The 255,610-nt window shown below is 35.2% G+C and overlaps 3 protein-coding genes and 1 non-coding gene across 8 annotated transcripts; 1 reads left to right on the top strand and 3 right to left on the bottom strand.

Moving 5' to 3' along the window:
- Window positions 1–36,244: 36,244 nt before the first annotated feature.
- LOC135116888 (neuropeptide FF receptor 1-like) lies at window positions 36,245–171,937 on the bottom strand. 2 transcript variants are annotated; one of them, XM_064034534.1, is made up of 8 exons: window positions 171,694–171,937; window positions 85,987–86,129; window positions 78,835–79,061; window positions 53,547–53,652; window positions 44,242–44,339; window positions 40,059–40,227; window positions 38,198–38,319; window positions 36,245–37,158 (listed from the first exon to the last, which is right to left on the bottom strand). In XM_064034534.1, the coding sequence occupies exons 1-8, from the start codon at window positions 171,891–171,893 to the stop codon at window positions 36,967–36,969; spliced, it is 1,257 nt and encodes a 418-aa protein (XP_063890604.1). In that variant the 5' UTR covers window positions 171,894–171,937; the 3' UTR covers window positions 36,245–36,966. The 2 variants fall into 2 exon arrangements, with proteins under 2 accessions (XP_063890604.1, XP_063890605.1); XM_064034535.1 differs by having other exon boundaries at window positions 36,984–37,158; window positions 38,227–38,319.
- A 13,640-nt stretch (window positions 171,938–185,577) lies between these two features.
- Window positions 185,578–185,740, top strand: LOC135116890 (U1 spliceosomal RNA). The gene has a single exon (XR_010276453.1). It is a non-coding gene; the product is annotated as a U1 spliceosomal RNA (small nuclear RNA).
- Window positions 185,741–216,021: 30,281 nt separating this feature from the next.
- Window positions 216,022–223,346, bottom strand: LOC135116881 (lebercilin-like protein). Its single transcript, XM_064034514.1, has 7 exons — window positions 223,145–223,346; window positions 221,523–221,733; window positions 221,315–221,379; window positions 221,038–221,229; window positions 220,503–220,722; window positions 219,058–219,210; window positions 216,022–218,347 (listed from the first exon to the last, which is right to left on the bottom strand). The coding sequence occupies exons 1-7, from the start codon at window positions 223,189–223,191 to the stop codon at window positions 217,406–217,408; spliced, it is 1,830 nt and encodes a 609-aa protein (XP_063890584.1). The 5' UTR covers window positions 223,192–223,346; the 3' UTR covers window positions 216,022–217,405.
- Window positions 223,347–223,784: 438 nt separating this feature from the next.
- On the bottom strand, window positions 223,785–238,911 carry LOC135116750 (iron-sulfur clusters transporter ABCB7, mitochondrial). 4 transcript variants are annotated; one of them, XM_064034282.1, is made up of 14 exons: window positions 238,707–238,911; window positions 238,493–238,598; window positions 236,852–236,982; window positions 235,976–236,183; window positions 235,097–235,263; window positions 231,022–231,151; window positions 230,404–230,552; window positions 229,655–229,829; window positions 229,119–229,276; window positions 227,770–227,933; window positions 227,009–227,138; window positions 226,459–226,587; window positions 225,847–225,993; window positions 223,785–225,445 (listed from the first exon to the last, which is right to left on the bottom strand). In XM_064034282.1, the coding sequence occupies exons 1-14, from the start codon at window positions 238,860–238,862 to the stop codon at window positions 225,200–225,202; spliced, it is 2,196 nt and encodes a 731-aa protein (XP_063890352.1). In that variant the 5' UTR covers window positions 238,863–238,911; the 3' UTR covers window positions 223,785–225,199. The 4 variants fall into 4 exon arrangements, with proteins under 4 accessions (XP_063890352.1, XP_063890353.1, XP_063890354.1 ...); XM_064034283.1 differs by having other exon boundaries at window positions 236,852–236,952; XM_064034284.1 differs by having other exon boundaries at window positions 236,852–236,928; window positions 238,707–238,910.
- Window positions 238,912–255,610: the final 16,699 nt, after the last annotated feature.

Genomic DNA, 255,610 nt, shown 5'->3' with positions numbered 1-255,610 from the left:
ACATACAAACCCTTTAGTTTCTCCAAAAAGGTCACCGAAGCGTAGCCAAGATACGGATGCTTTGAAGTCTACATCGGGGCCATGAAGAGCCCCGAAGAAGCGTCCGTGTAGCTGTTTGCTCTGCCATACCTCCTTGCGATCATGGGTAGTTAGTTAGTACGACAGGTTTGCGCCAGTTCTCTTTTGCCAACGATAGTGGGGTGAGTTCTCTGTCCACTGCTACCATATCACGGTGCATACCCACGTCGTTTTTGAGAAAATATTCTCTGAGACTGCACACCTCACGGTTGTGGAGTCTTTGCATTTAAAAAGCCTCGTCCTCCACATTTCCGTGGGATGTACAGTCTCATCACCGACGATCGTGCATCCAATTCAGTTTGGGTCCATTTGAGTATTCCGAAGGAGTACATCAGGACTGGCATGACCCAACCATTAAAGGCGCAAAGCTTGTTGCCGCCCGATAAGGAACTTTTTAGAACCTTATTCAGGCGGCCAAAGAAACGCTCCTGTAATGACTGTTTCATGACAGCCACATTGATGCCTAAACCCTCCGCCATACCCACGTATTTATATGAAACTGAGAGTTGTACTGTCCCTCAGATTCCACAATTTCCCCTCGCTTTACATGCATGACTGCACATAATTATCCTTATTCTTAGTATTTATTGCTGAGAATAAAATCAGTTTAAAAAAATAACTTATGAGCTAAGTACTTAATAATTATCTAGGAAAAAAAAAACAATCTAGGCAAAGAAAAAACACAAATAATTAAGAATAATAAAATAATCAATTATTAAGTACTTAGCTCATAAGTTAATTTTTGAGACTGATTTTATTCTCAGCAATAAATACTAAGGATAAGGATTATTGATTAAGGATTATTGTTGATTTTTGTAATTTTTTCTTAATTTTATAGATATCCTAAAGTTGTGCTTATGTTGCCAATACCGTTTTGAATTTATCTTTGATTAAAATATTAAACATGAAAGGCGTTTTTGATAAATTAACTATTTTGTACCACACTTGACTCAATTTAAGATGGTTCACTTTTGAAATTATGCCCATGTACAGTGAGTCAACTTATTATATTTTAACAAAAAATTAATTCACGTCAGACAATATAATATATAAAAAATCCAATAAGTAAATAAAAATATTTTTTGCCACACTTGTAAAGTAATTTTTGTTTATAACGTAGATTCAATAATGCGACGTATAAAAATATAAGTGGTACTTGATCCATTTTTAAGAGACAAATAATCGCCGTATACTAGTATATCTACAATATCTCATAAATTAATAAAATAATATGAAATTTATTGTGTACAGATGAGAGGCTTTATTATATTTAATTCACTACGATTAGTTTTTTTTTTCATGGTTGTATTAACAATTTAAATATAACCATTTGATCTTCTTATCGCTCTCCTGTAAAGTTACTAAAAGTATAGTTGACTCAGTATACTTAGGAGCCGTCGATGTATGCTAACATAGAAATAAGCTGAGTTCTGTTGAAGTGGAACCATTGGTGGGCTTCGAATAAACAACTGCAATACCAGTTAGTATTGATTTTCTTCTAAATATGACAAAGCTTTTATGTTAGGTACAATTGAAAAAAAAATGTATCTATGCCATATTGTGAACAAATGTGAATAATTAATACCCTCCAGGGGATATTCAATCCGACTGCAATATAATAATAATAGAAAGCCGATCATCGGCCACGATGGCTGTTCTGATGCGACAGCAATCCGATACGAATGGAGAGATCTACAGGTAAGTGTATTCCCACGCCAGGTACTCAGACATAAAACGGTACCCCTTGGTAAGACTGGTTGTCAGATTTTCCGACTTTTGACAAATCGGAAAGACAGCTGGGACCCATCAATACAACCTGTTCACACAAAAATAAAAGAATTATTAGTATCCACATGAAGCCGTAGAAGGTAACTAGTATCGCGAAAATACACATAATAAGGTAATGCGATATTATTTTTCCTTACAAGATATTTTCATAATATTGACAACTGATTTTGGTATCTTTTTCTGATGTATCTATGTAATAATATAATAACCGATACGTACAATAGTCATGTTTTTTCGTGATACTGTCACAGTACAATATTCCTTTCTCCCTAATTAGGTTACTATGAGAATTATTCCGATATATTTCCAATGATATTTCTGACTCGGTAACATTCTCATGTATTATGTGATTAGAGAATTATTTGTCCATGTATGGGCTATTTTACTTCTTTTTACATGCTTTGAGGAAAGAAAATAGTAGTACCTAACAATAATTTTGTAGAATATTGTTTACTTTTATTGGGGTAAATATATGTATAACAATCTTTTTACACTGGCGTCAATCAGCAGCAAATAATTGACAACTGGCGGTACAAAATTGACGTTAAAAACCACGTGACACCGTGAATTGAGCGGTGTCGCGCGGGAAAACTGACAAACTGATTTACAAACTGAACATTTAACAACTATACACTTCTGTTCTAATATAATAAAGGCAAAATATTTTTAGTTTGTTTTTCTTTGCACACTAAAGGCTCCGAACCGATTTGAAAATTATTTTAGTGATGGAAAGCTACACTTATCCCGAGTTACATCTATAGGCTAAATTTTATCCCGGTACGGGCAGTAGTTTCCACGAGATGCGGGTGAAACTGCGGAAGTAGGTACGGCTTTAAACATAAACAAATACATACCTATATTAAGCGACTTTTCACAAACTATGCAAATAATAAAGATGATACTGTCAAGCTAGAACTAACATTAAAAAGAAGAACAAAACTAAAGAATTGTTGCAAGTTTTATATCCCTCAGCTATTCTCGCAATAAAGAGCCCGTGTTAGCTTACCGACTTTGACTTCGAGACTTCGAGACTTCGAGTTTATTCAGCGATATAAAATGCGGCGGCTTCCGCGGGCGACAAGCTACTAACACATTTTTACTTTCTTTATGACTTTATTTTGTTGTGATCTAGTTTCGTTTTTGTCGTTCAGTTACTTAAAAATAAAATTATTTTAACTTTATCGTACTCAACAATGACTAAAAGATGAGTTAGTTTTAATTTTCCATTTACCTATTGGTTATTGCTTCTTCTAGAAGACATTCCTGTAATGAGATAATAAGGATGGCTAGTCATCTGCTTAAAAATTCCCATTAAAAATCTATTCCTTTTGGCAGAAGAAGGCTGATTAAAAAAGCTTAGCTTTTACTTCAAAAATTCTTCTTTTATTATATTTTTGTAGCCACTTTAAAACCTTTTCTTATAATGAAACATTGTTCTTAATTTAAATATTTAAGAAAAAAAGATTAATTACGGTATTACTCATAATAATTAAATCAAATGACTACTTAAAGCGCTTGAGGCAAGTGCGTGCTTAAGAACAAATTAATCTTTTACGTCAGTTAACGCAGCCTCAGATTATTTACAAAAAATATACATTTTGACAAAAGTTTTAATTTTAAAGATACTTTTTTATTAAAGTCAAAGTTTCTTCATATCTATTAGTGTGTTAGGTATTAATATTTCAACGTGCTTGACCGGAGCAGAAATAAACGATGAATAAAGGCAGAAAACGCTAAGTTTACTTATAAAAATCTACATAGAATTACTGATAATTAAGTGTAATACCATATTGAGTAATTATTTGCAATAATTATGTAATCATTATACAGGTGAAGAAAGTAAAAAAAAAAGTTTAGACTAGTCACTGCAAAGTCAGGTGAGTTTTATTTAATTATTTAGCGATTTAAGTAGATAGATAAATTAATGAGGATTCCGGGAAGGTATAATTTATATTTTGTTGTTATCGGTTTAATGGTGTAATCTCTGTTTTTACCTAACTTGAAAAGTGTCGACATTTGGAGCAATTGCGTGTACGCTGGTCCATCGATTTAAATGTACTTCAGTATAAAACATATTTAGTGTCTGAGAAAAGATATGAGTAGGACCGTGGGGAACTGCTAATACCTACCGTAACATTTAATGGCTGCTTTTAATTTATTTAGGAATATTAGGAAATCTTTAATTAAAGGAAAGTTAGAAAATAATTAAAAGAGTAGGTTATACTAGAAATTCAATTAAAATCTATCAGTTACTCAGAATTGGAAAAACGGAACGTTGGGTCCTATTTGCTAATTGCCATCAGTTTTTCAGTTTTCTTTTCTCTGAAACTACCGGGTTGAAGTAACTGCGAATATGCGGAGCGAAAACTTGAAAAACTGTTAAAACTGTTTTTTAAATTTGCCTTTTTCTGTATCACTGTTGGGTAAAGAACGTCCATCTTTCTCCATCTGTCACTTATTTTAACCAGGACCGATCCAAATTATCTTCTCGGTTACCTTTCATCATCACTGATCCACGTGGTGATATTAGCCCACTAGTCCGGATGCATTCGACAGATGTGACCCGCCCAATCCCACTTCAACTTTGCAGACTTATTGCCCACATCGAGTATGCTCGTCTTGGACCGGATAATGGTTTTGTTCATTTGTTCACTAAACCGCATATTTATGAAAGTTTATAAAGTAATTAAAATTCAATTATTTAATCTATACCTACTTACCTATTCTTAAAAAGCTTAAGTTTTTGTTTATTTGAACGTGCTAATCTCAGAAAAAAATATTTCAGTGATACATAGTCAATTTATCGAAGCAGGCTAAAGGCTACTTTTTATATGAGTGTACGAAGTAGTTCAAGTAGTGAAACAGTTAAGTTTCATAAAATTACCCTTTGAAGTGTTGTTTTTCGCAATTACGAGCTCACTTTCAGTCGTATTTTTTGCGTTTTAATTTGTCCCCTTTTCTTTACTTTGACAGTACAAGAGTAGGATACAATTTAATTTGCTTTCTCCGTAGGGCATACAACTGTCTGTCTAGCAAGAGGAAGTTTTACTGCTGTCTCAGAAACAAATGGAAACTTAATTCGTTGTTGCCTTTCAAATTAACTGGTTTTTTAGTAGAAGGTTTTTATTTTTTGAGATTAATTTCTATGAGACTGGATATTAGAGATGTTTACTCAATATGACCATATTGGTTCTCTTTGTCAAACCTTTCGTAGTGGTTCTTTCAAATTGGACGTTCTGAGTGGATGCCACCAGCACGGTTGTGTACCGTTTAATTTGTATGCTGTTGCCACAGCCGCCGTTGTGCCGTAGTTGGATTGCGAAATAATTTTGATCCTTTTTTACCACACCAAAAATAATTATTGTAATGTCGAATTAATAATTTAGAGAAACAACCTAATAAAAAGAATGACATATAAATCACGAAATAACAAAAACATGGTTAAATGTACTTTTATTTCACGCTCCTAAATTTCCCCCGGGCTAAAACTTTTTTACTAATTTAAGACCTAAGAAATTGAAAAGAGTTTCTTTTGTGGAGTTTTAAACTAATTACCTTATATTTTTATGTAATTCCGACAAAGGTTTGGTACACCAGATGCTGGGTTCCTTTTTCAAATTAAACTTTCGAAAGCCATAAAAAGCAAGCGTAAATTAAAAATAAAATATGTTTTACACGAATCATAAAAAATACCCTGTTGTGTAATGTGCCTTCAATTGCCTTTCAAATTCGAAACCGCCATTTTATTTGTAGCAAAGCGAACTTGTCCCATTCACGGAGTAGTGTTATCAGAAACCGGCAGAACCATTAAAAAACTAAAAGAGGTTTTCGAATGCAGGCTCGTTTAAAAATATTTGCTCGTTCGCTGCTTGAAAATCGAATGGAATAAAACGTCAAAAGCCGTCGTATTTTTTTATTTCTTTCTTTTTTGTCCGGGAATTAAATGGCGTGCAAGTTTTTAGGTTTATTTTTTTTATTGTTGTTTTATAGCCTGCCAACTAATTTGTCTTACAACACGTGTTCATTTTATTTATTTATTCGTTTATTTCTAGCATCAATCATAGAGTAATCTATGTATCAAAAATCTAGTCACAAAATCCAGTCACTCAACTATCTCTTGAATATTTTTTGATTGATTAGCCATAATAGCTAACATTCAATTTCAGAAAAAAGAAAAAGTAAAAACTTAATGGCACCTCAGAAAGGCAGATTAGCAAGCCTAAAATTTGCCCCTAATTTAAAAAATCATTTTTGCATTTCGCTAAAAGGTTTTTTGGCGCATTCGTTTACATAGATTTCATTTTATCACAAATTCTAGAATAATTTTATCGTCATAATGTATGTGCAAGTGATTGAATTTCTGCCAAGCCATTATCGATTGCATTTCAAATGTTATTACTGAATAGTTCGTTTGATGAACATTCGAAAATTTCATTCAAACTGTAATCGATCACTTTGTGATTAACTCATTATAAGTACCTACAGTATAGTACATACAGATTTGCAACTAATGTAAGTAAATTGAATAATTATAATATTATAATTATAATATTATAATTTAATTATATAAGTTGCAATAGATAGATGTAACAAAATATATATATTTTTTGAATCTACAAGTCTAAACCAGTAAACTGTATTTTGAAGACAACACAAGTCTATTATAAAAAACTACTTTTGTACGGAAAAAGGTAATTCAATAGTAGCAATGAAAGACAGTTTCCGATCACACATTAAAAAACAAAACACTGTAAAACCAACCATTCTAATAAACAGACAAATGTATGCCACATATCCGTAGCCTTCAGTTTCAGACCGAAGCGATCGAGTTCCGACAAATGTTTGCTGTCACGAGTTACGTAATGTAGTCTGAGTAACGTTACGTCTGGTAACATAATGTTCGGTAACGTAAGGTGTTACGTAACGGTAGTGGTCGTGAGTAGTGTTTGTGTTATTGTTTACTTGGAGAAATAAATTGGTTTAATATTTTTTGTTTAAATATCAATATAAATAATGTAAATAAATGCGCTGCTTTAGGCGGTTCAGCCTTTTAGCTATTAGTGCAGTCATTGAAGCATTATTGCTACGATTTCTTTTACTGTGAACCGATTTGCATGAAATTTTGGAATTAGGTTCATCTTACCCTTAACTTTAAATTAGGTTATTTTGCAAAAAAAATATTCACCCCAAAGAAGGGGTGGCAACAGTTCAAATTATATTCACTTTTGAAGTTAAGGGTAAGATGAACCTAATTCCAAAATTTCATGCAAATCGGTTCACAATAAAAAAATTCGGAGGTTAGACCGTATTTTTCGCTTCAATGACTGCACTATATATGATGTTAGGTGCTCTTACGTGAAATGAAAACTTTATAAAAATAAAATGCGTTGAATGAACCATTTGCTATAGGTACTTTTAGGCAACTGACAGTCAGTAAAGGTGATAAAGAAGATATGAGTAAAAAGAAGAAATTGATACGCATTAGAAAATATATTTACATTACGTATCAAAACTATGTATCGAAAAATTATAATTAGAAACTTTGTACCTATTGATCGTTTATTTATTGAACACTATGCTTACCACTGATAGCCTTGTCTTGCCAAGAAACATTTTTGAAGATCGTATGAGCATTGAACTATAATAAATCTTGTAAACAAACAAAGAATAAGGTCATTCTATCATTATTTTTGTTGATTTTGTTCATGATGAATCATGTGTTTGAAATCTTTCTGTAGCATTGTTTTTTTTTAAATCGTTATCTGAAATTGATCTTTGATATGTGTATTTAAACTACATGATTTTATCTCATATGAGTTCCATCTATCTGGTTTGTTCATCTTTTATTTGCTTTGGCAATGATTCTAAGGACTCTTCTAATTTTCAGTGTTATTTTTTGACAATTTATTTCGTAAAGTGTCAATAGTATTTCTTGCTGTTTTTACTACTTACATAGGACCCAGTCTTCGATGTTTATTTATTTATTTACGGACATACCAACAGAACAAACACCAAAAAATACCTACATTCTAACCACTAACATCCTAATATTAAATAGTTTAGCGTTAATTAAAGGCTGCCACGGCATGCATTAAACATATGAATAGGAGAAACAGTTACATAACAAATATTACTAATTAGACAGATTGTCGCATACAGATATACGTTCTATATACATATGTCAGGTCTTTGTTTTAGTTCGATTGTACAATTTTATTGATACATGTTTAAATCCCTATTAATATTTTAAATGCGAAAGTAACTCTGTCTGTCTGTCACGTTTAAACCACTGAACTGATTTTAATAAAACTTGGTATAGAGATAGAGTTGACCTTGAGAAAGAATTTGGGATAGTTTTGATCGCGGTCTTTTGAAGAGTTCTCTTGGAAACACGATATAACCGAACTTGACGCGGGCGAAGCCGCGGGCGGAAGCTAGTATTTCATAAGATACATAAATCCAGAATATATAAACAGAAACTTTAACAGAGGCAACCAACACAATCACGAAGTCTTCGTTTCATCAGAGCATTCACTTCCCTTATATAATTACAATTAATAAGACATATTTCATTGAAAGGGTGATTACATAATTAACCTTATATTCGAGTTATTAATTACCCATTGCGCTTGAACCTCAAACCACATGCTGTCAAGTAACCGACGCCCGAAGTTTGTTGTTCTAACAGTAATTAACCTCATTATACTTGATTGACTTTAATTAAAACTAACCAACCTTTCATTTGTAATTATGTCAGATTTACATTTGAGGTCAAATAAAACTCGCAACGTCATACTTTTCAATATTATGACGCAGCGCAGTGCAAAAAAGTATTGTTTGTTTTGTAGTACAAAATAATATGAAAATAATGTTTCATATAAAGTTTTTAACGCATAGTTATGAACGTGAAATCGATACTTTCAAATAACAATAATAATTTCATAAGGAAAAAACAACATTTTTATCTGAATTACTGGGTTAAAATAACCTACAAGTTCACTGGCGCCCAACGTGGGACAAGGTAGGTTAACCTTAGCCTTTTACGAATAATTTCCTGTTAGTTTTTTTTTTTAAGATAAGCAATTGATAGTTCTGCATTTGACAGGTTTCATATCATTAGTAAGAGCTTTTTTGACATAAAACTCTTATATAAAAATTTAGATTTATTAAGTAGGTAATCCCTCTGACATTGCAATCTTGTGGGATGTTTTTATTTATATTGTTTAAAGTTCATTCAGTAGATTTTACTATCAGTATAGTTTATTTAAAAACTTTGCGCATGACACATTATATGAATAGTAGTCGAGAGGCAGCTTAAACTTGAACTTGACTTAGCCTGTGCAGCTAATATGTAGCCAAGATCAAGACGTCGTTTGTCATGTTCTCACAATCTATTTTGCTATCGTTCATCTCCTGGTGTACAACCATAACTACTTCACACAGGTAACATTATATAGTTTATGTTTATATAATATTGGTGTTTATTATCGAATCAGGGTATTATCCTGAATTAATTTAGGGTAGGTGATCGATCATTTCCATGCAGTGTTTACGGAACCCCTGACTTTGACAGGTTTGATGTTGGCGCCGAATTAACCATATTATTTATATTTTGATGGTTGTTTACGAGAAGGCTTTGAGAAAGAGATCGGCCGAAGAAAATGATTATCCTCATGAGTTGACGTCAGATAGAAAATTCTTAATAATTTTGTTTCGATTGAGCTCGATTTGAAATATGGGTGACGACCTATATTTAGATGTCTCTCAATGTCATGATCAATTGAATATAAAGTATGATACTTAAATGTGTTTTGCGTGATTGCTTAGTCATAATATTCTTCTAGTACAAATAAATATTTGGTGGCTTATAGCTGTTATAAAACTAGGTCAATCGAACATAGATATAGACAGAATAATGGTTGAATATAGACACAATGGAATACCATCGTCAACAATACAAAGAACTGTGTGTCCCTTGAATGCTATTGTTTGTATTATCAATGAGATTAACGCAGAACTATGTTCCATGCTTGCACTAATGGCAAATATTGTCTTGTTCTATATTTGTCTTTCAGTAATATTAATTTGTACGGGACTGTTATGTACAAGAGATGTGTAATATGGTATCGTATTTAGCTCGTGCTGTTTCTCGAGGCTTTACTAGTGTTCCAGGGAAACTTATTCTTGTACCTGGATAAACTGTCTTAAACCCTTATCGCCTAGAGATGTGTATCTACCTTATAGTTATACAAAAATCAAAGCTATTAAGGTACACAAAAACCCTCTTCATAATATTTGTCAATATAATATTTTATGAAGAAGTAATTTTTTTCATTATCTGCATTATTTTATGACTTATTTTCTTGCTTAAAAATATACCTGTAGGGCTAAAATTGATTTTGTTTTTATACCTACTAAATAAATAAACATGTTGTTGGCCCTAACTTTTTATTTACACGTAAAACAAGACATTCAAAGAACGATATAATTTCCCGTGTTAAATCCAAGCACTTAAAACGGCTTCCAAAGACTTTGATAAAAGACGCGATCCATTATTCCGTCATAATGGATTGTGTCAAAGAGTTCTATTGAAATAGAGTCGTAGAAGGCGCGGCGTGGGCCGGCACAAATTAATATTATTTGTTATTATTGTAGCAAACGCTAATGGCGTAATCTTCTATCTTCTATATATATAAAAATGAATTGCTGTTCGTTAGTCTCGCTAAAACTCGAGAACGGCTGGGCCGATTGAGCTGATTTTGGTTTTAAAATGTTTGTAGAGGTCCATGGAAGGTTTAAAAGGTGAGAAAAATTCTAATAATTGCCGGGAAAATCTTCAAAACAGCATTTTTCTATTTCCTATACAAACGTTTTCTAAATAAAATGGAGAGTCAATTTGTAATTTATTACCGCTGCATAAAGTTCAAATTCGCGTGCGCGTTGGAGGATCTAATATCGCGTTCTGAAACTCAACAAACGCGACAAAATTGCATAGTCTAAAATACATAGTACATAAATAGTGGTCGGCTTCGAGAAACTCAATTTTAACTAACTTCAGTTGTTTATCTGTCCGATTATTTTTTTAATAAGACTATGTAGAAATCGAAAGATAAATCTTAAGTTTTGTCAGAAATTAAATTATAAATCTTAAGTTAAATATTTGAACGCAATCATAATATTTGACATTAGATTTGACAACCAACTAATATGTCAATCCATCCTGTCGCATTTCATAGCACGTGTTACGAGTTACGATATCTATGAGTGCATCCTTCTATCTTTGTGGCTACGTGCGCGAGAACTTTCTTTACTTTGGTGATCCTTTGTGATAGTGACATTCCACAAGCTATACACCGCGACTTTTTAGTCGTCTTACAAAGGTGGTCCACTGAATGTATCCGACATAAAATACCACTAGACATGATTATTAATTTTATAGCATTAATTAAGATAATAGGTGCAAAGAAAAATAAATAATACATTAGAAATAAGAAACATCCTGTTTATAATGTTTACGTATCAAACGGTAGAAAGTAGTACCTTCCCAGCGCTCGAGTCGAGTGATCGTTCCATCTCCATTTTTTACGAGACAAAATATCGTAAGCCAATCTAGCACAGTCCACGTGGACTGTCATCCAATGAGATTCATTCCACGAGCGGCACGACGGCACCGCCAAAGACGACGACGGCACTTTTCAAAGAGTCCACGTGGACTTTGATAAATGCCGCCTTTTACTTAAAAATAGGTTTTAAAGGTCATTCTGTGGCTCAGTTGCCGTCCGAACACCGCAAGTGGAAGTGTGCGCGCACTACCGGTAATCAAGTGTTGTTCGCGATCGCTACGAGTGAATAGGGTATACGTCTTGCATGATGAGTGATAGGAACCGTCGCTACTCGAATATCGAGTACCTACAAATGGTACGCGTGCACGCAATAGCTGGTGACAATTTAAGGGAAGCAAGAAGATTGTACGCTGCGCCTAACAATCTAATAATGTTACGGAACCGAGGAGTGATCAACCCGCACGAAATAAAAATAATAATATTGGAACACGCGCGGCGCGTGTGACTGTTGTGCGCCCTGAGCCGCGTGGGGCTACCGGTAACCCAGCGAGCGGTAGGCATTTATCGCGCGCAAGTACAGAGAGTGACAGAGGCCTGATAATAGGTACGTCATTGTCAACTTACATCACTTTGTTTTGGTTTTATTACGAAAAATGTTTCTGACGGTCCTAAGCCCGTAAAAGTATGAAGGAAGTATTGGAATTAAGTGTTACAAGTTAAGTAAGAGTGCAAGTTTACAAACTGCTGCATAATGAGAACATTAAGATTGCAATAGTAAGAAACTTATTTTGCGCTAGGGTGAATGAACTTTATGATAAAGACGCCGCGCCGCGCCGCGCCGCTCCATTGATAAAGACTCGGGCCGCGCTCACTACAGGGTGTTTTTATAATCTATGTCATGCGTCATAATAATGAATTTATTTTTATTTTTGAATTATTCAAATGTCATAAATATATATATTTTCTTAATGAACGTGTTCTAGTCATTGGATACATGAAGTGGGCTGCCGTTGTAAGACGACTAAAATGTCACGGTGTATAAAATTCTATATTGCCCACGCAGACGAAGTCGCGGGCAACAACTAGTCATTAAATAATTTTGAAGCAAAATTCGGTTTATACGGATTTTGGTAAAAAGAATACCAAACAATTATCATTTAAAAGTAACAAAACTTAAAACATATTGTTATTCCTATCAATTATTGTTATGATTAATTGACTGTATACAGAATTAAATTTTTTTTTAATCCTTATTTTTTCAAAGAAACAAAACAAAAGTTCAATCTTTGTACGTCGGTCATAATAACTTTTGCAAATTCGCAAATCATCATTATATATCTCATTTGTTGACCATCCTTAGATTAGAATCCCTAAGCAAACAATAGAGTAACCACGAGAAATTACTCACTTTACCAACGCTGATATTACGCGAACAAACATAGGGCTAGAACAAATATCTTCTAATAATAATATTAGTCTTGATCAGATTTATATACCTCTATATGTAAAGGTACGTAAAACTCGTTTTCTTTGAAGGACGATTGGGCTATAAATCTATAGACATATAATATGTAGGTCAGGACAACCCAATTCTAGAAAACTAGCCAAAATAAAAAAGGTAAAACCTATATTGGGTTCAGTAAGTTTACGAAGCTAATTGCAAATGTCGGCGAGGAGAAGTATGTTGTCATAATACAAATAATGAATAGTATCTACCTTTTATTATGAAATGTGTTACTTGTAATATTATTTTTCATAAATCAAGAGCAACAAGTGCTAGTCATAGAAAAATATTACCTAACCCTAATTTCAGATAATTATCTCATAATGTTAACAAAAAGAAAAGTCATGAACAGGAAGTACCTACATGCTATCTAATGGCTCATTAGTCTCTGTGACCTCTTTCATCATTAAAACGTCAGCTATTTTTAACTCCAAACTTCAAAAAAATTGTGACTACGCTTTCTTACTAATCGCTGTGCTCAAATACTCGTTGACATTTAGAAATGTTCTTACGATACAAATTCAAGCTTAGAGTACCACACTGCAGACTTTTTAGGCGACCGACAATTTTGTCGGGCTCATGATAACTACGAAGTTTTATTGGAGTGTCCACACAACAACGATCAGGTATTTGGTTTCTATAAGATCGACTAAAAGCTTTGATTCAATCTACGATTTCGTTAAAAAAAAAAAAATTGCTGCTATTGGGCCAACTGTCGGCCAACTGTTTAGTCTTCGGTGTACGGATCTAACTCTAAGTAGGTGTCAAAATATATTTTTGTTAAAGCAAATTCTGGTTTGTCATGTGGGGGTGGTGAAAAATAGGCCTTTTAGTATGTTGTGGGAAATTAATCTTTGTACGAACAACGTTCGGAAAGAGTTTTTTGTTTTTTGTTTCATTCAATATCGATAATGCAAGTTTCAGCACCATCTCCATGTAAACTAAATAATATGGTTGACGGAAAAAATATAAACATTTTGCGACGAGAAAAAATAACATTTACATTATTATTATTTGTCGTCTAATTTTATTTATAAACCTGTAAAGTAGGTTTCTTTGAACGTGTTTAATCTCACGAACAAACAGTCCTGTTTCAATAAAAAAAATCTTTCATTTCTCGAGTAAGGCTATACTCTAGGTACTTTTTTTAATTTATTTTATCCGGGTTCATAAAATGCGCAGTGTTTTACATTGACCACTACGCTAACTATTCTGTGTGATTAAATAACGTAAATTTAACACTTATTAGCCTTTTGAAATAAGCCCTTTGTTGTGGTTTTACATACCTAAGGCGAATACTTAGAAATGGATATTACCATTAATTAATCCAATTCTGTAAATCATCAACATGGGGCTTTGGGGCACAAATTTTGATAAATCTACATCATTTTATCCATTCTTGGAACTTCAACGAGGCCGCTAATATTACCGTACGCAACAAATATCCAAATACACAATTGTTTAGTCTGTTCAAGGAAAAAAATTACAAAATAATATCATGTACCTACCAAGTTCTAAAACCACTCGTACTTGAAGCGTTCCGTATTATTATTAAAACAGCATAAAAATTACATTAGTTATTGTGTATAGCGTCAACAGTAATTGTCATCTGTGAAAATGTCAGCAGTCCAACTATCAGTTCATGAGTTGTATTTCATTATCTTAGTGACAGAAAGACAGACAGACAGATCTAAAAATGGGTCTTGGTTTTCACTTTGATTACGGAACCCAGAAAATAATCCACGCGAGTGAAAACAATCAAAACCGAGAAAGGATTTTTACATCAACCATATCCAACAGATTATGTTAATATTTGCTCAATCCTTGGGGAACAAAAGACACATGTTTTGGATAAGTTTAAAGCCTCCCATTTATCCCGGTCTGAACCCGAATGATTAGGGTGGACACAAATAGATTCGTTTGTCGTCCAGTCTCGGGGAACAGCAAAAAAGGAATCGGACAAGATTAGAAGGGAAAGGTTTTTTGATGTTGCTCTTTTTATTAGTATGAGAAAAGATTAATATTGTCTACATCTGACATACTCATTATAAATGCAAGAAAGATTTTTTTTCAATTAAGTACTCTTTTGGGTTCTGCACATAACATTATTAATTTTATAATTTATGTACACCCTGTAAATAACAATTATAAACGGCATAATACAATTGAGTACAACGGTACTGCTTATTTCTAAAGATAAAAGAATAAGTATTAGGAAGAATATATCACGTACATCATAATAACCAGCCTGTTGTATGTAAGGAGGATTAATATCTAATGATATATGATTAAACACATAATACATACACCAGTACCTAGACAGCCTATTTCTTCTCCTTATTTCATAAAAGAGAGCAAGATTCATAAGCTCTTTATTGGTTTCTCTGTTCTTTATATTGCCTTCAACGTTAATTGGATCGATACTTTTCAGTCTCTGAGTTATTATCAATAAAATGTATACAAACTTACGAAAACATCATTAGTAGGTATCGGCTGTATATAATAAGCCAGAAAAATTTCACTTACTTACACATGTAGGTATTGCTTGTTATTGATAAACGAAAAACATCTTATAAATATTCCCAAGGAGAAATAAGGGATCATCAAAGTCAATAAAAAATTCTGTTTGAGTCATTTCATCCAATTGATGCCAAGTCTTTTACGAGCCAGTCATAAAATATTACGATCCAAAATATAATTAGGTACCTACTTTATTTTATGTAAAATATGTAATCCATCTTTGTATAAAAACCTCTAATTTCAAAATGAACACATTCAAGTCACAACTTTGACGTGCACTTTTAAATAAAGTTTTGAAAAACTTCGCCTGAATGAACAAAAGTAACGAAGACCACCTAAGACGTTCCATTACCCGTAAAGTAACTAAGTTTGAACTAAAAATCTTCGAGACCAAAATAGCTTTAAAATAAAACTACGAAACACACTTTCGAGAAATTCTTTTAACTACAGCTCACGAACCGTACATAAGAGGAATACGGCCAAAGACGAGTTACTTTGAACTAGTTTTTGTGTAAAATAACTCTTAACTTTTTGGAAAAGTTTAAAACCTTAAGTACCTACCTATTTAATATTCAGAACAAATCCTTTTGACTGTAAACTCCGTGTAGGTTTCATCACTGTTATTTTCTAGCTTATACGTGACAGAAATCTTGAATATGTAGGTAAAGGAGCCCTAGTTTTGTTGAATAAAGTAATTATAACGAACGTATCTTGTGTTGAATTTCATGAAGAAAACTCGTCATTTATGTCAAATTGTGACTAAAGAGTTATGAATGATGATATCTAGACGAAAGTAATTGTCAGAATATATACGCAATTTGAAATATATACATTGTATATTTGTTGAACATTAAGAAAAGTAATAGAAAAATGAAAACCGCAAGACATTTCACATTATAGGTATAGACAGACAGACATAATTTGAAATTCTTTTAACTTCGTACGTGTGCACATCGTACTCTGTGAGAGAAAGGATAAACTTATTTAATTTCGAAGGACTTAAATACATAAGAACCATCTCTATAGGTACTGGTAAGGTATCCTTGTTTTATATATTTTTCACATATTTTTTTTGTAATAAAGTACCAGAATAATCGTATTAATGGAGATTGGTTGTTTTACTAAAACGAGTGAAAATTGATTACACATAATATAGATGTAACCAGGTCAAACATCCCTTGTGGCAGTGATTCTCTATTCTCCCAATTTCTGCAATCCTTCAACAAAACTTTTGATCCCAATATCTATACGAAAACTTAATCTTCCAGAGGAAATTGCCTTCAGGAACTATGCCACCATAACATTTCCCATGATTACAAGTTTCCACGCAATTCCCGGGGTAAATAGACCCGTTCCCGGTTAAATTGTCCCACGGAGTTACAGTTTGTTCGTTCTCGCAATTACTGGCAGTTTCGATAATTGCTACTGTTTGCTAAGTTTCTGATTGCTGGTCATCAGGAGATTTGGTTTTTGGAGCAAGGAGATGGTATTACAGTTACTGTTATTTAGGTGAAGTTTGATTTACCTTTTGATATGTTGGTGTAGTAAGGATGGGTTTCTAACGTTGTTCGTAATACTCGTACTAAGTTCTTGCCGAAAGAAGTGAAACAACTAAAAACCAGTGTGTATTTGTTGCGCTTTTAAGACTAAACTACAAACATTATTTCAAGGAAATGTAGTATACGGATATACCTGAAAAGAACGTAGGCTACTTTTTATCCGGATGCGGGATGAGGTTCCTTCTCGACCTGACAAAGGTTGTATGAACTTGTTGATGTTATATATTAAGTACGTTCATAAAAAGTCAATAAAGTTAAATATCCAGCTGCCTATGACATAATCCATAAAAAACCAAGCCTTATTAACGAGAACCCATTAGTTCAGCGGTAAATGAAGTTTTATTAGTGTATCAAATTACGATCTAATTTCCACATATTAGGCAAATAAGAGTACTCAATTGACTGAATACAAATGGAACTTAATTACACTGAAATTGCATTTTCAGAAGGTTTGATAAGAGAAAATATATTTCAGTTCAAAGCGATCTGAAACCCTAGTATTTCAGATGTTTCAGCAATTTTTCTTCGTCACTTGTGAAAGCTTTGAAAACTTAGCATTTTCGCGTTGACTGCGGATGTGCAGAAGTGAAATCTAATTAAAGTTTGAATCTAGGGCACAGCTTATTGAATGTTGTGAGCATTCAATAAAGTTCCTTATATCGGAATACCAAACGATATAGAATATGTCAGATTTTTTTTACTCTATTTTCCATACATGCATAATATAGGCGTGATGACAGGCTTCAAAAATAGTGATTCTAATTAGTCCACATTTTATGACAAAAAATATTGGGAACGTATTTTTTATTTTAACAAAACATTAAATATTAACAAAGCTATAACGCATACATTTTTTTTTTGATTCTCCATGCCTATGTATTATATTTCAAAATCGTTAATGAAAAATGAGAGTTATTTAACACGATAAAAAAAAATTGGGGGAAAAATATAAATACGTACATTTCTTATTTAAGAAGCCCCAAGAGGATCTTCTTGAAGATAAATATATTTCAAATACTTTGAAGTCCTCGTAAATTGAGATGTCAAAATATCCATTAAACGCCTCATAATTTAAGTGAAATGTTGTAAATTTTTCTATCAATTTGATGTTTATTTTTTTAATTATATAGTACAATATACTTTCATAGAATCAAAAATATGTAGTTTTCCCCTACACGAGATAACTTTTACGTATGTACATTTCCTGTTAAAGGTAACAACTATCATAACCCGGAAATATTATGGTGTTATTGAACAACATCTGTTTTTCCCGGAAAGTTAAAATCTTAACAGGAAAAAAAATCCTATTTAGTATCGAAATGTCCTTTCTTTCTTTTTACCTTTTATCTTACAAATGATAAGGTATTATCATAAATATTATATAGTCATCATCATCTTCCTGCCCTGTTATAAACATATTATAAAGTATTTAAGAAAATATAGTTACTTGCCTTTTAGTATAATTACACTTCACAGCAACCACTATGAGAAGAATATTCGCCACCATAGACAGTAATATAATCGGCACATATAGAGTAATAAGCACATTTTCAGGCTGAAAAAATATGTCTAACTCGGAACCGAACTGAAAACTCCCGTTCAAAGCACCACTAATATTTATACCGTGCAACGCTGAAAAGTCGTGTAAACTCAAATTCGAAAACATATTGAAAAACTAAACTATTTATTTGAAAACACTTCACAAATTGTTATCACACTTTTTGTTATCATTCTCACTTTTATTTCTATTTCCACAACTTTTTTAAACCAAAAAACACTTTCTAAGTATTTTTTCACATATTAGAGTAACTTATAAAACTGTTTCTACATTATTTCTCACAGTCATAAGTTGTAAAGTTCGCGTAATTTTCAGGAGGCTTCAGCATCCACGTCTGGCATATGAAAGATTCAAAAGCTCACTGAATGATCGCGCGGGCGAAACGGCGTGCGAGAGAGAGGACCCATTGATAATAGTAGTTGAGATCTGTTGGAGATAAAGTATGAGGATACTTCTTATTTTTTTTTTTTTTAATTGCATTGATTGGGATTGGATTGACATTAGCTGTCATTTGTAAGGGAAGAATTTTTATTAAATTGAGAAATAGTATCCGGAAGAGTTCCTCCACTAGCTGCTTGTCGAGGAATCCGTAGCCGCCTGTCACGAACACGGTGGCGCCGCAGTAGAACTGCTGCACGGCCGAGTCTACGTGGTACTGAATGCATACGTGTCTGATTTTAACAGCCTCAGAATCATAAGCATCGGACCTTCTATATAAAACGCAGGCTACCGCCTGAGAAGCGCGGGACTGGCCGGCCGGGGCTGGCCAGTGAGTCCCGCGCCGAAATATGCCGAAACCAGCGCGACTGCGTCAAATTGACATTTTGATTATTTGTGTTTTTGAGTGCTATTTTGATTTGTTACTTTTATTATTGTAAATATTCTTTTGTGGAAAATTAATAGTTGTAAGTGTATACAAATAAGTAGCGTAGGCACCCAGATGTACAGTAATGGTGATGGGAGTGTAAGTGCTTGTCAATCTTCAACATCTCTGGATGCCCTGAGATGCCCGCTGTGCCCCAAGCACGTTTTTAAAGGTAAGGGGGTTTGAACGTGCACATTGGGAAGACACATAAATCCCAAAGTGCAGTTCCTCCCACACTAACCCCGACAAACCCAGATACCGACACACCTTTGGAACCGTTTTGGAAAAGACTTTCAAAATTCAAAACACAATTCCAATCCTAAAGCGGGTTCCCCGAGGCGCCAGGGCTTTAGTAGCTCAACATTTGGCAGGTTGTGTCCGCCTGGCTGCACGGGAGAACTCGCAACGTGCTTGGGAGAACTTACTCACCTTCCCTTATAGAATCTTACATATTCAAAAAAATTTGGCATCCAAAAAGTCCTTAACGACCCAAATTAAAGATAACTGCAATGTTTCGGCCAGAGATTTCGACACTAAATCACCGACAACAGGATCTACCTATTCGAGGAGCATCCCCCACCTGGTAGAATCCAAGTTAAGTGAAGGTGACATAAGTGGTGCAGCGAGGATTCTTTTCAGCAGTGATGTGGTGGCACCTTGTTCTCCAGAAACACTTTCCGCTTTGGAGAGCAAACACCCTGCCCCATCCGATGACCTTTCTTTTCCCGACCCCCCTGATCCGGATACCCATACCCTCATTATTACAGGTCGACAATTGAGCACGGCAATAGGCTCCTTCAGGAGCGGTTCCGCAGGCGGCCTCGACGGCTTGAGTCCGCAACACCTTAAGGACCTTACCTGCCCAAGCGCCGGGGAAGCTGGTGAGTCGCTCTTGAAGGAGCTTACAGCCCTGGTCAACCTTATGCTCGCCGGCAAGGTGGACGAGGCCGTCATCGACGTCTTGTATGGAGCGAACCTCTGCGCCCTACGCAAGAGGGATGGCGGCATTCGTCCAATTGCCGTAGGGACTACTTACCGTCGCACGGTAGCCAAGATTTGCTGTAAATTTTGTAGTGAGGGTGTTTCGGAAAAATTTCAGCCCCTTCAGCTGGGTTACGGCTCAAGAGGGGGCTGCGAGGCTGCCGTGCACGCGTTATCGACCTATTTAAATTGTGGCAAAGGAGAGGTCATAATGAAGGTTGACATAAAGAATGCCTTTAATTCAGTCAATAGGGACACCTTGCTGGCAGAAACGAAAAGAGTTACCCCAAATTTACAGTTTTATTTGGCAATGCTACAGACATCCATCTAAATTACTATATCAGGACAACCTTCTGGAATCTTCTGTTGGCTGTCAGCAGGGTGACCCACTCGGGCCCGTGATTTTCAGTTTAGCCATAAACCCAATAATTCGGCAGCTAAATTCGAATTCAACGTTTGGTACCTTGATGACGGAACCTTGGGGGCAAAGTAGATACAGTACTTGGTGATTTTTCTTTTCTCCAAAACAAATTTCAAGAAATAGGTCTAAATCTAAATTACTCCAAATGCGAACTTTTGTACCGGACAATACTGACAGACAAGACACACTTTCAAAATTCAATGCAATAGCCCCGGATATTAAATTAATTGATAAGGACTCTCTTTGTCTCCTTGGTTCCCCAATATATGAAAATTCATTTTCGAATTTTATACAGGACAAAATACAAAATTTCAATCATATTTCGGAAAGGCTGCTCCAAATTAACATGCACTCAGCCATTACAATCATTAGATATTGTTGTTTTGGCCCAAAATTAACATACTATTTGCGCGCTTCCACTCTATGGAAGCACACAAACCTTTGGAACAACTTGACAAAATTATCAGACACACATTATCATCAATTTTAAATGTGGCCCTAGACGACCGAGCCTGGGTTCAGGCTACTCTTCCCATTCGCATGGGAGGGCTTGGCGTCCGCAAAATTTCTAGTATAAGTTTACCGGCCTTTATATCCTCCGTCCGTGGTACTGAGAAATTGACCAGGAAAATTCTCCCTTCCACACTGGTCAATTGCGAGGTACCATGCCTGGCTGAGGCTGTAGAGGCTTGGAAAATCACCTGCCCGAATATTGATCTACCCGTCAACCCATCCTCTCAGAGACAGTGGGATGAGCCGCTCTGCAGAGCTACACGGAATAATCTGATTAATACGTCAATTTCTTCTGCAGAGCGAGCGCGCCTTCTGGCTGTGGGCGAATGGGAGTCGGGTTTATGGCTTCTGGCACTTCCGTCGTCAAACATAGGCACCTTGTTTGATGACACCACTTTCCGGCTAGCTATTTGCTTGCGTTTGGGTGCTCCATGCTGCTCTCCTCACCGCTGCCCATGTGGTGAAGCTGTCAGCAGCCTTGGACACCACGGCTTGTCATGTAGCCGCAGCGCCGGCCGTTTTGCACGGCATGCGAATATCAATGACATAATCCGTCGCGCTCTTGTTGCCGTCGGCGTTCCAGCCATATTAGAACCCAGTGGTCTGGTACGCGACGATGGCAAGAGACCAGACGGTATGTCGTTGTTCCCGTGGAAGATGGGTAGGTCTTTAGTATGGGACGCGACCTGTGTCGATACTCTTGCACCATCTCACCTTCCTAGCTCGGCGCGATGTGCTGGTTCCGCTGCTGCGGCTGCAGAGGACCTCAAACGGCGCAAATATAGTACCCTGGTGGGTAACTATACCTTTGAGCCGTTTGGGGTTGAAACCCTCGGGCCGTGGGGTCCAAGTGCTCATCTCCTATATAAGGATATCGCTAAGCGACTTGCTGACACTTCAGGTGACCCAAGGGCTGGTTTTTATTTTGGCCAAAAAGTAAGCATTGCCATACAACGTGGCAACGCTGCCAGCCTCTTGGGTACACTCCCGGTGGGCAGCGATGAGGAGTTTTTTGATGCAATTTTTTAAATATTTTTATTTATAGTAAGTGTATATATTAGGTAATAAGTTAGTTGTATGTTGTATATATATTTAATTAAATTAGATGAAGACATTCTTTAATCACTTTTTTCAAATAAATGTTCATACTTCTTATTGTATAGAAACTTTGTGATTATTGTCCGGTTGTTGATCTTTATAGAAAGATGATTGGATTTCTTCACATTGAATAGCAAATTGAATTGTTGGCTATATTGGTCGTTAAAACGAGTGGGTTGAGAGGAGTATGTAAGGTCTCGGTTTAAATTCCTGGTTAATATGATAAATATGTTGTAAAAAATCGGTAAATAATTATCTAAATTAATGATTTTAAAGCTTTCATAAAACCGCTCAGATTTTACGAACGTGTTTAGGAAGGACCAACACTACTTCTACATAGATATCCATACTTAGGTTTCTATATGGTGTAATTTTGTTATAAATATGTAGGTACAGAAAGTAATTAAATAAGGTTGTATTAGGTACATAAATATAATCATGTTTACTATTGATGAATAAGAGGTGAATACTGAAGGCAAGAAAGTAATTAAAAGCCCTAATCAAATATCTAGATCTGATATCAGATTTAGAGCTTAATATGGACTTAATTAGAAGCCTAGTTTACTCAATCGATTTTCAACTTCAATACAAGATTGATAGCGAGACGATATGTTATCCTAAACCTGATTTATACCTATATTAAGCGAGTGAGGGTGACATTGATAACATAATATTTGACTGTATTTTTAAATAAAAATTATTATGTTGATTTTAATAAATTCAGCTATTCTGATTCTATATTATAAATTCTGAGTAGAACCAAGTATGGATTCAGATAAACCCTAGGGGTTCTATTAGATAATAGTGAAGCAGTGAAAAAAGCTAGCAAGTATGAAATTATAAAGATTTAGAAATAGGCACTGTAAATATAAACATTGGCAAATCATCGTAAAACGTATTTGTATGAAAATTAATTGCATTTGAACTAGCGGTTGGTGAATCATTGCGGTTTTCTTTCAGTCTTCATTCCAAGTCGTAAATACACGTAAATACTACACTAATAACTCTATGATTTATTTCAGTAACGTGATATCGCAGAGCGAAACGTAAATAAATATTGAGGTATTTTACATCTGGCATTCGTTTCTTTAGACCGATCAAAAATAATGAATATTAAAAACATGGATGGATAACCTAGAAATGAAATTACTTACCCAAATGTTATCAAACCCAGCCAACAGCCACCAAATCCAGCAAAAAAACAAATAGACAAAGTTATATTTTTAGCTCATTTAAATTAATGACATAAAACTTGAAAATTAGATAATTATGTACTTTTTATAACTCTTTGAACTACCTAACGTATTTTGATGAAGGCCCAACGGTTATTTCTTTTCTTACGAAAATCATGCAATCACAGTGTTCAGTTGGTTTGATACCGGTGAAATACCTGATCGTTGTTATGTGATTTCCATACTGATTTACGAGCCCGGGCAAACTCGGCCGAGTAAAAGTTTGCAGGATGAACCCGTTTTCTCTTAAAGACAATTTATAACATATTTTTACAACATATAGGATTATTTTATTCAAATGCGGAAAGAGGTCCTTCGATACGCACGGGTAACATTGAAGAAAAGATACGATTCAGGGACTATCAAGAATAATGGATATCTACAGAAAGTGATAGGCTGACATTTTTATGTCTGTACATAGGAAATGGTAGAATTGCTGATAAGTGGGCATTTCATGTTTATACATCGAGAAATATTAAAACTTAGGTACGTCCACAATCTGTCTATTACAATAAAAAAAATATACTCTCACCATTCAATAGCATTTCAGTTGGTTACAGAAAAAAGTTAATTTATTTCCAAACTAACAAACTTAAACAAAGTCCCTCAACAAAACTCATCAGTTTACCGACGAACAAAAATAAATCCGTCGCGGTTTCCAAAGGTCAGCGTTTACGTGGTAAAGTTTGATTATGGTAAAAATACACCAGATTTCTCACTACGGGAAAACAGAGACAAATTACTCGCGACGTTCTTAATGGAAAAGAAATAAGGCTATTTTGGTTACACCTCCGTAGGAAGCGTGACAGAGCGTAAAGCTTGAGGGTATGACGCAATGTACGGTTGCTATCAAAGCTAATTGACTGGTGGGATTGCACGCAGGTGTAATTCATTGTGAAAATACCGTAGCCTTACTGAAGCTTATTTTGGGTAACAATACCTGTAATTCGGGCTCAAGTCTGCTAACATAATAAAGTTTCAAATGAAATATCAATTGGGTTTCAATAGCAATTTTAACTATATCTGTTATTCTACTACTAAGTTAATTTTAGCAATTGCCTATTAGGTCATCCTATGACGTTCCATTGAATTTCCTTTTAGTATATTAGACCCATCCAAAACAAAAATGTGAAAGACTGCCAAGTTCGATAATATGGGAATGCTTCGCTTATAAAAGAAGTGAGATCTGAATAAGTACCAAGTTCCATACACATACCTCAGTTAAAAATAGTTACTTTTTAATGATGTTACTTGGCAAGTTTTCATACACCTTGTTATAAACCTACTAAACGCAATGAATCAAGTATTTAATTTTCTATTAAAACTTGCCAAGTAATCATCATTAAAAAGTAACTATTTTTAACTGAGGTATGTGTATGGAACTTGGTACTTATTCAGATCTCACTTCTTTTATAAGCGAAGCATTCCCATATTATCGAACTTGGCAGTCTTTCACATTTTTGTTTTGGATGGGATTTCATTTATTTTTGTAAGGTTGTTTATTTTATTTTTTTCTTATGATTAAGTTAGTTGAGGAAATGTCTCATTTATACTATCTTTCAGATTTTTAAATATGCACTATGCTTCTTACAAAGAAATGAACTAGATTAACTAAATGGACTAGATTTACCAACTGACTGACATGACATGTTATCATATATTATGTTCGTGGATCAAAGTTACACATTCGTTATTTTCGAAAGTGATTCACACTTGGCCGTTTTCAGATTTTTACTTTAATTTGACTAAATACAAACCTTTGTACCATTCGAAGATATATTATATAAATACTTATAGATTTTAGTTCGTTTTAGTTCCTTAGGGGTATAAATTTACACCGGGTATAAAACACCTTCATTATTTTGAAACCGACTCACACTTGGCCATTTTCAGATTTTTCCCTTTTCCTTGACACAAAGACCTACCTCCATGCCAAATTTCAAGTCAATACGACCATTGGAAGTGGTCTAGGTTTTTGATGAGTGAGTCAGTGAATCAGTCAGTCAGTGAGTGTATAGTAAAAATAGCGATTTTCTGACGTCAATATCTCAAGACCTACAATAGGTATATTAATGAAATTTTGTATTTTAGATAAGTGAGGGGGTCTCAACAGATACTAGAAATTTGATATGCGTAAATAAAATGGATTTTGAGTTACAGGGGGGTCGAATTTGGCCCGAAATGGTTCGTGTAATATAACCCACGGCCGGTGTGTCGCTTTTTTTGCTCGAACTTGGCGGACACACTGCCGTGTGTCTAGATAGTCTGATCTTCAATCTTGTAACCTATCCGACCTATCAATCCTAATGAATTGGTTCTATTCATTTCAAATCTGTTCTATTCGGTGTTCGATCAACACATCAGTTTGACCTATAGAGTAAATTATATATTGCTTGTATGTGTAAGTCCAATCGTGTCAAAAATAAACTGAATCGTAATGATTATTTGCGCAATTTGCAGCAAACGTGCCTCCTACTAATTAATTTTACTCAGTTTAATTATATCTTCCTACAAACGAGAGGGTTTGTGGGTTTCACCGTTTATTACTGTATTATTTCCTCACTAATTAATAACTTAGCCGGCGTAGGATGTCTCATTGTTTACTTGACCTTTTGTTCCGAAACAGTGTGCAATGAAACCCTACCGCGGTAAAATATTATTGTTGGTGGTTTGTAACAGTTTTAATTACCAAAATCTTTATACTACTTCCTCGATTTCGAATCTAAATAAAGTTAACTAAACTTAAATTGATATTAAAAACATTATAACACAAACATTTTAATAATCAAAGTAATAAATTGACTTGATCTCGTAACGCACCGCTGCACAATTTAATTTAGCGCCCTAAAACGTAAAGTACTTGCAAATTCTTGTCTTCGGCAATTCTTGTCGGTAATTTATCTCACCGCTACTTAGAGCCTAGACTTAAATTAGTAATTACATTACTTACACGTCATTACACAAAGTAAGTGCTTCTACTTATTGTAAGTTCATTAGGAACGACATCAAAATGACAATTTCATAGTTCAAAACAGTTGAAAGGGTTATGATTTTTCAGAAAACCACACTAGTGATATGAAAAAATGAAATCCTGTTTTATTAATTTGAACCACTATGCATATGGTGTACCAGCAATAAAGCAAGATCTATCTGAGATACTTTCAAATACACACTATTAAAAAAATATAACCCTCCTAAGATGTAACGATTTGAAAAATCCATAGGAGAGATTATTTTCTGGTGCGTGAAGCAATTCTCTTCACCTACATGATTCTGAAACAGTGAGAAACCAACAGCTAGTTGCATATTACAAACATACTCTTGTGATAGTGGTTTCAAAATCTGCAAGAAGAATAAATAAATAGTACTAATATTTTTAGAGCTTTGTGATTCAGAAAAGAGTATTAATAGAGCGACTAATTACAGCACCACGTGAGCACACGAATATATTTAACGTCTAAATAAATGAGCGTAGAATTTTATTTAATGTTTCTATGCGAATGGAAGCCATTGTTTTTGGCAATGTTTCAAAATACACACAAAAACGAGGGAAAATTTCACTTATGTCGTGGAAATATGCGAAGTTTAAATCGTAGCAAGAAATAATTGTATCAGTATTTGCCTAGAACTTGAATGATCCCCTTGAATACACATAATTAATTTGGCATTTTACTATTAAAGTGAGCAGTCTTTAAAGGTGCATTGCAGGCAGCTAATGAGTCCTCAACTAAAGCTTACAACCCATATAAACATGCCCGTCGTATTGCTCTGAGAACTAAAACTAAAGTTGTGCTAAAACTAAAGCTAAAGGAGCCCTTTTCTACAGCCTGACCGTTTCAGTAAGTGTCATACTCTAACAGAATACAAAAATACCTTTATTTACAGATTTCATTGCCCTACAGATATAATATACCCTAAAGACATACAAATCCTACCCATATCCGTTTTGGACCCTGTGTTTGTATAGGGTCGCGTTTAGTCTTCAAATAAACCCAGGAGCTACAAGATATGCATTACTAAGCTTCACGCAATACAGTAGATCTTCTGAACGAACCTGTTAGATGGTGATATTGAGATAATATTTCAAATGGAAGTGTTATCGCGCACCTCCGCGTGATAAATGATGTGTAATTCGATGTATTATAGCGGTGACGTCATATACTAGGTAAGTATATTGGATTTTTTGTGATCATGAGCTTCGTATGGGCTTTGTAAAAGTGTTTTCAAAAGAATAAAATCGTAAGTTTACTTGATATTTTGTGTGTTTTGGTAATAATATGATATTACATACCCTGCTTAGAGATGGGTCCAACGTTGCGCTCACATGCCCAGCGCAATGAGTATGGGCAAATCCCTCCAGCTTAGCGCTGGCCATTGTCCTACAGTGAACGTTTTACGCTGTGACGATGACGATGCTAATGTGCAGCTGTTTTGTTTTGATATAGATCCTACTTACGATTATAAAAAAGATAGATAAATGATTCTTAAAGGTCATGTCGCATTATTGTTCACAATTCCTCTACATCGGAGCTATTTACTAACAGATAATTTTGGCCCTACAACCCCATTTCTAAAAACCATTTAGGCTAAGCTACCCTGTACCATTTTAAATTCCAATACAACTTAGGTTCTGTTTATCTTAGTAGAGCACTGGGAAGTGATGTGACCTTTGGACGTTGACTCAATATTTCTTGGAAATATAGTGGCCATTTCTAGGTAAGGGTTTGTGGCTATTAAGTAGTGGCCAGTGTTTAATATAAAGGATAAGGAAGGGTAAAGTACTACTTCCTTGAAGTAATGTTTTAAGAATGAGGGCCGGGGCCCTTTTTTCTTTCATTTAAATGTGTAACAGTTTTTATCACACACTATAAATACAAAAAAAATCAATAACGATGATAAATTGATCTAGCTTGGATTTCACTTACCTATTAGTAAAAAAATACTGAGAAAAGCTAGGTCATCTAAGTACGATTTGTTTAATAACTAGAATTTTATGATTTTCATTGTCTCTCTATAAAATTTCAAAGAATCCACAATCTAATATTATTCAACAAAAGACGTCGCTTGTACGCAACTGGAAAATGCACTATTATATAGTTAAGTTCTTAGTACTTACATTGATATTCACGTCCATTGCTCGCGCTTATTGAATTAAAACCCTCTGTGGCAGCTAGCAACTACGTTAAAGTATTCTTTGTGAGAATTCCATTTTTATTTTATCGTGTGTGAAGAGGTAAAAATAATGTTGAATTTTTAAATATACATCTAAGAAACTCTGATTTTTAACCACACATTGTGCATACAGCTAAAGTTGTGAAATTCTCTGTCAGAGTCTGTGTTTTTGGATAGTTTTAACTTGTAGGTCTTTATTTCAAGAGTGAATAGATTAAGTACTAAAATTCTTTCCAAGTGCGTTTCACTTTTGATCACATCATAGCTTACCATCACATGAGATAATGGTCAAACGCGCGACTAACAGAACTGTAGGTCGGTACTCAAAGGCGACTATGCGATAGGCAATAACAGGCTCAGACTACCAGACTTAATTACAGAATCGTCGCTTACAATCTCTGCATACAGGTATTCGTAAATCAATCAAAGTTGCTTCGCCAGGTCTTTGTACACTGCATGTAAATACAATCAGTCTGGTTCGAGCTTTCATCAATGAGAATGTACGCTACCGTATATCAGGGATGATGAACCTTTAGCTTTGGAAAATACATACATACTTCTTGCCAGCTTCACAATTTTTTCTGGTCAATATGTTGTACACTTCCATTTTTTTTGCTATCGATTACAATGGCATTTCCTTCCTATCCACTTGTCTGTCTTTATAAAATAATGCACTATCACGTAAATCGGTAACTTAAAGTCATGTACTACATCGCAAAGATTGTTTTTAAATTATAATTAAAAATGGTTTGCCTATTTCTTACAATGCCAACTTAGATGTTAAATTCTCATCACCAAGATTCTATTGTTCCCAAATTGTGCAACTACGTAACAAGCATACAAAGGTTCACCATCCCTGCTTTTTGTCAATAGCTTGTGTATTGTGACGTCACTCTATTGTAGTGTACATTGAATGAGCGTTCTCGTGAGCTAGTAATAGATGGGTACTATAGGGAATAGTGGTATGGGTTGTGTAGGTCGGCTAAACGCATTATAGACCGGGTTCATGAGCACTCAAATGTGGGTTAGCCTTCAACTATGTAAGCTATAATAACTTTCGTCAACCCTTTGCTTTGTATGTCTCTAATTTTAAATAATAGAAAATCAATTATGTCTCGCGTACATCTGAGCTCCTAAATACAATAAGTTGCTCTATTTTTTCTTAATATTCTTATTATTATTTTATTCATATTTCATCAACCACCCTCTAAAATTCGTTCATCCATAGTAAACATTCAAAACAACACGTCAACGACCTAGCAATAACCGAATATAAGAATATAGTCTTGAGCATGATACGCCTGATTACCTCAATACGTGAGTAGTCGTGCCTAAAGGTAACCATTCTTCGTGAAGAAATAACGAGGACACTTTACCTGGCATTCCGAAGATGTCAGGAATCCATGTTAAATCAACTGCGAAAACCCTTTTATGGAAATGAAAACCTTATAATATATCATACATCCATTTTTTTCTATGAAGCATTTTTTAGTTTCTAGTGATTATGACGTTTTATAAAAAATACAATTATTATGGGGATTTGTAACCGACCACTTCTTGAATGCAAAATAATAAGATTTCCTATAGATAGAGATTAGGAACATGCGGTTCAGCATGTCGATTCTATAAAATATCACAACTCACTTCGACATCACTCTCACTTCGACTTCGATCTAAAGGTGGAATTCCGTGGACGCGACAATAGTCAACCTATGAAAATGTATGGCACCGTTGCCGAGGCCCGTGACAGTCGCGCGCGGCCGACGAATTTCGTAAGCTGCTCGCGGCATTGTCAACAATTTAATTCTGGTTTTACTAAAATTCTATAGATGTTATTAAGCGCTAGACCATGTTGAGAAGCGTACGGCCGCGAGCGGCTCACGAAATTCGTCGTCCGCGCGCGACTGTCGCGGCCCTCGGCAGCGGTGCCATACATTTTCATAGGTTGACTTTTGTCGCGCGCGGCTGCGACAATCGCGACCCACGGAATTCTACCTTAAAGTTTCGTGATTGACATTGTCAAACTACACTAGCGCTTCACTATCGAGCGTGTTGACAAGTTGAACTAAATTAAAGTCGAGATTTTGACAGATCTGCCAAAATCTGTCTATCTATAGGGAGGTAGGGAGAGATGGGCAGTTGGGAGACATGATGAAATCAGAATAAAAGGGGGTCCTTTTATTCTGATTTGATCATAGTTTTTATTGGGTAGTTTACGTTACCGACTGGTAACGGTGTTCATCCATAGACTTTCTGTCATTTCTGTGAGTTGTCAAGAACAAACACTCGTAAAAGTACTTAAATATTTTGTTGCGGTTTCGGATCGTTATAAAGAGAAAACTAATGAAAGGTATGTGTATTTTCTATTATTAATGATTGATTGTCAAAATCTCCAGTTACGATTATAGTAAGTCGATGCAATCCACACCTATTATACCTCTAGAAGAGGTACTACAGCAATAGTTTATGGGCCCCACGTTTTATTTTAGTCTAATATGACCGGGACCACCGTAGGTTGACAGGTAAGTAACTATTTTTTATTTTCTAGTTTTCAGTGCACATAAGATAAAACCGTTTTAGTTAAGTTTTTTTACCGATTTTTTTTTTATAAACTAAGTCAAAAGTGTCCAATGCTCCCTATGGTAGGGAGGCTTGGACATACCATGTAATGTATAATTTGTAAATTTTTGTTCTTCTTCTTCAGTGAAAATTTGTGAGGTTATAAATCTGCGCTAAAAATCCTTTATAGAATCTTGTTTCAGGTACCGTTGCCAACTTGATCTAGGGACTCCATATTTATCAGCTGTTAATTTTATTTTTTAACCTTTTGATACCTCTTGTATTGCTCGTTATATTAAATCTTTAAGAATTGTCGCAAACCATTCTTTTAACCCCGACGCAAAACGACGGGTGTTATAAGTTTGACGTGTCTGTGTGTGTGTGTGTATGTGGCATCGTAGCTCCCAAACGGATGATCCGATTGTAATGCGTTTTTTTTTGTTTAAAAGGAATGTCATTCGGGAGTGTTCTTAGCTATGTTTGGTGGAAATCGGTTCAGGTCTTCAAGGTCATCAGCTCGTTTGTTAGGTGTGATAGGAATGTTACACGCTCAGTTTACTTGCAAGCATATGTGGGATCTAAAATTTGAAATACTAATGTCTTCTGGAACCACTGAGCTGGTCTGCTGTTAGGACACGAAGATAGGAGACGTAACCCTGAACTGCCTTTTAGTAAACCCATCGAGTTTGGGCTCGTTTAATTTGTCTTGACTAGTTTTCTTCATGTTTCTAATTGACGAGAACCTAATGCTGGAAATGGGATGTGGCGGATGAAACCCTAGAATGATATATAACCCTGGATCAACAAAGGTCCATCTTTATTGTTTCTCAATCTGTGCAATTCTCCCAGAGCCAGTTTGTCATGAGGATTGTTAAACAGCTTCCTTTGGCTGAGATCGCATATAGCGAACCCATCATAAAAAGAAGGAAAAATTAAGGAGCTCCTTTAAAAAACCATGAAATAAAATAAAATTATAAATTAAAAAAAACCCCCGACCCAAAAAAGTACCCAAAATAATTTTGACGTGTCGACGGTTTTATTGAAACCGTTTAAATATCTCGTAATGTTGAAACTGATTGTAATTTTTAGGATAGCTCTTTGATTTTATCTAGCCAAACATAAGAAATGGCAATAAAAGTTGATTATCTGTAAAATCTGAATTTTTTATGCAATAAATGTGAAAAAGTGCCCATCCCTCCCCTACCTCCCCTAAAGTATGAAATGACATTACGAATCGAAGTGAAATGCGAGTTGTTGATCGAGTTTTATAGAATCGCAGGACAGAAATAAAAACAAAAACAATTTAACCAACAAAAATAAATTAAAAAATAATCGAACTTGAAATTGAAAAAGCCGTTTCCTTAACTATTTTTAGAAATCCTAAAATAAAGGAAAGAAGTAAAAGCATTTTCACAATCAAAGATAAAACACAACAATCAAAGCAATTCGTCAACAGGTCATTAAAAATCGCTAACAGAAACCAAAGTCCAATTTATTCAAATTAAGTCAAACATCTTGGCTTACTCAAATCTTGAACCATGTTTCGAATATTAATATCTTGTATCTTGCTCGTTACTTCTTGGATAGACAAGGACAGACAAAGGTCGATTTAGACCATAATGGGACCGAGTCGTGTTCTGTACAATGCAGGACCCACTTACGGATTCAAACAGAGGATAATATTATCATGAAGTTGTTTACTAAATTTTCAATTAACCTATCTTACTGTTTACTTTTTAAGCTTTAGGGTAAAATCGGTCGAATTGATGTGGATTTAATAAAAATTTAGTACCTGTACATATACTGAACGTGGTAAGGATTGATTAATACTCCCAAGACCTGGATACGTGGCGCAGCAATGAGCTGAGAATATTATTTTTGTTTTAAGCTTTATGCAACGAAAATCTGTCCTGGAGATGCTTAAAGGCTTATTTTATCTTGAAGTAAATCGTTCTTTTAGGAGAAATTCATGTGCACCTAAAAGCTAGCCTCAGAAACATGGATTCGAGTGTTGTCTGTAACTCGTGTCGAACCTGTCTCGAACCCGTTAAGGATATTTACTGTCAGATTTCGGAATGAAGGAACTAGAATTTGCATGCAAAATTCCAAGTAGCCAGGTAACTGATGTTCGTTTGGACTGACGGAAGACATGGTTTTAATTAGTTAAGTCTTAACTTTCCTAGAAGTTTGGTTTAACTACCAATGTTGGTATAATTTCGTCTAGTTTCATACGTTTGTTGAGCATTGTTAGAAACTTGTACCTGCGTGTATGTGAAAAGCTGTTAGCATGATTATAACATTGCATTGTTATACACAGTATTTTTACGAACTACCAAGAAGAGCTGTTTTTATGAAGGGTGTTCTTACTTGTACCATATCATTTTTAAATTATTTTCTAACATATAAATTACATAAGGCATAACGTTCTTAGAAACAATCTAAAGCTAAGTGTAAACTCCTCAATTAAGTAGGCCCGCCTACAATAATTTTTCATTGATCCCAAAATAAACAAGTCTAAAAATAAAAAAAATGAGTCCAAAAATAAAAAATAAGTCCAAAAATAATAAATAAGTCCAATAATAGTTCCAAAATAAATTGTCCATTAAGTTTACCGAAATGTTACAAATTACCTCCTATAGGTACTATCAGTAAAAGGCAATTTCTGGTCTGAAGCCATCAAATGAGCCGGAAAGATAACTAGTTGAACCTCTATAATCTGTCTGTCGATTTTCATATTTTGTAGGATCCAGTTTTTTAGGCTTAAAGAAAATTTCTTGGATAGGAAAACTTAAGGAATGTATGTTCAATATTATTATACTTGTGGGTTAGTTAGGTTAAAACCAGTAACAAAGTTTTATATTCGACTAGTAATTTCGGTATTTTATTGATCGCCTCGCATCTTTACTCTTTCGCATTGGAGCACATTGTTATCATTTCATATATTTCAATTATTAGACCTTGTGTCCACCAGAACCAGAACTTTGTTGCACCAGACGTTTTCAAATTCTCATTTAGTATGCAGCTTGTACAAGTATTTTTCTGAATCACTTAGCTAATCATGTTAGTTCCAGTTATAAGGGTGCATTTACCTCAGACTGAAAAAGGATGTTTTAAAATTTCTAACTAATTACTTAGATCCTTTGTAATAATTTTAAGAAAATTCAATTGTGCAAATAATATATCCAACGTATTGATTTTTTAATTTCTTAATCGGAAATAGGTATAAAAAAATGCCTTCATAACTTTTAGAATAACAATATTCTTTTTAATGTAAGTTAATGGACTTAGGTAATTGTTTTAACTTATACACTGTCTGTGAGGTACACAAAACAGATAAAAGATTGTCGAGATATAAATAAAAAACCAAAAGAGCTTAAAACGTCGCTTTATATATACATTATGCTTTATACAAACTTATTGGAACATACATTATATATAAGGTTATACCTCCGTTATCGTACAAAATTAAATATTGCTAACATTTCTTAATGCGAAGACAAATAAACGTAACTCAGTATTATTTAATTATTACGTATTAATAACAATGACTAGCATAATAAAGTAATTGTAATATAATTTCTACAACATACTTACATCCTTACTAATATTATAAATCGGAAAGTGAGTTTGTTTGTTTGTTTGTTCCGCTTTCACGCCGTAACTACTGAACCGATTGCTTTGAAATTTTGCAGACGTAAAGTTAGAAGTCCGGATTAAATAATAGGGTACTTTTTATCCCGAAAAAAATAGATATTCCCGAGGGAAAACAAAAATATTGTTTGCTTGATGGGTGGATTGTAGATGGCGCTGTGTGTCGTTTAAAACAAGGTAATATATTGCAAACGAATATAAACATGTAAATTTAGAAGCTAAATGATACGATAATGAATCCCCGAAAATGAGGAATTCCCGAGGGATGAGGTACAATTTGTTTTATCGTCTTAACTGTTTTTTTTACATCTACTTATCCTGAAATAACTATAATTCAACGAATTACTAATTGGTATAAGTATTAGTTAAGTTATTTAGCTCTTGAGGTATGCGATAGATGGCGCTGGGTGTTTTTAAAACGTGGTAACGATGTGTTTTTAAAATACGTAAGAAGTGGAATGATAGCTTTTAAAACGTGAAGACGTTGTTTTTTTTAAGATACGTAAGAAGTGCAATGATATCTCGCGCTTTAACCTGTAGCTCATTGTAGCTCAATTCTTTGGAATTATTTGGGGTGTATTCTCATAAATTAAAACTAAAAGTATGTGTTCCGGTGATGCTCATGCGTAATCTCGATGTCCCTAGACTGTGTAATGGTACCAGGCTGCGTGTCACTCAGCTTGGGCGGAACATTATTACAGCCACTATCTGGCGCAGCAAAGAGTGAAAGTGTACTCATTCCTCGGATTCCGATTATTCCAACAGACCTCCCATTTCAATTTAAAAGACTACAATTTCCTATAAGGGTTTCATTAGCAATGACCATGGCCAAACTCTAAGGGTTGCTGGAGTACACTTAGAAAAACATTGTTTTTCGCATGGTCAGCTCTATGTAGCGTGTTCCCGGGTTTCCAGTGCCCAAAATCTGCATGTTTTTGCTCCACAAGGGAAAACGTATAATATAGTGTACCATTCTGTTTTGGTTTAACAACTAATCGTATCCAGCGTTACATCGCGCTTCTTAGATTTTTCCGTGGGAATGAGAAGTTTTTTTATAGTTGTGATTTATACCGCAATATAACCGAATTCCACGCGGGCGAAGCCGCGGGCGGAAAGCTAGTCAAATTATAAAACTCATACACAACTGAAATATCATAATCTAACTTTATTTTGTTTTGTTCAATTTTTTGTTTTTAAATAAAATTAAAACATCATGACTTGTAAATTATACACAACACCTAAGTGTTGGCTTATATTTATTAATCTCGAACACTTTTGTAGACTGCTTTAACTTAGTTATCTAATTTAGAAACTGATATCAGATGGCACTGTTTTCAATTCAATGATATTATAATCAATAACAAGAACATCTTAAGACAAAATTAATATTTTACCTATCATAAATAAATAATAATATGACTTAGAACTATTTAGTTACAGTTAGGAGGTATTTCAAAAGGTTTTCTCTCTTTTGAGATCGTGTTACGTTAGACGTAAAATACTTAAAGTTACATTAAGCCTAGATCTTAATTAAGTTGTAAGTATATTTAAATAAGCTGGCTTTCTTATTCTTGCAATATACAAAACTTTATTTTATATAAAACAACTGTATCCCCAGCAAAAGCATTTAAATTAATGTAAGCGCCACCTAGCGGTGGTTTCATAGCAACTGCTTATGAGATAATGCAGGCGTGACGCGTTTAGTTTTGGAGTCTGAACAAAGATGGCGCTGCTTTTACGTGTTTTATAAAATTATTTCTTTAGCATCAGAGCAAAAATAATAAGGACTACCTAAAACAAAATAATTTTAGTAACATTTCAATTCTATAACAGTTTTAGTTTTATTTAATCTCACATTATGCATCACGGTTTACATTCTACAGTCCTATGTTTGAAGGCTGAATTTACAAAAATTGTGGCGTTTTCTGGTAGCGGTCCTTCCACCCGTTGTCTCTGAAGGAGGAGGTTCTGTTAGCTCTCCCGTACTGGATGCTAGGGGGCGCTGTTCTCGCTAGCTGGTTGTTGCTGCTTCTGAAGGTGACAGTAGTGCAAGTTCTCATGCTAGACGTGTTGGATTTTTGACGTAAGCCTTGCATCTGGAAGGAGATGTAAAGTTTGAAAAAATTGGATCTAAAAACGTGTTGGCACAAATATACTACAGTATTTAAACACTGTATCTGCATTAAAAATACTCAAGCATACGTTTATATCTTATCGTATTAGATTATTGGAATTAATTGTTAGTGTTAAGCTATGTTTTCGAAAAAAATAACAATATTTTTTAGTTCTACTTAGATAATTAATCACACTGCAATAGCTTTATAACTTTGAAAACAATCAAAATATCTACGAAGGTCTCAAGTATTATATTCATTCTCTTAAATTAATAAGAAATAGATTAGGTACACTAAAGCCAATAAGTACGTACTAGTCTCTAATATTACAGTTAGTTAAAAGACATCTAAAAAGCACACTCAGATATCAAAAGCATTCCACATAAACTAAAATGAGAAACAAAGTGAGAAAATTATATTTAAGGTTAGGTATGATGTATTTAAAGAAAACTACGGATCCCACAGTGGTCATGTCATAAGAATGTGTTTCGATTGCCATACCTTTCCTAAAGAAGTTTGAACTACGTTACTGAATATGTTGAATTTTTTACTCATTGATACTTTCAAAAGAAACAAGCAATAGTATTGAATTTATAAATATAATAGTTAGATATGGCAACTGAAATAATAAAGAATTTAGTAAGTCAATTTCAGTCAGGCCAGCGTTATTTACATCGCTCAAAATAAGCTCAAAAGATAAATAATTTCCAAAGAGTATACATACGGACAAATTTTTCATTTTGAGCTGCGTAAATAAAAGCGTATTATAATGAAGTCATAACACTTCAGGAGTTGATTATTTCTTAGGGGATTTTCTCATTTCCAGATTAGAATGACCTTGAAACATTTACATGCAATTTTTGGACTTAATTTTCACTTAAAGTTTTATCCACATTTTTTTTGTTGGATTATTCAAAAGACGTTTACATGCCACAATATTGAAGAGGTCCCAAAATGGTGTATTATTATTTTTGTGTTATTGAACAGAAGTGACTTTATCGATGGTTTTCTGTAAACTTACATGGAAATGAGTACTAGAGTGTATGTTACCAGGATCATGGCAGATGAGCTTGCGGAGAGACCGCCTGAAGTTACGGGTCATCAGGCAGTACACTATGGGGTTGATCGCTGAGTTCGTGTGCCCTGAAAAATTTAAGTAACCTAGGTTTATATTTATGTAAAGTCGAACATTAAAAAAGACGATTAAGAAAAGTCAATGATGATGATGATGATAAAATAAATATAAATGTGTAAAATCACAGTATGTAGGTAGATACCGAATATAAAAGTAAAGTCAACAATAAAAGCGAAAGTAATGTTAGTAAAATTCATCGTGCCAATTTATGTATTTAATGATATTAAAATGTACGTAACTCAATATAGTTTGAGTTTCAATCAAAACATAAAAGACTGATAAAGACAAAAAGGTACAGACACAGGTTCTAAAATTTAATTAAAACGTCCACCGCTCAATAGTCGCATATTCAAAAGAAAATTACAAAAAGGAACGTAGTCAGGTGAATTCATTCAATAAGGGAATTCCTATCGATCTACCGTACGGTTTTCACCAGCTCCAATTAGATAGATAGTTATGTGTTAATTCATGCATACACCTAATCCGGTTTATAGACAATGTAGTTTGTATGAGATATGGTAATTAATTCGGTCATTAGCAATAATAGCTATTGGCCAGTTGATGTATGGTTGACAAATGAGACGTAATTTACATCGATGACTACCCAACTGATTTGAAATTATCTGCAGAAAACTTTTTATTAACTCATATTGTATTCCATCTTCGAGCCTTCGATGAATTGCGAATGTTATGTACGCCATTATTGTCCAAAAAAGTAGTTTAAATTATCAAATGTTAAATGTTTGTGATGTGGCAGTACCTTTTAATAAATAAATAAATAAACTCAAAAAGAAACAAATACATGTTTTATGTGAAATCAATGTAAATGTAAGTGTAAACAAATACCAATTTATCTCAGATCTAATCTATGCAATGAGATATGAAATCGCAATCGAATTTCGTCTAACAATAACCATAAAGTTAAATTGAACGTTTAAAGCTTAATATCGCTTTAAACGATTTTCGGTGTTAACATTGGAAACTGACATAAGCTAGATGAGATAAAGCTACCAATTAAATTAGTAATTTACTGTGAAATTTATTCATTCAGATATGAGGTGCCTAATTTGATTTGTTCTGATAGCTAGTTAATAGCGAACTCGACGGTCTAGTGACCACAAGCGTGATTGCTGTTTAATTTGTTCATGTGGGATTTTGCACTGGCCGCTCATTGTCTAACATTCTAATTAGTGGCTGGTTCATAGCCAGTGCTTTGCTCTTTCAACTGTATCGAAACTTCGACCATAACGTGCAATATCTGCACTACAAACACATTATTATCGTCTTTATCACAGCTATAGGACGTCCACTGCTTAACAAAGGCCTTCTCCATTGATTTATCTTAAAGGAACAATTGAAAGCGACCTGCATCCAGTGCCTAACCGCAACTCAATTGTTATTGAGTACAGACAAACAATGCTACTTTGACATCGGCCTCTAGTGCCGTCTTTGAGATAACTGAACTTGAATACTAATTACGGAGTATGGAAAGATGAGCGGAGATACCATAATGCAGGTAGGTCATTCTTTCTGGTCAAATAGTATGACCAAAACTACAAAGTGAACTGACAAGGTGTTTGGGTTCCTTGATACATATGTATGTCAACGATTTTTGGTATTACAAAAATGCGTAGAAGAGCGAAGACAGTAACGTTCCTCGATCCCCGCACATCCCTCATTTTATCGCGCCACTTAGGAGATTTTCCAATATGGCACCTCCGCTCATTTTGATCTCCATGACACTCACCCAAAAGCAATGTGTATGGTAACATCGCAGACACAGATTCCACGTTGACAGCGTTCACGTCAATCAGTAGCTGCAGTATGTTGTACGGCAGCCAGCACAGCGCAAACAGAACTGCTAGGAGGAGTAGGATCCACGCCACTCGCTTTCTTTCACGAACAATCCTGAGGCGCTGAAAATTTAATAATAAGGTCTTAGTATAGAATTTGAAGAAGTTTACTTTGACTGTACACTGGTGAGCCATTTTTGAAGAATCATAAAAATACTTGACTATCTTGTCTTTTATAAGGACTGAGATACGAGTTCTCAATTTCATAATAATATCTACGGCAAACTATTTTTTACAGCACTCAAATTATGATATTTATTTTACCCGTTTATTGCTCTACGAATATTTACATTAAACATATTTGGCTGATAGATATTTGTACAATTTTAATACGCGCACTCTTGCTAACAATTCCACGGAATGACTTTGAATCGATGTATCAAAATGTTATAATATATTAACTTCGGTGTAATTTGCGGTTTTCGTGATGTTCTCAAAGCAATATAATCAATCAAAGTCGAATATACTGCAAATATAATCTGAGCTTAGCAATTAATTTTCAGTTCATCTTATTAATATCCATTTTATGATATGAGTTAGTACTAAGATTGAACATAAACTCATTTAAAATAGATATTTTGTTTGTATAGACTTGGAATTGGAAGCTCGATATAGAATTATTTTCATTAATATACTACACCTACTCTTTCTGAGAAATATATCTTACAAACACATGAGATTTAATCGGCTACAAAATAGGGAGATTCACATACGACAATTACGTGCATCGTAGCGATAGGTGATAGAGGTACAGAGTTGCCACGATATGGTGTATCAATCGCCTTACAGTTTTAAGAAAACATTATACTACTCAAGGGATGTCCCCAATTTAAATAGATAGTTTGGATTATATCGCTTACGTCAGCAAAAGCACAACTTAAACGTCAGCGACACTAAAAACGTGATTGATTGACTATCAATTTTGATGATTGATTGAAAACATGAAATCCGCTCAAACGGAATAAATCATCTTGTCTAAGGAAGTTTTCGTATAAACACGGTTGATCCTAAATCCAAAGCAAACTGTAACAGCCGGAAAATGGCAAGAAAACTTTATGAACGTTTAAATCAATATCAACAAGACATAAGGCTTTTACGATTACGATCGACGCGGACGGTACGTACACAAATTCAAAAATTTGATTTACGCGAATAACTCAGACTATTCGCTGAGGAAATCCGAAACAAAGAATTTTATGGGTGATAAAAGTCGACGTCAAGTTTTTTAGGGTTACGTATGGGTAATGAAAAAGCTAGTGAAAGTTAATTCTTTCGGCTTTCATAGAATACTAAAACGAATCGACTTTATTTGTTGTGATACGCACGTTTTATTTTACGAAAGTAGGTGAGCCTTATCTTTATGTGTGCAAATCATCAACATACACTTATGACTTGTCGACTCGGCCACTACTGAGGGCTTGAACAATGTACAGCTATTCATTTACACACGCATTTATTGCTCACTTATTTTTGAGACAAATCACCTTTAGATAAATAAGGCGGAAAAAATATGAAATTCTATATAAAAAGGAAAAAACAGAACATTGATCGCAAATCTGACAGGAGGTTATTACAGTAATAGATTTCTTATCCTTTTTCCTATCAGCATGTCAGAAAAAGTGGAATATCATTATAATAATATACCATACAATAAATTAAGTTATAACGAGTAACATTGTATTTCAGAAAATATAATGTTGTAGTGAACCTCATTATTCTTGTTGACAAAAGGACAATGATAAGAAATAAAATGTTATAACGATATAACCAAACTTAACAACTATTATTCAAATATTATTGTTTGATCAAAAGCTAGCAGGCATTTTGTTTATTTTCAGATACTTACACGAGTTTTTTGAACACAACTAAATTTAGCAAATTTTATTTTTGCAACTACCATGGTATTAACATTATTCCTACAGGTAAATTAATCTCTAAATTACCAATGTCTGATTGTTGTTTACATCGAAATAAAGAACTAACCCCATTTAGCACAATTACGAACTAATTACAATTAATTAGTTCACCGAAGTAACGATAAACCCTAAAGTGGGTGTAAGGAGGATTTATTACAAAGAATCACGACTACGGAACCACAAACAAAAGTAAAGGTTCTGGCTTGACAACAATTTTACCTGTTGCCTTGTCCAGGGTCAACGTTTAATGGTCGACAATAATGCCGACATAAACCTGTTGAATAAAGGATATTTCTTTAATTTACCGACGTTATGGCCCATCTCGACTTTATTTCGGGAATATCTAGCATGTATTTTCTTTTCTTTGAGAAAGTCTTGGCTTGATTTATTTCAGTGCTTTGATGGTGGGTACGGATTTTTGAAGGCACGTGTAATAAAATTAAGTGCGAGATATATTCAGTAAGTGTTTAGAGTTTAGAGCAATGATTTACATATATCTTTACCTAGCATTTATCTGTTTGTTATGTCTGTTAAGTTTTTTATTTCCTAGGTACTGTTCATTGAATTTATTTCCAGATCATACGACACACAATAAAAACATACTTTCTCCAAATTAAACAACACACGGAAAGTGTACATTAAACTATTATGCTATAACATTAATATCTTGTTAACAATGTAAACAACATTGTTATTCTTTTGTCATAAAAATAATAATGTTTAGGCTTTTTCTTTGATCATCTGGTTTTATTATTATTTTATCGTTTACATTGTTTTCCGTTTCATTTTTTTAATTATATTAAATCACAATTTGTTTTGGGTAATCGCCTCAGTGATTAAATGTTATACCGTGATGAAAAAAATATAAAACAACATGTTACTAAGAAGGAACAAAAAATATAATTTGAATAAAAATATTCATAATTAATTATATTTTGACTTCATTTACATTTAACTGCGAGTTTGAAATGAATCTATTCTGTGATAATTTACTAGGAATGATAAACCTGAATTGGCAAAAATATAAAAATATTTTTTACGAGAAAACGATTCAATTATCTTCATGTCTCAAACAAACGACTTTTATTTTGGTTTTGCCCACGTACTTACTTATTATTTTATCATCACAAAATTCCCAATATCACTGAGAAATATGTAGAATAAAATCGACAAACATTGAAAGTATAGAGACTATATTCCGATGATTCAAGTAATGGAGAAAAGGGGAATATCCTAAAGCGTAAACATTTTGATCAAACAAAAGATATTGTTTTATGGACACAAACCCAACGTTTGAACAAATATTTATTTGCTACAAATGTTGGTCGCTTATATTTAAATACTTCATTCTTGCCATGGATACCAGAGAAATGTTGAATTAATGAGGTGTATTAATATCTTTCTTAAGGGATTTGTAAGAAATCATCTTGAAAGAAGCTAATTATGCTTGCGGTCCTAAGGACCAAAATAATTTGGTCCTATTATACTCGGGGAGTTGATAAGTAATTGTATAGCTAATAATGCTTTTGTTGTTTAATGAATCTAATTCCCATGGAAGCTTAATAATTAGTTGGTAAATAATTACCAACATTATAGTGTTGAGTGAAATATGCCACTCAATTTTAGTAATTAAAATCAATGATTAAGTAATACGTAACAATTTATACTATTAAAATGGTATGTCACTCAACAATCCTCTTGACACATAATTAAAACACTTTGAACGTAAATAAATGTATGAATAATAGGTATGTACATTAATTTGAGTCTGACGTTTAAGTGACTTAAATGTTATTTATTGAAATATTAATTAACCCTCATTTATACACAGTTTAAAAATGAGAGAATGAGGAAATGGGGATAAAAAATGACAACGAAGTCAAATCAACGCTAATTTTGATGGATACATATTAATAGTATTTATTTTGCTTTTCATGGAATATTTCATTTGTTCGCATTTGTCACTTCTTTGCATTCAACGGTGAAACCTTAAAAATAGTCACCTATCACATTCAAACAAACTACAAAATGATTGGAACTAGGAAATTAGCACCTTCAAAATTACCTATAAAGTGCGTCTCTAGGAACAAGTCCCTCAGAACACGGGTGAATCCGCAAGAAAAAAAATTGTACCTACTATACAAAAGTGATAAAATATTACCTGTTGACTGTTAGCGCTGCCTTCTGTCTGGTCAAACGGCGGCAGCACGGAGCACAGCCTTCGCCCCATGAGGGAGTATGATACCACCACTATGCACCCTGAAAATAAGATAGGCAGCTGTTAGAAATATTACCTAGAACCTACATAAAATGTTAGTACCTGAATACTTCATAATAAATAGTAGTAATTTGCTTTGATTAGAGGTACTCCAAGAATAGTGAAAAGATAGCCCCTCTTTGAGTTAAAGACAGCTAATTACCAAAGCATTCTATGTATTACAAGGACTACCATCTTCGTAATAATCTTAGAAGCTTAAGTAAACAGGACCAATTGACCCCTGTCACGAAAAGAATGCGGGTTTTAGGACCATAAGCCGTTCATAAGGACCAGTAATTGAATTTTCCTTAATAACAAGCTTAAGGAGGGATCTATGCTACCTTAATAAGCAAGTGTTGTTAATAATGGTAGGTTTCTAAGTTTGTATGTACTTTCTAAATGTATCTTAGACACCAATGACTGTGTTTCGGATGGCTCGTTAAACTGTAAGTCCCGGCTGTCAGTGAACATCCTTGGCAGTCGTTACGGGTAGTCAGAAGACAGTAAGTTTGACACCAGTCTAACCAAGTGGTATTGGGTTGCCCGGGTAATTGGGTTGAGGAGGTCAGATAGGCAGTCGTTCCTTGTAAAGCACTCCGCTACATCCGGTTAGACTGGAAGCCTCTCTCTCCTAAAAGGCTCTGGGGATGATGTTAATAATGGTAGGTATCAAAAATCTTATTTTTTTGTTTATTTCATGCCGGATGAAAAAAATATGGTTATAAATGTAAGGTCCGCTACCTTATTACATTAGATAGGTAAGTATATAAGTTTTCACTACGTCCCGCGAGAACGACTTCCCGTACCCAGATAAAATATAGCCTATCAACTGAATATAGTGTAGCTTCTTAGTGAAAGAATTTTTCATATTTATTCAGAAGTTTCGGAGGGTACAATGCAAAATTCTTCCTTATAATGTTTCTTGAATTAGACTGACTATTTTGTTACTGAGAGAAATGAGTATTAACAATACGAGTTTCTTAATGATTTCATTATCATTCCTTAAAGATAAATGAGGCAGTTAAATAAACAATGTTTTAGTTTTCTCGCGATAAAAGCTAGACATTTTTCAAAGCAAGAAATCACCAATATTCACAATTTTGCCACCAAAAAAGTACTTAATGTCATCACGGTAACTATTATTCGTATTTTAGTTCACAATACACGCACACATAAACATTGACGTAACACTATTTTGACACACACTAATAAGTGTTCTACGCCAACATACAAGCGTGTATATGAGCAGTTAATTGGCTAAGGGGAAGGATATTGCGATACGTTCGATTAGTTTCCTACTAATAAAAGGTAAGTACTTATATTGGTACTTGTGTTGTGTATAAGGTCATTTATTTGGTAAAGTACCAAATCACGTACCAAATTAATTAAGCAATTCACAGAGTCACTTCGATCAACTTTGTCATTTGTTTTGAAAAACGCAATAATATGTAAATAAGTGTATTATAAGTTTGACCGCTATGTGTGTGCGTGTCTGTGGCATCGTAATAGTTTTTAGATGAATTTTAATTTTAAAGCGGTGTTTCCTAGAATTTTTTCAACACAATCGATTCAGCTGATTTTAAAGTTATAACCTCTCTTGTCAACGACGGCAGCATTTTAACTGAAATTATGTACATATCATATTTAACAAATATGAAAGAGATAAAAAAGAGGTTCCTCATTTTGGAAGTACAATCATTATGTTTTCAAATTACATCATACCATTAATAAACACAAATGAGTTCAATCAATTCGAATAAATATAATTTACTATAAAATAAATTAATTTCTATTAATTATATTCATAAACTCTATTTCCATTTTGAGTTAATGTTGAACAATTTAGATTAGTATAACATTCCGCTATCAAGTACCTACATATTAATTTGATACCGCAGTTATTGGATCTAGTTACTTATCTCGTATTTCAGATATCAGGTACCTTACGAGTAGTGCTTTCATAGGCTAGACTAAGATCATTTAGGTAATCTTACAAGATAGGTAATGTAAGCCTAGCGAATCCTTGTGAGTGTAATACTAGTTATATATCTACTATGAATGTTATTACTCTATAATATCCTTTAGATGAATCGTGAATAGAATATCTATTTAAAATTATGTTGTTTACTTTTGTAAGGCTATCATGTGTCAAAAGATTACAGGCCGAAACTTTTTTAGTAACTGTAACTCAATAAAATGTGCTAGTTACACATTCCTGCGACGACTGTAAAATAATAGAATAATAATCCTTTATAGTCACAGATTTTTTGTTCTAAATTATTATGAACAGTCTTTGTCAGACAAATTACTCACTGACAGTAGATGTTTGAATATCCCAGAAGATTCAATCGATAAACTTCGTAATACAAGCATTTTTTCTATATCAAATTCCTATCATAGTTCCTTAGTAACAAAACAATTTAATAACATGTAGGCACTAGAAATATTGACATCAAATTATCGTCAATCAACCGAATATTGTAGGCATATTACAGAAAAACGATTTCTTACATATTTCTGTAAGATATAAGTATAATACAAACATGACACATAGAATGGGGATGTCAGGAAGTTTCACGAAATGTGGTAAAATGTTGGCAGAAAATATTATTGTGAATGACATGTCGTGTGTTATGAAATAGAAATGTAATTTGCATAGCTTTGAGTGAGATTTCTTGGCCGCAAAATTCATTAATTGGAATTTCGTAGAAAAGTGTGAAGTACGTTAAAAGAAATAATAACGCTTTATAGCAACCGACATAAAATAAATATTTCAATTTATAAATAAAGTATTTAATCATCTTAGGTAGTTCTTCATTAAACCATTGCATCGTAATTGTGGTAGGTGTAGGTGATAATAATTATAAATAAATTGACTACAATAGCGTGGTTTAAGATAATAAGACACAGCGAAGCAGTATGTAGGAATAGATTAAAAACAAAACTTTTTTATTAAACTAATATTTTATTTCTACATTTACTTTACCGTAGACGCTTAAGCTAACGGTGCAGAAAAATACTCCACATTTCTCATGTTGGTTTTACAGGTCAAGGGAAGTTAGCGAAGTAGCCCGCAGAACATTTAGATAAATGAAAAATAATAATGCTGCATTTAAACAACTTATTTGTGAACTTAGTTGATATAACAAACTGCAATAATCTTTGGGTTAAACCTCTAGATAAAAAGTTTTTTTTTTTTTAATTTGAACAAATATGTGTACTAATATTACACACTATGTACAGAAACTTAAACTAATTTTAAAAACTAAAATGCTATAGATCTGATTCCGATTCGATCCAATGTAGTCCTCGACTGATTTACATTTCCCAAAACTAGTAGAACAACGTAGTACTACTTAAAAGCTATCATTTAACTAATCGAGGTTCTTTTAGAGAAGTCATTATAATACTATTTTCTATTTTTGTAATTAAATAAAGTATTATATTAAAAAACTGGTTCATTTGCTAATAAAATACAACAAAAATTAAAAAAAAATGCGTCACACGCGGAACCTGTGAGAGAATGAAAAAAACGTCAAAAACATTCGAATTAGTTTTCTTTTTATATACTTTTTATGATGCCTGTTTACAGTCATATTCCAAGAACTGTAATAAACTGTTTACTTGTGTTTCTCTTGTGTATTATAGGGGTAAACTTATTGAACCGTTAATCGTACCTGGGTTACCACAACCTTAGTTAATCAACCTATGGGTAACTCCTCAATTACCCCTTATTAACCGAACCATGCCATGTATCAGTTATACCCAGATATACCCAACTTATTCCAATTCACTTAGCACAGAACTTGGTAACTTGTGAACAACACAAGTTACCTTAAGTTGGGGACACAAACGTATGTTGTGTTCTATTAATGTAGCTTTGTGTGACATTGTTAAGAGTTGTCCTGTGAGTTTGTGCATGCATTGATTTGGAGCTTAAATAGTTGTTTATCTGCCGTTTTCAATATTCTATCTAACTGTTGTTTTGTTTACTGGAGATAGAAATTGGCTTATAACAAAGTTCTGACTGTAGTACAAATCAACAGTAGAGAATATTGGAACGTATTTGAAAATTATTTCCAAATAGTTTATTAACTGGTTTGTTGCATACTTACTACATTTTATAATGTGTAAAAGATATATAAGGTATTAATTTTGAGACCAAATAGAGATAAAAACACTCTTAAGTTGACACAAAATTTTGAGAAGCACTGTACCGAATAATTTTGTATATAGGGTTAACGAATATCGTCTAATGAACTTTGCCTACGTAGTTATATTAATTAATCAACTATATAAATATTATTTTAAACTATTCAACACAGCTCATTAGAATTATTAATTTCAACATAGAAAATACATTGCAAATATCAATTAAGATTTATGTAATTTTCTGTCATAATATTATTGCTATGCTGATGCAAAATTGAAAAATGCTGATGAAAAATGTCGTGGTGGCCTAGTGGGCAAAGAACCAACCTCTCGAGTAAGAGGGCGCGGGTTCGATTCCAGGTCAGGCAAGTACCAATGCAACTTTTCTAAGTTTGTATGTACTTTCTAAGTATATCTTAGACACCAATGACTGTGTTTCGGATGGCACGTTAAACTGTAGGTCCCGGCTGTCATTGAACATCCTTGGCAGTCGTTACGGGTAGTCAGAAGCCAGTAAGTCTGACACCAGTCTAACCAAGGGGTATTGGGTTGCCCGGGTAACTGGGTTGAGGAGGTCAGGCAGGGCAGTCGCTCCTTGTAAAGCACTGGTACTCAGCTACATCCGGTTAGACTGGAAGCCGACCCCAACATAGTTTGGGAAAAAGGCTCGGAGGATGATGAGCTGATGCAAAATTGAAATAAGCTCGTAAATATAAAATACAATTGTCGAAATATCTTACTGTGTGAATAATTAAAGGAATTCGGAGGTTTCTGTTAATGATACTTATTTCTACAATACAGAGCAAGTAAACCTTTATGATATTAAAAAAAAAAAAAATAACGATAACTGATAAATGAAAAAAATAGTATTTAAATTACAGGCTTTTAAAATCAAACTGTCTCGTTTCACCTTTGTTAATTTCTTGTGTAACTTTTTGCATGTCATGTTTATTATGACTGTTATAATTGAATTATTATAATCTTTTGTATGCATGTATTGTATATAATTATTTGTATTCATAAGCTAATTTATGAATCTTTTGACTTTAGCGCATAACCTGAATGTCAAAAATTATATAAGTTTCATTGACTTTGAAGAAATATTGGAGGACAAAAAATTAGTGTCACACTAAACCAAACAAATTAGTGAAGGTCTTTACTAAAACCAGTTAAATTTGCCACTATGAAAATAAAACTACTACGCGCTACGAACTGCTACGGGCTACGAAGTACTACGGGCTACGAAATCACGTAGCAAACTAAGTGTTTTGGACAAATAAGGTTCAGTGGAACAACTGTTACGCATAGTCAGCAACAAAATATACCGAAAACATTCATTTTTTATAGCCAACAAAATATAGTATGTTCTAAAGTATAATGGGTAATATGGTTATTTTCAAAACGTGATCGAAATATCTAGTTCGAAAGCGGTTTGAGGAAATTTATAGGGATAAGTAGTACAATAATATATGATGACATTCATCTCTGTTAGGCGGAATATATTTTATTTATAGGTATGTATTTTGTATTCAGGAAACTTTGCTCCTATGATATTTCATCAAGTGTGCCAGCTGAGATGTAAATGTTTGAAAATCCTGGTTTTTGACGACAAACATTGTTACAAATGCAATAAATTAAGCAGGGCCTTAACTCGTGGTTGCAGATTTAAATAAAAAATATTGTGTGCACCAGCTTAAGATTTTCTTGTACTCGAAAAATGTTTAACTTTTTGGTATATAAAGATCTGGTCTGGTGCTCAGGTATCTGCTCAAAAGATTAAAAAAAGAATTGAATCTAGATGACATTGAATTTTTTCAGAGATTTTATAATTAAGGTATTTAAAATTCTAAGCTGCATAAAATAAAAGATAAGTGCCGTCTCAGTTCACATTTTTTGGAATCGGTCAAAAATAAAGAAAATCCAGACTGACCAATTTTCATTTTTCTTTGAGTCATTTGAAGGACCACTTGTTTAGACACGAGTTTAATTCTGAGGGTCACTTCGTTACTTTGAACCTTAAATAAGTACCACTCAATGTGGTTACTCAAATTATTTTCAAAATAAAGAATTTATTTTTGAAAACCACTTGTAGGTACTCAAAAGTTAACAGATTATTTGAAAATGTTTGTTTTTGCTGACCCTACTAATCACGTTTTATTTTAACATGGTTTTTCAAAGAAAACTTGTCCTACCAATAAGTTGCCAAAATAAATTCAATTTAGCAATTATTCTGTAGATAAAAGTCGACTTTGAGTACCTAGGAGTATACGTAGATACTTGTATGGGTGACAGTGATGTCATAATGTTCCTAGTTAGAACGTACTGATCATCAAGAAGAAGACTTCATATTTATATTATTCCATCATAATACTTTGCTTCTGGTTAGGATTACATTAATATTTGCCCACTTAAAAAAAAAGACAAAAACATTAATATTTGTAGATACGCCTAATGGCCAAGCATAGAGGACCAACAAAAATGAAATATCTCACACTCATGTGTATCCTTACCTATGTTTACAAATAAATAAATCTGAATCTTATAGACCCATTTCTACTTTAAAGGCCGATGATTATGTCATTCGTTAAAAGTAGCTTCTGACTGAGAATCCAGGTTTTCTAACGATGGTTACCTACTTCCTTGCTGTTCTAAACTTATCACACTTTATTAAACGTACACTTCTAAAAATGAGCCCACTCAAAAAATTATGAAAAACCACAGAAATCACAAGATTCGTCACTCCCGATGGAATTATTTCCGCCTTCACTCGCAACGTTCTAACATTCGGCTCCGCTGGTCCGTGAAATAATAACCTATGACAAATGATTCACGCTGTCCCTTAGCTACTTTTTATGGGGAATGGGGGTACTTTGTGTTTTTAGAAGCGTTTTGAGTACGATTGAATTTGAAATACTTTTAGGATAAGTGTTCTTTTAGACATCTTTAAAGAGTTATTTCTGATGCATTCCTAAAACTTTGTTATAGATACTCTCAGATTGTTCGGTAAAAATGTAAAGTCGATGAACTAGAACGTTGTTAGTTATAGGGTTTTCAAAAGTTTTAATACTGAATTTATACGGTATCGATTTAATCAAAACTTATTCGAATATAATTTTCAATTTTAAGACAATGATAATTTAAACTAAAATATTATTATCAAGACTTGCATGCCAACTAGGTATTAAGAGATTTCTAAAAAATAAGCTTCCAATTTAAAGTTATAAAACTTTTATTTTTCTATTAAGAAGTAAGAAGTCCTCTAAACTAAGAGAGTTATTTGTCCAAAACTTTGTTGGGGGTTGGAACGTATCAATTCATTCTAATAAAGATAAAAATAGAAAAATGATATCTCTATTAAAGTTATTGAAAAACTTCTCATGCTCCTCAGAATACATTAAAGGTTTTGGTACTTTTCTATAACTGGCAATATTAAATTAGTGATTTTTGGAAATCTACACTAATATTATAAAGCTGAAGAGTTTCTTTGTTTGCTTTAATGCGGTAATCTCAAGAACAACGAGTCCGATTTGAAAAAATATTTTCAAGGAAGGCTATATTTATTTCTTTGTCTCTCAGTGAATGGGAAGTAGTTCACACGAGAAATCAGTAAAACGATCACCCGAAGCTCTCTATAAATAGGAAGGATTAATTTCCATTCAAGAAAGTTTCCCCTAAATTTCACCACAACATTTGTTCTGACCGCGAAACATAAATCACTTCACAAAACATCTGCGGTCAACAAACTCTGGCTATCTTTAGATCATCAGGACCTCTTGTAGCCGAGGGTCTGAATGTTTTGTTTTCCTTACACTTCAGTTTTCAGACAAAGCCTCGGATATACCGCCTTTGTTCTAGCACTTAAATCTCTCATCGGGAGGGACAAATTGATAGGATTTGAGAACGTACATGAGAAGGTTTGTATTCATGGGCATAGAAAAGCCTTATAGATTTGTGTACGGAACAATGCCACTGAAATAGATAATCTTATGTAGAAAATGATTGATCTTCCCTTAATATCTCCAAGCTGTTCAGTTAGTTCAAGATTAATTTTAACGTGATAAAACCACTTACCCAAATTATATCAAATTCTGTGTGAAGATAAGACACATTTGGACATGAATTTTTAGATATGCAAAATAGTGGCTTAAGAACTAATGAAAAACGGCAAAAATACATAATTTGTAATGTTAGTTAGCCTGTTTAATGACATTCTGCACTGGGAATTATTTAAATATTTTTGAATCCAATCAGCTTATGTTATAAAACCAACATCAAATACACTAAAAATAACTCGGATGTTAAAATACCATCGCTAAATAATCCGCACACAAAATACGTTTATTAACCGCGCTGCTGAAACGGATAAATTTCTAAAATAACATTTTCGAAATACTGGTAAAATCAAATTATGTCGTGCGTGTCGTACTTAATCTCATTAAATCCTATCACACATGCTTTATGATATTCTATGGCGAATTGTACAAAAAATAACCTAATCCAGTCAATAGTTTGGCCACAGGAGTCATTTTTTCGTTTTCATAATTTACAACATCATGTGTAAAGCAGAGATAAAGTTAGGGGTAGCGAATGTTTTGACCAATTGACAACTGTCAGTTTTCAAGGTAGAATCTGTTGTTTGTAATGACTGAGTCCTATAATAATATGGTGTTCTAATTCGCTCACATTTTTATTCTATTTCCATTGTTTTTTTTTGCCTATTTTATTTTTTTCTTTGTGCTAATCAACATATATTGAGCGTTAATCGCCATGCCAAATCAGATTGGCGATATCCCACTTTCAAACTGTTGATTTTCTCAAGATGTTTTCCACCACTTTTAAGTCAGTTATTATGTGACTTAAACACACTTAAAAAGATAGAATATACTTCATAATTTTTAAGTTATGAACCTACCTACATATTTATGTGAACATCGATTTTGTTACATAAAAGTGTGTTTACTACAAAATAATAGAAAATAAAGCTACTGCAAAATCAACCTATGCATTCAGTTCCGGACAAAGGAACCGTGGAGTCGCATCAATAATTAAGCACTTACCGGGCACAGCGTACACGAGCACGAAACTGAATGCGCCGAACAATTCTTTCCGAATCGAGTCCGGCCATTTCTCTGTGCAGAACTCGATGCTCCGCTCTATCCATACCTGAGGGAATAAAATAAGCATTTTAGAAATGGTATTTAGTGGTAATCGATAGGAGTTCAGATTATGTAGAATTCATACACAGTGCCTAAATTATTGATCAGTTCTATCCATCTTTGCACCATGATGAGAACATAAGACAAAATCATATACCTATCTATAGCTTGCTTGAAGCGTAAGTAAGACACTAGTAGGTAATTTGTATGCCACAAAATTTGCCTGAAGAGTTTGCGCCGAAGAGGGCTTTATTTATAACCAAAATCACTTTAACAGCCGCAAAAATGAGTCCTATATTTCTTCTTACTTATGACCTAAACTTACAAAAGAAGATACAAAACCCAAATCTGCCGTATTTCTCTCATTGCTCACTACATCAATCAAGGTAACAATAAAAATATTTTTCTAAAGAAAAAACCTCAATCTTTATTGAAATATTATCTCTATTCCCCAGGCTTCCCGGACTGGGGTGTGCGAAATAGTGTATTTAATTTTATTCTTGTATCATTTTTGTTAGTCCTTGAAATAGATTTATTGTATTGGACTCGGCTTTATTAGAAAATGTGATTCGTTTGAGTAATGGAGTTGGAGGATTTTGCTTTTATAATGTTTGGTTTTGTCCATTTTGTTACTTATTAATTTTTCTCAGTTTTACTAGACATTGACTAAACTTCATCATCATCCTCCTGCCCTTATCCCAATTTTATTTGGGGTCGGCGCAGCATGTTTTCAACTTCCATACTTTTCTATCTGCTGTCATCTCACAAGTGATATTCAAACGACATGGAGTATGTATATAAGTTGATGGAAACATTTATTTACATAATTCCTGGCAGTCAGGATAGAATTCAAAGAAATTAAATGAACTTATTTTCTAAGAAAAAGATAGTGGCAACATTCAAAGTATACAGTAAACTAAGTTAGAAGAAACCTTTGCGACTACTTAATGTATTAATGAGGCAAACTACTGTTTCTTGGAACACCAGTTTCTTTAGTTTTTTCAAATTAATTCCAGAATACGAAGAAAGTCCAAAGGTCAGGATTAAATACTATTTCTTTCTTACTTTATAGAAAAAAACTTTAGTTCATTATATTTATCGAAAAATTCAAAACTACTCAACCGATTTTTTTAATCTTTCAGTGTTGGAATACTATACACTTCCCGAGTAACATAGGTTATATTTTATCCCGATACCCGTGCCGTAGTTCCCTCGGGTCGTGGGTGAAACCGCGGAAAAACGGCTAGTTTTAAATTAAATATAAATACCTCGTCGCCGTTTTAAATTTCATACTTTATAAATTGTACATTTAACCGTTTCGTAACTTTATCCGTTTATTGATTGTGACCTGAAAACCTTTAGCTTTCAATAATTAAGCGTTTAATTAGTCAACTATAAAATACTTTGAGTATTAAATTATTTGACATCAAAGTGACCCCAATTTATCTGTTTATTTACCTACAATTTCTGTATAAAATACTGGCTTTGCTTTTGATCTAAATATTTAAGGTAGAGATACGGGTTGGATAATTCAATTGCGGTAGGTACATGTGTTACGAATAAAACTTCGTATTTAATTTTTGACAAAGTTTTAAATAATTTATGAAAATACGCATTTTGATCACTTTCAAACCAACCTAAACTTTGCATACTTTTATAAGCCTGTAAAAGTGAAAATCAATGATTGTTCGCAATTAATATTTTGTTTTTAGTTCCAATTAATATTTTTATTGATAGTCATCAATTCAATAAGTTTTTGCCTGTGCAGTATATATGTAGTCATGGGATTGCCATATATGTAGATGCCAGTAGGCCTGAAACTGTCTTATGTTTAGGTGTTTTGCCACGAAATCATACAAAACAAAAATCCCACCTGTATAAATGCAGCATTTTACCTCATAACATAATTTAAAACTTAAAGCCTAATGCGACCATATAACGCAAGCACCCTCATAGTTTTGACCCCAAAGCCACAGACTCTTAAGTTAAGGCCGTTACCAGAGTACTAATCACTTGGAGTTCTGCCCATACACTAACTAAGCGACTACACGATTTAGCCGTAACCGACACCACGGTATTGCGGCTCGTATCGATTGAGAACACCCCTTACATGAGATCTTGTATAAACATCAGCCTGTATAAACGGAAAGATCTGCTTTTGTAAATAGGCAAAGAAGTAGGATAAGTGGGTGGGGAAAATTGGGTTAAATGTATGGTTGTTCCCTATGAAAATAAAGTATAAGTAGAATATTTCTTTAGTTACATAGTATATCTTACAGCTTATAAAAATAATAGAGAAATCATTGAGCAAACTATTTATGAAATGGTATTATCACCATAAGTCTGCTTTAGTTTCTTAATAATTAATTTTACCAACACAATACGTGCATTTTTATATGCTTGCTTTATAATTATCCATATGATATTCTTTGATTTATAAAATGAACCATTAATCAAAAGCCACCTCAAATACATGTAAAAAATCTTACCAAAGTAATTAAATTGTTTTGCGTAATGTTTAGGCATAACAATTTATGCAATGCAAACCGTTGGATAAACATAATAGAAATTAATCGTAATTAATCAAATATGTTCATTGTTTGTGGAATTAAACAACAATGCTTTCACCGGCGATAATTAATGATTCGATTAATAAATGGTTTGCTATAAAACCGCTTAATCTATACACACAACTATTTTATTTGGGCAAGTGCATTGGTATTCAAGAAATCTTTCTACAAAATTAACCTAATCGGCTCCCTTTCTTACTTTTATCTGATTTATTTTTTTCTCATTTTATAGACAACTAGATGTTTTCCCGCGGTTTTAATCGCGTCCCATGGGCACTACAGCTCGTACTAGGATAGAAAGAGAACGTAACTTTCCACTTGAAAGAGTTTTTCAAATCGAGTCAGTCGTTTCGGAGCCTTTAGGGTACAATTTTTTTACTCGTTATTCTGTTAGACGGAACCCTTCGTGCGCAATTCTAACCATCAATTTTCAATTAATACTTATTTATGTTAAAAAATATTTCACAACATACATAAAATATGACGACTTTCTAACCCTTCATTAAGCACGTTACTTCGTGACACGCGTTACGCGTATATCATATCTCTCCATTGACTTTTATTCCCAGCGTGGGAGGGTTACACTGCACGCTGAAATGCCCTTTCAGAAACACTACACACAACTAGTTTACGAGGTTAGGGCTGTAAAAACGTCACATTATTAATGAAACATTGACCCTTTTTCATGCTTAGTTTTTTAATGGTAGTTTGTTTTGTTGGCTTTTCAAAGCATGTTTGAGTCATTGGGAATGTGTTCCGATTTCCGCTATGTAGGGAACTTAATATAATTGCTCCGCGTTTCATTAAATGTGTATGTAATATTAATTAAATACGAGCCTAGAAACCAAGGTATAGAAGTAAGCCTGGAGGGAGCGACTGTCGCAACCCAGTGCAGGGCACGCCACGGCGTGGCGGTAAGTCCCCTCTTTGAGGAGTGGCTCGGGAGGAGTCACGGCGTACGCATGACGCAGGTCCTCACCGGACACGGTTGTTTCGGGAGGTACCTGCACCGCATCGGTCGTGAGGAGGCGCCCGGGTGTCACCATTGTGCGGACAGCCCCGAGGACACGGTGGACCACACAGTCCAGGTGTGCTCCGCATGGGAGGGGCACCGCCGGGTCCTCGTCGAGGCTTTGGGCGGCGGCGACCTCTCGCGTCCGGCCCTGGTTCAGGCCACGGTCCGGGGCGAGAGGGAATGGGATGCCGTCGCCTCCTTCTGCGAAGCGGTCATGCTCGAGAAGGAGGAGGCGGAACGCCAGAGAGTTCGCACCTCTCATCCCGGCCGCCGCGCTGGACCAGGTAGACACCATGGGCGCCGGGTGTCGCGAGATGACTCCCGGCCACCGTAGGCGTGGGTCTGTGGGCGGTGAGTTCGGGTGGCTCATCGTCCCTCTGTCTACTTAGACGACAGACCCGTGTCGCCGTGTCGCTCCTCAAAGAGATGTCAGCAACCCCAGCGGGGCCCAGCAGGGCCAAGGCCTGCCGGGGCTGTGGGTTGTTCGAAAGAGATACCGCGGCCCTGGTACATAAAAGGCCTATGACGGAACACGACGGTTTTTAGTCAGTAAGAGTCTGACACTCCCTCACCGCTCGGCGGGAGGGGTCATTTGATGATTTTTAACGTCGGAAAAAGAAAAAAAAAAAAGGTATAGAAGTAAGTAAAAAATTAAGAGACTAATTTTCTTGTTATTTTTAAAACTTTAATTGCAAACACAGTTTTCACAATCTACTTGAATCGTTATTCATTTCTTACTTGTGGTCTTTAAAGAGTGTAATCACGACACAAAGTGGCATTTACCTCTATTTAATCTAGTCGTCGCCTAAAATTAATTGCGTACGTTTGAAAAATCTAATTAGATAAATGCTTTATCTCCAAATCTTATCAGCGGCACTGATATTTGCAGCATGAATTAAAAAATGTTTTTTTTTTTTTTATGGTATTAAAAAATGGTCTTTTAATTTAAAGGAGATCATAGTCTTTTCAAATTTTAATTACATTTTTTAAGTAGATTCCAAAAGATAAGAAAACACTTTAAAATTCTGACTTCAACCTTTTTTACCCACGACGGAACGGAGCAGGTATATGCGTTTAGGGTGAGAGATGTGCGTTTGTGTGTTTGTGTGTGCGTTTGTGCAAAGTAATGTTCCCTCCTATCTTCTAAACTAATGATCTGATTTTGATGCGGTTTTCAATAACGTATTTGTGTTCAATGAGTTCATGTTCTTAGACCGGTGTCATGACTGTAACTCACTAGGGGGCGCCACAATATTAGGGCAAAACAGCAAAGTAATGTTCCCTCCTGTCTTCTAAACTAATGATCTGATTTTGATGCGGTTTTCAATAACGTATTTGTGTTGGATGAGTTCATGTTCTTAGACAGGTGTCATGACTGTAACTCACTAGAGGGCGCCACAATATTAGAGCAAACAGCAAAGTAATGTTCCCACCTACCTTCTAAACTAATGATCTGATTTTGAGACAGTTTTCAATAACGGATTTGTGTTCCATGAGTTCATGTTCTTAAACAGGTGTCATGGCAGTAGCTCACTAGGGGGCGCCACAATTTTAGTGCAAAACAGTAATGTTCCCACCTACCTTCTAAACTAATGATCCGATTTTGATGCGGTTTTCAATAACGGTTTTGTGTTCGATGAGTTCATGTTCTTAGATAGGTGTCATGGCTATAACTCACTAGGGGGCGCCACAATATTAGTGCCAAACAATGTTGCAATATAATGAAAACGTCTGATTACAATTCTGTTTTCATCAGCAATGTGTACGTGCTTAATGCATGTTCCCAAATAATAAAAATTACGCCAGTAACTCACTAGCGGGCGCTACAATATCTGTGCAAAATAATATTGCAGTAACATATTATATAGACTATAATTCGTATATGCTCTCTAAAAAGTCTGAAATAAAATTAAGCAAAATGAAAAATTTTGAAAAACCCCCGACGGTAAAAATCTTATTGAAAAATAATAAAATAACTCAAAACCCCCGACTTAACCCAATTATATAGGAATAACCGTCGGGGGCTGCCTTTTCTATATGAAAATTCAATAACTAATTGAGTGTATTTTATGTCATCGTTAAACATCTACAATTCTTCAATAATTGTATTCACGACACTAGGAATCCTTTAGCTGGTTTAATGGCAGCCCCCGACGGATATTCCTATATAATTGGGTTAAGTCGGGGGTTTTGAGTTATTTTATTATTTTTCAATAAGATTTTTACCGTCGGGGGTTTTTCAAAATTTTTAATTTTGCTTATTTCTTAATCTATTTACAGTCAAATGAGAATAAAGGTATTCACATCAATTTGCCATTGGTGCATGAAATGAAAAGTCCAGGATTTCTGGCCGAAAATTAATATTCAAGTGTTCGATTTGCGAGCGAAGTTGTGGGCCTGTTCATAGCCGTCTTGTTTATTATTTTTGCTCTTCAAACACGCTGATTGGATCCTACTTGAAACTTGGTAAGTCGGAACAAGGAACGGTATTTTCTGAATTGAACGAAAATAATATAGACTTGTTCAGTAAACTTTATAACTATACAAAAAAGTAAACTATAAAGTACTATAGAGTTTTCACGCTCCATTGTGTGCTTATCTAAGAAGAGTATAAGGAAAATATTTATTTCGTTGAATAATTTACCGCGATAAGGAACTCAATTCCAAAAATATTTGAATTATAGAATAGCAGGAAAAGCCTGAGGTAATATGTAATTTCCACACATTACCAAAAAACGTTACAACATTTTCCGCACAATTATCCTCAACACAAGACCAAGTACTGAGTAAATTCATTTCTACTTACGAAACATAAGCTTTATATAACTCGTAACAGTTGTTTAGGGACCACACACACCGTTGGTTCACATTACGGAGGAAGGAAAGGTAACAGAGATGCCATAAGGTAGATAGGCTCTTGTAGGTCAAATTAACATACGGTAGGCGCCATAAGTTACTAGAACTAATTCGTATTCCTTGTCAAATCACAACCAATCTGCAATTCTGTCAAACATTGGTATTGATTGATTAGTGAATACATTTTGAAAATAATGGGTATGTTCTATGGAAGCCTTGTAAGGACGGAGCTAGTAACGTTGATCGTCCCCCAAACACCCGCATTTTGAAGCTCTACTTTTAGGTGATTTTGCATTATGTCATCGCTGTTAGTAATTTTCTTCTCCATGGTTCACATATTTATAATCACATCATGCGCATTCTTCCTGAATTATATTCACAACGGCAACCTAATCCCGTATGCAATAAGGTTATATATTATTCCTAACTCAAGATCCCAGTATGCTAATAAAATTCGCAAAGAAAAAGTTTTTCTTTCGCTCATTTCTTTGAGGAAGTTGTTTTAATCTTAGACAGGTTTAAAGGCACTGGTTCTTGTCATACACAGGGTTTAGTGTGCTTATGACCGGGTATATAACTTTGGAGGATGAGAAGTTGGTCTAGAATGGTCAAAGGGGAAAATGTCAGGACAATAATAAATTCTCGCCTTTTTCTTAAGAGACTTGTACTGTGTAGGAACGTGTATATTCAAGCTGCACAGCTTTCAAGAGTAGTAGTTATAGAAAATAGGGTTAGTGACTCAGGTTATGTTAGCTAAAAATGTTCAAGAAATTGCTTCCTTATCATTCAAAATACATTCTTTTTTGGTACGAAACACTTAAAATAGACACTAGCATGGAATGATATTTGGCTATTATCAAGTGTAGTTCATCTATATTTCATATAGTAAATTATAACCTTTTTTCCTTTGAGGACAACAATAAAGAATCCCGATTCTCTCCTTACGTAACTCTCGGCCCCTCTGTGTACATTTTAAACGTGCTGATAACGAGTTTCTACGCACCTGACTTTTGTGGAATACAATATAGGTAACGATTATTATCAATGACGTCAGCAATCCTATACTATTGTACAACAAGGAGCATAACTCTTCTTATTCCTGCCCTGTTCCCAAGGAGCATAACTAGCAAAGAATAAATGAATTATTATGAAATGGACTTATTTTTCTACTACCTAAAAATAATTAAGAACAATTGACCATGAGTTAAAGTTGGTTGAGGGTTTTATTAAACCACCAGTTTTATTAAACACCAGAGTTTTATTTAACAGTTAAGGATGATGTAGCCTGAGAGTACCCGCATACTGCAAACTTTTTCATTTGGGGCTCATAAATCAGTATGAAGATGAATGGTGCACGCACGCAAAGATAAGGTATTTAGCCGGTCTCAAAAGGACTGAAAACTTTTGATTGGAATAAAGAATTTATTTAAAAAAAAATGCCAACCGACAGTTTAGTCTACACTTCAGTGTGTGAGTACTCTAAGTTTGAAACATACTAAGAAACGACAACTATGTGTATTATGTATGTGTGATCAAACAAGCAAACTGGTCTAATAACTGTCTAGGAACCTGACAAATAGACAGACTGCCTGAACTTAGCTTAATATTCTGAATGAAGATACCAAATATCAATAAAACATGGTATCATGTACACTGTACATGATTACAGATCTTTATGATATGTGTATGTACAATGTACAGCGATCTATAATCATATAATAATGTACGTAATGTTATGAGTAGTTTCAAAATCCAAAATATAACTCATCATTTAGGCTTAGACAGGTGCGTAATTTTAGGCTAGAACAGACTTCTCTAATGTAGGTAATATGTAAATGTCAAGTTTTCATCTTTTTGTTGACATTAAAAACAGTACAGTTAGAAATCAATCATGTGTCTTTATCACTGAATTGGGTAAGAGTACTACAAAAGACGAAAGGGCTACTATTTTTAAACATTGAATAGTTTTAGAACGAGCTCAGCTCACCTTTTAAACTCTAGAGTTATAAAGTTATTTTAACTGAAATAGACCTGTCAGAGTAAAACGAGGTTTCTCAGTAAAAATACCAGTTCGTACTACTGCTAGTTGAATTTGTTTATTATCATTTTTGTTAACTTATTCTGCCTGTAATACCAAATTCATCTACATTTTCATTATTTTTTCCCCCAAAATTATGTGCTTCTGGCATCAACTTTCTCTTTTTTATTGTTAAAATCAAGCAGTATCCTAAACAGTTACCTTGAATTGGGATTAGTTAGCCGTCAGCATTTATCCCCAGATTATGTAACATTTAGCTAACTAAAAGATATAGCATTAAATTCGCTAGTTCACATTTTATCCGGCACCCGGACAACTTGCCTCACTTCAGTCGATTCAGCAATAAATTGTGAAAGTTCGACCAAATTTTGTACTGAAAATATTTAGTGCTACAATATTTTCTGTTGGGGATAAGTTATGTAAAGAATAAATGTTATAGCAGCTTTTTGGCCTAAATAATGTGTTCACGAGTTTTTTAGTAACCTCATATTTTTATTCGCTTTGTGGCATATATTCAGAGAACAAGTAACTTTACTTTAAGATTAATAATTTTATTATTTTACTGTACTTCGGTAGTTACAATTATTAAGAGGTTTAGGAGGACGCTTATGTTAAGTAGGCACTCAGTGCAAGGCACTTGAAACTTATCCTAACGTAGTTGTGTTAGCTGCCAGTAGTTACAAAGAGGGCAGCAGAGACGAGCGACCATAGACACCTCGCCATTCAGCCGTTCATCTATGCTTGGAGGATTCTTTTTTCGAACGTCATTGTGACAAGACATGTTATCGTTTGACAGAATGCGATTTTGCCGCGTTCTTGACTAATCTTAGTTGATTTTCATGTTAAAGCTATTTCTTGTAATTTCCTCGTTAAACAAACCTGCTTCTGGTTTTTAAGATCAGAAGTGGGATAGTCTCACTCCCACTATAAAGTTTTTGATTTCAGTTTCAGATTCATTGGCACTTTTACGACGACGTACGTTGTACGACGCGGTGTAAAGATATCCGCCATTACCGAAGTTTTTGCCGTTCTATTTTATTTTGTAATGGATTGCAGTGCGTTGCAATCTACGCAACGGTATATTCAAGATGCTTTGAGGTCAGGTGATCTGTTCTATTGTTTTGATTACTCATCGGAAGTAATTATGCTCTTAGCTGTATGAAGTGAAAAAATGTGTAATAATGTACCAACCATTGGTATTGAGTATTCTGTGTAGCAAAAGCTGAAGTGAAGTTAACTACACGTAACTTATCAAACCGTAATGGTAGTTGTGTTTTCAGCGTTGCTGACACATGATTAGTAAGAATGATATTTCTGAGACAGTTTCAAAGTTATGCCTTGAATTTATTTCTTTGAGAGCGAAAAGCTTTCCAGATTTGACGAAAGATTTTGAAGGTCAGAAGTGGCCGAACGAAATGTATGTCGTAAGTGCTTGTTCGCAGACGTATACACGAGAATGTGTAACGGCCGTGTCGTGGCCCAAGCGCTTCTGTGCTGGTGCTGCTGATTGCGGCACGAGCGCTGCTCTGCCGGTGCTCCTGGTCGTGGCACGAGCGCTGCTGTGCTGGTGCTCCTGCTGGTTCTGTTGGCTTATGCCTTCCGAATAGTCTGAGCCTCTGGCTTATGGCTTCCGAATAGTCTGAGCCTCTGGCTTATGGCTTCCGAATAGTCTGAGCCTCTGGCTTATGGCTTCCGTATAGTCTGAGCCCCTGGCTTATGGCTTCCGTATAGTCTGAACAACTGGCTTATGGCTTCCGTATAGTCTGAACAACTGGCTTGACTATGACTTGCCTTGACCATGACTTCCGTATATTTTGAGCCCCTGGCTTGACTATGACTTGATTTGACTATGACTTCCGTATAGTTCGAGTATTTGTTCTTGATAACATATTTCTTGCGCTTGAGTGCACGCTTGCACCCACGGTTTAACTAATAAGTAAAAGTAATCGTATTTCTTCTTACAACTAATATGTTTCAGCTTTACACTCCAAACCAGGTTAATAATTTACATGATTTCTTTGTATGTTGTGTGTTTATATGTGTACAACTAATATGTTTCAGCCTTGCACTCGACACACTTACACTGGGTGGTATACCAGTGTTCTGTTATTAATTTTGTACCTGTTATTTGATTTAAAGTTGACATTATTTATTTTCGATTCACTGGGTGGTATACCAGTGTTCTGTTATTAATTTTGTACCTGTTATTTGATTTAAAGTTTACGTTATTTATTTGCGAGTCACTGGGTGGTATACCAGTGTTCTGTTATTCATTTTGTACTTGTTATTTGATTTAGAGTTGATGTTATTTATTTTTCTTTCTTTCAATGGATTAGTACTTTGTTTGAGGTTTGTAAGTCCTCGAATAATTTTTATTCTGAAAGTGTCATGTGTTCAGAAAACCGATGATGACCACAATAACCAATCGAGATTTAAACCATGATGAAATTGAGCCAGATCCAACTCGCTTATTGAATGTGCAGGTGTTCCGAGACTCAACCAGGCTCACCCAGATCCTGCCGAGGACGTCAGGGTGTCAGGAGAGGCCGTGTTAGCTGCCAGTAGTTACAAAGAGGGCAGCAGAGACGAGCGACCATAGACACCTCGCCATTCAGCCGTTCATCTATGCTTGGAGGATTCTTTTTTCGAACGTCATTGTGACAAGACATGTTATCGTTTGACAGAATGCGATTTTGCCGCGTTCTTGACTAATCTTAGTTGATTTTCATGTTAAAGCTATTTCTTGTAATTTCCTCGTTAAACAAACCTGCTTCTGGTTTTTAAGAGTTGTGAAAAAAGCTAGGCAGAGTATTGAACTTATTATGCTCAATCCTTAATTACCCTGTTAACATAAAACCTTTTAAGAGCCAACTAAATAAATTAGGCTGTTGTTTCACGAAGTTTTAATAAGGCTGACATTTTCAATACGTAATTATATTTGGCTTTGTTTCGGCAAGTTTATCTTAGAGGCATATAAAATTAAGTAGTATCTCTAAGCCTAAGTGCTAAGTCCCCTAACTAAGAAGGCTTATCTTCGTCTATTTTGGTTTAGACTTTGGATTTGAAATCTCTTAGGTGTGTTATATCTAATGGTTAAGAGGCAATAGTAATTGTATTAGATAGCCAAATACAGTTCATTTGTATTTCAATTACGTGAATTTGTATTTAATTGTCTTTCTACTCCGTTGCATTCATATAAAGTTACCTAATTAGACTGAAGTGCTTGAAATCCTAACGTGTCACATTCAATTAGCAGCTGTATATAGATGTTATGTTGTTGTTGTAAACATAGTTGATTTTCTATGTCTATTTGTTTGGAGCGAGCTTAGAAAAGGCAGAACCAATTATCATAGAAAGTTTTACTGGTAAACTTAGTGCAGAATTTATAAAAAGTAACTAACTATGTAGTATTATTAAGTTTCTTCCTGAATAATATTCTATCCGGGAAAAAACTCAACATAATACAACAGACTCTATATTATTTCTGCACATAAGACGCGAAAGTTTTGCAAGCAGACAATTCAATAGCCAGATGTTACAAAGAGGGTGCGAAAACACTTGGAACCATCTCTATGTAGTATGTATATGTATGTATTATGTATTGTGGGTCCATATGTAGCGTGTGACGACAGAAATTGAATGACAATGCGAAATGTATGGTGTTCCGGAGGTGTATTTATTTATTTTATGGCAATACTTGTATCTCGGGACAAAAGTGTGTCTTTAGTAAATCTATTTCCTTAATGAAAAAGGAGATACTGATGCTAGAAGGTGCAACGTGAGTATTTAGGCGTGAAAACCAAGGCCTTATTAGAGGGGTGACACCTGACAATTGATTAATTACTTCTGATTGATTCATATACTTCATTTGACTATTTGGAATTATAAACATTACTTTCCTTAAAAGTTTCAGTGTACTAAAACCTATGCATCAATATATCGAGTAGCAAAAATGGTGATCCATTACACGAACACGAGCACAATATATCAAAATATCAAAATACTGGTTTAATAAAACTGTTTCATTTTACTTTATGATGACACAAAACTGCTTTCAGCTTTAAAACATAGATGATACACATGTTATACTAATCTTCTGGTTTACCCAAGTTACCAAAAAGGTTGGAATACAAAACAAGATCTTATTATCTGCGTAATCTCACCGAGTGAACCCGGGCTTATGAATAAATCTCTTAACAAAAACTGGGGAAGATGTGTGATTGTATTACAATTTGTTTTATAAGAAACATGTACACAACAAACTTGTTAAAATGTATGTTTCAAGAGAATTAACAATGTAAGTGGCTTCAAAAAGTTAAGTATGTGTATCCATTTGGAAGTTAAGTATGTGACAACTAGAGACGAGCTAAAAATAGAGGTCTGGTACGTGTAAAGCTTATTTAGATATAAAATAAAATAAAATTCCTCGATAGGAAATGTTACTAAATATTGAACTTTGAGGAACTAACTTGCTTTTTAAAATACCCATTAGCCTGAAATTATGAAAAAAATCGGCCTGTAATTTAATCGTTTTCAGGTGCGCGAATTACTTCTCTCACGATCCAGGCATAATTCAGAAAACCAGTTTTTCTACCTCTATTTATAAAGCGGTATAAGGTGGTTTAGCTTTAAGTTACGAAACCCAAAATAAGGCTACCTAATTAAATTAAAGAATTAGACACATTCATCAGGTTCCCTAAAGTTAGGTTCGAGTCTGAATATATCCTAATTGGCTACTGACTCCACCTTAGGGGTTCTGCAAAACGTGGAGTGATACCAACGTTTGAATAAATCATTACTTGATATAGAATCCGATACCCCAATCAACATGAGGGGAATAAATTGACATTACTATGTCTTTCGAATTTTTCTTCTGTAAATAATTTTAGATATAAAAGTAAGCTACTCCCACGATACTTTATGCTTTATCTATTTCGTCAAAATCAGCCAGTTTGTCGATTTGAGAACAATCAAACATTTGATACTTTCCTTTTTGTTGCAATTATTTAACGAACAAAAGATGAAAACTTGGAAACGAATAGACAGCCATACTTAAAATCTGTATATATTTACTCAAATTCCTTTCTGAGATTGGTGAATGGTGATTATATTGAATTGAACGAGTGGGAGTTTACAGAGAATCTCGCTATTCTTGCAATTTGTTTTATCGTTTGTTGTTTGAGCTTCCCAGATGTCAAAGTTTGTGTTGTTTGCAAATATTTATGAGCTGATTACTAAATGAAACCAAATCTCTAAAGACGTTGACAAAGGTCATGTTTTTGGCACAGAATGCTGCCATTTTTTTTGGGAACTTTATATTTATAAAATCGCAACATTTAGCTATTTAATGAAATAATGATGATTTTTCTTAGAACTACTGGCAGTAGATTCATTGTACACTAAATGGCCTAAATGAAAAATGGCGCTAAAGTAATTGTGTTGCGTTAAAACCGGTTACATAAATATTAAAAAAAAACATAACTCATACTTTACTCATACTCAAATAAAAAACGTTCCCAGTAGATTAGACAGCTGAAATAAGGCGCAAAGAAACAGTCACTCGGCGTAAAAAACTAGCCTTTCAGCGAGATGAAATTACAAAATCTTTGAGAACAAACTACTTTCATTTCGTATCTGTAATCAGACCTGCGTCACTCCTAAACCCACCACACGTTTTTGGATATAGAAGAAATGGAAAAAGAGGTAATAGGTACACAGGTTCACAGACTATATTTAAGTGTGACTAAGAATTTATGAAAACTCTTATACGTGCGTTATTAAAATAGCTTCTTGCTAAAAATTCTACCCTTATTTTTATCCTGACAAAGTAAAAATGTAAGATGAACTCATGATGAAAATTCTAATAGTGCATTTTCTGCTTAAACTTTAAAAGAGTATTAATAGAATAGTGTTCATCTTCCCCGAATCTCTAAAAATAACGTAGAACTATGTATTATTACTACTGAGAAACTGGTGTGACACCTTTTTTTATTAGGTAGGCACTCACGTATTATTTTATACGGTAGCTTGGGACAGACCCCTCTTAAGATTTATTTTACTCCTGTAATCTTAGCTACCCAAGAGAGTACAAACCGGTTTATCTCAAATTCAAGATAGAAATATATTTTAGTTTACTCAAAGTCAAAGTCAAAGTCAAAGTCAAAATCATTTATTAAAATAGGCTAATACGATTAGCACTTTTTAACGTCAAAATTTTACAATGACAGCACCCCCAAAACGCCCCCCTTTCACCACTTCCTAGTGTTATGGCTGGAAAGAAGAAGTGGTGAAGAACAAACTTCCCAGCAACACAGCTGTCTATTACAATTTAATTATTATTAATTTATTTTACAATTATACAATTCTATTTTATCAATTATTAATTTAAAACACCGAAAAATACAAAAAATAAAGCACTTTTGTTCCACTTCAGAGCTGCCATCTGCGTTTATCTGTGAAATAATCATTAACATTATAATATGCCTTTTTAACAAGAATTTCTTTGATTTTGTTTTTAAAAGAACTGTCCGTTAATTCCAAGAGATGAACCGGAATCCTGTTATAAATGCGTACACAAAGCCCCACAAATGAACCGTGCACCTTATGTAGACGATAATTAGGTGCGGTTAACTTATGTTTATTTCTAGTATTAAAATGATGTACGTCGCTGTTTTTACTATATGAATCTAGGTTTTGCCTTACGTATATTATATTGGCATAAATGTATTGAGACGCCACAGTCAGAATACCAATGTCCTTAAACCTTTCCCTAAGGGAGACTCTAGCACCAAGTTTGTATATAGCACGGACAGCGCGCTTCTGTAGTACGAAAACATTCTCGATATCGGCAGCATTGCCCCACATAAGAATTCCGTAGGACATGATGCAGTGAAAATAGCTAAAGTACACTAGACGCGCCGTGGCTACATCGGTGAGAGCTCTTACTTTCCTGACAGCGTACGCAGCAGAGCTTAATTTACCCGTGATGCCAGTTATATGCTCACCCCATTGAATTTTGGAGTCTACTGTTATCCCTAGAAAAGTCGTAGCATGTACCGTTTCAAGTTCCTCATTGTTCAAAATTACACCGGGACCGAGATTTTTTACATTAGGCAAAGCAAATTTAATACATTTTGTTTTCTTCGTATTCAAAACTAAATTATTGGCTGTAAACCATTGCGTTACTAGTGAAAGACAAGAATTCACGTCATCAAAATCTACTCTATTCCTATCAACTTTAAAAATTAGAGACGTGTCATCGGCAAACAATACTACATCACACAATGATTTTAAATAATATGGCAAGTCATTAATGTATACAAGAAACAAAATGGACCTAAAATCGACCCTTGCGGTACGCCCAAACGAACGGGTAGATTGGAAGATTTGACACCATTAACGTCAACACATTGCATTCTACCGCTTAAATATGAGCTAATAACACTAAGTGCGCTGTCTCTAATACCATAGTACTTTAGCTTCTGGGTAAGCGTTTCATGTTGGACGCAGTCGAACGCCTTAGAAAGATCACAGAACACCCCGATAGCATTCTGTGACTTCTCCCACGCACTGAATATATGTTTCAGTAGAGCAACTCCGGCATCCGTTGTGGAGCGACCCTTTGTAAAACCGTATTGTTCCGCATGTAAAATATTGTATGAATTAAAATGCCGGAGGAGTTGATTTAAAATTAGCTTTTCAAAAATTTTGCTCAACGCGGGCAGAATTGAAATCGGTCTAAAGTTGCCTAGATCGTTCTTGCTCCCGGATTTAAAGAGAGGTATAACTTTACTGTATTTCATAAGTTCAGGAAAGGTACCTGAGTCAATGCAATCATTAAATATACGAGCTAAATAGGGCGCAATATCGTCAATAATACAGTTTAAGACTTTAACAGAGACACCCCATAAATCACCTGTCTTTTTTGAATTTAATGACTTGAAGGTTCTTACTATGTCATAAGGTGAAATATAACTAAAGGTAAATGTGGCTTCACATTGACTAACACTACTACGTAAAAGTTTTTCGGCGTTGGTGGCAGAGGAGTCTAAGCCGCTAGTGGTCTTGATTGGAATATTAGAGAAGAATGTGTTAAATTCGCGAGCTACATCAGAATCTTTCTCGTAAACTTGATTCTCATTAATGATTTTATACTGATTATCACGCTGTTTGATTTTCCCGGTCTCGCTATTTATAATATTCCACGTCGCTTTTATTATACTCTTACTATTCTTAATTTTATTACTAAAATACATTGATTTTGCCGCATGACAAACTTTTTTAAACAATTTAGAATAATTCCTAACATATCTAATAAAATTTTCATCAAAATTATAATTTTTCATTTCATACAACTCATACAGCTTAGCTCTACTCTTGTAAATGCCGGGGGAAGCCCACTCATTGAAGTTAGCCGTTTCTTTTAGTACGAGCGTTTTGGTTTTAAAACTAGAATTAAATTCGTATTTTATTATATCAAATAGTGCTCCGTACATTAAATGGGGATTGTTTTTATTTAATATTTCATTGTCTAGTTTCGCGTTAATATTATTTTTAAAACTATTAAAACGACTGGTTGTTAAGGGCCGACATGTTATTTCCCGCTTGATTTTATTCTTTTTATCAGGAAACCGTGCCAGTTGACCACGGTGATCGGAAGGAAGGCCACTGGTAATCAGCGTCTCTGTGGCGCTACAATCTATACATATAATAAATCTGTAAAAAAACTGTGTCTGTACATTGAATATATTAAAAAAATAATAATTGGATGGGGTTTAGAAACAGTAATGGAGCACAAATCCAAAAAAAAAATTCTGTCTGTATGTCTGTATGTCTGCATGTCTGTATGTCTGTATGTCTGTTTGTTTGTACACGCTAATCTTCGGAACTACTGGACGGATTTCAATGATTTTTTCTTTGTTGTATCAGTATTAAGCCTGGTCAACATATAGGCTATAATTTATCTTCGAAACTTGAAGACCTGGTGCAGAACACCAACAGACCAACAAAACTATAAGAGATACCAAAATGGTGCCATAGCAAAAATTGTTTCATGTGATAAGCATTTTCAGCTGAGATAATAAATTTTAAGATCTGGAACACCTGATGTGGAACCCCAAGAGCCCAGCTTCTCTGTACCATATACAGGTATGACGTTTTAGCAAAGTTGTTCAACTTGATAAGCACTTTCTATTGACTTATACAAATTGAAGATCTAAAACACCTGATGTGGAACTCAGGGGCCCAGCTAGACTATAGCATATAGAGGTGTGACGTTTTAGCAAAAGTTGTTCAATCTGATAAGCACTCTCTGTTGACTTATAAAATTGAAGATGTAAAACACCTGATGTGGAACCCCAGGAGCCCAGCTAGACTATAGCATATAAAGATATGACGTTTTTGCAAAAGTGGTCAATCTAATAAGCACTCTTTATTGACGTATATACATCGAAGATCTGGAACACCTGATGTGGAACTTCAAGAGCAATACTACACTTAAAATGTATAGAAACGAATGTTATGAAATAGGTATGGTGACACAAAACCGACGATTATCCCTTTATACACTATAGAAATATGAACTCAAGGACAATCCCCGGTGGACGTCGTTAAAAAAAAGACAATCCCTATACCATACCGCTAACTGTGGATGAAAATTACTTGGGCTATTGTGATGGGATGCTAATGGACTAGGAATGGGGAAACTACGGGAACTATGGCACCTGCCGATGACAATGTATTAGATACATGTAAAATTGCTGGTGGAGACTTCGCCAGCTCACTTACTGGGCCCCGGGAATCAGTCACTGAATAGCAACAAGAGGACAACAGGGACATGAGCGGCTGAAGTGTGAGAATACCTCGGCGGATTTTAAACGCAGATTACGCGCTCCCTGTGGGTCACTTACCACGAGGCATCCTCCGAGCAGGGCTACTAACCCTGCTCTAGCGACTCCACTCTGGACGGCCAAGCCAAGCCAGAGGCTTGAGACCTACCCCCGTCATGGTTCACTCTGACCTGCCGGAGATGGGGGCAGTATACTCTCCCTGGAGAACTCAGTATATACAGCCCCGCGGGGTAGCTACTCCCCGTCATCAGCCTCAGATGTCCTGCGGTGCTTATATCTCATTATTATTGTCGTTATTATCTCAAGAGCCTTTGTCCCAATTATGTTAGAGTCGACTTCCAGTCACGATGCAACTGAGTACCAGTGTTTTACAAGGAGCGACTACCTATCTGACCTCCACAACCCGGTTACCCGCTCAACCCAATACCCCTTGGTAAAACTGGTCAGACTTACTGGTCTGACTACCAATAACGACTGCCAAGAATGTTCAATGACAGCCGGAACCTACAGTTTAAGCCTTCCAAATAACGGTCATTGGTATCCAAAATATACGTAGAAAGTACCTACATACGAACTTAGAAAAGTTGCATTGGCAGGTACTTGCCAGACCTGGAATCAAAGACGCACGCTCATACTTGAGAGATTGGTTCTCTACCCACTAAACCACCACGACTTCCACTAAGTCACCACGACTTTGTCATCTATTTAATGTTTTTTACGTAATACGTGTAATATTTTTGCCACACACAACTTAAATGCGGACTAATTAGAATCACTACATTTATCCCTATGGTCGCGTCTATTGCGGTTCAGTTCTCAGCGTTTTGTTTAGTCTGCTGTGCTTTTGCCGTTGAAGTACAAAAATTAAATATATGGAACGTTTCTAATGCGTATCCCGTTGTTTTCAAGTCAACGGGCTCTTAAAATTCAATATCAGACGATTAAGATCTTTGATTTTGCTGACCCCGTAGTCGCTGGCATAAGGGACAGGATCCGCGTACGAAGTCGCGGGCAGAAGCTAGTTAGTAAATATATTATCTAAACAGGTTGACGAGGTTGCCGTAATTCGAGTTGGTTCTAGAAATTAATTTACTAAGTTATGATTTAAATAAGTTTAGCAACCTTGTAGTTAAAGAAGATGATTCTAAAATATTAACATTGAAGTCACCGCAAACTAAAAGTGATTTACTAGTGGAATTAAGTTTAGAGAGAGAATTTTCCATTACTGATTCAAAAGTGTTAAAATCACCTGAAGGAGGCCTGTATACACAAATTATAACAAACTGCTCCAGTTCAACACATGATAATTCTACATTGCGCTCGACTGATAATTTTACTATATCTGAACGTTCCTTACACTTTAAATTATTAGTTACAATTATAAGAGAGCCACCATGGATGGCTTCCTTTCTAACGAATGAACTTTGTACTGTATAATTACTGTTATTAAGGAATATTATTTCACTATTTCTGTGCCAGTGCTCAGTTATGCACATAACTTGTACTCACGAGAGTTAGTTAATATTCGACTATTAAAATGATAAATTAGATAATAGATTTGGCTATTTACTTAAGGTAAGGGATTTCTAAAAGTATTATTTAGTAGTAGCTTTTATTTTAACGCAAAATAATACTTTCGTTATGACAAAAAAATGGGTTTACTTACTCTTTGTAAAAATAATTTTGGGACTAGTTAGACAGAGTTTTTAGTTAATTCAAGTAAGAAAAATTCCGTTCTTTTGTTAAAGCAGTGTACGATGAGTTTAAATAGTTTTACAATCTACATTTAAAAACCTGAAACAAAACTTTTGAGCAGAAATTTTGAATTCATGAAAATGTTTTATAAAGAATCGAAGTTATTATATTATTATACCACAGTTGAATATCAACGAACTACAAGAAACGTTACGTTTATAATTTAAATATTAATTTGCTGAACCGCAGACAAAGTTGGTAACTTTCAGAAGCCCCAAAAATTTCAAACATTGCAAAGTTTTTAACAACTTTATAATAAATCATGAAACGTTGGAATTGAAACAATACAGAGGAAAAGCACCTACTTTATTTTCAAATTGATTTATGGGTGAAAAATGTCACTGAGTACTTAGCGAAAGAGTGGGGAAAGTTTTACAATTTATGTGTTTTAATTAATATTTCAAGAGGTACTTGATTGTGTGTTTACCCTTAGCCACGCATGTTATATAAAAAAAAATAAAGCAGGAATAATTCTAATTAATGTAATAGGATTGATCTGATTCTATATAATTATTTAGATGATATGAACAACAGAGAAAAACCTTTTTATGACGGTGAAAGTTAAGTTACTGTTACCATTACAAATAAGCTTTAATTTCATGTTTGTGGTTATGTAACACCGAAATGATGTTTATCCTGATTCCAACAAATGAGAGTTATTCAATAAGCTTGTTGTGGTTGTCTGAATTCTAAGGAGAGCATTTTCCTATTTCCTTATGGTCAAGATTTTTGTCACTATTTTTATCAGCGTGAGGAAATGTTTTAGTAGGTCCATCAAAAAAATGATAAAGACAAATCATTATTTTTTTTGTTAAAAAGAACAACAGGTAAAAAATAGATGCAAAGGTAAACTATAAAAAAATATATGCATTAATTCAAAATTGTAATTGGGATAAAAGTTCAAGATATTATTGACGCTATAAGCCACCATTTCCAAAACACATTAAAAGTTGCACAAATAATATCACGGAGTTTTTATTTGAGATCCACTCTGAATTCGCAACTTAAATATTCCGTTTTTAATTTACCCCCAAGTTGCGCGGAAAATTTGGAATTTTTCCTTATCATAAAAAGATCTACTTATTTTCCGTTTCACGCTCTTTTGATGAGAGAAATCCTATGAGTTGCAAGATATCTTACAATGTGTGTACACGTATTATGTTTTTATAGTAGCTTCCGCGCGTGGTTTTGCCTGCGTCCCTTGAGAATTATTTAACGAATAAGGATAAAAAATAGCTAATAACACTTTTAGTCGACTTCCCACAAAGAAGGTTCTGAATTTGTCGGCATATATTTTTGGATAAAAATAATGAATCAACACTCTAAGGATCGAGAGGTGTGGAGACGACATGGGGAGGCCTTTGTCCAGCAGTGGGACAATAAAGGCTAAGAGAAAATGAATCGGTTTTCAAGTAGGACCACTTCCAAGATTAGCGCGTTCATACAAACAAACAAATTGACATCATTTATCTTTATGATACATTTTATTAGCATAAATGTTCACGACTTGCTATTTCACATGAAGTCACGCGCGTTATGACAAAAATTGTTGGCACCCGGAAAAGCAATATGACATTTTTAATCCTGACACGAGTAGGTACATTATATTTCGTATTTCATTTTCTTTTACATTTAGGGAAAGGAAATAAAGACTCTTTATAAAGAATACCTACGTGCAAGTAAAAATTATGAATTTTTTTTTATCATGACTCAGTCAAGATACCAGTTAAGAGTTTGCAAATAAATTAACAGATAAAGTTTCTGTCAGATTTATAATTTCAGCAAGATTCCGATTACAATGGCTTGCAATTCGTAGAATCATGTATATTAAAGTTGTAACTTAAGAGTACCTTCAACTTGGAAAACATTCATCAATTCTGAATTAATTGTCAGTTTCACGTTGACGCAGGGTTGCGTTGTTTTCGACATATACCTTGAAGTTTCGCCTAATTTCACATTTGACTTCATCAGGAGTCAAAAGTTAATAGGTATTTTTGACTTTTTAAATACTTGATTTTTAGAAAACCTTGATCACTGATTCTTAAAGGTTGAAAGGAATTCTGACTTAGTACTTATTATATAGTTCTCTTGTTTTCCGTTCATAAGACGATATCCTTGACATGATACAAACAAGTGGTTTTCATCCGCTGTGATATTAGTTTCGTGAACCTTGTAAAGTTATTAATCCTTTAATATTTCAATGACAAAGATGTCAAATGACGTGGGTAAAGCTGTAACAGACATAACTCTGAGGTTTTATTACGGAAGATAGTTTAATAATGCTTGAATTTGCTTGAATAACATAAGAACGTAAAGTTTTGTAGGTACCTCTTCTTTGTCATTTTAGACTTTTTACAGTAGGTATGTTGCACCATTTAACTAGAATGATAACCGAACCATTTTCAATTGTCAAATCACCAATTTGACTAATGGGCGGCAAGTACGCGGTTGGTTATGGTTTGGTTATCGTTTTAGTTAAATGGTGGTATTAATATTGATGGTTTAATCGACCTAACGTTAAAGCAATAGCTACGTTCAATATCTCGGAAAGCTATTAAGTTTAACACCATATTCCTGAAGACAAATCGACAACAACATAGCTGCTTATCGCATAAATTTTTTTATACTGCACAAAAAGCTTATCCTAGAAAACATTTTCTTATACAAAACAGTGGTAACTTTTAATACCGCAAGACATTTTTACGTTTATCTTTCCTTGTACGCAACCATAACATTTAAATACCTCACCTTGATCTGAATTCCAAAAGATTTTCTTCTAAAAAAACTCATCTAAACAAATTGTCACAGATCTAAGATCCAATTAATTTTGTTGAGATTAAAACTTAGAGTAAGTAACCGACTGGAGACGTTATTGCTGTGCCATCTCCTCTGCCAAAAGTTAAAAGAGCACCATTTACTGTATATACTTAGTACCTACATGTTTATAAATAAAATACATTTATTTCGGACAACAAAGATCCATAGTGTTGTTAGTATTACATATAGCTTATATCCTAATGTTAGTAATTACAAGAAAAATAAAAAGCATGAAAATAAATAAATAAAGGAATGATCAGACAGGAAGGACAAGTTTCCTATCTAATCACCCTCCGCACAAAACATCTTATATTGGGAGTATAACTCTCCGCAATAGCTCTCAGTTTATAAAGTCGCCAAAAGGCCAACATCTCAAGTATTGGTGTATGTGTTCAGGCATACTTTCTAAGCGTATTTTTTTACACCAATGACGTTTTAAGGTAAAGGAAAGCATCTTGAGGAAACCTGGTCTATAAAGTCCGAAATTAGCAACCTGCATCGATCAATCGTGGTGATTAACACTCAACCCTTATCTGTGTGAGAAGAGGCCTATGCCCAGCTAGCCAGATAATGCGAGTCATCGAGTTTTAGCATGTGTTTGACAATATACCCGTACATAAGTGATCTGTAACTATCTATTGCATTACCTCGACCTTTGCGGCTAAGTTAGCAGACTTTTTCACATAGAGATTCGTACTCATGGCTGTTCCAGTTAGTGAAATTTTCAAAGGACTAAAGCAAAGGTTACAGTAACTTGGATATTTCGCAGTTACCCAAAAACACTTGAGGATGTTAAAATGATTTGTGATCTGACCCTTTTCGAAGGTTTAAGTAGGAGAATTGGGCCATATACTTGAAGGGGAAAATCGGGTTTTTTGATATAAAACGAATTCGAGGAATGTCGGTTCTGTGCCGAAGTACTAAGGCAGAATATCAAAATATATTATAAGTTATGGTATTTTGTTATTGGTTATCGTTAAACTTTGGTCGTAGAAGTAGTTTTATGGTTATGTTGAACAATGATGAAAATATACGATGTAACTTTGCATTGCAGAGACTATATTTTTAGTTTTTAATCGATAATTTAAGCGTCTACTATTAAAAAGGTCGTATATTTTTAGCTCTAAATCAAATTTTCTCACTTTAATAATATTATAATTTTATCTATTCCAATAAAATCAAGATTTAATAAAAGAAGCGCTTGCATTAAAAGTTCAAGGAACACTAATGCGAAAAAATGATTTCAAAAGAATTTTTAATCTCGATGGTAATCCTGATAGAAAAACGTCTTGGTATTGTTGAATGAACTGACTCAGCCGCTGTAGCCTGCGCGCACACTGACGACTAAACTGTCGACCCGATGTAGGAAAAAAGATTTTCGTATGTCGGATACCTAAAGCCAGGTCCAGACATGTATGGTCGCCGCGTATCATGATCGCATATGTGATACGCGATCTCGATACGCCGTCACGATACGGTCTGTCCCATGTCGTGTAGGTTTTTGTCCATCATACGGAGCAAATCGGACAACTTGATGCTGTGCTTGATACGATACGGTGCAAGTGATACATGTCTGGACAGGCTTTCCCAGCCTAACAAAGACTTGATCGTTGTGACGTGTGTACTTCCATTCACCTTCACTCTGATATATGAGCCCAAACCAACTATCGGGCGACTAAGAGTTTGTAGTGTGTGCGCTCTCTTAGTTTCAAGATGAACAGGCAAACTACCCTCTCAGTGGGCACTTAGGGTTATATGGCAGTGATATTGCATCGCAAGAGCAATATTGCTTCAAGCTATTATTGCGGGTGTCGATATTGGTGCAACTTGTTGATATTCAAAATTGGTCCTGCATCTGAGTATAGGTAGTACTTATGGTATTTGATCGCTGATAGCACTCCCCTAGCCATCTCTATTTTCAAGCCAGAAATTCTCTATATTCAGAGGATATAAATCCGAATCAAGAGCCAACTTCAAAATTTAGATCTATGGGTACCTACAACATTTTGTGCCTGTAGAAAAGAAAAAAAATTTGACTATTCAAGGTCTTCTTAAAACTTTCCGGTTCCTTTCTAAAGAACGTAATTCCTACATATTTCTGTCTGTAAACTATCTATTAGCTCCAAAGCACTGCACACCTACTTAAACTGGAAACCAACCCCAACCTAAGTTTTAAAAAGGGTTAGGCAATATTAACTGTATAGCGTAGTGTTATAGAAGATAACAGATAATAAATCAATAATGTTCCGCGTTTCCAACAACCGAAGGGTCACAAAAATAAAATACTTACCGATCCATTTCTCGTCCTCGACAAAGAAGGAACATACTCCCTCTCCACGGTAGCTACTGCTAACAATGGCGCGAAGATGGCCAAAGCCACCAGCCACAGCCCCGCCAGCAGGCTGCAAGCCCCTCGGCGGGACGGCATCCAGGGCTGCCGGAGCGACTGCGTGATGGCCAGGTATCGGTCCACAGACATCGCTGTGATCGTGAACACGCTGGATGCTACTGCCACTCCTGGGGACAAGGAGGTCAAATTATAATAAATAAATAAAATTTATTAAAAGACATGACCACAATTAATGAACAAATGGCTCAGTTGATTACCTTTAAAAACAGTTTTTATATTAACAAACGTGAGAGAAAACTTAATTATAATAAACTAAAACATAATTAATCCAATATATGGTATTATGATAAACTAGCTGTTTTCGAGCGGTTTCATTCGCGTCCCAGGGAAATTTCTTCCAGTATACAGACCAAATGTACCTACCATGGTATATGTTACTCTGGGATAGTCTAACTTCCCAATAGTGAGAGAATTTTACAAATCGGTTCAGTAGTTTTGTAGACTTTAGGGTGCAGACAAACAAAAAAAAGTTAACTCTTTACTATATTAGTATAGAAGACTCAAAGTCAAAGTCAAAGCTCCTTATTCTGTAAACTAGACTATGTAAGACACCTCGTTCAATATTTATAACCGTAGGATAATCCAATAAAAGTCAACGGCGTCACTTAAAGCCAGCTTCGCAACACTAGGTCATAAGTTCAGTTCATTCTCAAGCTGTCTCCGGACATAAACGTTACAGTTCCGTATGCTTGAGATTTTCTTTAGTATTATAACGCTATAAAGGAAAGTATTTTTTTTCTTATTAAAAACATGGACTCATTGTTAGGCTACGTTTACGTGTACAATTCTAGCTCTATCTATAATCTATACTAATATGACAAGAGAATTTTTTGGCTCCGAAAGGCTCCGAAAGCACTGAACTGATTTGAAAAAATATTTCACTATTAGAAAGCTACTCTTTTCCCAGGTATCTATGGCTTTATTTATATTATATCCAGTTACGGCAATATTTCAAACGGTACGCGTGTGATAACCGCGGGAAAACGGCTAGTACACCATTGAAAATAATGAGCGTTCGTTTACTTGTCATTCTTCACACCTGAACCACTTTTATATGAGTAGAAAGGCATTGGTACCTTGGGTACTATAATAACAGGCTTCTCTTTAATTCGGTTGCTTAAATAACATAGTATAGGCAAAACCACAGGAAGAAAAAGTACCTAGATTAATTTTATATAGCAACTAAACGATCCCATCTCTTGGCAGTCCACAGAAACAAAATGGCCTTTATTATTATGCTGGGTCGAATTTCGTGGTTTGGCACAGTTTCTGGCAGACCCAAGCTAATACCGACGCTATGGTCTTTGCCAATATCCGAAAGTAAATCTAATTTAATCCTGCTGTATTTACTGAATGTTTAACTGTTTAACTACAGGTCTTCAATAGTTCAAAGGTCAAAAGAACGGTTTAAAGTTAAATATTGATATGAAAAACCAGTTTTTCAATGAATGTCACGTCTTTTTTCCTACTTAGTGTGTATAAAATCTGTAAAACACATTATGGAATGCAAATAAATGAATATGAATATGAGGAATGCCAACACGAAAATATTTTTGGTCTGTTTACAAATGTGGGTCGAAAATCTGATATGATTTTATTAAACCTTCTGGGTTTTGTGTTACGAGTATTTGGTTATTATTTCTGGGAATAATGACAGCGTTATTAAACGAAAATTATAATAAGCTTTTATGTCACCTCGATATTTTATTTTTAAAAGTGCTTACAAAAGGTAACTATCAGTTTGAAAAATGTAAGATCAGACGGATTGAAAGCGTCTAAAAATATTCAGAAATAGAGCCAATGCTGGATCAAAATATTCAAATATATTCTTTGCATCTGTGGCGTTGCTATAAGATATAGCAAATATAAGACTTTTTGACTCGACACGTCTAATAAAGTTACGTAATACGACTTCAGTTTCTGATGTCTGAGTCATCACAAGAATTTATATGAAAGCTAGCGAAGAGAGAAAGGTATGTGTATTCTTTACCTACTTTTGTGAGGTTTCCAATCTTCCACGTCTTAGAGATAAGAAAAGGTTCTGCTTGAGTAATGTTTATTTTTAGAATAAGCTCTTCGGATAAACCTACAATCGTCTTAATTATATTTTGACAAAACGTGACAAATTAACAGCCACATTACTTCCCTATTATTTAAAATAACTTAAAGTAACTTCTAAAATTAGATCATAATTATTTAGGTACACTAACCCTTTGAGGATCCACGCCCGATACTATCTTCGGAAATAATATCCGCCAAATGTACCGAATAACAGGCAATGTCCGAAAGTTACCCAGCTTACGAACAAAGTGGAATGTACAAATTTAATCAAGCTTCAGGCTTATCAGCCGCAGCCTTCAGTCTTGTATTTTCTTGATATTATACAACTTAGTGCTTAATATTGTTAGTATATAAGAAGATTTTCAGAAGGACCACTTCACTTTTTTTAGAAAGCTTCTCTAATATGGCTAACTCCACTTTTTCAGCAGGCTTTTTTTAATTTTCCAAAATCTTTCACGGCATTAAACTTACACATCAAAGATATAATTAAATTTATTGGCATTGTCAATCTCTGAACTTTTTCTGCTTTTACAAAACGGTATTTCACAAAACTCTTCAATCGTATTAGAGCCATAACCATAACTAAACCAAGAAGTATGTGTTTAGTTTAATCACACATCTTCTCTCATCCAACGCATGTACTAGTTCATATTACGAAATATAAACTAAGACCCATTTCTACGAAACTGTCCACCTGCATACGAATCGCTTCAACATCCCCAAGATATTATCTATAACTCTCATATTAGTAAGTCTCATATTAGTTTATTTACCTTCTATGTTCATTTCCTTTGAACACAAACGTAGGATTGGACCGTTAATCTTAATTAAAGCCGTTTTTGTCAGCTCGCTGTAAAGATGAGACGAATAATAATTGACAACTTGATTGAATCCGGAGTCGAGCGTTTTATTCCAGAACTAAGAATTCTGAATTTGTACCATTCATATTTTGCTTTGAGCCTAGAATCGACAAAATATTATTATATTTCTTTAAAGAATTTGAAGGACTTAAGACATGACAATGATAAGATTATAATCAGGATTTTTTTTCAATCAGCTGAGAATAGTCTCCGCAAGACGCAAGTGAATCCGCAAGAAACGATAAGTTTGAGACAAGATATGCCAAGGACTCTTACTAACTCCACACATGCAACTTTCTCAATCGAATTAAATTATAAACTTACAAGTTTACAGTTTCCAATCAGAAATTCCTAAAACCGAAGTATGTCCCAACAAATTTAATTTGGTAGCAATAAAACTCTTTTACCGCTGATCTCACAGACTGGTCACGTTTGGGATCTACATAAATCTTCGTTTATAGGGTCCAACAGACCAAGTGTTTCTCTTTTCAACACTTTTACCTCTGAAAGGGTAAGTAAGTGTTGTACTGAAGGAAAATTCATGAACTGGAATATATTGATAAAGCCATCATTTCCACAGTTACCTTTGAGAAATTTACCATATTTAATGCCTTTTTGCCAGACATTTTATCGTTTGGGAAGAGAATGAATAATCATTTTCAATAAAAGCCTTTTATAGTCGTGTGTAACTTAAGTATTATAAACGAAATCAACTCAGTTTTGCAAGCAATTCAAGCTGATTGATTGCTTGTTGGGAATTTGGTTTCCGAGTGAAAGTAAATTCTTTAAGAACTCCTGCAAAGTTATAGATGTATAATATTTTTAGGGGCATCAACCTACGGCCACCGTAGTGTTTGACAACTTCAGGATAGTACTACATCGCTGTCTAAGCTAAGCCATTCAACATCTTAACATCTTACTGTCAACCTAAACCAGGATTTACTAGCTTCAAAATGAAACAATAAACATTTAGTTTGGCTATCAAATAAACCTAAGCACCCAGGTGTACACTTAAGTCGCATTTCACAATACTACAGGGAGGATGTTCTCGTAAATAATTACAGCGAACGAAATAATTCAGTTACATCTGATTAGTTTCTAGATTACTGCTATGGATCACAATAATGGTAACCAACTTGGAACTATTTTGAAGTCACAATTATATTTTTAAAGAATTAATATTATTCGAAAACTTGCTTATAAAAGGAATGCTTTGCTAAAGATGTTTAATCTTTCGTGACTTATAATGTCCTTTGCAAATTTTATTTACGTGTACGCAAAACCAAAAGATTTTTTCTCAAATATTCTCACACAAACACCCTTTAACTTTAGAATTTTGTTATTTTTATTACATTTAACGGCCAATAAAAATACGTTTACCGAAAAAGTGAAGTAAAACAGTTCAGCACTTTAATTCACAAATAGCTTTGCAACAACGTTAAGGCAATTATAATAATTGGTCTGATAGTGGTCTCGCTCCAACTTGACAGCTAACAGTCTTTGTTCTGCCGTGGAAATTGCTTGTTACTTACCTCGTCTTTACTTTCAACAGTGCGCTGTTATTTTTTTAGAGGTTAAGCATTTTTAACTTAGGTTTTTAATGATGAATGGTTTTAGTTAAATTTTTAAAACTTCGTGAATTAGTTTTGAATAAGAACATATTTTATTTTATTATTTATAAAAATAATACATCTGAGGCGGATGACGGGGAGTAGCGACCCCGCGGGGCTATATATCCGAGTGCTCCAGGGAGAGTATACTGTCCCCCATCTCCGGCTTGCCGGAGTGAAGCATGACGGGGGATAGGTCTCCCGCCTCTTGGCTTGCCTTCATCGGCCGGTCAGAGTGGAGTCGCTAGAGCAAGGTTAGTCCTGCTCGGAGGGTAGGTGCCTCGTGGTAAGTGGCGAGTGGGCCGGTGATGCTGGACCCACAGGGAGCGCGTGATCTGCGTTTAAAGTCCGCCGAGGTATCCTCACCCTTCTCAGCCGCTCATGTCCCTGTTGCCCTCTTGTTGCTTTTCAGTGACTGATTCCCGGGGGCCCAGTAAGTGAGTTGGCGAGTCTCCACCTGCCATTTTAACATGTATTTAATACATTGTCATCGGCAGGTGCCATAGTTCCCGTAGTTTCCCCATTCCTAGTCCATTAGCATCCCATCACAATAGCCCTAGTAGTTTTAATCCATATTTAGCAATAGTTTAGCACAGAACCGGGGATTGTCCTTGGGTACGTTTTTATAGTGTATACAGGGATAATCGTCGGTTTTATGTCGCCATTTCATTAAAGTTGTCTCAAAAGGGCTTCAGCGTGTTGGCTTCGGCCCCACGTTCGCCTCCCAAAAATCCGGGGCTCTGTAGCCCCGAGGTCAGAAAGAGACATACATTTATAATAATAATAACACACAGACACAGACCGCACAATCCACTTTAACAGACCCGACATCACACTCATAGACAAAGTTAATAGAACTGGATTCTTAATCGATATCGCAGTCCCTAATACACACAACCTACAATCAACAATAGCCGAAAAACTGAGTAAATATACAGAATTAAAAGATGAGATTAGTCGCTTATGGCATTTACAAAAAGTATCAATAGTACCAATAGTTTTATCGACAACCGGCGTGATCCCCAAACAACTCCACCAATCCCTAAATTCTCTAAACCTCCCCCCGCACACATATCACTTACTACAGAAAGCAGTGATATTAAACACTTGCAGGTTAGTTCGTAAGTTCTTACAGTGTGAAGTAAACTCAACAGATATTAACACCTATATACAAACACAATTTGTCCCGCTTTCCCGTAATGTACCTAATAGTAGTACTAACCCCACTGATGCGCACTTGGCTTAGGCCCGTGCCATTAGTTCTGCCCGGCTACATAGCCGAGGAAAATAAACATATGAACATAAATAATAATAATAAATAATAAATCATTTATTTCAGGCCTTTACACCCATATAAATTACAAACAATACAAATGAATGAATTTAACTTATCATAATAAAAATCAATAATAATTCATCACAATACATACAGTTACATTACAATAATTAAAATTAAATTTCTCACATTCATTAAAATAATATTTCAACATTATTCAGCAGATGAACCATACAGCAATGGTTCACGTACTGACAGTCGAATCGGTCAGAAAAAGCTCTCAGAATGTTTCTAGGAATATTTTTAAATAAAAATAAAAACTCTAAGCTATCGGTAATCGGTATTCACAAAATGCGTTTATATTTTTCTTTTTGCACTTTCCTACTCGTTGGTTACCTAGTGAATTCATTGATCAAGATAATTGATAATAGCATTCTGTAAGTTATAGTTGGTTACCTAGTCATTCGACTGTTTCAGAAAATACTCCTATGAATTAAAGTAGCCATTTTCACCACTTCGCAGTGCGACTACACTCTTTCAAGAAAGCAAACTTGTCACTTAAACTCAACTTTATTTTTATGCGCCATTTTCACACTTTGCTGCTTACTTTTCTGAGCTTATTCTCTTTCAAATAAAACTTTCAGTAAATAAACTGTAAGGAGTACTATTGTTCTGTTATATCTTTGTATTTTTATTGCTACAAGAATACGTTCCATTTGTGTAATATTTTATTCAGTAGGTGCTCAATGTTGGTCGGAACTGCTTAAGATATTAATGAGGGTCATTAAGGAAGGCGAAACGTGAAGAAATCTGAGTGCCCTTATGGGACGTTGTTATGTTAATTGATTTTCTTGAAACGTACTTGCAACGGAGAAGTTGGAGCATTCGGTTTCGTTGATAAATTGTTACACATTATTTATTTGCATTGGTATAATTTTACAAACTTGTAGATAAGGAACACAATTTCTTTACCGAGTAGGATGTTTATGATAAGTGTCAAAACATTACACAACAAAAAAATATTTCATGACTCAGCTTTAGTCCCTCTCTCACTTATAAAATACGAAGTTATGATACGGTATATTATCCTCACACACAAGGGGTTAAAGTGATACAGAATAAGGGATTAGTTTTGATTTTACTTACAAGAAATGCCAGCTTTTTATACTGAACTCTTTCAAATTATGTAATCCTTTATATTAAATTAATCAAAATGGGAACGTACCTTGCAAAAAGTTGACAGTCTTGCACATGACCTCGCCGAAGTACCACAGCAGCGTGACGGACTTGGCGATCTGCACGGGCATGCAGAACAGAGTCACTAGCAGGTCTGCTACTGACAGGTTCACCAGGAATATGTTTGTGACGCTGGAACCATACAACAAAAACTTTGAGTACAAAATTAAGTACGACAGAAAAAATACAGGTGCATTGAGAGCCTCTATGTTTTGGGAAGTCGTTTAAAACAGAGGACGAATACATTTCAAAAATTGCTCGTATATTAACAGCAGAAGCAGTAAATTAATTTTATATGTACCATAGAAGACAAGCTTAAAGTAAGTCGTGTACAGTAGAAAATGTTTATTTGCAGCCTTGGCCGAAAATACTAAGCAAAAGCCTCACGTTCTTTTCGCTTTATGTATCGTTGGCAAGGAATTTAATTTCCTTAAAGATTTCTGATACTGTCAGTCTTGATGTGGCATCTTGCAAATATACTTAGTTCTTTAAGCAAAGCATTTCAGACGGTGAGGTGACTAAAAAAGAAAAAAAAATGCGCATATTACGCGTCACATACATCGTCTATCGTCATCTTAGACTGACTATACGATAGGTACAAGAGAAAATACTAAACATGATTGGTATTAAAAACCTTCCTAACGTACAGCATTTCATGCTTGTCCAGCTATCTTGGCAGTATTCCAAGACTGCTGGCAGCTAATCTCTTAGCCGACACAAGCCTTCACGAAACCCTATCAAAAAGCTGTTTACCTAGTCTATACCTTTAGGGAATTCTATAAGAGAATACTAAAGATATTTGCCGAATATGTTTGCTTTATGTATTGAGCGTTCAAATATTGGCTCAGAGAAAACGTAGGTGTAGAAAAAACAACATTTTATTTCTTTTAGTTAAATTCCAAATTATTCGTGTTGAAAAAAAGTATATAATTAGTCTATAAATTATATTTTTCATATAGAACAAAAGTAAAGAAAAAATACAGCCTTGTCTTATGAGGGAATTTTATTGCTGAAAAGTATGCAAATGACTGAAAGATAATTTCAGTAACTCAAGGATATTGCTATAATTCCCATTCGAATCTTTGCTTTGATATTTTTCTTTCGCCAATGAGGAAGCAGAAATGCAAATTGGATAAGTTCACGTGATTTATAGCTACCATTAATAACAAGGCAATAAAAAGAGAAGATTTAGAGGTTTTTAATAATGGATTACTCTTAGCCCATAATCCACACGAAAAGCTCGAAGGACTTATTGAGTATACAGAGATATACTTATCGTATTTTAACTGACTTCAAAAAAAGAAGTGGATTCAAGTTTTCGGAATCTTATTTTTCAAACGCGTTTTGTCATGCGTCTGATTAGCTTTTTTTAATTACACCGATTGTTTCTATATATATGTCGGTTTTAATTTTATTCATTCTTGGAGAGAGTAATTTCTATAACCAATCTACTGACAATATTATATCAAATGATTCATTAAGCCATCCTAGAGATAAGTGAGTCAGTTTTAGCTACGAAATTCTGTAGTGATGTTAGCTTCAAATTGAATCCTTGAAACATCTGCCAGTGTATAACAAATTGTGACTCCTACGCCTAGCAATATTGCTTAAATAATCGTTCTAGGCGTAGGAGTATTAATCCTAATAAAGAGTATTGACCTTTAAGTCGTCATTTCTTAGAAAATTGCGACAATTGTCGTTATGACTATGTTCCTGATAATTTACCTATTTTTAACCCCCGACGCAAAAACGACGGGGTGTTATAAGTTTGACGTGTCTGTGTGTGTGTGTGTGTGTGTGTGTGTGTGTGTGTGTGTGTGTGTGTATGTGGCATCGTAGCTCCCAAACGGATGATCCGATTGTAATGCGGTTTTTTTTGTTTAAAAGGTATGTCAGTCGGGAGTGTTCTTAGCTATGTTTGGTGGAAATCGGTTCAGGTCTTCAAGGTCATCAGCTCGTTTGTTACATGTGATAGGAATATTACACACTCAGTTTACTTGCAAGCATTATTTAGGATCTGCAACTTGAAACACTAATGTCTTCTGGAACCACTGAGCTGGTCTGCTGTTAGGGCCCGAAGGTAGGAGACGTAACCCTGAACTGCCTTTTAGTAAACCTATCGAGTTTGGGCTCGTTGAATTTGTCTTGACGAGTTCTCTTCATGTTTCTGATTGACGAGAACCTGATGCTGGAAATGGGATGTGGCGGATGAAACCCTGGAATCCCGGAATGAAACGGATATACCGATTTATATTTTTACTGAAAATCTAGAATGACCAAAGGTTAATCTTTATTGTTTATCAATCTGTGCAGTTCTCCCAGAGCCAATTTGTCATGAGGATTGTTAAACAGCTTCCTTTGGCCGAGATCGCATATAGCGACACCATCTTAAAATAAAAGAAATTAAATAAAAGAAGGAAAAATTAAGGAGCTCCTTCAAAAAGCATGAAATAAAATTAAATTATAAATTTAAAAAAACCCCCGACCCAAAAAAGTACGCAATAATTATGACAAAAGGTTAAAAACGCTAAACCCTATAAAAAGCAAAAAATAACTTTTAACACTACGTAAACAAAATTTTGACGTGTCGGGGGACCGCTTTTTACCTTTAAAAATACTTACATAAATCAAATGATACCTTCTTAATTACAACATTCGTATAAAGAAACACGTATCTATGGTAATGAATTAGAGCGGTCCCCCGACACGACAAAATTTTGTTTACGTAGTGTTAAAAGTTATTTTTTGCTTTTTATAGGGTTTAGCGTTTTTAACCTTTTGTCATAATTATTGCGTACTTTTTTGGGTCGGGGGTTTTTTTAAATTTATAATAATTGAATTAGTGTCAGTGTTTTATTTATTTCTGGTCATGGCATTTAATTGTCGTAGATCTATGCTTTTCAAATTATGTAATTTTACAGTCTATTTCAGTCTAGGTCACTCCACGCAATATACACATTAAGAGATCCGAAAAAAGATAAAAAATCTAGAAATGCTGTTGTTTCAACAATTCAAAAGTACTATATCCGTATTTTATCTTTGCGATCTGTTACAGTAGAATAAAATTATTTTTCCATCGACAGATTTACATAGGTACTGAAATACAAAGCTAAACCTAAAATATAGTAGGTATACCACTGATGGTTTTAGGAAAGTTTTACAATGGATTTCCATTGTAAAACCAGAATTGTATTTAAGATTTCCAGTATAATTTCAGACAAAGAAAATACGGAATTCTTTGTTAACAACTCCTAAGTCTATATCAAATCAAGCAAAACTTCCAATTTCTTCAGATTCGATCAGAAATCAACTAAAACAAACTCAAACAAAAATGTACTCTAAGTTACAGGGTTTATACTACATTTTTCATTCAAAACAACTGAGCCTTAGTTTTACGAAGGCTTTTATTGTGATGCGGTAGAGTATACAAATTGGTAGTTATTTAAAATAGCAGAAGTCATATTTTTCTTACGCAATGCGTTTGAGAAAAACAGGTACTGAGTGGTACTGATACTACAATTTTAAAAGGGCAAGACCTGACCTTCGCATTTTAAAATTAAAACGAAAGAATATTGCATGCAGTTTTCAACTTCTTGACATTTGAAATTAATTAAAATTAAACTAACAAGCTTTATAACTAAAATTAAATGTTTTTAGAGCTATTTATAGGACAAATGAGATTTTTTTTCAGTGCAAAGTGAACTTAAACTTACAGATTATGAATTTACAGTACTCAGAATTGGATAAAACTCAGCAAAACTTGACTACAGTAAAGGAAAACGTCAGTTGCAAGCAAGTCCAGCTATTTCAATACATAAGGTTCAGAAATAGACGGAATAGGGAAAGAAAACCGTTCTTGGTAACATAGAAAAGAAAAAATACCGACTGTCAATTACCGAGACTAGAATAGGTACTTACTTTTCATAGAAAAGATTAAGAATATTTTAATCCAATTATTCTGTTACTTAGAAAGTAAGAAGAAAAACCATATTTTTATATATGAACATCAGTATAAATAGTGACTAAAACAAAAACCGCTTAGGGAAATTAATATACACATCGTATTTAAAATGCTTTAATATACTTTCATGAGCTTATAATTGAATGTTTTTCTGCAAATAAGCGTCTCAGGGTGCTTTATTTAAAACTTTTGTTTAAACTGGTCCGTATTTCACTAACCTTTATATCTAACTCTTAGCACATTCAACATTGCACTCTCTTTGCCCGCAAAAGTTCCTAGCTACTTCTAGAATAATAAAATTTCTCACTCTACCGTCCCACGACAAATGCAGGACGCATAACAATTCACGTCGCAAATATTTTTTGTAATATATAAGAACATAAACAAATGGTCTTGCTTTGTATTAAATCAAGTGACAAGAGGGATTGTTATCTTAAGGAGTCGAGAAATTCTTGGCTTTAAGCCACATGCACTTGGAACAGGTGAAGCCTTGGCTTTGGAGGATCACACACTAACACAAACCAAACTATAACAAGTTTTTTGGTCATAATTATATGTAACTAGAATCTAGCGTGCAGGTTCTTGGATTACCTACTACTGAACCAACGATCGATAGGGTTAGAGTTCTCTCAAAATCTAACAACGACTGCTATGAAGGCACTGGGTACTTGGTATTATAATACTTCAGATAAAGGGGTCATAGATCGATTATCTTCAGAATTATTATAAAATGTCGCGGTTTGGTTGGAACGAAAGGAAATATCAGATTTACTATTCCAGTCACATTGCTTCTAAAGCCCTTTGTACTTTAAAGTCACATTAACTTACAAATAAATGCTATAGCAAGATGCAATATTCTTACAATGCATTTCTCACTCACTAATTTTAGAATAGCTTTTAAGACCGTGACTATAATATGGGTAGTGTGAGTTACTCTACGAAATAAAATGTTAGGTAACGTTACAAATGACGGCCGGACTTCCATTGGGAAATTGTTTTACGACACATTAGTACTAGATAGCGGTTATTATATGTAGTTACCGCTTTTATTGCTGACTCTACGTCTATTCGAAGATTATTTGATGAATAAGTTACTGTTGACCTCGTTTTTATTACTGTCATAAAAGGAATAAGTATTTTTTCAGAAAGTATTTGCCGAATAAAGTTTGAAGCTTGCCGTAAAGTTCATGTAACAATTTCGTGTGTCATAACATATATTTTATAATTACTTCACTTAAGTAGAAACATGTCTGCGTGATAATTACTGTTTAAATTTTAAGCAATTAAAAGTTTCACTCCGTTATCAACAAAATTAATTAGGCCTGGTGCAAATTAATAGAATCAAGCATGTTGGTTTCCTTTCGTAAGGTTTTTAAGTTGTTAGAAATTATTTCATGCTTTTTAAAATCTTTCCTTTATTTTTTTTCAGGTTCCAGTGCACTCCCATTTCATATTCGATTACAAATTATTTTTCTATTTTGGTGGCATACAGAGATTTTTTCTGTAAATAAAACTTCGAAACCAAGAGGTTTTCAAATGTCAAATCTAAAGGTCGGTATCCACTTATCCGTAACAATGGCAACGCCAGTACGATTATCCGAATTTAGTACGTCCTACACACATGATTGCAATCTCGTATTTCATTTCAATTACATCTGTTGCGTAGCAGTCAATGTGTACCTTAAGAGTACGCGCATACTATATACACACTTTTAGTCGGCCGATAGTTGGTTTGAGCTCATAAATCAGTATGAAGATGAATGGAAGTACACACGTTACAACGATCAGGTATTGGTTCGGTATTAAACCGATTAAAAACTTTAATTAAAAAGGCTTACTATAATGTTAATGATTATTTCACAGATACACGCAGATGGCAGCTCTGAAGTGGACATTTTTTTTTTTTGGAATATAATTTGAAACTATTTTGAATTGTATAATTGTAATTTATTTATAATTAAATTGTAATAGACAGCTGTGTTGCTAGGAAGTTGGTTCTTCACCACTTCTTCTTCCCAGCCATAACACTAGGAAGTGTGAAAGGAGGGAAGGGAGGGAAGGAAGTTTTGGGGGTGCTGTCCTTTAGTAAATTTGACGTGAAAAAGTGCTAAATACTAGCCTAGTCTCATAAACGTTTTTGACTTTGACTTATTAAATAAAAATCTTATAGAACAAAATGAACAGGTAATGTAATGAATATAAACCAATTTACCATTACAAGGTATAATTAACTGGTAATAAAAAAAAAAACTAGCTGCCGCCAGTCGGCCGACTGTTTAGTCTCCAGTGTGCACGTAGGCTAAATCAATTATTCTGAATAGTGACGTAACTCGATATACGCCAAATGTTCTAACTCAAGCTGTTGCAGACATATTGTTTGTCTATTTATACGTCGGAAGACAAAACGCCCATTAGTTTTGTGTTACACTCATCAGATAAACGACTCTTAATAACACGAGTTTCTGGTTAAATCGTTTTAGTTTATAATTTATTAAAAGCTGTATTTTCTAGGTTTTTAGGCCAGTAAACATTTACCTTAAATAATAAATAAAGATAGGAATTTTCATTTACTTGAACTTGAACTTAAGATTGATTAACTTATTTATAGTTACGAGGACTGTTCAATTATAACTTTTTTTTAACCACGTCAAAAATCATCAAATTACCCCTTCCGCTGTGGATTAGCAGCGGTGAGAGAGTGTCAGACTCTTACTGACTAAAAACCGTCGTGTTCCGTCGTAGGCCTTTTATGTACCAGGGCCGCGGTAACTCTTTCGAACAATTCCGCAGCCCCTGTTCAATTATAACCTACCACTTAAATAGAACATCTACGAAAACGTCCAAACGAAAACTGAAACGCTTTGCAAATAGGTTGACATTCTAATACATGACAGAAGTAATTTAATTTCACATAACCTTACCTACGTCATACAGCTGTCACCCATACTTTGGTGAATATCTACGGAATTGAATGCGACAAGTCGTGTCACGGCCTTATTTCTTAGAAATATGAACCGTTTTGTGTTCGCTTGAGGCCTGACAGTCTTCAAATCGTTTACTCGTGTACAAATCTTCGGGAACAGTTTCCGAAAATTATATTTTTGATTATGGCTGAAACAATATTAATATGCCCACGCGGAACACCTACTACTTAATATCTCGCCCACAATAATAATATATAACCTGTTTCTTCATTTACCGCTATTGTATGACTCGTTTATTTAATGAGACAACAAGATTTTCTGAATGAAAATGAAATGAAAAAATGGCTCTTGGTGAATGTGTTAACTGAAAAGTCACCGTACTTTGAATGTGCCTGTATAGATTAAGCTCTGGTATAGACATAAGTAAACAGACCAAATATTTATGCGCTTTTTAATTGTGACCTGTATCTTTAATCTTTAGATAAATACGCGATACACAGATGCAGTAACATAACATAATTATTTCCAGTCATATTGTATTTTCAACCGACTTCAAAAAAAAGGAGGAGGTTCTCAATTCGGCTGTATTTTTTTTTTTATGTTTGTTACTCGATTTCTCAAAGACGCCTGGACCGATTTCAAAAATTCTTTTTTTATTTGAAAGGGTATGTTTGTCATTTTGTTCCATCGTCATCAGATCAGGATCTGATGGTGGAAACCCTGAGAAATCGAGGGCAACCTTCGAAAGTTGTAGGCATACGTAGGGTACAAACTTGACACTCAGGTATATGCTTAAAAGCACTATTCAACAGTGAAGGTTTGGAGCTGACCTGATGATGGAGACCAGAGAGGGTCGAGGGAACTCGACAACTGAATATGTCCAATACCTCGTATTTGGGCTTATATTCTTTGTATTGATGAGAACTTTCCACTTATATGGATAGTGACAACTATTCGTATCACTGAAAAGCTGTAAATAAAAACTTTTTTACAAAAAAATTAAACCGACTTCCAAAAACACTTAAAAGCAAAAAAAAAACTAATTTTAGGTGCATCGTCGGCCTAGAAGTCGATGGCAAAATTAACTTAGTAACATCGATTAGACACCGACTTCTAGGCCGACGATGCACCTAAAATTAGTTTTTTTTTTTGCTTTTAAGTGTTTTTGGAAGTCGGTTTAATTTTTTTGTAAAAAAGTTTTTATTACATGCTTAATTCATTGCATACAGAAAACAAGCATTTGAACGCTTTCTACCTTTGTGTGCACTAGCCTAGACCTTCTAAAGCAACAATAATTTGTATCACTTAAAACTATTTACTAAGCATAATCGCGCTATAATACTGAGCTTTGAAAAACTCCAAGTCATTGATGTGAACACAAAAGAAATCATAGAAACTGCTCACTCACTTAAAACTAATGAGAAGTTATTTTTACTTTGTTCTCATAAACCATCTTTCTGTGTGATTTTGCGCCTCATTTTTTGTCAAGTAATGGATTTGGCAATCGATTTAGGTAATGCTGGAATATTTGTTTATTGTAGGCTTTTTTGAAGATGTGAAATAATCAAATTATGTAAGTGACACACTCATTTTAAATTCTATGAGGGAACCTTTATCCTATCTTGCTTTGTTTCGGACTAGATTTAAATTTTAGCAGGATAATGAAATGTATACAACATTTCTTTTATTTAAGAATAAAATACACGTCATTTAACACGTTTACAATGTGTAAACCACGTGCAAACATTTAGATATTCTCAAATGAAAATATGAAAAGGAAAATCCAAATGAAACCGGCACAATTTAGCGATGATGTCTGGGCCAAGGTCAAAAAGGCCAGAACCCAAATACGTAGATATAAATATTTAAAGTAAAATAAATTGCTTAGACCATTTGTACGTAAAGCTTTAGATCGTAATTATTTCTCCATTTGTTGGTTAAAATATTTAGAATTGAGGAGAATTTTTGATATAGGTTAAAATGTTTAGGACGTAAAATCTACCCAATTAGGGTCAGTGTTTAAGCGTGCTCTTTACGAAATAATCCTGATTAGTTTAAATGGTAATTAAAATGTTATTTGAACCTATTAGGTGTTTCTCGCAGTTTAACCGGAATCCCGCGGGAACTACTTCTTACACCCGGATATAAACTAGCCCGTGTCCTTTCTCGCCTGCCTCCTAGATGATCTGTGTATAATTTATTTCTGTCATTTTGGTGTAAAGGCCGGCTAGACAAACAGGGTTACTATCATGATATAGTAAAGGTATTGCAAAAATGAGAAAAACAGAGCAAATTGGCGCGAACATACACAACCTTGGCTAAGTAAACCTATTGATTAATACAATACAAAAGGTAAGTTCTAGATGTACAAGTAATAACAAAGTTCCTAAACACTTAACCTAAACTTAGAAGACCAACAATATGCTTAACAAAGTAGTGGTAAGCGCTTAATTAATTTAGTTCGTAGGCCTTCAAGATGTCACTCACATACCGAACGATTTTGTTAATCGATGAACATAAGCAAGTGATTTAATACCTTCACTTAATATACATAAGGTTGATAATTGAGTGTACGTAATGAATTTTGATTGTGTAAGAGAGTCTTACAAGTCAATGTAGTGATTCAACTTTAATTAACAAAATATAACTTGAAATGTTGGTTGGTAAAGTTACGTGCGCTTACAAAATGTTTGCATAAGGAAATTCTACTGTAGCGTAGAAACTCATACCTGTAGTAAGTGAAATGTTAAGATGAATTTAGGTACTCTCAAAATTAATATACCAACTTAGGTATATTACTTATTTAGTCCCTAGGCAGTTACATTGAGTCACATCTTCATATTTTGACTTGTTGTAATAGAGCTACCTTAAATAACATACTGCCTCAACATTTTAAAAGGTGTCACCCATTGTTTTTGTTTCCCTAAGTAGTTATTTAACTCTTTCAAGGCAAGATAAAGTCATAATTGAGCACAAAATTGTACAACTAAACGCGACAGATAAAATAACGTTCACTATTCTACCCTCAAAAGCCTTAGCATCTGAACCTTAGTAACTAGGGCGGACAATAGAACTTGACGACTTCACGATAGTTGTGCCGTCCCGCAGTCACAAGTTCATTCACTTTGCACTCGCAGTCAGGACAACGACTGTCATTATCAGGACTTTGTGCAACTTCTGCGGTGCAATCTTAGATTATTAAAATTAATCTGAACATAATTTTTTGTTAGGAGTTTGATTTTGGTCATTTTTGGGCGACTCTCGACGAGAGCAATATGAATTAGTATACTTTTTATTTTTATTTTATACGTTTGTGATCAAAATGAATGAAAAATGAGGTGCAGTCTTCAGTTTTTTTACCAATACGGAAGTCCAGCTCACTGTGTGATAGGTAAGATACCTGATGCTAGTATTTGGTGGACGTACTTACTGACGTTCGAGTTGAGTAAACTGATAAGTGGATAAGGCACAATAAGTAACTTCTTCATACGATTATAAAAAACATAAGATCACACTACTAAAGGTTGACTGCGAAAAGTTATTTCAGTGAAAGCCGTTTACAAAAGTATTAAAGCACCAGAGAATATGCAAAGTTATTTTTATGTACAAACACACAAAATAGAAACACTTGACATATTTTCCCTCGAGAGCAAACGCAAGATTCTAGATCCATATCTATACATATAATAAATCTGTAAAAAAACTGTGTCTGTACATTGAATATATTAAAAAAATAATAATTGGATGGGGTTTAGAAACAGTAATGGAGCACAAATCCAAAAAAAAAATTCTGTCTGTATGTCTGTATGTCTGCATGTCTGTATGTCTGTATGTCTGTATGTCTGTTTGTTTGTACACGCTAATCTTCGGAACTACTGGACGGATTTCAATGATTTTTTCTTTGTTGTATCAGTATTAAGCCTGGTCAACATATAGGCTATAATTTATCTTCGAAACTTGAAGACCTGGTGCAGAACACCAACAGACCAACAAAACTATAAGAGATACCAAAATGGTGCCATAGCAAAAATTGTTTCATGTGATAAGCATTTTCAGCTGAGATAATAAATTTTAAGATCTGGAACACCTGATGTGGAACCCCAAGAGCCCAGCTTCTCTGTACCATATACAGGTATGACGTTTTAGCAAAAGTTGTTCAACTTGATAAGCACTTTCTATTGACTTATACAAATTGAAGATCTAAAACACCTGATGTGGAACTCCAGGGCCCAGCTAGACTATAGCATATAGAGGTGTGACGTTTTAGCAAAAGCTGTTCAATCTGATAAGCACTCTCTGTTGACTTATAAAAATTGAAGATGTAAAACACCTGATGTGGAACCCCAGGAGCCCAGCTAGACTATAGCATATAAAGATATGACGTTTTTGCAAAAGTGGTCAATCTAATAAGCACTCTTTATTGACGTATATACATCGAAGATCTGGAACACCTGATGTGGAACTTCAAGAGCAATACTACACTTAAAATGTATAGAAACGAATGTTATGAAATAGGTATGGTGACACAAAACCGACGATTATCCCTTTATACACTATAGAAATATGAACTCAAGGACAATCCCCGGTGGACGTCGTTAAAAAAAAGACAATCCCTATACCATACCGCTAACTGTGGATGAAAATTACTTGGGCTATTGTGATGGGATGCTAATGGACTAGGAATGGGGAAACTACGGGAACTATGGCACCTGCCGATGACAATGTATTAGATACATGTAAAAATTGCTGGTGGAGACTTCGCCAGCTCACTTACTGGGCCCCGGGAATCAGTCACTGAATAGCAACAAGAGGACAACAGGGACATGAGCGGCTGAAGTGTGAGAATACCTCGGCGGATTTTAAACGCAGATTACGCGCTCCCTGTGGGTCACTTACCACGAGGCATCCTCCGAGCAGGGCTACTAACCCTGCTCTAGCGACTCCACTCTGGACGGCCAAGCCAAGCCAGAGGCTTGAGACCTACCCCGTCATGGTTCACTCTGACCTGCCGGAGATGGGGGCAGTATACTCTCCCTGGAGAACTCAGTATATACAGCCCCGCGGTAGCTACTCCCCGTCATCAGCCTCAGATGTCCTGCGGTGCTTATATCTCATTATTATTGTCGTTATTATCTCAAGAGCCTTTGTCCCAATTATGTTAGAGTCGACTTCCAGTCACGATGCAACTGAGTACCAGTGTTTTACAAGGAGCGACTACCTATCTGACCTCCACAACCCGGTTACCCGCTCAACCCAACACCCCTTGGTAAAACTGGTCAGACTTACTGGTCTGACTACCCATAACGACTGCCAAGAATGTTCAATGACAGCCGGAACCTACAGTTTAAGCCTTCCAAATAACGGTCATTGGTATCCAAAATATACGTAGAAAGTACCTACATACGAACTTAGAAAAGTTGCATTGGCAGGTACTTGCCAGACCTGGAATCAAAGACGCACGCTCATACTTGAGAGATTGGTTCTCTACCCACTAAACCACCACGACTTCCACTAAGTCACCACGACTTTGTCATCTATTTTAATGTTTTTTACGTAATACGTGTAATATTTTTGCCACACACAACTTAAATGCGGACTAATTAGAATCACTACATTTATCCCTATGGTCGCGTCTATTGCGGTTCAGTTCTCAGCGTTTTGTTTAGTCTGCTGTGCTTTTGCCGTTGAAGTACAAAAATTAAATATATGGAACGTTTCTAATGCGTATCCCGTTGTTTTCAAGTCAACGGGCTCTTAAAATTCAATATCAGACGATTAAGATCTTTGATTTTGCTGACCCCGTAGTCGCTGGCATAAGGGACAGGATCCGCGTACGAAGTCGCGGGCAGAAGCTAGTCAATACTAAGTGTATTGACGCGACTCAAAGATAAAAATAGTACCAATACATAACTAGTATTTTGAAACTAAAGAGCACTTTAGTGACAAGCCATTTCAGTCTGAATTTTATCTTAAGAATATTTCAAGGACCAAAATACAAAATTCTAAGCATACTTTAGAAAAATAATTTAACTGACGAAAATTATCTCAAAATAACTTATTGACACATCAATTTCCTCAGTAACATTCGTGTAATTAATTTTATCAACACATAGGTATTTCATAGCAATTATTACCATCACTTTTCTCACTTATTCAATTAGGATATATGATACAAAAGTTTTACCCTTTGGGCACGGAACCCTAAAAAGCCTACTTGGACCCCTTTAGGGTTCACTGTACTCTAAAGTACCCAAAGTAATACATGTACATAAACCAGATCAAAATTCTTCAAAAAGAGGCCAAATGACTGACAAACGTTAGTGATACTTCAAATCGATTTTCAGCCGTGTTACTGTGTCCTATTACTTTAACAGGTAAATCAATTTCTCGTCCTTTTCTAAGCCTTCTCTTCATAATTGGATATTTTGTAGTGGCAAACGGTTAACAGATATCATTAAACTGAAGTTAAGTGGAAAGGCAAACAAAGTAAATACAAGCTAATTAAATCTAGAGTAAGCTTTATTTTTCATCCATTATTTTGTAAATTATTTCGAAAAATATATGATTTTAAATGGCACATTTAACACATTTTTAAACGGTTTTATTAGTAACACCGTTTAAAAATTTGCCTTTGAAATCCTACCTATGGCAAAGCATATCTGTATACTTTGGTAGATCGTGAGCTCGGCGTTCGCTGGTGAAGCCGCTACGGTTGATTATTGGGTGTCAAAATCTCCAGTTACGATTATAGTAAGTAGAAATCCACACCTATTATACCTCTAGAAGAAAGTATTACAGCAATAGTTAGGTAATGGGCCCCACGTTTTTATTTTAGTCTAATATGACCGGGACCACTTACGTAGGTTTATAGGTAACAGTTTTTTTTATTTTCTAGTTTTCGGTGCACATAAGACAAAACCGTTTAACTTAAAGGTTTTTTTTACAGATTTTTTTTTGTGGTTGAAATAAATTATTGGTTTTACCATTTCTTGGTAAAACTGTTGTATGTATTATGAACAAAAAACATCGTTGGTTACAGTGGTCGCAAACGCGACTGTCGTGCACTAGGTCCGGGTTCAATTCCTGGGTTGGGCCCAACTTTTTATGGGTCTTTAAAATTTTCAAAAATCATCCCGAAGTCCAGAAGGTCACATAAGGCCGGCAACCGAATCCTTATTCACTTTTTATTCATTATTCTTGTTCACTGTACCTAAACCTTTTTTGAATAAATAAAGTCAAGACTGGAAACCTCATTAACTAACCAAAGACAAATGACATAATGATCAATTTCCATTCGATTGAATCTTGTTTTTTGTTCGATTGAAATCGGTTGGAAATGACAAATTGATATGATTTCCGATTGATCGATTTCGTGATTTACAATGTTTTTGTGACATTCTGGGATGTTTGTTTTCATGAAAGGTCTAGCTTAAAAATATCTTATGGTCTTTTTTCCATTTGTATTATACCAGACTGTTAATCGAAGGTTAGGTTTAATTAAGAAGAATCAAATACAAAAGAAAGATTTTTTACTAGTAAAATAGTCCAGCTTCTAAAAGAGTTAGATTAAAGATCCCTAAATACAGAAAAAAAATCTACATTACTTAAATAGAAAATTATTACCCAATTAGAAATTGCAGGATGATAAAATATTCTGCATACCGTTACGCATAAATCTTCTTTAATACTCTTTTTATTGTAATTTTATTATAATAATCTGAAATATATGACATTAAGACCACATTATCGCTTGAAATCTGCCTGAAAATATTTGACAAAATCATTATCATTAATTATATTTTCAATTACTTGAAGCCATAAAAGAATTGACAAAAAATATTCATTCGGAGCTTATTTTAAGTAGTTATCAAAGATACATTGTGTTATTTTTGGAAAACTAAAATAAGGCTTAGGACTTTATTATATCAATAAGTCAGATTTTGTAGACAATGTAATAATTATTATTAAGGGATAAAATTAGACTAATAAATAATATAATGTAGACTGGTAATAGATTAAGTCTGCCGTTCTACAATGTGTAAAAAGTATTATATAAATTCTTTACGTGGAATTAAGCGACCTCAAACGTTTCCAACATTTATTTCATGATTTCGTATTATTGATGATCTTCGTATATGTATAAAACACTTTTTGGTAACATAACTCTAAATAAAACCATCTCTGTCATAAATAAAACCCGCCTCGTTAATTTTTAACGCGGACCCTTAACTTTCTGAAGCATTTTTTAATTACTGAAACATGGAAGTGAAATTACGTTATTTAGAAATTCTGTGTTCATTGTACAGAGGCCAAAAAGCCTCACGATGGTATTAAATGTACGAGAATTCTCATTATTTACCCTTGTTACAATTATATAGGTTTTAGTAAGACCAAGTATCAACTTAGTATATGTTTCTGGAATGCGCCAGATAGACATAGCATAGAATGATATCAAAAACTTTTACCTAATATCATCCTCATCATCCTCCGAGCCTTTTCCTAATCATGTTGGGGTCGGCTTCCAGTCTAACCGGATTCAGCTGAGTACCAGTGCTTAACAAGAAGCGACTGCCTATCTGACCTCCTCAACCCAGTTACCCGGGCAACCCGATACCCCTTGGTTAGACTGTTGTCAGACTTACTGGCTTCTGACTACCCGTAACGACTGCCAAGGATGTTCAATGACAGCCGGGACCTACAGTTTAACGTGCCATCCGAAACACAGCCAATGGTGTCTAAGATGTACTTACATACAAACTTAGAAAAGTTGCATTGCCTGACCTGGGATCGAACCCGCGCCCTCATATTTGAGAGGTTGGTCCTTTACCCACTAGGCCACCACGACTTTTTAAACTTTTTGAAAACTTTTACCTAATATAATATAATACCTAATATAATATAATAACTAATAATAATAACTAATAATAACCTAATATAATATAATAACTAATATGCTTAATAGATATTACCGTACCGTCAGATTACAACATAGGAGCCAAAGAAATAGAAAAACTAAGCAAATACCATCTTCTGAAAACTGAAATCAGCCGGCTGTGGAATACACAAACGGCTATCATTCCGATAGTAGTAGGCGTAACGGGCATCGTAGCAAAAAGCATTAAAAAATACATAGACCAATTAGACGCTTCAATTAACATTCACATACTCCAAAAACAAGCAGCCATACATTCATCTATCATACTCAGCAAAGTATTAGGAGACACAGTATTCGTACGAACAGTAGAAGAACAACACTCACACACTGTCACACATACACCAGACACACAAAACACGCATCCATCACCAAGCACGCAAGCGGGAACAGCCACCCAGGAACAGAACACACAGCAATCATCTAACACTGAACATTCGTCATCATCACAACCTAGAAGAGGGAGAAGAAGGATAAGAACAACGCAAACAAACACATCAACTACATAATACGGATCTGTCATCGTGATTTTGACGCGACAACATTGTTTAGTTTTGCTCCGGTATAATAATTATTTTATGTGAGTTTGTGTAAGTTTTGAAGTGAGTGACTGTTACTACTAAAACATATTATATCTTTGGACATAATTATGGTGTTTGTGTCACAAATTACCAGTGATACAACCATTTTTCAGAATAATTTCTAAATAAAATTTCAGCTTATTTTAATTGTCAAAGTTGGCATTTGTCATTTTTTTCTTCATAAAAAAGTTTCTATAAATAATGGAAAGCGGTTGCGACGAGGAGGACGGTAGCAGCTGTCATTCTAGCTCTGTGACCTTACGAGCTATGATACACAATACTGATGGTACGTCTGATTTAGAGGAGGGTGACACTGAAAGCAATTTGAAAGTTGGGAATAAAAGAGGCAGAGATGATTCAAGTCCGGATGATGATATACAGAATGGAGAGTTCATTACGGTGGGAAAGCGTGGTAAGAAAGCTAAAGTTACTACACCGCGTTCTGGATTTTCTCCAGAAAAATCGTTCGTGAGTGATAATCCTGAATATGTTGAAGTATCGGTTATATCAAAAGAAGTCCTTCCGAAACAGATTACGCTAGCAAAATTATTAAGTACTGAGAAAATTCCGGAAATAATGAGGATTGTTTACAAAAGTCCATACAAAATTTTGATTAGATTTAAAAGTAACTATGCTGCAGATAAACTATTATCTTCTGCATCTATCAAACAAAGAGGATGGGTCTGTAAGAAGACTAATGAGGTAAATGTTTCCTACGGCTTAATTAAAGAAATAGACCTCGATCTGGATGACAATAGCATTAAGGACATACTAGAATGTGAGGTTGATATTTTATCCGTTAAACGTTTAAGCCGGAGAAACGACGAAGGCAAATGGGTTGCAAGTGCGAGTATTCGCATTTGTTTTCAAGGTCCTATTTTACCACCATTTGTTTTTGCGTACGGTATGAGGATGGAAGTATTGCCTTTTAATTTCCTTGTTACCCAGTGTTCAAAATGCTGGAAATACGGACATATTAAAGCATTTTGTCCTAATAAAAAGCAGATTTGTCCGAAATGTGGTGGCGAGCATGACAATTGTGAAACAATTAATTTTCAATGTGTTAATTGTAAAGGAGGCCACATGTCTATGGTGAAAAGCAAGTGCCCGGCATTTTTACGTGAAAAAGAAATTAGAGATATAATGTGCAAGCATAATTGCACATACAAAATGGCTCTTATTAAAAATAAAGAAAATAAGAATGTAGTAGTACCTAGTCCGAATTTATTTACTGTCGATGAAATTACTAGAGCCGAGGTAAAGGCTGGAAAATCCTATTCAGATGTTGTCAAGCAGTCATTCCTGCCGACTGAAAATTCGGATGAAGATAGAATGTCTCCTATTCTGAATTCGAATAAACTTTTGGTTCGTTCTAAGAAGACTCTCAAAAATAAAATTACAAAGGTCAAGAAAGGCAGGCGTAAAAAAATAAGATGCCCAGTTGAGGATGAAGAGATATCGGAATTTTTGGCAGAAAATATAGAGAATACTGAGTCCCAATCAGGTGATAAATCTCGTAAAAAACATGATTTCAGCCTAAAACGATTTTTGAAGAATATAAAAGAAATTTTCAGTGGAAACAGTTGCATGGAAGCCAAAATAATAGCAGTTATAAAATATTTTACTACAGAATTAAAGTCATTCCTGAAGAGTTTTCTGAGTGTTGATTTTTTGCTGGAGGTACTAGGGTGCTCTAACAATGGATAAGAACTTCAACACAAAAAATAGAGTTGTTACCATTCTACAGTGGAATGCGAACAGTTTAAGCCCTAAAACAGATGATTTTCAATGTTTGTTACTACGGGAAAAGATACACATTGCTGTTGTAAGTGAAACTTGGTTATCTTCTGACAAATCTTTAAATATTAGTAACTATAACATTATCAGAAAGGATAGATTGGATTCCTATGGAGGTGTATGTGTTATAACGCATAAATCAATTAAAGTCTTGCACAGAGATGTTGTACATCCAAATTCTAGTATTGAGATGATCATCGTCGAAGTTTTTAATGTGCCTGGAATAAAGAACATTATTTCTATTTATTGCCCCCCCTCATCCATTACTAATCAGTCCGACTGGCATTATATTTTTAACAGATTTGATAAAGAAACATTAATTGTTGGTGATTTTAATGCGCATCATATAACCTGGTCAAATAAGACTGATCGACGGGGAGAGATGGTATATGACGCTTATTTTGATAAAGATTATTTGTGTTTGAATGATGGAAATGCTACAAGAATTAAGTCTGTTAATGGATTTTTACAACAATCTTCTCCAGATGCTTCATTTGTTTCTACTGATCTAGCTACAAAAATGTCTTGGGAGACTACAAATGAGTCACTAGGCAGTGATCACATCGTAATCAAAATGAAGTACGGTTATGAATCTGTAAATAATTTCATAAAGCGACGTAACTTTAAGCAAGCTCGGTGGAGTGAATACCGCGAAAAATCGGAAGAAGCGTTCGCTAATGTAGATCTTTCGTTGAGTGTTCAGGAATCTTATAACTTATTTGCATCCAAAATTGATCAGGTAGCTGAAGAGACAATTCCATGGATTAAAATCTGTCAGGATCCTACAGCAAAATTTGTACCGAAACCTTATTGGACTTCAGAGTTGTCTAAGGCCGTAGCCGAGAGACGCTTGGCATTGGCACAATTAAGACGTAATCCTATTCCAGATAATTATGATATGTATATGGCTAAAATAAATACAGCCCGAAAATTGGTTGGCAAAGCTCGTTCTACGGGCTGGAAGGAATTCTGCACGAGTATTGATTCAGAAACATCCGCGTCAGAGATGTGGAAAAGAATGAGATGGGTAAAAGGTGGGAGGTATGGTAACCGTTGTGTTGATTCTGACAAATGTAGAGAGCTATTACAATCCTTGACACCTGATTTAGCTTGCGAGGAACCACCACTTTTTATGGAGGGTTCATGTGCCATGGAAGAAGATATAACATTGTTTGAATTGTTAAATTGCTTGAAGCACAAAGATACGTCGCCAGGCGTAGATAATATATCTTATTCTATGCTTTTCAATTTGTCTGCTACAGGTAAAAAGTTTTTGTTACATATATATAATTTAATACTACAAACTGGTATAATACCAAACCAGTGGAGAAGCATAAAGGTAGTTCCGATTCCTAAGCCCGGTAGAGACCCCAATAGTTCTAATTCCCTGCGGCCTATTTCCCTAATGTCTTGCCCATGTAAAGTATTTCATGGAGTTTTACTGAAACGTCTTGAATGGTTCGTAGAGAAATCATACCTTTTGTCTCCTTCCACTATTGGTTTTCGTAGGTCACGCTCGTGCTTGGACAACCTAACACGGTTAATATCATCCATTCAGATTGGGTTTTCTAAAAATATGGCCACTATTGCATGTTTTGTTGATATAAATAACGCTTATAATAATGTAAATATTAATAGAATGATTTCCTTGTTAAATAGAATTGGGGTTGGGGGGAAGCTTTGTACATATATTTTTAATTATTTGAGTCAAAGGTATTTACAAATTGATACGGGAATGGATGGTATCCTAGTTAGGCAGGCAAGTGTGGGTTTAGCTCAGGGTGACCCATTATCTCCTCTCCTGTTTAATATTGCAACTATGAATATTTGTAAATCAATCACTAGCTGTAATGTATCACAGTATGCAGACGATTTTGTTCTCTATGTGTCTTCAAGTAAACATAATTTAGATTCAGCCATCAGTCACTTGTACACAGCTTTAGATGTTCTTGTTAAAAATTTAGGTGAGATGGGATTATTTCTGTCGGAATCAAAATCAAATGTTTGTCTGTTTAGTAGGTCTAGGTGCTTAACGAATGTCCACATTAGTATTAATAAAAAGGAATTGAAAGTTGTTGATAAAATTAAATATCTGGGGTTGTGGCTTGATTCATCACTTCGTTGGGGAGCTCACATAAATGAGACATGTGAGAAAGCTTACAAATATTTAAATATTCTTAAAACTTTAGCTGGGAAATCTTGGGGCATTCATCCGAAACATTTAAGGAGACTGTACATCTCACTTGTTAGAAGTCGAATTGATTATGCTAGTTTTTTATACGGTAATAGTGCTAAGACGCATTTGTATAAACTAGATGTTTTACAAAATCGTGCATTAAGAATTTGTGGTGGTTTCATTCGTTCAACACCTATTTGTGTGATGGAGAGTGAGCTCTGCGTGTCACCACTATTTGTGAGGAGATTTTGGCTAGCCTGCAGGTATTGGCTGAGGTTGAGCTCCTTTTCCAATGATGCAACTTTATCTTTATTACAAGAACTATCTGTTTTGTGCACCAATGCATATTGGAGGAATAAGAATAAACCCATTTTGATTGATATTCATAATAAGTTCAATAACAATATTGTGCATAAGTCCCTATATTAGACATGTATAGCTTGGATACTTGGGTATCAAATATTAATATTCGAGATTGTGTTATTTGTAATGTTGACGAATTAGGTGTACCAAAGCGTTCAATGAGTGTGGCAAATTTAAGAATGTTGATTTCTAATATGTTTAGTTGTAGATACGATAATTTTTATTTTATATTTACCGATGGCTCTAAAAGTGTTCATGGTGTTGGCGCAGCATTTTTTGATGTCCAAACAAACACTAGTATGAAATTTAAATTGTGCAATGACGCTTGTATCATGAGAGCTGAATTAACGGCTATAGTAGAAGCTTTGTCCTATGTTCAGAGTTTGCCGTATAAGAATGTTGTGATTATGACCGACTCCAAGAGCGCTTTACAGCATTTGATTCGTTGTGTATCCGGAGTTCGAGGCATGCCGATTGCCTACGAGGCATTAAAGAGTATACAATTTCTTCAGAAACAACTTGTAAATATTAAAATTCAATGGATAACTTCTCACATAGGTGTCCCGGGAAATGAAATGGCTGACAAGCTAGCTTCCGAGGCTATTGCTGATGGCATAGTTATTCCCGGTGACCCTTATTTTACTGAGCTTATTCCTCACATGAAAAAGTTTTGTCATAATTTGTGGGAGGAACATTTTAGTTTTGTTACAGCAAGAAAAGGTCTGTGGTACAGAACTATTCAGCATGATCTGCCTCGAGCTCCTTGGTTTGACGTGGGTAACATGCCGAGAGAACTTTTAGTGTTAGCATTTAGAATAAGGTCAGGCCATGTGCCTGCTAATAGGTTTCTGCACTTGATGGGTGTGAAACCATCCCCGTTATGCAATACCTGCACTCATCAAGTAGTGGACGACTTATACCACATTCTGTTAGAATGTTGTGCATTCGACGACTTGAGGCTACAGCTGTGTACGGCGGTCGGTGGCGATATGTGTAGTGGTGGAGTTAATGTTTTGCTTGGGAGACCTCTCTCAGAACAGAGTGTTTCTATCTATAAATTTGTAAAAGATGTGTTTTTGAGGAGAGATTCTTTTTAGTTCGTGTATTTTATTATCAGTTTATTTTAATTTCTTTTTTCATTCAATCCTTAGTTAATTTTTTAAATTCTGTTTCGGGTTGTTTCTCAAGTAAGACGTGGGATTTGCCATTGTGCACGTCGCCATCGATTATATCGAATGGCTCTGGCATCGAATCTTTGAATGCACAATATTTAATTCAATTCACTAAATTTTTTATTGATTAATTTGTATATAGAGTTTATTATGTGTTTTTTTAATTTAATTTGTGTAAAACCTTACGAGGCTGGCATAACGCAGCAGCGTTTAAGCCTCTAAAAATAAAAGATTAAAAAAAAAAAACTACATAATACATATACTTAATAACAGACTAGGAGGGACATAGATATCTTTTTTTCCGCGGGCTGCGGAACGGGATACCTATTAAAACCGACATAAAGTCGAGAAGGTCAAACCTACCCAATCTAAACTAATATGCTAACCTAACACAAAAGTTCAAGCAATAATGCAATATTATGACTACGGATATACTTATTATAATACTGATTTCCATTCGTAGTTTAATCTGCATCCTGAGGGAACTACTTCCAGAATTACTAAACCTATTGTAATATAAGTTTTATTACTGCCAAGCTTCATCAATAACCATAAATCCAATAGTTTTTTTACGCGAACAAACAACCATACATACAAACTTTCGCGTTTTTACAAACAGATGTAGGCTCGACGCACGTCGATCAAATTCACAGAAGACGCTAAAGCCTTTAATAATAAAAATCTCCATAACAACAAAGAAATTACAAAGCATGGTTTTAACACAAAGGAACAAAATCGAACGAATTCCGACAAAGGTGTTATTGGTTCAAAAGTCAAACGTTACATAAAAAGGGTGCTAGAAAAATAAAAGTAAACAATAACAAATCGGGGGCTTCTTATCGTGTTTCTAAGTCACTTTACAGTTATCAACAAAATTAATACTACGTGCCTATAGACATACCTAAAAACGCTTTCACACTGGCGAAATGTCCGCTAGTAAAACCGAAAATATACGAACTGCGGATGTCGTTCGAAAAAGCCAAGTAGAAAATCCGCTGGTGTGAAAAGGCTGTTACGTAAGTCAATTTTCCGACAAATTGAGAACAACACAGTCAACAAAATTTTCGTTATAAGTATCCATTGACGTGACAGTTAAACACTCTTTGGCGGGTTAAGCTAATATGTAAGCCAGTGTCAATGCCATAAGAATGATCGATGGGACGATGGCACATACCCCATGTTTACATAAGAGTTCGGTTATTGTTCGACAGTAACGTTGTCTCTTATCTTCCGTGAGGTCAATGCACCCATTTCAAACACTTGAACTTTATAAACAATGACATAATTTTTTAGGTCTCTCAATAAATTGATGGAAATCTGTAGGTATATGTAGAAGAAAGTCGTGTTAGTTACAAATTGTATAACTGAAGAATGGCAGAACCGTATAAACTGAAAAATGGAGGGTAGATAGCTTAGACCCGGGAAAAGGACACCGAATAGTATTTGTCACCATCCGGCTACGAAAAACAGTCATATTGGGACGCGGGTGAAACCGCGGCCGGTACCTAGTATGAGATAGAAGCATCCTTAAAGTTGAGGGATTTACTATATTTATTTATTTATGATAGGTAACTTCACAGCTTACAGCACATTACATTAAATCATCATACAAAACATTACGCCAATTATGAAGTACACTGATATAACAAAATGATAATTTGTCGAAAGAGTGGCGGATAACAGGCAAAGCACTATTATTACTTGCCCATACTCCACCATTTGTCACGCGTGTTGTGAAATTGCTATAAAAGCACCATTCGACTGAGGCTAACTTGTGGCTAGCAAAATTAAGATTAAATAAAGCTTCACCTATTTCAATTTGTTTCGACGTAATGGCAAGAGAGAAAAACTGGTACACCGTAGATTGATGTTTGACCCTAATTATTTGGAATTAGGAGCGATCATTAATTAAGGGAAAAGCTTTGGGGAACCATTATGGTGGCAGGTTGAGAACGATCATTGAACCTTTGTTGCTGTCATGGTGGTGATGTAAAAATGTGTTCTTTTAAGAGATACCTAAGGACTTTAAAGTCGCATTAGTTATGAGACCTATGTATATAAGTAGTATTTCTAGATTCTAGCTGTTTTTCGCCGGCTGCTGTGAATTACTTCTAGCATCCATATATCATGCATCCAATCCATCTACGTTACGGGTAGTCAGAAGCCAGAAAGTCTGACACCAGTCTAACCAAGGGGTATCGGGTTGCCCGGGTTACTGGGTTGAGGAGGTCAGATAGGCAGTCGCTTCTTGTAAAGCACTGGTACTCAGCTGAATCCGGTTAGACTGGAAGCCGACCCCAACGTGATTGGGAAAAGGCTCGGAGGATGATGATGATGATCCATATAAAGATCAGGTACATAGGCATAGCCTCCCTCGATAAATGGACAATCTATGTTTTTATTAATCGGCAAACAAACTCTTCAGCTTTTGGTGCAGATAAATGAGTTCTGACAAGCGTGTTATTTTGTGTTGGTCAAAATATATTAACCAATAAATACCAAAGCTATAAATTGTTGATTAATGATATTGTCATACTACATCAAAAGTCAAAGTTTTTCAGCCTAAATCATTATCCAAAGATTTTCGGATACCAAATCTACGTTTTTTCTACGTTCGTGCAATGGTTACCAAACCACGTGTATATTAAATTGGCCTCAAAATAGAAATACTGGGAAATCTACAGCCTTTTCACTTTGTCTGTAGCCGTCAAAATGCACTGCGGTTTTGTGGAATATTAAACTGGTAAAATCCTGTCAGATTTTCTCTTGATTCTGTGAGATAGAATCTATGGTATTGTGATTTTGTGGTGGCAACCATTAGTGAAATAAAATAAAAGTGGATTTTAAAAACATTGCAATACTTTTTCAGGGTGTAATTTCGAAATTCATATATGTATTTCATTTTATTGACTGGATTAGAAATGCGCGATAGCTTCCTTAATTTTAAAGTACATTTTGAAAAAGATAAAATACTTAAAACTTCTAAGAAAAATATTGTACCGATATTCTTAATAAATCTAAATAAAATCAACTTGAACGTTTCGCAGCGAGTAATCTCAGTTTGCCTTTCGCTCCGAGCTCACACTGCTCAACTTCTGTTAACTTTGAATAAATTTTAAACTTTGTTGCTTTGCACAGAAAGTGAAATGAACTTCAAACATATTTTACGCGGTATGGTTTATCAACAATATAGAATTTAAATATAAGATCAGCAGACGATTTTTTTATCGAGATTAGATTAAACTCGAATCTATAATGAAATATTTATGTTAACTTCTACTATAAAATCACTAAACCAATTTCAAATATTCCCCCACAATTATAATGCTACATTATTCCTGGTATTCTGTCCAATTGTCCTGGTAATCTGTACAACTTAGCTACATAGCATGAAATATTTTCATTAATAATAATATTGTCTGATACCAACCGGATACCCTGATAATTTTACCTAATTTTAATATAATTTTATAGTAGTTCATCTTTACTCCTATTGAATAAAAACTCCGATGAAGCCGTCGGCCGACTAAAGTTGACCGTGTGCGTCAATGCATATTTTATTTACCTACCAACCATCTTTATTTTTAAATACATATAATCTTGTTAGTAGGTTTTCGAAGTTAAAAATAAACTCTTAGGATAGTATTTCGCAACAGTGGTTACACTAAGTTGTGTTAACTTGAAATAAGTTTCATGAAACTACATTCTCACTCAGAGAATCTAAAGTTTTCACTCCGTAGAAAATATTTTTTTAATAACACCTTCAGTGTGAACAAGTTATTCTCATAATTATTTTTAGCTAACAAATGGAAGTTTCATATCACAACTATTTCAATTAAGTGAAAGTTTCAACAATCTTTGTTGTAGTTTTGCCACTTATGTTACCTTTTTTATGAAATTTTGTAAGTTGAGGTGACGATCAGCAAAAGACTTAGGTACAGAAAACAGAAGCGACAAGCAATACTACAACGTTTGTTGTAATTCTTTAATATTGTCCTCACATAAAGAGCTGCCAGTGAACTCAAATTATACTTTAAAGAGATGACCAAACGATTAATCTAAAGTTTGGATACTTTTCCACATAACTAACTTTGGAGCTAACAAAAGTAAATCTAAATTCGAGATTCAACCGTGCGGGACTGTGACGCACACGGCACACAAATGTTTCTTCTGGTTTACTCGCTGTAGCAAAAAGTAACAAATTGCGTGCGAAGATTTTTAATATATGTTTAAGCCACAATACTATCGAAAGAAATAATAAAATACAACATCGAGTATTTGCTGAACGCAAAGAGGAAACATTCCCTTAACTACTACGGAATCTGCATAGCAACACAACTCGTAACTGAGAATACCTGTAGGTTGTACAAATACCACAGCTTTAAGGAAATCCTCTTCGAATATCCAAAATCACAATTAGTTATAGGTACAGACTATCTGTAACTCCACCACAATCCGTACACGTATTAATTGGTCCCACGTTACATAGAACTAGAAGCGATCGACCATTGATACATCCAATTAGGAGACACTTCTAGTATTACTGGCATACCTCTGTAACGTTACCATTCTCATATTCATACCTACATTTATTCATTCATACATACAAATATACTTATATGAGATTCTAGGAATCTGTGGACGTTTGTTTTACTTTAACAAAATTGTTGAATGGATTCTGATGAAAATTGATAGTAGTATATCAAATAAATATTGAAAGCTACTTTTATAGTGCTGGAAGTAGTTCCCTCAGGCTGCGGTAGAAACCGCGGCTGGAAACTATTATCGAACTGAAAGAGGCTTTCATATTAATCCGATCCCCAATTTAGTTAAGTACCAAACTTCTACAGATACCTAATTTATGAATTGTAGAAAACTCGGAAATAAATAATCAAAGTGAAATCCCAAGGTCAACAAATTAATTTGACCTTGACCTAGAAATTATTTAGACCATTTCGATCAGGTTTTCGAATCCATATTTTATAAATTGATAAAAACCAATTTTGCTGATTTTTGTATGTACAAACTCTGCTTGGTTACGGATAAAGCCAAGATAAAAGTCAATACATACATTTTGTTTACATTTTAAATAACTAACTTTCCATTGTATTTGCCAAGTTGCGAATATTCATCGAATCATTTTATCAAAGGGTTTGTTTGTACGGGGATTTGTCCGAGCTATAAAATTGATTACTTGAACACAAATAAAAGTTGAAACCAATAAAAGAACATGTATTGGCCAATATTCGATATATTCACGTAAATTAAATTACTTTTAAAGAACGCTTTGTAAAAAAATATTTGAATAGGTATTGAGGTTTGATATGTATTTTTATTTCATCGATAAGTTTTATTAAATATTACCAGTTATACTGAAATTATTATAATATTTTACGTAGTACGTAGTGAACAATAAATGAGACGGAAGGATCCCAAAAAATATTAATTTTTAAATCTTCTGTTATTTACCTAGTAATATCAAAGCATGACAAAGATATTTTTGATTTTTACTTTTCAACTACAATATTTGGTTTCACAAAAATAGCATCACAATATTGCTTTCAGTACTGTCAACCTGACTGTGAATGATCACGTTTTATACATTTTGAAGTCTTGTACTAAAATCGTCATAGCTGAATAAATACTGATATTTCACAAATACAACCTGCCTTATAATGTTGAAGTTGATGAGATGGTTTTCGTTAAACCTTGACATTATGCCTTTTAATAAAGATGAATGTGCTTCACGACAATATTTCAAGATACTGCAAAAGAAAGTTCTAGCTTCGATTATTATGAAAATTCTAATCAATGTACAAGAATAGGTAAAGGTTATCAGTGCTCAAAATTAAAGGTAGGTATATATTACTTGCTTTTTGCCGAAGATTGGAAGATTGTGGATTTCGTAAGCAGTTTTTACTACAGTTGAAAAAGTTATAATTTGTAGTTATGACAAGAAAAAATGGTAATCCTTATTTATTCATTGACGGTAAAATTTTAGAAGTTAAGGTACTAAAGACCCACACAATTGGTCCTTATCTAAACCCCCTTTCCCGATAGTCCACAAAACTGATACAACAACTTCAAACCCATATGAGTACGTAACTAAACAAACAAAAATATCGACTATCTCCGATTTGCACTCAGTCCGTGAATAGGTTCTTTGTAACACAAACGTATACTGAAGCCCTGGATTGTACGGACCACGGAGCAAGGAAAGATAGCGGAGGTGCTAAAAGGAAGGTAAGAAGTCCAGCAAGCATGATCAGTTACTAGAACTTACGAAGCGTTCGGGTTCCTTGCCATATCAAAACCAATCTGCCAAAGTCTTGATTGATTGGTATTCTTATTTTGAAAATAATGAGCGGGTTTCATAAAAGTGTGTAAGGGTGGAGCTAATAACGTTCCTCGTCACTCTTCGTTCATTTTGGTGCGCTATTTTTTAGGAAATTTTGCGTTATGACATCTCCGCTTGTCATTTTGTTCTCCTTGGTACGAGCAGACGCAGTAGAGGAACATAACTATGGATTTTGCTCGTCTAAGTACATACGGACGTACAAACATTGGTCCCGATGCGGTGATATTGTTCCGAAGGCAAGACTATTGCACTTCGCTATTCAGTATATTCGAATATGTTCGGATTTTTATTTGAACGTTACTATGGTATTAAAGAAAATCTCTTTCATTGTTACTATTCGAAAAATATATTCTTCTGAATGGCTTTTACAAACTCCGAAATTCTGTCGTCATTCGTATATGATATTCGTATAAGTATATATCGAAAATTACAAAATGTATAGTATCTACCGAGTGAATCAAACCAATACAAATATAATAATGGATAAAGCGTTGAATCTTAAATGCATCTTCATGAATAATAATTTGAAAATCCAAATTATTCAGAGAGCTTTCCACTTATTCGATATTCATTAATACTCTTTAATAACCTGCTGTATTTTATCTGCATTTTCCAATAACCTTTGTTATTGTGATGTCAACGAATTCAACTATTATTAATATATGACTTTACATGGAACTTGCTGACTAATAAATCGAATAACGAAATTCCAATTTGATTTAACACATTTTATTTTCTGGAAAATTCTTAACAAAACAAAACTTTACAATAGGTTTAAATTTAGCCTAAGCAAATAGAATTAAAACACTGAGAAAATGTCCAAACAAATACTGGTTATCTTTAATTAAGTTTACAAAACAGTCTGAAAGCGATAACGAAGTTAATTGTTTAACTACAGGTAACGGTTTGTCGGCATTCTTCACAAAGGCCGCAAATTGTGAGCGACTGTAGTTTCGTTCGTCAGACAAACGACGCAGATTTTGAATAGGAATTGTGTTCTGAATAAAAAAAGGTATTTTTGCGGTTTACATCCCAGTCCCCCAAAAAACTTCCCGTAATTTTACTTATTTGGCTTTGGCTGTTTGGGTTTTAGTTGTGTTTAATTTACTTAGATTTTTATAAGCCTGACTAATTAATGTTAAAAACTGCTTATCTCCAATGTCTTGATACTATCAAACCTTTCATATCTTTCTTCTATAGTGAACTCTATTAACAAAAACCTACCACACCGAAGAAAAGTGTCCTAAAGACATGAACGAGGTATTTTTGCAAAAGACCTTCTTTAAGTCCAAGATAAGTACTTCAATATTTTAGACACACCGAATTGACCACGTAGCCGAAATACAGGCTCGGAGAAATGGAACCCTTAATAATGACGACGCTACTTATTACTGACATTAAGAAGTAAGTCACAATAAAGAAGCCATATTTTACCCTAATAGAGCTATAAACTTGGGTTAACATAAGTGTTTGGGCCGTACTGAAAGTCTTCTACCTAGTTCTGGTTAGGTTATGAGAAATGAAATAGGGTTAGTTCTAAAAGCCTAATTCTGTTTCATGTTACTTCTTAAGTTTGATACTACAAATAAGTAATGGAGTTGCCTTAAAAGATTAGAACGTAAAAATTATAATTAAAAATAATGAAATTATGATGCCTTAGGAGGAATAATTTCTAACAAAACTTCTACGCAGCGCATTTGCCAAAACTTTAAATGCCTCATTGAAGTGTTTCAAGTGTAATTAGGATTACTCAACAAGTTTCAGAATATTACAGGATTCATCACGTGGCGTGGCCGCCCGCTCACGACCCTACACAAACTTAGTGGCACGTGAGATGAGCCCTCGACAAAAGTGACAAGTTCTTTAGACCAAAGAGTTTTTAATCAAATGACGAATAAAAGTTAGCAGTGACAATAAATGGCAAGTTAGTTTTAATTGGATTATCAACGTAGAAGAAAATATAAATGACCGAGATAGGCAAGGGTTGAAACTAGAGAAAGACTAAATAAGGCAACGTGAGCAGAATAACATGGCATTAGACACAAATAGATTTGGAGGATGATAACAAGAAGGATGTAAGTAAAGGTGACATAAACATACGGTGGAAAATAAATATCAAATAAAATGCCTGAAGCAGAAATGAGAAGGAACCAAAAATAAATCATGCATGGATGAACCTATTACAACAACAATATCGTTATAGATAAAATAATCTATGAAAAGTAAACAGACAAAGAGAAAGTTAGTGATCGTTAAGAAACTTGTCTATCTAACAACTGAGCCGTGAATTGTGTGCGGAGACAGATTTCAAAGACTTTGAAATAACTTGAAATATGTAATGTTTTGTTGAAATGCGATTGATCTTAGAAACTATTCATGTGTGATAAAAGTCACAATATTTCTTTGATCTTTTTGAAAAAATCTTTCATTTACCTTAAGAAAACTTCGAATTTTTACTGAATAGAACTGCTAAAATATTGTTGTTGTTGTAAAAGTTTTTAATTTGCTATCAGTAACTAACTATAAAAGCGCATCTCTGAAAATAAATTTTCTTATGAACATGTTTCTTCATCTTAACAAAAAGTTTTTATTCTTCTTCATTTCAAACTTCTGCAATTGTTTAAGATAAACAAACTTTGTTCCATCAACAAAATATCGTTTTCTAGCACATTCTACTGAAAGAGTGGGAACCAGTTTGCTTTAAACTTGCTGAAATTTTGAGGTCCTTGCGGCACCCATTTCACTGTACCTCCTCGGTTTTAAAGTGACGTTATCAGAAGTCACAAAACCTTGCGGTCTGCACTTGAGTCCAACGGGACACTATTGTAGTACGAGCATAATTTATGGTTAGCAATCCACAAGTTCTCAGAATACTTCGCAGTCTGCTGTGATTTGAACGCCCCAAGACGTCCAAATGTTTAACCACTACTACCATCAGATATTTGACTATCGATCGGTACACTCCAGCTGCACTAATAAGCAGAAACTCGCTAATGAGTTTATAAACATGCTGTAATGCGATACCTACTATAAAACAATTTCTGCCTTCCCTTTTAAGACTGAAAGGTGTAATTAATGCTTTGTCATTCTCCGTTTTATTTGAAGCCTTCCTCGCACAAAAGGTAAATTATATTCCCCTAATCAGCTTTTAGCGCACCCTTTTCACGTGACCGCGGAATTGTTACTAACTCACAAACTCATTAGGAGGTAAAATTATCCACGTTCACACGTTCAAGCAATTTCTCGCCCATCTAAACTAATATCCGAAAATTTACTGAGGTTCGTTTCTTTTTCTTATTTTCGTGTAAAAGAATCGTTCTCTTCTCGTGGTTATTTTGAGGCTGAGAGATTTTGTTAAATGTCTCATAAGCAGAAAAACCTTCCTAGTTCGTGGGATTATTTAATACAATGTTATTAGTTTCTATTGTAGGCCTTTTTAAAGTTCCACCCCGTTTGATGAGGGTTGACGTGAAATATAGTTGTGTAGGTCGGTGGTAAAAAGTTCCATAATCATGTCTATTTTGTGAGATGCCGTCCAAAATGGCAGCTTTACTTGATCAGACGGGCCCTGACAGGTTATTATCAAAACGTAATATGAATATTAAAGTGGATTCTAATATTCAGAGCGCTTATATTTTCGGTAGATGAGACATCGCTAAATTCTTTTGATACTCATACCTATCATTGACCGGGGTCTTATATTTACAACTTAGCTTATTTATCTTATTTACTACCACTCCTAAAATCGTAACTTTTCAACTACATATTTAATCCTTCAGAGCAGCGAAACAGAAACTCTATCTCATGTACAAAGCGCATTGTTATGGATAGTGCACAAGCATATTGAAAAAGATATGGTACCTATTAATGACAGAATCGAATTATGTGTAAAACTGTGTTCATAATAAGCACCTATTATGAGATTAATCATTCATTTAACAAGAGGTCGCGTTACTCAACTAGAATCAAACTTAGTTATATTTTTGACATTCATAAGTGCTTGTAAAGGCCTAAATGAAATAAATGATTTGACTTTGACTTTATACTCGTAGTTTTTGATACAGGAAATGAGTTCTTGGAAAGTAGAACATAAGTATCTGCTGTTGCTTCATAATTTCTAGCATTGATTAAAGAAGGGGGATACCATTTAGGGTAACAATACCTACCCGACACTTTCGCAGAGGGAACATATGAATCAATTAACGAGTTAAGTTTCAAATACAATCTTTCAACCATCTCATCTACGCTGACTGAATTGAAGAGTTGATCCCAATTAATTTTTAAAAGTTCCTCGTTAATTTTTTCATAGTCTCCCCTAAAAAATCGCTTAATATTACGCGGTTGAGGGCGAATTGGTTTAAAAACCTGAGCTTGAATATTAATTTCGAGCGGAATATGAAATTTATCAATATCCACAAGTGATATATCACTTTGTTTACATTGACATTCTAAGGTCGAATTAGTTAATACAAGATCTAATACATTACCGTAGCAGTTTGGGGTTAGATTACGTTGAGAAAATCCCATATAGTCTAAACAGTCAATAAAATCATTCGCCGCCATACCTATATCGGATTTGGACATCTGTTTCACACCGCGACCATCTACCATCCATTTTATGCAGGGTAAATTAAAATCTCCAATTATTAAAAAAGTATCGTCAGGATTAATCGAGTGTTGCAGTATTAATGAGTTTTTAAAGTCAGTTAACATAGATTGTGAGTTATTGTTCGGAGGCAAATATACCGCAGCTATATGTGTTTTACGAGTTGAAGTAGTCGACGTCACCGGTCCCTGATATTTATTACAACTATTAATTGTTATCCAAACCGACTCCGCGCGACCTATGTTTATGTCCGGTCGTGCCATGGCTGAGAAACAACGTTTAACACAGATTAGTACACCACCACCCATTCGGGTAGCGGGCCTGTCAAATCTAAACACATCATAGCGGTTGTCGCATAACTCTGTGTCCAAAATGCCATCGCATAGCCAACTTTCGGTAATTATGATTATATCAAAATTATTTGTCTCGATGTTCCTATAAAATTGAAGCAACTTTGTCCTAAGCCCGCGTGTGTTTTGATAAAAGATACTTAATTTATTTGAAGTCATGTTAAACAAAAGATTAAAATAAAAAAGGTTTGTGCGTTTGGAGTAAACTTAATAAAGTATTAACGAGGGTACGCGTAAAAATAAAGCAGGTTTACTTGAGTTAAACACGCAGCTACTAGGACTGACAATATGACTATAAGCAAGACAGGGGTTGTCAACCTTTCATTCATGTGTATCGATTTACGGATCAAATTGAGATGAGTGTTAATTGTTGTTTTGTATATGAGGTTGGCTGTGGTTAATTGCATGAATAGTGTAACTGAGTGTAGGGTTAGTATTAGAGATATAAGAAACTTAACAATTTTACGAGTTATTTCCCCGCCGACAATTTCCTTATGTCCTCCTCGGAGTGTATCTGCACTGGTGGAGAGGTTTCGTTGAATCTCATAAAAATTGAACAGTTTTTTACCCAAACGAATTTGACATTGAGCTCCTGCGCGCGTTGCTTACAGTTATTCAGCAACATTTTGTTGGCTATAGTAAGATGTTCGTTAATAAACACTTTGGATGAGTTTTCATCAAAGCCCAGGTCTCTGGATGTAATGCCTTTGGCTTTATTCTCTTTTTTGAATTTGGCGATTATGTCCTCTTTAGCTCTCCTGCACTTGAGTTTAGCTATTATTCTTCGGGGACGTCCGGGTTGCGAATGATGTGATTGTACTCGTGTTATGAACTCGATGTCATCTGTACTGATGGTTGCATTAATGTGGGTCGCTATTTGTACCAGTATTTGTGTCAGGTTCTCGTCCGACTTTTCAGGAACTCCAACTATTTCAATATTAAGGAAGCGACTTTGTTGTTGAGATCGATTGTATTCCTTCTCCAACAATTTGGATTTTGACGACAGATTTTTGATAAGCTCGTTCTGCTGCTTCATATCCTTATCCATTCTTGCTAAATGGTCATCGTAGCTTTTAATCTTGGTCGACAGCTTATTATGTTCCTCTTTAATCGTATCTAGATCACTTAGTTTTTTATCTATTTCATTTAGCCTGGTATTCAGATCTTCAAGGACTTGGTTGCTAAATCTGTTGCTCAAATCACCAACCTCGGTACGCAGCTCCTCTACAAGTTGAGGTAGGTTGGAAAGTGCTGCTAGCATAGTTTCTATTTTTTGCAGTGGCGTCAGGTCTGTTGTTGCATCTTCAGATGGTTTGCTATAACTGGGATCTCTGGGTGAGTTTAACTGCGCAGTTGATTTACACTCAGTGCAAATCCAGGTAGCTTGTCTATCAGACCCCAATCTCCTCCAGCCCACTTCAGATAGGGCTACACAGTAGTAGTGGTATACCAAACGGCACTTAGAGCAGAGGGCACCATCTTGTACCTTGTCTTTGCATTTTCTACATGAAGTATTCATACCGAGGGTTGACAATCTCTGGCAGGGGCAGCGTATGACCGGGGCTGCGGGTTGTTCGAAAGAGATACCGCGGCCCTGGTACATAAAAGGCCTATGACGGAACACGACGATTTTAGTCAGTAAGAGTCTGACACTCCCTCACCGCTGCTAACCCACAGCGGGAGGGGTCATTTGATGATTTTACGTCGATAAAAAAAAGGGCAGCGTATGAGGGAGACGAAAAATCGCAGTTGTCTTGCTCCCACTGGAAGGCGGAGTCGCTCGCGCACGGCGTAAGCGTTATCAGTAAAGATCTTCCGTAGCAAAACGTAACAATCGTAGTCACTATGACGCACTGTTTTATGTTGTATTAAGTGTGTGGTAGGGTTCAATTTAGGGTAACACAGAATTATATATTTTATAAGAAAATTTGCAACACGTCTACTCTCGTTGAATGCAACTGCAGTGTCTGAAAAGTTTCTTAGAAACTCGTCAAATAAACTCGGATATCCAATGCTTTTCCAATAAATCTTAGGATATACATACATCCATCATTCAGACTTGCGTGTCGTCTCCAGAGGCCAAAAGTTTACTTAACGTTCAATTCGAATATAATGAAAATATGTGAAGGAGATGAATGATTCTCTTGTGTTGTATATTGGCTAATATAGTAACTGCGTAAACGCTATGTAATATAGGCACCTTCAGACAAAAATTAAGTACCTAGTTCTGTTTTATTTTTCAGTTTCACATCCAACTGTCACATACGAGCAAGTTTTTATGATTATTTTTCCCGCTGTTTTCTCTCTTTATGTTTATAAGTGTGACCGTTACTTATGTTATTTTCTTTATTTCTTTCTAAGTACACTTGTCTGAATATATGTTTTAAAGTTCCCTTCTTCAGAAGCAAGGTGCTTTAGAGACACTAATGAATTCGTAAATCACATCTTTCGCACTTTAAACCATCTCACTAAACCTGTAAAACTGTTAGCATATGTAAAACACACAAAATTCGCAGGTGAAAATCCAATTTGAAGCGGTTTGAACCAGTTCACACCGGTACGGAGCAGTTAGAAGCGGTGGCGGTCGGAATTATTTGCATTTATATTAAAGGAAATAAACAATACTGAGCCTGTCAGTTATGCGATTGCATGTGATATAGCGGTTTGGTTATTTTCTAGGTAAAATGGAGCTTGTTGTAAAGTTGTCATAGTATGTTTTAATTGGACAAAATTTAACAATGCATTATGGACACGTCATTTCCAGATACGCCTGTTTTAGTCAAGTTAGTAATAAACATTTTATTTGTAGACTTATATAAAGCTATACAAAATGATTGCCACTATAAATAAATAGACATTAACACTATTATTATATAAGTATCATTTTAAAAACCTGAGCCTCCCACCACCGCCGTTGAGAGTTTATTTTCAGCTGAAAGCTATTTTTATATTTTAACCAAATTAACATTAAAACTGATTAATTACGGCCCGAGCGGAGCGATGTAAAAAGGTTATACCTAACCCGAGAAAAATTACGCAATTAATCATTGAAATTCATAAACAAGAAAAGGCTGCAAAATCGTCACAACTCATGAATGCCATCACGTTATATTAGGTATATTAAAGCCTGCAGGCATTTAAGAACATTAGTTTATATGAAGTCACTGAATAATAAACACAAAAACATAAAAAAATATAATATGAAACTTTTTCTTAGTACGTAAAGTTGCCTCTCCCTCTTATCATTTTAAAAAAAGATCCGTTTCTCTTATATAATAAATGGTCCACCAGATATGTTAAGCCGCATCTGGTCTTAAAATAGCTTATCTTAAGCGGGAATTGGCCACAGGGACTTTAGAATTCTTTGAGTTTAGAGAGCAAGCTTCTACAATCGCTACACAATGAGAAAAGCATAAGATAAGGATAACGAGTAAAATAAAGCCACATTTATGTTCAATTTAAACCTAAAAAGCCATCATTTGCGTAAGAGTAGATGCCTTAGACCCAGATATTAAGTTTTGGCAATAATCATGGTGTATAGGTACTCAATACTCAATTCCCATCCCAACGACGGGCCCTTGCTTTCATCTGCTAATTACTTGAGCTAGCTGTCTTCTACAGCTTGCCTGGTATAATGACAAGCTTTTAAGCCACATCTATCAATGAACTAGCGCTCGTGAAGGGCACTCTTAAAATATCGCATTATATAACTTGATACATTTTCGTCTACCATCGAGCCCAATGAGAAAAAAGTTAGTGGCGATGTTTCACTGAGTAGAAAATAGTTTCCCAGTCCCTTCAGTACTGTACAGTCTACTGAGCCAACTAGCTAGGTTTCTGAGAAACTTCCAAAATACCCCGACATTATATACCGTATACATTTCCTGTAACTATCCCAGACCTCCGAACGGACCAGGAATTTGCTCTCACAATTAATTTGACTCATTACTGCCAATGATGATGGAGCTTCAATCTGTTCCGCCCAAATCCATTAGTGGGAAATGTTCATACAAATCTTCCGAGTTTTTCTAGTCTTTTCTCGGAAAAAAATGCGTGTTTTCAAACCAACGGACACTATACTACGTAATTGAGATAGCAAAGTAATTGAGTAATTCACTCAACAGTAATTTGTGTAGGCTTTCCGAGCAAGTACATATCATTTAAGTTTTGTCAAGACAGTTATAAGTTAAACACTATACTACTATTTTGAGGACCGACTCATGAAACAACCCAATTACCTGTTGTTTATTAACAGTGGTCTCGTAGCAGTCACCTTAAAAGGCATATCTTAATTTGTAAACATTGTTATTTTTTAGATAACTACAAGTGTGTACATGCACATAACCCATCCTTAAGCATGTAGGTTCATGAACCATCTGAAAATAACGTATAGAATAGTCGTGCATTTATTTTGTCACATCAAAATGATTCTAGGGATCACGTAAATCTATTCATAGCTTTTATGTTATGAAACCTTTAAAGCTGACCTGATAATATTGCAATCCAGTGTTCCTAGCAATATTAGAATCCTTCTCCGTTCCAGCCCCTTTTTGCTTCCAAGTAAATTGCCGCTATTATTTCTAATTACTCCAGTCTTTAGTCAGATATTATGACTTCTTAGACGTTTTATTAAAAGCTTGTCTAGAAACCAGAACTTAGCTTCAGAATTTTAAAATATTCTTTATGAAAATAGGTAAGTAGGTCTTTTGGTAAAGATAAACTAACTTATTTATGGACCTCTGTAATATTATGATAACAATTAGTGCACTTTTTTTCGCGGTTTATCTGTACATTAACCCTTAAACTTTTAGATAGTAGTCAGCTTCTTCTTCTGAGCAAAGACGCTTAAGAAGAGTTAGTGAGTGGACGTTTTGGGGGCTTTTTTTTATTTTGATGATCGAAAAGTACTGATTTGAATAAACTTCTTTGAGTTTGAACTTAAAGGCAAAAGTTGTCAGAGACCGGCTATAACTAGCGTATTTATTATTAGGCATTAATTCCTATAGGTACCCGAAACTGACCTTTCAGTCATTTAAATTATTTATTTATTTTCACAAATCCGTCCATTTTGCTCTACTCAAAGCTGAAGATAAATAGCTTTTAAAGGGTCTTGGCGATTACGTTTTTATTGTTCGTCCTATATTTACTTTTTATCCGTGGAAAGATAACTTAATCCACTGTTCTATCGAAATGGATTTTCTGTTTATTGTGCGAAAATTGAATTTGATTCGTACCTTTTTTATTATCGCTTTTAGATTCGCATTTCATGGTACATTAGAAGGAGAAAGTTGTTGATTTCCGAAGTAAGGCTTTGATAAAAAAGGTGATGTTATTGCTTTATCTTTTATTTGTTGAGGCTGGAGCACTGCTGCGTTAAGTCAACGCCTTGAAGATAGAGCACATTCCAACAAAACATTAATCTTGTGATTCAAAATCTGCACTGAAACGAAAAAATAATTTATTTTTCAGATAAAATCTAAAAACCAGGAAACAGAACCACTCTTTGGGCACCTAACATGAGGTCAGCAATGGACGGAAAACATTGGGATAAGGACAGGAGGATAAGAGTTAAGTCGACAGCATACAGAAATAGACTGATAAGATAATAAGTTAATTTATTTACATAAAGCACAAGCAAGACCGTGGGTAGACACTAGTTTGAAATACTTCCCCCAATCCTCTTTGCGGTATTTTAACTTTTAAAATATTTTGCGGCAACTCAACAGTCTGTATTTCCCTGATAACGCACAAAAATCACCAAACTTCTGTATTGTATACCTCAAAGTCTGTGAAACCTTTTTAGAGGTATTTGACTCAAGCCTCTTTGGAAGCGATAAATATCACAGCCTTCTCGCATTACGAGAGAAAATATTATTAAGAATATTAAGAATACGAAAAAACTTTAATGATTTAAAACAAGATTGTTTTGTATCTACACCCTCTTTTTATTTATAATATCATTGATCTACACTATACATAACAATCTTGTTTTAAATCATCAAGGAAGATTACTGATCGCTAGGTTCGATTTCTAGTTTGGAAAATGTATGGAAAATATTAGATTTTGTTTTATACATATTAAGAGCCATCCAGCCATAAATCTAAATATTACTTTGAAATCTTCATATGTTACTTTAAATTTAATTCACAGTGATATAAGTGTTACAATTATAGTAAAACATATATGTATATGTAATTTAATCATCGTAATTTTACATTTATTTGTAAAGTATTTCAATAATCAAATCGCCTGCTTATAACGGTTCAGTGGAGTAATCGTAATTGAATTGGGTTTAAAATGTTAATAATATAAGTTATTCAGATTATGTTAATTTCATCGAAATGAAGGCACGAATTGAAATATTTCATGAATAAATTGTTGCCTAATTTCGATGCTTAAAAACAAATAGTTTAATATGTTTTTTGCGTTCATTCTCCGGCAAAAATTTGAATGTAAAAACGTATGGTTATAAATAAAAGGTCACAATGACTTCCGTTATAAAAAAAAAACACTATACAACGCGAAACCATCAGTCAATAGTGTCATTAACCCATTAGAAGTCACTGTACTCGATTGAGTACAGTCATATTCCTAAGTGTAAATAACAGATCTCGTAAAGTTAATGTAGTTAACCTTGTTATTTTACTTGATTATAACACCCTTTTACTATATGAAAAATATTATGTGCGTAGCGTGATTTTTTTTCACAAAAAAATCCAGTTGAAGTTGTGCTTCCGAAATGTTGTTGAGGTATGTTGTCATTTTTAGTTTTTTTTTTTATTATTGCTACTTTTTAGTTGTTTTTTTCGTAAGATTATTTCAAAATACATATCAAAAAAATATATAAATAACAATATAATAAGTATTTCGTACCTCAAATGAAACTAGGTTCATATAAAAACGACTGTACTCGATTGAGTACAATGACAACATAGGTAAGTAAAATAACTATTATTTTTTCAAATTCCTTACTGTGTAGAAGCAACATTTTCCTGAATAAAAAGCTACTAAGGGGTTCGAAGAAGTTATTGAAGCCGTTTTGTACACGTGCATTGCCTGATGAAGAGGAGAGTCCTAATAAGGATACAGCAGCATATCGACAACCGTGAGACATAGCTGGTACTATTGATATCATCTGGATACCATGGCAATCAACTATGACACTATTGAACCACAGAGGACAATCAAAAGATGGTGTAATGGTGTGGTGTGAATAAAGAAGGAGAAGGTAGCCATAGCGATATCGGGCTATTCCAAAGAAACAATAACAATATGGGACGTGAGGATGAACTCTACCAGTCTGTCTCACTGGACAGAATTGCTGTACTGTACATGGCATTTGCTAATGCGTGGCCTTTTTATGCAAGGAGTAATAGTAGTTCTATGGAGTTTCGCAGTCATATCGCACGATATCATTTTCGCCAAGGTGAACCAATAATAGTCGCCGGTAAACTATGAGCCTCGAGAGGAAGCTCAAAGTCTCAGTCTCAAAAAAGAACAACGAGAGGCTATGCCAGGAGTTTCTCTGCGAGATTGAAATGAGGAGATCCGCAGAAGAACCAAAGTCCGACTTGGCCCGAAGAATTGCAAAGCTGAAGTGGTAATGGGTAAGGCATGTAGCTTGCAGAACAGATGGCCGATGGGGCTGTTCTTTAGTGGAAACCACAACATGGAAGGCGCAGCATGGGCAGGCCCTCGACTAGAAGAACGAAAGATCTGGCCAGGGTCATCGGGAAGCACTGGATGCGGGTTGCTAAAGATCGAGCAATGTGGTAAACGTGAGGGGAGGCCTTTGTCCAGCTGTGGGCCTCTTTCGGCTGATACAACGAACGAATAAAATCGCGCCATGCTGCATCAATAGTCGATGGCCTTCATCAAGTTGGAGTTGAACACTATCCCGTCAAAATAGAAAAACAGCTACGACGTGTAACTTGTCATTCGAGAGTTCTTTGGCAGAGTATGACGTATCTAAAAACACTTTGTGTCGAAAAATTATTATTCGAACATCTTTATACACAGGAGGTCATTGTACTCAGTTGAGTACACCCCTGTAATTTCATGAAAACTACGAATTTTCACATTTTTCTTGTATTTTGTGTTTTTCTGTTCCCAATTCTATATGAAAATAAAGAAAACTCCAGAATAATATAAGTACTTTTTGTTTGACCTCTAATGGGTTAAAAAACAAAAGAAAAAATACATCCCAAAAATTTCAACACCCTTTTGACCTTGCTGAAATGATAAATCACCCTTATTATTTAGAACAGAAAAAAATGTTATGACGTGAATTTCTGGGAAAGTTCACCCTTCTAAACTTGACTTGCCTCATAAATAAACAAATTACGCATAGGGTTGCATTTTAATTAATTTATTCTTTATTTACACAAGCTGCTGCCATTTTTATATTCTTCCTAGAAAATAACGTTTTCAGTTTTACGACGTTATAACAATATTTTTATGACACAATTGGTCATAAAATGTGACAAAAATTAACTGCTTACTCTAGAATAATTTAGAATATCTTGGCCAAACAAACCTCGTTGTGACAATTTGGTACTTATTGTTCAAAATTGCAAATTTGACCCAATAACAACTAAAAATATTGTGGAAGTAGTGAGCAATTGCAGACTTTGGCCCTAAAATAACACACAAACCCGCCAAAAATATCACCAACATCTAAATCATTCACACAACACACACAAAACCGCAATTAATCTCACTAAAATTATTTACGAGACAGTTAAACACGTCTAAAATGCATTATAACGCATTCATACGTGCAGTATGCAAGGTGCCTAGAGCCAGTATCAACATAGTTGTGCTAGTTACGCCAATCAAATGCGTAATAAGTGTTGTTAAGGTAGTTCTACACGGTGCATGTAGATGGAACAAATGACAAGTGACAAGAGCACGCGGGTGGGTATTTTGCTTTGGTACATACTCGAGTCGCTAGATCCGCACCTTTTCAAGGGTGCGTCTACACGGTACATGTAGCTGGAGCAAATTAACATGCAAAAGTGACAAGTGACAAGAGCACGCAGTTGGACCCGCACGTTTTAAAAATGCATGTGCCTCAACAAGCGCAAGCTACTTGCACCGTGTAGACGCACCCTAAGTATTGTTAGTTAGCAAGTGATAAACATTGTGTTTGCTATCACGATAATGGTGCAATTAATGGGTATTATTAGTACTGTAAGTTATTGTTTCATGGGAAAATCGGTGTTGAGCTTAAAATAGGTTGATTAATTTTAACTGGTGTGGAATAATCTAAGAGGACTAATGAAGGAAAGTATCAATGTTTGCCTCGTAACGAATTTTTTTATAGAGTGATATTTACTAAGTATATTTCAGAGCTCGAAATATATTTCAGAAAATCAGACCTTAATTATTTAGGCACATAAACTGAATTTTTATAGTAACATTTTAAGGGCATTTATAATAGGTACAGTAGCCTGCACATCAGTGGTAACTGTCATGCACCTTAACTCAATAGTAATAAGTACGATTTTCCTATAAAACTGTTACCACTGACCTGCAGTTGACTGTACATTACATATTACGTTGTCAAAACTGCAGCAGTTATTTCTTGTCTAACACTTCTTAAACAAATATTTTTCAATCAATTTCTTTATCTTGTCCTTCTTATTATTATTTCCCTTTCATATCAAGGATTCACTCGGCTAAATAATTGTGCCGCGTACTAATTCGCCCTTATCATTGACTTTTCTCACAACTGACCTTTGTTCTACACAACAAAAACAACTTATTGTTGGAACAACAACAGACTCCAATGTTTTTGACAGGCCCAGCGTTTAATTAAAATTTTACAATAAAAAAAGAAGTAGAAAAAGTCCTTAATATATATTATGCTGACAATATACAGATGAAGACAACTTTGCTTGTTGGTTTGTGTGTGTATCTGATCAACTGCATTTTACCCCAATTTATAGTAAATTGACCCGTCGGCAAAGATATTACTTATTTATTTATTATTTCAGCTTGCTTTTCGTTTGTCTGTTGACTTTCAAGGCAAATTATTGAATCAATGGAGATGATTTTCAGTACAGAGACTTAGAGACGAACACAGCAAAGCATATGTACCCCGAGTATACATATGAGTGCAACCCAACCACAGAAAAAGCTAGTCCAAAATTAATAATGTTGGAGTTCACGCGTCACCCATCAAAGAGCTTTGGTCCTAATACTGAACGAATAAACTTTATAAAGGGTCTCCATAAAATAGGATTATATTGGATTTGGTTGTTCCGATGTGAATTTTGAACCGGACTGTCGAGGTTACGACCCCTGCGTATATAAAATTACTTTCGTATCGTCGTGGTCATCTTTGACTATGTAGAAGGTAGATTTTACTGTACTGATTTTATAAGTATGTTGGGCGATGTTGGTTCATCCTCATCATCATCATCGTCTCAGCCATAGGACGTCCACTGCTGAACATAGGCCTCCCCTTAGATCTCCACTGATACCTGTTGGAAGCGACCTGCATCCAGCGTCTTCCGGCGATGTTGGTTATTTTCAGAAAATTATTTTGTGCTGTTTTATTGAAACTGAGTTTAATTTATTTCTAGGTTTTAAGTTTCCTGCAACGTGCTGTAGGTGCAAGTACCTATTTCACATTTCTAGACAATAACTTCATAACCTCTTATGTTAACAAAAGTTACATTATTTCAATAAACGTTACTAATGAATTTTCAATAAATATAACAATCTAGATCAATCCAATAAAATGTTCCAATTAAACCAATCCATCTCATTTCAACATTATTTTCTGATTAACAATATAAGTATACTCTTGCCAAAATATTGTTTAGTTATCTGCCTTATAAAACTCGTTTCGGGATAATCGTATATTAACCCAATTCTCTCATAATTCTGCAGTAAACGGTATTAACTTGCACTTGATAGGAGTATTATTTTCTGATCAGTGGGAGTTGATGACTTGATCAAAAGCAGAGCGTTTTTTAATATCAGAAGCAGTGAAATCTACTTATGAATTCAATAATGGGTTTGTTGTAAATTCAATCGTATGTACAAAGCTTTACTTTAAATTGCTCTGACTTTAAATTGTTTAATGACGGTTTATATTATTTCAATGTGACTGTACGAGTATGCTTATTTATTAGGCAGTTTTACCTATCTCCCTGGGAATTAAAGCATTGTGTTTGGGTACTTACAGATTAATTCCTACAAATATTATATTCAATAGGTGTCTCGCTTTTCATTTAGATGATTGGATTAAAATATTCAGAATTATGATGTCTTCCTTGTTCCCACATAATCCCATTTACATTCAAATAATCTATTTCCGCAAACATGGTTTGTTGAATAAAAAAATACCAATAGGTATTTTGCCATCTGTACCGGAAAACGAGTGTATAGGATTCAAAACACGTAATGGATTGTAATTTAGCGAATTTCAAGTATAGGGATAATATCTGTTTACGTGGTAACAAAATAAGCAGTTTACTAAAAGGGTTGGTTCGGTACATTTTTGTTTCGGGAAATCAGTAGGCGGAATAACATAAAATTAAACGCTTACTTCGGGAGTATTCGCCGTCGCAATAACCCGCACCCAATAAATTGGAACCTTCTGTTTTACATAAATTGGCACTTTACAGTTTTGAACACAATTATTTTCCATAGGATATTGAGGGGAAATGCTGTCATAAATAATATGAAATTACTGCCGGATTCGCGAATAACAGGATATGTAAATTCAGTCGCGGATGGTAATGAAAGCTGCTGGTAATGAAATCACGGTTACCGGGGCATGGGGAAGTAATCAATTACACAATATATGGCATTATTGTACACGTTTGTTATGAGATTTGCTTATGGGACCTGTAAGTATATAAATATAGCTATACTATGTTCACGCTGCCACAGAAACTATAATACAATACTACAATACTAATAAATCAAAAGACAGAACTGAACCAACATAATTCTTATACTCAGCAAGAGATTTACCAACTGCTAAACTGAAACAATTTTTCAGAATCCCTTATAACATTAATGCATTAGCTTCCACTTTGTCCTACTCTTCCACCATTTATAAAATATCCCCACAGTACATTCAGATATTGCAAACTATTTATTGAACAAGCACAAATACTAGCGAACACTAAGCTTCAGCTTAAGCCTTAGCGGTAGGATCCCTTTAACATGGATATCTTAAGCTAATTATAATATTGATTTGAGGTTTGCCTTCGATCCCTAAGAGATTTAGATATCTCTGATTGGTGGTAACTAAGCTACTCAAATGTTTGTGGTTCTTGGTACAGCTCTTTCACACTAGCAGATTTAGCTGTGATTCCAAGCATCATAGCACTAATCATTTGTTAACAATTCTTTGTTGCTCATGTGACAAAGCCTGTACGCACATATTGGTGCCACAAGTAAAATCGGTGCGATAAATCCGCTAGTATAAAAGCAGTCTAATGTAAGGATTACGTCAGAACAATTGGTAACAGTCTGTCTGGTAATAAAAATAAAATACGATCATTAATCAGACTGGTAAGCGTAGTGATTAAATCTTTTCACGTTTAGGTTTTGTCTTTATAAATCGTTTTTTTTATGTGTTGTACATAATGGCTAGTAAAAAAACAATAATTCTTAATTATACGAAGTAAACATATAAATCTTTCGACAAATATCCTTGGAAACTAATAAATATTCCAATGTCAATGTAGAAAAATAATTTAAAGTATTCTATAAATTAATAATATCGTTACTAAGAATTCTTTAGAATTTGGCTTTACTTAGAAGTAAATATGATTCTATCTCGCTTATCTTCTAGATAAAAAACTTATTCTTCGTCATAATTCATAGATTGTTTATTATTTACTAAAAATCTATTTTATCAAAAGAAACTGAAACTTCTTTATTGACTAGTGACATAAAAAAGACTCATCTATAATATCAATATCTCTCTTAAAAATTTCTAGACTAAAACTTGTATCGTAAAAAGATCGCGACTTTTGATTGAGTCACGAAAAAACTTTTTAATGATGAAGAAGACAAATTATTTCGACACGACCAAGGTGGTGGAAAAATCATAAAAAATAATATTATGAGGACTCCGCTTAGCACGAAATTCTTTAAGAAAGTTCTAGTTTCTCAGATTAAAGAAATCTGTACCTCAATACTTACAAATGATATCATATAGAGGAAAAAATACCATTATATATTTTGTACCGCAAAAGCTCTGAAAGTCCTGAAACTGGAGACACAAGCTTTGTTTTATTTGGCTATGGAAAGTAGTTTCCACGGGACGTGGGTGAAACCGCGAGAACAGCTCGTTATTTTTTATATTTTTACCCGTTAAAATACTAAACATAATATGAATTTTTGCATTCTTAACGAAAATCTGTGTGCGTAATTTTTTTTTTTTGGAATTATACCCATACTAGTAGCGTAAGTACAAGGTAACTGTTCGATTAGATAGTTTTTCCACTGAAACGTAAATAGTCTATTATGTGCTGAAATTATATAGGTAGGTACATTCAATTGAAAAATCGCGTACTTTGATTACAGAAGTACCCAGGCATTTTATTTATATTATGGTCCCTGATCTCGTGGATCCCTTTCAGAGGGTTCCAACCCTCGAGGCGCTCCGGGAGATCTTATTATCTTTTAATTAGGGAATCCTCATTAACCCGGAGTTTATTGATTCTAGATCAATTAACAACATTAATCTCACTCCTTAGGACATGAAATATAGGATAGATTAATATTATAAATGAGGAATTGATTTTTTATGCTTTCATGAAAGTACGCCTTCAAAAATATGCTTCTTGGTATCCACACTTCTCGTAAATGTGATGACGATGGCGTCCACGGCCGATTTCGGCCACGGCGGCTGTTTCTATTTAAGGAGATCAGCCAGCTGCGCAGGCCATATTATAGTGCACAAGCATTTGGAAAGAGATCAGGCGCAAGACCGACATTTACGTGCGCTCCGATGCACGGGTGACTCAATCACCAACTTCCAGACTACGGGCTGCTTTGTGAAAGTTTAAGAAAACCCACAAAACGATTTCGGCCCAGAACGGCGACTAGAACGAGGCAGTCAAAAATGTACTATAGATCCAAATATATGTCAAGATACTACTAGCTGTATTCAGTACAAAACGGTTTCTTGTCTAAAGAAACCGCATTAATCTCCCACACGAAGTAACGACTTCTCTATAGGATGCAGTTACCTGGTCCGTGTAAAATACTACTCGAAGTAGTTGGAGCGCTATCTAAGTGGGATGTTCAGTTTACACTCGCTGGCTTCAGCACAAAGAACTCGATGCTAAAGTGAAGATAGGGGCCCGATCAATAGGATAGCTTTATATCAGTATACGTGGAGAGAAAAGTTTAAATTAAGGAGAAATGAGGAAAAAATAAAATTGCTGCTGAATTTCAGAAGTTTTTTTTTTTTATATCTCCTTTTTTTCTTCCTTGCTGTTTCACGAGTTCCGCTTCCTGAGAGAACTATACGGATAAAAATAAAAGCCTATGCCTAGCTTCGTATTTTTAAACGAATTTTCATAATCGATTCAGGTATATTCCTTACGTCACAAACTCTAAAAGTTTTGCCTTTTTCTAATATTTGCACTTCTGTGCTGAGAATATATTGAACTTCCTATTTAAAATGTTTACATCCTATTTTATAACCATGTTCTTTGCAAAATAAACGATTTGTTTTGCGTGGAGACAGAACAACAGGCTTGCTTACAATGGACCACTCTACTTTTCTATTACAGCTGTATATAAATGTAAACACGTGTAATGTAACAGACTGAAAAGGAATGTTTCAAAGCGATTGCAAATAAAGTATTGAACACTGTTGTTTTAGTTGAAAACAAGCGTAGGCGCGTGGTAACAGTTGCATTGTATCGGGCACGTGTTTCTTTGTAATCCCTAACATCAGACCACAGCCTCGGTCTAGTGGTCGTAAAACGTAGCTGCTATGCAAGAGGGCTCGTGTTCAAATCCCACATCGTGCTTTGTGGGTTTTAAGAGTTCCGACAATGTATGTTAATGTCGGTCCCAAAGGACTATCCGTCAGTTGAACAAAGCTCCATTAAAAATAAAGCTTCATTAAATCTATTGCTGACACTTTTTATCTTGTTGACAAATAAAGAGTCAGCAATAGATTTAAAGAAGCTTTAACTTTAACGGAGCTTTGTGCAACTGACGGTATGACTAGGGAATAGACAATGCATTTATGTCCAAATGCTTGTGTTTGATAAAATGCTGTCTGATTCCACAAGAATATAGATGATAATAATTAATTAGTTTAGTCTATCTAGTCAAAAACTTGGACGTTTTGTTTACCCCAATCAGCGACATTAAACAAAAACTGAAACATTTTAACAGCGTGAATCTAATTAATAACTCCCAATTACAAATAATTTAATCCGCAAACATTTTAAATACCTTCATTAATGCTTTGAACCTTTCCCGGTTTTAATTTAAGTGGGCAAAGTCGTTCAAGGTCGCACCAAACGTTTGCTTTGCTAACCGTATTTAATGCTTAAAACCCAAATATAGGCAGACTGAGTTTGGGAGCAATTTTTAATATTTCTGTTTGGAAACTGACTGTAACATCGGGCTCAAAAACAACTGGAAAGTGGTCTAGTTCTGGGTTGTACTGGTTCCGTATCGTCAAAACAAATAATTTTGACTATTCTATACTGTCATTTTGAAAATCAGTTACAACTTAACTATGCTACAGTAAAGACTATTAGTTTTTCAATTTACTGAAAAGACAACATAATAAATGTTTTATACATTTATTGTATGTTGTCGCGTAAATTTCATAGGATACCAAGCATATTCATTCTTCGCATTTTCCATGATTATCCTCTAAATTTTCATCTAATTATCTACAGCAGCTGTTTATGGAACTCCAAAATATCTTCATATAGGTACTACTTGTTGATATCTGAATTGTTAGTTAGTACTGTATTTCAGAAGATGAAAAAGTTTTTTCTGTTACCGAGAGATTTTTTGGATCTTTTTCTCTAGCCAAATGTTGGTTTAGCCAAATGTTGGTCTAGCCAAATGTTGGTAGTTTTAATTAGTACTGACGAGCTATCCACGAAGTTCTGTGATTTTTTTATCTTTTTGGCTTGATATTGTTACTGCTGGCTGTGCTTGAGGTTTTTACTGTGTATTTGTTTTTGTTTTTCAACATAAATGCTATGAGCTAGAGCTGATGTTTCAGCAAACGCTGGATCTTACGTGTATGTCTTAATTTGCGTGTATGACATTCTACCTTCATCTACGAAGACTTAATTTTAAAAAAATAACAAGTCAGTTCTTCAGCATGTAATAAGGTTTGATATACACCTTTTATTACAGTAACTAAGTATTAATTATTTAAATAACCTATTTCAAATCATACTTTTTTTTATAAAACGCTGTAACTCCTGCATGGAAACAAAACACAATCATTCTCATTTGCCATAGGCGAAAATAGACTGAAATGATTCACTTCTGGTCCAACTCAAGATAACACGTAACGACTTAATTCTCAGTACATAATGAAATAATAGTTATATACAGGTTGTTTTTATGTACTGCACTAAATGTTGTTGTAAAAACCGCTTCATGGACTGGTTTACGAGATCGTAAACGTATAATTAAAGACACGATGAGTTCATTACGTCATTATTTGTTTAATACATGTTATTTGTGTAGTCGCATAATAATGTAAATCTTGTCGAGTGACGAAAGCACGGTGGATGTAGTGGAAAAGTAGCTATTTTGTCTCGCATTGCCGGTTCAAAAATTGCAAACGACAAATTAATAATTCGAGTCGTAATGAATTCCATGTTCAATTCGTAGTGTATGTAGTTACCTCTGCTGAGCAGTTAGGAAGGTACAAAATATGAAAAAGAAATATACCACATGAACTTTTATAACCTAAATCAAATTAGGACTGTTTTGTTTTTCAACATTCTGTTACACTATGACACCTATTAAGTGATGCTTGTATAATTACCAACTTCACATCTCTCTACATTCCTCCACATCTTAAAATTAATAGGAAATGCAAATTCAAAACAACATAGGTATTTTTAAGCACACGCGCATACAATTAAACTCGACTTCAATTAAACTTTTCCAATTAACTACGAAGAAAAGTTTGACCTGAAAACCTGAATGAGTCGGCGATACAGATGCTTAGAGCCAGTGATTGATTCTAGCTATTGTGAAAAGTTTATTTCTTGTATTCAGATTCTGTCTGACAAGTTGCGTAGTCATTCTGCAGAGATTTCTTTTTCCTAGAAGCTAAAATAATTACTTTTGATATAGTGTGTATTGTATTGTAGACAGAGTTGAAGAAATAAAATAAATATATCATGACTTACCATTCGATGAAAGAAAACCTTTCAATTAAATAAAAAGAATAAAAATTTACAATAAAATGGATAAAAAGTCCGAAATGATCAAGATTGTTGAAAAATTTGCGAATATACCTGCAAAGCATTCACTTTGATGACAAACAGAAAAAAAAAATTAACGAAATAAAATAACAAAGTTAATAAAAAAACTACTAAAATAACCAAAAATAAAGTTGAAAAAGTCAAAAGCGTTTGGTTCGTTGAAGTCAACAGTGCACTTGACATTACAGGCTTGTTTTTCAGCAAAGCTACAATGTTTTTTTTAGAGATATTTTTTAAGACACCATACACATGTTAATAAACTTTGACGATAAATGAAACTTGTTAGTTTGTGTACTACAAGTATTCCTTCATTCCTGCACACTCCAAAACCTAGTTCTCAAATACGTTTCTGATAAGAACAAGCCTTAGATAACGAATTCGAGATAAAAAAAATTGATCTTAAGGTCCAAAAAACAGTGTGATTGGTCAGTTGGACTCTCTTATATACCTCTCACTTATATCGTATAATGGAGTATAATAGGCCTCATTTTGTTCCTTCACTCGAATCCATTCCACTAAGAGGCTTGTAAAGTGTCCCTTAGTACGAAACTTGATGGTTATTTCAACGAAATTTATGGAATAGTCTAGTCTGGCTTGATATTAGAGAAAATATACGTTTATGGAACGTGAGATCTGAATAATTAATACGTATCTTTATCAAGGCCGAGAATATACCAGAAATCATGACCTGCGTAACTTAGTATATATTATACCTAATTCTTACCTCGTAGGTAATTCTTGTAACGACTGACAAAGACCTTAACAAATTAAAGACTTGAATGTGACTTTACATTATGATATAATGCCATGGAGCCACAAACTAAGCAAAGCATTTATCTTGTGGCTCTACAAATAATAGAAAGAAAATACTAAAAAAATTCGGGACATCTTTTTGCTTTAATAACCGATCATCCCTCTATAAGCACAGTCTTAACCTTGATCGATATCGATAAACCCAAGCATTGATCATCGATCTCGAGCTTTTGAGGTGTTATGTCGTAAAGTACAAAGTTATGATAGGTGTCACGTCTGGCATACTAAATCAAAACTCTAGTAATTTTTTTCCCCAAAAACACAGTTCACAAGTTTTATTTTTTCATGAAAACCTAAGTAATCCGATCGAGGAACTCCACAGCTTCCTTCATAACTCCATTTCATAAAATAGTGAAGAGGCTTATGTGGGACAAACCGGCCAAGTGCGAGTCGGAATCGCACACGATGGTTCCGTACCATTAATTAGAAAATGATCAAAACATTTAGGTTTGTTATATGAGAGCATCCCAAAATATTAATTATATTCTAGTTTTCAGTATTTGTTGTTATACTGGCAACAGAAATACATCTTCTGTGAAAATTTCAACTCTATAGTTATCGGCACGGATATTAAGCTCTCGGCGGAAGAGTGGGGATCGCTTTGCGCACTGTACAGGCAATAAAACAATAAATCGCTTCTGCGCAGGTGAAGGTCAGGGCTCAATATCCATGCCGATAACTATAACTATCACGGTTCATGAGATACAGCCTGGTGGCAGACGGACGGACGGCCGGACGGACGAACAGAGGAGCGAAAACAATAGGGTTCCGTTTTAGCCTTTGGGTACGGATCCTAAAAAATATGTTCTATTTTTAAATATTCCTACTTTTTGTGATGAAGGATAAAGTACGCAAAATTCTAGTTTTTGGTCCACAATTGTAAGAACTAAATATCTTTGAAATGACCACTATTTCTCAAGGTTGAGTCGGATATATTAATGGAGACGCAAAAATAATAGATTACTCAATGTAGACAGAATGGAAAAATACACTTACTAAACTAACTGACGTCTATTTGCAAAAGTTTAAATCGATATTGTTTGGAATCGCACAGATATTAATGGAAGCGTCAATGAAATGTTTCGGAAAGTAAACTCTTAGCTTACACGCAAACTACAGTCTAAATAGTCGGCCAATAGTTGACCTGTTTGTTGGCAAAAAAAAATCAAAAGAAAATCTTGATTCCAATCAAAGTTTTCAGTCGATCGCCGCAGCTAAATATGTACCTGGTATTTGTAATGTGCGTACTACCATTCATCTTAATACTGATTTCGAGCCCATACAAAATATCAGCCGACTAAAAGTTTTTAGTGTGAGGAGCTCTTATACCTACTAATGTTTACATGAATGAAATCGGATGTTATTGAATGGATCGTGTGGAATTTTCAATGTGCAGAATTTTGTAGCATTCCATTCATGATGAAATTTTAAGCGTTCTTTACGCATCGCAATAAATTATGGAATGTTTTTATTTTGGGACTCATCACGTAACTTGGATTAATATTAAATAATTATTGTGTACACAATTAGCCATTAACAGAAGACTACATAAGGACATGCAGAGGGTTAAATGCAAAAGCTTAATTATGGAGTTCTTACATTTCATCAACAATTGAACGAATTTCTGCAACTTTACAATTTTTCACTATTTAACACACATCAGTGATATTTTGTTTATTCATTTGTCACTCTTTATATAATTATATACCTAATACGGTAGCTAGGGCAAAATACATTATGACATAACAAACTGCGATACGAACTGATATTTAAATCGCAAAACCAACATATTTATGCGCTAAGGTGCATATATTTTTACTTTCACGGTATCTAATAGAAAGTTTTGAATCTCCAAAGCCACTTCGTTTGCTGCATAAACTGTGTATCCCCGGGAGCAAAGTTGAAAACTCTCACCTGCCATTTCATCGCAACTTTTACATCGTGCGACCTTTTACTACTGAAAATCTAGGACACTTACCATAAGTTTATAGGATTATTCCTTCTTTATTTTTCAGAAAGATTTGTTCTGAGAATAAATTGAAGAAAAATATTGGTTGGTGTGATTAAATTAGGCCTCCAACGAAATTATAAAATGCAGTATCTAAATTAGAATATTTTTTTAAGAACACGCAAAAATTTATTTACTTTCCTATAATAAGAGTACGATAAAAGCATCATCAGAATTTGGAACCTCCTCCTTTTGGGAAGTCGGTTGAATATGCTCTTATAGGTATTCTAAAATGCAGGTAATTATGTATGTAACTAACATGAAAAATACAACATACACACAAAACATATAATTTCTTCATTCCACTGAATTCATCTCCACGTTACCTATAGTAAGTTTATTATAAGACATTGTGAATAGTTGCTAGCTCAGTTTCTCAGAACTAGCTAACTAAATCTACTGAACAAAGAAGTCACGCGTTTCTCTAAAGACTAATAAACCGTCACCTGCTGAACTGACACTATTCTGTGATACAAGTAATAGTTTGCGGTTTTACTTCTTTAGGTAGTTGCTCATTTTGATACTCATAACAACTTTAAAGTAACTATGTAGTCTTATTGCCATCTTTAATAATTGGACTGCTTAGCTGGAAACATATTTTTTACGAGCCCAACCGGCCAGTTCTAAAGATCAGAGATTCCAAACAAGCAAATTAACAAACTCTCCAGCTTTATACTCTAGTACGAGTAGTTTTAGATGAACACATTACTGGCTAAATCACTATTTCACTGTATGTTCACTGGTCATCCGGTGCCTAATGGAACTACAGCACGCACCCTCATAAAAACATCCTTATTCCACAAAAACCTTGGGCTTTATATCTCTTTCCTTTACTGTTAACTCACCTATAGTCCGAAAGTTGACAGCTGTTGCCAGCACATCAACCTACCTCAAGCTGTCAAATTTCTTCAATCGATTTTCAACCTTATCACAATAGGGGAAGATTAATATTCGATCGTTGACCTGCTAACGTCTGTACCATGCAATCGTTACAAACAAACAAAATCTCCTAACAAACATACTGATAGATAATCAGTTGTACAATAGCGCCCCCTAGGGACCAATAACTGAGGGTACCTTTCCCCCATAATGGTACAGACGTGGACAGTTCGATTCGGGAAATTCCTCTCCATTGTTTGTCATAATTTGGGCGGTATTTGTATGTTCGAATACCTTCGTTGTTACAATTGCGGTTGTGGCTTTGATTTCCTGTAGATGCCAGGTATTTGTGCGGCTTAAATCGGTATTATATATCCGAGTGATTGAATGTTGTGTCTTTGATAATATAATTAATTTCGCATCAAATCATTATTATAGTGTTATCACAAAGCTAAACGGCTAACGTCGGGAACTACTAAAATATGTAATCAGAATTACATAGTCTATTTATCGAGGAAGGTTTTATAATACTTTTTATCTGCATGTGGGAAGTATTTCCTATGGGACGAGCTTGGAACTATGGGTGTTTAGGTAATATTATGTAAACTTGTGCCGCACAAAGTTCCGTAATGTCTATGAGGTTACTGAACCGTCAGTAATGGCTGGGGTTTTGAATTCTATTGATGAAAACTAACAAAATTCTGATTTAAACGCATCTAACATTTCAAACTAAAACATTTAGCGTCGACTGTGTCACAATGCCGTAGGACTTAGACTGTTATTCAGTCTAACGTCAACTAACAGATTCGGGTCCAAAAGAAGCTCAATACAAATGTCTGTTCAAGCATTGGGACATCTAAAGGGTTATAAAGTCTCTCTGATGGACGTTGGAGTGGTATTTTTACACCAAAAAAGAAAAAGTCAAACTATAGTCGTTGAAAAATCTTAACCCATGTTTATAGTGTCTGAAAATCTGAAAGAATAAAATAGGTTCATAGATAAAATAATTTAAGTCCTAAGTCAATTATAATGTTCAAACATTTCCATAAATCTAGTAAAGATATCATTTTCACAAAACGATGTAAATATATTCAAGATATTTAAATTATTTTGATATATATAATAGCTAGATACTTACTTAGAATTATTTTTAATATTTAATGAAGTATATTCTGAAACATCAAAGGACGACACAGTCGACAGAGATAGGTATTCAAATTAAATGTTAAGAAAAAAATTGTCCTTTGCAGTACGTATAAAAAATATTCATTTTTGCTCAGACAAAAGAGCACGTACTATAATATACACGACACTTCTTTTAACTAAAATAAAACCAATTGACTTCTGGGGAAATGGAATATTTGATTGCAAGGATCTTTTTTGTATATCGCTGTAAATTTTTAAGATACCTATAAAATTAATATACGAGAAGGAATAATCACTGGTGGTAGTTTTTGATGTAATTCCAGCAGTTTCCGCCTTCCCAAACTTTGATAAAAATAGCTAACATTTTATTGTGATATATTATTATAAGCTAGGTACACATATTATTGCTAAGTTTCAACAAAATCCACATAGTTATTTTTGCGTGAAAGAGTAACAAACATCCAAACATACAAAGTTTCGCGGTTAATATAGGTATCAGTAGGATTATAACACGGATTAAAAACCCATGTCCGTCCGTCCATATGTCCACGGAATTTGCCAACAGTGACACGTTAATGGCCTCCAACGATTGGTTAAAAGCATTCAGGACCGACTCGTTTAAGTGAGGAAATGAGCCAATATATTCCATTTTAATTAAATTCCCAATTAATTGGATTCGGAAGTGTATTAGGGTTTGACGGCCCTTTTATAATTGGTGCTTTATTTTGTTACCGGTCATTGACTTTGGAGTTGTCGTTCCTTTTATTGATGACAATTTTTAATTTGAAGTACCATTCAACATTATTATTTCTTTAATATCTGTGTCCCCAACGATGTTAGAACTGGCTTCCAGTGTGTAAGATGTAGTTGAATATCAGTGTATATAATGTACAACGATCGCTGTATTCGACTGCCTACTCAACTCAATTACCTAGGCAATCCGATACCCCTTCTCTAGACCAGAAATAGGTACCCATTACCAATCTAAAGAGGAATATAATATTCCATCAATTAAAATAGTTACTATTTTAATTCCGCTTTCCATCAAAGTCCAAAGATTAATAAACAAAATTCGTCATTTATTGCTTTGTTTTTCACCTGAAAATAAAACTTCAATTCAATTAACGTTTGGTATAAAACTGTAATAAAAGAAGCTCATTTGCAAATGAAGATCCATCATGACAGCACACCTACACTATAAAAGTTTGATAGTGTTCCAAATAAGATACAAAGTACAAAATAAAAGTCGTAAACTTTTCAGGGAAAGTTTCCATTCGTTCTGGGACGTATATTAAAAACAAATATTTTTCTTATTTGTCCTTTTTGCCACACAACTTCACGAACATTTGAGAACGAAATAATTTTCCAACGCTCCTTCGACGACTATTCTAGACATTCACTGTGTTTTATAATAAAATATGTCTTGGAACTAAACCTTATAATTTTATAAATATGATAATAACTCTGATTGTTCGGCTTCCACGCAAAAACTACAGAACCAATTAAAATGTTTGGTACACTAATTAAATAGTCCAAAGTCAGAGAAAAGACGTAGGGTTTTTATCCGATTACAGGAAGGTACCCTCGAGACGTAAGTGGAACCGCAGTGAATAGCCAATACTGTGGAAACAACTTTCAACGTTATCATTCACATCTACATTAGAAAAAGTCATACTAATTTGATTTTGAAACTCACTCATTTTCCCAGTAGTCTAGTTAGAGAGTGCATTGAAAGAGTTTGCAGTAGTGACGATAATTGCATACATGTGTGACGCATGATACTGCCTCGCTATTCATAGACGACCTTCGTGCCGACTGAAAAAGAAATGTGACTAAGCGTTACACGTTTCAGATTCGTTATCAGTACCGATCAGGCTTAAAGCACGATGAACGGAATTTCTGCAAATTTTTTCTCAATATCGAATCAGGATTTGGGAATTTTCAAAAATGGGGTATGAATTTCAGGCTTGTTCGAAAATATTCACAGGGTAAAATAGAGATATTAATTTGCATAAATATTGAGAACTGGTGATAAGAAATGTCAGTCTTATTTCTAAGCCCCAATCGGAATCGGTGTTCTAAAATACATGTGAAAACGATCGTAATTTATTTTATGTATTGATCCCTAATTTACACAAATCAAATTCAGATCTCAATACGATGTAAAGGGACAAAGCTTCACAAAATGCTGTTTCGTTCAGAACGAATATATTTTCTCTCGTCTTTGTATACCTAATAAATAATGGACTGAAGCAGTTTGTAAATCAAACAGGATTTCAGTTCAAAAACCTTGTAAAACGTGTTCAAACATTGGGTACGGGTCCGTACAATGCAAATTTTTGTGCAAGAATACAATATTATGAAGATGTATTTTTCTTGAAAGGATAAACAGAACAACGAACGTAAAAGAACTCGCATTCATCAGATATTCAATGCCCCTTGATATGCTATTGGAAAATACAAAAAATGCATTGTATCCAAAGCCTGAGTAGCTATGACATTGTGTCTGCTAAACTAAGAAGTCAAACACTTCTTCTAATATTTTGTGTCTACTATTATTACTTTCACTATAGAAGTTACTATTATTTCTGACTTTTCCTTTCAACAATAATTCCATATAGACATAATAAAACCTTTCTATAATTCACGCAAAACTCAATGGCGAACTGCAATTTAATTTCGCATAACTTTTCGTATTATGCATGCAAAATGTTTCCCGGTTCGAGTTACAAGTAACTCTAAACACAAATTCAATAAACATATCTCTGAATTCAGGAACAAAACTGTTTGACGTCTGTTTGATATAATATATGTACTTTTGGTTCATATTCACAGGATATATGATAATGTTTATCATTGGACGTCCCACTGGACTTTACGGTCGACCCTTTTATAAACGATAAGGGTATAAATATACGCACAGATATCAAACTGTTTGTTGAATTATTTAGTAAACAAATGTAAATACTAAAGGAAATTCTTATTTACCGAACTCATTTACTGACGTTTCACAGATGCGCAACGCTTTTCTTATCTTAAGCGAGATGATAGAAAGATAAAACTATCGTGGAGGAAAAAAATACAGTACTTATTTCATAGTAATGTTTTTTTCCGAAAGTCAATAGGTATAATTTTTCTCGGTAAACCGTAGATTGAATTTACCCGTATTTCGTGAATAAATAAATGGACTTAAAATTAATTTATTTATCGACATTTCTCTGAACTTCTGTTTACGTATAAAATTTTGATTTCCAAATACCTTCCTATAAATATTCTGTTTTGTACAGTTTCAATTAAAGTAGTTGCCTACGCAACCGTATTTTCGGATTAAATTATTACTTCAAAAATCAAATCAAAGTTTATTTTTAAACCCATAGAAGTTCATAGTCACTCAATCCTAAATAAAGTACCATTTTAAAATATTTGTTCATTTGTAAAATTTCAGTTTAAAGCGCTGAACAGTTTCACGCACCACTGTTTTGGTAACATTTCAGTAACATACAAACCGAGTCACGTTTATTCAGGAACACACAGGTGCAGCTTTGGACCTGAATAGTCTGTAGAAATATAACCACAAGCTGTTTAGATTGTAAGCCCGAATTTAATGCGGGTCAGTCGTCACTACTTGATGCTGTGAAGAGCTCTAGATGCGACGAGGCCATTCAAAGGCACTCCGGGACACATAAAAACTCCCCAAACGACCCCCAATTCAAAAGAAACTTTATGAGCTCAATTATAAGGTTGACATTCCAGTGCATTGCCTTATTTTCTCAGTAAATGTTTACGGTGTATCTTGGAAGGTGAAATATACGGTTATTTGATTATTGCTTTATGTCTGGGACATTGATAAATGAAAAATCCATGCTTGTTGGCTTTTGGAGCCACAATTTAGGGAGTATTTTTTCTGCTGACTGGAGTTTCTTACACTTGAGGTAGTTTTATTTATTAGCGGGATCCTGTACTATGTTACTTTAAAACACCATAATTTTCAAACATCACCATTAAGTAATTTTAGGGCAACAAATGTCCAACTGTGCATAAATATCACGTAAGCCACCGGTGTTCTTTCAGACATGGCTAAAAAGCATAGGTATCGCTTAACCCTTCGAACTTCGGGATCATAAGCTTAGGTACATGACAGTGCTAGGTCACCATAAAAATCATATTTATTTAGGAGTTCCTCCAGCTAGAAAATTGGACAGTCAATACATGTTTGTACATACAAAGGAAACTCAATAAGCAATATCTCCCTGATTTCCCAAATTCACTGCAGCACAGGATTAAATTCCTGCGTTGCACATAATTCAGATTTATAGGGGATCTAAACAGTAGACCGTGGCTATTTAGTAATAAATTGGAATAGTGTGCAATGACCTGGAATTATGACGTCATCAGTGTATGGGAACCATGTAGAACAAAACGCACAACTTCGTACCTTTGTTGCGCGCAAAAATGCGTGTGTTCAGGGGATGAGGAACGTTACTAGCTCCGATCACATACGCCTTCTTTGGAACCCGATCATTAAAAAAAAACTATATCACCAACCACCAGCTTACCCTACTTAATTACCGAGGTAAGTGCTTGAGCAGGTCAGATAGTTGAGCAGGTCAGTCGCTCCTTGTAAAAAACTGGGACTCAGCTGCATTCGGTTAAACTTCAAGCTGACACCAACATAGTCGAGAAAAGGCTCGTCAGATGATGGAGATGATGTCAGGAGGATCGTTTTAGTCACGCCTACCGTTCGTTACTTGAGCTACCTTCCTTATGACATCTCCGCTCATCTTTTCTTCCTCCGTGATAGGCACGTAGATAGATAATACTGGCACGTAGGAGTGTAATTGATAGCTGGGGTAGGTTTTTTATTTTATTTGTTCCTTGTTTTATTTGTGAGCAGTGTAAAAAGAAGCACCCGTTAGTTGGTAGCTTCGTAGTAATAGTTTTAAGATATTTTAACTAAAGATTTTAGTTAGTAGCTTTTGCTGTAGTGTTTGACTTTAGAATAGTTTTAAAGATAGAAATTATCACGTACAATTCGTTGTGACATGATAACATAAAACGCCTTAACTTAATAATATCAAGTTTTATACATTAAATTATATCAGTCTACCAAAATGACTACCCGTAACGACTGCCCAGGATGTTCAATGACAGCCGGGACCTACAGTTTAACGTAAGCCAGTAAGTCTGACACCAGTCTAACCAAGGGGTATCGGGTTGCCCGGGTATCTGGGTTGAGGAGGTCAGATAGGCAGTCGCTTCTTGTAAAGCACTGGTACTCAGCTGAATCCGGTTAGACTGGAAGCCGACCCCAACATGATTGGGAAAAGGCTCGGAGGATGATGAGTCTACCAAAATGGTTGCGCAAATTTGATTGTTCGTAAACAGCATAGTATGCCGCGAGTCCACTGCTAGCATATTTTTGAGCACAAAAGTTACGATCTATTATACCTGTTTACTAAAGCGCGTAGACTATAGGAAACATTTGTGTGTGACACAGTGCTACATACTGGTAGAATCTCGCCTTAACAATTTACACAGTCGTGGTGGACTGTGGTCAACGTCCAAATGCAGAGGTCGAAAATACTGACCTCTGAGGCTCGTTGTGCAGAGGTCATAATTCAATACTGACTCCATCAATCAGAGGGGTGACCTAACCTCAGTCGGTTGTGTAAATGTTCTACACTGATTAAGTTGTCACGTCAACTTGTAATGAAGAGATACGATCAACACTTCAAAGAAAAGATTTTAAGATATCTTTCTTACTTGATTATAGGTTTTTGGTTTCATAGATTTTGTTAATTTTTGCACATGCGACTAAAAATGCTCTACGCTTTTTCGATTCTTTGAGACCTTGTAATTAGTCTTCTAGCTTGTCATAATTCGACAAAGCTATATGAGATACCTATGTACGTAATAAATAGACTTTGAAATTGACTGTGAGTGATGGTTTTCCATAATCAACGAGCCCCGTATTGCCGCAACAGTTTAAGTACTCTAATAAAATAATTGTTCCTAATTTCCTACATAAACTTTAACAATAAAATGAAAACCCACAAACTAACCCTATTCCTACATTAAGTTTACTACAAATAGTCTACAAAGTAAACAAGTAAACAAACCCTCAACCGCCGTATGACGTAGTTTAGGTTCGATCGTAAAGTATCAATACAGTTTTATGTGTCCGAGTTGGAGCGACAAATGTTAGTGACGTTGATATGAGCAGTGAACGGGTTGAATTTTGGGAGTCGTAAATCATTGGGAGGTTTGATTTAGATTTTTTAATTTTGGTTCGGGGAACGTATGTAGATGGCGAAAATAGTAGGTTCTGTATCTATAGGGAACTACGGGACTATATTACTTAGACTGGTCCACTGTCCGACTGTCGGCGTCGATACGTTTGTTACCAAGTACTGTTGCTGTACTTTGTAAATAAGGACATTTTATGAATTTAAATACTGTTGTTCCCCATTTATTTTTATTTCAGCTGTCTTACTATCTCTTTTCGCAGAATCAAATCAGCATTCTCACAACTTGACTCCTCAATACGGAATTACATCTATTTTCCAAGATGGCCGCGGGCGCGAACTGCAGAAACACATAAAAGGCATTATTTCGCTCCGTTCCAATTTTAAATCCGCGGAGATATTTTGCAGTCGAAGGAATGTCTATGGCTCTTGTTCGAAGATTTTCTGATCCGATTTTATGTTCGAAATTGCTGGTTTAGTTGTATTTATGATCGTTTTGAATGGAGGAAGCATTCGTATTTAATGTGACCTACTCATCGTATGCCAACAATATTTGAATTAAAATCTGGGTTGTTAAATCTTATTGTTATAATTAAACTAGCTTTCCGCCCGCGGCTTCGCCCGCGTGGAATTCGGTTATATTGCGGTATAAATCTCAACTATAAGAAAACTTCTCATTCCCACGGAAAAATCTAAGAAGCGCGATGTAACGCTGGATACGATTAGTTGTTAAACCAAAACTGAATGGTACACTATATTATACGTTTTCCCTTGTGGAGCAAAAACATGCAGATTTTGGGCACTGGAAACCCGGGAACACGCTACATAGAACTGACCATGCGAAAAACAATGTTTTTCTAAGTGTACTCCAGCAACCCTTAGAGTTTGGCCTTTAAGTTTGGCCAAAAACTCTCCATGCATCATGTTTCAAAACACCTTTTTTTTTTAGCTACGTAAAATCATCAAATGACCCCTCCCGCTGTGGGTTAGCAGCGGTGAGGGAGTGTCAGACTCTTACTGACTAAAATCGTCATGTTCCGTCCTAGGCCTTTTATATACCAAGGCCGCGGTATCTCTTTCGAACAACCCGCAGCCCCGGCTGGCCCTGGCCCTACTGGGCGCCACTGATTTCAAAACACCTTAATGCCTGTAGCACGCCTCCGCTGCGAAACCCAGAGGGCGAAACCGCCATAGTTTCGCTGTAAGTTGTGAGTTGTTGGGCGGCGAAACAATAGCGAAATTCCCTGCTCTAACGTACAAAACTGACTATGACGTTGTCTCTTTCTAACATGATTTCGCTCATTTGCTTAGGCGCCGTCTACATCTCCGCCCGTTGTCCGCTATTTTGGAGCGGTTCCGCGTGTATCTCGGACGTGTCTGTAGCAATCGACAATTTATATGAGCGAAATAGGAATGAACTGTTCCAGTTTTAGGTTTCGCTCTGTTTCGCTATTATAGTTTCGCGTAAGTGAAGTACTGTTGCACAGCGAAACTCACGCAGCGGTTACGCAGTTGTTGTTTCGCAGCGGAGGTGTGCTACAGGCATTAGGTTTCGCTCTGTTTCGCTATTATAGTTTTGCGTAAGTGAAGTACTGTTGCACAGCGAAACTCACGCAGCGGTTTCGCAGTTGTTGTTTCGCAGCGGAGGTGTGCTACAGGCATAAGACTAATTCGCGGCGAACCTTAACACCGCGATACAGGAAAGCACAACGCCATCTTTCGAGCTATCGGGAAGCTCGCGATTGAACAATGAGCTACAGGTTAAAGCGCGAGATATCATTGCACTTCTTACGTATCTTAAAAAATTTCTCATTTTCGGAGATTCATTATCGTATCATTTAGCTTCTAAATTTACATGTTTATATTCGTTTGCAATATATTACCTTGTTTTAAACGACACACAGCGCCATCTACAATCCATCCATCAAGCAAACAATATTTTTGTTTTCCCTCGGGAATATCTATTTTTTCGGGATAAAAAGTACCCTATTATTTAATCCGGACTTCTAACTTTACGTCTGCAAAATTTCAAAGCAATCGGTTCAGTAGTTACGGCGTGAAAGCGGAACAAACAAACAAACAAACAAACAAACTCACTTTCCGATTTATAATATTAGTAAGGATTCAATTTTAAATTAGGTACAAGAGCACCGTACCTACGCATACCTAAAATTATGCATAGAACGCATTTTGCATTGGCCTTTAAGCATTTTTGCAAAAAATTACCTATTAACATTTTTTGCAGTACAAACAATTTGCTACTAACAGCGAATTCAGAGCAAACACTTATTTTTTTATATTTTTCTATCCCGTTTTGTTCGCCTACACAACACGTGAGTATCCAATATGGCGGCTGACAGCTACAGATATCATAGTGACGTCACAATATACCTAGATTATCGCCTACAGATGCATCAGGTTGCAACGCTGATGGAAATACGATATCTTCGGATCTATCTTGAGAATAGTTTCTTACGCAACATTTTGAACTTGGACAATTCTTACCTTTATACTGACAAGTATTATTATATGTTTTCCACGCAATTTCACTAGCTTCCTGAAGGTATGCCTTCCCGAAATTGTAGAAAGTATTATTTAGAATTATAAGGTATTAATGTTGAAGTATAAGTTTTCTCAAAATCAATTCAGTAGTTTTTGTAGTAACATATTTATGTACATGTAGTAAAATGACTGTTGAATGCCAAATGTTTTCAAATAAGAACATTATTTTGGACCATTCACATTTTTGCTATTTTTTAGGGTTCCGTACCTCAAAAGGAAAAAACGGAACCCTTATAGGATCACTTTGTTGTCCGTCTGTCTGTCTGTCTGTCTGTCTGTCTGTCAAGACCCTTTATCTCAAGAACGCGTGGACGTATCAAGCTGAAATTCACATGAAATACTCAGGTCTATTGTCCCTTTAAGCTGTGAAAATATCAAATTTCTAAGCCAAGTCAATCAAAAGATACATCCGATTATGTCGATATTTTCAACAAATTTTCGACACTCGCAAAGGAATCAAAACCTACAGGATACTTCCCGTAAACTCAGAGTCTTGAAATTTGGCACGAAGCATTGTCATATAATGCAAATTTAGGAAAAATTACGAAAATCTCATTTTTTTTAGTTACATAATATAAAAAAAATATTTTAATAAAATGAAACTTACTACCTTATTTTTCACGAACGAATAAAGGTATCAAATTGAAATTTATACCAAATACCTAGGTCTATTGTCCCTTTAGGCAGTGAAAAAATCAACCTTCTAAGTTAACGCGCTCAAAAAATACAGCAGTTATACCGACACCTTAGACGAATTTCCGTCACGCGCTAGGGAATCAAAACCTACAAGGTACTTCCCGTGAACTCAGAATCTTGAAATTCGGCAAGAAGCAACGTTATAAAGTACAAATAAAGGAAAAATTGCGAAAATGATAAATTTGAAGTTACATAAAATATTAAAAAATCAGGTGTAAACATCAAATATTTTCTTCATTTCAATGGAGAATTTAAACGACCAAGTTTGACGGATTTAAGAAATCATTTCTTTGTAGTGAAAGAGTATACTCGCCGTTTATTTCCATTGTCATCAGGTCAGGATCTGATGATGGAAATCCTGAGAAATCGAGGGCAACTATCAGAAATTGTAGGCATGCATAGGATTAAAACTTGATTCTCAGATGTATGTCTGGTGAAACTATCAAACAGTGAAGGTTTAGAGCTTACCTGATGATAGAGACGTGAGAAAGTCGAGAGTACTCCTCCAATGGCAGTCAAACCTATCTATGTGGAAAGTTTTCGCCAATACGAATAAAATAAGCCCAAACACGTGGTAGTTGCAACATACCGTTCAGGAGTTCCCTCGACTCTCTGTAGTCTCCATAATCAAATCAGCTCCAAACCTTTACTGTTTACCAGTACCCTCAAAAATACAGTCACATGTCTGGTTTTGATTCGATGCGTGCTTACAATATTCAAGAGTTGCCCTCGATATTTCAGGGTTTCCAGATCCTCATCAGATCCTGGTCATCCGAATTGGCATCTTCCTTCTTTATGAAAAGTCTTTAACAATAAAAACTAGCATTGCAACCTCTACAATCCTCTGAATCTGCTTGTCTTTTATATTTTTCAAACGATCCTGGACATTCGTCTCCATGGAATTTTAATAAAATATTTATATTCAAAGAAACTTCATACCATTCTCCACGATTTAAAACTACTTTGATTCATGTCCGTCACTTTTTACAAAGCGGGTCAGATATGCCCAATGACCTTTAAGACATAATTAGTTATTTTAAATCAGATTTCTGAATGATGACTATAAAATGTTGTATATAAATAACTTTAATGAAGTAAGTTTTACAAGGTACTGGCCTACTATTTTAGTTATATTATAAAATAAAAAATATTAAATATTTTGACTCGCACGAAATTACCATAACTATGATTGTTCTAAACTGAACGGTTGGCACGAGATGACGAGACTCACTTTTTATCTATACAGGATTTGTACGGAACCCTCGGTGCGCGAGTCCGACTCGCACTTGGCCGGCTTATTTTCATATTAAGGTTTCTTTGGCGTATTAAGGGTTCTTAAATTCAAAATTAAATAATATTTGTCTGAATCGGTAAAATTTTGAATACCACCCTACCAGCATTGGCTGGCTAAGTAGAATTGGTAAAGACTAAAACCTTTACGAATAAATAAGTTGAATATTAAATATTTAGCGAAGTAGTTCAGATCTCCTTAAGTAAGGCTTTTACTTACACAAGTAACTTAGTTCCGTAACAAGTTGTTTCCTAGGAAACTTTCTAGATCTGAAAGTTCTTTTTATTTCCTGCTTTATTCCTAGTAGCTTTTAAGTAGGCATTAAGTATTCTGTTTTATTTGCTAAGTCTTAGATACAGGCTCAGATAAACTTAAATATTAAGGCATAAATCATTCGATAAATTAACTCAAGACAGTTAGTTTGAGAGCTAATTTGTAACTATAGCCTATATCAGTTATGATCAGAATTGCTAATAAATTAGTGTTAGCTAAGAAACAGGTATGTATATCAGGCAAATAAATAGAAAAGTAAAAATTAACATTCTTAAAGTATCTATCTTTGCTGATTACTAAAATAGATACAAATCACAGTCAAAAACGAAAATTAAAAATATCAATTTGAACTTGTATGGAATATAAATAATTTATTATAAAATATTGAAAATAACTTCAGTAAATTCATAAATTTAATTTATAACTTATCGATATTCAAAAACTTTTTAAATAAATTCTTTAAATTCATTGAACAGCTTTATTCATTGATAGTATTGATATTGAAATTTTATCTGATTTTATTTACAATGACAAATAGTTCTGAATGTAGACTGAAAATCACTGGTTTGGATTTATTTCTAATTCAAAGAAGCACGGATTGTTGCGATGAGAAAGGAAATACTTATTCATTAGCCAGATACACAACAAAGCTATGAATCGAATCATATTTGTGAAGGAATTTTTGCTTACTGCTTTTCTTTGTTAATATTTTAGTAACTTTTTCTTCTATTACATGCAATAAATATAAGAACTTTTCGGTGAAAACTAAAAATACTTCATTATTTCAGTTGTTGCTATTGAGATCAGTTATTGGATGCCCAAGTTAAACAAAATTATTTGGTACCAATATAATATAATAGGTAGGTATGTAATAGGTATTTTTTTAAGTCAGAGTTCGTATGGTGTATAGAACTAAAGTACCTAATACGTTTTGGCATAAATATAACTGAGCAGAGAGGATGGCTTATTTTAATAATTGTTTGAACGTATTGCGAAATAGCATGACAACTGCTGTCATTGAGTTTAATTAAAACGATGGTCAAGGGCCCTTACTCTACACACACTCTTTTATTCAGATTTTCGTGTTTTTTATTTATTTTTCCTTGTGTTTTTTTCATCAAACATTTTTTACATTGTAGGTATTCTTCGTTTTAAAAACTGATGGAGATTAAGAAAAAAATAAAAGTCTCTAAATATCTAACTTTTAATGATTAAAAAGCCATCGCTAAGTGTGCTGTAATTAATAAGATTTTTACTTACCTAAGAAGTTAACGATTCTTAACTATTACTCATTTAAGCCACATTAATCTAATATTAAAATTAGAACAAAGCATTAAGCTGCTATTTAATTGCTTTATCCATGATTTACAAAAGACTTGTCAAAATCATTATTATTGGTCTCAAGGGAATAAAACACTTAAACACTATTGTTTTCATTAGCCATCTGTTTTTATAATTGCAAAAGCTCAATCATTTTCATTAGACATTAAAAAAATATATATTTTTTAAATTTATTTTATATGAAACATTAAATGATATTGACTATATTATATGATATGATGATATTTGAATTGTATGTAGACATTAAATCTTAACAAAACCAATCTTAACATTATCCTAGTGTCACTTCACTGCTAGATTTGCTATCAGCTCACAACTATCTAGACACACGGCAGTGTGTCTGCCAAGTTCGAGCAAAAAAAGCGACACACCGGCCGTGGGTTATATTACACGAACCATTTCGGGCCAAATTCGACCCCCCTGTAACTCAAAATCTATTTTATTTACGCATATCAAATTTCTAGTATCTGTTGAGACCCCCTCACTTATCTAAAATACAAAATTTCATTAATATACCTATTGTAGGTCTTGAGATATTGACGTCAGAAAATCGCTATTTTTACTATACACTTATTCACTGATTCACTGATTCACTGACTCACTCATCAAAAACCTAGACCACTTCCAATGGTCGTATTGACTTGAAATTTGGCATGGAGGTAGGTCTTTATGTCAAGGTAAAGGGAAAAATCTGAAAATGGCCAAGTGTGAGTCGGTTTCAAAATAATGAAGGTGTTTTATACCCGGTGTAAATTTATACCCCTAAGGAACTAAAACGAACTAAATTTATCTATATTTATATAATATATCTTCGAATGGTACAAAGGTTTGTATTTAGTCAAAGTAAAGTAAAAATCTGAAAACGGCCAAGTGTGAATCACTTTCGAAAATAACGAATGTGTAACTTTGATCCACGAACATAATATATGATAACATGTCATGTCAGTCAGTTGGTAAATCTAGTCCATTTAGTTAATTTAGTTCATTTCTTTGTAAGAAACATAGTGCATATTAAAAAATCTAAAAAATAGTATAAATGAGACATTTCTTTAACTAACTTCATCATAAGAAAAAAAAATAAACAACCTTACAAAAATAAATGAAATCCCACCCAAAACAAAACTGTGAAAGACTGCCAAGTTCGATAATATGGGAATGCTTCGCCTATAAAAGAAGTGAGATCTGAATAAGTACCAAGTTCCATACACATACCTCAGTTAAAAATAGTTACTTTTTAATGATGATTACTTGGCAAGTTTTAATAGAAAATTAAATACTTGATTCATTGCGTTTAGTAGGTTTATAACAAGGTGTATGAAAACTTGCCAAGTAACATCATTAAAAAGTAACTATTTTTAACTGAGGTATGTGTATGGAACTTGGTACTTATTCAGATCTCACTTCTTTTATAGGCGAAGCATTCCCATATTATCGAACTTGGCAGTCTTTCACATTTTTGTTTTGGGTGGGTATAACAGACTTGTCTCAAACGTAAAAAACTCAAGAATTATTATCATAACCACATTTATTAAACGACGTCCAATATTTGTCACCCTATCGTTTAACCGACGACAAGTTCCTTCCAACATTTTCCCCAAATAATCCTGAGAAATTGTTACCCTATTTCTTCGGAACATTTGTACGAAAGTAGTCGATTAAGGTCGAGAACAATGTTATTCGGTTCAAAAGAGAATTTGTAAATTGCTAAATTAATAATGAAAATTGATGTAACTTCAGTTTGAAACCCTGAAGAATTTAATTGTGCGTTGTTTCGCAATTATTACCCTACTGCCAAGAAGGGTTAGTTTCAAAATTGATTCTTTATTATTATACTAACGTCATATTTAAATGATTACTCGATAGCATTTTGTATACTCTAACTAATATTTCACACAGCAAATATTCTTCATAAGTGCTACATTGGTGATCTATGGCTTAATCAAACTTATTAAAACAAAAATTAAATGGATTACTTAAGTGTGAAAATAAATCGTGAACCTCGTTGTTTATGTCCAACACGAAACAACTTTGGAAACTTTCGTCTGAAGAGATCTAAAACTGATAATTCTGTAAATACTTTGTATTAGCAACGGCCTTTGCAAACGTAGTCTAACATTTAATTTCTCCTAAGCGAATACCTCAAGGACTATCATTTCCATTTCAATTATAATTCAAATTACCATACAATAAATAATGAATTGACATTCGTAGTTATTGCTCGTTAATTTAATAAAACATTACCAACAGGTAATTTCGGCGTCGTATTTAGAAACACGATATTCGGTACTCCGCCTAACATTTGAATATAATTTCATTTTACCATTTATTCCTGAAAAGGTCAGTCTGACGTGGCCTTTAGTTAATTTTTGATTTGTATTAATTATACAGTCATAGTTTAAGACTCTATAGTTAAATAAGATTATTTGCTACGCTTTTCTGCTGAAACTATTGAATTGATTTAGTATGGTGATAGGTAGGATTTTGGAACGGTTATAGGCTATAGATTTCAATCAGGTGCGGGAAGTAGTGTTCTTGGCTTGGAGCCGAAACTACGTGATTAAGATCTACTAGCGATTAAGATCATTTATGCCCGCTACAAAATCATTTTCTTCCTCATCTTAAGGACCATACCATTGTTTAAATTATTGGCATTGGATTTTTCCGATAACGAGTGGGCAGTCTCAAAATAAAAGAAGTGTTGAAGGAAAAGTAATTTAATTCCACTTACTTATCTTTCTTCAATTTGGTATAAAAAATAAAAGAAGCACTTAATCGTCAACGTAAATGCTATTAACAATTATTTAATCTGAAATTACATTTAAACTAACATTCAGGGTTTTATTTTGAAAACAATTCATTTATGTTTTTAATTTGATAGCAAAACAAAATAAAATAAAAAGCGAACTTAATGCTCTTTTTAATTAAAAGACGTATTCCATTTCTTTTGAGTGTACTTTTATTTTTAAGTAAATCTTTTTGTCTTTAATCACAAAAGATTATTTTAAAGCTAAGTACGTTTTCATACATTAATCTGAGAGCTGCCTTTCTTTGCTCTAGAATAAATTAATTAGGTTATAATTAATTAGTAAAGCTAAGATATTAACTTTTTGATGTGGATGATGAATCATCTTGAATATTAATACGTAATGTACGTCTTGCCAACTCATTTTTGCGGCACTTTTTTCTCAAAATTTGTCAAAAATCTTTTTTTTCTCTAGGTCTCGTGTTTTGCGGGCTATAATTTGTCTGACTTCTAAGATGCTAATTTTAAACCGACTAGAATTACGAGACTGCGAATTGTTAATAATATTTGGAAATCGTATTTAACCTTCCATTTAACAGAGATTATTATCAGTGACATTCTAATCTACATAATAGTAGTTTCAATAATTAGTTTTGCTAATTCGTGTTAGACCGATTTCTAATTGGCGGTGAGCCTATCTATTGATTGCTTAGGGGAATCTACATGAAAGATATAATCTTGATAGAATTGGAAACTTTCAAGCCTTTTCGTATTATGTTAGTAAGATAACTATCAAAATTACCTTTCATGTCAGATCAATTAAACTTAAAACGTATTTATGGTTCGTGTATTCACATTAGGTTATCGAACACGGTTTTCATTTGTCCCTTTTTTATCACATAAAAAGGATTGTTTCATAGCTAATAAAAGTTATTTCCACATCGATCCAAATAACTACCAATTTAATATAGTGTAATTTTGTCGTTATTAACCCAAGTACTAACCTCAGGTACTACCACTACATTTTATTTATTAGCTACACATACTTACCTATATACATGTCAAAAACAGATTATATCTAGAGTAAACAAAGATGGCCGCTGTGACGTCACAACAATCTGGCAAGTAAATTAAAGTAAAGGAAATCTCCATGGGCGTCAAACAGCACATTTGCATAATAATTGCATGTCCCATACAGACGGGTTTTAACATCATATCATAGCCAAAAGGTCAAGGGCGTTTGGTCTTGAAACTTTTTGTATGCTTTAAATACATTTATTTAAATTTCAGTGGTTTCACACACGTCCTACAGGAAATACTTCACGTACTCGGGTTAAAAAGTAGCCTATAGCCTCCTTCTCCTGACTGGCAGGGTTTCGGTTGCACATAAAATTACTATAGCCTATTAAATATTAATTTTCCATAAAACACTCCATATTATTGTCTTGATATTATTCCACTAAAAACCCATCTATTAAGTGCCAATTCCATCGTTTCCTATTAAAAGCCTTCTAACCATCAAAATTACATAGGTACCTCTCAATACCATCCTATTACTTTACAGCTATCTATTACAATTTAGATATTGAAAAGTCATCAAAGCTATACTGCTAATGGAAGTGTCAAATTAATTTATTGAAAACTGTCATTCCGTATCAATGTAATACCGTAGTGCTGGCGTTGTTAATTATGTATTAATCTTAAACTGACGTTAATGATGTCGCATTAATTTACTATTATTGATTTGCAAGTAAAGGGTTTGCACAGAAGTTTAACCCGTTAAAATATCGCAATAGATTATTTTTTGTTTATAGAGGTTTCAAGTGGTTTTAGTGGTATTCAATAGCACTCTTTCACGAAAAATTGCAAGTAAATTCGTTTAGAAATTTAATTGGAAAGCACAATACAGAAATTGAAAGCATCTTTTTTTTTGACAGGCAAACCTTCTCATCATCATCATCAGCCTATCGCAGTCCACTGCTGGACATAGGCCTCTCCAAGTGCACGCCACTGAGATCGATTTTCGGCTTCTCGCATCCAGCTCCTGCCAGCCTTCTCAGCTCTATTTAAATATACATTATTTTTATTTATGCTTAGAACTTCCAATGATGACAACTGAGTGCTAAGTTGACCTTCTCCCCGTCTATCTTTGCACAACAAACAACGTCATAGGCCATCGTAGTTATCAATGATCGTAACGTTGTATTACGATGGCTTCATTGAGCGTGGCGGGAAGTGGCCGTCAATAGTTTACGATGCCTCATCTAGTTTTATACTGATGAGCGTTATCTTTGTTGATAGCGTGTGTTGTGGTTAAGGAAATGTATGACAGTTTATAATGAATGAAAGTGTTACTTCTACTTAGTTACTTCAACCGCGTCCGGCGGGAACATTTTCCCGGACCGGGATAAAATATATTTACTCGGAGATAGTGTAGCTTACTAACATTAAAAGAATTTTTCAAATCGGATCCATAGTTTCGGAGCTTTTCAGGTACAAATAAAATATTTTTTGCTCGTCATAATATATTACAGCGTATATATCTTTACTCTATAGTATGGACTTATTTAATGGTTCTAACCGGTGTCTGTGGAAATTGTTAAACGTATTTCTTGTCAAAAGGGCTACTATTTTTTTTTTATCAACTGGCAGTTTTTTAAATTAGTATTTTCAACCAAACAAATAAACACATCAGCTGTAACATTAGCATTAACAGATTTATTTATTTTAATCAAAGAAAACTTAGTTTCGCTCGCGATGTTACCACAAAGATATAGTAACTTAACATTTCCCAGTTAATATTTGTGTTTGTTAAATAAAATAACTCATATATATGCTACGATTTCCTCTAAATTTACTTTGTTTAATAAATATTTATCGATGCATTTGAGCGTGAAAATAACGTTGAGCGAAGCATGAATTTTTAATGGATAGTCAGACGTCAAATCGTTTTATATTGAAGACTTTCAAGGTTCAGAAATATCTATTAAAATATAATACCTTCCTTAGTGTCTGTCTATTTTACAGCTTGGTCGCAAGAAATTGTTAGTGAAAGAAAACTTATGATTATCCGAATAAATCAAATGTCCTAGAGATAAACATGTTTACTGTCGTATAACCCATATCATTAGGCTAGAATTTCCCAACTGTGTTGGGGTCAGTTTCCAATCTAACTACAACTAACATCATCCTGCTACACCTAAAGGTTAAAGTTATGCAAGGCGATCAAACAAAGCTTCTAAGACGTTCAATAAACTACTACATCTTGGACCTGCTACATAGGTATATTCAAGACGTTAGTTCTGTTTGTTCTAAGCATGGAGAACAAAATGAATACCATAATGCCATAACGGCAAACTTCCTAAAAAAGTAGCATGCCAAAAGACGGGTGTGCGGGGTTATTGTCTTCGCCCTTATACGCGATCATTTTTTGTAATACCAAAAATCATTGACAGATGTCTGAAAGAACCCGAACGTTTCTTAACTTCAATCGTAACTGATCGTTTAGTTTTGGTCACCCACCGTACGCATTTGCCCTAGAAGACTGACCTACCTGCATTATGGCATCTCCGCTCATGTTTCCTTACTCCGTGGCTTAGCAAGAGAGAGCCGATAAACTTGCGCCTTTAACACTTCCAGCAAATTACGTAGAAGGTCGTGTATCGGCCTTTATATGTATGACGAACTTGTGTGTTAAGTGCCTTAAGGGCTTAGGTCCGACGTGTCACGTTGCAGTTATCATACGATACGTCTATAGTTCGATAAGTTGTATATATATTCCGCTGAGTTCCTCAAAATGAGTGCTTGCCTAAACATTGTTCCGAACAACGACGACGACAAACTGATTTTTAGAAAAGGAGTGAATGTTCTGCGGAGAGACCAAAACATGCGAATCTACTAGTCTGAAAGGGATTTCGGAATCGATATGTGGAATAGGAAGTGACACAGAAAAATTTAAATAAAAGAAAATACTGCCTTAACTGTAAAAAAACTCGTACCTACGCGACAGAAGTGATTCAAAAAAGATTTTTTTTATTTGTTTTGAAACTACTGAATGGATTTGAAAATTCTTTCTCTGTTAAGAAGCTACACTGCTCCCGGATGACATATATTAAATTCGGATAAAGCTACTACAAAATTCAGCCAAAACACGCTATAGTGAATGACACTTCTAATTTTAAACTAAAACACAAAAGCCAGGTGGAAACCAAACCAAAACCTTCTCAGAACTCTGACCTAAATGAACAAATCCCTATATTTTGAGTGAAGCTCCAACAATTGAGCTTCGGTTCGGTCAAGCTAAACAAAGCGAAGCCCAAACACTGAACAACACAGCTTTCACAGAATTACACACAATTCTACAAACACGCGGAAATATCACTGAACAAAGGAAACGTGTGAGTTTGTAAACGATCTTAGTTTTGTCATAAGATTAAGCCTAAAACACACTGCAGACTAAACAGTCGGCCGACAGTTGACGCAACAGTTGACAATTTCTTTAACATTATCTTGATTTTAGTCAATGTTTGCATTCGGTTTGATACCGGAAAAATACCTGATCGTTGTTGCATGTGTACTTCATAGTGATTTATGGGCCCAAAGAAACTATCGGCCGACTAAAAGTTTGCGGTGTGCTGTTACTCTTAGGGAAAGTCGTTTTAAATTCACGGGTCACAGATCGAGATAACGATGACTTTTGATTGTACGTGTATGTTCATAATTGAATAATCTGAGGGTGCGTTAACACTAAAAGAACATAGAACTAAGGGTATACACATTGCTTTTTTAGCATTTTAGCATTATTTTCCTTTACGACAATCAAAAGAAATATTTATTTAGTTTTTCATTACTGTTTCATAAAATAAAAATTATAGGTGAAAAATAGAATGAGTTTTGTTCTCGCTGGGTTATAAGCACCCTTTTGTTATTTAAAAATATAAAAAAACGGGTTCGTTTTAAACTTAAACGGTGAAAGTTTACCAAATAATTCAATATCTAACGTGATGTTAGCATTTCATTACCAAAGAATGGTACCTCTTTCAAGATATTTTTATAAGCATGAAAATTTCACAAATGATCTGAATTCCATAATAAACATAAATAACGACTTTACCGTACAAATAAACCCTATTTGAAAATAACAAATTAAATAGAATTACTGAAGAAAATTCGCTGTTTGCTTCTTCGAAACTTACTCTTGAAAAGCTTTTAGTTTTCCGAGAGACAAAAGTAAGTACTACCGAGTAGTACCGGTACTTAACGTCTCTCTACGTGTTAAATTCCGATTGGTTGTGACGTTGAGACGTGAAATAAGAACAAATAACAGTCTTAAAACAATCGTGTTAGAGTTGACTTTTGATCATTTGTTTTAGACTACAGGAAAAGTTTGTTGTTAGACGGAAAAGCTATATCGTTCACAGCGTTTTAGTGAAAAATGAAATGCTCTTATGCAGGTAGGTTATTTTTTAGAATCAATGTGTATAAAATTTAAAATATCACTTTATATACAACATGTAACTTAATTAACGCACATCCTGAAATTACTTTGTTCAGAATCGTTTACTGAATCGATTTATATCATTTTTAATATAGGTAATTTTTTATCACAAAAATAATTAAAACTACGGAAATTATTGTCATATTAACCCTGTACAGTCAAAACAAAATCAAATAGACCGTAATTCAAAGTAATAAGACTTCGTGTATTGTCGGCTTTTTCCGTAGTTTCGTTATGTTGTGTCGAGTCGAGCGGCGCGCGGCGCGATATTTGCGTGCGTAGTAGTATGACCAAAAAGTTCTCCACGAATTGGTATAACTAATTTAGTAAATAACAATGCATATACATGTTAAATTAAAAATTCAGTGTGTGTATTATGATTATAACATAATATTCTAATTAGGGTGTTTGAGGGTGTGCGTTAATTACGTTACATGTTGTATATGTTTTGTCGTCTAATGTTTTAGAATTGTGAAATCAAATGAACCTATGTAACTAGTGATAGGACAACAATATTTAATTACGTCACATTGTTGTTGTTAAAACTTTAATATTAACTTTGACACTCGTAAAGCTAATTTTATTGAGATAACAAACTTCAGCAGATTTCCTTTTAAGTAAAGTTTAAACTTATTAAAATCATTTATTAATTAGTAATGCTAATAAGCAACTTAACTTGGACTCGCGGGAGTAATCAGTTTTGTTTTCAACACTTAAGTTTTAGACGTTTTGTGACGGAAACTGGTCTACTAATTTCGTTTAAAGAGTACTAGCTTCCGCCAGCGGTTTCACCTGCTTCTCGAAAAGCTATTTATTGTTTTATTTATTTTACTTATTAAAAGGTACAATTTATATTATATAAAGTACAAAATGTCCAACAAAACTGTAGACAACATAGTTTGTCTGTTGGGACTAATCTCCATGCACCCAGGTAATAAGTAGGCTATATTATTCTGATATCCAAGCTATATTAGTGCCAAGTTTTCTCGCTAATCTCAGTTAGGTAGCTCATTTATTAAGGAACACTATAGACTATTCGGAATACTCTGGAGGGACGCTTACTCCTAAAGGTACGCTTTGAATGCCGACTGCTGGCCACACATACCGCGAAGGCATTAAATCGCCCGCAGCTGCACTAATGCTTTTGTATGTATTTACATAAAACCTTATGGACAGCAGCACGTGCAGTCGCCTTTAGATATCAATTGTTTTCATGCAGTTGCGGCATGTGCGGTCGACAGTTGCAGTCGGCAGCTGGGATTCAAAAAGTACCTTTATTCGCCTACCCTCCTGCCTACACGGAAACTCAATATAATTCCTACAAGGAATAGGTATGCCTATGGAGTATCGTTTACCATATTTGATTGGCAATTGTTTCAACTGAGCGCAAGCTATTGATACGAGCGTTTGAACCCGGCCTAGCGTCGCTGAGGCTATATTGAAATGCCTCTATCATTTCATTGATACCCTTTGTGGTGGGATTTAGTTATTCAGTGGGTACATTGAGATATTATTTAAGTATTAGTCGAGATATTATTTAAGTAGTATATGTAAGTAAGTTGCTTTGGTACTTGAATCGAACCCACAAAAATGCTTGAGAAGTTAGTTCTTTACCCCTTACAGCCAGTTTCTTCATCAAAAGTTAAAGCCAAAGTAAAAGTCAAAGTAATGTCTAAAGTTAAAGTAACGGTCAAATTCAATTTTTCTATTAGTTTTGCTGTCACTTTAGCCTTGAAAAAACGAATTTGACCGTTACTTTAACTTTAGGCATTACTTTAACTTTAACTTTTGATGAAGAAACTGGCCGTTAGTCCACCAGATCTATGCGTAGACATATATTTATAACAAGGAAAAATCTTAGTCTTAGTATCAAATAAACTGCCACAATTTAAAAGACGGGTCAACAAACAACATAAAAATTTTATCAAAAATTTTAATTTACTTAGTAGGAACAATACAAAGTTAATAATGGTAAAGAGTAACGCAGTCCTTGGTTGGAGGCAATTGAATACATAAAGCAGAGTGAATTTAAAAGGCGAAAAACCTTCCGTTGTAACGCAAATTGGGAGAGGCAGCAGTAAATTACTATGAACAGAGTTGATTTCATTTACGAACAAAGAGAAACCCGTCCTTTATAAAAAGGGGTTGTTTAATTTTGTGCAATACTTGATTCTGCTACTGGTTTCACCCGCTTCCTGCGAACTGCTTCTCGAATTAGGATAAAAAGAAGCTTAAACGTTATTCGGAAGTAGCTATATTAGTGCCAGGCTTCATCATAATCCTTTCAATAGTTTTTGCGTAATATCAGCATACTTGTACAAACTTTCAATTTTTTTCATAATATTAGTAAGATTTTGAACCAAAATATTTATTTTTATTGAATCTAAGGTAGATATTATTAAGTTATGTAAGGCCACGCGCATATTCACTTTAAGAAGAAGTTGAGATTCGATTTTAGCAAAATAAACCCTATTTACATGTACCAAAGGCCCACTTCTCATATTCACAGCAAAACCAAAGGCCACGCTCGTGTTGCCAGCCTTATATTAATTACAATTTAAACAAGTTACAGTATCATTAAGGTTACGCGAAAAGGCGTCTTTAGTGCAATGCATGCACTCTATTTTCTAGCTTGGCAACATCATAATTGATTTAGCTGCGTTGGAATTTCTGAGATTGTAAACGGAACATGACTTTACTACCAGTCTTATTGTATGTAGCAGGTGAATGATAAATATTTTTTCAGCTATCTTTTGTAGTTTGCAAATAATAGGAAAATAATATTAAGACGAATTTTACAACCTCTGAAATCGGTTAAAAATATTGTTGTCTTCATACAAATAAGGAAGAACTTATTAGGAAGTTCACACCTTGGCCACGCAAAAACATTAGATGCTCTTCGTCCAACATTGCAGCCAAAGTTGGATCCAATATTGGCACCAACATCTAGAGTTGGAGCTACATAATGGCCTACATTTGGGAAAAGGCGATCTGTAAAAAGGTTTCACAGGAACTCAATTAAAAGCTATTTTTGAACGGACTCGAAAAAGCATTTTGCTTCTAATGACCTTGAATCTCTTACAATGTTTCAAGATTTTCAGCAACGGGGAGAGCAATATTGTGATGTAAATTGAATCACGTCTAACTTTTACGAGTAAAAAGAACTGTATTTTTATAGTAATAGATTCAAAAGTTGCATACTTTCTAACGGATTTTACAACTACAACAGTTTCACGATTTTTGTCTATAAAATAAATAAATATTTATTTAAGTTCATTTACCTGTATAGCAATTTTTTTTTTATATCGCACACGGCTATTTTAAACCTTTTTCGTACTGTACAAATATGAAAAGCCTCTTGTTCAAGTATTTCCTGCATATTGTGTAGGAAACGGGGTCAGCAACCAATCTCGTCATGTAAAATTTTAAGAGGCATACTTTGGCTTTAATTTCCGCATCCCCATTGCGGTTTTAAACTTTGACATTGATCTTCAGACCAACATTGAGATATAAAATCAAGTTTTACTTACAAACAGCAATGTTACAAAATAATATAAGTTCCTTCTTTATTATATTATAATATTTACATAGTTAGTTACAGCCTATTTATCGTCCCACTGCTGGGCACAGGCCTCCTCTCACACGGAGAAGGATTGAGCATTAATCACCACGCTTGCTCAATGCGGGTTGGTGATTTCAGACTATATAGTCCAGGTTTCCTCAAGATGTTTTCCTTCACCTTTTTATCAGCCATTGGTGTCTAAGATATACTTAGAAAGTACATACAAACTTAGAAAAGTTGCATTGGTACTTGCCTGACCTGGATTCGAACCCGCGCCCTCATACTCGAGAGGTTGGTTCTTTGCCCACTAGGCCACCACGACTCTCTATTATTATTATTTATTTATTTATTATGATTTATTTAGCTTCTAATTTTTATACTCAGTACGTTTAAAATATAACACATCCCATATCAATTGATAGCGGCGGTCCCATGCGAGCTTATCGTCGCAGATGGTTTTCACGCTCACCACCGCAGCTTCGGCTTGGAGCCGGCCAGCCTCAGCCGAGGCGGCGAGCGCTTCAACTACCTGCGCCTCAGCTCGCAGGCCGCCTCGCCCCTCCGCGCCTACGCATTGCACAGATAGGGGTAGGGCAGACAAGACTACGTGGAGTCGGTTTTGCAGCGATTGGTTTTCGTCACTAAGTTCGGTTTTTAATACAATGTTTTGAATCCAAATTAAATTCTTCCATAAAAAAAACGAGCCAAAAAAAATGAGATCAAGAAGAACGAGGCCGAGTTAGTAAATTAGATGACAATTATCCAATTAATAATTTTGTGGCTAGGCTTATAATTTCCCATTAAAATAGAACATATAATTTAAAACAATAATCATAAAATGCCACCTGCCCAATGAACAACTGCCACCCTCGCACCGCATAAAATATAGCTTTATTATCAAATTGCCCAACTATCATGTAGCAATATAATAATGTCCGTGCAATGTGATAAATAATGAAGTTAACATAGTTATTAATCACTTGGCCCGATAAAGCTAGACATTATTCATAATGCTCGGGCATTATAAATAATGCCCGAATTCATCACATGGTCCATAACATATATACAACTTAAAACTAATACATTTATTCTAATACATATACTAATACATATTATACGCTTTTACAATAAACTTCCCAAAGCGGTTCGTGATTTACCTATTAAGAAATTTAAAAATCACATAAAATCCAAACTTTTGAAAAAAGGATATTACAAAATATCTGATTATTTAAATGATAAAGAAGCTTGGGAATGAGCTGCTCGCTTAGTGAGTGATATCTTTTCAAATGCCTGTGTATTGTTCTTTTGACATTTAAATATTATTATCATCAGATAACATTTTATTAATGAATTTTTTTTTTTGACATTTATATATTATAATTGTATTTTTTTTATTTTATTTATTGTGAATGTGAGTATCGTGTATGCGAGCAACATTATATATTCTTATAACATAAATACAGTCTGGCGGGTTTGAGTTTTTTGAATGGCCTACGCAAATGTTCTGCAGATCTGGTATCGTCGTGTGACAGGTCGTTGAGCTCCCTAAGATATGGTTGAGCTACACGACGACTGATGCATGCGTGCCGTCTGTTGGGACTGGTCAGCTCCAGCCTGATGTGGCTCTTTCCTCAAAAGGTCATTCCAGACCGCGTACATGGTGACACTCACACGTAATATTATTTTGATTTACAACATGTTTGGACTTTAAAAGAGACTATGACCCTTGAGTTTGTTTCGGCATTTCTTCTCAGGGATCAGTCATTAGGAAATGCCGACCTCAGCGTTCTTAAAAATGACGTGTAAAAGTGATATAATGTCCAACTTGCAAAATAAACGATTTCATTTCATTTCACATTGCATCAAAAAATTGTAGTAAAGTTCAAAGTTATTTATTTATTTTTTTTTTATTAGGGAAAACAAACAGTAGTATATTATTGGTACACAAAATGTTCTTAAAACTAAACTTAAAAAATATACTACCCACTACATTTTCCACAAATTACAAAAAAAAAGTGATCCTAAATCTGTACGCAGACATTTGCTGTCAAATCGTTATATTATACAATTAGGTATTAACTGTAGTGAAAAGTGCACTGCGTTATTATTAAATCATAAATTGCCACATTACTATGCCTGGTGAGTTCCTTCTTAGTATTTGCCTATATAATTACTTTACAGTAATCTATGTATCAATCTGCTTTTATTAGACTTTATGATAAAAGCCATTGATATTTTATTGAATAGAAAAAGAAACACATAGTAACTCTTTCCTAATTTGTAACTTTTTGCACTTTGCATTTTCAGCCTAAATAAAACCTGCAAAGTCACGAAAAGTATTTATGCGGGGAAAACCCTAGTAAAAAACAAATAAGCAAACTATCCTATCAATCATAATTATCAGGATTTCATTGAAATAGTTTGGTGTGACGTCACAGCAATCTCTCGTTATATCTGATGGTAAATCACGTGGAACGCTTTATTGCTTCCATGAGGATTACCCGATATGACAGTTATCTGCTATAGATTATTATGGCGTTTATAACTGTTTATAACTTGCTGGGAGGTCACTTCGGATAGTTTTGGGCGTCACTTAACCTACAGTTTCTGTAAGTATATATTCCCTAAATTATTGTTTGTACACGTTTTCCTAAAAGACGACAGGCTATTAATGAATTCATTTATACTTTTCTACAACGGCGGACTTAACGCCTTAAGCGTTCTCTACTAGTCTTTACGGTGGTGATGAAATAGAAGTGGCGGGTGCAACAATTTACTGTCTTCATAAAGTGTCAATACGAAGTATGTACTTTAATACTAACAATAAAAAGTACATACTATAAAAGTTTCCTCCTCTTACATAAGAGAACAGAGTACAGCCACTCAAACACATCACTTGAACTTTAGCACCGAAGCGCACTTCCCGAACCCAGTGTGTGCCTCGCTTAAGAGAACGTATAAGTGTCAGCGTGCCATACTTCCTTCTCAGGAATGCGGAATCCATCCCCGCTTTAGTGAATTCTTCGCGACAATGTATGCCCGATACAACGCTTCGACGCTGTAATGCACATCCAATATTTATGCTTCAATATTTGGGGCAGATGAGTTATTTTTCAATTATGGAATTTGTGCCTTAATAATATTATGCAGTATAGGTAGTTTATTTAGGGTGCAAGTCGCTTGTACGTGTTGAGGCACAAGTTACATGCATTTTTAAAGCGTGCTCTTGTCATTTTTTATCAATTGTCGCTTGCGCATGTTAACTTGCTCCATCTACTTGAACCGTGTAGATGCACCCTTAATTAAATAACTTTTAAGCTAATCGGAAGGCATAATTATAGTACCTACTCGTAGTCACTATTTAAACTAGCAATACGCTTTAGTACTAAGTTGGGAAGATTCAAATACGAGTACGTTTCATTTTCAAAGCATAGCACAACGTTGATCTTGTGGAACAATGCGTTACTGTGTACCGAAGCTTTATGTTAAAGCGGAGTCCTACAATATAAGCTAAGTTAGGTAGACTATCTTATGTACTGCAGACTATGTTATATTTACAAACTTCAATTTTCTCATTACGATATTTACATAGAAGCTGTACTTGATGAGTGTGGACTAAATCTACGTCGTAGAAAACCTCCAAAGATAGGCTGTTTAATAAATTACAAGAACTATTTTCAACTAATTCAAGTGACTGCAGATTTCAACAACCAGTCTACTCCTTGATTTATTTAGCAGAAATAATATATTTTACATTTCTTTGAGGAGCCAATGCCAAAATTCTATCTCTATCACCATTAACAGGTAATTTAAAACGTAGTTTCCCTATAAAATGTCAGTTATAATTTATTCTACACTATACCTCTATTACCGACCTTCCCTTCACTAATCTGAAGGTTTCCCGGGAGACCAGACTACCCTAAACATAAAGTAGGTCGCTCCCAAAAGAGTCGTGATACGGTCGACCCTAATCTTTCTGTGATTGCTGATACCTATTGGTGATAAAAAGGTTTATTATCAAGTGATTAATGGACGAGAAACCTCTTTTACCAAGTGTTTAGTAGTAGGTCGTGGTCATAGGAATACTGGATTTTCGTTTGATTGATTGTGATAGTAATTTTAACAATGAAAATTACACACACATTCACAGTTATTTTTTATTTTTTCACGAAATTATATTTATCCAAATGTTTACTTTTGCTCAAAACGGATTCGATTTTTTTCTGCAAAAACCATATAATATACCTAGTTAGTATTACAGCATGCCAGTTCGAATTTTTATTTGAATAAGTACAAAAAATATTAACCAACCTCTGTAAAATAGGCTGTATTTTCAGCACTGGAAACAATTCCCAGTATTTAGAGAACAGAATGAACGAAAACACCAATCATGACTATTCAGTTACCAAATGAAATGTTAACTAAACGCGAACAATTGTTTAGACAACTGCTATTGACAATAATTAACAATATTGATACAACATCTGTCAACAATAATTGGTAGTTAATTGTGTTAACTGGATGGTTAGCGGTGAAGTTCAAACAATCTAGTTAAATACCCAGTTGGATTAGTTTAATTGAACTCTTATATATGAACGCTAATCGAGTAAGTTAGATTTCTTGGGCTATTATTGGATTAGAGGTAATTAGAAGTTTCTAGACTTACTGTTAATTGCTGGATTTGATTTAAGTTAAATTCTCTGTTATAATTCGGAGTGATTGATTTTGTTGTACAGGATTTTGTTAACGGTAAAGGAAAGAGATTTAAAACATTCCGTTATTTATCTCAAGTTAGATCGACAGTTTTCATATTTACTTCAATTATTTGTTTATAGGGCTACTGGCCAGTTGTTCACTACACTTGTTTTTGCCCAGCCATAACAGTGAAAAGCAGTATAATAAAATAAAAATAATAAAAAAACAACAACAAAATGAACAGCGACATTTTATGCTTTAATGAAGTTTCAATAATATATTTTTCTAGCGATTAAAATGGATTATTTTTATGAGTTTTCCCAAATCCAATAAATACGATATCTAATCACATTCATAATACTTCGTGGAAATGTACAAATAAATTAAATACACAAACATACAAAACGTAATCTCTTAGCTATATCAATATTATGAGTATCGGGAATTGAATCTGTTCCCTTACGTCATGTAGGTCGTTACGTCCTCTATGAAGTGTAAAGGGATTTTATTTGTTCTATAAAATATATATATTTTTTATGGATACTTTCATGGATTAGTACCAATAACATAAATATAAATGTTTTGCAAAAAATTCCGTACACGATTATATGAAAATATTTTTTATATACGATACGAGAAAAGTCGGGTATTTAACTTTACACAACTACGACTTTCGTAAAACTTTTGACATAAATTATATTGAATTTCAAGGAATTTTGTCTATATACATATTTAAAACCAAAACAGTTGTTCTAGCTTAGCAAATTCGAACAAAAACAAGGATTGACCACGCGAACCTAAAGCAGTTGTTAGAAATACTGAATATTAATTAGAAACAACAATAACAAATACCTATTCAGATTAGTTTAAAAGTTTATTATATTAACCAAATATTGGTAACAAAATATTATTCTAGATCAGAAAGGTCATTTTTTTACCTGGCTTAACTAGCACCCATTGGGGATTATTACGGCAAATAACGAGATTCCGGACCACATTACATTTTTCACTCCAGTTAGAAAAATATTTTGTACGAATTTCATGGAACGCCTCTCTACCAAAAGATTGCGGATTTTTTATTCTCATAGTCTTGTAGGGATACACACAAAATAATGTACATATGTGATTACGAACACATCACTATTTTGTTTCAATATTTCATTAAAGTTGTGTCAAAAGAGCTTTAGCGTGTGGGCTCTCAACCCGGAGTCTATAGCAGGAGAAAACACTCCCTACATAAAAAATAACAAAAAACTTACCTCCTCATATACTGGAACTTGATAACAATAAATATCAGCAGCGTATTCGCCGACAACGAAGCAGTTAACACCACAACATACAGCACTATGATCACTACATCTGGGCTGTAGAAGACGTCGAGGTCCAGTTGGGGCACGCCCCACACTTCACTGTCGTTCCACCCCACCTCGAATGATGAGTTCAGGTCTTTTATAGACATCTTGTTTGGTGCAGTCAAGTTGTGTTGGATTGTGTCGCCATTTTTTGGGGCTGAAAAGAAAAAAAAAAGGTTTTTTTTATGACAATGTTTTTATAAAATAATGTGGATTTTAGATCCGAAATTAAATAAAAAGTTAAGTAGCTATCGATATCAACAGAAAACATGAAAATATTTGTTTTGTAGATATTTATAATGTTTGAACATAAACAAAATAATCGTTTTTCATTTTTAATAACGTGTTAATGGTCGCTTCGGGATTAAACGCTCGCGCTGGTTTGTTTGAAATTTTTATATTATGACATGTTTTGGTGGAGTAACAATAGTTAAAGATTTGTTTTTTTTATTGACTTATTGATGTATAATTTGATTTTAGCTTTGCTAGTTTTAAACTAACAGTTATGTTTTTACAGTATTCAGCGGTCTCAAGATTTATTTTAATGCTTTATGTTTTCATTTGCTCGTCTAATTAAATCTCTGCCTAGAGTTTCATTAAGCTATGGAAAACCATTTGAAACTTTCCAAATGGCAACTAAATAAGCTATCATATCGAACAAAATCGATTCAAAATTATCAAATGCATCGGCAAATGATATGAAACTAAACATTTGGCACTGGAATCGTGTGAACGCGCCAAAAGTTCTCACTCACTACCATGAACATTGTCATATCTACAGTCTACATAGAATATTATTACACTACTATGTAGACTCGTTTCACTGAACGAATTTGAGTATGCACGAAAAATGTTTGAAACGTTAGCGAATAATAAATTATAAGTACAAATATTAACAATCAATTTCAAAATATCACGATATATTTTTTAACTAACTTCCCAAAAAGGAGGAGGTTCTCAATAGGGATTAATTCTCAATTTAAGTTTTTGCTAACTTTCTTCACGTAAAGTTATTCAATAGAAAAATATTCAGGAAACGTCCCATCCTAGGCAATTTTCTTTTCATCAAACATAAAGTCACTACTCAGGAATTCAGTTATAAATTCCTAAAGAACAAGCAGACTAACCCACTTTCTTCAAATTCATAATATTTTTGTGTCTAGAGTATATTATAACATAAAACTTGTCATCACTCAAATAAATCAGACACAAGAATTCTACACGATTCCGACTATTTATATTACTATGCAACATAAATATTATAACAGAATATTCTAACATATAGAAAATTCAAAAATATTAGGATAAGTTTCGTGAATACTGGAAAACTATCGTAATCCCTCTTCACGCAATAATTCTTCTACAAGATATTTTTAACGCGAAAATAAATAGTTTGTTTTGAAATACTTGGAGAAGTTTCCAATAGTTGACTACATACAAAGACTTGTATGATACTAGGATCAAGCGTTATCTATACTAATATAATAAAAAGGAACCATTTTTTTGTTTGAATGTTTGTTTGTATCTTAAAGACTCCGAAAATACTGAACCGATTTGAAAAATTCTTTCACTGTTAGAAAGCTACACTCTTTCCGAGTAATATAGGCTATATTTTATCTCGATACGGGACGTTTTCCTATGCAGACGCGGGTGAAACCGCAGGAAACCGGCTTGTAAATAGATATTTGTGAAACTAAAATAACAATAAGTAGGTAACTAAGTACCTATATTTATTTCTTTGTTAAAATAAAAGATGGAGCGTAAGTGTGAGTAATGTTCTGAATTGGGTAGAACTAACAGATATATATGTCGGAGGCGAACATCAAGGATGGCTGGCACTATCGTCCGACATCAGGTAGGGTAATCGAGCAAAGAGATAAATCAAACGAACTCAAAACTTTAACAAACTCAAAACTCAAACGTTTATTCAAATTAGTCAGAACAAAAGACATCCCCCAAAACGCCCGCCCTTCGCCACTTCCTATGTGTTTTGGCTTGGGGAGAAGAAGTGGCGGAACAAACTCCCCAGCAACACATGTCTGTCTGTCAGGTTAGAAGAACCTTTACATTAGAATCTACAACGGTACTACAACGCTAGGCAATAACACTAGGTACACTAGACGTGACGTAGGGTAATAACGCCACGAACACTCAATGAAGACTCGACGAAGACTGAACTAAGACTGAACTAAGACTGAGCTCCGCGGACGCCGCGCTGACCGCCACGACTCCGCCAAGCGCGCCAAATTGTTGTTTCACCGAAAACGCCACCAGAGGGCGCGCTTGCGGCTCGTTTAGTGTCCGTACTATTGACAGTCTCCGACACGGCCATCCTGCGTAGACCCACGTCCTCGTGGGTTAATCTGCAACAACACAAACACAGCACAGTATGCACAGTACAACCTCGGCCACTCCTGACCACTATGTAGCACACTGAACAAAAGTCACACAGATCCATCTGAACCACAGAACCACATAGGGTCATAATTACGCCACACAGGCTTATTAATATCGCTCATACTTGAATGCCACACAGGCTACCAACTGCCACACAGGCTCCTAGCTGCCACACAGGCTCCTAACTGCCACACAGGCTCCTAGCTGCCACACAGGCTCCTAGCTGCCACACAGGCTCCTAGCTGCCACACAGGCTCCTAGCTGCCACACAGGCTCCTAGCTGCCACACAGGCTCCTAGCTGCCACACAGGCTCCTAGCTGCCACACAGGCTCCTAGCTGCCACACAGGCTCCTAGCTGCCACACAGGCTCCTAGCTGCCACACAGGCTCCTAGCTGCCACACAGGCTCCTAGCTGCCACACAGGCTAGTCATTGTCAAGTTTGTCTGATCAATCTAAACATTTTCAATGCAATAGAATGCTTTCACCTTGTGCGATGACATGCGATGTCCTGGCCTGCCGCAACTCATACGGCCTCCACGACAAATCTGGGGGAGGATGACGCTCCAAACTGCAGCGCAGCTCGCCCGCCGCTTGACTAGTAGACCTCGTCCTGTTCTTCAGGCTCGGTTCACCTTAGATGTTATCTGTTAAGTCAGAAATGGAAAGTGCTTAGGCATCAAATATTGACAACATATGGGTCAGCAACAAACCTTCTCGGTGGTAAGACCTAAACACATGTTATGGGTTTTAAGAATAGCAATCACCATTTAAATGAAGAAACTAGTTACATTAAATTCTAAGCACGAAATCAAAGAAAGATCGAATTGCTAGTCAGACTGAACTTGTAAATTACAAAATTATTACAGCTACGGTTGTCATTCACATCAACGCCTTCTACTCGATAGGCTTCACAAAACCGTCGTGTCCCTTAGCCGAGCTCTCAGCCCATCCTGGCCTCCTAGGGACCACAACCACAACTATAGTGACATGACACCAACTGTACCACAGATGTATACGGGTCTCTTCCTGGTCACCCCGATGCCGTCACACAGGCCAACGAGTCTCTTCCAGGTCACCCCGATACCCATCATAGGTACAGCTTAACACAATAAAAACAACAGTACCGCAGACTTTACACAGGTCTCTTCTTGGTCACCCCGATGCCATCACACAGGCCAACGGGTCTTTTCCAAGTCACCCCGGTCTCCATCATTGGTACAACTTAGCGCAACGAAATTACAGAGTAGGTGAACGTAACACTTTACCAAAAATCTATCGTCTGATGCACAATTCAATCAAATGACGCAAAAACTGAAATATTCTAACTTTAGGATATTGATGAGATCAGATAACTAATAATTTTCAACTCTGGGATCAAACCTGTGAACCTAGGTTTCTGATTATCTACGATTCCACCAATTAATAAGCGCAGTGGTAGCGCAATCAACGAGACTGAAACTGTCTCTCAAGTTTATAAATGTCGTAAGACAAATAACCTCAAAATAAAGCAAAAATGGATCGGTCTCACCGGGTTTCCACTCAACACCTCAACGCGCATGATGATGCGCAGTACAGCAAGGCTTTCGCGGACGTGAAGCCACGTAGATACACGAGCACCAACACTCCGACCTCACGATGACACGTCAGGCTCCTGGCAGCTGGGATGCTCCGCAGTAATTTTGTCGCCAGATTGCACAATAACCACCGTCATTGTTGAAACATGAAAAAAAAAGACAGATTCGGTTAATTTTCTAGCATACCCTCGATAACTAGCTTGACATGTAACAATGGAAAACGATACCATTACCATAACCGTGGTTACCATACTTGTACCTTTGCTGAAATTCTTAATAATTCTTCTACTACAAACTCCATTTCAAATTATCGACGTTATATTTTTTTTTTTGTCAATGGGCAGAATTTTATCTTCGCATGGCGAATTCTTAACACATGTGGGCATTCGGATTACATCCCACTTCTGATGTCGGAGGCGAACATCAAGGATGGCTGGCACTATCGTCCGACATCAGGTAGGGTAATCGAGCAAAGAGATAAATCAAACGAACTCAAAACTTTAACAATCAATAAACAAAATTAGTCAGAATCCCCAAAACGACTTCCTATGTGTTTTGGCTTGGGAGAAGAAGTGGCCAAACTTGTGTCTGTCAGGTGAAGAACCTTTTTAGAATCACAACGGTTGTCGGACACTAGAAAAATTGGATGACAGACATCACTCAGTCAGGCTCTTGACTTATTGACGAAGATGTTCAATGTAATAGAATACTGTCAGTTCCATGGTTTATATTTTTTTAAATTGCTAGGTGGAGAAAATTGGAGTATGTTGTTTACGTGGTTGTGAATTTCACAGAAGATGAGCTAATGATGCCGAAATGTAGGTGAATGTAGCTGGTTCGATTCTTAAACGGTGAGTTTTTGTAGGAAATGGAAATGCATTGAAAAAAACTTTTCTTTGCGTTTTTTTATTATGATTTTTTTTAACTGGCATCCAAAAAATACAGTCAGCTACTTTTTGTGTCACAAATGTAGGCCTAGTCCACGTACACTACTTTCCATTTGTCAACAGTTCTAGACTAAAACCGATTTTTGTATCTCTTTCAATATAGAAACATGGATAGATAACGTCCAAAGCTTGTCAAAGAATTTTTCATCGGCTTTTCATCATTTAGGAGCTTTTAGTCGAATTGCTTTGAGGATCTTTACAAAAGAACAGTTTGGAATTTCAAAAGACTACGATTGATAAGCGAAATGATCCGCCTGGGACTAAGTCCGTGCATTTTCAGTGGACTTTACTTAGGTATGTCAATTTTTCATGACAAAATTGATGCTGTCTAAAATAACTTAAATTAAATTACCCTATTCATGACAAAAATTTTAAATTTCAAAACATTTTTTATATAAAAACTACTTTAGTAATATTTTTTGGAAGCCGTATTTAGCAATAGATTGTTATTCCTGAAAGAAAAAGAAAATCCGCGTACAAAAAAAAAACTAAGTCCTTTCTAATCAAAACTACTTCATCGACGAACAGTTCTAACAAGTTCTACATAATACTAGACTATTCCTACATCTGCAAGCTGCAATCCATCAGCTTCCATAAAGTTACGACAATACTAAAACTACAATCAAACTGGAAATGCTTCTAGAATAAATGGAAGCTATCTATTATACGTCCAATTTTGAATCTCGAACGTTTCCGAACTTTATTACTAGATATTTTAATCTCATTTTGTTCAAGCATAAAGCATTTAAAATTTCATGAAAGACCATCCAGGGCCATAAAGTGTTTATGATTATAGTAATAAGAAATTATGCAGTATCAATATTATGTCATTCAGGAAAACTTTGAAAACTTTTTTTTTAGGTAAATATTGTCAGGAGACAATACTTCAAAACCTTAAATAATTAACCCATCTTTAAGCGCGATGAATAAACGCTCATTCCTTCTCTGTATAAAAGAGTCTCTGCCCTGCAGTGGGACAATACAAAGGCTGGTTATTACGTAATAAGTACATTTGGTCAAGCGGTACATAAGTTATAAGTAATCCTTTTATAAGCGTGAATTATTTCGGTATTAAACCTCCATACAGTTAAGAGAATTAATACAGTTTGCTAAGCTACTTTGAAACAATGTAAGCACCTGCATTATTCTAGTGTTGTATGCTATTGTTAGATATGAATCCTCCTTGCTACCAACCTGGCCTGACCGGGCTGGTATAGAAGAAGAAATTATGAAGGATAGAAGGATGACGGACCTTGAAGATGTCACATCGTGATCATATAATTAATTATCGATATTGTATTTGCTATTCAAAGTTGGCTTCTGCTAAATCCTTTGTAAGAAATAAACCTTACCAGGTTAAATGTTTATAGACGTGTGTTATTCATTTTCAAGTACCACTTCTGATCTGACCTCTAAGATCAGAAGTGGGATCGCCACGCGTACTTTACCCTTTGCCATCTGAATCCAATAATGATTTATTTTATTCATGAAATTTCACGTCAACTGTAAGTAAGTCTTATTTCTTACATTCGAGGGCGTTCTCGCGAAAAACGACGAAACAGACATGACCTCACGAATCGCGCTCCGACAATATGAATGCTCCTCATGCTGTTTATCACAACATACTAGTACTCAGAAGCCCAGGATAATGAATCACGCAATACAAGTCTTGGCGAGATGAAAAGTGACAGCCACTGTACAAAACAAAAGCGATCAGCCTGGAACACTGAAGACTGTCCATGGAACTCTATCAGAGCGATTTACGAAGATTCCTTAATAGAATTAGTGCAGTGTTCACCCCTTGGATTTCTTTTCAAACATATCGCGAATATCGAAGGAAGTGATCATGAACGCCATCACAAGTTACACATTTATGACTCCATCCGATGTTTAGATTATGAATGGTGCGGATAGTGAGACCTCTAAAACTCAGGAATATGTCTTGTCGTAGTATGAGGTATAAATAAGCCTAGCGTTTAGAAAGAAGTGCCATCATGACGTACTATCACAGACATATATAAAAGTGAAGCCACCTTGTTAAAACTATTTGAATGTTCAGTGTTATATGACACACTAAAAATAATCTTGAGAGTAATTGCATAATGACGATTTTGTGTTCAGTTAGCTGAGAGAATAGTATCGACGATGGAGTTTTTCATTCTTCGATAAATCATAAAGAAATAGTGGAAATTGACATACATTTTAAAATAACAAGTCTTGTCGTGGTTACAAATACATAAGCGGTTGCTATGGTGACATGATGTCATGTTGTATTTACATGATTGCATCAGAATTAATTGATTTATTATTCTGTTTCATGTGATAATTCATTTTGTGGCGAGAATAATACTACATGCTGGGAACACGCATCCTGTTTTTCGAATGAAACAGCTCTTCAAGCTATCGCGAGGCCGCTCATATGCTTCGTGTGGAAGGAGACCGCTAGCAGTAGGGCCGACCACGGTCCTAGCAAATATCCACCTCATTCTCTTCGTGTCCACGAGCACTGCCAGCCGAGCTGCATATAGTGTGACTCCTTGCTGTTATTATACGCGCAAAGGCTTAGCGCCTCCAAACATGAGTCATGCATTATGTTCGTTTGCAGAGATATTACAAGAAGCATGGAGTGATAATGCCTGGTGAGATCAATCCAGTTCTTATGTATCTTATCTGTTATAAATAATTAAGAAATTCAGTCATACGCAACTATGGTAAATTCTCTTATTGGTTTATTGCTTTGCAGTGCGCGACGACTCGGGTTCGATTCTCGAAATGCGCCTGAAATACTCGATTTTAATACAAAACCTATGTTTTGAAGTTAGCAAAAGTGTTTGCATGACAGTGAAAACTGCAATAATGATGGCTAAATAGTAGAAGCAAAGAAATACATCTTCTATCTGCTTTTGAAATGTTTTGGCTTATCACATTTAACTAAATGTTCTTACTTGCATGCAAGCTAGACTAGACACAGCTCAATGAACTTGCTTCATATACTACCCCATTTATGCCACTTTCTACTAAACACAGAAATATCACTTTGCTCCTACCATTGTATAACTACGTTGTTTTAGCCAATTGCTTACCAGTTTTGAGCAATAGCTTACCTGTTAGTTATGACGTGCTCAGGCATGGAAGGCAGCGTTAATGTAAGATTTGTTTAGTGGAAGGTATTCATTGAAATGAATACTACTAGTAATGGCAATGATTTTTAACAATCTGCAAGCCTGACTAACAATTAGGTACAGCTTAGTTTTCGCTTCTTTATTAAAATGATGATTATGTTCACTTATACTCCTTACTAATAATGCATGAGAGTTCGTCAATTAGATGTTGAAACACTCAGATGCCTGAATCTAGCCCAAAGCCTACTTCCTTAACCTTCTAACTACAGATATCGGAGATAAACTGAAACCAGAAAACACAACGAGGTTTACTACGTGAGAAGCACATAATTTGACGACGTATGTGCTGAAGTTTCACACTTCTTGCGCTTGCTTTATTGCTGCATGCTGTGCGGAGTGCCGCCGGTCAGCACATCGCGCGACATTGCTCAAATGATGAGAGCGAGTGGATAGTATGCCTGGTATATCATGCATTCAGGCGATCAGGTGATCTGTTTTATTTTTCATGTGCTTCTCAAGTTGAGTTCGCATTCGCCTCATTGATCTGGCAGACGCATATGCTGTGCAGTTTCGGGTTCGATCCCCGGGTCGGGCGAATTTGTTTGTTTGTTAAAGATTAATTGGATATAATTTATTTAAGAACATCGATTTTTAAATTTATGGTCAGAAGTGACCGAACGAAAAGATGTTCCTTGGTATTATTTCTGTTACAGTGCACTTACACGAAGACATGTAAAGCGCAGGATGGCCGTGTCGGCGCGGCCCACAGCGCGGCCCAATATTGCTGGCTAGTTCCTTGTTTGTGGTCGTCATGGTGTCCTAAGGTGGCAACGTCAATTGAATCACCATCGTGACCTTTGCCATTTATAAAAGATGATTAACACTGCATACGTCAATTTCAACCGTTGATCACTTATGTTTGCTTAAAAGTATTGTACTGTAGAAAAAAAGAAGAAGTAGCATGAGCTAAACGTAACCATAACGTAATGCCTGTTGTATTATGAGCTTTGTTGGCACATGATTAGTCATGATGATATTTCGGAGATTAACTGGATCACTATTTTGATTTTGTGTGTCAAAGTTATAATTTAGTCATGGATTTATTTCTTTGAAAACTTAGATCCTTCAAATGAATGGTCAGCAGTGGCCGAGCGAAATGTATACTGTGCTTGAATGTTTGTTCACAGAATTGTACACGAAGACGTGTAATAAGCAGAGGTACACGAGGCTGCGTTGCAGTGAGCAATGTTCTTGTGCCAATGCTGCTGATAGCAACGTACCAGTACTGCTGATAACAACGTCCCGGTGCTGCTGGTTGCGCCACGAGCGCTGCTGAGCCGGTGCTGCTGGTTGCGGCACGAGCGCTGCTGAGCCGGTGCTGCTGGTTGCGGCACGAGCGCTGCTGAGCCGGTGCTGCTGGTTGCGGCACGAGCGCTGCTGAGCCGGTGCTGCTGGTTGCGGCACGAGCGCTGCTGAGCCGGTGCTGCTGGTTGCGCCACGAGCGCTGCTGAGCCGGTGCTGCTGGCAGATTGCTGTCGTAGCTTGCCATGATGACGTCAATGTGGAATTGAAAGAAGACGACTCTGGTGGTGGAGTTGCTGCCGAGTCGAGTGGACGCTGTGGTCTGCTCAGCCTTATTGAAAGTTAGTTAGTGAAAGGCACGCTAGTGGTGCCAATGTTGCTGGCCGTTTGTGTCTTGGTGCCTCTTCCAAAAGTTTATTAGAACGCCACTACTTCCGCTGCGACGAAGCAAGTGGACACCTCCTCAGCTTTCTTTCAGAGCTGCGAGGCAATTTGACAAGGACAAGGACTTAGAAGACGTTTGAATGTACATGAGTCTCTGTGTGCGTGCCGTGAAAGGATGCATGAATTTTGATGTGAAAAAGTGTTAGTCTAATTGGTCTACTTTCAATGACTGATTTTGGCCTTGACTGTTATTTTAACTTGGAAATGGACTTTTCTTTGATTTTGACTTGACATACCCTACCATACCGTACGATATTACGTCTCTTTGGTTTTCTATACTGGTGGTGCTAGTTGTCTAGACCACTTTGAGAACGTATGAATGTACGGGTCTCTCTTTATACCGTGGCGGTGTTACTTTGGAGGCCGCTGAGAGAACATACGACGGTATGGGTCTCTGTTCCACGTCTTCATAGTATGCTACCTATAGCTTAAACGCGTGCCTATGCTATGAGCGTGTGTAATGACAAGCAAACTGGGAGCCTCTGTCATCGAGAACATGCGACGGCATGGGTCTCTGTTTCTGAGTGGGACTATTGTTTAGACCACTGGGAGAACATACGACGGTATGGGTCTCTGTTCCACGTCTTCATAGTAAGCAACCTATAGCTTAAATGCGTGCCTATGCTATGAATGCGTAAAATGACATGCAAACTGGGAGCCTCTGTCCCCTGGCGGTGTATGGCGAGTGATGGAAGTCCGGATTCTGTCATTCACGATGCACTTTTTTTTATTCGTGTTTAGTCTGAAGCTGGTTACTACCATAACACCTTTCAATATGCCTTTGCCTGTGGGCGCTTGAGTGCACACTTGCGCCCATAGTATGATTTACATACAAGTAGAAGTAAATATGGAAACCTTTTTTTTGTTACCCTTCCTTTTCTCAACATAGGTATTACATGCTTCAGACTTATACACAAAAACGACTACTACGAGTAAATTACTTATACCTTGCTTAACATGTTTCAGATCATGAGCAACATGTCGGTGACTAGCTTATGGGGAGTTGACCTGATGCTGAAGAGGCGAATAATACTGCTGGCGAGGACGCCGCAGGGTCAGGAACGGCCGTGTTAGATATGAATCCTCCTTGCTACCAACCTGGCCTGACCGGGCTGGTATAGAAGAAGAAATTATGAAGGATAGAAGGATGACGGACCTTGAAGATGTCACATCGTGATCATATAATTAATTATCGATATTGTATTTGCTATTCAAAGTTGGCTTCTGCTAAATCCTTTGTAAGAAATAAACCTTACCAGGTTAAATGTTTATAGACGTGTGTTATTCATTTTCAAGTACCACTTCTGATCTGACCTCTAAGACTATAGTAATTACTAGACTATTAACAAAATTATGTAAGAGCAAACTCTTCGATGCAAATTGAACTACAAATGCTTGCACTATTCAAGGAAGGTCGTTCCATTAATATTTAATTCTATTCAGAGTTTCAAATCAACTGAATAGAGTTCTGTTATTGATTGTGTGTGAAGATTTTGATAGGACGGCATTATTTAAGGTCTGTACGAAATTACACATAGTCATAATATCCATAAATATAAATTAAAATGGCCAGCTAGATCGAGATGCATGTCATAATATTTTCTTTAAAAAATAAAATTATACGATATTCATGATGTGAAGAATATTTTTTAAAATCAATTTTGACTGTAAAATTGCTGTACATTTTTAATGAGATTGAAACACTTGTAAAACCACTGCAATCGTTTCATCTTACCGCTATCGTAAATATTAATATTTTGATCTAACATAGAAGTATGATTAATGTCGGTCAATTGATAGCGAGCGAAAATGAACCACTGTGTCAAGGTTATGAAATCAAAGCAAAATCATAAATAGATAATGACCCTCGGGACTACTCAAACGATTAGAGAGGTAGAAATTATTTCACTAATAGTTTAGATTCAACCTTTTCAACGTAATAACATAATTTTCTTACTTAAATCCCTACCTGTCAGTCTTTCTATTTGTCCCTTCTTCGCAATATCTACTGAAGCGATTTTAATAACAGGTATGCAGTTTTTTCCGGGTGGTAGAAATAGCTTATATGTCATTTTTATTTTATTTAAATAAGGAATAACAAACTGTATAAAATATTCCTAACTTAACTGTGAAACATATTTAACTCTGTAACCGTTTCCAAAATGTTATCTTTTGACCATAAAGGGCCAGTTATTGACTATAGGTATTTAGCCCATATCAGGCCGGCTAAAAACTTTGATTGGAATCAAGATTTTATTTAACAAAATGTTAAGTCAACTATCGGGTCAACTGTCGGCCGACTGTTTAGTCTGAAGTATGCGGTACCTAAATTCTTTTAATTTCTCATTCATCTCACTTGTGTAAACAACATCTATCGAATAGATATATTCGTATAATTAAATACTCGTTTCAATATAAAACAGACACAGATCATTGAGTTAAACGATACAGTAACGATGTAAGATTGGCGTCAACACCTGTACATAGCCGCTTCTGCCAGACAAATAATATTATCCTGTCTTTACTGAAATTATCCCGGAACGGGCAGTAGTTTGCAAGGGATGCAGGTAAAACCGCGGGGAAACGGCTAGTGTAGTAATACCGGATTATAATTATACCTGATAAAAGATAATTTATTTGTATAAAATATACAGTGATACCAGTGCACCGTAGTATTTTATCTATTTGTAAAATGTTTTAAAGCTTAAATACTTTTGTAAAGGTATACTTATAATCTTGTTAATAAAATAATAATCTACTTTTGAGCTAGGTAGTTTGCTATATAATATTTCAGTACATGCGAACATACATCAAATTTTAAACTTTCCAACATAATAAAATTCTAGTTTTAAAAGCATAATTTTCATTATTACTGTACATTATATTAATGTAGTTTAATGCTCAAAGAATATTGTGCTTTACGGATTTGTGGTTATTAAATTTTTCCGCGTATCAACGCCATCCAATTAAAGTGGATTAAAATTACATGAGCAGTGAATACACGCTTATAATTCATGTGAAAGGATTTTAATATTACATAGAAGTAATAATGGATTTACTTTTTTCTATTTTTTTACCAGAACAATAATCATTAATCAAAAGTAGATATTAGTACCCAGTAGTCAGTAGACAGTAGTACCGTACTATTAGAAATACATATTTCATTTGTTTCAATGTCACGATTCATTTTTTCTGACGTACCTATATACCCGTTAATACTCGTACAATACAACCTGTATAGGTTCTAGAAACGTATCGATCGAAATGTAGGCCTAAGTAACTAAAACTATTGTCTAACAAACGGTTTTATTTAAGCCCTCAAAAACAATACATAAGAAATACAAGTGACGATGACACTAAATGTAAATACAAAACTATATTTCCAAGACAGGAGAATAACACATCATAAATATCATAATATTATGGATGTGTGTTTATATAACCCGGAACTATTAGCAGGTAATTTGGGCACAGTGATGATAACTGTGCACACCTGCTCATGATTAATTTGCTCAAACTTACTCCCTCTGAAATATCAAGGTTCTAAGTTACTCGTATTTTTTTTACTCGATACTATCTACATGAAAATGTATCTGTTTGTATTTATTTGTTTAACGTGGTTATTGTTTTTTGTTTGAAAGTAAAATATTTATGATACAATATTATAATCATCTGTTTGTTTTCTGTAAGGTAAATCATGAACCTTTTTCTAAATGTACTGAAAGTAACGATTGAGAAAACAGTAAAATTAAATACGCGGCACTTGTACCCTTATTTTGTAGTGTTGTAGTATCATACAAAATCACCCTTCACGACCTTAGCAAAAGCTCCTTTTCCCCTTATCAGAAGCTCTCGTTACACCGAAAACCCACCAGAGGGCGCCACTGAGATTGGTTCGCAAACACACAGATAGATGTCACTGTGCAATGACGTCACATTTCTGAATCGCGGTGTTAAGATTCTCCGCCGTCGAACGACCCTCGCGCCGTACTGTAGTGAACTCATACTTACCTGGCATAGGGGATACCGTGATCAAGAAGGCGGTTCCCCCAGGGCGAGGTCTATCCATTGCACTGCGGATAGGTTGACCCCTGCGATTATCCCTAATGTGGATAACTCGGATGCGTAATTTTTGGTAGTGGGGACTGCGTACGCGCCGTCCCCTCAGAATTCCTAAAACGCCTCAGTGCATAGTTTTCCAACTAAAGTACGTGCCAACAGTCCTGGAGAAGTAGTTTCACTAACTTCTTCAGGAGTGTTGGGTTCAAAAATGATTCAGCTGAATATTTATTTTTCTACTATGTATGTAGTGATTCATAGTTGGAGCGCCATGTGACTTCATGAATGAAGTTAACAAATTCTTTAGATAACTTTAAAAATAAAAAATAAACTACCAAAATTAAATCAAACTTACACGCATTTAAAATACATTAGCAACTAAACCCTTCCGAATTCCGTATCTGAAACCGCTAAACATTTGTAACCCTTTTTCCATGAATCACCGTGGACCGGACACAGGAATGCGCAAATAGGGTGACAATACGACCCGATGAGCCGAATTCTGTGAGAACACGACAATCGTGACGGGAATCGTCGTATTACATTCTGATGAAATATCGTATATTCCGGTTCGTAGATTTTATTGATTCCTGTACAACTTTTTTCATTTTATGAATAGTTAGCCTCCGCCCGCGATTTCACCTGCGTCCGGGACAGTGCTTTTCACTCATGGATAAAAAGTAAAGTCAAAGTCAAAAAAGAAAGAGCGTGAAAGAGTAACAAACATATGTACATCCTCACAAACTGTCGCGGTAAGTATATTATTGGCAAGATATAAGTATTGGGAAAAAGACCACCTATTCGTGATTCGACGATCGTAACACACTTGGGCACAGCTGTTACATCCAGGTAACACAAAATATATAAAAAATACGAGTTCTATAAAAAAGTAGCTACTTAAGTATGAATAAATGGCAGCCATTTATGCTGGGGTAATGTCAGCAAATAAACGTTAAAGACTACGAAAAATATCTAGTTAACTATGTAATCGTATTGACAATATCCCGGTATTTTATAAGAAGTTATAGATATTAAAAAGAAGTCAGTTTAAAAAAATCCTATTTGTGTTATGATCGAGAAATTAATCACAAATACCAAAACTTTTTTCACTAAAAGCAATTTCGTTATTGCGTATTTCATGATAAGATAGGTATTTGATTATGTACTCATTAATTATATTGTGTTATGTCATATTGACAAGAAAAAATATATGTATGTATAATCTAAATTCCTTATGTCCAATATCTTAGGCCTTTCTTGTAAGTTTTGCTCACCTAAAAGCTCATGTAATTAAACTATGACAAGACAAATGTAAAATTCCTAAGTAAGTCGCTTACAGTACTTACCTATTTGTTTAACTTTTTACAACCTACCGAAGTTATTGTTACAGCATTTTTTTCTGTTGGGCACATTCCTCACACCTTTCCTTGCAGAAATTATTTACGTACTTTAATATTGAGTTTAATAAAATCCTGATAAGAGTGTTCATGAAGGGACATTTTATTGGAAGCTACATGAATTAAATGAATAGAAGTTCACTGCACAATATACTTCAGGGTGAATGTTTCTGTAACGTGGGAGTTTTTAACAACGCCAATTAGATTACCAATTTCTTAAGCTTCATTACTTCAAATAACTTGCTTATATTGTAAATGCAAAAGTTTGTAAGGATATACGGTATGTAATATTTGTATCTCTTTCGCGTAAAAATCACTGGACGGATTCAATTAAACTTGGCATATATTAATAACATATAAGATACTTTTCATATGCAAGACCTGTGAAGTAGTTCCCTCCCTAGTAGGGTGAAACCGCGGGTGAAAGCTAATACATTTGGGTGAATGTTTCCGAAGCGTGGGAGTTTTTGAGAGATTGTCCTTATTGTAGACGTGGACACAACTCTAATTGGATTATCAATTTCTTAAGATTCATGACTTTGAACAAAATAAAAAAGTATGTGGGAGGTTTCTTGAAACAAATGATTGTATGGGAAGGACAATTCACAGAAGAGTAATCATCCCCTTAGGCTTATGGTAGGTAAGGACCATGATCCTTTCGGAATAATTGGGCATAATTTGTGAAAAGTTACATATTTGACTATTCGTTTTGGGGTTTAAAGACTAATATAAAGACAAGCATGTAATGAGCCTATTTTGTATATCAAGACTATATATTACTACGCAGTCACAGCATCAGTTATCTGGTCACCAAAAGTAGGTAATAATTACTTTTGCAATATCGAAATAATTATTTATTTTATGATGAATGCAATGAAATTCTGTGTAATGTTGGTATTGCAATTTTATTAATTTAATTAAGAGCTAATAAAAGCATTTAAATACGTTTACTATTATGTGAAATCTGTATGGATTAAATTGTTTACTTCGTTTGAATTCAAAATATTTGGGTTGTTAATAGGGATTTAGGTATACATTAATTCTATTTTGTGTCATAACTCGTTTTCCATTTTTTTGTGTATGTCAGTGGTGGACTAATCTTCCGCCTCCTAGTTATTATATATTTAGGACTAGCCGATTTCCCATTGTTTCACCCACGCCCAGTGGTAACTACTGCCTATAGGTACTGAGATAAATTAGGCATGTGACTCGGGAAGAGTGTAACTTCATATCGGTTCAGCAGTTTCGGAGCTTTTAAGGTACAAACAAAAAAGTATTTCCTCTATATTTTTTTAGTATAGATGAGAGCCATATACAAATGGAAACCCGCAATTTTTGTCATTGTCTAAATAAAAACAACTTAAAGTTCCCTGACCCAAACTTTACAGTAACATGTAAAAATTTTACAAAGCAACGCAAATAAAACTGACGACACTTTCAAGCACTTGATGCAGTGCAAAACTTTATTTTCATACCTCTGGCTGTCACTCCGTCCATATAATAAACTTGTTAAAACTGCGGTTTAAAAAGAGAGAAGCTTCGTAACAGAGTTAGTGCAGAATCCCGGAGGCGAATAACACTATAAAAGTAAGATTGCACGTGAATTTTGCAACCTGTCTAAAGAATTTTCCAAACTGCAAATGCGTTAACAGACATAAATCTTAAATGCATAAAATCCTATACAAATATTTGTTCTTTCCGATGATTTATTATAATCATTGTAAAACTATTTCTTTAATCTCAAACCTGCATGGAAACTAACACTTGAAAATTAGATTTTAATAGGTTTTATACGTCAAACAATGGAATATATCTCTAGTACTGTTTGATTGTTCAACGGCAACATATGGAAAAGTAATTAAAATCTAGCTATTAAATTGATTTAGAAGAAAGTTGTTTTTTACGATACTTGCATAATCGCTTTATAAAGAACAAGGTTAGAATTGGTTTGTTTAAATCATGTTGATAGAAAAGGTTGGCGGAATTGAAATATTTTGTGTCTATTTTGTTTTACATTGAAATATTTTTCTGTGTAGCGAAGACTAACGCAGTGTGGGTTGATGAATTAATTCCTTTTGACTGAAATATCTCGCAGGCGATAGCATTTTTTAAATCTAAACTTTATTTCCATCAGCTTTGATTGGTAAAATAATGAAATCTATAATCTCAAATTATTGTTAGTTGTTTTTATTTTCTTTTTAGGGTATTCTTCTCTCATTTGCATTAATTCTGTGCCTTATTTAGTTTTGAACTTAAGTAAGAGACGTCAAAGTTAAAGCTCAACTATTGAGCTTTAGAGATATCAGAACTAACTTTCTGTTTTTTTTTTTGCTTAACTGTAATTTGATATTTAATACCGAAGAGACCATTTATCCACGTTGCAATATTTAACTAAAAATATATGTAAAAATATAAATACCTCTTTCACTTAAAAAGTATGTCACTTTTCAAACCATCAAAATCACTTTTAATAAAAATAAATAAGCAAGAAAGTTTCTATAAACTTTTTTTTTGTTTGAATAACACCACTTTCAAAAAAAATTAAACAAAAAAAAGTTTTATATTTTTTCAAAAACTTCTAAATCCAGGAAAACTAATTTGAACATACACAGTATCATTCACTGAACACAGAAAGCAACTTTTTTCTATACAAAAAACTTTTTTTTCGTGAAACTTCGATGACGTCACAGCAACGCGTCGGTTCGGACGCCAGGCTAGCGCGCGACTGACTGAAAGCTGTAACTGAAATGTTTACATGACTTTACGATCATATTTATGTATTAAAAATGTATTCTTGTATTCATTGTGAATGTTTATGCAAATGTTTGTTCGATAGATGATGTTTACTTCCGTTTGTGAGCGAATTTAAAATTATTAGATTTCTCTTTTTTAGTGCTAAGAGTACTCGCGCACAGCAAATTTTAGTCGGCCAATAGTTTGTTAGGGGTCATAAATCAGTATGGACATCATCATTTTATTATGCACATGATGGCGATTAGGCATTTAGCCGGTATTAGAATGACTAAAAACTAGCTAAATTCTTACGACGAACTAAACGATTTTCTTAAAATATTTTTTTTTCCAGCCATGATCGGACCAACTTGTAAAGCACTGGTACTCGGCTGCATCCGGTTAGTCGGGAAAAAGGCTCGGAGGATGATGATGATGACTGGACCAACTGTAGGCCGAATATTTAGGCTTCAGTGTGCTGGTACTCTAAATGGTATAACGGATTTTTTTGGTAATATTTTTTTTATCAACTGGGAGTACTAAGTAATCTGCTATTTAATATGGAAGCTGTACTTTTTTATAGCCAAAAAATATTTCTAGGAATAAATACGGTTCATGGGTATCGGTTAATGGGTTAATCTGCGCTTACCGTGGATATTTTGTGTGCTGTACATCTCATAACCTCATGGGAACAAGTAGCGACCCAAAGACCTGAGTGGCGCAGAGCTGTTCATAAGAGCGTACTGGATTTTGAACAGCGGCGTCTCGAAGCCTTAGACGCTAAACGCCAGCTCCAAAAATCCCGCCCCAAGCCCTCCTATACCTACACTTACAATGCGCAAGGGCAACTCTACTGCGCTATTTGTGACCGCGTGTTCAAGGCAAAGTTTGGTTTCGCGAGTCATGTACGAGCCCATGAACGAAACCAAACTGCCGATATATGCCAGGGTGTCGCCGTCGACGGAATCGTCTAGGAGGACATCATCATCATCATTGAGCTGCCGCACTTACCTAAGTCCCTGGAATCCTATTAAATTATTGATTCCAACTTTGTTTGTAATGTTTGGAGGTCATACAATGAATCAAAAATTACGGACTGCATCTTTGTTTTTCAGTTAAGTCATCATCTTCCGAACCTTTTTTCCCAATTATATTGGGGTCGGCTTCCAGTGTAACCGGATGTAGCTGAGTAGGTACATACCAGTGCTATACAAGTGCTTTCGTTTTTCTGTTAAGTAAAATATTATTTTTTTTACAATTTAAAAAGTCTTTGTAGAGTTCAAGTCATTATAATAATTACTAACTAACTGAAACTATAAACTTCTACTGTACACAAAAGCTTTGATTGCTGATTAACTGTGATTTGTAAAGAATTCGCCTAACTTTTTTATCTTTTTACGAAGTTAAATACAAAGTGTGCTTAATTACGTTTAAACGTTTAATATTGCTTCTTTTTGCTTTATTTCTAATACTAATTTAGGTATTTCATGTTTGATTGGAATCCCGAACAAAAAATCGATGGCCATACGATTTCCCGCACATGGATCAAAAGTTGCAAAAAATTTATTCTACCTCATATATAAAGCTATACGTATTAATCTAATCAAAGCCCGTTCTGCCCTTTTGCGTAAAAGAGTGACAAAGATAAACATACTAAGTTACAAATACAATAATTGGTAACATATGATATGAGTTGGTTAATGGGTCAAAGCTACATTGGCATTTGTCACATTTCTCACCAAAGATAAAATACATTAACATACATTCACAAAACGACAGTATGCAGAATCTATTTGCATAAGCGACATTCTATTTCAAAACCCCCTATTTATTTCCACGACCTATAACGCAAATATCACAGACTGGACTTGAATAGCCAGTTTCATCTGCAGCTCTAAATAGGTAGCCATTTTGCAAATGAGTCAGGCACACAAGGCAATAATCAATCGCTCAGAGAAAACTAAACAGGGTAATATTTCGACACTAGGCCTGCGACCACAATAGAATTTTCAATTCCACGATATTGAATGGAAATGTGAGATACGTGGGTTGGAAATTATACAGGAACCGTTTAGAAGGTTCACTTATACAAAAGCTAGAAAACCGGCTGTCATTGTATGGGCATGTGACATAGAGGAATGAGACTCATGTTATGAGGAAGGTATTAAAGAAACGTGGACGGTTATAGTGGAAGACTATTGTGTGAAAGTCGATATGGTTAGAACGAATGTTACTTGTGAGATGACGGCAGATAGAAAAGTATGGAAGGAGAAATTATGCTGCACAGACTCCAAATCAAATTGGGATACGGGAAAATATTGTATATCGAAGAGAATGGTCAATGGTCATGTTGTAACTCTAGGTCATAGAATGGATCTTCTATCGATAATTTTGCTGTAAATGCGTAACCCATATCATTGATATTAGATCCTTTGTATAACATCAATAGGGAGTGAAATTCTCAGCTTTTAGATATCCGCCATTGGTATTGTAATATTTCTGAAAGAATAAGATTAATGCTACATTTTAGTTCAGATTGTCTGTTCAATAATTTTGATTCCGGGGCTGAACAAGGTCAAAAGATCATCAGAGATATTCAAATTCAAGTCTGTGATTGTTCAACTTGTTTCTTTTTTCAGATCTTTTATAATTTTGTCGTTTCAGTTTTTCTATAGAAATTAAAGATAATATTAACATTTTTCGAAGTTTGGATTTTTCTAGTATACTTACCTAAAAGCCACAAGAATGGGCAAGTAGGTAAGAAGAAATTGTCATCACCATTTCCTATAGTAAACCATTTATCGAATTAGGTACATCATTCATGTTCAATTCGAATTCTACTATTTGCAATGCAGAACACCAATCACTCGATAAAGTCTTCTTGAAAGCAGAAGATGGCAGTGACATAAGACGTTGGCAATCTAAATGCACGTTGGACTTGAAACGAGGCTAAATCGAATGCTAAGCGAAGAATAAGTTTCCGAAGACGTCTAGAATATTCTAACTACAAGTTCAGAAATAGGGGCAATAGGGAAGTTTTGTTGGCTTGTGTCTACATACTGAATGTTCGGTTTATTTTTATTTTTTTGCTATCATACATAAACATGTTGATTTCTGACACTTACGTGAATATCAGAATGGATCTGAACCTTAAACGAAAACGAAACTGCTATAAAATCCGTAGGGATCTATCAGACAGGGAGCGGTCAAGCAGTCACGCGGTAGAAGTATGTAGTAGTAGTAGCTCGAACGCAAAACTGACCGTTCTCTGTCTGATAGATCCCTAACAATAGTTTTATTTTAATATCCTATGTAAAATTAAGCTGTGTGTGGTATTCAGTCTAATCAAAGGTGTATACCTAACCACGCGTATATCGTGGGAAAGGAATAATTAAAGTATTTATTCAGGCTGATATTTTCCATAGCTTTAAATATTCAAGAAAACGCTATTGAATCCAAAATTATGTAGAAAGTATTGTAGAGAAATATCTATTGTAGATAAAGTTATGGCAATTCTATTTAAAAGCGCATCGCGTCACGCTCCTAGACGGTCACTATTAAATTATGAAGAGCATGCTTAACATTCTCTTCGCGTTATAAAACTTAAGTCCTTTTTTCTAAAACCTCTTTTTCGCACTACACGTAGGTTTGAACCTCTTGGGACCTTATTAGCTCAACCGATATGGAATCTCCAAGTCTTTGCCTCGATTTCAAGGTCAAAGGTCATAAGGGATATTTAAAATTCTCTAGATTTTTTACTAAACAGATGTACCTATAGGTATGTATTTCTAGACTTATGTATGCTTTGTGACTATGTCGACTGAAATTGCTTATGTTTAATGTTCAACGACTTTGATAGTACCAAAACAAAATTTTAGTGTTAAATTATATACTTGTATGAATAATTACTCAGCAACCTGTTTGAAAAACAGTTATATGTATTTTGAAGAAATTGAAAGTGTATACGGTGCACCACTCAAATAACTTAGCGTACAGTGAAACAATGATGTATTTACACATTCTTTGTTCGCGAACAAAATGTACGTTAAACCATTAAAGTATCTGATGTGATCTTTCCTTCGGGAAGATTATAAGTCGGGACCTCTGACACTGTAAAACACTTATGCTTTTTCAGCGAGTAAATAAAGTATTTGAATAAAATAAAGTATTCGAATATTTGATCGCAGAGCGAACGCACTGATCGGTATATTGTCTGTCCTGTTCATGTCATGTGGGAATAAGAGATCACGTATGTAAAACGTTTTTAATAATCTTTGTAAAGCTTTGCATGTATTGTGAAATGGGACTACGTAGTTGTTTTTTTATAATGCAGGGAAGAACTTCTTGCACCCACATAAAAGTAGCCTATATTAATGTCTTTCTTAAGCTCTAGATTAATATGAACGTGCAATTTTTGCGTTTACGTTTGAGCTAAATATTTGTTAACATAAATTAAAGTATGTAAAAATATTCGCCACAAAGTGCATTGTACTTTTTCATGCTTTTAAAAATAGATAATCAAGTTTAAATAATAAACTGATTGATAAATATGTGTACACTTGCCCTTATATTACGATTGCATTTTATTTTCTTCTATTAAAGTATTATTTTGTATTGTAGCAGTAATGTGCAATATCTAATAGAAATCGACACTTCATTCTAAATGAATTCATTTATATTCTATCTGCACTATCATTAAATGATTTTGGTTTAAGTAGCTACTTTAAAACATAGCTATAAATCGGACTTGGAATCGGAATTGAAATAAATTAATAGGTATCACGTAAACAAAACCTATAAAAATAATGCCACGACCTTTGTACTTTCAGACTTCATTTTACGCTTTCCCATAAAATGTTTGACCACCTTATACTAACCTTATTAAATAATATGCAACTATGAAACCTTAGATATGTTTCTAAAAGGTATAGTTTATCCCATGGGTGGCATGGGCATTACTAGAGCTTGTCATCATAAAACCTTCCAGCATATAACATTGTCTTAAACTGCCTTTTATAAGCTAGTTGGATCATCTACATACATAGTTCTATAACGTCGTACCACAATAACGTTTAAACGTTTGTTGAACACTTGTCTAACACAGATACAGATGACGTTGTGATAAGGTCCGTTTTGCAGCCACAATTATTTTAGACAAGTATTCAGCAGATATTTAAGTTTTTGTAGTAGGTAAGGCGGTATATGTTTACTTTATGCGGTTAGTATGACGAGGGAAAGTAAATAATTTCGTACATTTTATGTTGAAACATCATTATTTAATGTGTTAATTTCGTATAAAGTTTATAAAGGTGTGTTCTATTGTTTGGATTTTATAGACCTTTGTCTCGGGGGATCTATTTTGCACGCATGGTTAGAATATAATAATATGTTTCCTTAATGTATCTTAATCTACTAGTATTATAAACGCGACAGTTTGTAGGCATAGATGTTTGTAATTCATTCAGACAAAATTACGCATGTATATATTCTAGTTTATAAGATTAGCATGTCTTACTGTGAGGTGATTAACAAATATTATTTTTCAGTATGAACTGTGAAGAATAAAAAGAATTGTGATAAGTGACATGATAAAGAGTTGGTGTAATAGGAAGTATTATACCAACTTTTTATAATCGTACTTCACATGTGAATTTAATAGACACATTATTAATAGTATTTAATAGTCAATATTTAACTTAAGCGTAATGTATAGTTTACCAATGAATTAAGAATTTATCACTTACGTCAGAACAAAATAGCGAACGTAAATAAAAGTAATTAAAAGGTGTGCCATTACGAATTAATTTGTATTACATTAATTTATTATGGGTCTATCAAAGCTATGATAATATAGTGCTAATGAGGTCTTGTATATCAAGGACTGACGAGCACAAAAGTGTTTGAGATTTTTGTAGTAATAATAACTGATGATGCATGGTTTAGCCTAAGACAAAACCGGCTGTCATTTCAGTTAGAAGTACTTTATTTGACAGCCGGTAACAATAAATCATTTCTATGTTCCATGTAAAAAATATTTTATTTGCAAGATAAGTTTAGGTACATTGACATCACTAAATAACTGCTACGTATTTAAAATTGACTTAGGTATAATCGGATTAACGAACTCCCATTCTACCTTTACTTCGTTCAAAATCTAATCGCTAAATGTCATTATGCTCAAATTGAATAAAAACGATCTACAAGTCGATCGTCAGCTCACCTTAAGTAAAAGTAATCTAATTAAACGCGTTCCGTTTTTCCTTATTTCCAACAAAAAAAAGAAAATGAAACGTATTCAAGCTGAAAATATTTTTGTTCTAAACATGCTCAAAATTATGGTTGTTTGTTCTGAATTTTTAAAAATACGATGTAGAGGACATTTATGTAATTAATTCTGGGAAATTGAGACCATCGTCCTTCTGCCCTTATCCCAATTTTACTTTTGATTGGCGCAACATGTTTTTTTGTTCCATGGTATTTTATCTCACGACATCTTACCCGTAATATCGTAATTTCTTTGATTGTCCCCGTACGTTACATACAAAACATCTTCCTCACAAAATAAGTCTCAATTTCTGGAATCAAAGTTTTACTAAAATAAAATAAAAGCAAAATTAGGTACTTTTGCTAAGACTTGTGTACCCGACTGTACCCCATTACCAGACCTGCAAACATATCACGGCGGGTTTATGGTGATGAAGCCCACGATTGTTTCAATAGCAATACCTTTTATTGACAACTGTACTAAAATATTTACGAGCTACGTGCCCATAGAAATATATTGTGTAATCACTCTGATTGATATGAAAGGTCAAGCTATCTAAATAGTATTACGGATTATAGTGATTCCTGTTATAAAGGGTGATTTTTTTGCTGGTATCTTTTTGGCAACACTGTTTTGGACAGATCACGCCTGAATCGTGTCTTGTGTCATTGTCAAACTTGTTCAGTATGGTCTATAATTTACCCATGAATCGACTTACGAACGAACAACGCTTGCAAATGATTAAATTTTACTATCAAAGACGACAATGGCCGAAACGTTACTGTGAATGGCGAGCGCTACCTGTGATGATTGGCGATTTTTTTTTTGCCCAAAATGGAAGAATTGGACATGCCTGACATGCGGTTTCAACAAGACGGTACCACATGCCACACGACACGCGAAACAATGGCCCAATTGAGAGCCGCCTTCGGTGAACAGTTTATCTCACGTTTTGGGCCCGTCAATTGGCCTCCTAGATCGTGTGATCTAACGCCTTTGGACTATTTCTTGTGGAGCCATGTTAAGGCTCATGTCTACAGGGAGAACCCAGCAACGATTGACGCACTGGGAGCCAATATTGAAGCATTTATTCGTAAAATACCGGCTGTTATGTTGGAGAGAGTGTGCCGAAATTGGGCCTTGCGAATGGGCCATCTAAACCGGAGCCGCGGCCAGCATTTGCATGAAATCATCTTCAAACATTAAATTATATTGACCGTTCTATCGATCCCAATAAAGATTTCATCCAATTTTTCAAATTTTTTGTGTTTTTTTTTAAATCAAATCCTATACCTCTTAAAAAATCACCCGTTACTTTATCGTAGGTAAAGATTGGATAAAATTACAGAATGTTGCTATGTGAGCATGTTACGTAGATAGTAACCAGTAATATCATATCTGCTGAGTTAAAAAGTCAGCAAAAAAGTATTATATAGTTGTCACCATACCTAATGGCGACTCACAACCAACTTCCGTGTACAATGCCGTGGCAATGCCTACCTCTTGCACACGTCTCCGACCCGATTACATCTAAAAAAGGTGTAAATGCAGCCACTCACACAACGTTCCAACGTTCGAACCGTCTTAAAGTTGGCCTGAACTATACTTTACTTGGTTAAAAATTTAAACTGTATTCTGTACAAGAAATATAAATTACCTAATAAATCTATTTTACATACAAATATGTAGCCAACAATAATCAACTAATCTCTACTTTTTCAATCAAAACGCCTAAACAATAATTGTGAATGGAACATTGAGGAAACAATTCCTGAATGCAACACTGCAATCTCAAATGGATGTTCTCCCTCGAGGGCTCGTGCAATACAAGTAAAAGATTGATTGGTTAAGCGCAATGCAGCTTGGATGCGTTTGGCATACGACTGTAGAGGGATTAGACATATCATCATCTTTTAGGACTTTTTTATTGTTGACTCTTGGATACTTCCCTCTATGACATACATAGGATTTAGCTTAAGGGACATTGAATATTTTATTATTACTGTAAGTTTTTCATACAAACCTGTAGCATTATTCGGCTTCTATCTCAAACAATAAAGGTCAGTTATTACTGTCTTTTTTTTTTCATACATTTCTTTGGGCTATCAATAGTTATCGCTTTTCTAATCAGTTCAGTGTTTCATGCAGGTTGAATCTATCAAAAACCTTTTAACCACTTTCACACTACACGTGAAGAAAATACTGATTACTGCCACACTCACAGTGAGAATGGTGAATTCTACTATTGGCATGATAAATGTAGTTCTCAAAACCTAACATAAATCTACGTATAAATGATTACGTGGATAATAATCCATGAAAAGTTAAAAACCTTTTCAAAATTCCAAGCTGCACACTCCATTAAAATTTACTTTAATCATAATGCAGTAAAACTTTATGAAATATGTTCAAAGTATGACTTACGTATTTTCGTATTATACCACAAAATTAAATTCTAATTTAATGGTCATGAAACGTGTGGCAAGCTATCAATGTGTAAATTAACTAAATTGTTTTGAAACAGACAATAAGTATTTCAAAGGAAATTTCGCAAAAAAAGAAATGAAATTATCCCCTTGCCTCAACCGCAATAATTGGGAAAAAAGAGATTTCAATTTTCAAATCGGAATGAATTTAAATTGTTGCGGCAATATGACAGGCTTAAAGTCGTCAGCAACTATAGAGTTAAAATTACAAAATGTATCAGGTGCTTATAAGGCGCCATTTGTCAATGATCAAAACATCCGTATATTAATTAAATTCCACGCGAATAATGAACCAATACGAACACATGCTCGCATTGTTCCAACCCTTTAAATTTTATTAAAAAACTTCTAAACAACGGCGAATTCTCGCATTCCAAGTTTCGGTAAACAAACAAATTAGCTTCGCCCATGCCTAATCGTCCAAATTAAATTTTAATAAATATAGCGAAACAAACACCGGTTACTACGGATTTACGGCATACTAGGTAACTCTTAATGCATGTTTACACAATAAATTCATTGGTTTTTACTGTAACGCTTACAGTTTTAGTTTTATGGGTGTAACTACTTTGTGTAGTAAAGTACTTCTTTTGAATGCGTGAGTAACGTGGACGAAAAATAGATAACTATGCGTCGGCATTTAATGATGAAAGGAGATGTAACGTAAATAATAATTAGGTGAATGTTTAAACTAATAGCATTAGAGTACAGTGGGTTTTAAAGGTAAACCTGAAAATTCAGTAATGCAATCACTGCTAATGCTACAATGATAACTTTCCAATAAGGAATCCAACACATGTTTATAATGAGCTTTTCTAATATTTTAAAATTAAAAACTTAAGGACAAATTGTCGTTGCAATTGCAACTAAATATTACAGAAAATCTTTACTATTTAACAGACCAGCAGTGGAAATTAACGTAAGCAAACGACAGCGCATTTCACTGCATTTTCCACTATTCACTTAATGTATTTCATTTCCAACACAATAGAATGATGTCATTTTTAATGAGCAAAAACTGAAGTAAATGCTTTTTACAGTAACTTTTTGCGAAACAGTGTGAAATGATGCAGCGAAATTGTTTACCTTTTTAAATGGTTGTACTCAAACGTTGTTAATTGATTTTTAATTGGCTGTACATTTTTACATAAAATGTATATGGAACGTTCGAAAAGGAAGTTTTTAGTCATTTCAGCAACAAACATGAAATATCATGCACAACGTTAACTATTTGTACACACGTACCTATTTTTGATGTTTATACGTATTTGTTTGTTGTTTTTACATCGTTTGAGTTTATGAGTTTCTGTGATAGGTACCAAATTAAATTATTTTTTTAAACGATCCAGCTGATTCCGAATTTAGTACGTACTTACTTTCAATAGATACTTCTTTAGTATATCAGTGCCGATGAAAAGCACCTGCTGATATAAAAAATAAATTTATATTTTACCCGAGAACATTATCTAAATTCGATACATTAAGTTCCAAATCGAGAACTATTCTTATTCTGCATTCAACAAACATCAAACAAATCTCAAAAAATCTATCAAACAATAGTGTTTTATTTTTGGGTAGTTTAAATAAATATGGCTGTTATTGCTACTATATTTGAGTGATTTGTGTTTGGGGTTGCCAGCTCAATTTTGTCGGAATACGATTGATTTACCTTTACAGGTAAGGGGATTTTATCGTTAAATCGGTTCTGTGGGTAATCCTTTGCTTCACTTGGCCAAAGAATATTCTATTTGATACAAAACATAACCATATATATTGTGGATTTACTTAAAAAAACATTTTAGACTTGCTGACCAATTTAGATTTTACTGAATTCTCGCTTCACAGCGATTTCAAACAAGGAGTTATTTTTTATAGGTGTGATAAAAAAATTGATTTGTCTTTTGGATTCAGATTTTCCTTATTTTTTTCCTCGTGATTAAATAAATATAATATCCTTAGATTACGCATGTGTTTTCAAAAAATACTTATACAAGGTCATCCACAATTTTATTTCCAAATAATATGTACTTGAAGGTTAACAAATAATTGTGTTTCACGTTTCACTTCAATAGATCCAATCAGAGCTGATCAGTTCCGAAGGCTCTAGCAATTAGTTCCTACTGTACTCACCGGAGCGCAGTTATTTAACTATATTTACTCGTCTGGATGAAGCTCTCAAGGAGATACTTGATAGCTTTCACGTGGTGTTCTGTAATCAGACAATTTATCTTTCTAAAGTTGGTTATGATACGTAAAGTTAATGGGAGACTTGCGACTGTCACTCCTACGGATAGTAAAAAAATCTGCTTCAACGTATCATCTTCCTCTTGTCCTAATCCAAATTTTATTCGGGATCGACGTAGTATGTTTTCTTCCATACTCTTCTATCTGTCGTCAACAACAACAACAACAACAAGTAACATTATTGCTGGCCATATGGACTTTCACACGAACCATCTCTCGTTTCCTTGATCGTCCCCTTCTCCCATAATACTCTGTATAAGTATATAGAACCATGGCCAAAACCTTCCATAACATGATCCTCATTGCCAATTTCACGGTTGCGTTCTACGTAGACCTGTCTAAAGTTTTAGCGACAAAACCCGAAATATTGTTCGATAAATAATACTTATTGCTTATAGAAATGACGTTTTACATAAAGTGAACAAAATATTGTGTTCAAATCCTCTTGTGGACTTCATCGATTGAATATTTTATCAAACATACTACCGTAGGCTTTCGTTAAGTTTTCTAAAGGATTATGTCTTAGTGTTTGTTGGTAAGCTCAACGGTAGGTACTGTGAAGCGGTAAACTTGGAATATTACCTTCCTTGCAAACTGTATTAAAGAAAGCCTACCTTACAAAGTATTTAAGTTAGTTTAAAAGCAGTACCTTATTTTCAAAAAAGATTACATAAATATTATAAAATATGGTGTATTAGTATAGTTCATCGATATTAGTAATTTAGAAAGCTGAAAAGTTTATTTGTTTAAACGTGCTAATCTCAATAACTACTGCTATGATTTAAAAAAATCCTTCACTATTTGACAGCCTTTCAGGAAGGTTATAAGGTACTTCCCATATCAATTTCCAACAGCAATTTTGTGCTTATCTAGATACCAAATGTAGATACACGTGTAGGAACATTTGCTGGCATGTAATAGTTCGTTAACTAGGTCACAAGAATAGGGAATCAATTCAATGACACGTGCTTTTCAGATGGACTAGATCAGTCTAAACTTTGATAGGCAAATTCCCTCTCAAGACTTACAGATTTTAAACCTTATTCCTATTGCCCTAAGGTCGCATTTTGAGTAACCTCAGTCGTGTTATTATAGAAACGTTGTTAGTACAATTTTGACGTTAAAAAGTACTCAGTTTGGGTTTTGCAAATTCGTGTTGTTATTGAACTATGAAAAGTTTCTCGTCAACTTTGGTTTGGAAATGTTGGGAATAGTTGGAGAGTTTGGAAATTTTGCTAAAGCTGGCAATATGGATGTAGATAAGTAAGGGTATGGTTTTTTGTTGTCTGCACGTTATCACAGCCACGCTTAAAACGTTCTGACCGATAGAAAAACGGTGTAGATGGATATAAGCTTATTTCTATGCGAGTGATAGAAGTAGTTCCCTTGGGAAACGGGTAAAACTGCGGGAAGAAGCTAGTTCGAGGTAAAGCTAGTAAAAAATGTGTACAGTTAGCTCCTTTACCTATAAAAATCTTACACGCATTGCATTTATTTACCCTTATAAGCATGTCGTAATCCTTGCGTAGGACAATTATTTGTAAGAAAGTACCTTTTTTATATAAAGCTGAAATATAAAATTCAGCATACAATGTAATGTTTACGACTCAACAAAAATGGAATCGTCAAAATGTTCGAATACTTTATAGCCGGCCTATTTTGGGTAATCCTTTATACCCTTTTTGTAGACCTTTGTCGTAAAACCGCTTTCTTTGAGTTTTATTCAAGTACCTTACCTTTCTTTGCAACTTACCCATTCTATAGTACTTCACAAAATGTTATTAATATTTTCCTTTTGAGTATTTGGTTTCTGAATCAAGCAGATACCATAAAAAGAACATCAAAGAACATTGTTGTACAATACACAACAATAATCAAAAGCGGTTCCTCAAAGTAGAAACTATTTGTGAATGTGGTATGACGTGGGTAAAGGGTTCGACCAGTAAGAATGGCTTATAAGCCTTCCAAGGACATGGAGTTTCTTTCATTGCCCAGCCATTGACATGTCATCTGTTTAGCCTTTTTCGCAACTATGTAAGGGTCGGTTTCCAGGCCACGGCTTTTGCAGCTTATACAATAAAATTGCTCAATCAATACCAGTTCTAGACTACGTAGAAGATGACTAGCTATATGCCACAAAATGCATAATAATATGAGTAACCTTCAACCTTTGCCATATTGTTAGAACCTTGAAAACTAGATGAACTCTAAAGGCTCTTGAATGCATTCCACATCAGCGTATCTCAAGCAGAACAGAATAATTAATGAAGCGTGTTCACGAACACTTATGAGTATATTAGTACCTATAGATTCAGGGACATTAGTCTAGGCCAGCTGTACTCAACCATTTCTAACACAATACAATTTATCGCGAATTGGACGCAAAAAAAAAACTCATCAGCATGATTCCAAAATATTACCTATATACCTATTTACATTTCATCGGTATACCTTAGTCGCCTATTTATTTCATCATCATCACCCGTCAGCCAAATAGTTGTCCAAAGAGTGCGAACCATCTCGATCATAGACAGTCTGCATCCATCCACTGCCCGTTACCTTCTTTAAATCGTAGGTCCACCGTGCAGCGAACCTCCAACACTACGCTTGCCCAAACGCAGTCTCCACTCTATGACACATCTACTTGATCGATCGTCGTACCTATATTATTTACTTGTGATTAATTTAAGCTTACTATAAGTTATATGAAGATGGATTATAAAAATATCGAAAGCTTAATGAGCCACGAGTTTAGTACCACTGCATTACACTTTTTAGCACTTGAATGGAATATATTGAAAAATAGACAGATGATTGCTATTTAAGAAGACTGATAGGGTGCTTAACTAGGATCATAAACACTTATTGCAGATATCTGGCAATCTATAAGCAAGTCAGAATCAAAGTAGTGACCGAGACAATATAGGTCTTGTTATTTTTTTCATTGTATAGTATAGATAGATAGACATGTAATGGGGTACAATGAAAGGTTATGAACTTCGATTTCTAAAAAAATGTTAATTATTGTAACATTATAGATTTCATCGCATAGATTAGATTAACAAGATAACAGGAATTTGATATTTGGATCAAAATAGAACCGGAACAAAACACTCCACACACTGACAAAATACCATAGCGTAAATTACCATTAATAACTCAATTTAGCATTCAATAGAAACTATCATCAAATCTGCGAATTACAATAGAACTGATATAAATAGCCTTTAAACAGAAATAAGACGAATTAAGCGCAGTCTGAAATGAAACGAGAATATAGCAATCAAGTAATTTGTACTTCCAACAGAACTGAACCATGAAACTGCAAATGAATGGGCGATGTAAAGAACTGTACATTTATGTACAAAATGAGAACCGTCCTTGTGTACCGCAAAGTCAGCCTAATTAGTGTTTTGCATACAAGTTTAATAATTCAGCCGTTCTACCACCGGAGCTCAAAGTTCGCGAACAATTTTTATTTTCGAATTTCAAGTGAGTATGGGAAGCAGTGATTTGATTAATGTTTAAAAATAGTAGGTAAGGTTCCGAGAATTCTGAAATGAATTATGCAATTTTTAGATACTTACACGCCTTATTTTCTAAAGGTGACAGCAGAGGCGTAAATACTCCACCCACTAGTCGATAATATAGTTTAAGTTCCGCGAAAAGACGGAACGTTTTCAACTAGGAAATCGTCGTACGAAGTACTAAGCAGGTTTAGTATGTCACGGGTTCCATTACTGTAAAAGAAAGCTGCCATTTTGATGCCATGTCTTCGTGTGTTAGTGCGTATGAAATGACTAATGTAAATGCACAAACGGTACCTGAGAAATTCCTGGTGTGTTTCAATTAAATATTTAAACGGATATTTCCGTCTGTAAGAGAATAACTTGTCCCCGGAAAGTGACCTTAACTTTGAATTCTAAATATAATCTTCAACATAAGTTCAGCTTTGATGCTTGTTTTAGATTTAGGTGTCAGAAGTAAAAAAAAAATAAACTCTATGTCGAGTGTCTACTCGCTGACTCTATGTCAATCAATGATTGATATCCACTTATAAAGCACATAGAACTTTCAGATTGGCAGCTGGTTAGGTATTGAAAAAAAAAAACCTAACTACCCCGTTATAAACCAGATATTCCCCCAATATTTCTAGAATGTTCGATGGCATACATCCTCGGATTAGGCTCCGAGCTACGCCACTCGGAACAGCTTACACTGAACGGTTTATCCGCGAGATCCTTGTCGCTCCTGCAAACTGGATTACCAGGCAGCTGTATATCAGTCTTCTTAAACTTAGACACGTCAAATATAGACTTTATGAAGTTTAGTTAAAGTTTAATTTCGCTTGAGAATGTAGAAGTTCTTTAATATTGATAATTTTGCAAATATAAACGATCCCGTCGAATTGAGAGCCTCCTCCTATTTTTAAAGTCAGTAAAAAACTATGACCTAGTGGACTTTTTTTAACTATTCGAAAAGATGGTTATAGATAAAACTGGGTCGAACATTTAAATATGCTTTCACGTCAAAAAGTCTTGATATGAATTGCGTCAGCCGTCAGCATAATTTGTAGCGTAGCTTTCACTCATTGAAAATACTTTTTTATTCCTTTGCCTCAAATACTCGTTACATACGCAGGAATTTGAGCTTCGTTGGCTATATTGAATACCTGTGCTGAAGCTCCAAAAAATGCTTTACTTTCAAAAAATATATTTCTATACTAATATCATATAGAAGAAAAGAAGGTATTCTCGTTTGTTCGTTTGCCGTGAATAAACTCAAAAACGACTCGACTGATTTTAAAGATTCTGTGACTGTTGGAAAGCTAAACTCATCCCGAGTAACATAGGCTATATTTTATTCCGGTACGAGCAGTAGTTCTTACGGAACGCGGGTGAAACCGCGGGAAAACAGCTAGTTAGCAATAACTAGCGAGGTCTACCGCGAACTTACAATTTGTATTCACGGCATTTTGATTAACAACGTTATTATAGCTAACAAATCAAATACATATTTCTATTTCAGCTACCTTACAAGTACATATTTGATATTTCAATACATTTTCAAGTTCATGAAAGGGTTTTATTAGGACTTCAAACAGTAATATCGGTAAAAAAGTATTCGGTTCACTTCCAATATTATCGTGACTTTTTGAAAGTAAAATGTTTCTATTTATATTTAATGTGTAATAGTTATATTTTTGTAACTCTTTATTCATAAAGGTAACCAATAAAGCTGGGAACCTTATAGATACATACATACATTACTGTGCTTAAAATACGGAAAAACATTATTAATCATTTGGCTAGCCTCTTCGTAACTATGTTTTTCTTGTTTTCTTCTATTCATTTTCTTTTATTTTAACTTATAGGTTTTCTAACTCCTATTTAGTGAAAATTTCACTCGTCTAGAGGGCTATATTTTTTCAGTATTTTGAAGTATCCGGGCGCACTTAAATATGCCGTGTACACAAATCACGTCTGTGATTGAATGGCATATCCTCAATAATTCATGCTTGAACAAACTTTTCAGCGGAACCAGAAACTCAAATAAAAAAATGCCAAGTGTGTGTTGGGCCTCGCTTAGTACAGGTACAGAATACTATAACATGGAATACCAATTTGATACCATATGATTCCTTCTTTTATAATGTCCTTGCTTTTCTGACAAAAGCCTCATAGAAAAAAATTATTCTCATTCAACATATTATACAATTTCGAACGGCTATTGAGTTCAACATAGGTTTCCCGCCAAGTAGACAAGCCAAGAACCTCGTTCACTAGGCACCTTAATTAACCACATCACTAGTGAAAAAAAAACATACAGGAAGAAGCTTCATTATCAACACGGAACCCTAAAAACGATGCATCCAATTCGCAATACACAAATCTGTAATAAACAACGTAAATCAGCATCAAGCTAGCATAGTTGGCGATACGCCAGCATTTCATTCACACTCCTCGGTGGAAACCACAACTATAACGAGACCATAGATAAATACACATTCAGCTGTTTAAGAGCCATTCGAACATGTTATATTAGACCTTTTGTGTGTTGTTTCAATGAGAAATTATGGTATATTTGAGAGGTTTTGGAAAGATAGTCATACGATTATGATAGAGGAGTTTTGGTATAATTTTGATTTTCCATTGTACCTTTCAAAAAGTTTTCGCATCTACAAATCTGTCCGGATGAAGTCTTTAGAGAATTTACAAAATATTTCCGGTATTATTCACGCTTTTATCTCTATCCCGAGGGAACTACTTCCCGCATCCGGTAAAAAGTAGCCTAAGTCCTTTCTCAGGCTCTATGCTGCTATGTGTACTAAGTTTCATTTAAATTAGCTCAGTACTTTTAGCGTAGACTGTTGGAAAGACAGCTATGTTAATAGAAGCTAACGTCACTGTTTTCTTTAATACCTTGTTACCTTATAGTCCCCAGGCCGGCGAACAAATTTTTTTTTGATACATATACATTTAAGACTTTGTGAGTGCCTTCCTTACGATGAGTCCGACAAACTTTTCGAATGCGCAAATTTTGGAGCCGCTGCGTTTTTTAATGCTTGACTCCTGAAATTGTCGATATGACGTCACTATGGCTCTTCGTACATACACGTTTCATTTTTTGAGATTCGTTTAATAAAGTTAACTAGAAAATTGTGGTCCAGTATTATCTATCATTGTTGTATTTGTCCGACATGTATGTATGGGGAGACACAGTGACGTCATATCGACATGTTTCGGATGGTGGACACTCCAAACGCAGCACGATCTTTATCGGACAAGCTGACCACCATTCTCTAGTTAACTTTATTAAACGAATCTCAAAAGATGAAACGTGTATGTACGAAGAGCCATAGTGACGTCATATCATTTCAGGAGTCAAGCATTAACGCAGCGGCACCAAAATTTACGCGCATTCGTAAGGAAGGCACTCACAAAGTCATGTAAAAATCGCCGGCCTGGGGACTATTACCTTATCAACACACTGCTTATGGAAAATATAAGCGTTCATAGAAATAGATAGCGAAGTGTCGAGTTTCTAGCGATACTCAAGCTCTGAATTATCTTGGAATATAAGAGATGTGGTAGTTCCGATGCAAGGACTTAACGTGATACTAAGCTTTCGCGATATCTTAGAAGTGATGTTGCATTTGCTATACATATAAGGATGATAGTATTATAATATGTAACTATGTGTTGAAGAGATACAGAGACTCAGTCGCAATGGGTTTGGTGGTTACTATTCTTTGAATTACTAGTTTAAAACTTGCAAAGATTTTTTTTTTACTCACTACTCGTTAAAACTGATAAGTCAAAAGACTGATAACCTTGATCAATGCTCAATACTCTCATAAGTCTTACATAACCGTAATAAATACGGCAAATACTGTACTTAAATGTAAAAGAATTTAACATATACAAAACCCTTTAAATCAATGTCTGAATTTGTACAGCAAACCCAAAAAACGTAATTGCAAACGAAATAAACGAATCGAATAAAGTTAACCCTATGACACGATTAGTTGAATCGAAGTTCGATCATTGCACTCCATTCGGAGGTCAAGGACGTCTCAGACACTTAATAAAATGTCACGCAATGTTCAGAAGGCACGTTTAAATGACACATGTACAAGCAATTTATTCCAGCAATATTGCCTGTAAACCGTCTCAAGTACTATAAACTTCGCAAATCTTCACTTGATACCAAACTGTTATTGCATCATTGGAACAAACCACTCATTCAATCAAAAATATACCATATACGTATTGAAATAAGATTGAAAATCAAAGGCATCTTGAAACATCAGATGTATGTGCCATTTTATATGCAATGATTCAAGGATATCTGTAACGTTATTTATTGTAACATCTCGAGTTATAATTACCGTAACACATGTTTATGTGATCTACGTTCATTTGAATTTTAATCTTATCTCAGAAGCGCTAGATTCCATTTTTCATCATCTATTTTTGTATCCGTCGAATAAAAGCATATCGCACAATCGTCTTTTATGAAATTGAAAGTTATGAGTATAAGGATAGAGCCCATATTTCTATGCACTCAATCTAGAATTTACATTGTTCTTTTACTATAGCATTTTTTTTTTTTGGAGGATAGATGAAATCTTATCAAATCTTAATTGATTTTCAATTATCCTTCCAAATGGTGAAGAACGGTAATCAGTTCTTGTAATCTGTATTATTATATATAATAATATTTTGCAAAACAACACACATGCGGCGTCAGTTACTTTAGGATCAATTGGGATACAATGTTTGACTTTTTACTTATTTTCCAGATATTTTATAACCTTGTCAAATACATACATACGTAAAGTGAAAAAATGCATATTGAAATAAACGTCACATTCTCACAGTATTAAATGCAGTTGCATTGCTAGCTGTGAATGAAAATATTTATTCAATTTAATACACGAATGCAACTGAACGTGCATATTGAAATACATACGACAGAAAGTAGTATGACCAGCATTCTACATTTACTTAAAACTACTTGAAATTACTTACATTTTCAATTTCACGAAACTTGCCAACCAGCCACTACACAATAAGTTTTTCTGTTCAATTTCAGTTTAGTTATTTTTTTGCTTCAAAACAATGGAATTTAGTTTAACTGCTATAAGATTTAAAATGAAATAAGTTTTTATGAGCACAAACCTTAATATGTTTCAATTTTCTTCAGCGAGACAGTTGACTGGTACGTGTTTAATAAAAGAAAACAATTAGGTACAAATAAAATAATATTTGTTTCGACTCTGTCTTTGCAAACACTTATCATTTATTGTAAGGTAAGTTAACAAGTTTAGTAATCCTTTGTCAAACATGACCTATAATTTTCACTATATACATTATTTTTTGCAACTAAAAATATATACATAAATTGCAGCGATTTTTCAAGCAAAATAGTACCTCAAAATGTCAGCGTTTCACAGAATTCCCTTTAAATATTGTCGCCTTAATGAGTACGCCGTGTCGCACAGCTCAAGGTATGCAAATTGCGTAGCAGCTACGAATGGCTACGAGCTACGACGTCGCTACGACGTGCTACGCTGACGTTGCGACAAACAACTTGTTTACTATTTAATAAATGTTTTAGTTTAGTAAAATGTTTTAGTTTTAGTAAAGTGAAATATGTATGTGTGGGTATCTTGTAGACACGTCAGTAGATGATAGTAGTTTATTGTGTAAAGAAATATTATTGTTTTAACGAAAGAAAAGAAAAAAAATAACCGACCAAGTTAATGTATTATATTGTTTTTGACACTTTTTGGACGAAACTGATTTATAAGTTTATTTATTTATTATCACATCACAAAGTTATTTTGCCCTTACAGATAACTTAATCTAATTCGACATAGTACTTACAAATATTTCCTTTAATCTGGGCACATCAGGTCATTCCTATAGTCTTGGCATGGGTATGATAAAACAATTTACTTCCCCTTTATAATGAATCCGACAAAGCCTGTAGATTTAACCCTATTGCTAACTAACATGACATCATGAGTTAAAGTGAGAAGTTTATCCAAAGTAAAGGCAGAGACAGTTAATTGCCATACTCTGTTTCACCGGAACGGTTATGTATGACGTAATCATTTGCATACATTTACATTTACCTGAGAGATAGTTTGTCGCGGCACTCTTGGGTGTAACAAAGGGTTAATAAACTTTAAACGTAACTTCTTTATAAAGCTGGCATTTTATAACTGTCTATTAGAATTTTCAAGTTAAGGTTTGGGATTTCTAGGCCTCTTATATCATCAAATCAAGCAAATCTGATTACAAGAATTTCACTTAAATATTAGGTATTTATAGTAGTTTCAGCCATTTTAGGAAAATTTTATTAAGACATTATGTTTCTTATTCAAATAGCATTGCAACGTTCTGTTTGCTAACATTTGTTGTAGTATTAAAGATTTTCTCCAGTTAAATCAGTGGTACTGACAATCTTTATTAAAACCCCAGTTCATATTAATATAACCACTCTCTTTCAAAACTACATACATACATATTGTAAGACTGTTTCAGAACTATAAGGTGTGTATCTTGGTGAAAACTTGTGCGAAGTTGGAAAAATAAACAGTCGAGCGCAGTCGAGCAGGCTGGCGCGTTCTATTGCTGACTTTCAGCCACAATGCCAAATGTGAACTCAGCGTGCAGTTGGTCTTATCTATAGTCTGGATTATGAAATCATTTTGACTAAAAATATTTTTCCAATTTGTCCAAGATACATAACTAAACCAGTTTGTTGAAATTCAAAGATATTCGATGAGTCTTTATTCAGAAACAATTAGGTAGGCATCGTTAGTTAATTTCAACATATATTTTTCCCTATTTTAAAGCCATCAATCAAACCATACAAAAAATACTCATTGATTGGATATCTGAGGCCAAATAAACACACTATTACTCAGTAATAAATTAAATGTTTCTATATTCCAACACAAAACATATTCAATACAATTGACAGTAACCTAATAAAGGCACAAAACATACTATAGACTATTAAGTAAATAGCCAAAAAAACATGTCAGGTTTCCAAATAATTTTAAGTCCTCCCTCACTATGAATAAGGTACAATTTAGCTCAGTAAGCAGGCACTCATTACAGGCAAGTTGAAATGTAAACTGAAGCCGACCTCATTTCCAGCACAATGTATGTTTCCAAATAAACACACGTGTATTGCCTTCTTATTGTGAAGTGGAAACATACGGACTGACATCCCTATTCCTACAAGAATGGACGAGGCAAAAATATCCATCATTAGATTATACATGATGCCTGTTACCCTGAGCCATTATGTCCACCGACCTCATAAACGTCTATTTCCTTTAAACAATTGGTTGCTGTGAATTTCCAAAGCCTATGAATAGCCTAAATAATAAAAGTTTCCAAAATATCGAGTGGCATAATTAAAATCTCGGAAAAAGACACTACAGATAATGCTAGCACATTTGTGCTTCAACAGAAAAAAACATCAAAACTGGTTACACTTTATGAACACGAAATTGTACAAAAATACGCACCCAGATAGAAAGATTTTCTAGGACCTTCTTTTTCAATAAAGTTAACCTACGCAACACACCATACGTTCAAAACATAATTCGGTATGAGTTAGCAGATTCCTATCTACGAGTATTCAGGATAAGTTCCATGACTGGCATTTACTTCATAACGTTTCAGCAAAGAACCAAGCAGTTGATAAAGCTATGTGGGTGAAAGATAAAACTGGAGTTCGAAAACTTACGGCTTTGGATATTTCTGGCATAACTTTGGGGAAATTAACGGGTGTTTACATCTAAGAAAATATGCATACTATGCTATGCTAAAATTATAAATGAAAAAAATGTTTGTATTTAATTTACCTATAAGCGTAACTTAAGGAAACAAATAAGTATTTAATCAAAATACCCGTTGAACTATATTTAACTTGAGTAGGCGTGATTGAAAAAGTAATTTTGTATCAAGAATGTTAACTGTGGGATCATTAGATAACAAAAATATTTAATTATTTTATCTATAGTAACATTTTTGATACAAGCACGTCTCTTCTATAACTCAATTCGACGAATAAATGGCTATTATTTAATTTAATATATTTATTGGTAGGATTGAAACCTTTTCCATTAACCCCTTTTAGCCAGAAAATTGATATTTCAAGAAATAGTTCTTCAGTTCTTCGGCTTTTAGGAAATGTTACATATACCAATTGTAAATAGATATCTTTGTCATAGATTATTACTTATTTATTTATTTCTATTTATAGTCTATATAGTATTTTTATATGCTAGGCTAAGGAAAGTAGCAGGGCACAGGTGGAATCTCTGGGTACTAGAAAAATATATAAAAAAACGTCATAGTTACTTGCCTAATTTGCCAAAGGAGATTCTTACAAACAACCACGAGGACACTTCATAGGAATAGGATGTTTGTCGAGGAAAAAGTACCATAAAAATATAAATTACACAGAACTTCAAGCGGCATAAACTTATAAAAAGATCTCGTAAATCAAAATTCTAAGAAAGAAAAATTATAGGTAGGCGAATATTGTGTAGAACAACCTTCATATTAAAAGTACCGTTTATGTACTTATTTTTATCGCTAAGTAGATTAGCCCAAGGGTGAGATGAAACCAACCGAATTCAATCCCACACCACAACTACAACAATTAATAAAAGAATGTTGTTTGTCTGTTAGCACAAAAAAAAATGAGAAAGAACAATAAAATTCTACGAAAGAATGTTCGTTTTCAGCTTCCTTTTAAAACGCACCCTAAAACTATGTGGCATCGTGCAGCTTTAGTAACATGAATTCTTTCCCGCCGATACTTTAGCGAAATACCAAAGCTATGCGACACTATGCAACACTGACGCACACAAAATTAAATGTTTTAGAAGACTCACACCAACGCCTACAAATTTTTCTTTGAACAATTTAGGTGAAATCTCGACATCAACAAAATTAAAAAGTAATGATAACTTTGTCAAATACTTACCCTGAAGTCCTCGCAACTTGGTACATACAAGTTATTATCTATGTAACTTCATTAAAATTAATTGGCTTATTTTTAGTCTTAACAAACGACACATTTTATTTACGTTCCTTACATTAATCTTGAAATATGTTGGCGTACATACATTAAATACGAATAGATATTTCGCGCGTGTAATATATCTTACAGAACTGTATTTCATTCCTTCCCAAGCATACATTTGGGATGCAATAACAGTCCGTATTAGGGAACATATTGGGAAAGTATTTCGAGATACGAAATATGCTTGATATGCGAACCTTTCTTGAGGAAATACAGCGGTTTTGATATATCCGGTATTTGTTTTCTGAAGTTTTGCAAAGAGGGGAATTTATGGAGATGAAACTTTGTTTAACCTCTGATCACGTGAACTTATTCAGATTGAGGCAAAATTCCCCGTGTTGATCGATTCCTCACACGATAGATATCAATTGATAGATCACTTTAACAAAACTTACCTACTACGAAGAAGATAAGTGAATGATTACTTATCAGATAAACGGCTTAAACAAGATTCTGGGAACAGCAGACTAACCTATCCATACTTATTACTGGGTTAATTAAGTCACTGAAATAGAAATTCGAAGAGCGTTTGAACGAAATCTCGAGTTCATTGCACCTGCCAACAGGCGTTCATCAAACCAAAAGGAAATATATCACCAAAAAAAACCCCAGCCTAACTTAGCCTTAATATAGACTCACATACTTAATCAAATAGCGAAGATATTTTCCTGTTTCCTAGGCCAAAAGGAAGCAAAATTACTAAGGTATACAAAGCAAGTTGATTAAACCATTCAGCACTAATTACACTCAAATATTTGTCCAAATGCTTCCCAATCAGTTTGTTAACGTCGGAAGTTCTAAGTTCAGTGAAAATTAAGTTACATTTATCTTATTTTATGGTATTTTAACCCTTCAAGGGGCTTAGTTTATCTCGCACAATTTAATTACGAGTGTTTTTGAAGTTTTGTTAAGCTTAGCTACTTAAATATCTTCGCAAGGTTTTTCTGCAAAATCTAAAATTAAAATGTCTGGCGTATGTTACCTAAAGAAGCACTTAGGTAAAAGAAAATCTAGAAATAATTACAATCACAAAATTAATTCAGTATTATTAAATTACAAAATCTGTTTGATCAAACAAAAATTAATTAGCTCCAAGTACAGATCAAATAAAAAGTTACAAGCCCCTATGTAAGTTAGATGGCATTTTTCTTAGCAAACTAATTTGGGCTATCGTCGACTTTTGTATTTACTTTTTTACTAAAATCGAGGCACCTATCTACCGAAAAACTTTCTATATTCATTTTTAGGTGTATTTTGGTAAACGAAGTAGAGAATAATTTTGTTATTAGTTTATCTGAACACCAGCTGTAGTAATTCTATTGGATCAATTAGGTTTTATTAGATAACGCTGGCAGAAAATAGCTCGGATAGGTATTCTGAAAACATTGAACGTTCGCGTAGACCAGTGTTTCCCAAAGTGGGCGATAACGCCCCCTTGTGGGCGCTGCAGGTCTCAAGGGGGGCGGTAAGAGACCCAGAGAGAAAATGGGGGCGTTGTGTAGAGGCCTGGGGGGTCATTTGTAATTTTATTTACTCTCGACAACAACTTGTGAACATCAACTAATATGAATTAAAAGATTGTTCAAACTCGGAAAGTTGGAGCGCCGAAGAAACAAACACACAGCTGACTGTCGATCCAGTCAGGGTTTCTTTTAATTTGTGTTTAATTCCGCGTTAAATTTGAGAAATTCTCGAACAAACACTACTAAACAAAACAAACAAAAACTACTTTTATGTCCCAAAACTCAAAAATTTTGGCGCAAAATTTTCACAGCTGCCTTTTATTATATATATTTAGGATTTTTAGTGATCCAAAACTCAAACTTTTTCGGGTTTGCTTCACTTTACAGTTGTTTTTATTAAAAAAAAATGTTTAGTCTACATAGGCGCCAACACCAACAAAGAGTTATGTACGTTTGGGCTACATTTTAATTATATTTTGAGTTCTAAATAATAACAAAAAATTTCACGCTCGCTTCGCTCGCGCAATCAGAAGCTATGTTCCTGTGTTTTTGTGATCACCAACCAGCAATAACTTATGTACGATTGGACTACATTTTACGTATCAAATTTTTCTGTTAACTATAAAAAAAAATTCGCGCTCGCTTCGCTCGCGCATTCGGTAACTACATATGTCTCTGTTTTTCGTACGGGTTTGAATTGCAGTTGGAGGGCGCCTTAGAAATCTTGCCCAGTGCGCTGGTAGAGTTAAAACCGTCACTGAATACATCATCTGTGAAAATTTCAACTCTGTAACTATCACGGTTCATGAGATACCGCCTGGTGACAGACGGACGGACGCACGGACGGACAGGAGCGAAAACAATAGGGTCCCGTTTTACCCCTTGGGTACGGGTACGGAACCCTAAAAAATGGGGGCGCTAAAGAAATATTTATTCTCAAAGTGGGCATTAGACAAAATAAGTTTGGGAACCACTGGCGTAGACTAATCAGATAATTACATGTAGACATCAGTAATAGGTATACTTTCAGAAAGCTAACTTTCTATTTGAACTATACATCAGTTACATAAACGGAAAAGACCATCATCTACATCAAAATTAACATGTTAAAATAATTTCTGACGTGTTGAAATACTTACACAATAAAATTATTATCAATGAAAATGAAACACAAAGTTACCCAAAAATAAAATATTTATTCATCATTGAATCACATGGTCCTGTATAATGAATAACAATTGATATAAAGAGCTCAGATATACATCGATATACAAAACGCACACACACGCATTCATAGCACTCAATATTTTATCAATAAATTAACACAATTATTATTTGTTCAGCATTTGAATAAAGTCGTATTTATAAAGCTTTCCTGTCGTCTATAGGACGTTCACATTGTGTTTGTATGAAACCCAGATACAATATGAGGGTTAACCATAATGTTACATATGAACTAAGAATATCCTACAATCAAGTTTTTAAAATGCCTAATTTGAAGTAGTAGGACAAAAGGTAAAATAACATGACTGTAACTAGCTATTCAAAGCAAAACATTTTGGTCTAACTACCTAATTAGTAAGATCTAGGAAAATGTTTTCACTGCAGATAATTTTATATTCTAGCTTTTGGACAAAACTTGCTTAAACGTGACCGCAGTAGAACATTTCTATTGAGTTAACTATTAGGTTTCTACAATATTAAAACTAACCTATTTTGGTCCTATTCGCGACTTCTACTATTCATTAGCTCTCACAGAAATTAGGCCGTGGTGAAACTTTTACGAAAATGTCTAGTAATAATATTAAGTCTGATAATCCTTACATTTTCATTTATTATTTTTGAGAAAGCTCGCAATATATAAGTAAAATATTTAACACGAAAACTCGTTCATAGTTGGCCGGTTCAATGACTATTGAAATTTTACTATTGGTATTTCATATTATACGCCTCGACAGTTTATTCAATTTGTATCTATTCAAGTACCTATTCAATTGGCTGCAATCATCGGCCTTGATACAAATACCTACCATTAAAACGTGACCAAAATGAAACGTTAACTGTTAATTTTGAAATAATTATAGTGTTAAAGTATTAAATGAATACAAAAAAGAAAATTAACCAAAAGTATCACTCTAAATAGTATTAAGAAATTAATTCGCAATATTATTATGCTCTTCAAACTGGTATTTCAATTCTCAGTATAAAAGCACTAGAAGTTACATGACAACTTTAATTAAAGTCTCCTATGAAATTTGATATCATTATAAAACTGCCACTAACATAATTATTATTCATAATTCCAGAGTATAATGTCGAAACAAAGTTGTAAGAGTAATTAAAATCTCGAGAGACTTTTCAGAATAAAAATGTAATAGAAGCAAATTTAATAAAAATGTTGGTTTATCTTAATGAAGTCGCTGTCTGAGTAAACTACCCAATTAGTTACAAAGCGAGTCTCTTCGAGTCAAGTTGTTTTAATTAGATTAATACCCACCGCAGCGGGAATCACGAAACACTAGTCTCCGCTCTGAGAGTGGACAATTTTAAATTCTAAGGCCGTATATCATTTCTTCCCCAACAAATCATCCAATAAATCCTGGTTCGTCATATTCGCGTCACCAAGTAAGTTTGTCTTAGACTCCTTTGAGCCTCTTCTACCAGAAATAGACCGCTTTCTACCGACAGGAATAACATCAGTAAACACTTGGTCAGTCAACATTTTAAAGTTATTATTCAGTTCATTTAAAGCAGACTCCGGTATTTCTCCATTTGCATTCACAAATTCATTTATTTTATCAACAGCTTCCAACTGTTGAACTAGTTTGTCACTCTCGAATCTCGATTGGTTGAAACATTTCATGTGCTTGTCAATAACTTTGCTGCTTTTCTCTATATCTTGGATGATATCTTTGCAGTATTTTTCTATTGGTTTGCCAGCAATTTTACGTTCTAAGGCACTAGATTCACGTTTGAATTTCATTTCTACTTCTCCTTCGTGTATGGCCACTGTTGTGGTAGAATCTTCAATGGCAGATTTTTCAAAAAAGGACACATTAGAATTTCTTCTTCCTCTAGATTTTGGACGTTCTAGTTCTTCATTTTCCTCTTGTTCCTCAATGGACTCTTCTGTTGACTTTCTCCTTAGTGCACTTGGTTTCCTAGAAGGAGTCTCATCGCTTTTAATTTTATTCATTAGTTCTGTTTTCATTGCTTCCATTTTCATGTGTAATTCATCTGGAGAAGTTCTCAAGTCATCGTCGTCGAATATTGCGAGATCTGCCATTCCGTCTTGTACAGTTTTAGCTAACTCCATAACTTCATCAGAGCCTTTAGAATTTTTTCTTGCTCCAGGTGTGGGGGTGGATCGAGATATAGTGGAGTTGGATCTACTTCTGGCGTACCGGGAGCGAGGTTCAGTGGATGATGAAGTCTCTTCATCGTGAGATAACGCACTGCTCAGGCTACGAGAGTTCTCACACAGTTTCGCCATTATATTTTGCTCGATCTGAAAACTCCAATAGTAAAATATTGACTCCGAACAGCATATTTATTTGTGTTCGCACTAGGAAGACTATAAATAAACCCTTTTTCAAATATACTTTGTTTTGGTTATCTTATTATAAACAACTTGGGCAAGAAACTCATATATCAAATTGGCTCACAAAACAATTCAGGAAAAGTACAGAGGGTACAATATGTTGACATATAACAATAGTGCCCTCGGAACAAAGGGTTCTCCTGAGAAATAAATGTATGCAAACATTTTGGCACGCGTTCGTAAATTGGAGCAGACAGAATTTGTCACAGTAATCTGAATACAAACAAAAATCTGGCCTGAAATAGTATGTTTTGTTTTAGCCTTTTGTAATTTAGATATTTACGTTAGTGCCACTGCGAGAAATGTTATCTAGATTGATCTCTCGTTTTGCGTTATACGTGTCTATACCAGCAAAATAATATGCAAAATTTTTATCCATCATTAAAACGAAAGATTTATGTAATACTGCTAACAACTCAAGCAATTTTTACGACAGGGTTTTATTCTTACATGTACACAATTTTATTTGAATCCATTCTTTTTATATTCGGAGATATCACGGCAGGCTTAACAATTACGTGAAGTAAAGTACCTACATCCACTTCAAGCGAATATGCCTCTATGCGGAATTTGTCACACCAGTGGTTTATTTAAATCAGGAAAATGATCTAACTTACCATAATTCTGTCGTCTCTCGCTCGTGTAGTACTTGTGTCAGTTTCAGATCTAGCCTTGTTTGTTGATTGTTTAGATATGCTGGTCCCAGATGACGTCTTGACTGGAGATTTAAGGGTTCTACTTGCTGCTGTGCTAAGCATCTTTTCCTTCATCTAGAACAAATGTGAACATTTTGTAAGGTTCTACTAATTTACTATTTGAACACTCATAAGTGAGGACATGAGGCTACGATTCCCAGCATCGACTCTTATATCCAAGGCTATAAAGTTACATTTAAAGAAAACCCCCAAAAATTTACGCTGGCCTAATTCCAGGAACTGTGACTGGTTTATATGGAAAATACTGACAAAATGTGGGCCGTATTATACACCTCCAACTAACCTTTCAGTGAAAAAGACTATTGTTGTTATAATAAAAAAGTTCTCGGTAGATATAACAGAATGATGTGGCATTGTCGAGACATTAAAGACGTTTCCAAGACCAGCTAATCCGAATACACCGAAACCGTGAATTGAAATTTACACAAAAGAAGAATAGCCTTTAGAATCATTTTGTGTAATGAAAAACAGATATAAACCAAACGTAAAATGGAACGTTGATTAGGAAAACATTAATGAGTGATTCTGAAAAGAATAAAAAGAGGAATGATTGAAGAATTCAGGAAACTGATAAGGGAAAAATTACGGAAGGTATCGGATATCAGGAAATGCGACAGAAAAAAAATACGACGAAATGTTACAGTACCTACTTTAATTTATACTTTGAAACCCGGAAACAAATGAACAAGGGTCAATTTTTCAATCATATTTTTAACAAAATTATTCGAACTGTTACAATAAATTTTTTGGGAGACTATCCCCAAAAAATCTCCCCTTAGTATATACGTAGGAATATACTGTAAAGCAAACTTCTAGAACTCAATGAACAAATTCGTTTTATCATTTTGTTTTATGCCCCAATAAGTTTGCTTTACACTGGCTGTTATGCTTACTGGAGAAAGACATTTAAATGGTTGATGTACGTACTTCTCAGTGAACAGGCCTCCGATATTTTCAAAGGCTCGAACAATTACGCCACTTCATTGTATACAAATTGAATGGGAATTTATTTTATGGTTACAGACAAAAGTCATTTAAAATTGTGATTAAAATTAAAATGTTTTCAGAGGTAAATTCACTTATTATTATTTTTAAAGGAGTAATATAGTAAATTCACTTATTAAAAATACTATAAATCGAAAATTATTTGCTATTTAATAGGTGCTGTCGGTTTCACCCTCGTCTCGAACTATCTCCAGGATTCGACCCCTATCCAATTTTAAATTATGGTTTTAAAAAAATATTTTTAACGGGACAGCAGCAGCTTTTGACTTTAAAGCCTAATAAACAATCACATCAGCATTATTAAAATAACCTTTACCGTTTAGGAAAATTGTATGACTAACCTCAATAATAGTAGTAAGTTTATCAGCATTATTGATAGCCAGGTCCAGATCATGCCTCGTGTCCTTATGCTTATTGATTTCAGTCTGTAGCTGATGTCTGAAGTTCTTCGCTTCGAGAGCTATGCGACGTTGCAGCATCGTGATCGTCTCATTCTGTTGCTGAACTTTAGAACTTAGGTCCGTTACTTGGGCTTGGAGTTTTTCACGTTCTAGTAGATTTCTGGGAATATTGAAGAATAGTAAATGCAACAAAAGAGAAACATTTCAGTTACAAGATTTTTTGAAGTTCAAGATCAAGGACTGCTTCGACAATGTTAGTTAAGCGGATATTTGGAGAAATTTGTAGCAGTCTCTTACTAACGCCGTGTTACCTATAAAACATAGAAAGTGACGAAGCGTGGGCGTTCTGGGGGCTGTTTTTATGTATTTTTTGACGTTGAAAAAGTACTGATTTTCACCCAATATATTATTTTATTTTCCTGTTTTGTCCAGACCATTATTACCTTGATTCTTCAATAGCATTTGAACTACTTACCTGTCTTTACTAAGCTCCAACAAATGCTGATGTTCGTCCTTCAATTGCTGCAGTTGCATGTCTCTCTCTTTCAACTTGGCTGTGACTTCCTTAAACTGCTGCTTCAACTGTTTATACTTCGACTGCTGTATCCTCATCTCTTCATTGTGAGAGTTTAGTACCGTTGGCAGTTCCGCGTTCGAATTCTCGTACCTAATTTTTGAAGAAACTTTTTAATCATCTATTGACATAAAAATTACATTCCAGTAAAAGGCTTGCCAAGATTTGTATTCCGTACCTTTGTAATGCTATTTCTTGTTTCTTCTGAATGGCACGTAATACTTTGTTCTCGTTACTCAATTCCTGCAAATATGGTAAGAACAAAGTTTTGGCATGAACACAGGTTTCTCTGTATACCTCCTCCTATTCTATATGACTCTCTTCTCCTATAACATAAAACTATTCTCTTTTGAGATAATGATATAGTTTTTAAGTCAAGATCATACCTGCAAATGATAATGCGCATCAGACAATTGATTCTGCAGCTGTTTCACCCGATGCGTCTTGGCGGACAGCACACGCTGTGTCACATATCTGTCCCCTGCCTTACTCAAGGAAGTGTTGGACGCGTCCATCGTCAGAGGGTTGATGCGTTTGCGTTTGTTCAGTAGGTTCAGCCGAGAGTTACTGCTGTATACACTCTCTAGGGATTCTTTTCTGGAATTCGGAAAAATAATTTTACAGACACGGAACAATAATAACGAAGTTTCTACCAACGTCCGATTTGCAGCACAAAGTTTTAGAAAGGTGTATTTTCGGGAACGCGCTTAGAAGACAACAGAAATAAATTTGCTTCTAAACAGGTGCCAAGCGACCACTGATTTAAAAATTCATGAAGGAAACAATTCTTTAAAAAGACAAAGGATGACCTTTATTTTCTTGAAGTTGAGTAACTATTTCATGTTTCCCAATGTTCGTTTGAACTAAGACTGAAGACTTTCAAAGGAAAAAAATCCTCAAGTTATTACTTTTTATGACAAGCAACAAATGATGAATATGGAATCTTTTCGTGTATCAAAGACGTCATTGAGCCGAATAGCATTGAAGGAATCTATAACTGTGCCTACTTTTGTATTTCAATTCAAGGATATCTCTTTGTGAAGTACAACAAAGGCTGGGTTATTATCCTATGACGTGCAAAAGTTTTGCGTAGACTTTCTACGTATTTAGTTCAAGAATTTTAGGCCCGTATTTTAGAACTTCATGATATAGTAGGTACTTATATCTATTTAAAACTTGATTCAACTTATCAAATTGTTTAACTTAAATCTTTTTGCGGAGATATGATATTCTGTGCCTGATGGGGTTTATTTTCTTTACTCTTGGAATTCGTGTCGTGTTACCTAAACTGAACCTCTTTTGTGTAAGTTGTCTATATGTTGCCCCAAAACTTTTTCATAATTTTCTATGAAAGCCTACCTATTCGTCAACACCCTGTCTAGCCAGTCACTACCCAATGCACTATCATCATAGTTCGTCACACTAAGATAACTTATCTAGTACCTTATCTATTTACCTAGTTATTCTACGATTTCGTAGAAAGATTATGATGTATATGAAGATTATAATTAATGTTTTGTAGGGGTAGGTAAGGACTGATTGAAAATAAAACACTCGATTCCGTAAAAAAGATAGAAACAAGTTAACAATCGCCGTTGGCCTTTTAGCCTAGCTAATTTCTAAATCATATGCTTTATGAACGCACTTGAATCTACACCACATCATCTTCCACATAAGGTTATCCAAGCATATGAATTGATACTAGTAGACTTGTAGGTCTGATTGACTTGAAGGTAAGGATTTTTTAGTCAATGTATTCGCGAGCTGCAGCGTTGTTCAAATATGCATAGGCATTGAGAATTCAGTCAATCAAATATTAATAATAGAAACTTCATTTTGGTCACAAATGACAAAAGTACCTACTGCAAATAAAACCTAAACTTAGCTAGCATTCAACGCTACAATCTATATTGGTACTTATAAGAACTACGTTTGTTTTCTGTATACAGAAACTACACAACCCTTCTAGAGCAGTCGGGTAAAAGAATATTTTGTCAAAACAACTTACCTTTGGTCTTTACGTTTATCTTCCGGGATCAAACTCAACACTGACATCCTTTGTCTTCACATACAAAACACCATTTTGTACAAAATAAGCGCTCGAAAAGCGAGCAAGATATTTTTTGCTGAAAATAACCAAAACGACAGTTGTATGTTGTTACGGCCGTTGCTATGGTTACCGATAACATCTCAATCGATTGATTCGAAATTCGTATTGATACTGGCAGGTTGCGACATGGGGTTCTTATTATCTATGATGCATGTGTCGATGACTCGTATGTGTGTCAAAAGAGGTGCAATATAAGTGAGGTGGCGTAATGTTTCTGAAAGTCGCAGATAGCAATTTGTTTTTCCTTATTATTTGATTCTATTGGGACCCGAGTGTTTGGTTCGCTTATACTTAGTGAAGAACTTTAGAATGGAGGAATTTACTATTGGCACTCAACTGGGCTCGGCAGCATTACAAACTCACGAAACGTCAGGCTCAAAAACTATTTTCACTGTCGAATACGATAGAACCAATAACTAAAATTCGAACAAAATCAAGTGTGCTCGCGCCGTTAAACGTCATTAAATTAAATCAATCAAACAAAAAATCTATCAATAACGAGGTATATGTTTATTAAAGTTAAAAATAAAACAAGTAATATGTAACCAAAATAATATACTTATTTAACAAGTTACTGTACATCGTATCAACTGTATTATTTACATAAACATTTCACAATATTCTCAACATTTATTCATTTTTCATATTACGCCATTTGCCTGCAGATTTAAATGTCACAAAAATGATCTGAATCGTAAAGGAAAGCCTTATTGGCTATTTTTTATCGATATCGATTGTTCGAGAGTACGTCACTTTTATTGATTAAAATTGTCGATATAATCTTCGAGTATTGATCTAGAGGACCGTGAGTAAATTGACGAATTTGCTTTTGTCAGAATGGTCAAATTACTTCGGTTTATTTTACAATCGAATTTAACAATGCTGTAAAATAACAATACAAATCCGTTTCTATTTTGGTTACTTTAGAAACAAAATTTGAATACAAAATAAATATAATTATAAAAAACACTTTACATGTCAAATTACTGAATTATGTTTTTTTTTTTCAATTTTAGATGACTTTTGATAAAATTGTTTCTACATTTTAATCCTGTTTTATAAATTTTTTGTTCATTTGACATTTGAATAGTCCATTTGACATGTAAAAACAAATTAGTGCCACGGCGTCTTTTGAGCAGTTGACAGCTGTCAGTTTTCAAGCAATGATTCTATTGGTTGTTCTGACTAACAGCAACTGTCAACTGTACCAAAATCAGTCAGACTCTATTTAAATCAATAAGAATAGTGACATTAACGTTCAAAGCAATTTTATACATTTTACAGACATTTCAGGCACTTTTCACTACCCAATATCCAGGCTTTATCACATTCTTACAATGAAAGCGCCTCAAAGTGAAATTAACTTCTCCGCTATTTTGAAACGTCATCAACAATGACAGATATCAAATAATTTCTCATTGACGATTATATTGAAATAGAGGTAGTGATAATACATGCTTTAACACAAGGTTGCTAAATGTACAATGATACCATAGACTACAGGAGACTGTTTTAAGCGTCAAGATTACATACATCAAAAATATTGTCTCAAATTGTCTCGAAGACATCGTACTAAAAATAAATTTGGTATTGATTAATCAGTATTCATTAGAACACTTAACTTATTGCTTCGATGAATACAATTTTTTGGAGTTGTATTCCAAAAAAAGATAGTCATAATGGACTGAGTGGTATTCAACGGTAAAGAAACGATACAATTTAAAAGAAATTCAACAAGCGTGTAGTATTCTTCTAAAATTCAGAATTTTATCTATGCCTTGAAAACCATAGACGCGAATCAAGCTTGATTTCTCAGTTTCCCAAATTACTCAGTCCACACACAACTTTTAACAAAAAAAAACAAGTATCTATACTCATAAATTATACTACCTACCAACATTGTGGCATAGGTACTCCATTCCAAAAATGTTTATCTATTGGACTAGTGTATGTTCACTTGGGTACTGCGGACACTCCCCGTGGCGGTGGGAGTGGTTCGTTGTCCTGCTTCTGCTTGGCCCACAGTCTACTGTAGAGGGATTGCGGGTTGGAGAGGAGCTGGGTATGTGTTCCTCGCTCTGTGATGGCTCCTCGTTCGAGCACGAGGATCTCGTCGGCGTCGGCCACCGTGGATAGACGGTGGGCAATGCAGATGGATGTTCGCCCTACTGTGGCTGCTTTTAAGGCTTGGAGGATGGCCTGGGGGAAGGAATATGGTTATTTTAACATGTTGAACGTCATAATTATGTCCCATAAAATAGTTTTCATATTAGTTTCGATAGAGGTTCAAGCCATAATAAATACTGTTAAAAAAGTTTTAAGTTTTGATTTGATTGATTAATAGCTAATTTAAGAAAATTAATATTGATTTTCTTATAAACCATTTTTTTTACTGTTACAACATATCCTGTGACCAATTTTATTGGTTTCAAGGTCAACTTATAGAACTGTACATATAATACACATTTCAACTTTTAAATTATTTTTGACAACTGCCAAATTTATGTATCGGCACTCAAAACCTAGGTACTTTATTTGCAAAATTATTCAAAATTGGGCAATTTATTTGCACCTATTTATTATTCACATATGCTACATACATGTTCAGTGAGCGAGTCGAGGCTGGAGGTGGCCTCGTCGAACACGATGATGGGCGAGTCCTTCAGTATCGCGCGGGCGATGGCCACGCGCTGCTTCTCGCCGCCCGACAGCTTCAGCCCACGCTCGCCCACTTGCGTCTCGTAACCCTGGGACGATAATGTATTCATGTTATCTTTGTAAATTCTAGCGTACCTGGTAATTTTTTTAGCGCCTAGTGTAACACAACCCCGTGTTAGACTAGATGCTTAGAAAAGTTCAAAATGCAAGAATAGAAATGCATTTTTCTCGATTTTGAAGTACACCACGAGGATAAAACTTAAAAAAAAATCGAGGTCAAAAGTTAAAAAACACATAAGAAAAAAGTTGTAAATCTAAATGCTTTATGGATAAAAAAAAAAAGAAAAAAAAGACAACAACCCTCAAATTTTGATCTCGAACAACTTTTGACACACACATGGGATCGATGGGGACTTTCAATATTTTATTTGTTATGGTAAACCCAAGCTCTCCACACCACTACTTTTATGTCTAAATTGACCGGACTATAAACTATCTCAATTTAATACCAAAATTTGCTGCACAGCCATATTACCATAGTGACAAGTACATACCTTAGGCCATGTCTGCACGGCGTCGTGCAGCTCGGCCATCTTGCTGGCGTGGTACACCTTGTCCTGCGGCTGCTTCAGGTCGCCGTAGTGCAGGTTGTGGAAGATCGTGTCGTGGAATAGGACGCAGTCCTGGAACATTAATTGAAGATTTGATTACGAAATTATATATACAAACGAAGCCTAGCCTTTTCAAAATCATATTAAGGTCAGCTTCCAGGGTTTGAGATGCAGGGACTGTCAATTTAACTTCCTCTGACCAGTCGCTCGGACAACCTGACACCGCTTGGTAAGATTGGTTGTCAAATTTCTGGCTTCTAATTACCAATACTACGGCCATACATGATCAAATGATTCAGGAATGATGAACAAAAATAAGCACATTTATATTGAATATCCCCTTCTATTTTTAAAGTTATTTAAACATAACTCTCTCCCATTTATTTGTGACTAAATTATATATCTCGATTAAACACCATTACGGTTATAAATTAATAAAAAATCTGAAACAAATTAATTAACTACAAAAATCCAATTACTATTCGTTACTAACTTGTGGTACAACAGCGATAGCTTTCCTGAGCGAGGAGAGGTCGACGTCGCGGATGTTCTGTCCGGCTATCTTGATAGTGCCCGACTGCGGCTCGAAGAAACGGAACAGCAGGCGGACCATTGTGGATTTACTGGTAACGATTATACGTTATATTAGTGTCATGTTTTAATATCAGTGAACAAGATTTATTTATCTACTACATGCATAAATAAAGAGGAAACTTTTTTTGTATTCTAAATGTTCGGAAACTACTCATCCGATTTGAAAAATTGCATAGCTACATTAATCTTAAATAGTATAGGCTATATTAAGGCCCAAAAACGCCGTTTCAATCCTTGGAAATATAAAAATATAAGAAAAGTTCAGACATATGACATAAGACTAGGGCTGCCATCCGTCCGGGTTTCCCCGAATTTGTCCGGGCGGGGTTTCAAGAAGTGTCCGGGGAAAACCCGGACACTTTTCATGTAAGGAAGCACCTTATTGAATTTTAGTATATGTTAATAGTAAATGGATTATAAATTAGGCATTATTTTGTTTAAAAAAACCGTACTCGTTCGGGGAAAAAATGCGATTATGCCAAATGTCCGGGTTTTTTTAAATGTTTGTCCGGGTTTGGCGAAATTCGAGATGGCAGCCCTACATAAGACATATGTATGTAATCCAAGGTTAACATACTATATCCATTTTACATCCATCTTTCTTTCACTGCACTAATACTGAACATATTTACATGCAACTTCTTAAGATATTTATCTCACCCGCTCCCAGATCCGCCGACAATGCCTATCTTCTTCCCGGCAGGTATGCTGAACGTCAGACTGTTGAAGATGGGTTTGCCGTTGATGTACTTGAAGCTGACATCTTTGAACTCTATCGTCGCTGTCTTAGGGTCGACTTTCAGAGGTGGCGCTTTGTCTTTTTCCTGAGAATATTACAACAAAAAGAAAACTTAAATTCGGAAAAGCTATTTTAGAGCGAAGCCCCATATTCATGGCAAAGTTGTGTTTATAAACAAAGTAGTATTAACGTTGAGTGGTTGGCATCACTGTGGCTTGAGCTATCTTGCTGTCAAAAGCAGGCTTAATACGTATTGTTCTGATCCAAATGAAATTACACTAAAGTCAGAAGGATAAATATAAGAGACTATCTGATCCCGCGAACTTCGTATCGTTTAAACCTTCCCTGGAACTCTACAAACATTTTAAAACCAAAAAAAGCCAAATCGGTCCAGCCATTCTCAAGTTTTAGTGAGACTAACGAACAGCAATTAATTTTTATATATAAGAAGATTTCTTATAAAATGTGTCTTTGTATTGTTTGATCTATTTTTGTTCTTGTCTGTGTTCTGGGTGTATAACTGTTTACATAAACCATTAAATAAATACAAAAATAATAAACAGTAGGTTACCTTGATTCAATTAAACTTTTCTAAGTTTGTATGTACTTTCTAAGTATATCTTGGACACTAATGACTGATAAAAAGGTGAAGGAAAACATCTTGAGGAAACCTGGATTATTAAGTCTGATGCTACGTTTACACGCGCGCGTTCAACTCATTTAACGAGCACATTCACGTTCACGAGCGTGTAAACGGTACGCCCGAGCCCGTGAACGCTCCAGTGAACGCTCCCGTGAACGTGAATGCCGCGAATCGGGCAAGTGTCGGTTTTTTGGCAAAGGTCAAAGGATGAATGTGCGGGCGCCCGGCGACTGTTTAGGCTCGGGCAGTCAGTCTCTCCTGCGCTTTCGCGACGATTCAACGTTCTAAGAAAGTCGCTACGAACGGAGATTACTACATGGCGGAATGGTCAACGTCGTTCATCATTTTGCTTCTTTTTCCAATAAAAATAAGTTAAGCCAAAGGCTATGGCAGCAACAACACCGAGATCCTCGCTGCTCGCCATATAGCACTGACTGACACGACGGCGTGCGTGTGAACAGCTTGAATGTGCGCCGCATGCCGCGCAAGCCGCCATCACCGCCGTGACCGTAGCATCAAATCATCAACCCGCATCTCTTGTACATGGTGATGAACGCTCAATCCTTCTCCTTGTGAGAATAGGTGTATAGCAGTGGAACAATAGAAAGTCTGTAACGGTAACGGTACCTTGATCCTGGACTGCACAGTCATGAGCGTGAACATGGTCTGCATGTCGATGAGGGCCTGCCGCACCTCGCGGTACACGGAGCCGAGGAAGCCCAGCGGGATGGACAGCTGGAACAGCAGGCCGTTCACCATCACCAGGTCGCCCACCGTCATCGTGCCTGCCGTGGAACGTTAAACTGATTATAATCACACTATAAGGGCAAAACATTACCTTACAAACAAGGACAGACCCACCAACCAACTTCTAGGTTATTTTTATGTAGGTGGGAAAAACGGTTCCTTTAGAAAAAGGGTGAAACCGCTAGCGAAAGCTTTAAAACAATTTATTTTTAGCGATAACAATTTGCACAAGTTTCTTACAAATCAATAGAATTATTTGTAACAAATATAAATACGACTAAACTGCGGCAATCTATCCATACACTACAAAAATCTGTCTCTCTCTGTTTGTTGCATTTCGAGGTAAAAGCTACAGAAAAGGGACAAAGACCACCTTTTTATCCGAGTACGGAAAGTAGTTCCAAGTACTTAAATACCTTGTGCAATCTCATTGGCGGCCATGATCATGATCATGCTGAGTCCGGCGCTGAAGATGGCGTGCTGGCCGAAGTTCAGCGCGGCGAGGGAGGACGCGGTCTTCAGGGACGCCTCCTCGTACTTCTTCAGGCTCACGTCGTACTTCTCCAGCTCGTACTTCTCGTTGTTGAAGTACTGGTAGAAAAGTGATTATGAAGTTTGTGAAATGGCTTTATTTATTAAAGGTACCGCAGCAAAAAATACTACTACGGCCATGTGTCCACCGCACGCCGTCACCCGAGCGCCTTCATCCAGCCGCCGATGTTTCGAGTAAAGATAATTTCATGAAAAAAGTAACGCGGAAAATTGTGCAATTTCATTTTTTTTGTATGTATTTACTGAGCTATCGCATATACACTAGCGCTGTGTCTGCGGGACTTCGTAGTTCGGCGTGACCGCTAGAACTCAGCACGGTTTTTATGACGGGCTGATGTGCCGTTTATACAAAACACAGTTGTTCTTGTCTACACACTACCGTCGCACGAATTTTGTTTTGTGGGACTTCTAGAACTGAGCCACCGAATATATGGCCGTCACGTCATTTTAAACTCGGCCCGAAATAATTTCATCCTCGGTGACAGTCCGGTGACGGCGGCGGTGGACAAACGGCGTAAGCCCCAGTGACATAGTTTTTTTTCTGTCTGGGAATGGGAAGTTCTCACAAAACAAGACAGTTAGTTTTGAATACAGCTCGTATTTATATAGTTACCTTAACAGTCTCGTAGTTGATGAGCGAGTCGATGGCCTTGTTCCCCGCGTCGTTCTCCGCCTTGTTCATGTAGACGCGGAACTTGGTCCGCCACTGCGTGATGGCCAGCGTGAACGCCGCGTACACGCCCACGCAGCCCCATGCCAGGCCTGGGGGGGACAATCAGTACATTATATGTCTATGCATACACTAGTAGGACAAAATCTTCATCATCATCATCATCAAAATCGTCAATCATTATCATCATCAAAATTGTCATCGTCATCAAAACGTCATCATCATCAAAAGCGTCGTCATCGTCATCAAAATCATCATCATCATCGAAATCGTCATCGGATGTACATATTTGTTTAGGTCAGCAAGTTCTTTCAATTCTGTTTGTTGGTACCCTTGACTCTTAAGGTAGTGATTAATACTCAATCCTTCTCTGTATGGGAGTAGACCTGTAAGCAATGGGACGATAAAACGGCTGTAACTGATACTCTTGTAACTCCTTGAACTGATTTTAAAATAATATTTCAATGTTGGAAAACTACACTATTCCCGGGAAACATAAGGAGCAGTTCTCCCGAGAACGAGTGAACCTGCGAAAAGCAGTCAGTTTAAAAAATATATTACCAGTAAAAGCTATTCCTCCTTTGAGGCCGAGTATGGTGGAGACGAGCGCCAGCTCGAATATGGTGGGCACGATGTTGAACACCATCGCTGACAGCACGAAGTTTATGGCACGGGAACCGCGGTCTATCGTCTGTGGACATCAAGGAAATTAAACTATTAATAGAATATACATAATGCTGCTGTTCAATATGCTTGCTACAGTAGATATTAAAAAATTCCCTCCGGAGAGAGAGGTTAGTAAGAAAGCTATAGTAATCTAATGTCTGGGCTTATACGACCAACACTAAATATGCTCGTTTTATAAAGCTGAAGAATTTTCTTGTCTTTGTTTGTTTGTTAGCTTGGACACTTGTCTCACCGATTTCAAAAATATTTTAGTATTAGCTACTTTCTGACGTAAGCTCAGAAAGTCGAGTCGAAAGGCGCTGGCAGAAGCTAGTTCTACCTGCTATAGACTAATTCAACAGCTGAGACAATTATAGTAGTACCAGGCCTCTGTCACTCTCGGTACTTGCGCGCGATAAATGCCTACCGCTCGCTGGGTTACCGGTAGCCCCACGCGGCTCAGGGCGCACAACAGTCACACGCGCGCGGCGCTGTTAGTTTTTATTAATTTTTTAAGCTACCTAACAAACTGATGGATTATTTTGAGTTGTGTTGGTTTATATGCGACTATTGTAAGATTTAGAAACATTTTATATTTATGAACTTATCTAGTAATTCTATTTTTTGTTTAATAAATTAATACTTATCTACTTTATGACTTTAACAACAGAGATCATTAGGTACTTATTTTAATTTAGATACCTACTTAGTTATATGAACTGTATTGTGAGTTTTGTAGCTCAAAACACATCTCGAGTGTAAGGAGGTATATAGTTCTGGTCCAACTTAATGACGACTCGGAACATGTGTCGCTACGCAGAAACCAATTTTAGGTATGTATGTTGATACATACCTAAAATTGGTACTCGACGGAGTCGTACCATATGGGGTATGGCACTTGTGCTCGAAAAATAGTTGGAAACCGCCTTTGATTTTGACGAAAGCTTTACTTACCTATGCTTACGTATTAGGTAATATTTAGTAATATGTACCCATACATACTCCATTTTAGTCGGCAATGCAATAGTTAACTAAAGAAAAATATTCTTGATATTACTTTTTATTTAAAAACTCAGTTTTAAAAAAGGCTATCTTAAAATAAGCGTTACTTTGTTTTCCTACTTAAATATTAATAAATTGTAAGAAGCAACCCTAAGCACGGCCACGGCACGGTTGCGGTCACTGAACTGTGCGCTATCGCATTGGAATAACAATCAAGCGCTCGAGCTTTAAGGTTCATTTTATAACGCAGCTAGGAATTTGTAGGTAGTTGGGGAACTTGTAGGTGCTTATGGGTCATTCTAAGTTAAGAGGTAATTCGTTGTATGAAATGGCGGCACGAGTTTTTTTTAATATATTTTTACTTAAGTATACATTTTTAAATGTAAACGGCTACGTTGAAAACGTATACAAAGGGTCCAGTCAATTTTTTGGTTTTTTCTCGTTTTATAAGTGACCAGGGGAAATACACAATACAGGGGAGAGACAAGGTGTACAGAGGAAGATACTTCATGAACAGGGAAGAGATAAAAAAAATAACAAGGTTAATTTTAAGAATCATCTTTATTTATTTTAATTACGAATTATTTATTTAAGAAACAAAAACAAAAAAATATCTTTTGAATAACAGCATAAACTTGAAATATGGAGAGAAAAAGCAGAAATTCGTAGAAGACGTTTAGCACTCCAAGATATAAGTAATGCTTTTGTAACACCACCATGTTCAGATAATGAAGGCCCACCGCCTCCTCAAAATATAAACAGGCGAACGCAGGCAGCACAGCAAAAGTCAACTTTTTTTTTTAACTACGTCAAAAATCGCCCGCTGTGGGTTAGCAGCGGTGCGGGAGTGTCAGATTCTTACTGACTAAAAACCGTCGTGTTCCGTCGTAGGCCTTTTATGTGCCAGGGCCGGGGTATCTCTTTCGAACAACCCGCAGCCCCAGCAGGCCTTGGCCCTACTGGGCCCCGCTGGGGATGCTGACATCTCTTTCAGGAGCGCGTGGAACAACGCTCGCCGCCGATATGGGTCTGTTGTCTAAAAATAGACATGAGCGATGAGCCACCCGAACTCACCGCCCACAGACCCACGCCTATGGTGGCCGGGAGTTATCTCGCGACACCCGGCGCCCGTGGTGTCTACCTGCTCCAGCGCGGCGGCCGGGATGAGAGGCGCGAACTCTCTGACGTTCCGTCGCCTCCTTTTCGAGCATGACTGCTTCGCAGAAGAAGGCGACGGCATCCCATTCCCTCTCGCCCCGGACCATGGCCTGAACCAGGGCCGGACGCGAGAGGCCGCCGCCGCCTAAAGCCTCGACGAGACCCGGCGGTGCCCTTCCCACGCAGGGCACTCCTGGACTGTGTGGTCCACCGTGTCCTCGGGGCTGTCCGCACAATGGTGACACCCGGGCGCCTCCTCACGACCGATTCGATGCAGGTACCTCTCGAAACAACCGTGTCCGGTGAGGACCTGCGTCATGCGGTACGTGAGGGCGCCGTGACTCCTCCCGAGCCACTCCTCAAAGAGGGGATTTACCGCCACTATGGTGGCGTGCCCTGCACTGGGTTGCGACAGTCGCTGCCTCCAGGCCACCATGAGATCGCGCCGGAGCTCCACCCGTTGCGCGACAACTTGCCGCGGCAACGGAGTTTCCCCCCGGCGCTGAGCCTCCTCGCGCTAGTCGTACAGGCGCAAGAAGACTCTTGCCTCCAGATCCGACGGTGGCAGTCCGGCTAGTAGCCCAGCTGCTTCGCGGGAGATCGTGCAGCAAAAGTCAACTCGAGCAAGAAAAGAAAGAAACCTGAAAATAAAAAAAACAAGCGCAAGAAATAGATCCACTTAAATCTGCAGCCCAACGCTACAAAAAAAACAAGTACAACGATGAAATACTTATCCGGGTCATTATTAATTCTTTGATATCGTAATCGTTCTGCTATCCTCTTCTTTTCAAGCCATTTTTCTGTAAATACAACGTAATATTGTATTGTAAAGCTAAAATAAGCATAACGCCAAGTAAAGGATTAGAGAAACTAGAAGTATTAATGGAAACGCGTAAAATGTATCTCCCTGGACATTAAGTATCTCCCTGCCATCGAAAGAGCCAGGGGAAATACGCCAGGGGAGATACATTTTCGATAGAAATCTAAAATAGCCGTAAAAGTATTTCGCGCACGTCATTCACACACAAACATAACAATGTACACACTATTCATAGTAAATATTGAAGTATATGTTAGTATTTTAACAAAAAATTACAATGTAAAACTTACCAGAGGAAAGACTGCATTCACATAACTTTTCTGCACCCAGCGAGTAGCATGATCGAAATGGCCGATAATAAAGGCGGCGCAGTTGCTTTTGCGCCGTTTGCTGCTAACTTCACGTTACACACTATGCATTCAAGGTCACAACTTCTACAGACTAGGAGATCAAAACTGATTTTTGAACGAAAACAAAAGACCAGGGGACGAGACACGAAACTCGGTGGACAAATTTCGGTGTTCATATTTTTTTTAAAGAATTGGTATAAAAGCACTTTTACTTGTAAGATACTATTACTAAGTTTACTGTACCTATAAAATTAAAGAGTTTAAAATAATTATTGAATTTTAATACATTCATAATTACTGATTTATAAATAAAGTCGGTTGGGGGACAGACCAGGGGAGAGATATTTTTCCTATATTAGAGCTTATTGTGACTTAATTACGTACATTTCTGCAATAAATTTTAGTGACCACGTAGAAAACATTTAGTTTTAAGTGATAAAAAGGTTATTTGTAAAGTTTATTGAAAAAAAAGATATTTTTTTGTCGTTGCCGTCGAAAGTACCTCTTAACTTAGAATCACCCTTATAACAGTAGGTATGGACTTTTTTGTATGGAGTGATTTATCTGTTACGTAGTAACTATTATATAATCTGTGGTAGTACACTTAAAATATTAGAAGGAGGAACTTAAACAAGCGTACTTTAGACAAAGCCCCAGTCTGTCTCCCAAGATGGAAGCTCAAGTCGAGATTATGCAGATGTATGAAGACATTGCAGGCCAGCTTCCTGATGGAATGCTGAGCCACCTTCGCGAACACCGCGTTCCGGAGCTCGTTGAAACCGGCCGCTGTCGCTCGAGCTATGCCGTCTGGAATGAACAAGAGGAAATATTGCTTTTCTGATGTTTGTTTCAGACACTCCTGAGCTGATTGGAAAAATTGTTGGGAAACTAGACAATTCCCAGGTAGTGTGGAGGGATGTAGTAGTAGTACTCCCCTGATATACTTTCTTATGTACTTCCCTTATGAACTTCCTTATATACTTCTTTATGTTCTCCCCTTATATACTTTCTTATATACTTCCTTATGTACTCCTTATGTTCTCCCCTTATATACTTTCTTATGTACTCCCCTATATACTTCCTTATGTACTCCCCTTATATACTCCTTTTATGTAATTCCTTATATACTCCCCTTATGTACTTTCTTATCTATTTCTTTATATACTACCTTATGTACTTCCTTATATACTCTTTTTATGTACTCCACTTATGTACTTCCTTATGTACTTCCCTTATGTACCCCTTTTATGTACTCCCCTCATTTACTTCCTTGTATGCTTGTCAAAATATATAACAAAAATCTTTCACTAGGATATCATAATCATGTTTGAACATTTTATTTCCCTAACCAGCTCTTCAAAAGTCCGGTATGAAAACTATCCTATGTTCTTTCTCAAGGTCAACTCTATCTCTGTACCAAATTTTATTAAAATCAGTTCAGTGGTTTAGACGCGAAAGCGTCACAGACAGACAGACAGAGTTACTTTCGCATTTATAATATTAGTAGGGATATACTCACATCCAATCAACAACGAGAAGGCCGTAGTGCCAGCAGCTTGGGGCACCGTCGCCATTCCCAACAACGCATCGCCGGCAGGAGTCACAGCCACCGAGTTCACTTCATCCACTGCATACTTGAACAGGAACGGAACTGTCACGTTCATCAATTTCGCGCCAAACAGGAGTGACAGGGATAGCATCACGCGGTTTCTGATCACCTCATTGTCCTGGAATTTGGGGAGAATAGGGATTGAATAACTGTTTTATGTTCTGATCTTGTTCGTGGAATGAAAGCGATTCAAAGATAGAATTGGGCGAGTAATGAAAGAAACTATACAACTTTCTTGCAGATTACAAAATCATACAGAATGGAGGCAGGTCAGATAGGCAGTAGCTTCTTGTAAAGCACTGGTACTCAGCTGAATCCGGTTAGACTGGAAGCCGACCCCAACATGATTGGGAAAAAGGCTCGGAGGATGATACAGAATGGAGCGCAGACTGATAGAACAAAAATGATCAACACCCTTTTTCAACTGTCTGCATAGATTACAAGATTAATGGACTAAACTAAATTATTTTTTGTTTAAACTCAATGAATAATGAACATACAAAATATTAGGAGACCATGAACTTGGGAACTTGATAAGTAGAATGTAGTGTCTGCAGATAAAATGGATCATCATAACAGTGATAACATTTGATAATACATTATCTGCATAAAAATCCTTAGTCATTGTACCATGAATTACTTACTGGAGAAATTCTGATAGCATATAAATTGCTGGTCATGTTTGATCATATTTTCTTTAATATATTCAGAAATATTCAAGGCTAAGAAGACATTAAACAGCTGCTCCATATATCCACCTCATAATAATAACATGTAAAATCTTACCTGAGGCCACACATATTCCAGCATACCGCGGATCATATCCACTCCGGAGACCGGCTTTGCATCCCCCAGGTTTATATCTTCACGAGACAAAACAGAGGCACCTGGGTGAAAGCAGTCTCTTTTTTGGATACCTAGGGCGGGGAGAATATAATCAGGATGTTTTCTAGGATATACGTAGGGTTACGTAACGGGATAGGTTACAAGCGGGCAGGATACATGCGGGTGAAAGGACATGAAGGGTAAACAAAGAGCTGCGTTCCAACCAAGTATTAGTAACAAAAAGTACACAAAAATAACAGTAGCAGGTAAAACATTGCTAAGCTAATTCAATGTCTGTGCATGATCTACACACTACATAGTATGAAACGTAGCATATAAGTATTGATGCACGGTTTAATTTTACAGCATGAAAGAAATTGCTGAAAGCATTCGATTTTGTGAAATCTTAATAAAAGAAACGGACATGGAGAGAAATAATATTTGGATATACAAGATACAAAGGAAGTTTCTAGTACAATATGTATACAAGTAATTAAGCTAAAAGTATACAATAAAGTGATAATGGAGTGTAGGTACTTGAGATAAGAACTCTTAATTACAGTTCAAATTTTGATGTAACAAAGGCCAACTTTTTTTGGGACTTTAACAATAATTATCATGATTACAAAAATGAGCTCAGGCTTCTAGCATGATGATGAGTAAAATTCTTTTCGAAATGAAAAATATACCTATAGTCTGATTTTTAATTCGAGTCAGTAAAATGACAGGGGCAACTGTCACTTTCACAAAAAAGGGTGACCCACTACAATAGTGATGTTCCACAATCGATCGACTTAGAAGTTTAGTCATGATTTTAGTCCTGCCAATAACAAAAAAAAATATAACAACAGTATTTTATGTAATATTTAATTACATGTTTTCAGTTTAATTTCCGTAAATTACATATTTATGTTAATATAAAGCCAATTTGATATTAATAAAAAAACATAATGTATGTACAAATAAATAAATGAATGTAATCTAGACTAACTTTTAATTCTCGATTTAAAAATCTCGATTTTCCACATGACTATTCATTTGGGACCCTATTTTTTTAAAACTGTGCAACACTGGAAATGTCATTTTACTGACTCGAATTAAAAATCAGACTATACACATTATTTACTGTAGAAACATATTGTTCTGGTTATTTTTATGTGTAAACTAAATTGAGTAACTTATTATCTTCTTGCATAAATTAATTTGTTGTCCATCGCATCCAAATGATTGTAGGAATTACAATTGACAACAGTTTTTTAAGCTTTTTGGCCATTGGATAGATTCTTGAGATTCATTTCAATGAAAAAATTCATTGTGTAGTAAACAGTCTAAGATATTATTATACAAATCCTTTTATCTTAACTATCAAATACAATTACAAGTTAATGTTTACTACGTGAGTTCATTTTAATGCTTATCATTCAAGTATGCTTGAATGTTTGTTACTTGTGATTAAATTAGCACTCCATACAAGGTCATTACCAAAATATTATGTAACTTTTGCTCTTCCTTAGACTTGCACATACCAAAATACATTTTATTCAGCATTTAATATATTAAAATTAAGTCGGAGTATTCTGGAAAATGCTTTATTTTGCTTACCAACAGGTATTTTCCCCTTTTTTGGTTTGTTTGCCAAAACAGCTGCCAACACATTTTTCGCCGTGTCCGACCCACCAGCGGGGTTCGGGCCTGTCGTAGAATAATGCTACAACCGAAAGAGAATGCATTTGACACTGTTTCTTTATAAAAATACTAATAAAACAACGAAAAATGTAACCGTATAAAATAGGTTTGTTTCACTCGTGATATGTACCCTGTACTGGCTCGCGGCGGCACATTGTTGACAGAATAAGTTGAACTGCGGATTGTTTAAGATAACTGATGGTGTACTGTTTAAAGTTTTCGCGAATTTAACATGATGTCGAATTAATTTGCTCAAATGCTTGTTTGACAGCAGTGCGGCCGCCATGGTGGCAAAGTGACAACTCTAGAAGAATTGACATTTTGACAATGACAAACCGATTGACACATGACAGCAGTAGGCGGGAAGATAAATAAATGTTGCCATTTGTAATACAATCTTGAATAATACGTTCGTTTTACAAGTATATTATTATCTATAAATAAATTATATTTTATTAAATACATAAATTCTTCATTCTAATTATTACAACTTAACCAAATAGTTCAATAATTACACGCATCTACGGCTACTTTGTTATGACGGATTTAAATAAAAGTGGCTACGGTAAAAAGTAAACATACATTCTTTATTGAATCTCCACTAACGTAACGTTCTAACGTGAATCTTCAGCACTTCGCCTGCTATCATAATACCTATTTACTTACAATAATATTATGGAATCGATATCGGAAACGCGTGTAAGCGTGAGTACTACTAGGTACAATAAATGGTTCAGTATATAAAAACACAATTAGAAAATAACTAGTACTAACGGCCATGTAGACCTGGATAAAAAAAAAGTACCTACGCAATAATTATGACAAAAGATTAAAAACGCTAAACCCTATAAAAAGCAAAAAATAACTTTTAACACTACGTAAACTAAATTTTGTCGTGTCGGGGGACCGCTCTAATTCATTACTTTAGATACGTGTTTTTTTTTAAAACGAATGTTGTAATTATGTAGGTATCATTTGATTCATGTAAGTATTTATGAAGGTCAAAAGCGGTCCCCCGACACGTCAAAATTTAGTTTACGTAGTGTTAAAAGTTATTTTTTGCTTTTTATAGGGTTTAGCGTTTTTAATCTTTTGTCATAATTATTGCGTACTTTTTTGGGTCGGGGGTTTTTTTAAATTTATAATTTAATTTTATTTCATGCTTTTTAAAGGAGCTCCTTAATTTTTCCTTCTTTCATTTAATTTATTTTATCTTACGATGGGGTCGCTATATGCGATCTCGGCCAAAGGAAGCTGTTTAACAATCCTCATGACAAATTGGCTCTGGGAGAATTGCACAGATTGAGAAACAATAAAGATTAACCTTTGGACATTCTAGATTTTCAGCAAAAATATAAATCAGTTTATCCGTTTCATTTCGGCATTCCAGGGTTTCATCCGCCACATCCCATTTCCAGCATCAGGTTCTCGTCAATCAGAAACATGAAGAGAACTCGTCAAGACAAATTCAACGAGCCCAAACTCGATGGGTTTACTAAAAGGCAGTTCAGGGTTACGTCTCCTACCTCCGTGCCCTAACAGCAGACCAGCTCAGTGGTTCCAAAAGACATTAGAGTTTCAAATTTCAGATCCCACATATACTTGCAAGTAAACTGAGCGTGTAACATTCCTATCACATCTAGCAAACGAGCTGATGACCTTGAAGACCTGAACCGATTTCCACCAAACATAGCTAAGAACACTCCTGACTGACATACCTTTTAAACAAAAAAAACCGCATTACAATCGGATCATCCGTTTGGGAGCTATGATGCCACATACACACACACACACACACAGACACGTCAAACTTATAACACCCCGTCGTTTTTGCGTCGGGGGTTAAAAAGGACATGCCACAGGTTTAGGTAAAATTGTAGCTAAATCCAGTTACCTAATCGTTTTAGTTTTTATCTTATAAAAAGTCGAATGTACCTACCTACATCATATTATTAGATAGTTTGGGTATCTAGGTATTTAGGTATATATTCCACCCTCGTAAAGAACTAGGTTTTTTTTAATAAACCGTTTCTTGATTTAAGGGGTATAATTTGCTTCTATTATCTATATAAATAAAAATGAATTGTTGTTCGTTAGTCTGATTAAAACTCGAGAACGGCTGGGCCGATTGAGCTGATTTTGGTTTTAAAATGTTTGTCGTAGTCCAGGGTAGGTCTAAACGGTGAGGTTTTCAAATAAGGAAAAGGCGGTACGAAGTTGGCCGGGGCAGCTAGTTTATAATAAAATTTCGTTAACTTCTTTCCTAAATTGAAAGTAGGTAGTTAAGTATGTATGTAAGTACGTTTCATAAAAGTAAGTATGAAGTTTACTGATTGAACAAACTGAACCCCAAATCGCTAATGGCGGGTTACGTTGTCGACTCGATAAAATATCTATCCCACCCAAAACAAAAATGTGAAAGACTGCCAAGTTCGATAATATGGGAATGCTTCGCCTATAAAAGAAGTGAGATCTGAATAAGTACCAAGTTCCATACACATACCTCAGTTAAAAATAGTTACTTTTTAATGATGTTACTTGGCAAGTTTTCATACACCTTGTTATAAACCTACTAAACGCAATGAATCAAGTATTTAATTTTCTATTAAAACTTGCCAAGTAATCATCATTAAAAAGTAACTATTTTTAACTGAGGTATGTGTATGGAACTTGGTACTTATTCAGATCTCACTTCTTTTATAGGCGAAGCATTCCCATATTATCGAACTTGGCAGTCTTTCACATTTTTGTTTTGGGTGGGATTTCATTTATTTTTGTAAGGTTGTTTATTCTATTTTTTTCTTATGATGAAGTTAGTTAAAGAAATGTCTCATTTATACTATTTTTTAGATTTTTTAATATGCACTATGTTTCTTACAAAGAAATGAACTAGATTAACTAAATGGACTAGATTTACCAACTGACTGACATGACATGTTATCATATATTATGTTCGTGGATCAAAGTTACATTCGTTATTTTCGAAAGTGATTCACACTTGGCCGTTTTCAGATTTTTACTTTACTTTGACTAAATACAAACCTTTGTACCATTCGAAGATATATTATATAAATATAAATAAATTTAGTTCGTTTTAGTTCCTTAGGGGTATAAATTTACACCGGGTATAAAACACCTTCATTATTTTGAAACCGACTCACACTTGGCCATTTTCAGATTTTTCCCTTTACCTTGACATAAAGACCTACCTCCATGCCAAATTTCAAGTCAATACGACCATTAGTTCCTTAGGGGTATAAATTTACACCGGGTATAAAACACCTTCATTATTTTGAAACCGACTCACACTTGGCCATTTTCAGATTTTTCCCTTTACCTTGACATAAAGACCTACCTCCATGCCAAATTTCAAGTCAATAAGACCATTGGAAGTGGTCTAGGTTTTTGATGAGTGAGTCAGTCAGTCAGTCAGTCAGTCAGTCAGTGAGTGTATAGTAAAAATAGCGATTTTCTGACGTCAATATCTCAAGACCTACAATAGGTATATTAATGAAATTTTGTATTTTAGATAAGTGAGGGGGTCTCAACAGATACTAGAAATTTGATATGCGTAAATAAAATAGATTTTGAGTTACAGGGGGGTCGAATTTGGCCCGAAATGGTTCGTGTAATATAACCCACGGCCGGTGTGCCGCTTTTTTTGCTCGAACTTGGCGGACACACTGCCGTGTGTCTAGATATGCAATAGTCTTCCGCATCCGCGTAATACCCTTTGATCGTTAGCGTTATATTTAGACGGTGTCCTAGATTTTTGAGACATGTTATATCAGTCTATGGCCAGGTTAGTATGCTGATCTAAGGCGTCTAAATTCTGAAGTGATATTTTCAGGACTAAAGTTTCCTGGAAGCGTGGTTGAATGGATGGGGCGTCTGTCTTATGCCTAGATCTTTCATAGATCATTCATACACAGTTTCGCAACTCTTCTGAATGTAGAGACGAGAGAGTAGTAAAGACTAGGTACACAAACATAACTACATACATATATCCGACACATTACTTAGGTATGTCAATTGCTGGCACAGAGGTACATTTAAGTAAGGCCTAAAGTCAAGCAAAGTTGAAGTACTTACCTCCACACTCAGAGACATTTAATGATTACTTAAGTCACTCCTTAGTGACGGAATGTCATACAAATCCTTCACTAAGGAATGGCTTAAGTAACCATTAAATGTCTCTGAGTGTGGAGGTTAGACGTAGATAAGCCTCACAAATATCTAGTCAAAGTTTTTAGTACAGAAGAAGATGAGATGAAACACTACGTGGATGAAATATTAAGCCCTGAATAAATAAGTGCGGTTCCAAAGGCTCAAAAAAATACGAACAACATTAATTAAATAGGTATAGGTATTTCAATTACATCTTCTTTTTTAACGACGTCAAAAATCATCAAGACAATATCTTTCGAACAATCCCGCAGTCCCGGCAGCCCTTAGCCCTACTGGCCCCGCTGTTACAATTACCTCTTCAGTAACCATTTTTGAGGGCTTGATCCCTCCCTGGATCATCCTAGTTCAGCTTATACCTAGATACATGGTTTCAGCGGAATAGGTAGATGTGTTGGTACTAATTGATTGATACGGGGCCATGGAAACAGTTGCAGTCAGCAGTTGGCTTCCTACATAACTTTTAGGTAGACTTATGATGTAGAAATAAATGACGCAGGTTCCTAATAAGGTCCTAGAGGAGACAAAGGGCAGGAAAAGATAGAATCGCAAGAAATAGCTAGTTCCTGATAACAGGCTACTGCAAGTTTAGATGATTAGTCCAAACCTTGTTTCTACTTGGAACATTTTTACCGCTTGTATGGTTATTCTCTTACCCACGAGCCCTAGCAATAAAAAACTTGAAAAAGGCCAATAAAAGCTCCATATTTTGACAACAAAGCGGCGTACAGGTGGAGATGTTCTATTTCTGCTGCGCCACCTCGGGATAGCGAATCGGGTCAGCGTTAACGATGTACCTACTGCTACGTAGTGGTTCCTTAACGCTATTTTGGTGTTTTATGACTTGTTAGCTTTTTTGTTATAGCATTATGAGAGTTATGAGAGTGATCGAGGAAGGGGTGAGTGTCAGACGATGTCGATTTTTATATTTGGCGCTGCTGCATTGGACCTATGACTCCCTTGAGTACCATTGAGTACCTACCAAGAAGAAAGATTTGGACCTACTACTTCTATGGGCATCTTGTGACAATGTCGACACTAATCAATAACCTGTGTTTAAAGGCCGGTTTACACTTTGCGAAGTGTGAAGTGATAAGTGTTAAGCGTTAACTTTACGCGATAAGTCTCAAGTGTTAAGTAGTCTTTTCCATCTCCGTTTACACAGTGTTTAGGAAGAAGCTCATAGTGGTACTGTCCGTTGTGCATAGTGTCTCTAGAAATGGAAGATGAACAGCGCCTAATATTGAGACAAATAATTAAGGAGATTGTATCTGTTGTGGTATCTGATATAGAAAATGAACTTAATTTTGAAATCAATAGGCCTAAGAGATTATGGCAAAGAAAATGGATTACCAGACGTTCTCAGTATGGAGCCAGCAATAAACTTTTTGAAGAAATTGCTAAGGAAGATCCTGCTGAATTTTACAGATCAATGCGAATGACAGAAATGCAATTTGAAGAGTTGCTGACGCGACGCTCTGACGAGAATAGTTGAGAGGGGGTAGTCACTTAACAACAAAAATAGACCTTGATTCTATTCACTCGCACTAATCAATAAGTACTAATCGCACGTATCACTTAACACTAATCACTTTACGCTTCCGTTCACACATTGATTACTAAACACCTGCACTAATCACCTGCAGTGTTAACTTAACAAAGTGTAAACCGGGCATAAGACACGATCCTTGCAAGTAATCGTAGTTTCTGGAGCTGAAAGCTATTAATAAGCCACTGCTTTATCTATTTGAATTTACTAAGAACCTCAATCAAGGCCGAAATTACGTAAACTCCTTTATTGACCCATTATTTCAAATGACACGTTTTGCTAAAGTAATTCCTAAATGACACCGAAAAGTGCTCAAGAAACTTGCCCTTAAAATATTTGTGAGTAAGGTTTGTGGCCCAGATATCGGGCGGTACAATTTCGCTGCGCCCTCTCTTTTAATCAAAATAATTAACTACACATATGATTTATTGCCTTAGTGCGGGGAGGGGGCATGTCTACCCGCCACTTTTTACCTTGCCGATAATGTACAGATGAGCAAAAAAGTGTTCGCGATATTTCTGCAGCAAAATTCCAAAATACCGGACTGATTTGTATTTTTACCACCTATAAAGAAGGATATTTTTTTCTGTTCAAATGGATAAACAATAAAAACAGAAGACGAAAGCAGTTTTTAATACTTATCCTTGGAGCGAGGGAATGTGCTTAAAGACTTTGCACTTAGGTACATTGTGCACGCTTAGTTATGAGACTAAAACACAAGTAATTGGTAGAGGTATCTTGGAGTCTTTTGAGGAAAGACATACCTAATAATCTCTTTAAAACATAACGCATTTGGTGAAATGAAATGAAATCGTTATTTTGCAAGTTGGACATTACATCACTTTTACACGTCATATTAAGAACGCTGAGGTCGGCATTTCACACAGGTGATAGAGAATCCTTCACAAGAGAAGATACCACACCTCCAGAATCGTTAGCATGAGGGTTCGCAGGTACCTACTATCAACTTAGACCACAACTTTTACACACGATTCACCTGACATTTCAAACCACTTTTCTTCCCACCAGTACATGTGTTTGGGAGAGTAAAAAAACCCCTCGAATGCCACCAACATCGCGGTACTGTTACGGTGATAAGTCTGTGTAATTTTTTTATCTGCTTCGATATAATTTAGCTTTGCCGTTATTCTTGAAGGGAACTGTCTCGGCCATTGATTTCCTTTCATTTGCAGATAGAGGCGTGAGACTTATTTCGGTATTTTTTTATGTTTTATTATCCTTAAATACCTATGGAATGTCTACCTACCTATATGGTATGAATTTTATGTATAATTATTAAATGAATGGAACATTTAGAATTTATTAAAATATTTTACGAAACACTACTTATTTTTTTCACAATATTTTAGTTCGCAAGTTCATGAGAAGGTAAACATAAGTTTTACAGCTAGCTCTCAGCCACAAAATGTATCTCAACTACGAGTACCTACATAGGTAACTAGGATAGCGGAAAACTGTTTACTGCTAATGTTTAATGCTGCAGTCAAAATTCCAACTCAGGCAAAATTAATTTGCCCATTTCATTGCCTATAGGTACTACTTATTTCAGTAGTACGGACCACCAATCCTTTTATACTAAGCGATGAGTCACAAAGAGGTGTCAAAATTATTAATTCAAGCAAAGTCCAGTCCTGAAGATGCTATCAAGTTGTTTTACAACTACTCTGTCAGGTGCGGTGAGAATACCACTCAATATGCAATCTTTATTGCTGTGACTTATAAGACTATAAGGATAAAAATCATAAGTATTGTCTGGGTAGGTATGTACTTAGGAACAGATATAGAAAAACCGCAAAATGTCAATTGAACCCAAAAAATCCATTTCTTAAATATTTTTTCAAACACATCTTTAATTGTACGCCATTGATCTATTAAAATCAAAGGCAAACAACATCAAAATTATAACACCCAATCTTCGAAGTCGGTTAATAAATAAATAAACATACAAGTGATTACCGACGACCGCCGGGGAGTTGCAAAAAGTCGAAAAAAATACAAAAAAAGTCCGCGAAAGCCGTACAACTCAATTTTGGAGGCACAACGCGATGGAAATAAAGTTGAAAAAAAGTCGTAAGGGTCTTTATTAGTGTGCTGTGAAACGGGACCGCGAGGTTTATAGGTGCAGGCAGGTAGGTACTAAATGGTCCAGTAATATTATAAAGTTTTTGTACTTTTCAGAAGTTTTAAAGGATTAAATCTAGCATAACATTGCTTCTTTATTTTCATGTACCTACTATTTATTGCAGCGCTTTAGAACACTTGCTTAAAACAAGCTTGAGAAACCACCAAAGGTACTGATACAGATAATCTACATCTACAACGTTTCAAGCGATTTCAGTTGACTAATATCGTTAAGTCCACTAAAGATTTTTATTTCATTAAAGGCGTGTAGAAAAATATTATCTACTTTTGTCATAAAACTTTACCAAAAACAAGGTGTCCTTCTAGCACACAAACAAAGGCCCCTGCGCCAAAGCCCTGCGTTCATATTACAGTGGTCGCGAGCCGCGTGCGCAGCGGTGGTCCTCCCCCCGCGCGTCGCACCTAACGAGACCCACTGCGCAACTCCGATTAATTTGCTGGACTTGTCTCGCCCCATTAAGGGGTATACTCAATACTGGTATGTGTAAGGTACTTAGTCATGTGGGTTAGCACGTAAATTGGTAGCCCTAAGGTTTTTTTCTCTGTACCTAGTGATACATAATGATGTATTTTATGTTCATGATTAATAAATTTTCGGTTATGTTACAGAGTAATATTTAAAAAAAAAGTGCCTATTGTTGTTAGTTTACTCGCGAATTCCCATGGACTTTTGATCGTACATGCCAAGACGTCTTTGTTCTTTAAGTTATACTATTGTCTTTGATACCCATAAGGCGCAATATGTGGAACAGAGTCTTATGTCACTGTTTAACAAATAATTCAAGAAGACAGTATACCAATGCAGGATACTTATTTACTTTCAACTGTATTGGAAAACATAATACCAAAATCTACACAACGGACCATCAGTCCTACCTTAACAAAAACAAAACAAAAAACTACCGGTCGACTTTCGCTACGATTCCCACATTACGCTGCAGACAATTCGTGACTTCCGACAAACGGAGTAACACCCAAAAAAATGATCATCAATGACAGGCCGATACAAACGTGTTCTCCCAGGGTTTAATGCAAAAGGTATTATTCGACATGGGGTAGTTCCCGGTAGTGGGTCCAATTTTGTTTTTTAATCCCTCAAAAGTGGGCAGAGACACGTTTTGGGTCGCGACTGGCACTCACGTAACTCCCTTTATAGCACCTTAATTTATTTTTAAACGAGCATTGGAATTTGAAATTGAGTGACTTTGGCATTGATCTTAGGGGAAATATTATCTCCAACGGTGGCCACTGCACGAATTTGATAGCATATTAAAATAATCCATCATAAGGACCTACATATAACATACCTTGTACTTATCTGAAACACGTGCTTTCAAAATAATTAGTTATATTTTAATTACTACTCCGCAATCATCGTTGCATTTCAGTTAAATAAATGCGTATTATTTTCCTCTAAACAAAATACACGTATCTAAAGACAAAAGCTAGGCCAATCATAAACAGGTGTCTCAAACTCAGAAATACACAATGTAAGCTTAATTTTCAGTGTACAAACGCAACTCATAACACATTCAAACAGAGAATGCCATAGTAATCGGTACCTAAAAATAATTGTAAAGCGCATTACCAATATCCGTGGAACATCTAGGTGCGTATCAGAGATAATAAAACGACACACAATACATACGAACCGCGTCCCAGTAGAGGCTGTGCTGAGTCCCAACTCCATTCGATGCAAATTCTCACATCGGCCGTTTTATCATGTGGTCCAAGTTGGGAGTGTAGCGATATTTGTATGATTTATTTGTTTTAATGACAGGAAAGTGTCAACGAACATAAGCACTAATAACATTCCTAAATCCATCTGTTGGAGATGGAAGTCTTTCATTGCATTTGTTACTAGTAAATATCAAGAAGAAATCGTCACCTGATTAGTCTGTAGTTTGTGAGTAGTTTGTAAAAATCTTGAGTACTTCAATATTGTGTATAAATGCAATTGAGTGCCTAAATATTTTTTTTTTCAAATACGTTTAAAGATAATCTAGCGTGGAAAGTAGAGTACCCAAATGAGACAGCTACTGCAAATCTTGAAGCCAACGCTGCGCTGTTTCTGTGAACACAAATTGGACTACCGACCATCTCATTTAGTACTAGAGAAAATATGGTGAAAAAGTGAATTGAGAAGTGAATTCCAACTGACAATAAAGCATCTGTGACAATAATCTAAGTCTCAACGATAAAAGCTTACAACTTGCACCAAGCCCTCAGGTATGCAAAGAATGCAATATTCGCTTCTACGGTGTAAGGGCCGACTTTAAATAGCGTCGCGGACGAGTGAAGGATTATGGTATGGTACGGTTCCACGTACGTTGTGTGTGAACAGATTTAAAACGCAGTAATTATGTCGATATTACCAATGACGTATAGTCCACATGCTTGGCGTGTTCGATCATTGGGTAGGTGTTAGTAATGCTAGAAGATTGTTGGAGTTTGTTTGAATTGCTGGTTGTTGTGTCATGGGTCAATATAAAACTAGAATATGCTGATAAGTTTAAAAAAAAATACAATTATTCCAAGTAGAGTCATTCGATGTGAAAAAAATGTGATTATTTCAAATAGGTATATTTAATGCAAATTTTATTTCGTTTATCATTTTATGAGTCAACTTTATTTGGGAACCAAACAACAACATCAGTCATGGTCTGAAACTACATAATAGAATAATTTAGCTCGATTTAATGACTTGATAGAGAACATTAACAGCACAACAACAGATACTAAACTACACAATTTATTGCATTAATGGTTATTAATTACGATGCCACTGTTGACAATTACAATCACTTAACTTCTAGTTATTAACTACCGTATGAGGCTCACAACCAAAACGAGAAAAGTCGGAGAAAAATTGCCTTTATGCGACAAATATAGATTATTAATTTCATTGTCAATTCCATAAAGAGATAATAACACAATTACTTCACATAATTACTTTTTAATTAGAGTATAAAACAAGTGTAGTTATTCAACCCAAAGTAAGCAGAAAGTACTATTCAAACAAACATGTACGTAATAACTCTATTCCATAAATTATGTTATAATCTGTTAATGATCTTCCCATAGTACGCGACAGTCTGGTTATAAGCAAAAACAGCTCAAAGACATAAATAAAGTATGCAAAGTGGCGGGAAGCATCGACCGATGGATTAATCTTACGGAATCTGCGAGTTCCCACGGTCGCCGCGGAGGCTTGGACGGCGCTGATGACTTTCGATTCGATTGCGAATGTGTTACGCGAAGAATGCATTTTAAAGGTCCTTGTTGCATTTTCGTTGGTATAAATGCTTTCAAAACTATTGTTCAATTAACCTCGTACTCATTCTGTATTAAGGAAAATTGCAATATTAAATCTCTCTTCTTCCTACTCTGTTCCCAATTTATTTGGGGTCGGTGAAAATATTTTCCAGATTGTTAACTCTGAGGTGATTGAGTAAATACGCATAGGTGATTTAGTAAGCTGAGAATTATTTCTCTCAAAGACTATTTAGTTAGGGGACAGGTAATAGGTAATGGTTCGAGGAGCAGACAGAAGAAAAACCCGTAAAATTCAATCAATAACGAACATTCCTATCGAAACTGAGTTCCTCACTACTTTTATAAAACAACCATGTTCGCCTACGCATAAACATTAAACTTATTCGCTATCGATCGCGAAAACTGCACCCGGTAGCCCGCCAATAAGCATACGCACACAAGTGTAAATTGCTTGGTCGACCGACACCGGACAATGGCGTTGGGTGGTCGGGCGCTGGCCATTTCCAGCTTTGCCCAATTTGAGCGTTTCACCGCCACATACGCGTGTGTATTATGTGGGAAAGTTAGGTTTTATATAAATTCGTTTTAAAGGGAAATACGGTTGATACTTCTATGGGAGCTGGGAATAGTAATGAAGGCCTGAAAAATGGTGACGCGGTGTCGTGGGAAGTGGGAATTTGAACTGGGAACTGTGTCTTCGAGAAGGTGACATGGGCCGCATCTTTGCATGTTGTTTGCCGTAGTTTTCAATTTGATGATTGAAAGGGTTTTCTTAGCCCAATATTTAAAGTATAACGATGTGATTTTTGAGTCGTACCAATTTTTTTTATCGGGATTGATAATTTCATCTTAACAATAGTAGGACTCAAATGTTAAGTGTTTTGTTATGTTAAGTGTTTCGGATGGCACGTTAAACTGTAGGTCCCGGCTGTCATTGAACATCCTTGGCAGTCGTTACGGGTAGTCAGAAGCCAGTAAGTATGACACCAGTCTAATCAAGGGGTATCGGGTTGCCCGGGTAACTGGGTTGAGGAGGTCAGATAGGCAGTCGCTTCTTGTAAAGCACTGGTACTCAGCTGAATCCGGTTAGACTGGAAGCCGACCCCAACATAGTTTGGGAAAAAGTAAGTTTTACTGTAGATTGATAGCTCCTAAAAACAAACAACAAACTCTACGTAGTAATTACGACTTTATCGAACCAAACCCATTAGTCATCATTCGGCTAAGTTACAAAGTTACTCATAAAACCGGCATTGAGTTGTCAAAACTGATTTGATGAAACATTTTAACGATACTGTCGTTAAACTTGCCACACAGGCAATCGTAAAGCCGCTTGTAAAATGTGCACCGATATTATGACCAGTGCAGTATTAAGTTGCTGTTTAAATTCACTATAATGTTGGTTATTACGATGTAGATCATGTTTGCTAGAAGTGTCTAAAGTCTAGACATAGAATTTAGTAGCATGCTGTAGTTGTTAACTAGTAGAATTTGGCCTACGATTGAAAACTTACTAGTCAAGTCTAGACTATAATTTCAAGAACAAGACATAGGTATCATTAGACAAGTAATCCTAAGTGTTTTTTCTGCTTTACTTTAGACATTATTTTTTTTTTAGTTTTAACCTAGGAATACGTGCATATTTGACAGGTGCTTCAGTACTCAATACCCAATAATCCCACAGCCAGGTAAATCAAATGGAACTCACATCCTGTTAGGCACACTTGTACAAAATGAAATTAAACGTTGTTTTTGAAAGCCTAATTTAAAAAAAAAACTCTCTCACAAGACAGTCGTCGAAACTTACCATGTCCCGCCACACAGTCTCCTCGTACCACATCCAGTCCCCAACCTCCTTGTACCACAGATAGTAAAGGCAGTCGCGTCGCCGTGGCGCCTGGTTGCTAGGCAACCGCCGGCGCCGCGGAGGCTGGCACGCTGTCTGTACCTACCGCTACCCTCGGCTGGACTAGGATGAGTCAGTGGTTTGTGTAGGCTATTGTAGAAAAAATACTTTTTAATTAGTAACTTAATTGTCAGGTCTTTTTGGGGTGTGTAGTGTAATAAAGCTAGATAAAAAGAGGTTTTTACAAGAAGTACGTAAGTGGAAAGTGCATATTGAAATTCAAAATATTAACTATTGAGTTACCTCTTGACTTTCGCAGTACCTAAATGCTAATCAATAAATCAATAGTAGGCAGGTAAGTTTTAGGAACATCTACTGTGTTGTAAGAAGGTAGGTTCTTGGACTAAGAATCTAATTAATAGGTACCCATACGAACGTATTTCGAAATGATGTACTTACTGCCAACCAATATTAAATTTATTGAGCACGAATTACGTGAACTACTTACTTACCTACATAATTATTTTGTAAACGATACGGTAATTTATGAATAGGGCAAATGTAACAGTTGTCAGTCAACTGCCTATGATCTCCAATGAGTTAAACAATGATAAACTCCTAACCTATATAATATTGTGTTAAAAAAAAATCTTATCCTCTTTATAACCCTCTCCTTAATTTTTGGTCACAAGAAATGCCAGTAATTTTCTATCATATTATTCGGTGATTATCCCAAAAGGCCGAATACTCATGCTATTCCCTCAAAGCACGTTATTTGGCAACAGTCAAACGCTAGTTATCGTAAACTCGTAACAAAACGATAATAACGCCAAGTAATTTATTAAATGTGAAGCTAGTTAAATTCAGCTCATTACCGCTGTTCCATTTACTATGACGCCAGCTATGATCTCATTGGATCACGAACCTTATTGTGTTATAGAATATTACATTTGGTTAAGGACTTAACAAAGCAGAGCCAAAGAGCCAATGATGACCATTGAGACTAAGGGAAGTTGATAATTGATGTAACATAGGCTGGAAGATGAGAGTAGACGAGTCTTGTAATTATGATTAGGACTACAAATGAAAAAATGATGAATCGACAGGAACAGACCCTTGAAATACGCCTCAAATCCAATAAATCTGGATACAACAGAAACGATTGCCTAGAGAGAGAGCGACCTATGTCCTGCCTACTTATACACAATTCCCTCGATTACCAAGGAGTTTGTTATCAACAGACTTTCAAGTTGGTAATTTGAGGATCTCACACAAAAAAAACCTGAGGGGTTTGCTTTCAACCGAGACAATTGGAACTAAGTCTTCCACAGGTACCTGGAGGCTCCAGCCAAAACCCACCATAGAAACAGCTATCAGCACAAAAAGCTTCAATCAAGTTCCACTTTCACATGCGATCAAGATGGCCGTCACGGCTGGTGCGTTCTTCGCGTCCGATGTTATCGCCGGTAATTAGTTCGTCTGGGGGCGTGCGTCGGACCGTGGCGGGGTCGCGACGCCTGTGACCGGAGGTGAAGAGGCTATGCTATGACTTTGGACGTTTTAGGCTACTGTGGCTGGTTGTTTTGTAGCTGTTGTTCTGTTTTGTCGGTGAAAAAGTGACCTTCCACTTCCATTCTTGCGAAAGTCTCCCTTTAAATGTCTTCCGAAAAAAACTGCCGAAGCTTCTTTGTTACAGTATTGATGCTTTAGGTAAAGGTGCTGCAGGTTGTTCGAAAGAGATACCGCGGCCCCGGCACATAAAAAGGCCTACGACGGAACACGACGGTTTTTAGTCAGTAGGAGTCTGACACTCCCTCACCGCTGCTAACCCTGTGGGTTATTGATCGGGAGGGGTCATTTGATGATTTTTGACGTCGTTAAAAACAAAAAAAAGGCGAAGATTAGGTCAGTTTGTCTTCAGGTCAAGCAGTTAAGTTAGGAAAATTCATCAAGGTTCATCACTATGGGAAACTGCTAGCAAAAATGATTTCCAAGACCATTTACGGTGTTACCCAGCAAATTTCTCGAGTTCAGTAGACGTCCGCATACATATATGTTTTAAGTGAAAGCTCCCTACCCCAATTGTTCCATTGTGCGAGCTATCTTTATTGCAAATCTACCCTCAGTCTGTTCAGCAGACCGGGGCGCGTATCAGGAGATACCGCCGATCTTTATAATCGTTCTATAATTGCTGTGTTAGTTTATTAAGACATATAATAAAGTGGAAGGATTGCATGTTTTCAGGATAATGAGTTATGAGCCCGTGTATAGGCAAGTAGATACCGGCGCAAGTTACTTTAATCATTTCTTCAAGAGATAATTGATGCAAGATCGGAACACCTGCTTCAAGTCTCTGAATGACTTCAGAGTTACCTTTGAATTGCATTGAGCATTCATATTGGTTGCTAATTAGTTATATTAGTATATTATACCTCATGTTCAAGTGAAGATATAGGGATAAAGGGTTAGGAGGAGGAAAAATTAAGTTGTTTAAACGTCACATTACGGCTTAAGCATAAATCATATTTATATTTATGATTCTATACAATTATTTTTCAATCCCATAACAATCAAAGGTGTCCAACAAAAAGGTTTATTTAAATAATATACAATTATTTAGTTTTTGTATCCAATACAAATGAGTCACAATCCTGCATCGATCCCACTCCCACGCATTCCCGTCGCATTTTGCCAAATTTTATTTTTATCCATTTTATATGCATTTTGTTCTTTGATCAACCCTTTGTTGTTAAGGTGAAGCATTTGTTTGCTTGCTCACACAAATTATAATTAAGAAAACTTTATCGTAAACATAGGAAATAAAGGGAAATCTCTTATATGTAGAGTATCTAAAAACAAAGTATTTAAAAAACATAACACATTTTAAATACACCACTTCGTATCTTTGGTTTTACATTTGATATTGCAATCACATTACTTACAAATAAGTAACTTTCTACTAATACAGAAAGAAAAAAATCTTGTTTATAATAAAGAAAAGCAAATATGCAATGCGCTTCGCCTTAACAGCTACCGCTGCATGCAAAAAGAAAAAAGAGAAAGATTTATTGCTCAATAACAAGACCTACTTCTAGACCCCGTTTCTGAATACTATGTCTGGAATGTGCCCATATATCTTACCCATTCAATAGCCAGTATAAAAATATACGATTCATGTAAAATTCGCACCATTATAATTCAATTAATTAAAAAAACTTCTGAGTCTTGCCAACGATGCCTGCTCAAGTCATCTCTAAATCCTAGCTCGAGTCAAAATCTCTTTGTGGATTTTAGAAATTTTCATAAAGTCACATAGAGTCTTGAAGTGCATGGTGTTACTCACCGTGCCTGGAAGGTCACATTAAGCTGGCGGCCCCGATTCTTACCTAGCAGCAGTCGTCGGGTCCGCACCGACCCCCAAAGCGCCTGGCGTGAATAGGGGTCCTATTCCCTTATTGCCTTGGCAACTATGTGCGCTGCACACTTCGCCCACAGGGTGGCTCGGTCCTGGCAGATGCACTTAGCGCCGATTAGGTGTTTAATCCAGCAGATCCCGGATAAGAGGATCATAAAGGTAAACAATAGTTCACAAATTCCGATATCAGGCGACATAGATATTAACCTTATCGAATATTACCTAGGTATCTACATAACGTCATACATATCCCAGTCGACACATAGACAAGAAACCGGCCATTTAGACTGTAGACAATTGATTTAGAGCAGAGCAATCCAGAGCTTAGATAAATCCATTCTGTGCGCATTCCATTCCTGTGCTACACATCTGATCGGGTATTCTATGAATGCAGATCGTATCAGCACTAAGATATTATGAGATGATTGAAATATCACCCAATGGTAATGGACTTTATTGAGTACATAAAGAACTTACCGAATACGTTTGGTTCTATAGTTATTTCCTGACGTTAAATTGGAACTATGAAGAAAATCATTCAAACCTTTTCTTACCTTAAGTTATCGTTGATTTTCCGAAAACATTGTTGGCGTATTAAAT

The sequence above is a fragment of the Helicoverpa armigera genome, chromosome 4, assembly GCF_030705265.1.
Source record: "Helicoverpa armigera isolate CAAS_96S chromosome 4, ASM3070526v1, whole genome shotgun sequence".
NCBI classification, from domain to species: Eukaryota; Metazoa; Arthropoda; class Insecta; order Lepidoptera; family Noctuidae; genus Helicoverpa; species Helicoverpa armigera.
Note: the sequence above shows the minus strand (reverse complement) of the source record. Positions and strands in the feature narration are given on the sequence as shown.

What these genes read in the sequence shown, in the direction of transcription:
- LOC135116888 (XM_064034534.1), bottom strand. Translation starts at nt 171,893, where the DNA reads ATGTCTATAAAAGACCTGAACTCATCATTCGAGGTGGGGTGGAACGAC. An exon ending in AAGTTCCAGTATATGAGGAG is followed by an intron (nt 86,130 to 171,693) that starts GTAAGTTTTTTG and finishes GTATGGTTCCAG; the next exon opens with CGTCACAAACATATTCCTGG. An exon ending in GCTCGTGTACGCTGTGCCCG is followed by an intron (nt 44,340 to 53,546) that starts GTAAGTGCTTAA and finishes TCTTATTTTCAG; the next exon opens with GGTGCATAGTGGTGGTATCA.
- LOC135116881 (XM_064034514.1), bottom strand. Translation starts at nt 223,191, where the DNA reads ATGTCAGTGTTGAGTTTGATCCCGGAAGATAAACGTAAAGACCAAAG. An exon ending in ATGCGCATTATCATTTGCAG is followed by an intron (nt 221,380 to 221,522) that starts GTATGATCTTGA and finishes CCATATTTGCAG; the next exon opens with GAATTGAGTAACGAGAACAA. An exon ending in AACTTACTACTATTATTGAG is followed by an intron (nt 219,211 to 220,502) that starts GTTAGTCATACA and finishes CATTTGTTCTAG; the next exon opens with ATGAAGGAAAAGATGCTTAG.
- LOC135116750 (XM_064034282.1), bottom strand. Translation starts at nt 238,862, where the DNA reads ATGGCGGCCGCACTGCTGTCAAACAAGCATTTGAGCAAATTAATTCGA. An exon ending in CCGCCGCGAGCCAGTACAGG is followed by an intron (nt 238,599 to 238,706) that starts GTACATATCACG and finishes TTTCGGTTGTAG; the next exon opens with CATTATTCTACGACAGGCCC. An exon ending in CTGTGCAGTCCAGGATCAAG is followed by an intron (nt 227,934 to 229,118) that starts GTACCGTTACCG and finishes TAATATTCTCAG; the next exon opens with GAAAAAGACAAAGCGCCACC.